This window comes from Myotis yumanensis, unplaced genomic scaffold (assembly GCF_028538775.1).
Source record: "Myotis yumanensis isolate MYYU_CA2020_CCGP unplaced genomic scaffold, mMyoYum1.0.hap1 SCAF_19, whole genome shotgun sequence".
NCBI lineage: Eukaryota > Metazoa > Chordata > Mammalia > Chiroptera > Vespertilionidae > Myotis > Myotis yumanensis.
The window spans coordinates 25698413-25964160 of record NW_027223770.1 but is presented as its reverse complement, the minus strand read 5'-3'; the positions used below and the strand labels follow the sequence as shown (position 1 = coordinate 25964160).

General features: G+C 48.9%; 7 protein-coding genes and 1 pseudogene across 24 annotated transcripts; 4 read left to right on the top strand and 4 right to left on the bottom strand.

Moving 5' to 3' along the window:
• Positions 1 to 33046: 33046 nt before the first annotated feature.
• Positions 33047 to 45104, bottom strand: YWHAH (tyrosine 3-monooxygenase/tryptophan 5-monooxygenase activation protein eta). Its single transcript, XM_070400218.1, has 2 exons — positions 44844 to 45104; positions 33047 to 34494 (listed from the first exon to the last, which is right to left on the bottom strand). The coding sequence occupies exons 1-2, from the start codon at positions 44928 to 44930 to the stop codon at positions 33841 to 33843; spliced, it is 741 nt and encodes a 246-aa protein (XP_070256319.1). The 5' UTR covers positions 44931 to 45104; the 3' UTR covers positions 33047 to 33840.
• A 12078-nt stretch (positions 45105 to 57182) lies between these two features.
• DEPDC5 (DEP domain containing 5, GATOR1 subcomplex subunit) lies at positions 57183 to 119397 on the bottom strand. 8 transcript variants are annotated; one of them, XM_070399484.1, is made up of 43 exons: positions 119371 to 119397; positions 118415 to 118537; positions 115094 to 115181; positions 114276 to 114322; positions 113918 to 114003; positions 113002 to 113085; positions 111617 to 111666; positions 109484 to 109553; positions 107600 to 107678; positions 106630 to 106691; positions 104729 to 104798; positions 104362 to 104434; positions 103190 to 103293; positions 102592 to 102666; positions 100907 to 101041; positions 99790 to 99851; positions 99451 to 99524; positions 98654 to 98723; positions 97388 to 97424; positions 96320 to 96440; positions 95542 to 95762; positions 94727 to 94930; positions 92514 to 92649; positions 91200 to 91297; positions 87538 to 87603; positions 85482 to 85665; positions 84632 to 84792; positions 82724 to 82841; positions 82138 to 82305; positions 80812 to 81031; positions 80134 to 80267; positions 76375 to 76486; positions 73339 to 73404; positions 70216 to 70370; positions 68664 to 68741; positions 68046 to 68178; positions 67194 to 67302; positions 66007 to 66231; positions 62952 to 63121; positions 62189 to 62360; positions 60362 to 60422; positions 58497 to 58579; positions 57183 to 58349 (listed from the first exon to the last, which is right to left on the bottom strand). In XM_070399484.1, the coding sequence occupies exons 2-43, from the start codon at positions 118470 to 118472 to the stop codon at positions 58057 to 58059; spliced, it is 4812 nt and encodes a 1603-aa protein (XP_070255585.1). In that variant the 5' UTR covers positions 118473 to 118537; positions 119371 to 119397; the 3' UTR covers positions 57183 to 58056. The 8 variants fall into 8 exon arrangements, with proteins under 8 accessions (XP_070255585.1, XP_070255587.1, XP_070255586.1 ...); XM_070399486.1 differs by having other exon boundaries at positions 85482 to 85638; XM_070399485.1 differs by lacking the exon at positions 119371 to 119397 and adding an exon at positions 119189 to 119222.
• Positions 59584 to 59709, top strand: LOC138998201 (U4 spliceosomal RNA; annotated as a pseudogene).
• A 3686-nt stretch (positions 119398 to 123083) lies between the features above and the next one.
• PRR14L (proline rich 14 like) lies at positions 123084 to 152226 on the top strand. Of its 4 annotated transcripts, none has more exons than XM_070400008.1 (8): positions 123084 to 123164; positions 135972 to 136044; positions 136601 to 141776; positions 142791 to 142862; positions 143527 to 143698; positions 144246 to 144352; positions 147113 to 147184; positions 147864 to 152226. In XM_070400008.1, the coding sequence occupies exons 2-8, from the start codon at positions 135984 to 135986 to the stop codon at positions 148138 to 148140; spliced, it is 5937 nt and encodes a 1978-aa protein (XP_070256109.1). In that variant the 5' UTR covers positions 123084 to 123164; positions 135972 to 135983; the 3' UTR covers positions 148141 to 152226. The 4 variants fall into 4 exon arrangements, with proteins under 4 accessions (XP_070256109.1, XP_070256108.1, XP_070256110.1 ...); XM_070400007.1 differs by lacking the exon at positions 123084 to 123164 and adding an exon at positions 125383 to 129824; XM_070400009.1 differs by lacking the exon at positions 123084 to 123164 and adding an exon at positions 133605 to 133678.
• Positions 152227 to 152970: 744 nt separating this feature from the next.
• PISD (phosphatidylserine decarboxylase) lies at positions 152971 to 174114 on the top strand. Of its 3 annotated transcripts, none has more exons than XM_070399994.1 (8): positions 152971 to 153048; positions 156310 to 156389; positions 169967 to 170132; positions 171349 to 171585; positions 171744 to 171882; positions 172104 to 172250; positions 172399 to 172559; positions 172862 to 174114. In XM_070399994.1, exons 3-8 carry the CDS (start codon positions 170019 to 170021, stop codon positions 173084 to 173086), a joined length of 1023 nt encoding a protein of 340 aa, XP_070256095.1. In that variant the 5' UTR covers positions 152971 to 153048; positions 156310 to 156389; positions 169967 to 170018; the 3' UTR covers positions 173087 to 174114. The 3 variants fall into 3 exon arrangements, with proteins under 3 accessions (XP_070256095.1, XP_070256093.1, XP_070256094.1); XM_070399992.1 differs by lacking the exons at positions 152971 to 153048; positions 169967 to 170132 and adding exons at positions 153960 to 154041; positions 159430 to 159608; XM_070399993.1 differs by lacking the exons at positions 152971 to 153048; positions 156310 to 156389 and adding exons at positions 164702 to 164782; positions 168394 to 168598.
• On the bottom strand, positions 173443 to 216298 carry SFI1 (SFI1 centrin binding protein). 4 transcript variants are annotated; one of them, XM_070399987.1, is made up of 32 exons: positions 216172 to 216298; positions 214929 to 215066; positions 211915 to 212076; positions 210147 to 210218; positions 205786 to 205896; positions 203910 to 204004; positions 202271 to 202388; positions 200768 to 200870; positions 194365 to 194521; positions 192726 to 192887; positions 192382 to 192452; positions 191082 to 191174; positions 189518 to 189615; positions 188305 to 188371; positions 187834 to 187964; positions 185722 to 185803; positions 185269 to 185447; positions 184010 to 184085; positions 183423 to 183518; positions 182916 to 182992; positions 181780 to 181882; positions 180388 to 180484; positions 179390 to 179550; positions 178926 to 179000; positions 178221 to 178295; positions 177905 to 178081; positions 177575 to 177834; positions 176785 to 176889; positions 176405 to 176636; positions 174978 to 175279; positions 174350 to 174461; positions 173444 to 174274 (listed from the first exon to the last, which is right to left on the bottom strand). In XM_070399987.1, exons 2-32 carry the CDS (start codon positions 214949 to 214951, stop codon positions 174170 to 174172), a joined length of 3777 nt encoding a protein of 1258 aa, XP_070256088.1. In that variant the 5' UTR covers positions 214952 to 215066; positions 216172 to 216298; the 3' UTR covers positions 173444 to 174169. The 4 variants fall into 4 exon arrangements, with proteins under 4 accessions (XP_070256092.1, XP_070256088.1, XP_070256089.1 ...); XM_070399988.1 differs by lacking the exon at positions 216172 to 216298 and adding an exon at positions 216025 to 216086; XM_070399989.1 differs by lacking the exon at positions 216172 to 216298 and adding an exon at positions 215618 to 215646.
• A 3668-nt stretch (positions 216299 to 219966) lies between these two features.
• On the top strand, positions 219967 to 252704 carry EIF4ENIF1 (eukaryotic translation initiation factor 4E nuclear import factor 1). 3 transcript variants are annotated; one of them, XM_070399842.1, is made up of 19 exons: positions 219967 to 220092; positions 220999 to 221124; positions 227420 to 227493; positions 230036 to 230163; positions 233434 to 233720; positions 233997 to 234198; positions 236249 to 236424; positions 238685 to 238820; positions 239032 to 239211; positions 239934 to 240166; positions 242686 to 242757; positions 243215 to 243395; positions 244338 to 244417; positions 244754 to 244896; positions 247407 to 247485; positions 248879 to 249011; positions 250463 to 250807; positions 251086 to 251250; positions 252006 to 252704. In XM_070399842.1, exons 2-19 carry the CDS (start codon positions 221029 to 221031, stop codon positions 252245 to 252247), a joined length of 2952 nt encoding a protein of 983 aa, XP_070255943.1. In that variant the 5' UTR covers positions 219967 to 220092; positions 220999 to 221028; the 3' UTR covers positions 252248 to 252704. The 3 variants fall into 3 exon arrangements, with proteins under 3 accessions (XP_070255943.1, XP_070255945.1, XP_070255944.1); XM_070399844.1 differs by lacking the exon at positions 219967 to 220092 and adding an exon at positions 220276 to 220366; XM_070399843.1 differs by lacking the exon at positions 219967 to 220092 and adding an exon at positions 220414 to 220500.
• On the bottom strand, positions 252519 to 265362 carry DRG1 (developmentally regulated GTP binding protein 1). Its single transcript, XM_070399845.1, has 9 exons — positions 265228 to 265362; positions 263523 to 263646; positions 262694 to 262869; positions 261294 to 261363; positions 259388 to 259557; positions 258551 to 258681; positions 256738 to 256905; positions 256358 to 256480; positions 252519 to 255187 (listed from the first exon to the last, which is right to left on the bottom strand). The coding sequence occupies exons 1-9, from the start codon at positions 265267 to 265269 to the stop codon at positions 255088 to 255090; spliced, it is 1104 nt and encodes a 367-aa protein (XP_070255946.1). The 5' UTR covers positions 265270 to 265362; the 3' UTR covers positions 252519 to 255087.
• Between the last annotated feature and the right edge of the window lie 386 nt (positions 265363 to 265748).

Sequence of the window (265748 nt, the reverse complement as noted above, 5' to 3'; positions counted from 1 at the left end):
TTCTCTTGGCGGCTGGATGGCCGCCCACCCACCCACATTTCTGACTCCCCTTCCGCAGTCTGCAGCCCCCAGGGGCACTGTTCCCCGCCGCTGTGCGGAGGAAGAAACGGAGACCAGGCGAGGGAATCCCACCAGGAGCTATTTCCTTGCCCCGCACTTTGCCCAATAAGGATTCGGGGTCCTTCGCAGGCAGGCAGGAGGGAAAACACTAGAGAATCGTCTCCAAGGAGTTCACCAAACCCTGACCCTTCCTGGGGTCTCAATGCATCTGCAAACACACATCTGAGCCGAAAGTCAGGGCTGGGAACAGAGACAGCAGAGAGAGGAGGCAAGAGTCGCCCACGATCACACGTTGAGCCGGTGATAAATGTGGCCCCTCGGCCCAGGCCAGGGCAGGCCCAGTTCAGAAGATGGTTGGGGGATGCTCTCAGGGGCTGGTGCTGGGGCCACAGAGCAGCCCCTTTTGGGTGGGGGTGGGGGGAGCCTTGCTGGGGTGATGAGGTACAGGAAGGGGAAGGACCACACAAACCCTGCCCAGACGCTGTTCTGCCTCAGGCTCCCTGGCCGCTGCCAGCGGACAACCACCCAGGGCCCAAACGCCAGCAGCCTGTCCCTTCGCCCCTTGCTGCCTCTGAGGCCCAATCCCCTCCTCCCTCATCAGCGCTCCATCTTCCTACTGAGGCGGTGACTTCCCCATTTCCCCCACCCACCACCCCAGGACTGTAAACTCTGAGGCAATGTGCAGGGCCCGTCATGATGCCTGACCGCGGGGAGCAGGAACTCTTTCCAGGGAGCCTGGCCGCCGGGGCTCTTCTCCAAGCTCCTCCCAAGCTCCTCCACCGTGGATGCTTGCGTAGCTTGGAGTGCCTCACCTTTCACCGTGTCCACTCGTTCCCGCATTCAGCAAAGCTTTCCTACCCAACTCTGTGCCAAGCAGAGTCCCTGCCCTCAGGGAACTAGCTTCTGGTCTGATCGGGAAGTAAGCCCATCCACAGGAAAAATCCAGCCCTGGGTACTCCCCCCCCCCCCCCCAACCCTCCACGCTGCAGGCAGCAGGCCCCTGCCAAGTTCCAAGAGGGAAGTCTGTGGAAATGAACAAATCCACAATGTGAGCAGGAGTGAGAACTGGAAGTGCTAACGGACCTCAAAGGAGGGACCGGGACCATCCGTTGATCTGTCTCGGAGAGCAGAACATGGGTGGCCAGAGAAGGAAAGGGATGGTAGCCCGGGGAGACCAGAAAGTGCAATCATTCATTCATTCATTCATTCACTCTTGCACCAGAAGAGCCGCTTCTGAGGCTATGGCTGTAAACAAGACTCATAGGGTTCCTGCCCTCACAGGGTTCCTGCCCTCATAGGGTTCCTGCCCTCACAGGGTTCCTGCCCTCATAGGGTTCCTGCCCTCACAGGGTTCCTGCCCTCACAGGGTTCCTGCCCTCACAGGGCTTCCCGACCATCGTCATAGACAAACACCTGTAAGACCAGCACTAGGATCTGTGTTTTGAAAGAGAAGCACTAATGCTCCTTCCTAGCAAGGATTTTGACCCGGGGATGGGTGAGGTTGGAGGAAGGCCTGGAAAAGCGCTAGTTTGGGCAGGGCCCTGAAAGAGAAGGAGTGAGTCAGGTAGGATGGGAGTGAGTGATGTACCGGGAAAGGGCAGGTATGGATGGAGGGAGGCTGTCCATAATGTATAGGGAGGGACCAACTGAGGTGAAAAATTAAAAAATAAAACTATGGCCCAGCCTGTGTGGCTCAGTGGTCGAGCATCGACCTATGAACCAGGAGGTCACGGTTCAATTCCCAGTCAGGGCACATGCCCGGGTTGTGGGCTCGATCCCCAGTAGGGGGCATGCAGGAGACAGCTGATCCATGATTCTCTCTCATCATTGATGTTTCTATTTCTCTCTCTCCCTTTCTCTTCCTTTCTGAAATAAATTTTAAAAAATATTTTTTTAAAAAAAAATAATATCTAACATAAATGAGAGAACATACGGAAAACATTTTGGTGCACTGCCAAGCACATATGCGGTGCTCAATAACACGTTAACTTTTATCTTTATCATCATCACATTACCTAGACCTCGGGATGTGGACCCCCGAGCTGGAGCCCTGCCCTCACAGAGCAGGAGACGGGTACAAAAGAGAAAGCATATACCGTGTGTTGGACAAGTGGAACAACGTTGGTCTTCACACTGACAGTAGTATTGAATCAAAGGCAACTTCAAAATCCTTACAAGGATGAGTAACTCGGTGTTATTTCATGATCACAGTTGGCATGCGTCCGTGAAAGGATGATGTCTGACACCGTAAGCTGCCGCTGACTAAGAAGGATGAGGCTTTCCTGGATAGAAACCCTGGGATGGAAGAGAGCGATCATGTTGGGGAAACCACATTCAGTGTCAAGTACGCAACAAACAAAACATCTGTCAAAACAGCAGAATCAGAGTCCCTGACATTTCAGGGCCTGGAGCCATAGCGGCTGCCGGCAGTGAATGGTTCCAAAGGCCAGAGGAGCATGAGTAAGTGAGAAGCACGGAGCGGAGGTTCTGAGGATACTGAACTCGGCTCTGAATCAGCCCACAGGATTTTCTCCGCCAGAGTCTCACCATCCATAACCAACCCCGATAGAAAAAATAAAAATAAATAGTTCGTGTAAAAGGAGACACAAATGGCACATACACATAAGAACAGACACCTAAAATAAAGTCCACTAAAAAGTTAAACATATACACACCCTTTGACCCAACAATTTTAGAATTTGTGCTCCAGATAGGCTTACGTAAGGACAAAAACGACCTTTGTTCCAAGTTATTTATTGCCGCAGTATGTATAATGGCAAAAGATTAGGGGCAACCTAAATGCCCATCCATAAAGGACCTGTTACACATGTCACAGTTTATCCAACTAAAGGAATAATACGTGCAGCCATAAAGAAATGAAAGCTCTAGCATATTGATATGGGTTGGTCTCAAAGGTATTTTGTTAGGTTAAAAAAGCAAAGTGTGCAAAACGACATATAGTATGCTAAAACTAATGTAAACTATCAGGAGATGGGGGAAGAATATAGGTACATATTTGCCTACATGTGCATTAAAAATATCTCTTGGGAAAAAAATATATCTCTTGGATATACAAGAAACTGGCAAAGCTGATTGCCTTCAGGGAGAAAATTTGGAAGACAGGGGAGCTTTCTCTATATATGCATGTGTACTTTATGAACCATGAGAATGTATTATTTACAAGATCAACAGATAGGAGGAGGAAGGGATGGAGAGAGAGAAAGAAAATAAATACTACACTAGGATCACTGAATAGCCAAGCAAGCAGGGACCTCAGAGATCTTCAAACTTGACTCCATGATGTATTCACTGACTCAGCAAATGTCACCTGAGTGTCCTAGACATGCCTGGCACTGCTCTGGGTACTGTAGGAGAAAGGTGCAAAGATGTGGGAGAACACAGTCTAATGGAAAAAGACCTTACAGCTTACCAGTGAGAAACTGAGGCCCAGAGAATGGACGGACCTGGGTCAAGGTCACCCAGGTCGCTGGTGGGAGAGTTAGGGACGAAATCCATGTCTTCAGGCTCCTGTTTGGCTCTATTATCTGTAAGGCTTAAAGGACAGTGAAGGAAATGGACTTGATGACACACCCAATGTTTGCAAATGTAAAGAGAAATGAACCACAGAACTGGCTTCCCCAGAGAGAGCTTTCTTCTCCTACACAATTTCAAACAGACCTTGTCCCTGCTGAGTCACCAAAAATGTTAAGATGAAGCAATAAGGCAGAAACTCAGCCAAAGAATGATCTTCTGTCTGACTGGTGTGGCTCAGTGGTTAAGTGTTGACCTATGAACCAGGAGGTCACAGTTCGATTCCCAGTGGAGGCACCTGCCCCCTTGTGGGCTCAATCCCCAGTAGGGGGCGTGCAGGAGGCAGCCGATCAATGATTCTCTCTCATTATTGATGTTTCTCTCTCTCTCCTTCTCCCTTCCTCTCTGAAATCAATAAAAATACATTAAATTTTTTTAAAAGTATGTGTCCACAAATTATACGTATACCAAATCATCACATTGTACACTTTAAATATATACAATTTTATTTGTCACTTATACCTAAATAAAGTTGGAAAGAAAAGGGGGGCGGGGGATGTGCCCAGAGAGAGTGTCCTGGGAGAAAAAATACGCTAGGAGGGAACTCCAAATGCAGGCTTCCAGGTCCTGCTCCACCCCTGCCTCACAGCGTCACCCTGACAAATCCTTTCCCCTCTGTGACCTGCTGCTTCTCTGTGAAACCGTGAGCTCTAGCCACACGCCTCCTCCTGCACCGCCCTGGTCTCTCAGCCCATCGGCCTCCTTCATCCTTTCCGGGGTCCCGGCATCGTGCCGTGACCCCTCTTCCCACAGTTCCAGCTGTGCCAGACCCAGGTTCTGACCGGGGCCCAAGTCTTGACAGCCTGTGGGCGGAGGGATGGAAAGGAGATTCCAGCGTGCTCCGCTGGCTCGGCCCTTTCTCCGCGACCTTTAGCAAGGCCCATAACTGAGCCTTATCGCACCATAAGTCTGGTACTTTCAGAGGCCAATAAACCACACACTCCCCTTTCCGAAGGTACATCATTTAGGCGATAACCTGGGTCATGCCAACATGCCCCCACTGCAAAAAAAAAATGCTTAAGGGAGCAGAGTATCGAATGCTGTTATCACAGCTCCCTGATTACACACATGTAACAAAGCCATCACAGCTCCTCAGCCACCCCACCCAGGAGCCCAGTGCTGACATCTTGGGAAAGCCAGCTCACCGCCTCCAGGAAGCCACCTGGGCTGCTATTTCAAATCTGCCCACCACGGTCCCAGCTCTCTGAGCTTCTTGCAAAGACCTGGAAATTACATGGCTTGAATGTGAGCCCTGGAAAGGCCACTGGAGATGACGTAACGTCTCTCCCACCTTTCACAAAGGGGCCACGGAGGCCCAGTGAGGCTGTGTGGCTCAGCTGGCACCAGAGCCCAGGCCTTCTGCCCCAACACTGCCTCCTTGATACTCGCCCCCATTTCACCCTCAGCCAGTGTCTAGAGCCCACGGAGTCTCCCTCTCTCCCTGCGAAGCCTCTCCAATTCTCCCCATTGCTTTCTTTTTTTAAATTTATTGATTTTATTTTGTTATTCTTTTGTTAATCCTCACCCGAGGATATATTTCTTTTGATTTTCAGAGAGAGTGGAAGGGAGAGGGAGAGACAGAGAGGAATATCGATGTGAGAGAGACACATCCATTGGTTGCCACCCACACATGCCCCAACCAGGCTGCCTCCCACACATGCCCCAACCAGGGCCAGGGATCAAGCTTGCAACCAAGGTACGTGCCCTTGACCGGAATCAAACCCTGGACCCTTCAGTCTGCGGGCCAACACTGCATCCACTGAGGCAACCTGGATAGGGTTCTACTTTCAATAGAAGTAATTGCTTCCTCCTTTCAACTCTATGGGAGGTGGATCACCTTAGACCTTAGGTATTCACGTACCTGTTTTCTCTCCTAGCAGGATGCAAACCTTTTTAAAAGCAGAATACATACTGATTTGTCTGAATGTTTCTCACAGGCCAAGCATGGTGCCTTTTACGCACTGATATTTTTTTTTCATTACTAATTTACTGCACTGAGTTTTGGAGTCTAAGAGACCTGACTCCAAGCTCTGTCACTCGCTGGTGCTATGACCTTGAGCAGTGTACTTTAAGCATTCTGAGCCTCAGTTTTCTCCTCTGCAAAATGGGGGTGGTAATACCTAGTTCACAAAGTTATCGTAATGATCGATGAGCTCACATAGGGTATATACATAGCACCATGCCTGGCACCTAGCAAGTGTGCAATTAATAGAGGTGACACTACTTACATTAAAAATAAACATAGGCCCTAACCGGTTTGGCTCAGTGGATAGAGCGTCGGCCTGCGGACTCAAGGGTCCCGGGTTCGATTCCGGTCAAGGGCACATACCTTGGTTGTGGGCACATACATCCCCAGTTGGGGGTGTGCAGGAGGCAGCTGATCGATGTTTCTCTCTCATCGATGTTTCTAACTCTCTATCCCTCTCCCTTCCTCTCTGTAAAAAATCAATAAAACATAAAAATAAATAAATAAAATAGACATAGCTCCTGCTGTGCGCCTGGAATTGTGAAGCATGCTGGGGATACAGAGATCAAGCAAACTGGGCCTGTAGCTGTGAAGACTCGGAGACTAGCGGGGAAGCAAACAGGGGACAGCGGACCTCCATAGCACACAGGGTGAGGAGGGCTATGACCAAGACCCCCACACAGTGCTCCAGACTTTCCAGAAAAGACACTGACGGGCCTGTGTCCTGGGAAACAGAGCTCGGGGAAAGCTCCCCAGAAGAGTGATGTGAGTGGAGTGTGGAAAGACCAGTGATAATGACCCAGGAGAAGGGAGCAAACTGGACAAGCTGGACAGAAAGCACATCATGAGAGCCCTAGCCGTTTGGCTCAGTGGCTAGAGGGCTGGCCTGTGGACTGAAGGGTCCTGGGTTTGAATCCAGTCAAGGGCATGTACCTAGGTTGTAGGTTCCCCCGGCCCCGGTCAGGGTGCGTGCAGGAGGCAACCGATCGATATGACTCTCTCACGTCGACGTTTCTCTCTGTCTCTCCTTCTCCTTTCCACTCTCTCTAAAAACCAATGGAAAAAATATCCTCAGGTGAAGATTAGCCCCCAAAAAGGGGAGAAAAAGAAAGCACATCATGAGACAAGGAGCACTGAGACAAGTTGGAGCACCACGGCATCCTGTACACAGCTGGTGCTTAATAAGTACTATATTTGCCACACAAGAGGCAGCCCGGGGTGGAGGGCAGTCATGGGGTGTATGTGATGTTGGGGAAGTCCCACCCCTGCCCTGCCCTCTCTGTCCTCAGGTGATTCATGAGGTCAACCCCATTCCGTGGGGCGAGATTTGGGAAGGAACGCTGGGCCTTGGGCTGGGACTCCGCCCCTCCTCCAGCTGAGTCAGGAGGCACAAGTTTTCACCCGCTCCATTCAGGAAGACTTTGGTCTAAGAGGCTGGTGCCACCCTCCGGGTCACACCTGTCTCTGAAGCAAGAAATACTAATCACTGCCGAAACCGGTTTGGCTCAGTGGATGGAGCGTCGGCCTGCAGACTGAAGGGTCTCAGGTTCAATTCCAGTCAGGGGCATGTGCCTTGGTTGCGGGCGCATCCCCAGTTGGGGATGTGCAGGAGGCAGCTGATCGATGTTTCTCTCTCATCGATGTTTCTAACTCTCTATCTCTCTCCCTTCCTCTCTGTAAAAAATCAATAAATATATTTAAAAAAAGAAAAAAAAAGAAACACTAATCACTTTGGGTGCCTTGTCACACCCTCTCCCTGGGAAATTTTCCTCTTCACAGCTGGGGTGGGGAGCACAGACACTCCGGGGAGCGACTTGGCTCCAGAGTCCATCTACAGAGCACCTCGGGTGGGTTAGGGACAATAGCAGAATCCGGGGCAAAAATAAACAACTTCGGCGAATGTAAGTTTGGTCAATCTGGTGAGAAACAAATCAATGACACTTAAAAACAATCGTTTTGAAGGGGGAAAATGCTAAATGACATAAAACTAGACAACTTTTTCAATTCAGTATATTTGCCTGCTTTGTTGAGGTATAATTGAGATATAACAAACAATACGTAAGTTTAAGGTGTACAGCACGATGGTTTGATACATGTGTATATTGCAAAATGATTCCCACAATAAGGTTAAATGCTCCCAACACTCACAATTTAAGCCACGTTTTCTGTGGATGGTGAGAATATTAAAGATCTACTCTCTTAGCAACTTTCCAAGTATATAATAATACAGTATTTTTAACTATAGTGCAATTCAGTGTTAAACTAGCTGCTTGGTTTATTTTTAAGTCTTCGTATTTGATTTAAAAAATCCATCTCAATCATTTGCATCATGAGAAAGAGATAGAAATGTCAATGATGAGAGAGACTCATTGATCACCTGCTGCCTCCTGCACGTCCCTCACTGGGGATCAAGCCCACAACCTGACGGGAATCGAACCATGTCTTCTTGGTTCATAGGTCGATGCTCAACCACTGAGCTACACCGGCCTGGCTATTCTCTTATGGCTTTGACTCCACGGTCAGAGATCTGAAACCAGTTTCACTGGCTGAAATCAAAGTGTCAGCAGGGATATGCTTTTTCAGGGAACTGTTTTATAGGGAGGAACCTAGGAAATGGCAGAAAGTTCTGGAAAGTTCATGTGTGTAAGGTTGGAGTTAGAATTTAGAGCCCCTATCCTCCTCGTGTAGCACACTGCCATTATTTCAAAGGCACAGCAGAGACACAAAATTATTTGTAACTGTCTGAAATCTGATGGAAATTGAAATAAGACAGTCTAATAAATCATCAATTTAAATTGCGAAGCCATTTTTTTTATTTGTTGAGTTTTATTTGTTGAGTTATAGTGTGTGCACATTTCAGACGTTTTCCATCAAGATAGAAACTTAAAGCAAAGGAAGTGACAGCGCCACCTTGTGGTAAGACCCAACACTACACTGAGATAGTTCTCCCTCCCCCCCCACCCCCACCCCACCCCCCATCCCCAGACCATTCAGTTGCCTGTGCCTTGTCTGGGTCTGAAGTCACTGGATGGGGGTGAGGGTCAGCAGAAGCTAAGAACAGACCTGATCAGGAGTCAGGAGGCCCCGCGCTATGACTCCCTTGAAGTACTGGAGGCCTCCATCCTTCCCAACATACTTCAGGCAAGATCAGGACAGCCAAAATCAGAAAGCCTGAAAGGTAAATGAAATGGGGGGAGGCAGGAGGAGGAGTATAATACCCTTGAGGTTCCTAGGTGGTGGAGCAAGCTGGTATTGATTACCTATGAGCCCCAGACCTTCTTGAAAAGTAAACTAATCCCTGATAGCAGAAGCAAGGATCCTCAGCTAATAGGCCAATATCTTCATCTCAAGCGTCAAGTGTCTAGTAATTGTTGGTAATTAATAGAACATTGTGCTGAGTAGGATTCTGAGGCAGAGTTGGAGTTCAGTGGAAAGAAGGCCATTAATGATTAACGTGTGTCTCTGGTATGGGAGGGAGGACTAACAATTCACATATCCTAGTGACAATTGATCAAGATCTCTATGTAGCTCTAACTTCTCTGATGTCAGTTTTTCTCATTATAAAATGAGGACCATGATGCCTTCTGGCCCTGTTTTACAAAAAGGAAGACCATGGATTTGAAGGGTCTTGAAAAGATCTAAGAATATATGTGTGAGATGGTACAAGTGTTTCTGTTGACTTCCCTACATGATCCAAAGAGCAGAAGACTCTAGAGCTGTTTGTTGCCTTTCCCAACCTAAACACCCCTGAAAGACCTGAAGGACATTATTTGAAGACTGTTAGGGGCTCGACCAGCCCAGAACACTGAGCCAAACAAACTGGGTAAACGGGGATCTAAAGAATTTAAATCACTAGCTGTGAGGCTGGAGCTGTAATTTTTTTCAGAGAATGGAATAAAATGAAATCAAACAGCATCATTGAGGGACCCTTAGAGTAATTCACTCAACAATCACTTATTAACCATCCACTCGTTTGCTGATTTTATAGATATTTACCGAGCACCTACCATGGACCAGTTCTGTGATAAGGTTAGGAATAGAGTTGAAGATAAAACAGTTAAGTACCTGCCCAAACAGATTTACAGCCCAGTGAGAAAGCCTGTAATAAATAAATAAGTACCATAAAATGATGTGTTGTGAAGAGAGAAATATGAGGCGCCCGGACAGCCTCCTTCCAGAGAATGGGGCTTTGTAGGACAGGGGTTGCCAATTCCTGGTGCCAGGGACAAATTCAACCACAGATAACTTTCTTGGCCAGCACCATGTTTTCAAAGCACCTGAATGGCTTCAGTGGGACATGAACTCTCCAGTTTTCCTCAGTCCCCACCACTTCCTACTGATTCTGCTCAGTACTCTTTCATAGTGATGTAGTCTGGACCATGAAAGACATGCCTTGAAGAAGAGCGCCAGGTGAATGGGGTGGGACACGGGGTGAGAAAGTGTCCCAGGTGAGCAAATGCCCAGAAAAGACGGAGACGGAGGTGCATCTGAGGGATTGGAAGGTCCAGGTAGCCAAAGCATGGAAGAGACCACAGGGTTCAACTCTCGTATGTTATATATGAAAAAACGGATGCTGAGAGCAAAGCGACTTGGTCAACTCACACAACTAGCAAAGCAAATAAGAGACTCAGGACTAAACCCCAATTCTCCTGCTCTCCGATGACAAATTCTTTCCAGGCAACCCTTTCCTCTTACCCGTTAGGCCCACTAATCCCTAGCAAAATCCCAGGGAACATGCAGGAATCCAGTCTCATTCACACCAAGCTGCCCACGGGGCTTCAGACCAATCAGGCAATGAGGCCCTGTTGCCCAGGGTTGCTCCACAGCCTCCTCCACCACATTGTCAAGTGTGAGTCAGGACTGAACCTAGGAGCTGGCGAGTTTCTGGGGCTGGGTTCAGGACCCGCCTTCTCTGTACTTTCCCAGGTGGTGTGATGACAGGGAAATACCTCTCCTAGACACATGGGGAAGCCTGGCACCCCACTATCCACTCTTCCTTCCTCTGGCCTGAGGCTCTGTCCCATGTTTAAATGCAAATACCCTCGAAAGAAGTATCACTTCTACCTTAGTGTAAGTGTAGCATCAAATCTGGAACAAAACCTAAAGATTAGCCAAGCCAGTCCTCTTACCATACTTATGGGGAACATGAGTCCAGAGAAGAGACTGGCCCACGACCGTTCAGGGTCAAAGCCAGTGTGAAACCCTGGTCTGCTGGTTCCTGGTCCAGGACTCTTTCTATGGCTCCTCAGTTTCTCACTGGGTCCTGCTCTGAGGATGTTTTCCTGGAGGAACAGAGGAGGGAAAGAAAGGAGGCATCACAGCAGGGAGGAAAGGCATTGGAGGAGAAAAAGGAGGAGGAAGAAGGGAAGAGGAAGAAGAGAAAACTTAACTGATTCAAGAATGCTCCTCTATATATTGAATTATGATGTTGTCACCTAAGACCTATATAATTTTATGTGCCAATTTTACCTTTAAAAAAAGAAAAGGGCCGAAACCGGTTTGGCTCAGTGGATAGAGCGTCGGCTTGGGGACTGAGGGGTCCCGGGTTCGATTCCGGTCAGGGGCATGTACCTGGGTTGCGGGCACGTCCCCAGTGGGGGATGTGCAGGAGGCAGCTGATCGGTGTTTCTCTCTCATCGATGTTTCTAGCTCTCTGTCTCTCTCCTTTCCTCTCTGTAGAAAATCAATAAAATATATTTAAAAAAAAAAAAAAAGAAAAAGAAAAGGATGCTCGCCCTAGCAGGTTTGGCTCAATGGATAGAGCATTGGCCTGTGGACTGACGGGTCCCAGGTTCGATTCCAGTCAAGGGCACATGCCTGGGTTGCAGGCTTGATCCCCAGTGTGGGGCGTGCAGGAGGCAGCCAATCAATGAATCTCTCTCATCATTGATGTTTCTATCTCTCTCTCCTTTCCTCTCTGAAATCAATAAAAAAAATATTTTTTTAAAAAAGAATGCTCCTCTAGACTTCTAAACCCATGCTGAATCCCTTCAAGTTTCTGACTACAGCACCACTTTGAGATAATGTTCTCCATGTGAACTCTTTGCCTGGTGAAAGGAGACATCTTTCTGGCCTTTTGTTCATCTTAAAATTGCTCCTTCTAATTCTTTTTTTCATATATATTTTTTATTTGAAAGGGAGAGGGGGAGAGAGATAGAAACATCAATGATGAGAGAAAATCATTGATCAGCTGCCTTCTGCACACCCTACACAGGGGGGTCAAGTCTGCAACCCAGGCATGTGTTCTGACCAGGAATCAAACTGTGATCTCCTGGTTCATAAGTCAATGCTCAACCACTGAGCCACGCTCTTGGGCAGCTCCCTCTAATTCTGGCACATGCTGCAACATAGGTGAATCTTGAAAACATTCCACTTTACATGAAATACCTAGAATAGGTAAATTTATAGAAACAAAAGGTATAATGGTGGCTACCAAGGGATTGAAGAGGGGGAGTAGAGGAGAGTTTAATTGTTTAATGGGTACAGAGTTTCTGTCTGGGATGACGAAGAAGTTTTGGTAATAGTGGAGATGGTTGCACAATATCATGACTGTACTTAATACCATTGAAATGTACACTTAAAATGAGTTCATAAGTAGAGTGTATGTTGTGCATATTTTACCATAATTTCTTTTTTAAAAAGTAGCTGTTCCTTCTAAGTGGACAATATGGCTATGGAAGATGTCTCATGCTGCTGTTCAGTAAAAATTAAATCCATGTTTCTTCTCTCTCGTCCCTGCCATGGAAATACAGACAGATAAGATCTTCGTGGTTAAGAACAAATGTTTTCTGGTCAGCACACAGGTGCATTCAAAGTTTGCTTCTGCACTGCTGGTGGGAATGCAGACTGGTGCAGCCATTATGGAAAACAGTATGGAGTTTCCTCAAAAAATTAAAAATGGAACTGCCATTTGACCCAGTGATCCCACTTCTAGGAATATATCCTAAGAAACCCGAAACACCAATCAGAAAGAATATATGCACCCCTATGTTCATAGCAGCACAATTTACAATAGCTAAGATTTGGAAACAGCCTAAGTGTCCATCAGCAGATGAGTGGATAAAAAATTACATGTACACATGGACTACTATGCAGTAATAAAAAAGAAAGAACTCTTACCATTTGCAACAGCATGATGGACTTGGAGAGCATTATGCTGAGCGAAACAAGCCAGTCAGAGAAAGACAAGTACCACAGGATCTCACTCATATGTGGAATCTAATGAACCAAATAAACTGATGAACAAAAATAGGCCCAGAGACACAGAAGCATGAACAGACTATTGAACCTCAGAGGGAAGGCAGGGGAGGGTGGGTGCGAAGAGGTCAACCAATGAACTTGTATGCATATAGGCATCACCCATGGACACAGGTAATGGGTTGGGGAGGGTCTGGGGAGAGGGGAGTGGGCTGGAAGAGGTGAATGGGGGAGAAGGGAGGACCTATATGATATTTTCAACAATAAAGATTTAAAAACAACAACAAAGTTTGCTTCTGTGGTTTCCTCGTTGTGTGACCCCGGGCGAGGTACACCACAAGGCTTCCAAACTTTGATGTGCATGCAAACCCCGGGGGCTTCTGGACTTCACCACAGCCTCATTCTCCCAATGGGAAACAAGGGGATGCTAACATCTACTTGACAGAATCGCTGTGGTGATCAGATGAGACAGTATATGGAAAGTGCTGAACTTGATCACCAGCATTTGGTGAGCACTCAATGAATAGAAATTAATATTCTTATTATTTATTATTTTTTCCACTTAATTTCTGTCCTTCCAAACTTAAGGGCCTTCTAAGGGTGTGGGTGTGGGTGTGGGTGTGTGATTTTATTGTGGTTTGGCTTGGTTTTTGCTATGTGTGCACAATTGGGTAGATAAGATCTCTTGCACGTGTGGCAAGTTTCCGGGAGCACGTGGGCCAGGATAGAGGTGGCCAGGGAGACACGTGTTTGCGTGTTGGTAGCTGAGCAGTGTGTGTGAATGTATATCTGTGTATATACAAAACATTGTTTCCTGCCCAGCTGGCATGGCTCGGTGGTTGAGCGGCGACCTATGAACCAGGAGGTCACGGTTCAATTCCCAGTCAGGGCACATGCCTGGGTTGCAGGCTCGATCCCCAATAGGCAGGAGGCAGCCAATCAATGACTCTCTCTCATCACTGATGTTTCTATCTATCTCTCTCTCTGAAATCAATAAAAATATATTTAAAAAAATAAAACACTGTTTCCTTAGAAAGACTTTGTTATCAATGAAATTATTCAAAAGTCATTTCCTCTTACTTATCAACCAATGTTAGTAAGAAGATAATTAAAAATTGATTGGTCAAAGGGGAAGATTATGTGTTGATTGACGTCTCTTATCCTATCCAAAGGTTCTAGATATTGAAGAGAATTGTGATGACTGGTTAGAAACATTCTGTTCTAGCCTGACCAGTGTGGTTCAATGGTTGAATATGGACCCGTGAACGAAGAGATCACTGGTTCAATTCCTGGTCAGGACATTCTGGTTTCATTTCGCTCCCCAGTTGCGGGTGTGCAGGAGGCAGCCAATTGATGTTTCTCATTGATGTTTCTATCTCTCTATCCCTCTTAGTCTCTGTATCCAGAAACAATCAACAAATGCATACAAAGCCAGGATCCAAACTTGCAGCATTCCTGAACACTAAGTCCCAATCCCAGCCCCACACTAGGGATGGAGCCCGCAACCTGGGCATGTGCCTGACCGGGAATAGAACCGTGACCTCCTGGTTCATAGGTCGACGCTCAATCACTGAACCACACCAGCCCCCAGTCCATTTTTAAGATCCAGAAAAGGCACTAGACTGGGGAGACCTGAGTTCAAATTCCAGCTCTGCCACTAATTCCCTGGCTAACCCAGTCGCCTCTCCTGGATCAGTTTTGCCTTGGGAAAAGGGTCTGGCTTGGACAGGGTGACTTCCAAGCTCCCTCTCAGCTCTGCTCTGGGCCGCCCCACATCCTCCAGTTGTGTGTGTACGATGCCTGGGACAGGGTCCAAGTAATTCCTAAAGGGTCAGACGATTAACCATTGGCCTGGGCCAGTTCCAGAAAGGACTCAAAAATTAACCTTGTTCCTCCTATTTTCCCTTTTAATCTTTACCATTTGTAACTCCGGGAGGCATTGCTTCTCTCCTGTCTCCATGGTCTAGCTGCCATCCCTGACCCTCCACCCCTAGCCCTCCATCACCCCAACTCCTCCTCCCCACAACTAAACTTCGCCAATCCTCACTTCCTCCATGAAACCTTGTCTGACTCCCCCAGGCCCTGTGACCCACAGCCCTCTGACCGTCTCGCTATTCTATTACTATATCCCACGGTCAGGTGCTTAGAGGGTTGGTAGTGACCTCCCCCTGGGGACTTCTTCCCACTCGGCTATTCGCCTTGGGAGCTGAGACTGTGCTGTGTTCAACCTCTCATCCTGTGCACAGATTCAGTGTGCAGGATGCTGGGACACTTAAAACGCCTTGCACCAGGCTGAGAAATGAGCCCTGGCCACTAGGAGAAGTTCTTAACTCTTCAAAGCTCCTGTGAGTTCTCTTTGCTCCCTGGTCCTCACTGTGAGGCAAGCAGACCATTTAGCTGGAGTGTGAGGCACTTCACATGGAGGTGAAGCCATCTCCTTGAGGTCATGTGACAGGCAAGCTGTGGTAGAGCCCGAACCACGCATCAGAGTTCCATCCTCCAGATCCTGGGCTTTTGGCAGTGAAATCACAGCCTTGCCCCCTTTTTAAGAAACTGCAGCCTGGGGCCAACCCTACAACATGTGAATACACACACACGCACACACACACACACACACTCTATAAATACCTCACACTGGCTCTACCCTGCTTGAGGCTTCTCCCCTTTAGACTCTACCATTGTTTTTCTCCCCTCTTTTATCATCATTCTCTAAGGTGGGGGGGGACCTTTTTTCTACCAAGGGCCATTTGAAAATGTATAACATCATTCACGGGCCATGTAAAATTATCAACTTAAAAGTTAGCCTGCTGTATTTGGTCAAACATTTAATTAGCTCACCCCTAATGCCTTGCCAGGACCAGACCAAATGATTTTTGTGGGTCTTACAAGGCCCACGGGCGGGACGTTCCCCACCTCTGCTCTAAGGGAATAGAGCCTAGAACAGTTCCCAGGTCAATACATTTTCTCTAAGAGATCTAAGGGGTCAAGAGATGCTGAAGTTGATCCTACTTACTCTGGTGTGCTCCTCTCAGCCCCTGCCCTCCTGCCCCTGTGCACCATCTTATCATGGAGAGCAGAGGAGTGAAAGCTTTGCAGTGTGTGCAAGCTTCCCAGCTCACAACTGGGAGATGGGCTTCTCCACTGAAATATCACCTTGGCCTGCTCTGAGTCCATGGAACCATATTCTCTCCTCATAGCCATCACCTTTGCTGTTTAGCAAGGTCATTGGGGAATCTGTAAATCTATACACACTAGGGGCCCAATGCATGAAATTCGTGCAAGGGGCTCGGCCCTCGCAGCCCCAGCTTTGTCCGGAAGGTCGTCTGGCTGTCCACTCTAATTAGCATATTACGCTTTTACTATTATAGATATTCATATACATATGACTAGCAGGTGCAGGTGTGTATGTATAGGTGCATTTGTGCTATTTTGTTTAGTTTGAGTGTGTGTGTGTGTGTGTGTGTGTGTGTGTGTGTTATAGGCATACTGTGAACATCCATGGGTTTTATAGGTACCTTCCTCAAAATGTATACACATGTGGCCCAGCCAGTGTGGTTCAGTGGTTAAGCATCAACCCAGGAACCAAGAGGTCGCGGGTTCGATTCCTGGCCAGGGCCTATGCCTGGTTTGCCAACTCAATCCTCAGTGGGGGTCTGTAGGAGGCAGCCAGTCGATGATGTTTCTCTCTCATCAATGTTTCTATCTCTCTACCCCTCTCCCTCCCTCTCTCTCTAAAAATCAATAAAAACTTTATTTTTAAATGTATACACACGTGGACGAGTATGTGGGAGGACATAAACATTTTTCATTCACTATTCACCCATCAGTCCAAGGAAGATGTCCTGATCTTGCAAGCACTGTGCAAGTTCTGGGGGTGAATAAGAGAGAGCATATGGATGTTTATAGTGCCGGTACATGAGTAGTAAGCGTGTTTTCTCAGTACTATGTAGCTGTCTATGAAATTACTGTACATATGTACGTGTCCATCAGGGCCCATGGCAAACTAGGGAAGCTCCTGATTGCATAAGTGAGGGCGCATCTTCGGTTGACACTGAAAGATGCTGCTGTGTTCTCTCTCCAAGCCCCCGAGATCAGATTCTAAACCGTCCTCAGGCAACAGAGGCATCCTCTGCCCACCGCTCGGCCAGGGCGGAAGCCTAGAGTGGTGAGTCCCCCTCAGCGTTCCAGCCGCTCCACCCTCCCCACCCATCGGGAGCAGAGCCAGCGTTTCCTAATAACAGGGCACAAAGGGTCCAGGCCGCCGGGAGCCACCTGAGCTTCACGTGTTTTTATGGTCTCACAGTTAATGTTTGGCCCTGGGTTATTTCTGCTCTAGGAGGTCAGCCAGAAGAGGCAGGGAAGAAATGGGGGCAGGGGAGATAAGGTGCCAGGTCACCTGCAGGAGGCACCTGCCCTGGCAGCCGCCTTCAGACCCACAATGCCAGCAGGATGCCAGGTCCTGCCGAAGGAGGGAGCCACCCAAAGGAAAGAGGGCAAGGGCTTCTGGGAACCGGGATGGGAAAGGGAGCCTTCGAAGGGATTCAGGAAGCTCCTCTGTCAACATGTCGACCAGTCTCTGCTTGGTCACCTCTGAGGACGCGAGGAGCTCACCACCTCCAAATGCCCTCAAATGTCTCTGTTATACTAGAACAAAAGTCTAGCTCCTAGCAACTTCCATTTATTGGTCCTACTTTCCCTCTCAAAAAAAATTAATCTTCCTGGGAATAACCACCCTTTGGTTAATGTCTCCAGAAAGTCCCTATTTCAGTTGCTAATATATAACCTGGGGAAAACACAGTATTACTTTATAGCTTATTGGAGGACTTTTCTTTCCCACTTGAAGTCTTTAAATTCCTTAAGAGTAGGGAGATTATATATATAGTGTTGACCCTTGAACAACACAGGTTCAAACTGCATGGGTTCAGTTGTACATGGACTTTTTTCAATAAACACTGTAAATGCGTTTTCTCTTCCTTATGATTTTCTTTTTTTAAATCTTTATTGTTGAGAGTATTACAGATGTCCCCCATTTTTTCCATTGACCCCCACCAGCTGGTTTCTGCCCCACCCCAGGCCTTCATCACCTTATTGTCTGTGTCCATGGGCAATGCATATATGCATATACGTTTTCTAGTTAATCTCTTCCCGCCCCCCCCACCCCCTTCCCTATGATATTCTTAATAACATTTTCTTTTCTTTAGCTTATTTTTGTTTATTTTTTGTGTTTTTTTAGCTTATTTTATTGTAAGAATACAGTATATAATATATGCAACATACAGACTATGTATTTGTTGACTGTTATTGGTAAGGTTTTGGGTCAACAGGAGGCTATTAGTAGTTAAGTTTGGAAGGAGATAAAAGTTATACATGAATTTTCAATTGTGTTGGGGGTCAGTGCCCCTAACCCTTGAGTTCAAGGGCAAGAGCCCTTTCGTGAACTCCCACAGGGCAAGGTCTTCATATAGGACCTGGGGGAGAATTCAGCAAGCTCAGATCAAGAGAATCTCAGAATATGCCACAGGCACATCGAAGAAAATACCCTGGATGAGTCAGTTCTTCCTATCAGAGCTTGATTCTATCCAGACAGGGCTAGATTCGGCCCAAGAAAAGACAAGCGTGACAAACACATGAAAAGAAGCCCAGCATCACTAGCCATTAGAGAAATGCAAATCAAAACCACAGGGATATACCACTTCATACCCACTAGGTTGACTATACTCAGTCTATCCATCAGGAGCATTGGTGAGGATGTTGAAAAATCAGAACTCTCCTACATTGCTGGGGGGGATGTAAAATGGTGCAGCCAGTGTTGGGTGGTTCCTCAAAAAGACAGACATAGAATTACCACGCGATCCAGCAATTCCACTCCCAAGTATATACCCCAAAGCGCTGAAAACACGTCAACACAAAAACTTGTACATGAATGTTCATAGCAGCACCATTCACAATAGCCAAAAGGTGAGCCCAAATGTCCATCAATTGATGAAAGGATAAACCAAATGTGGTCTATCCACACAACAGACTGTTACTCAGCTATGGAAAGAAAGAAAGTACTGATGCCTGCTGCAACATGGACAACCTTGCAAACATTATATTGCGTGAAAGAAGACAGATACAAAAGGCCACATATGAGCCCAGCCAACGTGGTTCAGTGGTTGAGCTTCGACCTAGGAACCAGGAGATCACGATTCAATTCCCGGTCAGGACACATGCCCAGGTTGCAGGCTCGATACCCAGCGTGGGATTTGCAGGAGGCAGCTGATCCATGATTCTCTCTCATCATTGATGTTTCTATCTCTCTCTCCCTCTCCCTTCCTCTCTGAACTCAATAAAAATATATTATTTTTAAAAGGCCACATATGATGATCCTATATATATGTGAAATGTCCAGAATAGGTAAACCCGGAGAGACAGAAAGCAGATTAGTGGTTGTCAGGAACTGAGGGAGGAAGAAATGGGACATGACCACATGTTTCCCTTTAGGGTGATAAAAACATTTTGCAATTAGATAGAGGGGATGATTGCACAACCATGTCAATGTATTAAATGCCACTAAATTATACAGCTTAAATAGTTAACTTTATGTTGTGTGAATTTCACCTCAAATTTTAAAAATAAGATCTGGGCTATCAGGGATTCTCAAATTGCTCTGCACAGGCATTGCCTTCTCCACCAAGGTGGACACCAGGCCTCTGCCTCACAAAGTCAGGGAGTCATAGCTGGGGACCTTTACCAAACAGGCCAACCACTGAGGCAGAGGGCCCCTCATGGCTCCCCTCCTCTCCACCTCAGTAACTCTCCCTCGGCTCAGTGAGGCCACAAGTGCCCCCTCTCACCCCCAGAGCCCACAAAGGTGTTAGAGCAAGAAATGAGGGAAAAGGGCAGCTCCTTAGTGCTGACCTTCCTTTGAACTCACTGGGTGACCCCTTCACGGGTTTGCACATTCAATAATTTACCAACTTGCCACGGCGCCGGTGCTATTAAAGGGGCCTGAGCTGGTGAGGGACACTCTCTCTGCTCCCCCACCAGATAAAGACCATTCACTGGCCGAAACCGGTTTGGCTCAGTGGATAGAGCGTCGGCCTGCGGACTGAAAGGTCCCAGGTTCGATTCCAGTCAAGGGCATGTACCTGGATTGCGGGCACATCCCCAATAGGAGATGTGCAGGAGGCAGCTGATCGATGTTTCTCTCTCATCGATGTTTCTAACGCTCTATCTCTCTCCCTTCCTCTCTGTAAGAAACCAATAAAATATATTTTTTTAAAAAAAGACCATTCACTGATCATCTACTATAGACCATCACAATACATGGGATTTTACTTAATTATCATCTTTAATCCTCACAATAACCCTTAAAGGTGGACGTTATCAGGACCACAGTAGGATTTTTGTGGATGCAAAGTACTATTGCCTCATGGGTCCCTTTCTCAACATAAAAAAATGTTAAACATTCTATTTCATGACTGCATTTGTATAAAGATATTATTGTTGTCTTAATGTTGTATAGTAAGACATTTTCCTTGACCTAAATGTTCACTTCTGTTCTAATTTGAAAAAAAAAAAAAAACTAAAACATTTTCATGGACCTCTAACAACATCATAGCCCCTAGACATTAAGCCTCCTGTGCTCGATGAATAAGTCATTCTGGATATTATTGTCACCATTTCACAGATTATAACACCAAGGCTTATATTACAGAGTTTAAAAGTGGTAAGAATATATATGAATGGTCAACTGACTTCTGACAAGGGTGCCAAGATAACTCAATGAATTAAAGAACAGCAAATGGTTCTGACAAAACTGGGTATCCGCATACAAAAGAATGAATGGAGTGAGCACCAAAGCCCCATCGAAGCAAGTCTAGCCCCAGAGGGGTGTCTCCAGCACAGAAGTTCTCCCACCGCAGACACAGCTGATTCTCACAGCCAATTGACCTGGAGGTCAATTCCTCACAGTGATAACTACAACAATCAAGGCTTAACCACAACAAGACTGTGCACAAAGCCCACAAGGGGGTGCACCAAGAGTGTCTACCTTAGGTAATTGGGACACTTAGCACAGAAAGGCACTCTATCGACACAGCGAAGCATAAAAAAATGCCGAGACAAAGAAACAGGACACAAACGACAGAATTGGAGGAAAGCAAACTGCTGGATATAGAGTTCAAAACCACACTTTTAAGGTCTTTAAAGAACTGTTTAGAAGCCCTCGAAAAGACTGGTAAGACCGCCGATAAATGTAGTGAGATCCTCAAGAAATCTAATGAGACCCTCGATGTTGTGATAAAGGACCAACTAGAAATTAAGCATACACTGACTGAAATAAAGAATATTATACAGACTCCCAACAGCAGACCAGAGGGTCGCAAGGATCAAGTCAAAGATTTGAAATACGAAGAAGCAAAAAACACCCAACCGGAAAAGCAAAATGAAAAAAGAATCCAAAAATATGAAGATAGTGTAAGGAGCCTCTGGGACAGCTTCAAGCGTACCAACATCAGAATTATAGGGGTGCCAGAAGAAGAGAGAGAGCAAGATATTGAAAACCTATTTGAAGAAATAATGACAGAAAACTTCCCCTACCTGGTGAAAGGAATAGACTTCCAAGTCCAGGAAGCACAGAGAACCCCAAACAAAAGGAATCCAAAGAGGACCACACCAAGACACATCATAATTAAAATGCCAAGAGCAAAAGACAAAGAGAGAATCCTAAAAGCAGCAAGAGAAAGAAAATCAGTTACCTACAAGGGAGTACCCATACGACTGTCAGCTGATTTCTCAACAGAAACTTTGCAGGCCAGAAGGGAATGGCAAGAAATATTCAAAGTGATGAATACCAAGAACCTACAACCAAAACTACTTTATCCAGCAAAGCTATCATTCAGAAGTGAAGGCCAGATAAAGAGCTTCACAGATAAGAAAAAGCTAAAGGAGTTCATCACCACCAAACCAGTATTATATGAAATGCTGAAAGGTATCCTGTAAGAAGAGGAAGAAGAAGAAAAAGGTAAAGATACAAATTATGAACAACAAATACACATCTATCAACAAGTGAATCTAAAAATCAAGTGAATAAATAATCTGATGAACTGGTGATTGTAATAGAATCAGGGACATAGAAAGGGAATGGACTGACTATTCTTGGGGGGGGGGGGGAGAAAGGGGTGTGGGGGTGAGTGAAGAGATTAGACAACAATCGTGCACCTATGGATGAGGACAGTGGGTGGGGAGTGAGGGCAGAGGGTGGGGTTGGAACTGGGTGGAGGGGAGTTATGGTGGGAAAAAAGAGTAACTAATGTAATAATCTGAACAATAAAGATTTAATTTTAAAAAAAAATAAAATAAAATAAAATAAAATAAAAAAAAAAAAAAAAAAAGAATGAATGAAGTGGACCCCCCTACCTCACACCCCACACAGATCAGTTCCTCCTCCAACAGCTCTTAAGAGACTACAATCTGGCCCCGCTGGCATGGCTCAGTGGATTGAGTGTTGTCCCATGCACCAAGAGGTTGCTGGTTCAATTCCCAGATAGGCCATATGCAAGAGGCAATTGATCAATGTTTCTATCTTCTCTCCCTCTCCCTTCTTCTCTCTCTAAAAAAAATCAATTTAAAAAAATTTTTAAAGAGACTACAATCTGAAGCAAAATCCCCCTAACCTGGAAATCCAGGCCTCTCAAGATCTGGTGACAACTTTCTTTTCCTGGGACTTGTTCCACATGCCTAACAAACAGTTCTGTCTGCACTTACCTGAATCAGGTCTTTTCCTGCTGTTCCAGGGGCCTGGAGAACCCTCTCTCCACACCCCCCACTCCATGGTCAAACCCTACCCCTCTGCTCTGATGCCACCTTCTCTGAGGTCAAACTTAAACACACACAAACACACACACGCACACACACGCATTAATTTTGCTTCCTCTGTGCTCTCATAGGTCTCTATTTATACCTCCATGCATTTGTCCCTGGGTTAGGCAGGGACAAATATATCTGAACATACATTACTCGAGGACAGTTCAATCAGCACCTCAAAGCACCCAGCACAGTTTCTGACGCACAGTGGGTGCTCACAAACGTCACACCAAACTAACTGACACCGACTCCCTCTCACCCCCAGTCACCTCACTGCTCTTTTTCGACTAATGGCAGTTTTCCTGGCAACTAGAAACACCACAGGCAGTTTGAACAAGGTGTTTAGAATGTTAATGGGTGAAAATGGGTTCCAGCCACATCTATTTCAGGTAAATTATGAGTTTTATGGCTTTGGTCGCCTTGACTACCCAGCTGTTGGTTGGCACACCCTGCTTAGTCCCAGGGGTGGAAACGTTCCCCTGGCAGGACGATGTCCGCCAGGGGTGATATGAAGGGGATGAGAATTCAGCACCTAAGGTCCTTCACACTGTCACCATATCGGGACCCTTCCTGACCCTTCCTCACTTCCAACTGAGGCGGCCAGCGGGCTGGGGAGTCCAGAGGGGTGTGCTACAGCTCTGCCATGAGAAGGTCTCAGGAAGGGGAGAGAGCAAGGGAGAGCCAGGCCAACAACCCCCACTCCAGGTGTAATGTAGGCTTGTCCTCTTCGGAAGTGCCCGTCAAATTCCTAGCCACTGCTGCCCCCTGGTGTCCCGATCCGTCATATCTTACAACTCTGGACTCGCTAGGACAGCACTTCCCAATAGAAATACTACTGTGTGAACCACAAATGTAATTTTCAATGTCTTAGTAGCCACATTTTTTAAAATATATTTTTTATTGATTTCGGAGAGGAAGGAGGAGGGAGAGAGAGTTAGACACATCAATGATGAGTGAGAATCATGGATCGGCTGCCTCCTGCACGCCCCCTACTGGGGAATCGAGCTCACAACCCGGGCCTGTGCCCTGACCCGGAATGAGCCGGGCCAGGCGGGGCAGTAGCCACATTTTAAAAGGTAAAAAAGAAACAGATTAAATTAATTTTAATTATTTTATTTAACCCAAAATATCCAAAATATTAGCACTTCAACATGTAATCACTATAAAACATTATTAATGAGATAGTCTGTGTTCTTTTTTCCAGGCTAAATCTTCAAAATCTGGTTTGTAGCCCGACTGGCATGGCCCAGTGGTCGAGCATCGACCTATGAACTAGGAAGTCACAGGGCACAGGCCTGGGGTTGCGGGCTCCATCCCCAGTGGGGTGGTGATGTTTCTCTCTCTCTTTCCCTCTCCCTTCCTCTCTGAAATCAATAAAAATATTTTTTAATACAAAACCTGGTGTGTGTTTTACACTTGCAGGACACCTCAGTCCAGACAAGCCAAGGCCCACAGCCCCACGTGGCTAATGGCCACTAGCAGCCAAATACCGTCTCCCCGAGCTCCAGGCCTTGCCAGCTCTGCCTGTCACCTCCATTGCCGTCTAACAGAAATCTCTGCAAGTTCTCGTTCCACAATTGCATTCTCGTTTTCCACCGTAAAATCTTCCTCCACAACATCAACCGCATCGCCACCCAGCTGTTTGCTGGAATTGAAAATCCAAAGAGTCCTCCTTTTCCTTCACTCCCGCCCGGCATCCCGACAGGCATCAAGGCCTTTCAGTTCCGCCGGTGGTTGTATCTGTTCACCGGCCTCCGCCATCTCGCCTGGACTCACTGCTTCCACAGCTCCCCTCCCAGCGCCTGGAAGATCCCGAGGGGCGGGAGGGAGGGAGAAACCAAGGCTGGGGACCGCCTACTCCCTCCCCTGCGGGGTGCGGGCCCAGCACCAGGGCAGAGGCGACAGGGCGCCGCGATGGCCGCTGAGAGGCCCACAGACACTGAACGACTGAGGGACTGAAGGAGAACCTGTGGGGGCGGCGGCAGGGCGACGTTACTACCTGCCGGTGGACCCACAGGCTGGCTGACGGGATTGACAGACAGGCCGGGTGTACTGGCTGACAGGCTGGCTGACGGGACTGATTGACAGGCTGGCTGACAGGATTGACAGACAGGCCGGGTGTACTGGCTGACAGGCTGGCTGACAGGATTGACAGCGGGAAGGGATTGACTGACAGGCTGACTGACAGGGTTGACTGACAGGCTAATTATACTGGCTGACAGGGTTTCTACAGGCTAGTTGTACTGGCTGACAGGCAGGCTGACAGGGTTGACTGACAGGCTAGTTGTACTGGCTGACAGGGTTGACTGACAGGCTAGTTGTACTGGCTGACAGGCAGGCTGACAGGGTTGACTGACAGGCTATTTGTACTGGCTGACAGGCTGGCTGACGGGACTGACAGCGGGAAGGGATTGACTGACAGGCAGGCTGACAGGGTTGACTGACAGGCTATTTGTACTGGCTGACAGGCTGGCTGACAGGATTGACAGCGGGAAGGGATTGACTGACAGGCAGGCTGACAGGGTTGACTGACAGGCTATTTGTACTGGCTGACAGGCAGGCTGACAGGGTTGACTGACAGGCCGGGTGTACTGGCTGACAGGCTGGCTGACGGGACTGACAGGCTAAGGGGACTGACTGAGGGGCTGACTGACAGGCTGTACTGACTGGGCTGCTGCCACCGGCCGCCCGCCTCTCCGCCTCCCGGTCACTTCGCCTCCACTCACCGCACCGCCTGTCGCATCAGCAACCGGTTTCTGAGCCGAAGCGCACGGAGCCCAGTGGGCGCACGGCTCCTTCCAAGGGCCGAGGTGGAGCCCGGGCGCGGCGCCCCCTGGAGGCGGCGCTCGGGAGGGAGGAGCGGGGCTGTGGGCGGGGCTGTGGGCGGGGCTGGGAGAGGGCCCTGTCTCGGGGGCGGGGCTAACGCGGAGCCGGGAGCTGCGGGCTGGGGCGGGAGGGGCTCCCCAACACCCTCTTTTCCAGACCTCGCCTCTCCCCCCCGCCCGTCTGTCCGCCCCAGGGCCTCCCCTCCTGCTCTCCAGTCGGAGTGGGCCGTCCCCTCCGGAGCCCGAGTCGCCCCGCAGACCTGGGGGCGGGAGAGAAGTTCCCACTTCCCCTTGGCACCCTGGCATCCTGGCATCCTGATGGCCCGGAGCCCCCTGGGCGGGGGCCGGGGGGACCGTCCCAGGCCGGGATGGCCGCAGAGCCCCACCGGGGTGGAGGGCCCCCGAAGTCCCTGATGACCCTGAGGGGCCCTGGGGAGGCCAGCGCCGTGGAATTTACATTGTCTCTGTTCCTGGGCCCAAAACAAACAAACACACACACACACACACACACACACACACACACACACACTCACCATTGGCTTCAAACACACCGCCTGCCCCACTCCCCCATCTGCTGGGCCTCAGCCGCTCACCTGCACTCACCTGCCTTCGGAGGGAGAGCGTGTGGGCATCGGGGCGCCCCTAGGTGGCAGCAGAGGCCCGAGAAGGTGATCCCAGGATGGTCTCCCTCGGGCCCTACAGCCGGGCAGGTCAGCAAGGACACTTCACCCGAGAAGGGGACTGGGGTCCAGAGGCAGGAGCAGGCTGGCGCTCTATCCACTGAGCCAAACCGGGGAGGCTTCACTCTTTCTTAAACTCGGGGTGCTTTATGCCTTTCCGAATCCTGTAATTGGAGGCCGTAGCGAAGCCATGGCTGTTTAATGGTGGGGCTGAGAGTGGGCCTAGTGCTTTGTTAAATGGCATTTAAATATATAAAGTAAATATCAAACATATAAGTCTTTGTTTTACTATGTTTGCAAATATCAAAAAATTTCTACATGTGACACGGCACCAAAGTTAAGTTAGGGTTTTTCAAAATGCTGACACGCCGAGCTCAAAAGGTTTGCCTTCACTGCCCTAGGAGGTGGATGGGGGCAGAGGGCCCAAGCACAGGCCGCTTAGTTCCTTCCACAACCCCTGCCCCAGGCTTAGGCCTCATGGATGCCACCTCCTTGTCTCCAAGCTTTCCCTACAGTCTCTTTTCCGGAGGGAGGCCGTGCCCATCCTCCGCCGCCAGCAGCAGGTGTGGGGTTGGGAATGAGGGGTACAAACCATGCTGTCTCCTGGGGAGCCAGCTGGTGAGGAGGAGGCGGCGGCGGCGTCTCCCTCGGCCAGCTGGTCCGTATGTCACTGTACCCAGCCTCTCCCGCCTCCTCCCACAGGCCGTGTCCTGTGCACGCCCACACCCCTTGCCCTCCCGCTGGTTCTAACCGTCCCTAAGATCCATCAGTTACATTTCCTTTCGCCTCAGCACCAACCTATGGGGCAGATGTTGCTGCTGTCATCATCCCCATTTTACAGAGGAGAAAACTGAGGCACAGAGGTGTGTTCTCGGCCTCCCACCTGTCCCTCCTCCTGGGGAGACAGGCCTGGGCAGAACCTCCACCAGTGGTGGAGAGGACGCAGCCGTGATGGGGCCGAGGGTCTCATCCCCTCTCAGACCCTCTGTCTGCTCCTCAGCACACATGGTGGTGGTGACGATAAAGGAAGCGGCCGTCCTGACAGCACTCGGCTTACCTTCCTTCCTTCCTTTCACGGGGCGCTGGGGAGGCTGGTAAAACGCGGTCAGCAAGCCCTTGTCTGGGTTCCGGTGCGGCCACTTGCAAACCATGCGGACTTCGGCAAGTTCTGGAACCGGTCTGAGCCTCCGTTTCCTCGTCTGTAGGATGGGCTCCCGTGGGTCTAGGAAAGCAGCTGGTGCCCATTGGCGCTCAGGCCTCAGGTCTGCCACCTGTTCGCTCCACGTTTATTAGGGGGGTTGGTGAACGTGAAGATGCCATGCCACCCTTAGTCCCAGTCCCTGCTTCCTCATCTGAGAGAAGGGCAGTCACCCCACCCCCCCACCCCACCCCAAGTCACTCATGCCAAGTACTCTACTATCCTGAGTCCTATTTTTTTTTTTTCTTTTTTGGTTAATTCTCACCTGAGGATATTTTTCCATTGATTTTTTTTTTTTTTTTAAGGAAGAATGGAGGAGAGAGGGAAAGACAGAGAGAAACATCGATGTGAGAGAAATACATCCATTGGTTGCCTCCTGCACGTGCCCTGACCAGGGCCCGGGCCGGGACTCAGCCTGCAACTGAGGTACGTGCCCTTGACCGGAATCAAACCTGGGACCCTTTGGTCCGCAGGTCAACGCTCTATCCACTGAGCCAAACCAGCCAGAGCCTGAGTCCTTCCTTAGCCTCACCCCATACTAGTCCTTCCGCAAATCCTGTCGGCCCCACCTCCCAAATATATCCACTGTGCCCTCCATTTCACTGCCGCCACCCAGGTCCCCACCACCACTCTCCCTCCTGGGCAATCTGCTCTCCCACTCTGCCCGTGCCTCAGCAAGGGGGAGATTTTAAAAGTACAAACAGGACCAGGCCTCCCGCTGCTGAACACATTTCCCTGGGGCCTCCCAGTGCTCTGGCCTCCACAGTCCCGTGAGGCCCGGTCCCTGCCACCCTCCCCACCCTCATGCACACCTGGCTCCCTCCTGCTCTCTCCTTGGCCTCGTTTGAGCTCCTGTACTCTGCACACTCCCTTAGCGCATGCTGTTCTCTTTGCCAAAACAGGCTTCTCCCTGACTCCATCCCACACCCTTTAGTTAGCTCTTCTCCTACCCAGGCTGCTTCTGGTACTTTTGTCTTTGGATTTTTTTTTAATTTTTTTTTATTGATTTCAGAGAGGAAGGGAGAGGGAGAGAGAGAGAAACATCAATGTGAGAGAGAATCAAGGATTGGCTGCCTCCTTCACACCCCCCACTGGGGATAGAGCCCGCAACCCGGGCATGTGCCCAGACCCGGAATCGAACCGTGACCTCCTGGTTCATAGGTTCAATGCTCAATCGGTGAGCCCCACTGACCAGGCTGGTCCTTTTGTTAACACATCCCTGGCATTCTGCGTCTTCATTTCTGGGCACCGCTCTCAGTCCGCACCGCAGCGTTCACTGGGTGACTGGGGGATTACCCCGGCCCCAGCACACACACGACTGTGAGCTCCATTAGTTCAAGGACCGGCTGGCTTTGCTCACTGTGGTGTCCTGGTGCCCACATGCAGGAAGAGCTGAATCTATGCTTATGAGGCGAGGGAGTGAGGGAGGCACCGTCCTGATTATGGGCGGGCGCGCCATGCCCTGGTTTACTTAAGAAGGCCCAGTTTTCACCTGTCATCCCGGCATCATCATCATGATGCCCTGGTTCACGCTCCAGTGTCCCAGTTTGGTGACATATTATAGGTCAGCCTAGTTATTGGAAGGGAAGGATGGGGATTCACCCGAGAGCTCCTGCTCTTTCCCAGCCCCACGCTGGTTTCCCACGTCTCCCCTCTAAGCCCAAAGCTTTTTCTTCTTGCTCCTGAGATGCTTTTGGTTTTTTTTAAAATATTCTCCATGCATTGCCTCCAGCCCCCAGAAATACATAAGTATTCTGTTGCCCATTTCAGTGCAGAACTGTCCTCCTGGATGGTTGCCATGGTGATCAAATGATGTCACTGCCCTGGAAACAGTTGCCTAGGAGATGAGTGATGTCACTTCCAGATGATTGCCATGGTAACCATCTCAGTGGAACTAGGGGGTGGCCAGGAAAGCGAAGAGGGTGGAGGGCGGATGCAGAGGGGACAAATGTGAAGGGCGGAAGGAAGAGGGGGGCAGCGCAGGGGGAAAAGGCCAGGAAGAGGATGAGGGCCATCCCTGAGCAGTTGAAAAAACAGAATCTCAGAAACAAAGGTACCAGAGACCTCCAAAAGCACGCGCCTCCTTTTTAGGGGCTGCTGAGAGGCCAGAACTTGCTCAAGGTCACACCACCAATTTAGAGATGATGTTAGAACCAACCCTGAGGCCTCATGAACCTCAGACTCTTATATGGCTCATCGGTAGTAGACTCGGGTGAGAATATAAAGGATTCCCTTTGGTCATTGCATTTTTTAAAAATTCTGCCCTCAAGTCAATCAATTATTCATGAATTTTTAAAATATATATTTTTTTATTTCAGAGAAGGGAGAGGGAGAAATAGAAACACCAATGATGAGAGAGAATCATCGATTGGTTGCCTCCTGCACACCCCACACGGGATCAAGCCTGCAACCCGGGCATGTGCCCTGACCAGGCATCGAACTGTGACCTCCTGGTTCATAGGTCGACATTCAACCACTGAACCACGACAACTGGACATTCATGAATTTTTTCTAAAAACAAAGTCTTATTGTGAGCTGTGTGCTAGGCCCTGGAAAAGGACCTAAGTGCCATTTTCATAGTTACTTTATTATTTTATATTTTTAGTGTAGCTCCCCCACTGGAGTGTCAGCACCAGGAGGACCGGTAACTCACCAAGGTACCCCTAGCACATACCCAATGTCCACCACATAGTGTTTGTTGAATGAGTGAAGACGAAGTGCTAAGTGTCGGGTGTGGCACAGACCCACAGTACAGGAGCCCAGAGGGGGGCACACTGTAGCGGGCAGGAGAAGGTGGGATTTCACAATGAGGGTTTGAGTGGGCCAAGAGAAGAAAGCCATTCCAGAGAGAAGAGTAATGGCTTGAGCCAAAGTGAGAGAGCAGGCTGAACAAGCTGGGTCCAGCTGGGGAAAGAATTCAACTGGTGGTGGATGGGTCCACCTCTGAGTCATGCTATAGCTGTAGCACCTACAGGTACCTCCTCTCCTGGTAGAAGGCGCTCCAAGGAATAGGAGGAGGAAAAATATCAGGGTACATGGCCCTGGATATGCCTGGTGGTGGGAGTGGGGCAGCAAAAAAAGACCAGGCAGCCCAATCAGTGTGGTTGAGCGTCGACCTATGAACCAGGAGGTCACAGTTCCATTCCCGATCTGGGCACAAGCCCGGGTTGGGGGCTCAATCCCCAGTAGAGGGTGTGCAGGAGGTAGACGATCAATGATTCTCTCATCATTGATGTTTCTATCTTTCCCTCTCCCTTCCTCTCTGAAATCAATATATCAATCAAGACCGGAGTGGGGCCTGGCTGAAGAGGCAGCAAGGTAAGTCTGGTTGAGGAGGAAGAGGTCCCATCCAGGAAGACCTGGCGTGTCAGGCTTCCACCCTCAGCCTGCAGGCAACATGTTTTTGCAGAGAACAAGGGCCTTGGGGCTCTGCCACTTGCCAGTTGTGCAACCACAGGAAAGTCCCTTTTCCTCTCAGAGCCTCTCCCTTGGAGCTACAACCTTCTTCACAGAAGGTCAGCTTTGAATTGTCAACTAAGTAAGGCCCCACAGAAGGCAACCAGCAAATGTTATTTCCTTTCCCCTGCTTGGCACAGTGGCATGGCAGTTGTACTTTGGGGAAATAAACTTAATGAGGGACCGGAGCCTTGAAGGCCGTGTGGCTTGTCAGGGCTGCCTGGCGCACAGGCAGCAGGCCCTGCCGGAGCCCACGAGGGCGGGGAGAGCTCTGGCTTAGCAGAAGCAGTCCTGACTTCCCAGCTGTGTGAATCCCAGCGGTCCACAGCTCTGCTGCTCGGTTTCCTCACCTGGAGGGTGGACACGAAACCTTTCACAAGACAGACGTGAAATGAAAGTTTTCCCACAGCCCCTGCTCTGAGGAGCACTTCAATTATAAGAATAGTTTTTGGTGCGTGTTTTTTATTGATTTCAGAGAGAAGGGAGAGAGAGAAACATCGTGAGAAACACTGGTCGTTTGCCTCCCACAGAGGCCCCAGTCGGGGATCGAACCTGCAGCCTACGCATGTGCCCTGAGCAGGAATCAAACCGCCACCTCTGGGTGTACAGGACGACGCCCCAACCCAGCCACACCAGCCAGGGCGTAAGAACACGTTTAGTGTTCAGGTTTGTTGAAGCCCAGTGTCTTGGCCACGCAAAGCTTGTAGCTTTAAAATACCTGACCTAATTGAAGTGAGACTCAGTAACCATTTTAGCCTGCAACTAGGCCAACCTGAAGCAGGCTTCCTAAGGAGTTTTTATTAACACATGGGTCATTCCTCTACTTCAAAATGAGAAAACAGGTTAAACTTCCATGCTTAAAAGTTCTGTGCGCCACCACAATATAAGCTCAAGGACAGAAATTGGGTCGTTTCGCCAGGCTAATATCAAGCTTCAGTCAAGAATAAAGTAGCTAAGCCCTGGCCGGTTTGGCTCAGTGGATAGAGCATCGGCCGGCGGACTGAAAGGTCCCAGGTTCGATTCCGGTCAAGGGCATGTACCTTGGTTTCGGGCACATCCCCAGTGGAGGGTGTGCAGGAGGCAGCTGATCGATGTTTCTCTCTCATTGATGTTTCCAACTCTCTATCCCTCTCCCTTCCTCTCTGTGAAAAATCAATAAAATATATTTAAAAACAAAAAAGAATAAAGTAGTTAAGCCCTGGCCGGTGGCTCGGTTGGTTGGAGCATCATCCTGTACACTAAGAGGTTGGGGGTTCGATTCCCGGTCAGGGCACATACCTAGGTTTCGGAGTCAGGGTGTGTACGGGAGGCAAGCGATGTTTCTCTCTAAAATCAACTGAACCAATCTGTTGGTCCCAGGCACGGCACTGGAGGTGCTAACAATTGTGAGGGGCTGGAATCATCACCTGAGAAACAGTCCAACTGGTGATGCTGAACCTCAAGTCTTGGGGAGCAAGAAATGGGGAGCATGCTTCAGAGGTTAGGTCTTTTTAACTCACACGGAGGTTCATTTTTCAATTTTAAAGACTACTCAAAGCTTTCTTAATATTAATCAGTAAAGGTTATTTCAGGAATCCAGGTTGTGTCCCTAACTAACATTTTATGACACCTAATACAGGAAAAATATTAAGAAAATTTGAGGGCCAGCTGCTGTGGCTCAGCGGCTGAGTGTCAACCCAAGCACCAAGAGGTCGCTGGTGGTTTCCCGGTCACTGGCACACGCCCAGGTTGTGGCTCAATCCCCAGTGGGGGGCGTGCAGGAGGCAGCCGATCAATGATTCTCTCTCATCATTGATGTTTCTCTCTCTCCCTCTCCAAAATCAATAAAAATATATTTTTTAAAAGGTTTAAAAACAAATTTTTGAGGACATGTATAAGCTCAGTATGTACCTTGAGTTTAAATACCAACCAGCATCCATAGGGTGGGACAAACACCCTCCCTCCCAAGCTAAACTCGGGCCTGGCCTTTCAGAGGCTCCCATTAAGCACCAGTTTTCAGGGAGAGTGAGCAGATAAGAGAGGCTCTGTTGGCTGGGCTCACAGAAAACTATTTAAAATGCAGGAGTCTTATGTGTATATTACAAAATGTGTAATGGAATCAGCAGGCAAAAGAACTTACTATGTGAAAAACGCTTCATGTTTGAGACACAAACCAGGATTCAAGGTGGTAAGCTGCTACGCAGCTCCTTGAGGAGGGGAAATGAAGACCATACGCCTAGCGATATCCCCAAAGCAGCATTTATTTACCCACTGAATTCCAAAACATTTAATTTAGAAGTCTGGCATTTCAATAATTACCCATCTTGATTGACAGGGGCTGACACACGTGGTGCTGTCAGGATACACAAGGACAATAGCCAAAGGGTTACAAAAAATAAATCCATGATTCTTAAACAATCGCAACCAAAACAAAGTTACAGGTATCAAAACGTTAGATGCACTGCATTTAAGAAGGTTTGTGCACATCATAACTTAAAGAGGCAAAACAAGGCGCTACTGAAACCTCACGTGAACAGTTTATATAAAGCTGACGGAAAGAAGGGAGTGTTCTCTTTGTATCAGCTTCCCTTAACAGTTTTCCATTAGTTGAAGGAAGAAGAGGTGGGAGGGATGAATTCTTTTTTGCATGCACAAGATGTACTGCTTATTAACAAAACACTATCAGCTCATTTTAAATGGATCATTTAAATATCATTGTAGCCGGTTTTGGCTAATTCTCCTTTCTAAACTTCCCCATCGCTTTCACAACTACCAACAGGCATAGTAAAATGCCTCATTCAGAACGCACTTGTCTACACAATTCAAAAGAAAGCTCCCGTGGGCTCCAAGCAACCATCGATCCAGCAATGCCCATGAAGATGGATCTGAAACTGCTTCCCAGGGGGCGGGGGAGCAGATCTGAGTAGCGGTGCTGCCAATACAGAGAGGTTTAGCACTAGATATTTAGTGATTGTGGCAAGGAAGAATCAGTGATGAGGGGGGCGGTGGGTGGAGGAAGGGCGCGAACCTGAAGGCTCTTCAGTTGCCTTCTCCTGCTTCTTCATCCTGCTGGTCGCTCGTCCAGAGGGTGAGGTTGTCTCGCAGCAACTGCATGATGAGCGTGGAGTCCTTATAGGAATCCTCGTTTAGTGTGTCCAGCTCAGCTATGGCGTCATCGAAGGCTTGTTTGGCTAAGAGGCAGGCCTGCTCGGGCGCATTCTGGATCTCATAGTAGAACACGGAGAAGTTGAGGGCCAGGCCCAGCCGGATGGGGTGCGTCGGCTGCATGTGCTCTTTGCTGATTTCAAAGGCTTCCTTGTAGGCCGCCTCGGAAGCTTCGACCACACTGTTTTTCTTCTCCCCGGAAGCCACCTCTGCCAGGTAGCGGTAGTAGTCGCCTTTCATCTTCAGGTAGAACACCTTGCTCTCGTACTGGAAATCATTGCAGTTCTTGATGAGGAATTTGTCCAGCAGGGCCAGGACGTCGTTGCACACCGTTTCCAGCTCCTTCTCGATCTTCTCCCGGTAAGCTTTCACTTTCTCCAGCTTCTTCTCGTTCCCGTCGGCCATGGTCTTCTGCTCGATGCTGCTGATGACCCTCCAGGAAGATCGCCTGGCGCCAACCACATTCTTGTAGGCCACAGAGAGGAGGTTTCGATCTTCATTGGAGAGAGGCTCGTTGAGCTCTGTCACCTGCAAAATGCCGAAGATATTAACACTAAGATCCAAGTCTGAAAATCTTGGAAAGAAGCCTTCCCTTCATTCTAACCAACAACCCTTCTCGAAAGCAAGACAAGCAGTCTGGAGGAAAACCAATCAGACACGGATCCTATCTGAAGGAAGACTGTAATCTCACCAAAGAAACAAATACTTGAAACTCATAAGGGTTTTGAGAAATCCCTAATCCAGACCTTATAAGATGTTGCCTTCACCTTGGCAGAGGTATGGGGGAAAGGTAACCATGGGAAAGTTGTGAGGGGATGGTACATAAAGGTGGGTGAAAAAGCCCGAAGGTTCAGCTATTCTGCAGAAGATATTCTAGACAATATGATTGTGCGATTCCATTGTCAAATGTTCAAAACTTACAGACTAGAAGTCTGTTCCAGATTCTACTCCCAGCTTTATATTCTAGAAAGAAGCAATGAAACCTCCCTCATATACATATTTAATAGGTAAGCGCTTCACAGAGATCAACCACCACACAGATCTAATGGCCAGAGTTTCAGCCCGTGTGGTTCCATGGAATCCCACTGGGACACCCAGCCCTCCCTCCCCTAAGACAAAGCGGATGCATTAGGGACAGTGAAGTGCCCCGGCCTCCGCTCTGAAAGGAAGTAGAGTTACTCAGCAGCGAGCTTCCCTTCACCTGCCTGACAGGAAACCCTGACTGGCCATCAAGGATGGAAGCGCCAACTGCTTTACCTGGTGCTGTTACATGTCACAAGCTGTAACTTCCATTACTTAGTTCTCCATGCTGCCACCTCCAAGCTATGTCATCGGTAGAAAGAACAATGGACTGTGTTGTTGTTAAACTTTGTCCCCCAAAAAGTTCTGTTGAAGTCCTAATCTGTAGTACCTGGTTATGTGACCTTATTTGGAAGTAGGGCCTTTGCAGATATAATCAGTTAAGATGAAGTCATACTGCATTGGGGTGGATCCTACATCCAATGATTGCTGCCCTTATAAGGAAAAGGAGGTTTCGAGGCAAACAAACACAGAGAACACCCTGTGATGGTGGAGGCAGGAACTGGAGTGCTATGTCTACAAGCCCAGGAACACCAATGACAACCAGGAGCTCGGACAGAGGCGAGGAAGAGTTCTTCCCCAAAGCTTCGGAGGGAGCACAGCTCTGCACGTTTCTGCTGTTGTAAGCCACCCAACTGGTGGGGCTTTGGGGGGCAGCACTAGGAAACTAATGCAAACTTGGAGTAAAAAAACCTTGGTCTAGGCCTCAGCAAGGCCAGTAAGTTGCTAAACTGGCCTGTATCATCTATAAAGTAGGGCGATTCCTTAATTATATGACCTGCTGGTCAAGAGAAGCACTTGGGAAACCATAAAATAACCAACAACAGAAAGGTGTTACTGTAAATCAAACCAAATAAGGACAGAACCTCCTCCAGTGGAGGGGAAAAGCCAAGTTCAATGGAGAAAGCTATTAACAGCATATTAAAAACAGACATGCTTAACACGGATTGAGAAGACTGAGCAGTGAAGACTCCGAAATTTTAAAAATTTTAAAAACGAACATAAGCAACAAATGTAATCATTTTGTGTAAAATTTGGAAACTTGTGCCAAGTTCTTAAAAAAATGAAACAAGCAATTATGCACTACCGCCCAACTCTTCAACAAAGCCCAGACAAAATAAAAATACCAGCTCCCTCTCTCATCTATTTATTTCCCTGTCCCCAGTCCCCCTATTCCTTTGCCATAATCCTTAGCCTGGATTTTCTCCTCCTCTGCCAACTCAATGACCCCAAGCCCCTTCTCTCTTCAGCCTTGTCTTCGCCTACAAGCCGCCTCCTGCCCATTCCCCCAGGGCAGCTGCCTGCAAGCCAGGTTCCCCATCCCTCCTCACACTGGCCGAGTGGGGTCTCTTAGCTCTGTGGTCTCTGTGATCTGCCAATCTTTCTACTCACCCACATCCAGGCTCCCTTCAACTCGCTGAAGACCTGTAACCCGACTAGTTTTCTCCAACAGTGAGTACCTTTAATCACTCATCTGTTTATTAGAAACATAGTCTTTGTAGATACTTGTTTGATAATTTGGTCTTTTAATAAAGAAACCCTTATAAATCAAAATTCTGTCTCAAATACTCTGAAAAGTCTCAGAATGCTTGAATCCTCTAGATTCTAGAGTCTAGAACAGGGGTGGGCAAACTTTTTGACTCGAGGGCCACAATGGGTTCTTAAACTGGACCGGAGGGCCGGAACAAAAGCATGGATGGAGTGTTTGTGTGAACTAATATAAATTCAAAGTAAACATCATTACATAAAAGGGTACGGTCTTTTTTTTTTTTAGTTTTATTCATTTCAAACAGGCCGGATCCGGCCCGCGGGCCGTAGTTTGCCCACGGCTGGTCTAGAATAACTCTTTTCTAGGGCCAATAGTCAATAAAACATAACCTGAAGCAAGAACAGAATTTGGAGAGCCCCCTAGATCTTGCAGTAAGTACATCTGACTAAGCCACTTGACATGAAAATGCTAATGTCTCCATCCGGAGTCCCTGTATACTCCATCCTTGACTGATGAAGCTGCTTGTTACACTGCTGCAAAGTTACAAAGTAACTCTCCACAGCGCACCACTGAACCCCAGTGCACATCTGAGACACATTACATACCACATCGGATGTTTGTACCAGGGGCAGTGTCATTACTTAAGGCCATCTGGAGTTTAGCCTGAGCTCGAGGTGTGACCTGGCATAAATCACCTTTCATCAAAAGCAAAAGGGGGGTCAGCCCAAATGACCTCCAAAGACTGCAGCGCCCAAATCCCAGGCTCCCATTCTTCCTGACAGATGAAAGGCGCGGTGAAGGCACGAGGCTGATGTTACTGATGTACATGAAGTGTGGGCGTATCTGTGCATTTCAGGAATTCACGTAGCATTCCCTTTCTTCCTCAGGAATAAACGGCCAGAAAAGGCTACTGGGCAGTATTGTTAATGACACCTCCACAAGGAAAATAATTTACTAGGAGGTTTCGTGTTTATGTAACAATCACCTGGTTGCCTGCCAGTCTGAATGAATCACTGTCAGCATCAGCTGAGGGTGACTAACATCATCAGGCAAGCACTGTTCCCAGAACCCCAGCCAGGACCCAACTGGATACATTTAAATATGGGATTTTTTTTTATCACCCTGGCTTACAATTCAGTTAGCAAAGAGAAACTTACGGAATGAAGATAGGTTTATTACTTGATCAAATAACTTAAAAAAACTGGGAGTAGCCAAAACTGGTTTGGCTCAGTGGATGGAGCGTCGGCCTGCGGACCGAAAGGTCCCAGGTTCGATTCCAGTCAAGGGCATGTACCTTGGTTGGGGGCACGTCCCCAGTGGGTGATGTGCAGGAGGCAGCTGATCGATGTTTCTAACTCTCTATCTCTCTCCCTTCCTCTCTGTAAAAAATCAATAAAATATATTAAAAAAAAAAAAAAAAGAAAACTGGGCGTGTTCCCAGATGGGAAGAAAAATTACAGGTCAAAGGAAAATCAGATGGCCCATTAAAACAAAACAGATTCAGAGCCGGTGCTGACCGGCGATACTTATTGTAAATAACCTTCATAATATTAGTCAGCCCAGTTCCCAACACTTCAAATTCCAAAAGACTAGAGCCAGGAGATCCAGAGAGAAGGCTAGTCCTGCCCTAAGCGGGGCAGACACTGGGAGGCGATGTGGCCTAATGGAAAGAAAGGAAAGCACTACCTGCTGGTCCCAACCACAGGGACGGAACCAACAAGATCATCTGGGGATCCTATGGGAATGATTTACTGCGTCTCTGTAATCATGGTTCCCAATTAGGAACATGAAAGCAAGACAGAGAATTGTCAAGATGGACGAGACCTACACCATAGCTCTCAACCTTCCTTCCACCCTGATGCCAGTTTTAACACTGGTCCCGCCGCAGGTCAGCTGCCCTCCTGCAGCAGCTCAAGGCACTAAGCCTTCTCGTGGCAACCCCATCTGTGAGGGCTCCCCCACCTCTGCTCACAGCCCCCTGCCTCTCCTCCTGCCCTCTCCCCACCTCATTTCACCCTGCCTACACTTCTGTAAATCTTGAATTGGAGGGCCCAGCTCTCCACTTCCTTTAAGAACTGGGCTCCTTGTCAGCCACGGGACTGGTATCCTAACCACAGCCTTGGGCTACACCCACTCCCAGGCCTGGGCACCCCCTTCCCCCTTCTCTCTGCTTCCACATTACACAGCATGACGAAGAAAAAGTCACAAATAACCTGGCCTACCATGAATTCACTTCTCTTCCTATGACACTGCTGGCTTACTCAAAAATCCCTCAGGGCCTACTCCCACTAACTCACCAAGCAATAAACTATTCGTTTGTGAGTAAAAATAGATCCACTGCTAAAAATAGCACAGGGAGTATTTGGGAAAACTTAAAGTTCTTATTCTGGGAAACAGCCAGCCTCAAAAGTAATACTGAGCAAACAAAAATGCCATCCCCGAGCGGCCAGGCCACAGCTGGGGCTGTTACTTCCCCTGAAAGGCACTCCCACCCTTCACAGCTACTCCACACACTACCACCCCACCTTCCAAAGCTGCCCCACCCACACACTACCAGCTAGTTTGCTTTTGATACTAGTTTATAACAGAAGAAAACGATTTTCATAAACAATCAGATAAACATAACCACATCATAAAGTCTTCAGGCTTCTGTGGCAGAATCCCATACATCCTATACATGTTTTCTTTTTTAAAGTGAGTTAGAGGGATGAAAGCTTTCTTGGCTGACTCTTCGAGTCAAAGCCCTGAAAGTGAGGATTCTGCCTGGTTCCAAGCTGGCAAGTCACCATCCGTCACCACTTGCCCAGGCCTGGAAAGGCCGCGCCCTGTCCTCACCAGGGTGAGGCTGCAGGTCTGTAAGGCCACCAGGGGCTCAACTGCAAGCTGAGAGCAGATGAGTTCAGGTAGTTAATATCCACTCAAGCTCAGTATTCATAAAAACAGCCACCCTTGTACCACTGAGACTGCCTGGGTCCTGCTCTTGACATGACTGGACATTTTTGCAGGAACTGGCAGGAGTTAAATACAACCCCATCTGAATGGCATTACTGCAGCACCACACTGAAGGTTTCCGCAGCTGTGCCAGACTCTATCACAGGAAAGTGCCAACACCCATCACCAGAGGAATGCCATGGCAGCAAGGAGGAGGGGGACAGAAACTAGGTGGCCTTCACTTGGACACTAACAATTTTCCTAACAACCTAAAGCCTGAAATCTGGGGGTCTATGGGCTTATGAAATATAAAGGTAACATAGAAAAACAACTGGTGCCAAGTGCATCCGTTTCTTAAAATACATGTATAATTTAAAATAGCCCTGCACTTAATTCATAGCAGGGACTCAAAGCCCATTCATATTTTAATTAAGCTTAAAAAAATCTTGGTCTTCAAGAGAATAAGCAAAATCCTGCCCTGACCAGCTTTCTCAGAGGTTAGGGCATCAGCCTGCAGACCAAAGAGTCTTGTGTTTGATGCCCCCAGTCAAGGACAGGTACTTCGGTGCCTGCAACCGTGTAGGAGGCAACCAATCAATGTCACTCTCTCATTGCTCCTCCCCCACCCTCTCCCCCACTCTCTCTAGAATCAATGGAAAAAATATCCTCCGGTGAGGATAAAAAATTAAAATAACTCAGTTGGTTGATGAACCAGGTGGTCACGGTTCCATTCCAGATCAGGGCACATGCCCAAGTTGCAGGCTCAATCCCCAATAGGGGCATGCAGGAGGCAGCCGATCAATGATTCTCATCATTGATGTTTTTCTCTCTCAAATCAATGTATTTCAAAAATAAAATAAGAGAAAAAGCCAAATCCAAATGTGTGATTTTGCCTTTTATGCTCCTCTGCTGCAGCTAAGATCTGTTAAGTAGTAGATTCTGGTTTTATTTCTTTGAATTGACTTGAAAGGAAGGAGGGAGGGAAAGGCAAGCATTGATTTGTTGTTCCACTTACTTATGCATTCATTAGTTGATTCTGTATGTGCCCTAACTAGGAATAGAACCTGAAACCTCAACATATTGGGATGATGCTCTAACCAACTGAGCTACCCAGTCAGGGCCAGTAGATTCCATTTCTAATCAAACAGCAAAAATAACTTACATCGAATAGATGAGCTTATGTGTTCAGGAAGCCCACTGACGTAAAAGGCTTGGAATTTCACCACCGATAATGACAACGGCTAGTATACCAGAACGTATACTAGAAATATTATCCCTTAGCCTCACGGGGCACTAACATATGGTAAAGTGAGAGTTCTAAATTTAAGAGTTCAAATCCTGGCTTTACAACTTGACCATGAGAAAATTAAACTCTAAATTCCTTTTGTAAAATAAAGTTAATAACAGTATCTATCCAGAGTGGTTCTGAAGATTGACTGAGAACGCACACATGGAATAACAGACACCATTTACTGAGTGCCTAATAAGTCAAATGATAAATTCCACAAACTTGATGAATTGTAACACGGAAAATACATTTGGGGCACCCCCTTACAAACTATATTCTGGAAAACAGCCTACCACTAATATAGAATTCCAGACAGGAGAAAACACATTTTGGGTTCCTTTAAGGCAGTGGTTGGGTGCCTTTATTGTGGGAGCTCTTCTGGAGATATTTCAGGAACCCCAAACCCAGACAGGGGCCACCACTCTCACTTCGTGCAGCAAAGCTGTGAACTGTTCGCTATCTGAAGTGCCTTCTAACTCAGATATTGCAAGAATCCAGAGCCTTCTTCCTTCCTCAGACAACAGATGACAAAGCCATAATTACATTTCAAATGTCTGGTTAGTGGGAAACAGGACTCACTCGTTTCTGTCTATGTTTCGGGCTGTAGTCCCCGTGTGGTTTTAAGGTTTCACACTAACCAATGTTGGTGCACCTCAAAGCATCGTTAGCTTTACACTCTGCAGTACGGGTTCTCTCGCCCGGGCCGCTCGGCAGCTCTCCTTTTGCACGGCACCTGCTCACTTCCCATTTTCCATAATCTCACAGCTGTCGGGTAAGAGCCCTTTGCCCCCGCCTGGGCCAGGTGCCTCTTCCTCTCCGACTCGTGTTTCCTTAACTGCGGCTTTGTTTCCTGCACTACTGATACCCAAGCCCTTCCGATGGATTTCTGCCCACCCTTTGTCAGGGCTGAGAAACACGTGGGGTTCTAGAATCTTTCAATGTCTCTTCCCACTATCATCCTCCATATAAGCTATTACGTATGAGGTGAGGAGCTTGAAGGCACTCCTGTATTTCGCCTGAGACATTTCCTGCCTCTCCAAATTTAGGAGTGAGTGGGGAATGGCAGTTCTCAGCTGAGTGAGACACCACCGGTTCCGATGCCCATGACTTTTCTTAGAGCTTACCCACAGCCTCCTCCAGGTGGCGCTGGTATCATTAAAACATCGATCATCACAAGCAGGCAGTATTATTAGATGACCATTTATATGATAAAGGGAAAAAGAAAAGTTAGAAGAACGAAGACCGAAAATCAGCTTGACAGTTACACCAACATTAGCTTTACACTGAGAGGACCCAAAGCCCAGATATAAGTTTCAAGGTCACAGAGTGGTGGCCTCAGAACACTCCTCCACTCAGGTGTGCTGCTCTGTTCTCCTCACAGCGGTCTACTTACCTGCCCGGGGAAAAACCCACATAAAGCCAGAGGGCTCCTAGAATTCACTCTTTCCAAAAGCTCTTAAGGCTTGTGACATTAATAAAATGGAGACTTGAGTCTTCTCAATAACATTAAGAATGTAACGTACAGCCCTAGCCGGTCTGGCTCAGTGGATAGAGCGTCGGCCTGTGGACTGAAGAGTCCCAGGTTCGATTCCGGTCAAGGGCATGTACCTTGGTTGCTGGCATATCCCCAGTAGGGGGTGTGTAGGAGGCAGTTGATCGATGTTTCTCTCTCATCAATGTTTCTAACTCTCTAGGCCTCTCCCTTCCTCTCTGTAAAAAAATCAATAAAATATAAATTTTTTTAAAAATGTAACGTACAAACATCAACTTAGTTTTCCCACTGACCCTGCCAAGTCCTTTCCAATAAACATATTCCACTAATTTCGATGACAAAAATATTTTTTAATAGAAGAAACAGGCATACTGACACATAAGAAAGGTTCTTATTTTTTTTTTTTTTTACAGGAGTTACCTTGAGGAAGTGGCTTATCACAATTATGAGATGACATGATTACAGCTTGGATTGACTTTTTGATGCTGGCTGGCTTATCCAACCCATCCATCAGTTCAGTTTGGCTATCAGATTCCCCACACATGGCGGGATCCGTGGGTTTGTGAAATACTATACCCCACAAGCCTCAGAGAAAAACTGGACACAAGTTGCTGCGAGAAAACCTTTTTTCAAGCCTGGATATGAAGAACAGAAAGCCCATGTTTTCTCGCCCCAAACTATTTCTTATGCTGTTTCTCCCTCCCTTCTTCTCTTCCTTCCCACTTGCGGGTGCCTCAGTTTCCTATCGCTCAGAACACACCTTCTAGCCCTTTGGCCGTAACCCCCATTCACCTTCTTTCAGGCTTCATGCCTTCATTCCCCAAAAGGCTCCAACACCCACAGGGTGAAGCCAGGGCCCCCCTAAAATATCCAGAGAGCCTCCCTGCCCCCAATCCCAGCACCACTCGGTTACTGGGGAGAAGAGGTCACTTAAGTATGACTTGCTGTGTGGACAGAAGTGGCTTTATCACCAAGAAATTAAAGCTCAGGACCTCTTCCAAGGAAATGAGGCCACACGGCCAGTCCTGATTGTGAAAATTTTCCAAAATGACTACCTTTCCCATTTATTTTCTTAAACAGGGCCTCCAGCACCGCACAGACTGCAGTTCCAAACCTAGACGGCCCAGGTGTGGGTGAAAAGCCCTTATCTAGCCCACACCATGCCGTGTCACCATTGAGTCAACAACTGGGCTGCGGTTGTGGTTTCCATTTCCAAACCCTCCTTGTTCGTGGGCAATAAGGGCACTCCTGGAAACACAACGCTTCGAGCGTGTTTCTTACCTGGGTAATCCCAAACCCGACCTCATCAACATCCTCCATATCACATCAATATCAAAAGCCTTACAAGGAGCTTTTCGGATGACTCAGAAATTTCAGGGCACCTCTGGATGTGTCGCTTTTCCCCTAAGAAATCCCCTCACAGAGGGCAAATGAGCTATGACCCAGGGAAGTAATTCTCAAACTTAAACCCACTAAAATCTGCCAGGAGAGCCGGTAAAAATGCAGATTTCTGGGGCCCACCCCCTCCCTCCCTCCCCCATAGTCTGAGACTCTCTGGGTCTAAGGTGGGGCCCGGGCGAATCCTTCCAGGTCTCAGGAGGTTGCACACGGGATGCACAGATAGGCTGGTGGCCGCGGTTGTAGCTCTACCCCTGTGTGACCTTGAGGCAGAGAGAAGTAACGTGCATTTAGAGAGAACGAGAAGATAAGGTTGAGAGACAGGGACAGTAACAGGATAACTGCAACTCCCAGAAACGCAGGTGGAGGGTGTCTGATCCATGGTTAGGGTGTGGCTGCCCCCACCCCCGAATCCTCCACCGGAAATCAGGCTGCAGAAGGGATCTGTGGGGGTGATCCGTGAGGGTCTGGAGCGTGCAAAGCCACCGGCTCCTCGAGCTCAGGAGTCACGCCTCATCCTCATCCTCAGCTCCGGGGAGATGGGAGCAGCCTCACACCCAGGAGCGGGGCCCCAGGCCCGCCGTCCTCCCGCCCGAGCCCACGCCCAGGCTGCAGGAGGGGGGTCTCCCGCACACAAAGCCGGACCCCCGGGCGTGGGGAGCTGGGGCGAGCACGATTCGAGCGAGCCGAGCCGAACAGACCGGAATTACAGACTTCAGGTCGTGGCAGCGAGAAAACAGGAGAGACAGGGCGCCACGAGCTAGGCGATTCTTTATTGCAAGTTGGGGTGCGGAGGAAGGCAAGCCGGGAGTGAGCCCCAGGTCTGCAAGAACGCTCTAGGAGGAGGACTGTGTCTGCCCCCCGACCCTTCGAGCCCCCCCCGCCCCCCAGGCGGGGCTCCGAGCTGGGAGGCGGCGACCCCCGCCCGCCCGCCCGCGGGGGACCCCGTCACCCGCCCGCCCATCAGGGCTGCACGCGCGACCCCGACTGGCTCCCTCCCCGGGGACCCCACCCGAGTCCGGCCGCAGGAAATGGCGGGGACGCCCGACGGGCGCGGGAAGCACGGGCTACGGGCGGGCGGCCGCGCCCAACGGGGTCGCGGGGTCGCCCCGGGCCCGGAGGGAGCCGCCGCCGGACCTCCCCTCCCGCCCCCACGCCGGGCCCCCCCGGCCGGCCGCCCGGGCTCTCGGCGCGCTCACCGCCTTCATGGCGGAGGCCATGTCGTCGTAGCGCTCCGCCTGCTCGGCCAGCCGCGCCCGCTGCAGCAGCTGCTCCCGGTCCCCCATGTCGCTGTGGCTCGGCCTCGCCTCGCGCCCCGCACCGCTCGCTCGCTAACTCGCTCGCCCGCTCGCTCCCCGGTCGCCGAGGAGGCCGCCGCCGCGCACGCGCACTGGCTCGCCGGCCGCCCGAGGCTCCGCTGCCGCAGCGCCGCTCGCGCCCTCTCGCTGGCTCGCCCCGCGCGCTGTGGCCGCCGCCGCCGCCGCCGCCGAGGGAGGAGAGGCTGCTGCCGAGGGGCGGGGCGGGCTGGAGGGCGCCTGCGCAGTGGGAGCCGCCGGGGCGGGCGGCGGGGAGCGGCGGGAGTGGGAGGGGGGAAGGGCGGGCCGGCCCTAACGGTCTATTTCAAGGTGACGTCACCTACTATAAATAGCTGCCGCCGCGGCCCCGCCCCCGAGCCGCGCATGCGCCCTGTGCGTGCTGCAGTCTGCCGCCGCAGCGAGAGGTGGGAGCGGGGCGCGGGGCGCACTGCGGGCTGGAGGAGGGGGCGCGGGGGTGGCTCCTGCGCCGGCAGCGCGTAGGCACACCCCACCCAGAACAGCGCCCCCGAAGCCAGGCGGGAGGTCTGGCCGGAGAAGGACCCGAAACGCAAATAAACCTGGTGCTTGGAGCATCCGGGAGGCCGAGTGCCCGGAGGGGCGGGTCGAACCCGCCCAGCCCTCTCGCCCGCCCCGAGCCCCGGCAGCCGCTGGGCTCCGCTGGGCCACACCCTGCACCGGCCCGGGCGAGATCGCGTCGGGCCTTTGGGGAAGTCCGCCCCCCCCTCCCACGCACACACACCCAGATCAATGCGCGACCTGCCCCACCCTGATCAATGGCCTTAGGCATTCTGTATTTGCCTTGAGAGGAGGGACACACCTACTAGGGGCCGGCACTAGGCTATGCCTTTCCGGGTACAATCCTATTTCATCCTCACAACCCACACGGCAGGTGGGCACGGCTGGGCTCTCCGTTCTTTCAAAGCCAGGCTAGTGACTTGCTCAAGGTTACACAGCCTGTAAGTGGGGGGACCAGGATCTGAGTTCAAACCCAGGCTGGACTTCCTCCTGTGCCAAAGAGAGGGGTGAAAGGCTGGCTGGTCACTAAGCCCCTCCCAGCCCTGCCATTCGGTGCTGAGATGCTGAGGGTGCATCGTGCCAGGCCCTGGGCTGGGCCCGCCCTGGACAAACTAGGAAAATCCCAATGACGAAAACGGGCGCTACCTTAAGTACAACATGCAAAGAGCAGCCCAGGACAAAGGGCCTTGGGCGCTGAGAATTTGAGCACCTACTGCGTGCTCAGCACCAGGAAGGGGCGTGCCTACAGAGTAAGTCATACAGCCCTGCATTAGAAGGGAGAGGGAGTAACTGGAAAGTGGGTCTTTTCTGGACCTGAGTGTTACCCTCTGGAAATTGAAGGACTGCTAAGAGCACTAGAATAGAAATCTCGGGATGTCCAAGGAAGGCTGGCAGGGCCCTTAAAAGTCACCACTGTCGCCGGCTGGCGTGGCTCAGCGGTTGAGCCTTGATTCCCAGTGGGGGCCATGCAGGAGGCAGCCAATCCATGACTTCCCCTCTTGTGGATGTTTCTAACTCTATCCCTCTCCCTTCCTCTCTCTCTGACCCTTTATCTAACATAAGAGGAAACTGAGGCCGGAACCGGTTTGGCTCAGTGGATAGAGCGTCAGCCTGCGGACTGAAAGGTCCCGGGTTCGATTCCCGTCAAGGGCATGTACCTGGGTTGCGGGCACATCCCCAGTGGGGGATGTGCAGGAGGCAGCTGATCGATGTTTCTCTATCATCGATGTTTCTAACTCTCTATCTCTCTCCCTTCCTCTCTGTAAAAAATCAATAAAATATATATTTTTTTTAAAAAAAGAGGAAACTGAGATTTGACGGGGGGGGGGGGGGGGGGGGCGTTGCGGGGTCGGTTTGCACAGTCTCCAGCTCCCGAGCCTCCTCCTCTTGGCCGTAATGCTAACATGAGGAACGCAGTACCGTGAAGTAGGATTTGCCTGTGGGTGTGGAAGGAGCCCCCACCCCAGGTTTCACCAGGCTTGGATGCGTCATGTTTGCTAACGACACATGGCATCGAGGTTCACAAACAGGCTTATGTTCCCCCCGATGAATATCTTCCCAGAGCCCAGTAAATAGTAACTGTCACCCACCAGCCCTGCCCTCCGTGAGGCCAGGGTTCCCAGCACCGGGGGGGACCCCAGTTTCCTTCAACTCTCAGAGGGGTTAGAGCCCTTCTAGCTTTTCTAATCACGTTGGACTGAGATGGATTTCAACACAGTGAACATTAGGTAGAGGGCAGCGTTCCAATCAAAGTCAATTCTCATGCTAATTGTTGTGACATGCGTGGGGGACTCGGTCCTCCCACAAAGCTTTTTTCCCTTCTCACCAAACTTCAGTCTCCACTTCCGTACCTTCCACCCAACCCTCAGCTCAGCGTACCCTGCCACCTCCACTCCTCCACTGTGGCCACCAAGGGCTCTGTTTGTCAAATCCAAGGTCACTCATAGTCCTCCCCTCCTTGGCCTTTTAGCTTTCATGACCCTGCACTCCCCTGGCTTCCCTCTGCTGCTCTGGCCACTCCCCTCCTGTCTCCTGTGTGGGCTGATCTTCTCAGCCTCCCCAGAAATGCAGGGGTTCCTCAGCCATGGGGAGAGCTGCTAAGATCCCCATTCCTCCCAAATCAACCAGGACAGCCACTTCCGACAGCTCACCTATTCCCACGGTTCCGAGTCTCATCAAGAAGCATAGCCAAAACCGGTTTGGCTCAGTGGATAGAGCATCAGCCTGCGGACTGAGGGGTCCCGGGTTCGATTCCGGTCGAGGGCATGTGCCTGGGTTGCGGGCACATCCCCAGTGGGAGATGTGCAGGAGGCAGCTGATCGATGTTTCTCTCTCATCGGTGTTTCTGACTCTCTGTCTCTCTCCCTTCCTCTCTGTGAAAAATTAATAAAATATATTAAAAAAAAAAAAAGAAGCATGGCCTTGCCCTGGCCGCTGTGGCTCAGTTGGTTAGAGCATCGCCCCGATATGCCAAGGTTGCGGGTTCAATCCTCAGTCAGGGCATAAATGAAACTCAACCAATGGATGCATGTATAAGTGGAACAACAAATCGATGTTTCTCTCTCTCTTCCCTGCCTCCCCCTCTCCCTTCTCTCTCTCTCTCTCTCTCTCTCTCTCTCTCAAATCAATAAAAAATTTGAAAAAGAAAAGAAACGTGGCCTTTGAACATCTCCAAAGAGCGCTCCTGAGCCAGGTTTAGGGGGGCTGAGCCAGGTGTAGGGGGGCTGATGATTAAGGTCAGACAGGCTGTGTTGCCATGGAGCTCAGAGCAGGTCCCCAGTGCGGGGGCCAGGTCTGCTGTGTCTGCACCTGGTGCAGGTCTCACGCAGGGAACAGAGGGAACCCCGCGGCTACCGGAGGGTGGGCGCGTGGTGTGATGGGGGAGAAGGGTCTGGACTTGGTTAGAGCCCTCTCTGCCTGGTACCTGGTGGGCTGAGCCACTTGCCAAATGGGACTAAGCACCCCTGTCCCTTAGGGTCGGGGATCAGCAAGACTGTGTTTGTCCCGGGCCAGCCTGGGGCCAGCAACGGGAAGCGCCGGCCATCACAGCTGGTAACGAGTCCTTGCTCTCCCACCGGAGCCAGTGGTACCGACAGCTCCTCGCTCGGGACCGGATCTGCAAGGCATCGCCAGCACCTTCTGCGGGAGCCCAGTGAATGGGTGACCCAGAAAAGGCACGTCCTGCTTTTCCTCTCGGGCACTCTGGGACACTCTGAGCTCCCCGACAAGTCTGGACACCAAGGGACATATTAAAAAGAAGCCCTGGCTTTGTTCTGGAAGAGACGGCGGCGTTCACACCGTTGGCATGGTTACCGTCTGGAGCAGGAGGGGCCACCCGCCCACAGATTGGTGTCACCCAGATAGGATTTTAATTTTGCCCCCTCAAATGGAGGTCTCCTACTGCCCGGGTGACCCTGCCCATCCCGAGCCGTGACCCCACCATCGACCACACCTTAGGTGATGAATCCCTGGCTGGCCTGAGGGTACTTTACCCCCAGATGTTGTCTCCCCAGATCCTTCCAGCTCCTGGAGGGAAGCGTTTATCCCCATGATACGGATGAGGAAAATGAGATCTAGAAGGGTCAGGCGCTCACTTGCTCAGTGTTCAAGGCGGTCACCCCAGCCCCCCACCCCTACCCCCTTCATACCCACTTCCTGCCATTTGCTTTGGCTGCTACCGAATCCCACCCCCTGTGTCTAAGACCAGCCTGAGCTCACAGATTTCAGGGCCGTCCGTCCAGAGCCTTCGCCACTCTTTCAAAGCCCACTTTGGAAGCAGACTGGCTCCCGAGGCAGCTCTTGGCATTCAGACGTGTGAAAATGTCCTGGTAGTTGCAATCTGGGAGCTGGTGGATCGCAGAGCCCCATTCCCAGCACCCGCCCCCCGTCCCCCGTCCCCCCACCCCCCAAGTCAGCTCCGGGGGAGAAGGCGAGGCTGTGGGATCTGGTTAAAACAAGGGGGAAAAGGCTTTTGCTCTGGTCAGGGAGCTTGTGTCCCTTAGCCAGAATTTTCTAGATCCTTTGGCTGGAACCATCTAGATAATGGCTTCAGGCTTCTGTGTGATTCCCACAAGGTGAGGTCGAGGTGGGAGAGGCCCTGGGGTCCGGGAAAGCTGGAGGACAGGGCCTGAGATTGCTGGGACTTCCCCTCTCAGCCTTGGCGTTCCTGTCTGTGAAATGGGAGACTGCACTGGTGGGTGACAGAGTTCTTCCTTTCTCCCAGCTCCAAAGGCCTAGGGGTTCGCCATCGGCAGCTCAGCAAACTCAAGAGGATGAACCAGGAATGCCTCAGAGGCCCCGTGTTGGGACCAGGTCAGTACACGGAGTGGGGGAAGGAGACGAGCACCCAGCCCATAGCAGGCCCTGGGGCAGCAGGTAGCCTGGGAGCTCCCACTTAAGTAAAGGCGAGGTCAGTGGTAATGTTCCATTTTACAGATGAGCAGATTGAGTCCCAGGGAGCTCAACTGCAGCGCAGTGGTCGGGGGCAGGAAGCAGAGCGAAGACCGGCTCCACCATCACCGTGTTTCCCACTGCTGCCCCTGCCCTTCTGAGAGCCTGAGAACATTCTTTCGGTGGCAGAACATTCTTTTTCCGCTTTAGCAGCGGTACCCTGGGAAGCCAGGGGGAGGGTCGCTGCGTGTTCGCAGAGGCTCCCTGCCAGGCATCTGTGCTGGAAAACATCTTTCTCCGCCCAGTATGTTAGTAGGAGGCGAGCAGATTGCTGGGGCCCTGTGTCTTCCTCCAGAAAACAGTGCCAGGCTGGCCCCAACTCGGGAAATAAGGGATCTGGGAGGACCAAAGCCACCGGGCAGGCTGACTCCAGGGGTCTGGCCTCTGCAGGCAGCTCTGAGCTGCCGCCAGGGTCATAGGTCGGACCGCTTACAGGTACAACAAGCTCCTCCCCTGGCCCTTCAGAACCAGACCTGGCCCACCTTTCCAAGCTCCTCTCCACCCCTGCACATCCTAGGCCAGTGATGGCGAACCTATGACGCGCGTGTCAGAGGTGACACCCGAACTCATTTTTTTGGTTGATTTTTCTTTGTTAAATGCCATTTAAACATATAAAATAAATACCAAAAATATACATCTTTGTTTTACTATGGTTGCAAATATCAAAAAATTTCTATATGTGACACGGCACCAGAGTTAAGGTTTTTCAAAATGCTGACACGCCGAGCTCAAAAGGTTCGCCATCACTGTCCTAGGCCCACCAGGTTCCCATGAGTTTCTTCCAATGTCGAAATGTAGAATATCCTTTCTGATTCCTCCACCTCTCTGTTCCTTACGTCTTTTAATGCCCAACTGAAATCTTTTTTTTTTTTTTTTTCAGAGAGAAAGGGAGAAGGAGAGAGAGAGAAACATCAATGATGAGAGAGAATCATGGATGGGCTGCCTCCTGCATGCCCCACAGTGGGGATCAAGCCCACAACCCATGCATGTGCCCTGACTGGGAACCGAACTGTGACCTCCTGGTTCATAGGTTGATGCTCAACCACTGAGCCCCACCAGCCAGGCTCTAGGGCTCTTTTATTAACAGCCCCTGCCCTGAGCTCTCCCTGTGTACCAAGCCCTATGCAATTGCTAGCCATGGCTTCACTCAGTCCCCCTAGCAACCCTGAGAGGGGGACCCAGTCTGCAGGTAAATGACTAGGAAGGGGTGGAACCAGGACCGGAGCTCTGATCAATTCCCTCTGCCTGAAACACGTCCCCTGCCTCTTTCCAGACCTTCTGTTTTCAGCACCACCCTAGCCTCCTTGGAAGAATCCCTCAGCCTCAGGCGGGCGGGCACAGGGCTGGGTTTTCCCCTCTGCAGTGAGGCTGCTTCTCCATCTCCTCCACCAGCCAGGGAGTCCCGTGAGGCAGGGGTCTTATCACCCTCGCAGCTGAGCCCCCCGAGCCTAGCACCGTGTCTGGCATTCAGCAGGTGCTCAGCAAACACTTCCCAAATGGCTGAGTGCACTGTGTCAGCAGCAGGAAGCAGCGGGCCCTGAGGGAGCCGAGAGGAGCCGGGAGGAAAGCTTCAGAGCTCCTGCCACGCCTTCCATTAGCGCATCCTCTGCTCCTGACAGCTGGCCCCCCGGGACACCATCTGAGCCAGTCGAAGTGAATTCCCGGCACTGCTTCACCTTGGAAAAGCAGCCTCGGCCCCCACCAAGCAGCCCGGTAACCAGCATCACCCGGTGCCAGGAGCTGCCCTGTTAATATTTAATGTGGCCGGCACTGCGGCAGAGCTGCAGGTTGGAAGAGCTGGAGGGGGGCGCACAGAGTGTCCGTGGGTCGTGAGGAGGGCACAGCTGGGAAAGGGCTTCATAAACCAGAAAGCCCCCAGCAGACGAGCATTAAACACATCCATTTGAGCCCCTGGCTTAACTCAGAAAAGGCCAGGGCAGCGTGTGCCTGCAGGGGGACAAGGACACTGCTGACTGAGCCCAAGCGATGAATGTAGGGGGGATCAGGGCCCCCCCGGGGACATTTCCCGGAGACAGTGGGAGGGCAGAGCAGCAGCGCCAGACAGACCAGGACTTCACTGTGTGGGCTGAGCAGCAACTGTAACACTGAGCCTCAGTTTTCTGACCTCTGAAATGGGTACAATAAAATACCTTCCTTGAGGGGCTGTTATGAGGTTTAAATGAGAGAAATGATGTAGAGGACCCAGCTCAGCACATAGTAGGACCTCAGAAAATGCTCAGTTTCTTCTGCCAAACCAGGCATGGGTCCTGAGGTTGGAGAGAAGAGATGGGGGTGGAGGGGGAGCACAGGAAGGGTGACCTTGAAGCCAAACATCTCGAGTTTGGACTTGGCATCATGGTGGGGCAACACCTAGGAGAGATGTCAGAGAGAGGATGGGCAGAGAGCCTAGGATGGCAGGAACAGAATGGCCCTTATGGACCATCTCTTCTCATCATCTGACCCCTTCATTCAACCGATGAGGCTGCTGAGGGCTCAGACCAGCCCAGAAGCTCACACAGCAGAGCTGGGGCCTGACCTGGTCTGCAGTCACCTTTAGGAGGCTGCCTCAGCTGAGGGGGTTACCCAAGCCCGCCCATCAGGTCGAGGAGGCAGGTGACATGATGAGGTGCCCCCATTCCCTGGGGGGAGGGACTTCTGCTTCTCTGGCCTGGACAAAGCAGGACGCTAACTCCAACCCCTTCCTGTCTCTGTCCAGTATGTTTCCCACAAATCCTGGGGGAGCTCCCCAAAGTGTAAATCCGACCAGCCCAGCTGTGGCATCAGGATGCTGTGTGACACGGAACAAACTCCTTGCCCTCTCTGGACTCCGGTGTCCTCATCTATAAAACGGGTCACTCCTCCCCGGACTTTCCAAGCCCATGGGGCTGTTGGGAGGATCAGATAACAGTCCGATGGGAGAGTGCTTTCGGAGAGCAGGAGCTGTTTGGTGAGTAACGGGGGGGTTGCTGTTAAACCTGAAAACAATCCATTGGAAATCTCTACTTTCTGCTCAGTTTTGCTATGAACCTAAAATGGCTCTTACAGTAGTCTTTTTTTTTTTTTAAAGGACCTCTAGCAAGACCCTCTAAAGCAGCGGTTCTCAACCTGTGGGTCACGACCCCTTTGGTGGTCGAACGACCCTTTCACAGGGGTCGCCTAAGACCATCCTGCCTATCAGATATTTACATGACGATTCATAACAGTAGCAACATTACAGTTATGAAATAGCAACGAAAACAATTTTATGGTTGGGTCACAACATGAGGAACTGTATTTAAAGGGCCAGAAGGTTGAGGACCGCTGCAAAGCCTTTAAGTCAGGCAATATAATACGGGTTCAAATGCTGGCTTGCAATTTTCATGACTTTGGGCAAATACGTTAACCTCTGTCAGAGGTCTGGCTTTTCTTCTGCGGAGACAGGGACTCTGGGGGCGAAAGAAGGGCTGGGAAGATGCTACAGGATGTGATAAATGAGGGGAAGCCCCCCAGCCTGGGCAACTGTGGAGGAGGGTCCCCCACCTGGCTGTGAGAGGCGGTGGGGCTCCCTGTTCCTCTTCGCAGCCCCCTCCCTTCCCCACCAGGGGACTCTCAGCTCCACCCCAGGTAGATGATGATCCAGTCATCCTGCAGCGACTGGTCCCTCTGCCCCGGTTGCCAAGGCACTGCAGCACAACCTGGCCAATCGGGAAGGGGATGGGGGCCTGAGCCTCTGTTGCTAAAGCCGAAGCAGGATGCCTGGCCAATGGGAAGGGCGGCAGAGTGGAGCCACCATGGAAACCTCAGCCCTGAGATTCTGTTCCAACCAGGTTTTTGCTGTTTGCAGGGGGGAGGCTGGGCTTCCTGCATCCCTTTCCTTGCAAAGAGCATCTTGCAGCCCAGGGAGGACATGCAGGAGTCACAGCGAGGGTGCGTGACAAGAGGCCTCTGTAAAGAGTCGCAAAGGAACCAGCTTCGCAGGGCTCAGCATCAGATGCCCCCTCATCATTCTCCCCCACCCCTCAGATGCACAACATCACCTGGTCTATGGTCTCAGTCCTTCCCCACAGCTCTCCCAGCCCCATCTGTCCTGAGAAATGGCTGTGGGCTGCAGGAAAATGCCCACCCCCACGGGAAAGGAGCATGGAGCTCACCCCAGCGGTACCCTTCCACCCTCTAGCTCTGCGGCTTTGCACAAACGCTCCACCTCTTCTCCTCCGAGCAGGGAACTGCTGGAGGGTGAAGATGAGGGTCAGACAGGTGCTGGCCCCTCTGCAAAATTCAAAGACGGAGCAAATGGGCTCTGGGATGCCTCTCAGATCTCACATTCCAGACTTCATGCTGTCTTCGCCTCCAAGCTCTGGATCAGGTGGACCTATAAGAATACATTTCCAGGGCGGATCCCTGGCAATAGTGCCAGTGGACACAGATAAGACTCAGGTTGCCCTTAAAATGCCAGGCCAGCAGGGCTGGCCATTCTAGAGCTGAGGCCCAGAGGGGCAAAGCTGTCCCCTCAATGCCACACAGTTAAGCCTGAGCTCCCAGGCCCAGCCCTCCAGCCGGCCACGTGCAACCTCCTGCAACCAGCCTCCTCACCCCACCCCACCCCACCCCACCCCACCCCCGCAGGCAATCAGGGAGCTGTGCAGCCCAGGCTCTCAACACCCCTCATTTTGCAAACACGGGCATAATCACAACTGCAGGGGAAAGTGCTCCCACCCTTTCCCAGCTCTGCCCTGGCTTTCACTCTGTTGCCTGGCAACAGTTCTTTCCAGAAACCTAGGTGTCATCCTCAACAAGGGCCTGGCTGGCCCGCATCCTTCCCACCAAACCCATCGCCCAGTCATATCCCTTTTATCTCCTAAATGGTTGACAAGTCATCCACGCCTCCCCCGCGGCGCCCCCCCCGCCCCCCGCCCCTTCCCGGTCTGAGGTTCCATCACAGATTTCCTGGACAACCACACTGGCTCTCAGCGGCTTCCTGCTTTGACACTCGCTCATCCCACCCCCCACTTCCATTTGGGATCACCACAGCCAGACACGCTTTTAAAAATCCACACCTGACCGGGTCACCTGGTGCTGACTTAGAACCTTTTTTTTTTAAAAATATATTTTATTGATTTTTTACAGAGAGGAAGGGAGAGAGATAGAGAGTTAGAAACATCGATGAGAGAGAAACATCGATCAGCTGCCTCCTGCACATCTCCCACTGGGGATGTGCCTGCAACCCAGGTACATGCCCTTGACCGGAATCGAACCTGGGACCTTTCAGTCCGCAGGCTGACGCTCTATCCACCGAGCCAAACCGGTTTCGGCCGACTTAGAACCTTTAATGATAAAAACCAAAAAAATGTTTTATGCCTGGCTGGTGTGGCTCAGTGGTTGAGCATCGACTTCAGAGATGCTCAGTGGTTGAGGGTTCGATTCCTGGTCAGGGCACATGCCCGGGTTGCAGGCTTGCTCCCCAATGGGTGGCATGCAGGAGGCAGCCGATCCATGATTCTCTCTCATCATCAATGTTTCTCTCTCTCTCTCTCTCTCTCTTTCTCTCTCTCCCCCCTTCCTCTCTGAAATCAATAAAAATATATTTAAAAAAATAAAAGATAGTTCCATCTTTAAAAACAAATGGTTTATCACAGCGTACCTTCTATATTATTCTGTATGGGTTTCAGGTGTACAGCCCAGTGGTCAGACGATACCCTTCCCAAAGCGTCCCCCGATATTCCCAGGACCCGCCCGGCACCACCCATGGTGACTGCAGCATCACTATGTTCCCCATGCGGGACTGCACATCCCCGGGACGCGGTCACTACCCATCTGTACTTCTCAGTCCCTGAGCTGCCATCCTCAGAAGTGGCCCAGCACCAAGTCTGGCCACTCTTGTTGGTCTTTGCTCATCAACTGCTGCACGCTGTCCTTTCTCTGCGAGTCGCTCGCTCTCTGCCGCACCGTAAGGAAGCTCACACTATACCAGTATTTGTCTGACTTAACAAACTGTACCTTCTTATTAGGATGACTAGTAATTCCTTCTATAATCCTCACCCGAGGATATTTCTCCATTGATTTTTAGAGTGGAAGAGAGAGGAGAGAAATATTGATGTGAGAGAAACACATCACCTGGTTGCCTCCTGCACGCGCCCGGACCAGGGCCGACCCTGCAACCGAGGTACGAGCCCTTGACCGGAATCAAACCTGGGACCCTTTGGTCCGCAGGCTGACACTCTATCCACTGAGCCAAACTGGCTAGGGATTATTTATTATTTTTATTTAAAAAAATATTTTTATTGATTTTTAGAGAGGAAGGGAAAGGGAGAGAGACTGAAACATCAATGATGAGAACAATTGATCGGCTGCCTCCTGCACACTCCCCACCAATGATCGAGCCCACAAGCCGGGCTTGTGCCCTGACCGGGAATTGAACCGTGACCTCCTGGTTCATAGGTGGACGCTCAACCACTGAGCCCCCGTGGCCGGGCTGCCTTCTCGTTTGGTTTTAGTGCCAAAGCCCGTTAGCCCTCCAGAATCCCCTTCCCCTCCCACTCCTCCTTGAAGGCCAGAACTCTTACACAGCCTTCAAATCCCAGCCCACGACTGCATGATTTCACCACCATAATAGTGACCTGTGCACATTCGTGTTCACAGCCCTTCTTCCTCATGGACCTGTACGTAGATTGCTCTGAATATATAGTTGATGGGAGAACAATGAATGAGAGCATAAACCGTACGTGAACCTTTATCTTGTAGTGACGGGCTGGCCACGACTCCACTGGGAGCAGGGGATGTAAAAAGGGCCATTTCCCTGAGAGTCTGCATCACAAAACCCGACAGAAATGGTATCTTCCAACCACAGGGATGCCAGCCAAGGAGGCGTGTGTGACCAGATGCTGCCCAGGATGTGTGGTGGGAGGCAGACATGGGTGGGTCCCCAGACCAGCCCGGCTTCTGTCAACCCCCAACCTCAGACCCCAGCCGTTCCTGCAGGAGACGGTGGCGAGCGGCCGGTCCGACGCGCCTCCTGCGAGGGGAAGTGTGCCCCGTTTCACTTCTGCTTTGAGGTGAGACGCTTCCTGTGTCAGACCAGCCCGGAGCGCTCCTGTCCTCCTGTGCCAACCGCCCTCGGAGGCCAGTGCGGTGACTGGGGACCGGAGGGTCTGTGGCCTTGGCCCTCATCGCTGTGCAGGGAGCCAGGCCCCCAGCCTGCCCTCCCTCCTTCCCAGTGCCGGAAACCACTCACAATGGGCTTCTTTCTCCCACTCCTTTTTTTAAAAAATATATTTTTATTGATTTCAGAGAGAGGAAGGGAGAAGGAGAGATAGAAACGTCAATGATGAGAGAGAATCATCGATTGGCTGCCTCCTGCACGCCCCACACTGGGGATCGAGCCCACAACCCAGGCATGTGCCTTGACTGGGAATCGAACCGTGGCCTCCTGGTTCATGGGTCAATGCTCAACCACTGAGCCATGGTGCCTGGCTGGGGGCCGGGGCTGGGCAATTCTTTGCTGCAGGAGCCACCCTGGGCAATGCAGGGTGTTGGGAAGCACCCATCAGATGCCAGTAGCACTGCGGACTGTTAGGACAGATATTGCCAAATGTTTCTCAGACAGGGGTCAAAGTCGCCCCCAGTGAGAACCCTGGCCAGCCCCTGGTGCTCCCCCAGCAGGTACCAGGGGCCTGGAAAGGTGGGGGGTGCTTTAAGACGGCACAGAAACCAGGCTGGGGCCAGGGATGGCGCGCGGGGCACTTTACTCCACTGCTGCTATGTACAGGTATGTACAGTCGGTGTGAGCCTATGTACACTATTTCACAACATTATCTTACATCCTGTGCGCACTCCTAGTGGGAAGTGTGGATCCTGCTCTGAAGAGTCCCCGGGGGGTGCAGGAGGGGACTCTCGGAGGAGCCACCCCCTCTGAGGACACTCCTGGGGGCTGCCTGTTCCCTTCCCACGGGCCATCTGGGCCTCCCACCTGCTCTGGGCGGGCGCTAGCTGCTTCCAGAATCCTTCTCCTCGAGCGGAAGAACACGGGGGAAGCGGCGGCGGCCCCCGCCCACTGATGGTGGCAAACTGCCATCGACGCCCAGAGCCTGGCTGATCCCGTTGCATATCAGTAGCAGACGGGCATCCTCCCATCCTCTGACCCACGCCGCCCGTCTCAGGGGGCGCTGGCATGCATCTTCTCCAGGCAGCTCGCCCAGAACGTGACCAGCCGGTTGTCGCGGTTGACGCAGAAGTCGGTGAAGTCCCTCAGCAGCCGGTCGGCGAACTTCTCGTCGCCCGTGGCACTGGAGCGCCAGGTCTTGGTCAGCATGGTGTTGTAGGCCCAGTTGTAGCCGATCCGCTCCTCGCAGAACATGTTCTGGTTGGCGGAGCTGGTGGAGTTGCGCCGCCGGCGCTGCTGCCCCGAGAACTTGCGCTTGGAGTAGGGCAGCTGCAGGAACACGGTGCCTGGAAGTAGGGGAGGGGGCTGGGTTGCAGCCACAGGCGGTGTCCCGGGCGGGGTCGGGGTTGGCTGGGCGGTTCTGCAACCACAGGCGGATGCAGACCCTGTGCATGGGGCCCACCCCCTCCCCCCTTCTCTCCAGAGCGCCTCACCTGTGACATGGATGTACTGAGGCTTGTTCTCAGCTGGGAAGTTAAAAGCAGACGCGGAATATTTATCTTGCACAAACCCAAACCTAAGGGAAAGACAGGAAGACGCACTGAGTAGGGCCTCTCACGGGACCAGGGGCTAACAGGACTCCGACAGGCTGGGCTAACAGGGTCTGGAAAGGTCTCCTTCAAGACGGAACATGGAGGCTGCTTCCATCTGTCCCGGCTGCGTCTCAATCTCTACCTCTCCCACGGCTCACCGGACCTCCTCCCGCCCAGCCTCCGTTCACCCCCGGGTGGCTGAAAGCCCCCTCCCACCACCCTCTTCCTCATCCCCTGCACCTGGCACCCCCAGCCGTCCCATCAGACCTTCCCACGGTGCCCACCACATCCTCGGGGCTGTCAAGCCCTCCAGAAAACGGTCCTGATCTTTCTATACCGTAGCCACACCTCTCTCCCTTCCTCGTCTCCCACACTAAGCACATAGTAGGTGCTCATTAAAGGCCCGGAAGGGAAATGAAGTATCTTAATTGAAATTCTGTTCTTAGAAGCGAGGACCACCAGTCCGGGCTCTGCTTCCCTGCCGTCTGGAATGGGCAGGAGGGGCCGTTTTTCATGCACGGCTGTTCCTTCCGGCTTCTGTCTCCGGCTTGTTCTATTCCTGGTTTTTCTATTTCGTGAAGCCCATTTGTCACAGCTCTACCTGCTAAGTGCTGCAAAGGACATATTAATAGATGTGGCTCCTGCCCTGAGCCCGACGCTTTATGTAACGCAGGCGGGGACACGGGCAGAACTCCAGGAGGTAAAAGGCCTCTCTCCTCTCCTGGACCAAGTTCCTCAGGGAGGTGCTGTGTGGTAGCCTCTACATTAGTCAGATCTGCACACACATGGACCGGCTAACACGCCCCGCAAGCCCATCGCCCGCAGGCTGATTCCATCAGGTGCAGGCGGGGCCTGGGTTTTCCTCTCTTCCTCTCTACTTCTAATCAAGTCCTTCATTTCCTCGGTGTAGATCAGCCTGAGCCAGATTCTTGCCTCATCTCTTCCTTAAGTCACCAGGAAGGAGCTTCCATTTTAAAAAGGTAACCTAAGCTTTGCGCACTGGCAGTATCGTAACCAATGAGGTTTACCCGAGGTGTGATTATTGCTATTTGGAAAAAAAAAAATGCATGGCTCAGTGGTTGAGCATCAACCTATGAGCCTGGAGGTCACAGTTCCATTCCTGGTCAGGGCACATGCCGGGTTTCGTGCTCGATCCCCAGTGTGGGATGTGCCGGAGGCAGCCGATCCATGATTCTCTCTCATCACTGACGTTTCTGTATCTCTCTCCCTCTCCCTCCCTTTCTGAAATCAATAAAAAAAATACATATTTTTTAAAAAAGGCAATTTAACCACATGGTCCTTGGCCCCCTCACTGACTATCCCCGGGATGAACAGCCGAGCCTGGGGAAGGCTTTCCCTGGAACACAGCTGAAGTGCCAGGAAATGCCTACTGACTCTTCTATCGCTGCTTAAGCACTGACTGTCTTTTCGGCATGTGTCAAGGGACTCTTGACAAATTCCAGTTTTTCGTCTCCTGTTATCTCCTGGATAGCCTGTCTCAGGTCTTGTTGGAGGCTAAGGAGGGGGCTCTGCTCTCCCCTCAACTGGAAGGCGACGGAAATCAGGTCTGAAAACAACAGCCACGGGAACTGGAGAGGAGCTTTGAAACCAAGGCCGGGGTCCGAGCAGAGATAAGCAGCGCATGTGACATTGGGGGGCCAGCCCTGCTTCCCCAGAAATGAAACAAACGGGGCTTCGCTCTGGGAACTGCTATTCCAGACGAACGCGAGGGCCTCCCTGCCATTCTCTCTTTCGAAGGGACGAACCTGTGCGCAATGGCTTCCTGGAAGAGGTGCATGCGGTCCCAGTACGTTTCCGGTTCAAAGCCTGAAAGGGAAAAGGAGTAAATGCTCGGCTGTGACCCTAAGGTACGCGACTGGCCGGGGTCTGGCCTTCTGAGCCCTTCTCTGCTCTTGGCAATGCCTCCCCCTTGGTCACAGGCTCAGCTTTTCCACCCGCCCTGCCTCCGGAGAGACCAGCCTCTACCCCAAGGGGGGACGCGCCAAAGAAAGCGACAGCCACACATTCTCACCATCCCCTCCCCTGCGTTCCATCAGGATCTAGAGAGGGGACGAACGTGAGCCCTTAGGAGCCAGTGTGAGCTGCCAGGACTCATTCCAATGACCTCCTGTGTCAGCAGCGGAAAGGAGCATGATGTCCCAGTGCAAAAAGGAGAGGAGCTTTAAGGGCTCTGGCCAGTGTTGCTCAATGGATAGAGCCTGCAGACCAAAGGATCCCGGGTTCGATCCCGGTCAAGGGCCCAGGAGGCAACCAATCAATGTATTTCTCTTACATCGATGTTTCCTCTGTCTGTCCCTCTCTCTTCCACTCTCTCTAAAAATCAATGGAAAAATATCCTTGGGTGAGGATTAACAAAAAAATAAAAAAGAAATGCATGTTATCTGCCTCTAAGGACCACCTTCCATTTCCCTATGAGGAAAGGCAATATTATAAGCTGGGTGGGGAAATGGAAGCAAATTAATATAAAAATAATTTTGGAAAAGTGATCGTCTGGGGAGGGGCGGGGACATACCCTTCCCCACTGCCCACTTTGTTGTTCCAGCCCCGCTCCTCCTGCTCCTCCTGCGGGGCTGCCTTGAGGACCAAGAGGGGCGAGAGGGGGGCTGAGAGCCTGTCCCACAGCAGCAGGCCAGGGGCCAGGGCCGCTCTCAGGACGGAGGTGCCACGGACATCCCCAAGGCCCGGGTGCCTGCAGTGGCCTCGTCACTCCTTCCCACTTGGACTCTTCTATCTAGGACAGACCTGAGGATTCTGGGCAACGGGAGAGCAAGGGAGAAAAAGGCTTTGGCTTTAATAGGAAAACACACACACAGCAGATTCCTGTCGGGTTTTTAAGGGTTTGAATTCACTGTTATCAGAAGGGGCGACAACTGGAAAAGAACCAGCACAGAAGCAAGAAAATCGAATTTTAGACTCAAGCCCTTATTCCTTGAAGCTAGGACTCCTTTCGTTCAGCTGTAACCATGGCAACCCACAGAGGCGGCTGGTCTTGATGACAGGGTTATGAGTGGCAGAGAAAACCATCAGCTCACACAAAAAATGTCCCCCGATGCCAGCCCCTTGCGCTATCCTGTGCTATCACCGTGAAGGTGGAAAACCCCAGAGGAGGCTCGGACGGGGCAGGGACCATCTCTCTGTCCCCTCAACACATGAAAAACAGCACCATGAGGCGGTGCCTGGCTTAAAATAGTCAGATACACACACATTAGGCATTTCCGAACTGCAAAAATGGTCCTCCCTCAGCCACACTGTGAGGTCACACAAGTGTGTGTGTGTGTGTGTGTGTGTGTGTGTGTGTAAAGAGTGCTTTATAGCCCCGCTGGTGTGGCTCAGTGGTTGAGCATCGACCTATGAACCAAGAGGTCACGATTAGATTCACGGTCAGGGCACATGCCCAGGTTGTGGGCTCGATCCCCAGTGTGGGGCGTGCAGGAGGCTGCCGATCCATGATTCTCTCTCATTATCGATGTTTCTATCTCCTACGTGGGTTAGCTCCCCAGAGGTGTCCTTGGGGGGAAGAGGGGTCTGGTCTTACTCAAGGAGCCGGAAGCCCCGAGGGGAGCATCTCTTACTATCGAACAGGTGCTCGCTGCCCTCCTTGAGCAGACAGCTGACGTTGAGCGGGATGAAGAGCTGGGCTCGAAGCGGGTCGCCGTACAGGTAACTGGGCAGCGCAAAGGGACCCTCCAGAACCGGGACCAGCAAAAAGCCGCAGGAGGTGGCTTTGCGATGCCACCCTTGGACCTGGTGGAAAACACAGACACAAACAGTGTCACCCCCGCCTGGTGCGGACGAGAGGAAACACTGCTCGGGGAGCGAAGCTGCCAGGTGGCGTCACGCACGCTGACGGGCATGTTGGTGATCGCTGGCTCCCAACCAGTCCCGGGCAGGAAAACGCAGTCTCACCTCCTGACGAATACTCGCAATTGTGAGCTACGCACAGTTCCTCCCGGCAGCCCATGCATCTGCAATGCCGGTGTTTCTTTGGGGAGGAGGAGACTGGAGAGAGCTATTTCTTGCCTCTAAAAACCCTTCTCACCTGGCCTGTGTGACTCAGTGGTTGGGTATCAACCCAGGAACCAAGAGGTTGCTGGTTTGCTTCCCGGTCAGGGCACATGCCTGGGTGGTGGGCTCGAACCCCAATAGGGGGTGTTCAGGAGGCAACCGATCGATGATTCTCTCTCATCACTGACGTTTCTATCTCTCCCTCTCCCTTCCTCTCGGAAATCAATAAAAAGATGTATTTCTTGAAGTGACATGATTTGCTACTAAGCACCCACTGAGCCCTCTGCACAGCGAGCCAGGGCCCCATCTGCAAGGAGAGGAGATGCTCACCATCTCGAAGAGGACCGCGGCGGTCACCGCCATCCAGTGCAGCTTGATCTCGAAGGCCGCGTTCAGGGAGAAGTTGCCATGGTAATAGCAGCTGCACCACTCCAGCCGGTCTGTTCGGTTGTTCACGTCCACGTCCAGCGTCACAGTCCTCTGCTCCGGGACGGTGGCAGCTATGTCCGCGCAGAGGAGGGGCCCCAAGAGAGAGGGAGAAGGAGGAGGGGATGAGGAGGAAGAATAAACACCCAGATAGGAAACTGCAGAATCATCTAAGAGAAAAATCGCAGATTCTAGAAGCTTCTGGGAAGATTCTAGAAGCTTCCTGGAAATCATCTAGTCCAGGGGTTGCAAACTTCTGTAAAGGTCCAGATAAATACTTTAGGTTTTGCAGGCTATGCGGTCTCATATAGAGACTGTTTCAATGGCTCAGGTCTGCCATTATAGTGCAAAAGCAGCCACAGGCATGACGTAAACGTAGATTTTATTTACAAAAACAGATGGATTTTTAGGGCAGTGAAACTGCTCTGTATGATACTACAATGGTGAATACATGTCGTCATACGTTTGTCAAGACCCATAAAATGTACACCATCAAGAGTGAACCCTAATGCAAACCACAGACTTTGGGTGATGATAATGTCAATGAAGGTTCATCGATTATAACAACCATCCCACTCTGGTGCGAGATGTTGATAGTGGAGGAGGCTGTGTTTGTGTTGGGACAGGGAGCATATAGGAAGTCTACTTTGTGCTCAATTTTGCTTCGAGCCTAAAAGTGCTCTAAAAATAAAATTTATGCGCTGGTTGATTTGGCTCAGTGGATAGAGCATCGGCCTGTGGACTGAAGGGTCCCGGTTCAATTCCAGTCAAGGGCACATGCCCAGGTTGTGGGCTCGATCCCCAGTAGGGGGTGTGCAGGAGGCAGCTGATCAATGATTCTTTCATCATTTGATGTTTCTAACTCTCTCTCCCTCTCCCTTCCTCTCTGAAATCAATAAAAATATATTTTAAAAAAAGAAAATGTATTATAAAACAAACAAATAAACAGATTTGAGCAGGTAAGCCACAGTTTACCTCCCCCAATCTAATCCCGCCCCTGCATTTATAGTTGAGGAAACAGCAGCCAAGGAGGGAAAATGTCTCGGCCAAGATCAGAGTCAGAGCCTCCGCCGGCTGAACCCCTGACCTTCTGATCCCAGTGACCCACGAAGGGACACAACTGGACCAGCCATCCAAACCACATCACAGTCCAGGGCAAGTCTCCCTTTTCTGGTCTCCACCCCGAAAGGCAACAGTTCTATAATCTTGCCTCAAGAAACCTCATCATGAGGCCGAATGCCCTGTTTCATCAACCGTGTGTTACTCAAAAATTCCAGGTTAGTATCCAACTTGCTCATCCTCCCTGGGTCTCCTGCTCAGAAATCCTACGCAGCCACAGAGGAGAGCTCTGATCAATGAAACGTGGATGAGTCACAGCCTCCCTGCGTGCCTTCTCCTCTGGCCACCTCGCTTGTAATCATCCTCTCTCCTCCTGTTCCTGGTAACCCTTCCTCCCAGTGTAAGCCTCCCGCTCACCCATGGTCACCTCGAGGCCTGGCCAGGATCCCACGGACACTGCTTAGCTGGCTACGATACTTAAGGCGAAAGAATTCAGTGGCTCTGATGCTAAAAGTTTCATTGAAACTGGCACACAAATCCCTCCAGCCCTGACCTGCTCTGACTCTTGTCTTCCTGAGGCCGTGGTGCAGTATGGTCGGGCTCAGACGGTGGAGAAAACACGCCAGTCCTAACACTGCATAGAAGCAGAGCCTGGGGCAAATTCCTTCCCCTCCCTGAGCCTCAGTGTCACAAACTCTGCAACATAAATCACAGCCTCGCTCCGGCACGGGAGGAGGAGTAAATGAGGTAACTGTCTGCCTGCTGCAGTGCCGCCTCATGAGTGATCTAGAAACCAGAGCACGCCGGCTGTCATCGCACGGCACCGCCTGGGGCGGGGCAGGGCTAGAGCAGCCGCATCACCCACGGAAAGCACTAGAGCAGCCCAGGGCCGCGAGGGCAGAGGACAGCACTTGCTTTGGGCTGTGGCTCACTCCTCCCACCAGCTCTGAAAACACCCTCGCCCGGCCTGACACCTGCAGAGGGAGGTGGGCCTCCCCGGTTTGCTGAGCTCCCCAATCTTGGCTCCTTCCTGGAATCTTCAGTTCCCTCCCAGGCAGCCAATCCCAACTGGGGGCAATGTCTGGAGACGTTTTGCCAGTGGGCGGTGCCACTGGCATCCAGTGGGTAGAGGTCTGAGAGGCTAAGCAAACTACGAGGCACAGGACAGCGCCCCCACCCCCCACACACAGAATGATCTGGACCCCAATATCCACAGTGCTGAGGTCGAGGCCCCTGCTCTCTGGTTTTGCACATTCCGCACGAGGGACTCACATCAGAAGAAGCCCTTTTATCGAGCACTTTAAAGGAAAAGACGTTCTTCAAATAACTGCTAGTTACTCCCCACCTAAAAGGAGCCCAAATCTAACGAATGTTTTACAAAACAGATTCCTACAACGCGTTTGTACACTTGCTGCTGTCAGCGCCCCTGATTTTCTGCCTCTAACCTGGGCGATCCTGAGCGACTGTCGCCAAGCTTGTAAGAGCAAAGAGCTCTCTGTGCTGGTCTGAGGGGCGCGCCCTGTGAGAGTGACGCTTGGGCTTCTGGCACGGGGTCGGGTTCTCTGGGAATCTCTCTTGCTTCTCTCAGCTCTCAGGAAAAGAAAGTATCACCGTACACCATCCAATACTTATTTAAAGTGGCTCATTGTGCCTCTGTCTCTGAACGTGACCTTGGGGAGAGCGGGACGCTGATGAACACTGTTTGTTGGTCGGGACAATAATGAGCTCGACCCACTCGCAGAAGCCAGCGCAGGGCCTGCAGTGCCCACAGACCGAATGGCCAGCGTGACCGCTACGGCGGCTTCGATCCCGGTTCCCAGGCCTCGTCCCCTCGGCTGGTGGCCACTGCCTCAGCCACCCGCCAGCGCACCGCCAGGCCCTATGTGGGTCGGGCACCTACCCAAGAGCGCAGCGGCCTGGCTCCGTCCTCCGAAGCTGCGGCTGAAGGAGCTGTGCCTGCTCGCGTAGGAGGCCGGCCGGCTGGGCAGCCAGGGCAGGAGGAAGGCCGGGATCTCCGAGTGTAAGAGCTCTTCGGCCACGAAGGCCACCTCAAACCACTTGCGCTGGAAGCTGGCGAAGTCGTCCACCGCGGGCGTGTGCCAGGTGGTGGGCTGCTGCACGGCCACTGGGGAAGCAGAAGGGAGAGAAAGCGCCTTGGGCACGAAGGCCTGTTTTCTTACGGACACACGCTACAACACGGGTGAGCCATAAGCACATCACGCTGAGCAGAAGCAGCAAGACACAAAAGGCCACACTGTAAGAGTCCCCTTAAGAAATTGTTCACTTTGACCGGCATTTCTTCAGCTTGAAGGTACAATGGGTCACACTCAGAAATGAAGGGAAGAGGTGGCCGGGGCACACTAGCGGCTACAAGGGAGACGGCCTGCCTGATCTCTCTGACCCATCCCTGGGGAAGAGCGGCACAGGCCGCTTTATCGGATGCACGATTCCTGAGACCCATGGCCGGACGCCTTGTCTGCAGGACGGGAGTCACACAGCCCTGTGCGCCAGGGGACCACAGCTGCCTGTCTGCATCCTGGCTGCCTCCGGTGCTGTGCGAGCCAGCTCTGACCGGCTGGGATTGCTATCCTCTTGGGGATCACTTTTCCTCATTAAAAAACCCGCAAACAAACATATAAAACATATCTTGGGAAATATGTTAGGTCTTGATGGTCTTCCTGGGGGAAGAAATGGAGCCTGCAGGCCCAGCGAGGAGAAAGTGCTGTCCGACATGCAGGTTCGAGCCCATCATGTCATCCTCAGACCCACCTGCACTGGGTGGGGGCGCTCTAATCAAAGCAGCTACCAAAACATGGCCCGCGGGAATTTGCTCACGCCAGGTCCCTTCCCCTCCGGGAGGGTTATCTTCCATTCACCCTGTTCCCACCAAGAACGTCCTGTAGCTTTAAGAAACCCGCGTCACTCCAGCTATGCTTAAATTAAACACGAACGCTCAGGGAAGCTGACAGGCCTGGCACAACTTGGGAAACCAAGTGACCCAAGAAGCTCCGGCAGCAGCGCCATTTGAGAGAGGAAGTCACCGGGCAAAGCACCGGCCCCGTGGCCCCAGCGTTCCGCGTCTCTGACCTCGGTCGGGCTCTCTGTCCATGACTATCTTGTAGAAATAGAAGCCATAGATGAAGGTCCGCCAGACTTCGCCAGACGCGTGCGTGATGAGCTGCTCCTCCAGCATTTTCTGAGGGAGAGACAGTGAAACTCTGAAATTCCCGCAGAGGGACATGTGAGAGGCGCAGCCCCCGTACAGGGCGGGGTGGAGGGAATGACAGGGCCCCAGGAGACCGTACCCTCCACCCCATCAGCCACAGCTGCACCCTGCGAAGTACTGTGCCTGGTGCAGACAATGCTATAAAGTACAAATGTGTATTTTAACATCATCAAATATTTCAAACATAAAGAAAACCCGACTTCAACGAAGTTAATATTTTACTATACTGACATCAGATCTTTTTTTAAAATATATTTTTATTAGCGGGCTCGGTAGCGCAATGGATAGCACATTGGACTTCTAAATATATTTTTATTGATTTCCGAGAGGAAGGGAGAGGGAGAGGGAGATAGAAACATCAATGATGAGAGAGAATCATTGATCGGCTGCCTCCTGCATGCCCCCCACTGGGGACTGAGCCCACAACCCGGGCATGTGTCCTGACCGGGAATCGAGCCATGACCTCCTGGTTCCTAGGTCAACGCTCAACCACTGAGCCCTGCCGGCCGGGCTCAGCCAGATTTTTAAGTCGTGTCTTTCAAAGCAAGACAAGCTCCTTCCTCAATTCCAGACAGTCCTCACACTTATTAAAAGCAGACCCTCACCCTCCCCACCCCAGACCTCGCTGCTGGAAAGGGCGGCCCCTTTAGAGACGGGCTCTGGCTTCCCGGGCCTAAGCAGATGGTTCTGCGGCCCCGCCCGGGCTGTCTCACCTGCATGATGTCGATGGCCATGGCCGGCGTCTGGACGCCCTCCACGTTGTTCACCAGCCAGTGTACCACCTCCGCGCTGATGAAGCAGGAGGGTGAGAGGCCCTTCTGTTCCGAGAGCAGCTGGACGCCTGTCCTGAGTTCCAACGCAGCGCGCAGGGAGCAGGGCGCGTGCACACCATGGCAACAGCGGAAAGAGAAGATGGTGAAGAAGGGACTCGCGCTAAAGCGCTTACTATCTGGCGTGAGCAACTGCTCTCCACTATTTCTAGACCCAGAGAAACCCCAGGACAGAACAAAAAATGGTGTGAAAGGGGGAAAAGGAGAAGAGAAAGCAAAAAGGACCCGACATTTAGAGAATATACTCGTCAGGTACGAGACGAGGTGAGCTACGTAACTATTCTATTTAATCCTTACATCCAACCTGGGACTTCTATTGTCCCATTTTACAAACAAGGTAGGTCTCAGAGACCAGAGAGGTCAAGGGACTCGCCCAAGGTCTCACAGCTAGTGAGCAACCAAGTCAGGTAGGACCCCACCAAACTGCACTGCCGGAGCAGGGCCCGGCTTGGGCCTGCGGACCCTCCCGCCCCGGCGCTCACACACGCGCCCAGCACTTACGAGGGGTGCTTCATGGCTTCCAGGATCTCGGCCAGGGTGGAGGCCGACGTCAAGGAGCTTGCCAGCACCTGCTGAGAGCTGGGACACAGAGCGCCTGGTCAGCAGGGCCAGAGCCGGGACCTGAGGAACCGTCCTTCTTACAGAGCGGGGACCTTGGACAGCACTGACATTAAAGGTGACCCAGAAAATTCTGGATCGCTACATCCTGGGGTTATCTTACGGGAAGGGGGGGAGGTTCCTACTTCCAAAGTGTATACATTAAAAAACAAAAAGAATTCCAAGTGATTTTATGTCCACACTTGCTTATTTTTTAAAAAATACGTTTTGTTGATTTTATAGAGAGGAGAAGGGGTGCCTCCCATACCCACGCTGAATGGGGACTGAACCCAGCACCCCGAGTCCCCACTCCCAGGCTCGGACAGGAGGCGGTCCCACCCGTGCGAGCGCAGAACTCAGCTTCTCCGAGGAAGCCCACCTCCCCGTGGCGTACCAGCTGCTAGCAAGTTCTTTACCACGAAATGGAACCTGTTCTATTTCCATTCACTGATCCTGATTCTGTCAATGTTGGTCTCCTTGTCTCCAGCCTACACACCCCCAGTTCCTCTTTCCTTTCAAAAGCAGAAGAAACCTGCGCCCCTGGTCTCGCAAGCAAGGAGGAAGCAGGGACATGCACTCCATCCCTAGGAACCAGGCAGGGACATGCACTCCATCCCTAGGAACCAGGCAGGGACATGCACTCCGTCCCTAGGAACCAGGCAGGGACATGCACTCCGTCCCTAGGAACCAGGCAGCCCCTCCGACCCTCCCAGGCCAGAGCCAGGCTCGATGGGGATGAGCCTGGGAGGCGACAGAGACGAGGCACACCCAGGCCTGCTTGCGCCTCTGAACTGATCCTCCACTGGCCACAGTGAACGGGCTGCGTGCGTGAGACATGGGAAGCCCGGCCCTGCACGTGCAACATGAAGGCAATGGAGTGCTTCTGACAGCACTGGCCAGGCAGGCTGCCCGGGGCCCTTCTCTCTCGGGGAACGGGTGCAAGAGGCAGTTTCTCAGGCCACGCAGCCCAGGGCTGCACCGTCAGCCCAGGAAGGCGGCAGGAACAGCCTGGGCAGATGGCTAGGGAGCGATTATGCAACAAAGGAAATCAAAAAGAAGTTCCTCTGATCTGCCAGCGGTATAACAAGCTGGGGTGTGGGCCGCTTCCCCAAGCAAATGAGGTCCGAGCGGCTTCTGTTCCCTCTGGATGCTCAGGATTGGGAACAGTGTGTCCCTATCTGGCTACAGAGGGGGACCCATTCACTACCCGTGCATTTCCTCCAGCGGCACAGACCCACTTGGAACAGGACTGACTGGCTCAGAGCCCCCTCCCCGAAACCCACCCTGCATGTATGATCCTCCGCGGGGACCTCTGAGCTCTCCTGTGAGCAAGGCAGGGCGCAGGGCATCAGCCCAGCACAGGTCTGGTAAGAATGGACTGGGAGTCGGGACTCTGGCCGCCCAGCCTCCGCAGCCTCTGCAGGCGGACCATCCCACCACCCAGGAAGAGTCTCACCTGCTGTCATTGGGGTTCGAGGAGGTGAAGCTCTGCTCCCCCGAGTTCTGGGAGCTCCCGAAGGTCTGGCTGTTGCCTCTGTCCGCGGACTGGCCTGTGCTTACCCCCAAGCTGGTGCCGTCCAACCCCGGGACGGCCGTCTGGTCCACAGACACCTGTACGTTAAAAAAAAAAGAAATCCTTTAAGGCTATTTACATTTATGGTTCTTTTCTTTTCTTTCTTTTTTTAAGGGGACTAGGAGCACTTCTAAAATGAAGCTTTATATCATCAGCTATGTTGTTAGATGCTGCACAAATTACTCCTGCTAAGTCAGGGTGTCTCAACCTTGACACTACTGCCACTTGGGGACAGATAAGTCTGTTGTGGGGGCTGTCCTGTGTGGAACATAGAGCAGCATCCCCAGCTCCTACCCACTAGATGCCAGTAACACTGCTCTCATTATCTCCCCCAGCCCAGTTGTCATGAATAAAAATGTCTCCAGATAGTACCAAATGTACCTTGGGAGGCAAAATTGCCCCTCATTCTGAAAGAACCATTTGGCTCTCGGTTTGGGGGGAAAACACACCAAAAACACATAGACTCTGCCAGCACCATAAGCACACGGAGAAAGGCAGCAAGAGGCAACTTGCTATTACCAATCCCCATCTGCTTCTAACCAGCAAGGCTTAGGAACGGGTACCGCACTGTCATTCTAAATTAGAAGCGAACGGAGGACTCGACCCAGCTCTCAGGCACAAAAGCGTGGCTCTTCCGTGATGCCTTCTGGATCCCGGTAATGGGTTCCCTCTTATCTACTGCCCCTGAGAACTGCCCCACCAGCCTAAAGGGAAGGATGTCTCCAAAATTTACCTAATTCCTGCGTTTCATTTCAGTGGAGATGAGGTTAAGGGGTTATCCTCTTCATCAGAAATTGGCAAACATTTTCTGGAAAGGACCAGACTAAATATTTTAGGCTTTGTGGGCCATACAGGGCTTGCGGCAACTACTCAACTCTGCATGGAGAGGCACAGAAGCAGCCGTAGACAACGTAAACAAATGGACATGGCTTTGTTCCAATAAAACTTTATTCATAAAAGCAGATGGTGGGCCAAGTTTGCCCATTCCCTGATGCCTGCTCTATGTTCATCTTTCAATCTTTCTATCTTTCTCTCTCTCCTCTCCCTTCCTCTCTGAAATCAATAAAAGTAAAAAATTTCTAAAGAAAACAAAGCAAGCAGATTTTATGTATATTTAACACAGAAATGAAACATAAATAAAATGCAATTTAATTTTGTGTAAGTATCTGATTTGAGTAGAGATAATTTTCTAATAAGTTATATGTCTTCTTAACAACATACCTGGTGGGAGATATAAATTTTTTCATGTGTCCTCCTAAGCTCTCAACTCTGTAATTTCCAATTGTGGGAACTCACCCACTTTTGTTCTACTGATGAATTCTACCATGTGAAGCTGTGCGGACTATTACGGGATTTATAACACAATTCTCTTATTCCAGATATGTTGATCTTTTAAAAGTATATATATTTTTTTATTTCAGAGAAGAAGGGAGAGGGAGAGAGAGATAGAAACATCAATGATGAAAGAGAATCATTGATCGGCTGACTCCTACATGCCCCCCACTGGGGATCAAGCCTGCAACCCAGGCATGTGCCCTTGACGGTAATCAAACCTGGGACCCTTCAGTCCGCAGGCCAACGCTCTAGCCACTGAGCCAAACCGGCTAGGGATTGCTTTTTCTCACGTTAAATTCTAATCTAAGTCCAAGAGGGTCTCTTGTTAGAAAGCAAAAGTTTAAGAAGTCCGACCTGAGTCTGTTTTAAACCAAAAATGCAGCATGCCGCCCACACTCAGAGATCACAGATTCTGGATGAGGACTCAGAGATCCCAGCAGGGATTTGCCCCGAGTTGAGCAGCTCACTGGGAAGAGGTAGGTGCAGACCACACAGACTGGTGGGCAGAATGGTGCAGGGGCTCAACTACTCGCCAGCTGTATGCCTCCTGACCAGCTAACATCCTTAAGCCTCAGTGTCCTCATCTGGAAAGTGGGGTGATAATCCCTGCACCTCACACCCTGTTGGGAAGATCATATTTGCAGAGTCCATTGCATAGTAGATGGCAGAGTAGGTACTTAATGCTGGTTTTCTGACTTCTATCCAGTAAGGCTCCCTTAACCTCCACCCTTAAACTCTCAAGTCCCATCCTCCTTAGCTTGCCCTGCTCCGCATAAGCCTCCTCAGCTCTCTCAAGTCTCTGTAACTAAGCCGATTTCACACACTCAGGGGTCGTGGTAAAGGACTGGGAGCCCCGTTCATCGTCACCTAGGACCTGTCAGGACAGTCATTGCTAAAGTTGACTACAGGGCAGGGGGGTCACGGGTCAAGCCTGTTGGTCCTGGATTTAAAGCCCAGGTCGGCACCATGCTGTGCAAAGTACAACTTCTTGGCCTCTCCATTTTCCCATTTGTAAACTGGCCCTAACACTTCTACCGAACGCACCGGTGACGGCGTGAGGATGAGTGAGATGGTGCTATGTCGTAGCAGATAGCCACTGAAGCATGTTAAGGCTGGGGAGGCCCTTGGAGATCTGGCCCAAACCCTTCCTTTGACAAACGTGTTCAGGGAATCCAGCGGCCGGACGAGCTGCCCAGGCCGCACACGTTAGCCTCTGACAGCACACGCCTGTTAGTAAATGTCTGCTGGTTTCCACCACTTCCCGCTTCTCACCCCACGGTTACAGACTTCTCTGGTTGTATTAGGAGGGAAAAAAATAAGCGTTCAGCCCTTAAGCAGGCATCGCTCATGCTGCTTGTATTATATGGACAAAAACACCTCAAAGGGAAGAGGCTGCCACTTGGCGAAGAATCGGTGGCAACTCTGTGGCACAGAGAGGCAGAGGCAGGAAGCGTGAGTCAGCACTGATGCGACCATTTGGTCTCTGACATCCATCATTTCCATCCCCCTCTGCCCTGGCCCAAACCTCGGATGGGAATGGACGCCTCGGAGACCAAATTCAATGTCAGCTGCCCTTGAATCTCAGCCGAGGTCCCATCCCATCTGTCCTGAGCCGAGCAGAAGGCTTCTGCTGACCGGGCAGGCGTGCGTGGGCTGCAGGGTTTGACTGACCTGCGAGTAGAAGGCAGACGACGCTGTGCGCGGACTGCGGACAAACTCCATAAAGAAGGCCCCGTCCTGGAGTCAGAGGAGGAGGAGGAGGCAGTGGCGGCAGCAGGTGCAAGAGAGCGAAGGAACGGAATGTGGACCCGTGGTGAGCCATCAGGGGGAGGAGCGGGGGACGGAAGAAAAACAAAAAACGAAAACAAGGAGGGAAGGAGAGAAACAGGGCTCATGAAGAGAATGGGGGGGAGAGATCCACCAGGGAAGAAAATATCCAAATGCAAAGCACAAGCAGGACTCGCACCTTCTTGGGCAGAGCATCCCGTCACGTGGGAGCGAGCACCTGGCTTAGAAGGTGGGTCCAAGCTCCCTGGGGCCTCCTGGGAGCCCGGCTCGGATGCTTGCGCCCTCCCACATAGCTCTCAGCTCCCTTCAGGCCTATGCCCAGGGGGAAGGGGAGGCCGGAGAGCAGCTTGGAGGGGGAGGTAGGGAAGGCGCTTCAGGGGTCACTTCTTGGCCTCCCACCAGCCTGGGTGACCAGCAGGCCTCTTGGAGAGATACTCAGGGCTTGAGGCTTTCAAGTCTGTCGCTCCCTAAACATGGCAGCCAGATGGGAGAAGAGGGTTCCATGCAGGAAAAGTTCTTGCTTCATTTTCTGAGCAAACAGGGGATAAAGGGGCAGCAATCCTTTCTCCTCCACAGCCTGTGAGACAATGTCATAATGTCGGATGCACAGGCACTGGGGGGAGCTTCTGAAACCGCCTTCCTCGCCCCGCCTGTCCCTGTGGGCCTCAGGTTGCCATGTATTTGAAACAAAAATGACACAGAAGTCCAGGCAGTGTGGCTCAGTGGTTGAGCGTCAACCTATGAACCAGGAGGTCATGGTTCAATTGAGCCCGGGTTGCGGGCTTCATCGCCAGTGTGGGGCGTGCAGGAGGCAGCCGACCAATGGTTCTCTCTCATCATTGATGTTTCTCTCTCTCTCCCTCTCCCTTCCTCTCTGAAACAATAAAAATATATTTTTTAAAAATGACATGGAGGACTTTTCCAATGACCCCTCCTTCCACCTTTCTTATGGCTAAGAAGGCCTCTCTCGTCCTGTCAACATGTTTTTACTTTGGATGCATTATCACTGACACGCGATAGATCTGAAGGCCTCTGCTTTCCTACGACCTTCCTTCGATCCTGTCAGCAGAGTCACTGAACTGCCTGGCTGTGTTTGATCAATACTGCCGACATTTCCCACAGGCCACTGGAAACCAGGGAACCGACCATGAAAACACACGCCTGTGGAGATGCAACCTCGGGTCCCCTTCCACGCATCCCAACCCAGACGCTGCCTGGAGACATCGCCAGGCGGTTCTGAGCATGTCAGCCAGGGCTCTTCGCGCTGGCCATCGCATCACACCTGTGCTTCTCCTTGACGACCCGGGAATCCACACAGGGCATGACGGGTGGCCATCCGTCTGGATTTTAGTGTTCAGTTGGAAGAGTAGGAGAGTGTTCTAAATAGCATTCGAATATTGGGTTGTTGCCACATTTTAGCCTGAATGCCGGTGGCTCTATAATTTCTCTACCTTTCAGGCCTGTCCCTGGTACTCTTTCTAATCCTCACAGATGGCAATGAGCAGAGGTCAAAGCGAGGGTACTTTGGGATTCTCCTTGTTCCATCCGGGTCCCTTCTCTGCCAGAACATACAGAAGCAGAGGTGCTGATACTGCTGAGATGTATATACATGCAAGTGAGGATGGGTGAAAAGCTTTTCCTTGACCCACAGGTCATTCCTTACGCACAGACTGTCCTTAGAACTGCACCTGAAGTCACAGCAAACTACAGCCTGCAGGCCACATCCAGCCACTGGCTTATCACAGCCTGTGAGCTACGAGAGGGTTGTAACTGCTTATGGAAGTACCTATGCAAAAGCCTTGAACTTGCCTCTTGGCCCACAAAGCCTGTATTCCTCAAGGTTTGCCAACCCCTGATCTGCAGATTTCACAAGCTGCCTATAGACTCATTTATACTTTTTCTCAGATTTTAATCCCTCCATCCTTATAGTCTAATGCTAGTAATTTATCCTAAAAAAATAATCAGCAATGCGGTCAAATAATTATCTGCAAAGATGCTATCTGCAGTATTATTGATAATGGTAGAATAATTATAAAAATGTATGGAAGGATTTTCAAAAGTTGTTTTTAAAACCAGATGAAAAAAGTAAATTATAAATGAAGGGCCATCCATCTGATGAAATATTCTATCATTATTTTTAAAAATAATTCTTTGGAAAAATAATGATATGGGCAAATGTTCATGACAGGGAAGTAAAATAAATAAATACCAAGGTGGATATACAATTTGACCACAATTTTGTAAAGAAAATACATCTATTAAATCTCTTTCGTTTCTTCTTAATGGAGATCAGATAAAAGGACATCTGATCGGCTCACCTCCATACCAGATGATCTCAGGGTCTGGATTTCCCAGAGGCGTGGACAGAGCCAAGGCTACTGATCTTAAAGGTGTGCGAAGCCCGACCTACAGTTCCCGCCCCTCTGCTGTGCCTCCTATTCTGCTCAGAGGCCCCAGTCTCAGGTGTGTTTTTTTGTGGTTGTTGTTTTCAGGAGTCTAAGCAAACTGATGGGAATTTCATTATCAAAGAGTGAGCTCTCTCATCCTGGACCTTTACTTGTAGATAATTTTAAAAAAAGAAAAAGAAAAACAGTGAACGCATGGCAGATGCTTCAGGAGCTTCCTACCTGCCCTCCGGGGGAGCCGGAGAGGTGGCTACAGGCCAACCAGATGGCCAATTCCAAGGCTCAAGCCAGGCCCTGGGCCGTGACCAGTACCGTTTAGCCCGACTGCTTTCCATCTGCCTTTATCGAGCAGCCAGCCTCCTTACAGTTCTGAGCAGGAAAGTTCCTCAGTAAAAGTAGTCATGCTGCAAAGGGTGCAACGCAGGGCAGACCGCCTCGAGTCCTCAGCACGCCAGTCCTAGACCCCACCCTGCCCATTGGGTCGCCCGTTCCCTGCTGGAGTGGCCCCCTTTACCTTTCTCGGGCTGTCCACGTAGGTGGGAGTCATGGCAACGCTGCTGCTGCTCTCGGCGGGCTGGGCGGAGCTCTTGCCACTGTGCACAGCTGCCTGCTGCTCTCCCAGGCACCTGGAAGGACAAACACATGCCCGTGGCTTGCTCAGAGCCCCCCGAGGAAGGACCCGCGGGAGCTAAGATGACACGAAGACAGCGCTGTTGCTTTCATCTTTGTTTTTTTGTTGTTATTTTTTTAATCCTCACTCAAGGATTTTTTTTCCATTGATTTTTAGAGGGAGTGGAAGGGAGAGGGAGAGACAGAGAGAAACATCGATGTGAGAGAGACACTTCGGCTGGTTGCCTCCCCCACACTCCCTGACTGAGGTGATCAAACCTTCAACCCAGGTATGCGCCCTTGACCAGGAATCGAACCCATGACCCTCCGGTGCGCAGGCCGATGCTCTAACCACTGAGAAACACCAGTCAGGGCTCAAAAACTTTTCTTTAAGGTTTTCTAATATCAAATATTTCTCCAATCACCTTCAAAAATTTCTTGGCAGTTTGTTTGTTCAAAACAGGATTCAACTAAGGTCCCTACACTGCAATACGCTGTGTCTCTTAAGTCTCTTTCAAGCTATAAACGCCTTATCACTCTTAGCACTGCCGTTTATCTGTTGAAGAAAGCAGCTCGCGTGTCCTGTAAGCGGACAGCCTGGGAGAGCCGATGGCACCCTTCACTGCGCATCCCGTTCCTCTGGGCCTGCGCTTCCTGAGGCCGAGAGACAATGATGACAGGCGTGGGCAGATGGACGTTCAAGGGCCAGCCTCCTCCCTACGCGTGCGTGCTTCTGTCTGGAGACCCCTCGTCCCTCTCTGGTGACGGCAGTTGCCGCTGATCATCTCTGCTGATCTACGCGTCCATTAGAGCCCACACATGTGATGTGCTATCATCCGTCCCCAGCTATTCCCTGGAATATTGAGAAAAAGAAAACTTCCCCACACCAATGACTTGCTACTCTGGGGTGCAGTTCTTACAGGAAAAACGGAACAAGTGCTGGGTTCCTTCCCTTGTCCCCTCGCATCACTGTCTTCCTCCTCCCGCCACACGCCCCCCCCCCCGCCCCTCCACCGTGTGGTTTCTTCTGAGCCTCACACGCAGTCACACACTGTGACATTCCCTTGGGTAGGCCACGGCCGGGAGAGCAGGGCCAGGAAGTCTTGGCTACCCACAGACGCCCATGTCAACCCCCATTTACTGAGCTGCCGTCCGGCCCGTGGACTAGCAATCAGGGATCCAGGGACCCTGTCCTTGCCCCTGGAGGCTCCTTGTCTAATGGCTCAGGGGGCGGGGCTGCCACAAAATGACCAGTCACACGTATTGTGCACGTACATACGTGAGAACATGCGTAGGGGCACACGGCCTTCTGCCGGGAGGGCGGCACCAAGGCAGTAACAGCCGCCATGTGGGGGGTCTCTGCTTGGACCCAGCTGTCATCATTGTCCTCATCTACAGGAGCAGCGAAGCCTGCTGCTGGGTACCTCCTGCCCAGACGGCTCATGGCCACGCTGCTCACGGCCCCAAGGCCAAGATCCCCGGGGCCGCCGCCTTCCAGGAGGGCCTGACTGAATGGACACGCCTCCGAGAAAGACAGGAGGGAAGTGGAAGAAATAAGCACAGTTATGCTGGGATGGCAGGACTACAGGGGACATTTAAAAATTATTTTTCATGCCTGGCTGTGGTGGCTCAGTGGTTGAGCATCGACCTATGAACCAGGAGGTCACGGTTCGATTCCTGGTCAGGGCACATGCCCGGGTGGAGGGCTCGATCCCCAGTGTGGGATGTGCAGGAGGCTGCTGATCCATGATTCTCTCTCATCACTGATGTTTCTGTCTCTCTCCCTCTCCCTCTTCCTTCCTCCCTGAAATCAATTCAAAAATTATATTTAAAAAATTCTTTTTCATAATAAACAAAGTTGGGTCAGCTTGGGGCAGGAAATTAAAAAAGCACACAAATGAAAAACGCTGTGTGAGCAAACACTGTACGAAGGTCTGCTCCCTCTGTTCTGCCTCCAGCACTGAGAGAACGCACCACGTCACAGAACAGTCCTCGGGAAGGCGCGGGTCTCGCCTCTCTGTCCTGCCTCTTGCTCTGGGGCTAGCTGAGTCTCGCCCCTCACACAGGACCCCTCCTCCCCCCACAAGCCATCCTTCCTCTTCCAGGCTGAGCAGAAGCAGGCTCCTTGGAGCGTCCTGAATGGTGACTCACTGACAAATTAAAATAAGACCCCCCCACCCCCAGCTTCACACCCTTCCCAGCAACATATGCTCCTTGTTCTTTTTTCCAGCAGGAAAGGCCTACGACTAGTTGCAGGGAGAACCTGCCAGGCAGGGTCCTGGGGTCTCTCCTTGGGCACATGAAGGTATTTTTGGAAGAGGACCCCTCAGTCATGAGCCCAGCCCCTCCCAACTCTCTTCCTCTGATTTGCTTCCCATCAGCCTGCTATGTTCTCCACGTCCCCACCTGGATCCCTTCCTTCCCATGTCACCATCACCCTCCCTCCACCTCTGCATTCTCGCCTGGACCAGTGAGAGCCCATCCATGGGCCCCTGCCTCCTGGGTCCACCCACTGGGCCTTCCTATACGTGGGGCTCAGCTCTGAAAACACCACTTCCGGCAAAGACACTGAAGGGCTATTTCATGATGTTAAAGGATTGCTGTAACTTTTTAGGTAAATGATGGTTTCGCAGTTTTGTTTTGCTTTGCTTAAGAAAGAGTACTTATTTCTCAGAGACATACTGAAATGTTACAGAGGAAGGGATACGTGTGTGGGATTGAATAAGAAGTTAAAAAGGAAGATGAGAGCAAGTGGGAAATAAATGAAAGAGATTGGCCATGAGATGATAACCAGTGAAGCTGGGTGATGGGCAAATGGGGAGTTATTATACCAGCCTGTCTATTTTTTTTAATCTGTCTGAAATTTTCCATGAAAATAAAAGGCCTTTTAAAGGATCGCTCTGGCTAAGGTAAGGACAGCCTGAACCCAACTTCCCACGCAGCCTCTGTAATGGCATCTCCCACTCGGCCTCATCCTCACTCCATGTCACTTCCTGAAAGCTGAATGGATGCGGGCTCCTGCTGGGACCCTCACACCAGACACACATGGTCTAGTCCCCCATAACATCGCGTCCAGGGACCCTTGCATCCCTTTCTCCATCATTCACGTCTATTGTCCACCTACTACGTGCCAGGCACAGCACACAGCCTCTGTCCTCAGCGCACAGAGTAGTCGAGAGAAGATGAGCGAACCAGGGGCGGCCTGGAAGAGTACGCCGGGAAGCTCCGAGGCTCCCTGGCCTGGCTGGGAGAGTTAAGGGGGCACAGGAACTGCTCTGTCATGTGACATGTAATCCTAAACTTGTCTAAACCCACAGAATGTACACCACGAGAAAACCCTGAGGTAGATGAACTATGGCCTTTGGGTGACTATGTGTCGATGTAGCTTCATCAGTCGTAATAACTGTACCACTCTGGTGGGGGATGCTGATGAATGGGGGAAGATATGTATCGTATATGTGGGTACAGAGATTCCCCATTTGTGTGTATGGGAAATCCCTGGACCTTGCACTCAATTTTTCTTTGAACCTAAAACTGTTCTACAGAATAAATTCTACTAAAAAGAAAACAAAACAAACAAAAAAAATCAACCAACCAAACAAAACCAAAACCCCTCTCTGGGCCACTAAGTGTAGCTGTGGCCTCTCTCCGCCCAGGCACTTACTTCTGGCTGGCCTCCATCTCCAACAGGGCAGACAGGGCCGAGGTTCCCTTCTTCCCAACCGGGGGGCCGGCCGCCTCGAGGGAGTGCGTGGAAATGGGCCCCGCCATCTGTAAGCCTTTCATGGCGGCCCCTTTCTGAAGCAGAGAAAGAAGACAAGGCATCAGCCCCAGGGGCCCCTCAGTGGAGGCATGATGCTGAGGGAGAGAAGGCAGCCCCGAAGGGTCACATATTGTGTGATTCCATTCATAGAACATTTGGAAAAGACGAAAAGCGTAGTGATGGAGAACAGGCCACTGGCTGCCAGGAATGAGAGATGAAGGGAGAAGGTGGCTATAAAGTAGGGGTGGGCCATGTGAATATTTTCAACATCATTCGAGGGCCACACAAAATTATCAACTTAAAAATTAGCCCGCTCGATTTGGTCGAACATTTAATGAACTTCTAATGCCTTGGCAGGGCCCGACCAAATGATTTTGAGGGCCTTATACTGCCTGTGGGCTGGACGCTCCCCACCCCTGTTACACAGGGTGGCATGAGGGAGATTTTTTTTGAGTGACGGAAACTATTCCATATCCTGGAATCTCCTGGAGTCTCCTGGAGGGGTCCCCGAGAAAGGAGGAGAAGGTTCCCAAATCCCAGACCAAGCGTCGCGTCCCCAAGGGGCCCCGGAACCCTCACCCGCATCATGCGATCTGAGCGGTGGCGCCGGCGGATGCGGTTCAGGCCCTCCACGAAGCGGATAAAGCCATCCAGCAGCTGCCACTCCTCCTCGTCGGCCCGGGGCCGGTCCCCATAGATGTCGCAGTGGGCTTCGCCCTCCGTGATGCGCTTGGTGGCAGTGACACAGGCGGGCAGCAGCAGGAAGCGGGTCCTCCAGAACTTCAGAGACTCGATTAAGCTGTGGAGGAGCCAAGGAAGAAAAGGGGGTGGTGGTGAGAAAAAGTAGATCATGAAAGCACCATCTCAACCCTCTCCCCGAAGTTGATGTGTTAGGGACCCTCTCCCCATGATGTGCCACAATTCAGGGGGCTTCACTCCCAACACAAGCTGGCTGTATGCCAAAGATAATTAAAAAATAAATTCTGAAAAAACAAAAGAATCGACCTCAAGGTCACGGTTCGATTCCTGGTCAGGGCACATGCCCGGGTTGCAGGCTCGATCCCCAGTGTGGAGTGTGCAGGAGGCAGCTGATCAATGAATCTGTCTTATCATTGATGTTTCTATCTCTCTCTCCCTCCCCCTTCCTCTCTGAAATCCATAAAAATATATTTTAAAATAATAACAAAATAAAAATGTAAAAAACCCACAAAAACACAAGCTCAGGAGGAGGAACTGGAAGATTGCATTTGCTTATTGTTCCCAGAGATGCCAGGATGCTTCTGTGCACCCGGCCTGGGGGAGTTGTGGCTTTTAAATCCCCGCAGTCATAAATCACACAGAAAATTAACAGCAAAGCACCACAAAGTGGGCAGGAAAACGTTAAGAGAACATGACCTGCACTGACATTCCACCACCAAGTTTTCTGGCTGTTTGTCTTTAGGTGGTAAAATCTACATAGCAAAGTCTACCAATTTAATGACCGTTACGTGTCCATTCTGGTGGCATTAAGCACATTCCCGCGGTTGTGCAACCATCACCACCATCCATCCCATCATTGAGTTTTTAACCCAAATGCAGACGTGCTTTTGTTCTTCCAGGTTCTTCTAAAACCGACATCATTTTGTAATCAAAGGCCGGAAGTGTTAAAATATGGATACACCCAAAGAACTTGTATGCATACTTGCATAACCCACGGACACAGACAATAGGGTGGTGAAGGCCTGGGGCGGGCTGGAAGGGTCAATGGGGGGAAAAGAGGGACATATGTAACACTTTCAACAATAAAGATTAAAAAAAAAAAATAATAATAAAATAATAAATGACTAAATATTGTTTAGACAAAAACAAACAAAAAATATGGCTACACCCAAGGCGGCCCAATGGAAAGCCGAAGCGCCCTCCGACCTGAAGTCCTCCGAGCCGGCGGAGCAGATGTACTGATCTAAGTAGTTCCACTTGTACTCCTCCAGTCGTTCGTGGGAGAATTCCACCCAGCAGGACACGAACTCCGAGTCCGAGTGGGAAGGGCACAGGCTGTAGGTGTAGTGGATCTGGGCCGATTCGTAAGGGTACCTGAAACAAAACGGCCCGGCCGGAAGTCCAACAGAGAACCTTCCCCGATTCCTCCCTACCTTTTCCAAAACACTCAGCACCCTCCTCGGCATTCAACCACCTCATCCCCGGGGGCTGGCAAAGGAGATTTCTCAGATCTCAACTTTCTCCTTCTTCTCTCCTCACATTCTCCATTTTCACTTGGCTTTTTAAGAATCAGGCGAAACGTTATAAATGGAATCAAATCCCTTTTGGAAGTCTGGGAGCTATAACCCTAACAGAACCCTAGGAAACAAAACAGTAACTCCAGAAGAGGACAACAACACTCACTCCAACGCCTCCGTGTGAACTGCGTGCGACACATGTAACTGAGTATGTGGACAGCATGTGGACACAACGCAGGACAGGAGCTGGAGACCCGACCTGTCCCAGGACTCACTTGGGCAGGTAGCGCGTCACTGTGATCATCTTGTCCTTCAGGGTCACTTTGTGGAACGTGCGGCCCATGCTCAGCCAGTACTGGTCCTCCTCCTCAGGGCGGTTTCGGGACACCAGGCCTGAGAGGAAAAAAAATCATTTTCTACATGTGGTTGCAGGTCATTCCATTAACAGGCAATTGCCTCTGTTCCGTATAGATTCAGAAAAGGAGAGACAAAAGAGATACTTTCTTTGGAGGGTAGTTTCATGGAAAAGCGTTATCCTTTGGAGAAAAAAAAATATTAAAGTCCTGAAGTTAGCAGATTTTTCCATTATGAACCAAACAGCTACAGATCAGAGCCTGGGGCTGCTGATAGCACCTGGATGACATACTCAAAGCCGAACAGCCGGCGTGGCTCAGTGATTGAGCATCGACCTAGGAACCAGGAGGTCATGATTCCATTCCTGCTCAGGGCACAGGCCCGGGTTGGGGGCTCGATCCCCAGTGTGGGGCCTGCAGGAGGCAGCTGATCCATGATTCTTTCTCATCTTTGGTGTTTCTATCTCTCCTTTTCCCTTCCTCTCTGAAATCAATACAAATCTATATTTTTTAAAAAATGAAGCTAAAATAGTCCCGGTACTCAGAAAGGTTCCTATTCAGTAGAGTCCAGAATAGGAAAAGAAGGCAACACGTGATAAAGATCACAGGGGGCTTTCAAGGAAAATCCAGAGGGAGTCTGAGGCTTCGTCATCAACAACGGGGCCTGGACCGGGTGACCACCAAGCTCCCTCTAACAAAACCACACTTCTCTGATCCTCGGGCCAGGGGCGGCTTAATGGAGCCAAAGACGAGCGGAGATTTTGAGCTGGGTGGCTCGGGGAACAGGGGTCTCATTAGCTAGACGGAGGAAGCAGAAGATTAATGGTTGCTCATCGATTGTTCCAGGAAGTGACCGCTGCTTTCTGATTCCAGGCACCCGCACTTAATTTTCTCTGCCTGCGTCACTTTAGAAGGGCTCTCCAGCGCCTGGCTCCAACTCAGCCGGCGTCACCCAGTCTCTGCCACTGATTAGCCCCTGCCACTCACAGATGACCCCCCCATTCTTGCTCCAAGTCAGTAAGCGTCAGTGATAAACAAGAGATGAATCCAGAATAGAGAAAAAAAAAAAAAAGTATAAGCTTCAGGTTTAGGTGACATCTGAGAACCTGCCGTCTGCCAGGCACCATGTCAGAAACAAACGCAAGTTTCTGGGTCTAGAACAGTCCCTGCGAACTCTGACATCTCAGTCACAGCTCAGCTGAGGTGTCGCCCGAGCCAGACTGTGACATTCCTGAACTTGGCCATTCTCCTCCTTGAAAGGAGAGCTATAGATGAGAGTTTTTTGATACATCTGTGCCTAGTGGAGACTTTATTCCTCCTGTAAAGTAAAATTTAGGGGGAAATATTTTGTGTTGAAAAATAATTACTCCTAGCCCTGCTGGTGTGACTCAGTTGAGCGTCAACCTATGAACCTGGAGGTTACTGTTCAATTCCTGGTCAGGGCACATGCCCGGGTTGCGGACTCCATCCCCAGTGTGGGGCGTGCAGGAGGCAGCTGATCCATGATTCTCTCTCATCACTGATGTTTCTCTCTCTCTCTCTCTCTCTCCCCCCTCTCCCTTCCTCTCTGAAATCAATAAAGATATATTTGAAAAAGAAAAAAGAAAAATAATCACTCCTAAATTTATCTATTCCCTACCATTTTGAGAGTCTACTTGCACAAATTTAGTAGAAAAGAAAAAAGCCCTAGCCGGTTTGGCTCAGTGGATACAGCTTCGGGTCTGTGGACTAAAGGGTCCCGGATCCTCCAATAAAAATGTATTTTTAAAAAGTTACATATATATATTTTAAAAAGAAAAAGGAAAAAATATAAGTCCAAGGAGAACTCACCTCGGCTGTACAGGGGGCTGCTGCTCAGCGGGGGTGGGACGGCGGGGTTGGGTTTCTGCGCCTTGGGCTGCACTATGATCTGATAGCCCTGCATGAGACGCTGGCAGATGAACTCTTCAAACACCTGCTGGGCCGTCATCTGCACACCCTCCTCGTCCCTCCTGAAAAAGCCAACGATTGCTCACACACACATGCTTAGCCCAGGGCGGAGTGACACTCGGAGGCCACGCTCCCATCCTCTCCTTCGCTTCAACCCCACAAGCCAGCCCTGATAACCATTCCACGGTGGTTCATAAAACTAACAGTCTATAAATCCGTTCTGGGAGAAATGATCGGTTCAAGAGGTGGAAAAAGAAGGCAGGTAATTCGATGCCCAAATGAATCATCTTAGAAAAGAAGATCCGAACAACTGTCACAGAAAACATGAGAAGGGATCAATGAGGGGAAATGGTTAAAGGAGGCGGGTCAACAGAACTCCAAAGAAAAATAGACAGCACAGCTGGTGTAGCTCAGTGGTTGAGCAGCCTACAAACCAGGAGGTCGGGGTTCAATTCCTGGTCCGGGCACATGCCCGGGTTGTGGGCTTGATCCCCAGTAGGGGGTGTGCAGGAGGCAGCCGGTCCATGATTCTTTCTTCATTGATGTTTCTATCTCTCTCTCCCTCTCCCTTCTTATCTGAAATCAATAAAAAATATATATATATGTATATATATATTTTTTAAAGAAAATTTAACAGTTCTTGCATCATAACATTTCCTAAGTATAATTTCAGTGTTCTGAAAATTCAGTGTTCTGACGCACACCTGGCCATACCCGGACTGCCCGCCAACACCCTTCCTCTGACACCCACCTGTCCATGTCCGCTTCCGGGAGGAGGTCGTAACAGCCCTCCGTGTAGTCGTTCTGTAGGCCCTGGCGGTCGGGGAAGTAGTCGGTGGTGAGGGGGAGGCACGCCGGAGTCGTGAGAGACTTCCAGTCCACTCCAACTGTGCAACAGAAGCCTGGCACTACAGGGGGGGCAGACAGTGTCAGAACTGCCTCGTGTAAACGGGGGAGGCACGTGTGGTGGCCACGGCAAGCGTGGACAGAGGCGGGCAGGGAGGGGAGCCGGGGGAGAGGGGAGGGGCGGGGGGAGTTCATGGTGCAAGGTGACAAAATTTCCAGGCACGGGGATGGGGAGGGAGAAAGAGAAAGAGAGAAACAGTTTGTTAGACAATGCAATGCGCGTGCTGCTTATTCAGTCCCATCATGCAAATGGGATTCAAGCTGATCCTTTCGTTTTCTGCTGATTGTGAGCTATAAGCTGCGATGGCAAGGAGGTTACCGCGGGGCAGGCGGAGGCACACATCGAAGCAGATCACGTCCCTAGAGCAGGAGCGGGCTGGAGCCCGAGCCTCTCCTGAGACGGCAGAGGGGCTGGCGGAGCGAGGAGGAGAGCTCAGCTGGATTTTGGAGCGAGCAGCGCACGGTAGCAGAATTTAGGAATTCTTTCGGAATTGCAAAAATAAGCCACAGATCCAAAAGGGTAGGAAGAGAAATCAGGGTGCTTGGGACAGTTATAAGGCCGGAAGTGTAAGAGACTGAGCTGAACAACCTAGAAAGGAAAGCTTCAGTGGGTAGGTAGAGTGGGCCTGACCACAGGGGTCTGCCCCCAAATTGCCTGCTCTTTGGTTAAAGCGGGGTTTCTCCACCTTGGCACTACTGAGGTGTTCACATTGGATAATTCGGGGGGGGGGGGGGCTGCCCTGTGCATTGTGGGATGTGGAGCAGCACCATGGACGCTACTCACTGGACACCAATGGCATCTCCTGGTTGTGAAAACCAAACATGTCTGCAGACACTGCCACGTGACCCCCGGGGACATCATTCCCGCCCCCCCTGCCCCCCCCTTCTCCCCCAGTGGAGCATCAGTGAGTTAAGGTAATAGGGCGGCTATTTTTTTAAGTTACTGAAGTGAAGATTATTCCCCAACTCTCTGTACCAAGGAGCGATATGAAACAGAAACACTCCACGCCTCTGCCCGAGCCCCGGGTGAGACCCGCAGACACCTTCTCTGCCCGGCGCTGTGTCCTTCAGTGTGGCTGACCTCTGCTGCCTCAGCAGCCCTCACCCTGCCTCCTCGGGGCAGCTGTGTGTGTTCACCAACCCCTTACACAGCGGGCCAAGCCTGACCTCCCAGCGGTGACAGGACCAGAACCCTCTCTGCTGAGGCGACTTTCCAGCATGTAGACACACCCCGACCAGTGCAACGGGTCCCACCGAACCCGGGGCTGCCGGACAGAAGGAGGGCCGGGTGCTCAGTCAGAGCAGGAAATATGCCCCATCAGCACCGCTGCCTTGGGGAATCTGATCTGACCTACAATCGGCCCAACTCCATGACCCACACAGGCCCTGGGCTGATTTTTTGTTTCAATTTTACTTTATTATGGTGAGAACACTTGAGACAAGATCCACCCTCTTACGCATTTTCAAGTAAGTGCACCACACAGAATTATTAACTTGGGCACAATGTCGTACCGCGGAGCGCTAGAACTTACTCATCTTGCGTTACTGAAACTTCACGTCCATGAACTAGCAACACCCCATTTCCTCCTCCCCCCTAAGCGCCCGGCAGCTACCATTCTGCTCTTTGATTCTGTGAGTTTGACTATGCACAGGTCTTGTTAACTCATTAACATTTCAAGAATTCAAAACACAGCCCTGGCCAGGTAGCTGGTTGGAGCATTGTCCTGATCGGCCAAGGCTGTGGGATGCGTGGAACAACAGATCAATGTTTCTCTCTCTCTTCTCTTTTTCTCTCTCCCTCTCTAAAATCAATCAGTCAATAAAAAAACTGTTTAAGTTATTTGTGGATTGTCAACACCCCCACCTCCTCTCCACCTTCCCCAGCCAGCCGCCCCTCTTACTTGGGTCGGGAGAGGTAGAGACACTGTCCTCGAGCGAATCCTTATTCTGGGTCCTGGGGTTCATCCCTACGGAAAGAGGAAAACAGCTGGTTTTAATGAGGCTCATTCTTCAGGAAAAGTTCTGACCAGTCATGGTTTAAAAAGCCCCAAACTAGAGGTAAAAATGAAGATGTACACCAAGTGCTGAGGATTTCCAACAGCACGAAGGAATCGGTCACAGAAAAAGGATCACTCTAAAAATGGGGAACGAGCCAGAACGTGACTCTGAGGTTATCAATACTATTATTCTTTGCCCACTGAGACCTTGCAAAAAGCAGCCTACCACTTACAGTAAGAAAAGGGACGTATTCCAAAGTCATTTTAAACGAAGTAAAGCAATCTTTAGCACACATAAAAGCAATCTTTAGCAAGCATAAAATGACCTATTTAAATTTCATCCTTCCCCAAATCATGGCTGTTTGAAGTATGATGTCAAAGCTCACTACCTGAAGAGAAAACACACATGATTTCACCTATAACTAGGCTGAAAGAAAAACAGATTCTTTGAAATACAATTTATTAACAGAAATGTAATAGAACTCATTTTAAAACACACATGTAAATATTTAAAGGTTCCTTTCAAAACATGAAATCAATAAAAAAAAATACATTTTAAAAAATATATTTTTATTGATTTCAGAGAGGAAGGAAGAGGGACAGAGAGATAGAAACATCCATGATGAGAGAGAATCATTGATTGACTGCCTCCTGCAAGTCCCCTACTGGGGATTGAGCCCACAATCCGGGCATGTGCCCTTGACCGGAATCAAACCTGGGACCTTTCAGTTTGCAGGCTGGCGCTCTATCCACTGAGCCAGACTGGCGAGGGCGAATATATATATATATATATATATATATCTTTAAAAGAAGCAGAGGGGTGAGAACTATCTGCCCAGTCCCACTGCTGGGCCGAGTGTGAAAAACAAGGGAATGGCCCAGGTGCCAGGCTGCAGCCAACAAAGCTCAGAATGAAACCCGACGGGGCCAGAAGGGAGACCCACAGAGACACCTCCTGGGAGCCATGACTCACTAGGAGTTCGGTCCAAGCGCAGAAGACCTGAGTCATGCCCGAGTGCCTGCAGGTGGTGCAGACTGTCAAGCCCAGGGGGTGAGGGTGAGGTCACGGATGAGGTCGTCTGTGTTTTAATGAATGAAATGTGAACTAGCTGTTTGTTTAGAGACCCCACCTTGTCCCCAAACAAGAAGCCAACGTGACATTTTGCCCTCAGGGAACCCGATCTACTTTTGATGGCTGCAACTTGGCGAGGCGGGTGGGCAGGCAGGGAGGAGGTGAAGGCCTTTCTGCCCATTAAACTGATGAGGCGCAGCCTAGGCTGAAGGCCGAACTCTGAAGGCCTTGAGGAGTCGGGCTGGGAACTTAGTTCTGGTCGTAGGTCACATGTTCAAACCACATGGTACCACTGGAACCACTCACTATCCAGCTCCCCGCAAGAAGGCTTTACTTTCTCTTTTTTTCAGAGAGTGGAAGGGAGGGGGAGTGACAGAGAGAAACATCAATGTGAGGGAGACACATCGACTGGGCGTCTTCCGAATGCGCCCTGACCAGGGCCAGGGATTGAGCCTGCAACTGAGATATGTGCCCTTGACCAGAATCGAACCCGGGACCCTTCAGGCCATGGGCTGACACTCTACCCACTGAGCCAAACTGGCTAGGACGAGGGCTTTACTTCCATGATTGTTACCGCACCTCCCCCACCCCATGGAACTGCTCCCAACAGAATCCCGAGCCAGAGCTCCCTGAGGTGAGGACCAGTGTCGGAATCACTTGTCTTCTCCTCAGGCCTTAGCATAGTGCCTAGCGTTCAGGAAACATTTCGGGAACGGGTACGAGTTCAGTGGGTATGAAGAGAGCGATCTATGGGGATTGAGGATGGCTGAAAGGAGTCAATTCCAAACCAAGCAAGGCAGAAAAAGACCGTCCGATGCTGTGAGGAAAGGAATCCAGTTAACTGTTCCAGAATGAATGCTAAAGGTTTTAAGAGAGAAGAAAAACTTTCAGTAGAGAGAAAGCTAACCTCGGAAGGCTCTCGGCATTCATTCAGCTACCTGCTGTGTGCCAGGAACCGTTTTAAACTCTAGAGATACAGCCATAAACAACAAAAAAGAAAGCTCTAGCCCAGCGGCGTGGCTCATAGGTTGAGTATCGACCTATGTCACGTTTCGATTCCCAGGCCGGGCACATGCCCGGGTTGTGGGCTCGATCCCCCGTGTGGGTTGTACAGGAGGGAGCCGATCAGTGATTCCCTCTCATCATTAATGTTTCTGTATGGAAGGGCAGTTAGCAGGCTTCGGAGCTAATTCAGGCAAAAGATGATGGATGTTACGATGTTACGTTGGACCGAGCAAGTGGTGGAGGTGATGGGAAGATTCTAGATCTATCCTGAAGGTAAATCTGACATGAACTGCTTATTGCACATGGCAACACAGAATGATTTTATCGTGTTTCTTTCCGTGGATGGCTAACACGACTGGCCAGCAAGCACAAAATCAAAGGTGGGAGTTCAATGCTAGAGATCACCTCTGATGACCCCTGACCCCTTTGAAAACACATGCTACTGGTCATAAAGGGACAGGGCAAGAGTCAGGATGAGCCTGCTTCCCTACATTACCCATACATTACCCAGACCACAGTACCCGAGGTGCCCATGCCTTCTCTACGGTAAGGTGCTAAACATTCTAGAACATATTTATGTAATTGAACACTCGCAGGCCAAGTAGAGTAACTCTGTGGGTCATTCAGATGCTTCTCACACATGGCCGCTTGGCCTTGGAAGTGTACGTTCACTTGTCAATACATGTGGGGCGTGGGGACAATGTGGGGGCGAACAGAGCGAAGCTCTTTCAGGCGAGTGGAGCGACAAACATGGAAGCGATGGGATCAGAACGTGCCAAGTGGGACAACGGGGTCATGCGTGTGAAGTGCTGTGGACACATGCCTAACGGCTCCTGGGAAGGCATGGGGAGGAGACGGGAGCACCGGAGGGCCGCAAAGGAGGGGCGTTGTTGCAGCTGATTCCTAAAGACCAGGCTGACATTTCCCACGCAGAATCAGGGGTTGAAGAAAGAGAAAAAGCATGTTCCAGACAGAGGCAAGCCCACCACCTGGGCCTAGGCCCTGAACCGGGATTGAACCGCGACCTCCTGGTTCACTGGGTCGACGCTCAACTACCGAGCCACACCGGCCGAACAAGAAATGCAAAGAAAGAAGAGGACAAAATACACCACACTGTTCCCCTCTGGGCCTCTCCTAGTTGTTCTTATGGAGGGGTCCCCCCCCCACACACACACAATGGAAAGCTCTTTCGGGAGCAGAGATCTCTCCTGCCCTGGCCCTGGCCCTGCCCTCAACACCAAGCTCCCAAGTCGTCCTCGGTCACGACTGGTTGACAGACCGAAGATAAATGCGGCTTGACCAGCATGTTCCCGGCTAAAAATGTACCGTGCGGCCCATTTATAATTCCATGCATTATAAAGCACTGCTTCTAAATAGGTCGCCCCAAATTGTGGCTGACATGATCCCAAAATAGACGCGGCCCTTCCTTCTGGTCCCCGGGCGAGCCTGCTCCGAGCGTCCCGGCTCTGTCGCCTCCTGGATCGGTTACCTGCGCCGCTGTTGCTAAGCAGGCTGGCAGCAAGCTCTTCCGTCCCACCGAAGTTCAAGAAGGACATGCCGTCGCCAGGCTGGCGGGAGGAGCTGTGCCTGCGGGGAAGAGCCCAGCCACCCGGCTTAGTGCAGATCCTCACCTCCTTTATCCTGCTCACCCTGCATCCCAGGGGTCGTCATCCAAAACAGGACTGGCCATTCAGCCACCCAGGCTGGCAACCGCTGGGATCCGTGTCACAGGCTACCAGGCCGCGGCGCGTGGTCCGTGTGCCAGCTCCAGCCTCCTGTGACCAGCCCCTCCTGCCCTGGCACCTCACCTGCGATTGCCAAGGCGAGACCGCCTGCCCTTTCTGCTCTAAGCCTCCCCTGCTAACACCAACAGGAGGATGTGAGGTGCTCGAATAGAGGCAGCAAGTTAATCTGGTAGAGATGGTCACGTCGGTCTGTATCCCTCATCCATCCCAGGGGATGCTGAGGTGAGTGAATGGGGTCGAACACTGCTCTTTGCAAAGTGTTGCCTAAAGCATCACAGTGAGTCCAGGCGTAACCCGGGCTCATGCTTGTCAAGGCTTCAATGGCTTTCTTCCTGGACCGAGTCTCTTTGGATGCCTCTAACACAGTGGTTCTCAACCTTCCTAATGCCGCGACCCTTTAATACAGATCCTCATGTTGTGGTGACCCCCCAATTTCATTGTTACAAATTGAACATAATTAAAGCATAGTGATTAATCACAAAAAACAGTATGTAATTATATATGTGTTTTCTGATGGTCTTAGGCGACCCCTGTGAAAGGGTCGTTCGACCCCCAAAGGGGTCGCGACCCACTGGTTGAGAACCGCTGCTCTAATGCATTCAGAATTGTGGTTCAAAAAGGCTTGTTTTTAAAAACACAGACCTTGATTTCCACCGTTTTTTAGCATTGATTTATTCTAAATTAAGCAGTGAGATTTCTCAGTGACCAAAATGACAAAAGTCAGAGGCTGCCTGCCCAACACACACAGCAAGAATCACCGGTCTCGGCACCCCTTGTCAGCCTTGACCAAGGACTAGAAGGCATTCATGTCTGAGGTGTACAAACCGGGCTCTCAATTACACCTCCACTAAAGCAGGGCCTGCGCAACATTTCTGGCAAAAATGTCAGGCTGTTTGCTTTGAACTTGGCCCACTGAAGGGAGTGACGCTGACCCTGATCTCACACTGTCTCTTCCAGTCTCATCACCGTGACACTGTGTCAGCGGTCTGTTCTGCGCATTGTCTTGGGTGCCGAAGGGTGGTCTCGGGGTACCGTCCAGAGCCCTCGCACATTCTCACCTTCCAGCAGCTTCATGATAGGCTAACTCCAGCAGCTCTGCAGAGGAGTGGGTGGGGTCCCTCCGCCCGCTGCCCTGCAGCTCCGCCATGTTCTGTCGGGTCTGGTGATGGATCTGGATGGCCTCTCCGGACGGTCCTACCCAGACAAAGACCCCCTGAGCATCATCCCCACCCGACAGCTCGTGCTGTGCGCTTGGCGTCCATCTTCCTCCCTTCTGGCTGCCGGGATGCGGGTGTTGCAGCCATTGAAGGAGCAACCACAGACCACACACACAGAGGCACGGTATCCCCGTGGCCCTCCGGCTCCCACACAGGACGTCTGCTCCTCAGAGCTGAACTCATCCTCCCGTGTGGCCTCGTGTTTGTCACCCTGTCCAGCCTAAGAATATTCAAGAGCCTCTTTCTTAGGCGTGTCCAACTGAGACACCACAGAGAAATACAGAAGTATAGGAGGCAAAGGCCCTTCCCAGGAAGGTTAGCACAAACCACATGAAAAGGACTACACAACTGAAACACCAATGGCTCCCTTGGCCGGTGTGGCTCAGTGCTTGAGCATCAACCCATGAACCAGGAGGTCACGGTTCGATTCCCAGTCGGGGCACATGCCCGGGTAGTGGGCTCGATCCCCAGTGTGGAGCATGCAGGAGGTAGCCAATCCATGATTCTCTCTCATCATTGATGTTTCTCTCTCTCTCTCTCTCTCTCCCTCTCCCAAATCAATAAAAATATATTTTAAAAACGAAAGAAACACCAAGGATTCGACTAATATATAAGATAGCAACAACTGTGGCTTGAAGAAGCAGAAGATACATAAGCGCAAAAAAGGCGAGTAGATCATCAGAATTAGTCCAGTCTGCTTCCTAGAGAAAGAAGTTTCAGAGCATTGAAGTCAGCGAGGCTGATAGAGAGGAGGTCTAGGTGGAAGAAAGGATCCGTGTGAAACTCCAGGCGTGAAAGAGGCAAGACACGTGCAGGCGACGAGCTTGGGAAAGAAGAGAATCTCTGAGGATGGCGACGGTTGGGGAGCCTGGCAAGGGAGGGCCTGGCGGGCGGAGAATGCAGCTCTGGAGATATTGTTTCAGTGAAGTGCTGCGTGGCGGGTGTTTGGGGAAAAGCACAGAAGCAAGAAGAGCGAAGAGTCACGGGAGAAACACCAATGGTCCTTCTCCCAAGAGAACACGAAGGGAGCCAGTGGGATAGCAATGGGAAGAAAGAGACCCAGAAGAAACAGGTCATGTGACTGACTATGACAGCGATCAGGAGGGCAAGAAGGGGGCTGAGAATGACCCCCAATGACAGCCGAAAGAACCAGATCCACTGCTCACTTATTTAACACTAATGCAAGAAAATTATAATAATAATAAATAATAACAACTAGACATTTCCAGGCGTTCAGCAGGATGGCTTCCAGGAAAAACCCTGGCATTTCATGCACCTGTCCCTTCCCAGCCCAGCAAGAGCCCCTCCAGCTGCAGGTGCATTCCAGCCACAGCTGCGTAAAACCGCACTGTCACCTTCAGGACCGGGTAACATCAAACAGGACAGACTCGGAAGAACTGAATTTGGAGAAAAAAATGTTCTTTTTGCAGTTGTCAGAGATCCCAAAGGAAAAAAGAAAAAGGAACATAACTAAGTAACCAACACAGTAATATCGCCCTGGCCAGTGTGGCTCAGTTGGTTGAGCATCGCCCTGGTCACTGAGGGGTTGCTGGTTTGAGTTCCAATCGGGGCACATGCCTGGGTTGCAGGCTCAATCCTTGGTGGGGGGCCTGCAGGAAGCAGCCGACCTATGTGCTGCTTACACATCGATGTTCCTCTCTCCCTCTCTCTATCCCTTCCTCTCTCTCTAAAAATCAATTTAAAAAATCTTTAAACAAACAAACAAACAGTAATATCAATATCCAGAGAGAGGCAGGAGAGGGAGGAATGAACGAGAATGAGGGCCATCAGTCTTAGGAAAGAAAGCAGGTGGCAAAGCACAGCCTTTTTCAAACAGAACAACAGAAGCCCACAAAGCCCATTCCCAGGTGTGCCCTCGGGTCCACACAAGAACCCCCGGGGTAGGCAAAGGGGGCGTGGCAACCCCATCTGAGGGGGGGGGCACCAGGTACCAGAGGAGTTTGGATACTTGACCGCGGCCTGTGGTTGGTTGGTGCTGAGGACCAGGCCTGGGAGCGCCCGGCCCACGGCTCTTTCCTGAGCCACCAACTCACCCACAGGGAAGGTGTGCATCCAGCGCCTCCTGTTGGACGTGAGCTTCATGGGCATCCGTGAGGGGGCGAAGGGGTTGATCAGCGCCCGCTGCGGTGCGCAGCCCCCAGGTCGAACGTGCAGCATGGATTCCGCGCTGCCCACGTGGAACCGCCCTGGCGCGCTGGAGTCTCGCTGCGGCGGCTCCACCATGTTCTCCAGGGCATCTGCCGGTTACGGTAGAGATGAGACACGGAGACAAGCACAGAGCCACAGAGGAACCAGAACCAGGCAGTCCGTTCTGCCAAGGCTGCCAAGAACCTTGGACAGTACGCATGCCGAGCAGTGAGGGAAATGAGTAAAAGCACCAAACCAGGGAGAAGTGAAACCGTGGGTGTTTACTTTTTAAACACTTAGTCTCGGTCCCCAAATGACTGGCCCAATGAAGCCACATCCAAACTGACGGGGAGCACCACACATCGCCTAGACTTAAAGACCCTGCACTTTAAGCTGGTATACGTCAAGGGCAGGACTTGAATTGCCTCCGTGGAGATGGGGTGGGTATGTTCTGCATGTGAGAGGAACAATAAAATATATATATTTGGATGACCAGCGGGCCAGACCCTGGCAGAGACAGTCCATGTGCTCACTAAACCTGCTTGGTTTTCCTCGTAGGCACACAGACGGACAGCTCAGGTGGTTTGTACTCACTGCACTGGCATGGAAATCATTAAACGTGGACTTACTCCTGGCCACAATCCCCCACTCCTCCACCCCTCACTGCAGGAAGGAAGCTGCGCCCAGCTCTGCCCAGCTAGGCCCGGGCTTTGGCTCTGACCTCGAGTGCTGGTGTAGCCCAAGGAGCTGCTGACTTCATACTGGTGCAGGTGGGGGAGAGGGATCATGAGGATGTTGGCGCTCCTGCCCAGGGAGCTGTCATCGGAAGCCTGGCTCCTCACTTCCTCCGTGGGCAGCGCCCGGCTGGGCACGGAAGGGCTGGAGGAGACGTCGCAGGAGCTGGCACTCTTTCGACTGTGACTCTCCTGCTCGCGCACAGACCTGACCCGGGAGAGAGGACAAGTTACCGCCAAGGAAGGGATGCTGCCCCCAAACCTGTCACCAGCCCAAGCTACTTGGGAAACCAGTAACAAAAGTCCCCAATGAGCCTGGCCAGCGTGGTTCAGTGGTTGAGCGTTGACCTATGAACCAGGAGGTCAGGGTTCGATTCCCGGTCAGGGCACATGCCCAGATTGCAGGCTTGATCCCCAGTGTGGGGCGTGCAGGAGGCAGCCAATCCATGATTCTCTCTCATCACTGATGTTTCTCTCTCTCTCTCTCTCCCTCTCCCTTCCTCTTGGAAATCAGTAAAACTATATATTAAAAAATCCCCAATGAGATGTCCGAGTGTCTAGTAAAAAGCAGAAAAATGCAGAGCTAACAAAATGGCTGACCCAGAGAACCCCCATCCTCTCCAGCCTGCCCACACCCCACCCCCGGCTATTTGGCTAATTTGAATTGAAAACATTTTCGAGGTTGCTCTCATAAAGGTCCCTGCCGGACCTCACATTTTCTCAAGCAGTTTTTATATCCACCCCCAAGGGAATCGGGCAGAAAACCTGCAGGTGGCGAGGCGCTGAGCCCGGGATGGGCCTGGCAGCCTGAACACTTGAGCGTCGTAGGCATCATAATCTACTTGGATGGGAAGGGCATTCTCGGCTTCTTTTGGAGTCCCAAGAGCTGAAACACACAAATAATATGAATTGTCACCAAAACTCATTTTAACCAGATGCCTTCCAAGGGTCTTCATCAAAATCTGCAAGACATAATGATTATCATCATCATCATCATCTCCCCCTGAAAAAAAAAAAAGAGAGATGCCCTGACCAGTGAGGGTCAGTTGGATGGGCATCCTGCTGTGCACCAAAAGGTTGCTGGTTTGATTCCTGGTCAGGGCACAGGCCCGGGTTGCAGGCTCAATCCCCGGTAGGCAGCAGGCAGCCGGTAGATGTTCTGCTCTCACATCAATGTTTCTCTCTCTCCCTCTCCCTTCCTCTCTCTCTAAAAATTAACAAAAATATATTTTTTAAAAAGGATGATAACCATTCACCAGGTTATTGAGACATATGACTTATATGTCAAAGGATGTAGGGCCAAAACCGGTTTGGCTCAGTGGATAGAGCATCGGCCTGCGGACTGAAAAGTCCCAGGTTCGATTCCGGTCAAGGGCATGTACCTGGGTTGTGGGCACATCCCCAGTAGGAGATGTGCAGGAGGCAGCTGGTCGGTGTTTCTCTCTCATCGATGTTTCTAACTCTCTCTCTCTCTCTCTCTCCCTTCCTCTCTGTAAAAAATCAATAAACTATATTAAAAAAAAAAAAAAAAAAAGGATGTAGGAAAAGTATTAACACTAAGTAGAGGCGAGGTGATGGCAGTACCTCATTCTTCTGTAATCCCACTCTTACGATATCATAGGAAGATGATATCGTACTTTCAAACGTTCTCCCTGAGCCCTACAACTGGCCTGTCATTACCATCCATCTTGCAGCTGATAGGACAAATATATACAAGGTGGTTTAGGAACCCAGGTCTCCCAACGTGGCTGTGAACTGTTATGTGAGCTCACATCCTCTGTTGCCATGGCAGGCTGACTCTTTCTCAAGAGATGAAAGGAGGAAGATACTCACACGTGTCACGGCCATTTTTCGCTCTCTCGGAGGCAGGCTGAAGAAATAAAGAGAGAGTTAATCGCTCCCCTCCCTGGTGGAACAGGACTGACCACAAGGCACAGCAGTACAGGTGGACGCTCCCCAGGGGGGAGACCGTCTCATCCCTGACACTGATGGGAAGGCGGGAGCGCACGCCAGGCGCCTGCCTACCGTGGCCTCCAGCCCTGCCAGGGCCTTTCCTCCCGCCTCATACCCTGTTTGCTCTCACAACTCTACCCAGGGGACCCCTGGACCCCACTTCACAGGGAAGGCTAGAGAATAAGGGACTTGTTCAAAGGCACACAATTAGCAGGTGGCAGAGCCGAAGTCTAAGGTCAGCTCTTCAGACTCGTAAGAGTGGCATTTTTGTTAGCTGCAAATATGTTCTATTGAGTGGACATTTCATAGTTTATTTAGCCATTTCCTTATTATTTTCAACTTGTCACTATTATGAATAAAACTAGCCCAGCCGGCATGGCTTACTGGTTGAGTGTCAACCTATGAACCACGCACGGTTCATAGTAGGGGGCATGCAAGAAGCAGCCGATCAATGATTCTCTCTCAGCACTGGTGTTTCTATCTCTCTCTCCCTCTCCCTTCCCCTCTGAAATCAATAAAGACATATTTAAAAAAACAGAACAAAACAATAGACCGAGGTCTACTCAGATTCAATGTCCTCAGTTATTTCCTGAGACCACGTGGCCGGAAATAAAATGGTGTGCTCTTCATACACACGCTGCACTGCTTTTCATAAGAATCGGACACAAACCAGATACTCACGCACCCATTTCACAGACGTCTGGCCTAATTATTAATGGGTTTTAAACCTATTCGGTTTGGTAAGCAAAAATATGAGTCCCCACTCCTGTCTGAACGCGCCTTTCTTTAATGACCTGCTAGGATGTGATCTTTTTAACCTGTTTCCCCTTTGCTGCAACACGTCCCTGTCTTTGTCCCTGCCGGTACCTGAGAGGTCTCAGTGGGTGAACATACCAGTCACATCATAATAAAAATAGTTCTTTTTATTATTAAAAACTAAAAATAGTTCTTTGGCCATATTTTTGCCAAAGGTATTTCTTACATACGGGGGTTTGCCTTGTTATTTAATGTTGGGAATTGTAAAAAGTTCTAAAACAATTTCTTAAACTTATTTATTCCCTGGGGGGAAAGGGAGTTTCTCAGGACCAAAATAACCGCCTGGGTGTGTGACAGTCCCTCAAGGCTCTGCTGGCGGGTGACACCTACCTTCTTTCCGGCCAGTTTTATCCGGGGGGTGAAACTGTTACAAAAGAGCTGGCTTTTGGAGGTGTAGAAACTGTGAAAGAAACAAACAGGGTCATCAATCTAAACACCCTTTTTAAAAATATATATATTTTATTGATTTCAGAGAGGAAGGAAGAGGGAGAGGTAGAAACATCAATGATGAGAGAGAATCATTGATTGGCTGCCTCCTGCACACCCCCTACTGGGGACTGAGCCCGCAACCCGGGCATGTCCCCTTGACTGGAACGAACCCGGGGCCCTTCAGTCCGCAGGCTGATGCTCTATCTATTGAGCCAAACCAGCTAGGGCATGAACCCCCTTCTTTTTTAAACCTCAAGACACAGCTGAAATCGCAGCCCTGGATCAGCCGCCTCGTGAATGCCTTTGTCTCAGGCTTCCCTGGTCTCCCCAATTCTAACTTCTTTTGTAATTACTATAAAGCATTACTTATGCTTTCAATTGTGTTCGTGCTAGTTCTGATTCCTAACTGGATTAGAATTTCCTTCTTCTGGCAGAGATAAATCTATTTACGCCATAATAATTTTTCACCCAGATGCTTGGCGTGATGCTGGGCCCTGACCGGGAATCAAACTGTGACCGCCTGGTTCATAGATCGAGGCTCAACCACTGCGCCATGCTGGTCAGGCATGTACATAGAGAAGCTTTAAGCAACTGCTAGAGCTTTGCTTTCCACATCTTGACAAGAGACTTTACAGAGAAAATGGCAAGGAAGTTATCTGACATTCTGGTCACATACCACGAGTCAAGATCACGCCCACCTGTGGTTGATCCAGTGAGGAATATTATAGTCGTCGCCCAGACGGGAATCGCAAGGAGCACTCCGGTTATGCAGCTGCAAGCAAGAAAGTCAGGCACAGATCAGCTACGAAAACAAGTAGGCCACGCGACTGCTCCACTTCTGTTTCTCTTTTTCCTTCTTTTCATCTTTATTGCTCAAAGTATTACACAGCTCCTCCTTTCCCCCCCATTCACCTCTGCAGCCTGCCCCCGTCCCGCCCCCGCCCCCGAGCCCAACTCTTGTTTTTAATGAAAACTATTCTCAAGACCATCCCAGCCCTGGAAACTGGCCTTCAGTAAGCGATCCAAAACCAAATTACCTTGAACAACGGGACGGCATGTAACGGCTGCTCCCCCATGCACACCAAGTCCACACCAATTCCTAAAAATCAAAACAAAAAGAGGTTGGGGAGAGGCGAGGCGGGGAGAGGCAGAGATCAGTGCTCCAATCTATTATCGAGGTTATCTCACTGGGTCGGGGTCTGAGGCAGAGCCAACTTTCCGTGACAGGATTTACAACCCCCTGTGCTGCCTACGCAGCAAAGAAGTACATAGATGTGTTTTGTTCTTTCTCTGTTCCTGTTCCCCGGTCTGTCACACCTGCCACTATTTGGTGCTCAACAGTCAGCCTCTGCCTGCCTTGCAGATCACGATTTGCCACACAGACAGACAGGCCTCCATGACCAGGGTCAAGGCCAGACAGGGAAAGGAACCTTGTCATCTCCGTGAAAAGCCAGACGATTCCAGTCACTTAATAGGGCGTCTTTACTGGCAATTGGCATTTCCGTTCCCAGCCCCATCCTGTTGTGGAAGCACAGATGAAATGGGGGCCCGGGGTGCGAGCTGGGGAAGCACAGCACCCCACGGAGGGAGGGCTGCACTGGACGATCTGATGGGGCTTCCCCGTGTGGCTGATGGACTGGTTCCTGGAAAACGATCACCCCCACAAGGGCTCCCCAGTGTCAAATATGTTTGGGAAACTCAGGGCACCAGGTATGCCCTTTAGAGATAAGCAGGGAACCCTGACATATTAAAATCTGAAATTAGGGCCCTCGCTGGTGTGGCTCAGTGGATACAGCACCGGCCTGCAGACTGAACGTCCCAGGTTTGATTCCGATCAAGGACACATGCCCCTGTTGCGGGCTCGATCCCCAGTAGGGGGCCTGCAGGAGACAGCCGATCAATGATTCTCTCTCATCATGGATGTTTCTATCTCTCTCTCCCTCTCCCTTCCTCTTTGAAGTCAATAAAAATATATTTAAAAAAAAATCTGAACTTAGGGAATGGGCTTAAATGTGTATGACCCAAGTTCTCCCAAACCACTCTGACCATGGAATTCTTTGTCGCCTGACACCACTCACACTCCCCGACCTCCGATGCACAGAGCCAGGGGAAGTGAGTTCTAAGGGGAAGTCAGCAGTTCCCAGGGAGCGTTACCGTTATCTATCATCCGCTGCTTGGTCAGGATCATGAGTAGACGGTCCACTTCGAACACACCCACCCCAGGCGTGATCACCACGGACATCTGCCCAGTTCGGTCAAAGTTGCGGTTGATGTAGTGCTTGTCAAACACTGGAAATGAAGCAAAAGAAATCCTCCAATGGGGATGTTACAGCTTTTGGGAAACCAGCCACGGGCAAGACCCTCTCTTCTCGGAGCATTTTACCTGTATCGCTACCAGAGCAACTGCCACATGCTGACCTGGTTTCTAGTTGGTCACACGCATGCCTGCCTGTCCCCTTTTACATTAAGAACTGCCTCACACAAGACTATGTCACTGTCGCCTTTGTTCATTGCTCTCCATTGATACTTGCCTTGTGCAGCCAGCCCTATAGGCTCAAACTTCATGTCATTAGTTTCCACAAATGAGGCAGCATTAAAACTTCTAAGAATAAAATACTACCCTGGCTGGTTTGGCTCGGTGGATAAAGTGTTGGCCTGTAGAATGAAGGGTCCCAGATTTGATTCTGGTCAAGGGCACATGCCCGGGGTTACAGGCTCAATCCCTAGTGGGGGGCGTGCAGGAGGCAGCCGGTCAGTGATTCTCTCTCATCGTTGATGTTTCTCTCTCCCTCTCCCCCTCCCTTCCTCTCTGAAATAAATAAAAATATATATTTTTAAAAACAGAATCAAATACTAATTTCGGACAATATTTAAAAGAGATGGGCCAGAACCAAGTTAATTTTTATTTCTGGCCTGTGAAATTCTCACTATGGAAAATCAGTGATATCCAAATATGACAGAAGACTCGTTAATAAAAGACCCCAGGCTCTGGAATGCCCAGCGCCCGAGTGCAGGCCGTGGGAGGGTGATATGCACAGTGAAGTGCCCACACAGGGTCCCTTCCACCGCTGGTCGGCGCCAGACAGATGCCTAACCGGGGCTGGTCCGATCAGATGCTCTCTGCTGGGAACGTGGAATTCGGAACAGAGAGCAGAGCCGGGGTTGCTGGGACATGAACACAGTTCGAGGAATTCCTGCCGCCGCGCTTCCCAGAGCCACCCTGGCCCCCACATCCTTCGACATGGGGTTCAAGCCTTTCTCGGCTGCCCCCCGAGCCCCTGTACCTGTAGAGTAAATTTCCCTTTTTGTTGAAATGAATTTAGTAGGTTTCTGGTGTTTGCAAACTAACAGAGGAATGTAGGGACAAACATCAGGAAGAAATCCCACCACACTCTTAACAACGCCGCTCTGAGAAGGAGCCCGACAGTGGCAGGAAGGGGAGAATTTCTTCACTATCCCTCTCCATGACTTGAAGTCTAGGCACACGGGTCACTTTTGTAATTTTTTTAAAAAGTTGATTGAAAACATTGCCTGGGAGCAGCTGAGGGCCGGGGTGAAAAAGAGTAAGAATATAGTTTAGTAAAACAAAGAGCCAAGAGGATCCCCAGCGCTTTACTCTGAGGTTACCCTGAGAAACAGGTGAGAACAGCAAGTTAAGTTCCCAGCAGAAGACCTAAGAGCTACATTTTGGCCGTCAGAAGTTAATGCTCTCAATTAATTTGGGGGGTAGGCGGTGTGAACATCACCAACCAGGCCTGGGTCTTTGGCATCGACACAGAGAAGTTCAGAGTCATGCGGTCAGCAGGATGCCTACTCACGGTGGCGCTGAACTCACTCACCGTTGAAGGACAGGTTGATGGCCTCTAGGTAGTTCCCTTGTGCTGAGGTAGAATTGTCTCCTGGAGGGAAGCCCTCTGAAGCGAGAGACACAAGAGAAGGAAAACAGCTCATGAGAAAGTCTTGTAAAGCAAGCTGAAGGTGCCTGGCTCCACAGGACACCCCCATACCCTGCAGTGGGGACATTATCGAACCTACTGCATGTGTAATGAACAATCGGACCCAACCAGAAGCAAAAACCTGAGCCCAGCCAGTGTGGCTCAGTGATTGAGCATCAACCTAGGAACCAGGAGGTCACAGTTCGATTCCCGGCCAGGGCACGTGTCCAGGTTGCAGGCTCAATCCCCAGTGTGGGGCGTGCAAGAGGCAGCCGATCCATGATTCTCTCTCATCGTTGGTGTTTCTATCTCTCTCTCTCCCTTTTCCTACCTCTCTGAAATCAATTAAAAAAAATAAATAAATAAAATTTTTTTTTAAAGAAACCTGACGGAAGCAGAAACTACACACAGCACTGGAAGGGGAACAAGCATGAACCTCTTCTCCCAGCCTTGTCCTACACCTCTCTTCCCCGCTGCACCTTCTACCCCATGGATGCAGTACCTGCCTGTTCCAGTCGCACCAACACTGGATACTGGATGAAGAGTTTTTTAATGGTCACCAGGAGTGACGTCCATTCTTCTCTCCTCTCATTCTGCACCACCACTCTGAAAGGAGCATCATCATGAAACAGGTATCAGTCAACTACTACTCACAGGACAGCAGGTCCCTTAGAGGGTTGCAAGGAAAGGAGAAGAGAGATGGGATTCCCAAAGTTAGGGAAATTTATCATACAATTATAAGTGATAAAGTCAAGTACATTTAACAAATATTAACAAAGAAATGTAATAATGTCAATAACCACATAGATTGAAATGAAGAAAATATTTTAAAATTGCCTTGGCCTGGCTGGTGTGGCTCAGTGGTTACAGTATCAGCTCGCACACCTAAGGGCTGTGGGTTTGATTCCCAGTTAAGGGCATGTACCTGACCACTGACTCAGGTTCTCCATTAAGTCAACACTTGGTGGGGGAGGGGAGGGAAGAAAGGGGAAATTGCTTAAGCAGACCAAACAAAAAAGTTTTGGAGACAATTAAGGAAATCTGAATATGTATTAGATATTGGATAATACTATAGAATTATTATTAATTTTGTTAAAGGTGATTATGATTTTAAAAAATTGTGGGTATATATGTGATTACACTGTGATTATACATGGAAATGCCCTTACTCTTAAGATATGCAGAGGAACAAAATGTTATAATATCTATAATTTACTCTCAAACATAATTTAGCCACAAAAAGAACAGATGAAACTAATATAACAACTGTTAAAACCAGGCGTTGGGTATATGGGTTCATTATATTACTCATTCTTTTCTGCAAGTTTGAAATATTTCCCACAAAAAGTTTGGGGAGTCGTAAGGCAATGTAGTATCCTAGACTGGACTGTGGAACAACAGAATACGTAAATGGATAACTAGTGAAACTGAGAAAAGTCTGAAACTCAGTGAATAGCAATGTTCTTGTAGTTTTGACCAATGTACCTTGGTTATGACATGTTAACAGAGAAAACTGGGGAAGGGTATATGGGAACTCTCTAGATTATCTTTGCAACTTCTCTGTAAACCTAAAATTACTCCAAAATACAAAGGTTAATTATAAAAAAAAAAAGTTAGGAAAGAAACCACCAAGAAACAAAGAGATGGGTTTCTAGTGAAGGACCCAAAACATACTTATAAAAGTCTTCATAGAATCGCCCCTTGTGATCCTGCCGAATTGAGGCTCGGTTTACCTCGGGAAATTCATCTGAAACAGAGAAAACAAAGATGAGATTGAAAAGAGAGACTCAGTTTCTCTGCTCCCATGTTCCTGGGTTGAACATTTGCATCACAAAAATAAATAAATAGCATGATGTGTCTATGAAGTTGGTTTAAGATGAATCACAGCCCACGGACTTCTTGCACCCGCTAAGGGGCTGTGCTATTTGCCACTTAACCGACCGTTGAACAGGAAGGGTGAGCAAGATGGAGTAAAGGGAAAGAAGATAATAAGGAATGAATGAGCTTAACAAAAAAAGAACTAGGAGAAAGACGTACTCACCAAGCGATTTTGCATCATAGAAAGTTCTAGAAAATAGGACCACTGTCACTTCATGACTACAGTTCTTCTCCTAGGCATGAGTAGAGAAAAAGAAGGCTCAGGTTTATTCCATTTCCTTCACATGAAGCAGCCCACATGAACGCAGCATTCTCAGTGCTAGGAGGCATGGTGGGTAGACAGTCTCAGATAACATCAGGTAATTACAGGTTGCACAAGGCGATGAAGAGAGCGCTGCTGGACTCAGTCCTGGCGCTGAGACTTAGCACTACGTGACCATGGGCAAGTTACCTCAAGCTCCAGGCACGTGGTAAATGCTTTGAAAGCTGCAAATCACCAAAAAAAGTATAGGTCCCTGCCTCCCAGCTCTTGATTTGGCATGAAATAGACCAGCCCAGTGTCTAAGGATCATGGTATTTATATCTGCGTCAGTGTTGTTGTTTTTTTAAAAATAATGTTTATTGATTTCAGGGAGGAAGGGAGAGGGAGAGAGAGAAACATCAATGAGGAGAGAGAATCATGGATCGGCTGCCTCCTGCACGCCCCCTACTGGGGATCGAGCCCGCAACCCGGGCATGTACCCTGACCTGGAATCAAACCGTGACCTCCTGGTGCATAGATCAATGCTCAACCGTTGAGCCACGCCGGCCAGGCAGTGTTTTCTAATTTCTACATACGTGCAGTTTAGGGAACGTGAACAGAACTGCTGGTGGTGGATGTCAGACTCAAAGACACCCCCACATCCTGTCACTGTCATAGGATGAGGACTGGGGGCTGCTCGAGAGGCAGGGGTTGAAGCCAAGGCAATGCATTCCCTTTGGACTGGGATAGGGACTAGTGAGAAGCACTCCCATGGAGCCTGGAGACCAAGGAAGTGGAGTGTTTACAGGTGGCATGAAATCTGGCTTGCAACAGGGAGCCCGCCTTCCAGGTCCAAACTCAAAAGTAAACAACATTCTAGCTCCTAAAATGTATAGTTAAAATAATAATAATAATAACAATAATAATAATAATAATAAATGTATGGTTAGCTGCTGTTTCAAATACATATATCCAATCTCCGTAAGTTCTCTGAGGGCAAGCATTAAATTTCTATTTTCTTTAACCTTCAGAGCTGGAGGACATTTTCCCTATGTTGCTGAGGAAAGAGGATGAGACTTAGATTACATTGAGACCCAGACCCTACTGAGACCTGACTATGTGCAGCTAATTTAAAACACCTTGTGAGTTAGTGACTATTATTATCATCTCGATTCTAATAGATAAGAAAACGGAGGCTCAGAGAGACTGAATTCTTCTCAAATATAAAGAAGCTAATCAGAGCTGAACCATAATTTGAATCCCAGTCTATCTGAATCCAGACTCCATGCTCTTTTCTGCCACATGTGTGACCTCAAATACTTCTTTTTAACAAATTTTATTTATTGATTTGAGAGAGAGAAAGAGAGAGGCATAGATTTGTTGTTCCACTTGTGCATTCACTGATTTCTTCTTGGATGTGCCCTGACCGGTAATGAAACCTACAACCATGGCATCTCAGGATGACGCTCGAACCAATCCAGCTACCGGCCAGGGCCACTGTTTCTTTTTATGTTGTTGCTCTGGCTAGAACTTCTAGGACAATGTTGAGTACTAGTGGTGACAGCAGGCATCCTTATACTGTTCCTGATCTTAAGGGGGAAAGTTATCAGTCTTTTCACATTGGGTATGATATTAACTATGGGTTTTTCATAAATGCTTTTTACAATGTCGAGGCGATTAAAGTAATTTACATCGAGTCTCATCAACTTAGGCTTTAGCTAAGATACCTCAATTAAATACAGTTTAATAGAAACAGTGTATTTTTTAAATCTGCATTGGAAAACATTTGCTCGATGAGACTGAGTACATAAGAGGAAACATACCTTCCACTTGGTAAAGAGATCGGCAAGGAAACCATTCACAGCTTTCTCAAAATACAGATCCCCTGAAAAGGAACAAGAAGAGGGTGAGGACAATCTGTCATTCTTGCTGACAATTACCTCTCAGTAAAGTCACAGGAATGGGACTAGTCCAAGAGAAGGCGGGTTCTGCTACGTCCTCAAACGAGATCATAAAAGCCAGACATACAAAAGGGGTTTCAACCTAGACTTTCTATGGGGTCAAATTCAGCATTCACCTCACTGAGTGAGAGGCCATGGCTTCGAGGTAAAATGCAAGATTGAAAAAGCTCTGACGACTGGAAAATACGGTGGGTCTTCAAAATGAGAGAACCATCTAATTTCCAAACATGATCATTTTCATAGGGAGGCGTGCAGTTCATTAGATGATCAGGTGGACCCTGGCATTGGCTGAATTACCATTTTCAGTTCCTGCTGTTTTTGAGTGATTTTGATGACCCGCAGGAAAAAAGGAATTTGTAATTTTATAAAACACAAATTCGAACTGCGTGCACCATGAAGCTGGTGTTGGACACAGTATCCACACTGCCTAGCACCTTTACTGTTCTCTACTTGTATCGTTCGAATAAAATGAGATTTCCGGGATGATAGGACGAGAAATGAAAGATAGCAAAGAAAGTACTGGTTCACAGAGTCACTCTCTTTATGACTTTTGACCCTGCAGTCACAGGACAATTAAAGATCTACTGGCATTATGAGTGTTTGTGCTTTAGTTTATCTTTTTGTTTACCTTTTAAAGCTTTGCCACGTGTCATGTAGTTCAGTATATGGAAAATATATAAATTGTTTGTTTGTTTTAGCGTTTGAGGATTTGTAAAAATCCCAGGAACACATCGTTAGAGAATGTCAAGGGCTTACTGTCAATGATAACAACTTGGGAGAAACCAGAAACTTCTCCCCATTAGCAGTGACAGCCAGCATTTAGGGACAGTACCATAAATATCAAAATCCCACATTTCACAGCTCATCTGAATAAATATGTAAACCATAGCCGACGTAGAACGGAACACCACCTGAAATAAACGAAAACATGACTGCATTAGAAAAGCAATGATGTAGAGTTTCAGCTCGCCATTCTTAATGAACGCAGTGGTTTTTAGCATAGTCACAATGTTACGCAACCATCAGCGCTAATGCCAGGACATTTTATCACTCCGAAAAGAAACACATACCCACTAGCAGTTACTCTCTCCTACCCTCTTCCGTGTCTCTGTGGATTTGTCTCTTGTGAACATGAACACCTCACATAAATGGAATCATACAATCTGTGGCCTTTTCTAACTGGTTTCTCTCACTTGGCATAATGTTTTCAAGGTTCAGCATGAATCATCACCTCTTTTTTTTTTTTTAATCCTCACCAGAGAATATTGTTCCATTGATTTTTAGAAAGTGGAAGAGAGAGGGAAAGACAGAGAGAAATATCGATGTGAGAGAAACACACAATTGGTTGCCTCCTGCAGGAGCCCTGACCAGGGTCCGGGCTGGGGAGGAGCCTGCAACTGAGGTATGTGCTCTTGACTGGGAACGAACCCGAGACCTTTCGGTCCACAGGCCAACGCTCTACCCACTGAACCTAGAGCCAAACCAGCTAGGGCTCATTCTTTTTTTAATTGAATAACCTTCTATTGTATGGCTATACCATACTGTGTTTACCTACTCATCAGCTGATGGGCATTCCTGGTTGTTTCCACTTTTTGCTATGTGAATAATTCCGCTACAAACATTTGTATGCAAGTTTTTGTGTGAACACATATTTTCAATTCTCTCAGGCATGTACCTGTGAGTGTAATGGCTGGGTCATTTGGTGATTCTACATTTAACCTTTGGAGGAACCGCCAAATTGTTCCACAGTGGCCGTGCCATGTTACATTCACCCCGGGAGTGTGTGCAGGTTCTAATTTCTCCCCATCCTCTCTAACACTTGTCATTTTCCTTTTTAAAATTTTTTATCATAGCCATCCTAGTGAGTTTGAGGTGGTAGCTCAGTAGGGTTTTGACTGACATTTCCCTAATGATATAGAACATCTTCTCACGTGTTTATTCGTCAATTGGGCTGTTTGTCTTCCTTTTTTAAAGAGAATTAATCAGCCTTAACCGGTTTGGCTCAGTAGATAGAGCACTGGGCTGCGGACTGAAGGGTCCCAGGTTCGACTTCGGTCCAGGGCATGTACCTTGGTTGTGGGCACATCCCCTACTGGGGATGCAGCTGATCGATGTTTCTAACTCTCTATCCCTCTCCCTTCCTCTCTGTAAAAAATCAATAAAATATATTTTAAAAAATAATAAAGTGAATTAGTCATTTACTATATTTGAGTCTCTTTCAAAGATACTTTAAAACCTTCTAGTTAATGTCGATTATAACTTTTTCTATCATATTTCAATATCTATGTAGAAATATAGCCATATTAATGTTGCCATTCTTAATTTAGAATTTGGGGTGTTTTTTATTATTTTATTATTAAAAGTTCCAAAATACAAAAACGATTTTTTTAAAAATCATACAGCAGCCACCCACATACCCACCACCTAAATCCTATACTGAACATACCACCCATCACCATCTAGCCATCCCTCGCCATCTATCAATCAACCCACCGTATTTTTTTCTATATAAAAATAACTTACAGACATTAATACTCCCTCTCTTTTTATGTTTTCTAATTCTAAAAATTTGGAGGCTGGAAAACCAGGTACTTGAACTGGTTATAAAGTAATTTTTGCTTGTTTCTCTGTTTTGTTTTTATTTCAGGTCTTAGACATCACGATTCGGGGAAATGAAACAAAACAAAAAAACAACAACACATTTTCTCCATCTTACCCTGGTATCTTCACTGATATAACCACACATGACCTTCTCATTCTTGACCCACAGCTCACCAGCCTGTGCCCTGAAAGGAGAAACACACACACAAGTTATTACAAGTCTTACATGAACCATGAAGACACGGTGGTGACTTCCGGGCAGCTCACTCTACTCTGTTACTTCTACGCAAGTGACCTGGCCAGCTACAGATTTCCAGAGATAGTGCCATGGACGGATTACACAACATGAGGAATTCCTAGAGCATGTTGTCTATGCACAACAGGAACTCTTAATCTGAGCATCCACAGACAGCACGTGGGTCTGAAAAAAAGGCTACAGGGAAGCCATGAACCCTCTCCAGTGATGCAAATTTTGTTCTGGGCAGAGTACTGCAGCTTTTGTCAAATCTTAAAAGGGTCCATATGTCACAAAAAACAACTAAGAAGCACTGATGAGCATTTCTGCTAATCCCAGTTTTAACACCGTCAGTCTCAACAGAAACAAAATCCATCTTTAATATCAGGATTAGAAGATAGGCAGTTAGAAGGCAAGAAGGGACAGAGGCCCTATACCCGTGGTTGGCAAACTGCGGCTCGAGAGCCACATGCGGCTCTTTGGCCCCTTGAGTGTGGCTCTTCCTAAGCCTTAGGAGTACCCTAATTAAGTTAATAACACTGTACCTACCTATATAGTTTAAGTTTAAAAAATTTGGCTCTCAAAAGAAATTTCAATCGTTGTACTGTTGATATTTGGCTCTGTTGACTAATGAGTTTGCCAACCACTGGCCTATACAAGGAGGTCAATCTAGTGAATAATTTTCATGGCAACTTGCTATTGTGTTTTGGGGGCTTCTTGTTTTCTCGTCTGCCACTTGTTAAGACTATAAAATGGGTAGAACAGTGAAAGAACATGGCCTTTAGCACCGACCAGCCCGGAGGGCAACCAATCAATGTTCCTCTCCCACATGATGTTTTTCTCTCTCTCTAAAAAAAAAAAAATCAGTGGAAAATATCCTCAGGTCTTATGAGTCAAAACAAACCCAAGACAGCCCAGCCAGTATGCGCAGTGGTTGCGCGTCCAATTTATGGCTGAATCATAAAACATCCCTTTTTGGGGAAAAAAATCCCCTTATCCTTTTTTTCTTTCCCAATTAAGTAGTTCAGACCAATCAAACAACCCTAGTAGCTGGTATAAAAGTTCTTTTCAAAATGATCCTGGCTAATAAATGTAGAAAGAATGACTGAATTAGAAAACCACCATCTCACAACAATCATCAGTGGATAAAACCATTAGGTAAAAAGTTGATGGGGAACTTCAGGCTACATCACCGGAGCCCACCTCTCAACCTTAACATGATTAAGTGAGCCAACCAGGTGCAAATATGCTTGTACATGTGCAACAAATTTCAGGAAAGACACAGTGTCTTCTAAGGAAAAGGATTATATATTTCATTATACACATCTTTGTACCACCAGCTTTACTATGTATATAGAAGCGTGCTTTTTTAATTTAAAGGGGGGGGTCTCTTCTTAACAAACTGAAATATAGAAATAACTTTAATAAATCAAGAGTAATTCAATACAGTTAAAAAGGCAGAATTGCCCAGCCAGTTTGGCTCAGTGGATAGAGCGTTGGCCTGTGGACTGAAGGGTCCTGAGTTTGATTCCAGTCAAGGGCACATGCCTGGGTTGCAGGCTCAATCGCTAGTGGCGGGGGTGCAGGAGGCAGCTGATCCATGATTCTCTCCCATCATTAATGTTTCTATCTCTCTCTCCCTCTCCCTTCCTCTCTGGAGTCAATAAAATATGTATTTTTAAAAAAAGGTTTGATTAAGTATGTTCATCTGAGGCTTTTCCCAATTCTAAAGTTATGAGTCTAGACCTTCTTTGTTACCGAACACCAGGTGGCTTCAGCAGCTGCCTGGACTCTGGTGCATTTTGGGGGGCGGGGGGGGGGGGGGGGGGGGGGGGGGGGGGGGCGGCGCGGGGTTTGGTTTGTTTTAGCCAGAAAAGAACCTAACATTTTAAACTATTGTGTATTTCATTATAGGGTCATCCATTGGCCTCAAATGCTGTCTGCAGCCCCATGGCTGCATTACATCCTGCTCCCACTGACTAGCCGATAAGTTGAGAGTCATGTAATACCTACCTGATGCCAGCAAATTCCACCTTCTGAGTGATGTAGGCGCATGTGCTGACCTAAGGGAAGAGGGGGAGGTTTAACAATACATCGGGGCCATAAAAGGTCATCAAGAAAGGCTCCAGGCTGTCTCACCCCTCCTAACAACCCCAAGTTCAATTAGCCTGGGAGAAACAGCTTTATAGGAAAGCCTGCTGGGGCAGGTCCAACAGCAGGGTCTTAAGAGTTTGGCAAGTACAGACAATAGTAAAGACCAGGTGGATAAGCAGCCAGCTTCACCGATATACTTATCCTCACCGTGTTTGCATGCGTACCTAAATTTACATACTCATATATAGAACATTTCGTTCTCATGTTAGCTCTCATTTCGGAAAATAGAACCCTCCTTCTATCACTGAAAATGAGCAAAGAGCCCCAGCCAGTTTGGTTCCAGTCAAGGGCACGGATCTTGGTTGCAGGCTCGATCCCTGGCCCTGGTTGGGGCATGTGCAGGAGGCAACCAATCGATGTGTCTCTCTCACATCGATGTTTCTCTCTCTCTGTCTCTCCCCCCTCCCTTCCACTCTCTCTGAAAATCAAAGAAAAAATATCCTCAGGTGAGGATTAACCAAAAAAAAAAAATGAGCAAAGATTTTTTTTCTGAAAATATGCACTGCGTGGAAATTCCACCTATAATTTGTTGTTTCATAGTACTAAAAAAATCCAATAAGGAGAATTTTCAGCACCAGCTCACAATTTTGATGAACTCATCATTTTAGGTGGAAAACGTAAATTAAAGATAAAATAAGGAAAATGGGAGGAGGGTACGGCAAAAGCAGTCTGACCTGGAAGCAGTGAGGTCTGGGTTTTAGCTCAGTGCTGACTGCTCCTAGCCTTCTAGTCTCGGCCAATCACCTAACATCTCAATCTCAGTTTTCACATCTAAAAATTAGGGGTAATAAATAGCTGTCCACAAGGAGGACATGTGAGGTGCAAATGAAAACAAGGGAAAATTCGAAAACTAGAGTTTTATTCAAATGTCAAATAATATTATAATTTCCCATTCAAACCAAAAATGCAGAGTAAAACTCTCCGATAATAGACAAGCAAAACAAAGCCAAAAAAAAAATAGAAAGAAAAAACTAGGAAAAAAGCCCTGGCCAGTGCGGCTCAGTTGGTTGGGCCTCTTCCCAGCACTGGAAGGTCACAGTTTCGATTCCCAGAAGAAAAAAATAAAAAACACGGTGAAAAGTAATGGAGGAAGATACAGAAAATGTTCCCAATAATTGTCTGTGATGCTGCAATTTGAAATGACTGTAAGCTCTTCTCCCTTACTGGATCCTCTAATCTCTATGAGAACATGGATTATTAATATAATATAAAAAGGCACAGACTTTAAAAAAATCGTATCTTACCAAACTTTTCTTTAGTCTCCACATATCCCCACGGCCAATATATTGATCCTTAAAGGTTAGCTCCACTAGATCAAGGGTCACATCCTAGAAAAGACAATCAAACATATCCCTCTGCATCATTCTGCCTCACTGCACGGGCATGAGATAATGCCCGTCACATGGAGACACCTTTTGGCAAAAAAGAAATTACTGGAAGACCATCCAATAGCAGCACCATGACAAACAGATTTTATCCTGCCGACAACGGTTTCTGAGAACAGGTGATGAGTCTGTAACAGAGGCTATAGCAGCTGAATCACGGTTAAGTGCCAAGAGCACCAGAGTACTAGTTCTGGGTTTCAGTTTTTTCCTCTTTTTATTGACTGGACTGGGGTGACACTGCTTAATAAAATTATACAGGTTTCAGATGCACAATTCCACAGTACATCACCTGTACACTCTATTGTGTTGTTTTAGTCTTAATTCTGACACACAAATATGACATCAAGGTTTGTTTTATTTCCCTAGATAATGTCAATAATACCTTCTAGAAGATTTTTACCTATTATAGCATTGTTTCTAGACGCGCGAGACTATAAAGAAAATTTAGTATTTTAATAGAAAACTTTACTTGTAGCTTCACAAACACACACAGATATCTATACACAAAATCTTTAAAAAGGGAGGAGAAAATATATATATACACACACACACATAAATATTTTTTTAAAAGATTCCATCCTTATAGAAAGAGGGGCAAAAAGGGGGGGGGGGCATTTTAAATGCAACTTAGGTTAATCTAAATAACCTACATGTGACTGCATATTTCATAGTCTGACACTATACGTAAGTAACTCATTATTTCCTTAGAGGCATAACCTCAAGGAAGGGTGCTAATCATCCCGGAAAGATATTCAGGTCCAGAACAAAGACATACCTTAGGGTCTACGACATTCACATAGACATCTTGATAAGGTCTTAGACGAAACACTTGGGTCACGGTCTGGTCCACACTGATAGTTTCTGAAACAGAGAAGAAATCTAGTAATACATTCTGGAAAAAAGCAGGTACATATATTCTAATTCATAAATACTCAGACGTTCAGGAAGCAACACAACTGACCCTTTGCTATGGATGAGCCATGCTCTCTGCCTACCAGGAGCTTAAAATTTAGAATTCTCTGCTTTCCAGATGACATAAGCAGATAAAGACCTGAGCCTGCAGTGTTTCCTGCAGTGTCTGGGATAGTAAAGTATAAAAATCTTAAGAGAAGAGAGATGGAACTTTTTCTTACCTTTCTGTAAATCTTCCTTAAGTGACTTGACTTGCAAAAGCAGAGGGCTGGGGGGAAAAAGCAACAAAAAGATGGGATGCTATAAGCAGTAACTAATTAGCTTTCTTCATGCAACCCCCCTCTAAAAGGTAAACAAATGACTCTGGACATATTGTAACTTACAGCACAACAAAGTAATCCTGCACCTACACTCAAGGAAATGGAAAAATGCTACAGAATGTTTCTCTCTCTCTTTTTAAAATCTTTATTGTTGAAAGTATTACATAGGTCCTCTTCCCCTCCCCCGCATCCCCATTGATCTTTTCCAGCCTGCCAGAATTTTTCATAGAGTTGTCAATTCGGCTTCAAAAACAGAAAGAATGGTCCTGGCCAGTGTGCTCAGTGGTTAGAATGCTGGCTGGTGCACCAAAGTGTCGAGGGTTCAATTCCCAGTTAAGGACACATACCTGGGTTGCAGGGTCAATGCCTGGCCCTAGCTGGGGCTTGTGCAGGAGGCAACCAATCAATGCTCGCTTCTCTCTCTCTCTCTCTCTCTCTCTCTCATTCTCTCTCCCCCCTCCTTTCCTTCCACTCTCTCTAAAAATCAATGGGAAAAAATGTCCTCAAGTGAGGATTAATAACAAATAAAAAACAGAAAGAATGAAAAAAAAAAACAGAAAGAATGCACCACTTTTTAAAAGATGATGGGCTTACCGCATCCTAGAGGCAGGAGCATTTTTATCCCAAGGCAAAGAGCTGTCTTGCTAGTCAAGCCCCTTAAACAAAATCTCATCTGGAAACAGCCGCCAGTCAGCTCCCCTGACCTGTCAGGCACTCACCTGTACTCATCGTTGGGGTGAGCAATCTCCACAATGTCCCCAAGCTTGATGTGAGGAAACACTTTGGGGTTCATGACCAGCTCATCATCTGAAAGACAATTCGGCCGTCCCCAGCAGGAAACACTCACGTGAGTGACAGGTGTGGTACGTGTTCTCACACTGGGTCCTCCCACCCCCTCGGGCGGGTATGACAGGACAATCCCTTATATTTATCCAAAATGATGCAAAGGTACTGTCTCCATACGACCCTCACAATGAATCTTTGGATCTAGCAGAAATGAGGATATACCCTAGAACAGGTTAAGGGTAAACAGCTAGTAACAGCACAGCCAGGACTGACTGCTTAGGCCAGAGCTCCGTCTACCTAACGCCCACCACCTCTCATATGTCATGAAAGTCAAGCCAAATAAAATGGAAAAAACTTCCGATACCATTCACATTAAGATCCAAAGAGACCCTTAAAATAAAGGGCGGACATGGTTTCGTGCTTTGTTTGGGAGAGAACTCTTGCAAATACAACATACTCAAAGCCATAAAGATGGGAGTGATTTTTTTTTTTTCTCTTTTGATATTTCGGGAAAGACATGGCCTTTAACTAAGCTAAAATCATGACAAATAAGTATATCTAAATTTCAAACATAATCAGATCCAATCAAAATTCAGCCTGGGAACCAAAGCACTGGGTTAATCCCAAATTTTATTATATATATAGTTATTTTTTTTATTGATTTTAGAGAGGAAGGGAGAAAGAGAAAGAAACATCCACGTGAGAGAGAATCATCGACTGGCTGCCTCCCACATGCATCCCAACCAGGGGGATCAAGCCCACCACCTGGGCATATGCCCAGGTGGGGAATCAAACCAGCAACCAACCTTTCAGTGCATGGGACAATGCTCAGCCAACTGAGCTACACCGGCCAGGGCTTCTGTGGCATATTGTTTCCATTGACAGTTTTATGCCAAATCCTCTGTTTTATGACAGTTTTGTCCCAACTCCCACCGTCCGAATGAAGCTCCCTGAGCATGCATTCCTTCTGCTTCACCTTATCATTTCCTTTTTGCACGTCTGTCTCTTCAAGCTGAATGCCCCTCAGGGACAAGAGACCTTATCATGCTCATAACCTTTATGTTTGGCACAGGTGTGCACCTGAGAGTGGTTGGATGTGTTTTTATTTATAATCCTACAGGAAACAGGGTACAGCACCTAGCCACCTGGGCCTCGTCAACAGGAAAAAGCAGACTTGTATGCATCGTGTCTACTACCACATAGGGTGGGGCACAAGTAGGTTTCCAGGTGTTCGTATGGAAAATAATACAAAAATTAATAAGTAATAACACAAGAATAAACTCTGTGTTTCGTGTACTCACAACTGGACACCTACTTGTGCCCCACCCTGTGGCATCCGTCCCTCTACCAAACGTGATTTGTGTTGGCTGTTCAGTTCTCCTTCCCCCATGTTTAGGCAGCATCAGCCGCACGCCAAGGATAATGTTAACCACAGAGGGTGAGTTTTAGCAGAAGTTGTTTTAAGTATAGCAATGCCTGGTTACCCTGGTCCTGGTCATGATAGTGGCTACATTTATGGAGTGGCACTAACAAGCCTGGTGTTTTGCTAAGTACTTTCCATACATCACCTAACTTGACCACCACAACATCTTATGACAGAGAAACTAATGTTTTTCCACCGGGCTGGCGTGGCTCATTGGTTGAGCATCAACCTATGAACCAGGAGGTCATGGCTCAATTCCCAGTCAGGACACATGCCTGGGTTGCAGGCTCAATCCTCAGTGCGGAGCATGCAGGAGGCAGCCGATCAATGGTTCTCTCTCATCATTGGTGTTCCTATCTCTCTCTCCCTCTCTGAAATCAATAAAAACTATACTAAAAAAAACAACAAAAACACGATTGTTTTTCCTTTTTTGGCAGCCCTTGCCTTTGGAGCAAATGCATACTAAAATACAATTTTAAAACAACTCATTGTGTTGTTAATTCCAATTGCTGAAGCAAATAAGGTTGTTAAGACAGAAGAGAAAATTATTTATTTAGCAAAAAAATCATATTACTAAGTGTCCTCTGCTGCAGATTTATAGACTCAAGTGCTCAGAGAAAAGACATAAGGCCCGTGGATGTGTAGATACGATAAACCAGGGGCTGGCCAGGATCACAGGGAAAGTCAGAGGCAGAGCTGACACTCTGGATTCTGGTTAGCGCAGGACAACATGCCGTGTTTCTGCCCCTTCTCACATGGCCTCAGAGCCATGCAAAGCTTCATGCTTTGATCATACCTGTCTCATGCACATCTGCTATTTCTCTCTCATTGAATGTAAGTTTCTCTTTTCCGCCAAACCAGTGCAGGCTGATTTAACACCCTTCAATTTAACAAATGAAAGGTGTTAATTGGTAATATTCACAATGTTCCTTAAAAGTCAGAGTGCAGCCCTAGCCGGTTTGGCTCAGCCTGCAGACTGAGGGGTCCCAGGTTCGATTCTGGTCAAGGGCATGTACCTTGGTTGTGGGCACATCCCCAGTGGGGGGTGTGCAGGAGGCAGCTGATTGATGTTTCTAACTCTCTATCCCTCTTCCTTCCTCTCTGTAAAAAATCAATAAAATATATATTTTTTTAAAAAAGTCAGTACAGCCTGGCTGGTATTGCTCAGTGGTTGAGCATTGACCTACAAACCAGTAGGTCACAGTTCGATTCCCGGTCAGCCTGTTTGTGGGCTCCATCCCCAGTAGGGGGCGTGAAGGAGGCAGCTGATCACTGATTCTCTTTCATCATGGATGTACTATCTCTCACTCCCTTCCTCTCTGAAATCAAAAAAAAAAAAAAAAAAAACCTTAAAAAATAGGTCCAAGTGCAAATGCTTTTAAAAAAGGCCTGGCCCTAGCCGGTTTGGCTCAGTGGATAAAAGGGTCCCAGGTTTGATTCCGGTCAAGGGCAGGTACCTTGATTGCAGGCTTCTCCCGGGCCTGGGCCCTGGTCGGGGCTCGTGCAGGAGGCAACCAATTAATGTGTTTCTCTCACATCGATGTTTCTCTCTGTCTTTCCCTCTCTCTTCTACTCTCCCTAAAAAATCAATGGAAAAATATCCTCAGGTGAGGATTAACAACAACAACAAAAAAAAAAGTAGAAAAAGAAAGAAAGAAAAGGTCTGTACTCTCTGCGCCTACTGCCCTTCCACTACGGTGTTATACTTGCTGCTTCGCTCAGACAAGTTTCCTGTCTCGCCTTCACGGTCACACGAGCCAGTGTGTCATTTTCAAGGCACTGGACACACCAGGACCTCGGCCAACTCACACAACGCCCAATTGATACTGACCACTGCCCCCAAAGCCCTTCTTGTGGATGACCAGCTTGTAGACCTTTGTGGTTCTCATCTTGCACGGCGGTTTCCTTCAGCTGTTCCAGGCTTGGGGGAGAGAAGTCATCTTGCCTCCCTGCCCTTGAGAAACACAAACAAAAAGGCGGTCAGACTTCGCCTTGCAACTGCTCTTCGATTTGAACCTCCTGCACAAACCGTTGCTGCTCAGGGAAGAGGTGGCACCAAACCCGTGGATGAAAAATAACGCCTCCAAGGAGGGATGGAGGACAAAGAGGACCAGAGAATTTGGGGGACGAGAGGATTGGGGGCCACGCTCTTGTCCTTCCTCCAAGAAGAAGACATTCATTCTATCACACTCCTGGAGTGAGAAGGGGGCACTCATTACCTGGCCTCCATCTCCACCAATAACACTCAAGTCATCAAGCGCTTTGAAAAGGTAAGCGCACTCCTTCTGTGGGAGGAGAGCGTGGGCCGGGGCGAGCTGACTTGGCCAAAACCTCTCGGGAGGCTGAGAGGCATGGCCACAGTTCCTGTTTGGCCATCCATGTCGAGGGCAAATAAGAGCATAAATGGGAGGAAGGCGCGGGTTCATGCCCCGCACCTCCATCCGTGCAAACTCGCAGCGGGTCCTCCGCACGTTCACTCATTTCACGGCGGAGGCCGCTGAGGTTCAGAGACGTGCAGAGCCTGGTCTCAGGTCACACAGCGGGTTGGGGGTGGGGCCTCCCTCTTGTTCCCCAAACCCGGGCCCCGGCTGGCAGCTCCACTCACCCGCAGCGCCGGACCCCCTTCCCGCTTCAGCCCGGGGCCCCGAGGACCGGACCTTCGCCAGGTCCCTCGCGCCTCCTCGGGGCGCCCCTGTCGACGCCTCGGTCGCCCCCCGCCCCGTGCAGCTCTCGTGCCGGAGGTCCAGCCGCCGACCCGCTCGCCCGCCCCAGCGGAGGAGCGCTCACCTGAGAACCCGCGCCGCGCCGGTGGCTCCGCCCCGCGGCTACGCCCCCTTCCCGCCCACCCGCCCCGGGCCGCTCTGGCCCGGCCTCCGCCTCGTCTCGGTGTCCGCGCGACTTCCGCATCCGGGCCTCGCGCCGGGGGCGGGGCGTCGCGGGGGGCGGGGCGGGGCGTCGCGTGCAGACTCCTGCTCCCGCTGCCCCGTGCATTTCCCGCTGTGCAGGCCTGAAGACCTCAGTAAGCCGCTTAGAGGAAATGCCTTTACCTTCTAGTCATTTCTAAACAAATACGAGCCTGAGATCTACGTTTCCAACTTAGTGGTACCCCCAACGAGGCAAATTCAGCAGAGTCTCCTCCCCGGACCTATAAGGGGAATGTTATGTATGGACCCTCATCCGGCCTTACCGGGGCTACTGAGAGGCCCAACATGGTTTCTGGGAGAACTTAGGTAAAATACGAAGGGCGAAGCACGTGTGACTCAGTGCGATCGCCCCTGCTGGAAAGTACCCGTTTTGAGGGGCTTTACAAAGCCTTTTCCAAACCCCAGATAACGTGTGTGCTGGCCTGGTTATTCATAATAATAGCTACCATGGCTTTCACAGACGTCCTTATGTGATCGGCACATCCCTATTAGGTGGCAAATACTATCGTGTGTTTCAGGCACCAGGGAACAGGCTGGGAACCCGAAACTCCTCGGAAGAAAGCAAGGACGCATCCTGACCCCGCTGAGTCCAAAGGTTTAACCAGCATCTTCCTGTCACACCCAAGGGCTCAAAACATTTATCTGATTGACTGTGATATTCGGGGAAATTCGGAAGGCCGAAAGAGAAAAAAAGTATTGCATCCTGCAAGGAGACTTGGGAATTGCAAGACAAGTAAGAGCTTCCTTAAGCATCCATGCTTTTACTTTAGGATTCAGAGGTTAAATATTAAATCATTGTAATTTTTTCTATATATTTAAGGGAAACATATAATCAAGGGAACTGCAACAGTTCCAAACATTTTCAGGGACAAAATGTTACATGTTGAAGACTTTTTATGTTGCCAATTCAGAGACACACCCAGACCCTCCCCCCCGCCCGAGGCTGTTTTCCGTCCTTAGCAGCAATGGCTGATGGGAAGTCCTTCCATCCGTGAGGTGGCTAATGGGATGCTTCTCCTCGCTCTCAGGGGAATTGGATTCCATCTCCTGAGAGCTGTCCAAGGTTGGTCTCATATCTTAGAAATGAAAATATCCCACTTTTTAATTTGGCATAAACTTGAGAAACACCTTAAGGTTTGAGATTTTAAAAAAACTTGTCTAGCCTTAGCCGGTTTGGCTCAGTGGATTGAGCATGGGCCTGTGGACTGAAGGGTCCTGGGTTCGATTCCACTCAAGGGCACATGCCTGGGTTGCAGGCTCGATCTCCAGTAGGGGGCGAGCTGGAAGCAGCCGATCAATGATTTTCTCTCATCATTGATGTTTCTATCTCTCCCTCTCCTTCCTCTATGAAATCAATAAAAATATATTTTTGGGGGGGGGGGGGGAACAAAACAAAACACTTGTCTAAAGCTGGTCAAGGTAAGGGGAGGCTGGAGCTCCCAGACTGGGACTCCAACTGCCTTGGTTCTACCACCATTGTGCTACAACCACCTACAGGATGTACCCAAAAATTCAGTGAGCAAGATAAATAATATTTTGAATGCAATATTTTCAAGTCAAAATTAATACAAAATTCCATAATGTACAGAATAATCACATATTTAAATAAAGACGAGATCAATAATGGTGCTCTGCAGAGTCATATTAAAGCCTGAGGCAGAAGGACAAACCAGTAATTCTGGGTTTCTCAGATCCCCTTCTATAGATAAATAGTTGCCTGAGGAAGTACTTGAGGAAGCAGATTCTGTAAATGTAGAAATGTTCTAAAGTGAGTTTCTAGTGAATTCATCCCAACAGCACCTACAATAGCCTATAAGTGAACTGTACAAGTATATAGATGATACATGGACTCACAGGCTATATTGCTAACAATAGGGTTGGCATTGTTATGGGAAAGGGAACCTGGCCCTGAGGGGGTCTGCCTAGGGCCAGCTAGTAGTGTATGGGTTCTTGCAGGAACAATTTCACAACACCAATCCAGGTGGATTTTAGAGGATGTTTTTACAGCTGGGGACAGTGAAACCAGGAAGGGCCTAGGATAGAAGCAGCACTAGGAGAGAGACTAGGTAGGGACATGAGCCCAGGCTGCACTGCTTTGGCTCACTAAGAAGTCAGAGAAAAGGGCACCTTGGAGACGGTTCAGGGGAGTCACCCTGGATGTGAGTCTCGTGGGGTCCCTTAGAGTTTAGATGCGTGCCTGCAGGGGAAGGGGTGGGGGGAAGGGAAAGGCACGGGCATGCTCCTGGGATGGAGAGAGCACGCTGGAACCTTCATTTTGATGGTTTTTAAAGGCTGCAAGTCTAGGGGAAGTCTTAGGGAAGAATTTCAATAGAATATACATCCGGTTTATGTTGATGTGCTCAGATGAGATTTATCCCCCTAACTTCATCTATCCTTCGATGAGCCTGGCAAATGGCACTAATTGGATTTCTGCTACCTATCTCCCTGAGTAGGATGATTTTTTAAGCTATTTACCCTCTGGTTGGGGAGAAGTAAACCATTTACTCTTTTTTTTTCATATGTGTTTATTGATTTTAGAGAGAGAGAGAAAAATAAAAACATTGATGAGAGAGAAACATCTATCCTGCATGCCCCCTACTGGGGATCAAGCATACAACCTGGGCAGGTGCCCTGACCAGGAATCAACTGGTGACCTCCTGGCTCATGGGTTGATGCTCAACCACTGAGCCACACCAGCTAAGCAAACCATTTACTCTTAGGTGTCCTCGGTTAAGGAAGATACGATTTTGCGATTTACTAGATGGCTGCAAACTGCTTGGCCATTTAACTGTTCCCCTATTCCGCTTGTCCTGGCTTATTAGCCTGTCTCAGCATTTGGATTTGGATTTGTTTATCTCTAGTCCCAACTAAAGCCAGGAAACCTATTATCTCCGCCATGCTGGCTGGCTCCAAGATATCTTGATCAGAAAAGGGAAAAATAAAGTCTCCCCCAAACCTTGAGACTGTCCTTCAAATACCTATTGAGCGGACTCCGTTAGGTACCCAGCAAAGAACGATGGACAAGATACACAAGGGTGGGAAGGGACAGGTGATAGTGAATGGAGAGATGAAACGGGGCCACTTCAGCTGGTGTTAAACCTGTGAATAAATTAAAACAAGACGCCTTGCCTGAAAGGACCGGAGGCAGAGAGGTGCTATTGAGATTTAGCGGTCAACGTAATTAGGAGGAGGAGGGGAGTGACATGACCTAAAACACTGATTCCAGTTATAAAGAGCTCTAGGGCTGCCATAGTGGGAGGCAGGAAGTCCCTAGAATTGCATTGCCAGGCCGGAGAAATGGTGGACTGGACCAGGGTATTTTCGGTAGAGACAGACACTGGACCCTGGGGGCGGGGGGCTCAGCAGAAGTAGCGTAAAACCGTATGTTCCGCTTTAAGAGCACAGGCCGCAGGGGCGGGGCCTAAAGCGACGGGGGTCAGCCGAGGGCGGGAGGCCGACGCTGGAAGAGCCGCCCCTCGGCGTGCGCGCGCACCGTGCGGGGGCGGGGCTTGGGCGAGCCCGCATGGCTGTCTCCGGCCCCGGATGAGGAAGTACGAGGAGGGGGGCGGGAGGGGGGAGAAGGAGGGAGAGGACCATAGAGACGAAGAGGTGGCGGCGGCCGGAGCGCCCTGGGCTCTCGGGACTCCGTAGGCTCAGGTAGACTTGGCGGCGGCGGGGCTGCGGCTGCCGAGGCCCGGCTGGCGGGGCGAGTGCGGGCCGCGGAGCAGGCCGCAGGGTAAGAGGCGGGGGCGGGAAGGCTTGGGGCGCAGCCGCCCCGCCCCACTGCACCCGGAGAGGACCTTCCGCCGGGAGGTGCAGGTGGAGGGGGAGCCCGGCCCCCCGCTCTCTCGGGGTGCCGAAGGGAACCGAAGCTGCGCTGCGGGGCGGCGGAGCGCCCCGGGGAGAGGGAGGAGACCGGGCCCCCGCGCCGCGAGGGGGAAACGGCCTCCCCGAGTCATGGCTCCGTCGGGGGAGAGACGCTCCTCTTCAGCCTCGCCGCGGCCGGAGACCCCCAACTTCCTCCGGGGAGTGCGACGACCCCGGTCGTGGGCGGACGCTCTCCCCCGGCTCCAGTGCGTCTCTCAGCGGAGCAAGCCCGGCTCCCGGGGTGCGGGAGGGCGAGTCTGAATTTATTTTAAGGCTAATACCCCCACACACCCCCAACGAGACCTTCCCCCCACTCCTCCGATGTGGTCAGCGCCAGCCCCGCAAGTGGAGAGCGAGCGAGGCTCTACTTGCCTGAAAGTGACAGAGGGGCTCTCCCTTCCCCGTGGGAGATGGACTTACCGTCGCCCCTTTATTTTCCACCTTTACCCCGAGACACAGGGAGGAAGACGCAGGATTTATGGTGGGAGCAGCTAGCCTGTCTCCCCCGCCCCCAGTCATGCCCACGGCGGCGCGGCGCCCGCTCCTCTAACCCCCTCGGCGCCGGCTGTGCCGTGAGCTCCTGCCATTTGCACGCTTGGCGTCGGGAGGGCGATCGTCGCGAGCCCCTGCCCTCCGCCGCTGCCCACCGTTGTGACCTTGGCCGATGGCTGCACCTTCCCCCCCCCCCCCCACCCAGCCCCTCGCGGGTCGGGGTAGACGTGTCCCAGGGGCTCCGGGAGACCTTGTGGGAGTGCTCAGCCCGTCGCTGTAATCTTGTGGTCAATTGTTGCTAGCAACTGTTACTTCACTTGCTTTTTAAAAAAGGAAACTAATACCCTCTCCAGAGAAACTGATGTTTCCTCTCAGCACCCCCAGCCCACCCCTCCGCAGCCCCACCCCCCATGGCAAGTGTTCAACCCACCCTTTCCCACGTGAAAGGAGCCCCCCCCTCCGCCCCCCGGGGTGGAGAGAGAGGCGCGTCTCATCCTTGTAGGTCCCGCCACCCTCCCCCCAGCGAACAGAGGGGGCCTCCCGTAGAATCATCTGGGAAATTGACTTGGTTTTTGGAAGCGAGTCTGTCCTCCAGGAGGTCGGGAGGCCTGGTGCAGAGGCCAGCCTTGTCTTTGTTCCCAGAAGCTCTCGCTCCCTCCCTGGTTAGAGATGTCCTCTCCCACTCCCTGTACTTGCTCTGGTGAGAAAAAGCTTCCTTCTAGCTAGTCCCCCCCCCCCCCGCCCCCCTCCATAGAGGGAGAGTCCCACTTGTGTCTCTTGCTCTTCCAAGAAAAATAAATACCCCTGAGAGCAGGACCCTTTTCTGCTGTCTGTCTAAAGCAGCTCCGGTGGCTGGCGGCTGGTTTTCTCTTCCTCTGAAAAAGGAGCCCCAGTCTTTCCTGCGGGGAGCCCGTCCTTGGGAGAGGAGCGTCCCCCCTCCGTCCCTCCCTCCCTCCCTCCCCGGTGGGCACAGGGGCGCTTCTGCGGGCGAGTGAAGGGGGAAAGGGGAGCAGTGGGTGCTGGTGAGGGTTCCTGCGCTCCGCGTTGGAGAGCGGGGCCCTGTCCGTGGGTGGGCTCCCCTGCCCCACTTTCAGTTTGTGTGGAGACGGGGTTCAGAGATCCTTCTTTTCTGAGCCTGAAGAAGAGGCCCTTCTCCGAACTCCCTCCTGGAAGGGCTGGCTGCAGTGTCTGATCGCTGGCGGAGAAAGCCCCTTCCTCAAGGTGCAAGGAGGGTGGGGAACGTATGAGGCCCCATCATCATGGCATTGTGAGCGCCCCGTGTTACTAGCTGTTCTTTCCGTTCAGGCAGCCCCTTTACATTTGGAGAGAAAGGGAGGGGAGACCTTCAGCCTTGGGATTATTGGGGCACATGGTTTTCTGTCCTGCTGTTTTCTTTGTGTGATTCCTTCTCTCCCCCCCCCACCCCCCATTTCTTTTCTTAGTGCTACAAACTTTGTACTCCCAGAAGTTTTGTTTGGGGGGCTGTGGGAACGACTAAAGTGGAAATGGCCACTCTGTCAGGTTTTCAGTATCATAAACGTATTGAGATGGGGAGCTGCAGCGTTCTCTTTCGCTGGTTGTCTCCCCACCACCCGAGCTGTTGTTATTGGGTGGGATAGGAATGAACACTGCCAAGGTGCCCTTTCATCGTTTTTGTATGTAAAGTGTTCTTAAATTACCCCGCTTGCTCTTGAGTAGTGCAGTGGGGATTAGCCTGAGCTCTGTACCACCATTGTGGATGCCTTGGGTGTGCTTTGCTGAAACAGTGAAATAGAACAGTTTTCTTTAGAGTTATGGGATTTTTATGGGAGGCAGGACCTTTGAGATTGTTCTGTTTAATTTGTGAACTTTACACGTGAAATACTAGCCTAAGGAAGTTAGGGACACACTCCAAGCCTAGCTGCCAGCAAGTGCATGACAGGATAGGGACCCAGGTCGCCCCACAGGAAAACCAGCATCTACACTGCGCCCCGCACTGCTTCTGCATTTGAGACAAAGATCCGGGCATATTTGTTCTCAATTCAAAACAATTTCTTCTTTTATTGGAAGAATTCTGCTGCATACTCCCTATAAATATCAGTCATTTTTTTCCTTTAGGAAAAAATCCATTCTTTAAACAATCGAAATCTTATTTATGTTATGGTAAAGATGAAGCCAATAGCAGCCGGTAAGAGTTGTTCCTGAGTCTCTAGGTTATTTCTTGCTTATACCTCAAATTAGATAATTATCTGGTATCCTTACCTAGAAGGTTGGTTATAAGTCATTAGCAAGGATTAAACCCTAAATCCCTATTTACATTTTATAAGCCTGTGTTACTCTTTCCTCTTACTTGAAGTTTATTGAACATTTAATGTAAAAACTTTGTGGTTGAAGTAGAGAGCTGACTTTTGGGGTGATACTGATAAAGGCATAATACAGTTACAGTTATCTATTGCTACATATTTGAGTCTTGGGAGATAATGTTTAAAAAAATTCAGCATATGAAATGCATACTCATTGTAAAAAAGGAAAAAGTACAACATATAATGAAGTCATTCATGATTCCATCACCCATCACTGTTTTCATCGTCCATCATTCCAACGCCCATCATTCCATCACTCTTGGGCTTATAGTCTTTCAAACATTTCCTATATGCATATATATTTTCCCTAAATAAAGGAGTCCTGATGTTTATGCAGTTTGATAAGATATTTCAAGCAACTTTCTGTGTAGAACTATATTTCTTTACCATTTTTAATTACTCCATTGTATTCAGAGATTTCATTTTAAAGAACTTGAATGGTAAATTTTGGGGTATTTTCCTGCAGTCTTGTGGCATTACCAATAACTTAATAGATGGCAAAAATTGAGAGAAGAGTTTAGTGATGCAAGCTAGTGAGCTGAGAATGATTTTGTACTGCTGCTCGAGGCTTGCATCTAAATATTACTCCATCTCTGAGGGTTCCAGCCAAGGCACTCAGCTGTTCCTGGTGACTCAGTTGCAGATACGGCTGAGAAACTGGAGGACCCACAATTGGGCAAGGAGAAAAAGGAGGGATTGTCTGTTTTGGTTCCACAGCCAATGTGCTTCATTGTTCTACAGATTGCAAATTCTAAGACTTTTGTCTCTACCAAACACGAGCATCAAGAGATGATGTGTTGTTTGGTTTTTGTAAATTGGAAGTTATCTTTTGGTGACCAAAGCATTTAAAATTGAGTTGTAGCCAGTGTATATGGAGCCATAAGAAAGGGAAAGGTACTCTTTTCTCTGAGGAATATTTTGAGCCATTTTATGTGATTATCAATATTGCCTCTTTGTGATAAAGATGTATTTTTGCATAAGTTCGTGTTCAGAACAAAATCTTGAATTAGGACCATGGGGGCTGAAAGGAGTGGGATTTGTTAGAGACACTGCTGGATTTGAGTCCACAAAGGCAAGTTGAAGGTCTGATAAAGTTCAAGTCTGAGCTCTAGGATAATGGGGATGTCATTACTGAGATGCTGGGTTATTAAAAAACAAACAAACAAACAAAAAACTAAGGGCACCCAGTGGATGAAATCATAGGAACATGAATAAAACATCCAGCAGTTTAGAAAACCAAGAGAAAGGCAGAAAGGTCCAGAGTGAGAGGACCTGTCTTCTGTCCTCAGCCCCCAGCTTCGGTCCAGACGGCACAGGGGAGAGGATGGGACCTGTGCAAGGAGGAACGATTGTCAGCACAGGAGTATTCACAGGGGGTGCTCCTTCCCTTGGAGGCAGAGCACGGACGTCTGTGTAAGTGACATCAGCGGGCTCCCGAGATAATCAAGGTAGGAGTAGGGACAGGGGCCAAGGAAACGGAGTTGTGAGGATTTACATGGTGTGTTGCTGGGAGTCCCTGCTGCTCAGAAACCTGGTTGTGGTCAGTGAAGAGAAGGTGAGACCGTTCAGTAGCCAGCACTGGACCTTACAGGTGTGTAACATGTTTATTTGGGGTTGGGGGGGGGGGGGAAGCTGGTCGTTAGGAACTGGGGAGGAGGAATTGGCTGGCTTTCTGAAACATCCCTTCTTTCCTCTGCATTTTGGCCAAAGGGATGTGCCATCAATACCTCCAATTAATACTTGTAATGAACTGAGTTGCCAACTATTTTTCATCTTTCCTCTCCTTGTTTAGGGTTAGGGAAAGCATCAGAATGAAAGCATGCAGTATCTTATGTGGTTAATCAGCTTCTACGTTGGTCAGGTCACAGTGGATTTTGTGGAAACTGCACACATTATTGGTAGACTAAAATGGAAAACTTACCGGTCAGGAAACCCTGGTTGTGAGTGTACCATTTTCTAGCTCTGTGTGAGTGCACGTGTGTGTGTGTGTGTGTGTTGACTAATGATATAATATTATGACCTACATAGATATAAATATTATTTCAGCAAATAAGCTGTGTTTCCATTACCCAATGCAAAAAATTAAACATTCCCATTTCAATGAAGTCCCCTGGGTATCCCCCTCCTTCCTCTCAGATAACCATGTAATATTGTAGGCAGGTCATTTTTAACCTCTTCAGGTGTGATTTTAAAATCATAAGATGATAGCTGCCTTACTTAGCTCACAGGGTTATTGTGAGAATCAAGTGAGTGGTGACCGTGAAGGCACTTAGAAAATCTCAAGATGCTGGATAAAGGTCAGGAAGGAACCTGCAAAAGACCTGCTTTAGTAGTGCCTTGTGCCAGCCTGGGTAGGTACAGCTCAAGTGTTTGGTAAGCAGTGAAGGAACGGAATTCCATTTTCTCTATATCTTCTTTCAGAAAGTACAGGGTGTCCCCCAAAATGCATATACACTTAACAGCTGATAGCTCAATTGATGTTTCTTTTCATATTTAACCCATTGGGATTAATAATTATTCAAAGCGTGTGTACATTTTGGGGACACCCTGTATCTTAATAAAGAAAAGCCAGTGATTCATAGTCTTCAGAGTCCTTCAGTATATATTCATTCAGCAATTATTTACTGAGTACCTACTCTGTGTCAAGTACCTATTCCAAGCAGTGGGGATATAGCAGTGAACAAAATGAGCAAAGTTCATGCCTTTAAAACAAAGTAGAAAACTTTTGATCCTTTTTTAAAATATATTTTTTATTGATTTCAGAGAGGGAAGCAGAGGGAGAGAGGGATAGAAACATCAATGATGAGAATCATTGATTGGCTGCCTCTTGCACGCCCACAACAAGACATGTTCCCTGACCGGGAATCAAACCAGGACTGCCTGGTTCATAAGGTCGATGCTCAACCACTGAGACACACCAGCCAAGCCTGTTTTGATCTTTTAATTTACATCATTTGTTTTCCACAAATTCAGTCTATTAAAGACAATTTTTTTAATGCCAGATAATGCCGGCATTTGAGTTAGAATTTATTGTCCTTATTTTTGCCAGGTTGAGCTGAGACAGCTTTCTTCAACCCTGCAAAGTTTTAAACTTTTATCCCTTCCTTTGATTTGTGTCAGGGTGAACCGTTTGATGTAAGACTTGACTCCATAATCTACATCTGCCCTAATGCTGTCATCCGGAATAGAGACTCAGCCAGTTCCACTTGATTCCTCCATGTCTGCCGTGGTACAGGAATTATACTCGGAACTCCCAGTAAGTGTCTCCAAAGAGCTTCATGCTGACCCTGAGCCAAGTGTGATTCCAGATGTAAAACCTGGAGCCTCAAGCTCTCTTATAAGTCAGAGTAGGGCAGTGCCCTTGGAGCTGCAGAGGACTCACGCGGGAAGTTGTGAAGAAACCTCTGAGACCTCGGATCATGGGGGAGAGCCTGGGCGGTGTGGGCTGGTGGACTCCACAGCAGGAGGCTCTGTGGCTCCTGGGATCTTGGATAGGGAAGAGAAAACCGAGAGCATGGAGCTACAGGTCTTCAGAGATCAAGGGGACCAGGTGGAAATTGTAAGAGACCCCTGTCAACATTCCACAGCCTCTGAAGAAAAGATCAGCCCAAGTCAGGTAAGAGATGAGATGTTGATTCAGATGAGTTGAATATGAATGACAGCTTTCCAGAGTCACACTTCACAGGATAAAGTGTAGGTGCTGACAGGTAGCTTATGATTTATTCTTGAAACATTTCCAAAATGTTGATTTTGGTGTTAACTTTTTTGGATGATCTTTTAAGATATTAGATCCTTGCAGAGAGGAAGTGCTTATTTAATGAAAAAGTGTCACTTCTTTGAAGCAGCTATTGTATATGAAATAGTGAGTCTTTTTGTGATAGTCATGGTATTTCTGCATCTGATGTTAAGAAATTATGTGTACTTGTCCCTTAAGTTAGGGTAGCGTTGTGGAGTAAGATGTCACAGAAATATCTTTGAGGAAGGCTGTTGCCTCCCGCACGTGCCCTAGGTACATGCCCTTGATGGGAATTGAACCTGGGACCCTTCAGTCCACAGGCCGACGCTCTATCCACTGAGCCAAATCGGCCAGGGACTCTATTCCTTTTTAAAACCATCTCTTTTTTCCCTTCCAACTCCACCATAGGTAAATACAGTGGAACCTCGGTTCTCGAACTTAATTTGTTCCAGAAGGCTGTTTGAGAAGTGATTTGTTCAAAAACTGAATCATTTTTCCCATTAAAAAGAACATAAATTGAATTAATCCGTTCCAGACCCCCAAAAGATTCCCTGTTTTAACCTTTCACAATTTCCTGTGATTGTTGTCTTGTGAGCACTTTCACCCCTTCGTAGCATCAGCACTCTTGGTAGCCTCTTTATGTTTTAAAATTGTGCTAATCATTGGTTTTGCCATGCCATACTCGGTAGCCAGATCAGACACAGTCTACATACTTTGCAATTATTTCTTTTTTAAGCTCTATCATTGTTCTCACAACTTTCCTTTTCACTTTGCTCCTATCACTAACTTTCTTAGGACCCATGGTGACTTATTGTACATATTTAATAATAATAAGCAACAAGAAAAGCAAAAAAACCCACAAAATATTCACAGCACAATTTCCTGAGATGTTAACAACATGAGGTTTAGCAGTAACCTGACTCATATTCATGCATTCGCTCCTTTGTTTGTTGCCTGACAGGCGTGTGACTGAGCATACAGGTATCAGCATGAATGGGTTGTCAGGTTGAGAACCGAAGTTTTGTTCTACAACTAAGACATTTTTTCTGTGAACAACTTGGTCAAGAACTGAATTGTTTGAGATGGGAGACATCCGAGAACTGAGGTTTGACTATACTATAATTAATAGTAATAAACGTAAGATTTTGTACTTGATTTCATAAATTGAACTTCACAAGTGAAAAAAAGCAGTATTTTTTTGGAGAAACAGAAGACCTACAGGTTTTAGCTGGTCACTTAGAATTAACTTTGTGGTATGGCTGCCAAGGAAAGCCAGTTTGCTCTTAATATACATGAACAGAAATGTGTTCTCTGGACTGAGAGGTGGTGCTCTGTTGTCTTCTGGCTAGCCTGTAGCTAGAGTATCATACTCACAGGGAGTCCCTTCTCCCCGCAGCACTCAGATGAGCTCAAGATGCCCCTAGGTTTGAGAGAATGTTGGGGGGAGAGGGGAAGCAAGAATGTGTCAGTGTTGGGGTTCCTGGCCAAAGAGGATCCTTCCTGTCCCCTCCTCATGCTGAGCCTGGTGTCATATGTGGCAGGAATATAGAAAACCAGGAATGTATTCCTGGATAAAAATTCACACTAATGTCACAACTTGACAATACACCATTGGAGACCGAGTTGCTGGGTGTCTCTGCCTATGAAAGGGAAAAATCAAGAGAAGTGAGAGAAGCCTCAGGAGTTTGGGAGCTGCGAAGGAGAAGTGATTCTGTTGGGCACCATTAGCCTCAGTGGGAGACCTGGCAGTGATGTCTCCTAGTCATTCTCAGGTCATAGGACCCTTTGGAAATCTAAATGAATGCTGCAGACCTCTCAGAAAATAACATTTCAGAAGGTTTACAGAGCTCTGACATCCGTGAACCTTGAGATAAGACCTCTTGCTAGAATGGCAAAACACCACAAACATAGTCAAAGACACTGACAGATTGAGAGAATGTATTTGCAACATATCGCAGATAAAGGATTTATGTCTCTAATATATAAATGAAAGACCCAATAGATAGAGGAAAGACTTGGATAATTCAGTGTGTGTGTGTGTGTGTGTGTGTGTGTGTGTGTTGTACTTAAACACATGAAGAGACGGTCAAACCCACTCATAATTAGAGACCTGTGATTCCACTTTTTACCTGCGAGAATAATGAAAATGAAAAAGTATGACAACATATCTGGTTGGCAAGGCTGTGAAGAAAAAGATATTCTCCCACATTGCCGGGGGAATGCAGAATGATGTAACCCTTCAGAAGGAGACTTTGATTGCCCTGCCCTGCTGACCTAGCATTGTTCTTTCTATGTATCTACCTGAAGACACACCTTCAACAAAGTAAAAACGTGTATCCACAAGGTTATTCTTTGAAGCATTATTTATTATTGAAAAATGTTGGTAGCATATGCCTGAGTTGAATATGTTGTAATAGCTTTGGGTCCAGGATACAAGACTTTAGTCCTATTCAGTACAGACACAGAAAAAGTTCTGAATTGTCTATTAGCTATAATACAAAGGCTTTTTGAAAGTTCCTGGACAGGGGACATCAAGTAAGGCAACACAATGGTTGTTGATCACTTGTAGCATGTTGTGCTGTTGGAAAACTTGTTTTTTAATGGCATATGTTTAAGAGACTTAACAGTGTACAATTTTTATGACTTTACTTAAATGAAAGGCTATTGGACTAGCTGCCCATTAAGCTTACCTATTTCTCACCCTAAGAGTCTGTGATTCTAAGGGAAATTTGCAGTGGTGTGAAAGTGCTTACTATTTGATGAAAAGGAAATCGTTGGAAAGAATTCATTGTCACTAAATGTGAAGAAATCTGAACTTTGCACTCTCAGAAGTACAATTGGTGGCCATAAGCTGTTCTCCGGGTCTGCCAGGGCACTGTTTTCCCCACAGTGATGGCTGGCTCACAGTTCTTATCTCATACTAGAGGCCCGATGCATGAAAATCGTGCAAGAATAGGCCTTCCTTCCCCCGGCTGCCAGCACCGGCTTCCCTCTGACACCCGGGACCTGGGCTTCTTTCTGGCCGCTGGCAGGCACCCAGGACCTGGGCTTCCCTCAAAGCCCCTGGACATCTGGTCTAATTAGCATATTATGCTCTTATTATTATAGATTATTGAAAGTGTGTGGCAAAGAAGTGACCAAAGCATTGGTGCCATACTGCTGAAGCTTAAGTCAGAACTCCCTCCTAAGTATTTTAGCAGTTCTCTTAGATAACTTATTGTGGGGGAATGCTACTAAATGTCTTACCCAGCTAACATGACCGGTGTCTTAAATAAAGTCACCAGTTGTTTCTCTGAACTGAGATAGGTGGAGGAAAACTCCTTTTTATTAAGCTCTGTTAAGATGACTTATAGTTGCCGTTGTTCAGCTGTTCCTTTCTAAATATGCAAACATAGGAAAGTGAGGGATCCATCTAGAAATACAGAAGTTTCTTTATTTTCAGTGTACTTTGCTATGAACATGATCCTGGCTATTTCCGCAAATGTCATGAAGTAGGAAATATCTCATTTGCTCCATGTTGTGGACCCATAATTGCATAGTTCAGTGTAGAGGCAGTCCCATCCGAAGATGGGGGCCATCATCACTGCCCTTCTGCTGCCCTTCCATCTGCCTCTGCCTCCAGCTCAGGAAGCTCAGGGTTGGAGGAGCTCAGCAGGGTCTGGGCTAATGGCTCAGCAATACATCAGGCCCCGAGGAGCTTCGGACTGCCCTGCTTATACAGCTGACAGCCTGAGGTATAGTCATTTCTCCCCTTAAGTGTTTGTGTGTTTTTCCTGCTCTAAATTGGTCTCATGGGAATGAATAAGAGAATTGTATTCCCCTCCCCAGAACATACAGCCAGTTTTTAATGGGAAATAAGATTACAGACCAACAGTATAAGAATGGTTTCTAAGACCCTCCTAAAATCTGCTAAATCTTTGGAGAAGTCCCAGAAGCTGCGTTTTATTCCAAAGCAGCGGTCAGGGAGAGGGTGTGTTGGATGGGCAAGGCAAAGAATTTGTTTACTGTCAATTTGAAAAACAAGTTGCGCTACTACGTGATGTTTCTTATGTCGTATAGTTGATAGAACGCTGCAAACTATAGCAGTTATTTCACTTGAGGTTGAAAGAGGGATCCATGGGAACTTTATCTTAAAAACCTATTCATTCAAGACAGATTTTGCAGGCAATGTTAGTATAGTAATGATCAGATGTCCGTATCTAACAACATCTAGATAGTAGAAAGAAATGTTTAAAATTCTACCTCCTGAAAGTTAGAACATTGATAAAATATTGTAGGAAACATCGATTGGTTGCCTCCCATACACGCCCTGACCTACCAGGGATCAAACCCGCACCCTGGGTATGTGCCCTGACCAGGAATCGAACCTGTCACCTTTCCGTGTATGGGGCAACTCTCCAACCAACTGTCCCACACGGGACAGGGCTGATTCTCAAACTCCCCTCCCCTTCCACTTAAACTTTTAACCACTAGTTTGAACATCCAGGATGATGTTGGAGATAATACATGCTTGAGATAATTATTACTGTGATTATTGCCAAATGGTAATTTTTCTATTCTCATCCTTCTATGGTAAGTAAGAGCTTTCTCTGCTCCCCATTTACAAATAATGTCAGTCTGGCATCATGCTATAATTCATTCTTTTTGCAAACATTGTAATGTTACACATAAGTTATCTGGAAGGTATTTGTTTTTAAGTTCATGGTCTGCAAAAGTATACCACACTGAAGCTTATATAGAAAATGAAAGAATAGACCTGCCTTATATATGCCAGTCCATGCTAATCCCACTTCTCAATTTCAATGATGTTTTATTGCTGCCCGTGCTCACCTGTACTTGCCATTGCTCATTCGTTTTGTCTTCTCCCCTTTATGGGTTCTGTTTCCACCACAGAGCTTAAAGCCAAATGGCTGCTGTGTGTGTGTTTAAGATTTTTTAATTGATTTTTAGGGAGAGGGGAAGAGAGTGGCTGCCTCTTGTCTGCCCCTCCTGGGCATCGAGCCCACAACGCCAGCCTGTGCCCTCACCCAGAATCAAACCAGCAATCTACAGGTACATGGAACAGCACGCAACCAACTCTGCCACACCGGCCAGCGCCCAAACGGCTTTTACCTGGTATTTTTTGTAAGGTTTTTAAAGTGTTACATAAATTATCAAAAGTTGTAATAATGATTTCACTGCCTGTAGATTTAGCTGAACACTATGTGATAGTCTGTGCTTACCAGTTAAATCACTGTGAAAAAAAAATTTTTTTTTTATTCTTAGGGCAGGGAAAAAGAAATGACCCAGAAGGAGTTGCGTGTGAGCAGCTGTCTTTGGTCTGTCAGTGTCTCCCAGCTGGTCAGTCTAATACAACCTTAACCTTATGGGGCTCCAAGCCATTTGCTGCAAGCCTTGCACATTCTGCCACTGCCCTTCCCAATTTTCTGAATTCCTTCAGGAGGAAACTGGTTGTTATTGGTGATGTTTCCCCTTATCCTCTCCTCCCATGTGAAGGGGGATGAAAGAAAAAAATAGCCCTTCTACGAAGTTTTGGAAGAAACTTTAGAAAGAAAATTGAATATGTATTTCAAATGGTTAGGGACTGAGATATACTACATCAAACTTCCTGATATATTTTTTAATGAAATTAAGATTACATTGCAGCAATTTGTTTCTTGATTCAGAAGGTATTTATAGGGCTTTGGATGGATCTTCAGGCCAACATTTTAAATCTATTGTCCCGATCTTGGGAAAGTTGGTTTTTCCAGGTCAAATAGAGAAGTGGAAGTTTTTTTGTTTTTGTTTTTTGAATTTTGTTTTATTGCTTAAAGTATTACAAAGAGTATTATATATGTCTCCTTTTTTTTTCTCCCTTGAGAAGTGGAAGTTATTATTGATTATACTTATTTAAATTTGAGGTTTCCTTCAATTCCCAATCTTTGTGACTACTAGTGAATTTCCAGAGTCATAAAGAATTCTTATTCATGAGCTCAAGTATTCAACAGAGCTCTGAGTCCTCCCTGACTGCTGCTTTTCTTCCTGCAGGAGGACCTCCGGATGCCGTCGCATGAAGAACTGTTATGCATGGACCTCCCTGAGGATTGTCTGAGGATCAAAGGTATTTACTTACCACAAATCTTCATACTGGAAATATTCATAAAATTGCAAATTTTTTTGAAAGTGGAGAGCATACTAAACCCTCATGTACTTCACTCAGTTTCAGTGATTACCAGCTTATGACCAGTCTTGTAGCAGTTATTCCAGGTATTTCAGCTGAGGTAACTGATCAGTGACTTCTTTAGTATTTAATTATTTAAGTAGTAAGAAGGTAGCCATCTAATAATATAAGATGTTATATTATGAGTCTGCTTTGTTAATGTTTTAGAATGGAAGCTGCTTAAGACTCTGAATTAGGCATGGCTTTGTGTTGTAGTCCTTGGTCCTGCTAAGTAAGTACATTTAAGAAACACTAATTACCTGTTCCAGTCAGGTACACTTTTGGCCTTTGTCATACTCTGCAGAGAAGAACAAAACCAATGGCATTGTGCACTGACTTTGCAATTCTTCTTCTGAGTTGGGCATTTTTGTTGTTTGTTGCATGATTACTTTACTCTGCCTTCATGAATTTATTTTTTATGATTACATGCTGATTTGGATTTATTTCTTTTGTGCAGAAGGAAATGTACAAATTACAACTGAAACTCTGTTAAAATCTACTGAACAAGTACAAGGTATGAAGGTCAATGGGACTCAGACAGATAATAATGATGGACACAAGAATGGCAATGTGAGTAAAGATCTCTCGGCTGGGCGCAACGATTCCCCAGAAGTAGACAAAATCATGACCAGTGGTGAGGTTTCAGAAACCAGCACATTCGTTTCCCTAGAGCCTTTAAACTCTGCGAACCCTGGATTAACAGAAGCAACTCCTAAAGAAAAACTATGTGAAGAATTAAAAACTTGTTCTTCTTCGTTGTCATTATTACCAGGGAACAGTGCCATTTGCAAAGTGGACAATGGGAAGGAAGAGTTGTGTAAGTTAAGCCTTGTCTGTGAAGCAGATGACAATCACCACCAGATTGTTGGCCACCATAATGAAAAACCCGGTTCTGCACATGGCAGCCCCAGACCCATGAGAAATGTAGTTGTAGAACCCTTAGGAAAAAATTCTGAAGTTTCCTGTTTCAAATCAAGTTTATCTGGTCCAGAATCCAGAACAGCATCCTTAGAAAAATGTAGTTTTGCAGGTGATGGCTTGCTAAAGAGATCCGTTGAAAAGACAGAGAATTCCTGTTTTGATGGTGACGCTCAAAGCAAGAACTTGGCTTCTAGAGAAGAAAATGAAGAACAGTGTGTGAGCTTCAGGTCTGAAAGAGGGGAATTCTTTCTTGTTAATGCCAAGCAACCAGAAGAGGATGCTGGTGGTCCTTGTTCTGGAGAAAAAAAGACTGTTGCCTCCCCAGAGGAAAATGTCCACGATAACTATTGCATTCAAGGCCGTGTCCACACTGACAGCTCCAGTTCTCTAATGCCCAAGTCTTTTCCCGAAGCCACGGAAGTCACGTTTAAAAAAAAAGATTTGAACATCACTTCAGACATACAAGTTAGCTTAACAGACCCTGAGGGCCATAGAGAAACTTTTACTAATATAAGCCATCCAGGCAGACACTCTGAAGAAAGCAGTTTTTCCTCCTCGATGCAGACCGAAGAGCCAGAACAGACAACCACTATCGAGCCTGGTATGTTAAGTGAAAAGATTTACAGTAAAGACCCTAACTCCTTAGTCAGCACCCAGAGAAATCTGGAAGGTGACACCCAGTTAAATGAAGCATCATATAGTGACTTTATGATTGAAAAAAAAACCCTTGTGAGTTTAATGCCAGAGGACCAGATAAGTCTTGTAAATGAGGAATCAAAACCCAAGAAAGATGCTGCTCAGCTATTACCATCTCTAGAATTTGGCTGCAGACCTGAGTCAGAAAAATCTGTACAGATCTCACAGGACAATATTCCACATTTAGATGAACAGAGCATTGCCTGTGAGTTGAATGAACTTCCCTCTACTGATGAACTGGTTCTAGACAAAATAGAAAGTGAATGTGTTTTAAATCAAGTGTCCCTTAATTCTCAAGATCATGCGACATTGTCAACTGACAAAGAGTTGCCTTTAGCTCTAAGCGAGGATTCCCAACAGAGCCATCACCCTCCATTAGAGGATGGAGCCAGTGTCCTTACTGATATCCAAACCATCCCCATGAAGACAAAAATGAAAGATATCTCTCCACCAGGTGATAAAACCTGTGGTGCCTCGTCAAACAATTTCACCTTAAATATCAAACCAGGAAGCCTACAAAGAAAAAACGAAATGGCTGATTCAGGAACAGAAGACCTACATTCCAGACTTCTCTCATGTAAGAAAGAAGTAGCAGTCTTGTCTCCAGAGGTCTCTATCATGGATTGTCAGAGTGTTCAACCTCGGCATCTCTCTAGCTGTCATTGTGTAGGGGAAAATGCACCAGGAGAGAGCACGTGTTCTGCGTGTGCTGCTCATGAGTCTAGAAGAATCATCCTGGAAGGTGAAAACTCATTGATGATCAACCATGAAAATGCATTTCAGCACAGCGATCACTACTCCCCAGGAAGAGAAGACTCCGTGGAAAGAATCACCCATAAAGTGAGTTGTACATCAGAGCGAAGTGAACTTAATGGAAGAGAAACGAAGGGCAGCCTTCCAGGAGATAAGATCAGAAACGAAAGGACAGTAGGTATGTTAAATAGTGAAGCTTCCAACAAAACCATTCACGGCACCAATCACATCCAACCCAGTGAGGAAGGGCTAGAATTAAAGGAACAGGATATACCCAAAGAGACTGTGTTTTATAAATATAACAACTCTGATTGTGCCACACAAGAGCTAAACCAATCTATAAACATTCCAAATCCTGAAAAACGATTGGAGCTGTCTCCTGCTAAGTGCTCCAGTTTTAAAAACATGAATCAAGCAGTTAAAACTCTTGATCAGAAGACAGATGAAGTCCTTGACGACCGGAGTAACCCAGACAGACCAGATGAGTATAGAAGTGAAGATAAACCAGCTAAAGGGACACTCGGTAAGGACCAGAGACAGGCCATCACAGAGCCTAACACAGGGGAAAGCTGTAACCAGAAGAATCTGCCGTTCAGTTCAGGCAATAACAACTCATTGTCTGGTGGTAGTCGGAAGAAAGGCTATTTGAAAGGAGGCTTTGAAAGGATTTCTAGTTGTGATAACTCCACAGCTGGTATGGTAGACATCGCCTGCACAAACTGTAATAATAAGCCTAGAGAAGGCATGGTGGACACACTTGGTGGTGTGCGGCAAGGTGGACTGGCATTAATTGAAACCTCAAGGAATGCCCTGTCTCAGAGAGGAGACTTGAATGCTGCATTTACAGGACAGATTGACCAGGATTCAGAATTCCCAGATGCTACTTCCTCTGCAGCAGAATCTCTTGAAATAAAAAAATCATGTGAAGAGAAAGTTTGCAGATCGTTAAACGATAGTGAAATGGAAGTGCATCGAGACCCTTGTGCCAATGAGATAGAGTCTATTGCAGATCATGAACCAAATACAAGAATATTGGATGGAGTAAATGTGTCTTTAAATCATAGTCATCATGAACAGCAAGTTAAAGAAGCATCTCTGAGAGAAACACAAGAAATGATTGAAAAATCAAGACTAGAAATACATTCTGAGTTTGACAAGGAAAATACCTTTGGAATTTCCTCAGAAGAGTTGGTGTCTAGAAGACACCAAGATGAGAACTCGGTTCCCCCAGAGAGCCTGAAATCCATTGAGATAATGCCGTTGTGTCTATCTGCTCAAGAAGCATCAGAAGCTACTGTTAAAAGTGAAGAAACTGACATGAAAAAATTTTTTAAACCAAAAGATGGTGAAATGCTTTGTGAAAATGTAGAGGATTGCACAGTCCTGCCTGAGATGAAGGAAGAAGTACCAAGGAATAGGAGTAATCCCAGTGAAGGAAACAGCATTGACATCAGTATGAAAATTTTGCCTTTGATGATGGAAACAGAAACTAAAGTGAAAGGGGAAGAAGCCAAAGAAGATCAGAGGGGACCACCAGATCACTTACCTGTTGGGGAGGAATCTGACGAGAGGATTACCAGAGAAGATGGTCATGGTGATGACAGGAGTGAGATTTCTCTGACACACTGTAAATCCCTGAGGATGTATGGTGACGCTGAAGAACAACAAAGCCAGAGGGATTTGGACTCCATGTTGCAGAAGGCAGAGGGGTATGAACATCAAAAAGAAGCACATACACTATTGGAACAATGTACATCATCTAATATGTTGTCAGATGAAGTGCAAAATCAGAACCAACCTAAGGATTACAAATGTGAGTACACCAGGATGAAAGAAGTCACCCCAGCACAGCTGGCCCAGGGTAACATTACCGCACGGCTTCAGAAGTTGAAAGACCCAAAGGAGGAAGAATTACGTCATCCATTAAAAAAGGACATTGAGTTGTGCGTAGGTCCTTGCCTTCATAGTGCCCCCCAGAAACCCCAAGACCCCAGCTCTGCTAGGTGTTACGAAATACACGGTGCCTTTGGGAACACTTCCCATCTGAAAGGAGTGCTTCCCTTGAAGAAGCAGCCGCATCGGGCATGTAAGAAAGTTCCCTGTCAGGAGCAAGTCAACATGGGGAGGAAAATCAGTAAAATCAGGAATTCTGCCTTTTTAAAGAATTCCTCTGAAACCCTCCCCACAAAAGCACACAGACTCCTCAGCTCACCTGCTATGTCTGCACCCACACGACCGGAACCCGAAACAGTACCTAGCGGGAGCCTAGTGAGGCACATACCAAAGCAGAAGGCTACTCCGTGCCATCTCTTAAGGAGCCTGAACGCCGGGAAGCCCACCAAAGAATCAGCCTTACTCAGCAAGCTATCCGTCCTTGCCTCCAGGCTGGCCCCAGCCTCAAAGACCCACAAACTAAGGTATCGGCGGTGTTCTTCTGAACTCCTTCCAGTGGCTAAAAGCTACAAGCGGCTCAGATGTAAAAAGCTCCTGGATGGATTTTCAGACACTATGATGCAGCTGAATCCGTATTTGACAGCTAGTGGATGGGATAGGAGGCCTAACAATAAACCCTTGACACTTTATCCGCTCGAAGCCATCAAAATGAGCTTCATAGATTTGAGCAACAAGATGCCATTGCTGCTGTTCGGTTCTGGAATCTTCCCCATATCCTTTCACGTGAAATCAGGCTCCGAGCGCATGCCTGAGTCCCCACGGACTTTTCCTGAGCACTGTGCTCCGGCGAGGCTTGCCTTAGGGGAGGCCACCCCTTGTCCTTCTCAACCTCCCAAGTGGACCTTTTCCTTCTTCTTGTCCCACGGTTGCCCTGGGATGGCCACATTCAGGGAAGACACTGGCCTCCATGCTCAGGCCCATTCCCAGGCTCCTCCACAGCCTCCAGCTCCTCTCCAAGACTACGGAGGCACCGCCATAGTCCAGACCAGAACAGGCTGCTCTGTCCTTGGCCTTCACACTCTCCTAGCACTTTGTTCCCCGGGATGTTACCGAATCTGGACAAAAAAACGGAGCTTCTCCAGTCACATGCCTACCATGCAGAGGCTCTTCATGACTCAGTTTACACAGGGCTTGAGGGGGTTAAGATCTCCAGCCTCCATAGCAGACAAGATCTTCTGTTCTCTGCCCTATTCGGTGGGCCGAGTGCTCTCCGTTTGGAGCCAGCATGGGCCTTCTGCCTGCCCCTTCGAAACCTCTGCTCTGCATTCCACTCACGGCAAGCGACCGCCAACTCTGGACATCACAAGCAGGTAAACTGTCCCCTGTTCTTTGTAAGTGTTCCGTCTTTGCTGCCTGCCGTCAGGGAGAGGAGGGCCACTGCTGGATATGCAGGGCTATTGGGAGCTGTGTCTGTGTTCTGTTTATACCTCGCCCAGTCTCTGCTGAGAAAATGGGGCAGTAATTTAAATGCAGACCCCTCTAATTTCCTGCTGAATCCTTTATTTGGTGCCATTCTTTGTTCTGTTCCATTCATTCTGCAAACCATCAAATCTTTTGAAGGTCTTTTCTCCTCTTGTCCCTACTCTGAACAGAACAACATGACAAGTTAAGTAGTGACAAATAATGGCTTGTAACTATAACTTGTTCACAAAGTATTATATAGCCAGCACCTAATTCAGAGTTTGGTGTGTAAAGGATACGAAGAAATACTTTTTTAACAAGTTAATTGCATAGGCGTCACCAAATCTGGTTTGTGAACCTTAGCATTTCTTTCTGGAACAGAAAGGCTTCAAAGATTGGCATTTACATACTATAGTTGCAGAATTTATAGAATTTTACGTGAACTTGGAAGAGAGTTCTTGTGGTTTGACCACTAGGAAAATAATTTCACCAATATCATTTACCTTCTAATTGAAAGTTAGAGAAGAAAAAGAATTGAGAGTTATATCCCTAAAGATCTGCTTTAGATGTAATAGATACATCCTCCTGCTTGTAACCCTTGGAGTAAATAGAGACTTTAAACATGTTTTATGTTGCCCGTATGATTCTTTTCCCCTCCTTTCTCTTACTGCCCTCTGCTTATTTCTACCTTCTTTCCATCTAAGTGAGAAAATCATCTCCCTGTCCGCCGCCTCCATTCCAGTGATGAGCACATAAATGAAATGCTCCCAACTGGGAGATTGTCATCTTTCTGAGTGACTGACATTTCTTATCTTCCTGGGGCTCTAATTGACCATCATGTGCTAAACGCATAATGACATCAAAACGTTTTCTGTTGTTCCACTGCCCTAACCTATTGCTCATGTACTTTTGCTTCGCTTCAGCCACACCATGTTACCGTATGTGCCTCTTCCAGGCATGGAAGCTGCTTACAACAGCAGTGGCAGTCAGATGAGGTAAGTCCAATGGTGCTGGCGCATGAGAACTTGCGGAGTGAGTGAGTGTGCATGTGTGTGTGTGCATGTGTGTGTGTGTGTGTGTGTGAGAGAGAGAGAGAGAGAGAGAGAATATGATAGCGGATGGTGTGGATCAGACCTGGTGCGATTCTGAGCTTTTGTTTTTCTTCTAAACCAGATTGAATCTTAGATTCAAATGTGTTTTATTATAAGTAACAACTAAGAATATGTAATCAATACCAAATAAGGGGGGGAATCAAAATCACTTAGCCAGCTCATTATACTGTAAGTTCCCTCTCAAGCTATTTTTGGTCATTTAGCCCAACTTCAGTGCCTGGATGGGATTGATCTCACCTGCCTACATTTCATTTGTTTCGTTCACTAAATGTCTTCTCCCTTCCAAAAAATCTGTTCCTTTTTACATTTTTCCTTATTCATTACTTTTTCCTTATTTTATCGCTCCATACCAATGAAATGGATTGACCGCATTCTTGGTAAATTTTTATATACGCAGACACAGGCTATGTCCAGATGTGACTAGAGATCAGGTTGAAATGTCATTGCTGGCAAAAGGCTTCAACCTAGTCTGGGGCTTAAGTTGAATGTGCTGAGGTAGAAAGTGAATCCAATCCTTTCTCTTGTGTTTTTCTCTCGGTGCTGCTAGGCTAGAGCCTCCATTCCCTGCCCTGGTACCAAAGTCGTGCTTGGTAACAGACTCGGCTGTCGGCAAGCTCCTGCTGTCAGCCTCTGAGTTCCCGGTTCCTGGATTAGATGAACTGGATGGTGTGACAGCAGTGCGCCCCCGTCCACAGAGCAGCTCTCCAGAGCAGAAAGAGGTGAGTGTGAAGTGCTCTGGGGTCAGGTGGCAGAGGCACTGGAGATGGCCATCGATGCCGACAGATCACGTGATAGGTACACGTGGGCCCTGACTGCCTTTACTTGCCACCTTTAGCTTCAGCTGAGTCCTGGAGAGTACCAAGAGGAGGTTTTCTGTTTGTCCACTACAGGCTACCCTGGATCTCTTAATCTACATTGTTTTCTGGATCTTTTTTTCTTAATGACAGAATTTAACAATATTTAGAGAATTAGACCACAGCGCTGCTTCATGCATTCAAAGAGGATGAGTGAATGATGGCATTTTTCAGTTTTGCAATATCTGCTGTATCCAACAGATAATGATAGGGTTCTCTTTTAATAATATAAAATAGGGTAGTTGCTGAAAACACTGGTGGCAGGAGTAGCAGGGGAAGCTTTGCCATAAACTACTTATTAGAGTCATCTGTAAATGGAGGATGTGATATCTTGAGGGTGAAAAGAGGGACTTTATATTTTTTAAAACATCTTACAACTTGACGTATCTTTCTTTTTAACCCTTAAAAATAGGCTGAGCCAGAGAAGAGGCCAAAGAAAGTCTCACAGATTCGCATCCGGAAAACCATTCCTAAGCCAGACCCTAATCTTACCCCCATGGGCCTCCCTCGCCCCAAAAGGTGAGCTCTTTCCCTAATACACATAGCTTCACTCTTTTGGAAAATCGTTTGACATAATACAATGACCTTTTAGTGATCTACTAGTCTACTCTTGAGCTATTTTACTCCTAAGGTTGACCCAAGAATATTCGTTGGCAGTGTGGCCAGAGACTTATGTGCAGAGGTATCTCACCACACTCCAATCATCTGCATTGAGCTCACCATGCACCCTTTGGGTGCATACTCTCTCTGTTTGCCCTTCAGTGGTCCTGGGAGGAAAACACTGTTGTCACCCCAGGTGTAGGTAAGTGTGCTGAGCTTCCTGGGTTAGGAACCTGGTAGGCCATAGTGCCAGTCATGACACAGGTGGTTTCTGTCTCACACAGGTCTTACCCGACCCCACAGCTCAAGCTCACAACATTCTGTGCACAAAACTGGGAAGGGGCCTAAATGTAATGAAGGAAAGAAGTAAATTTCTTTTTAATATAGATTTTATTGATTTTTTTACAGAGAGGAAGAGAGAGGGATAGAGAGTTAGAAACATCGATGAGAGAGAAACATTGATCAGCCGCCTCCTTGAACACCCGTTACTGGGGATGTGCACGCAACCAAGGTACATGCCCTTGACCGGAATTGAACCTGGGACCCTTGAGTCCGCAGGCCGACGCTCTATTCACTGAGCCAAACCGGTCACGGCAAATTTTTTAAATTTTTTTCGAAAATACCAGATCCATGTTATGGTCTACTTATAGCCTTAAAAGATTTTGTTTCTAAAGATTTATTATTTTTATTTTTAAACTGGACCAACACATGTCATAAACCATTTGGTCATTTTATTTATTTATTTTTTTGTTAATCCCCCCCCTCACCCAAGGGTATTTTTCCATTGATTTTTAGGGAGAGTGGGAGAAGGAAAGACAGAGAGAAACATCGATGTGCGAGAAACACATCGATCAGTTGCCTCCTGCGTGAGGCCCGACCAGGGCTCGGGCTGTGGAGGAACCTACAACTGAGGTACATGACTCTGACCAGAATTGAACCCGGGACCGTTCGGTCCACAGGCCAACACTCCATCCACTGAGCCAAACTGGCTAGGGCTCTAAATATTTATTTTTTTATGACAGAGACCATTGCTAATCCTATAAAGTGAAGAGGGGAGAAAAAACAGATTCCAAATTATGTATTTAGCCTGAATCCAATTTTATGTGTTACACGGACACATTATGACAATTGAAACATTTTTTAAAAGACCTCCAGAGCTCTATTTTCATGTAGTGGGTCTCATTCCTTCATTTCTCATTGGCAAATAGAAGCCTAACATAGTCCCTGAAGTCACCCCAGGTAAGTTATTTAATAACCTTCCTGAGCTTCTAGAAACTTTTCTGTAAAATGTGAGTAAGAATTCCCAACTCAAGATTGCTGTAAAGTCCAATAGAGATTCCAAAAAAATGTACTGTAGCTATTATACTGGTTCACACAACACATACACAATCGTTAATTATTACTATGATCATGATTCATGTTTCACTTTTCCCATGTGGTTTTCATCTTACTGTATTTTTATCTTATAGTTCTATTATTGATCATTACTAGAATAAAATAGGATTCAGAATTGGATGTATTCTACCTTGTAGATAAAAGTTCTGAAAACCAGCCTGGGCTGGCATGACTCAGTGGTTGAGCTTCGACCCCTGAACTAGGAGGTCATGGTTCAATTTCTGATCAGGGCACATGCCTGGGTTTTGAACCAATCCCCGGTGTGGGACGGGCAGGAGGCAGCTGATTGATGATTCTCTGTCATCATTGATTTTTCTATTTCTCACTCCCTCTCCCTTCCATTCTGAAGTCAATAAAAAATATATATATTTTTTAAAATTTCTGTAAAGCAGTTCTGGCTGGGTAGCTCAGTTGGTTTAGAGCATCCTCTGATACTATCAAGGTTGCGGGTTTGAGCCTGGTAAAGAACAGTAAATCTATCTCAATCTGTCAGTGTTTTTCAGTGGCTATCAATAGCAAAAAAGGGTGAAAACAGGGGTCATGTCCCTTGTGATGGAAGCATACAGCACCATCTAAAAGTCTTCCTAGCCAAACACACCTTAATCTGATTATGCCTCTATATTTAATTGCCTGTCTATAGGAAACATCTATAGTATTCCCATATGTTTAGGTCAAAGAAGCATGTTAAATGACACCATGTAGATGGAATGAAGTAAAAAAATCTTGACTGGGGAATCCAGATTACCTGATTTCTTCAACAAATAAATTACAAAATAAAAAAGGAGACAAAATAGAGCACTAATAACATAAATTGGGACAGTACTGATCTGATTTAGATTGAAGTTCCAGGGACCTTGTGTTGTTGGGAGAAGGGTAAAAATATTGATGCACTTTAGTTTCTAAGTTCAATATACTCATAAAATTCTTGCCAACCACTAAAAGAATAGAAGAGTATGACTTCCAAGCCAGGAGAAGGGCTGCAAGGGAGACAGCAGCAAGTGCGGCGGGGGGGGGGGAGTGGGGGTGGTGGTGTCAATTGAGGAGAAGAAAAAGAAGCAGTAAGTTAAGAAAATAGTTATGAATTCAGCTGTATCATTCCCAATAAGTATAAATGAGCTAAATTTCATAACATTAAAGAATGGCAGCCTGGGGGGAAAATCCAGTATATGTTCACATGAAACGCATCTAAAACATACTACAGAAAGGTCGAAAGTAAAGTAATGGACAGAGTTAGGAAGCTAATCTTATCTCTTGTAAGAGACAAACATTTTGTTCTCGTTTCAGGTTAAAGAAAAAGGAGTTCAGTTTGGAAGAAATATATACCAACAAGAATTATAAGTCTCCTCCTGCAAACAGGTAGGTACACAGGAGTAGGCAGTAATACATGGGGAGGGCTTCTGACATGATTGATGTAAATCTCTAGTTCTTTAACTGCAGACAGGGTATGCTCAGTTCTTCCCATGTCAGGTCTTGGAAATTACTAGAATTGTTGCTTTTAGTTCCCAGCATTTGAATTGGGGTCGGTGGTGGGATGAGAAAGAAATGTATATTGGGTTAGTTAATACAGAAAATGTAGTCTCCTTTTAGTTTGTACTGGAGTTTTTACTGAATATGCTGGCTGTCTTTTGGGCTAATAATCACTGATATTGCATATGATTCCGAACACAGAAAAGGTTTTACTTGGCTGCCTTTGGGTCTAAATTCAGTTCAAGTCATTGGACTGTATTCCCATCCCCCCAAAAGTAAATATCTGAGGTGATGAGTGTGTTAACCCCAATGTATGAATCCTTTACCAGTGTGCAGTTATATCAAATCACAGTATTATGCTTTTAAATGTCTTACAATTGTAGTTGTCAGTTATACCTTGATAAAGTTGAAAACACACACACACACACACACACGTAAAAAAAAAAAAGATACTGGCCAGAGGAAATAGTTGCCTACGGAGTTGGTGCAAACAGCTCTCAGCCCTGTTGACTAGAAGTGTGGCCTTGTGAGTTGGTGTGTCGGTGATTGTTTTGTGTTCCACTCTTAGGTGCTTAGAGACCATCTTTGAGGAACCTAAGGAACGAAACGGTACGCTGATCTCCATCAGCCAACAGAAGAGGAAGCGAGTTCTCGAGTTTCAGGATTTTACCGTCCCAAGAAAGAGGAGAGCTCGTGGGAAGGTCAAGGTGACAGGCAGCTTCACCAGAGCCCAGAAGGCAGCCCTGCAGAGTCGAGAGCTGGATGCCCTTTTGATACAGAAACTAATGGAACTGGAGACCTTCTTTGCCAAGGAAGAGGAAGAGGAGCCATCACCTGGGTGTTGAGAAGCAGTTTGGTTGGGGCGTCTCAATGTCAGATTTCCCAGGCCTCCTGGGAAGAGGTTGCATCAGTTTGCCCAGTGCCCAAACCACTCAAATTGCAATCCATGGATTTTTACTGCTTCAAGGTGCAGCCTCTTTAGAAACTGGTGGCGGAGGGCCCTCTGCTTCTACTGCTGAGTCTAGAACCTCAGGAAAGCTCCCTTCCTCCTGGAAGTGGTCCTGAGTGACATCGGGCCGCCGCCTCCCACACTCTGCCATCCACAGAGGAAGGCGCAGCGCACCTTCGACAACACTAGATTCCAAGGACTCCAGCACTGGCACGTCCCTGTGAAAGTTCCACGCTGTTTACGGTGGTGCTAGACCAAGATTGCTCACAGATGTTGCCTAGGGAGGGGGCCTGGCGTCCTCGCCTGAGTGGCCTCACAGCTCATTTCGGTAGCTGAGGAACGATGAGCCTGTGGTGTTTTCTAATCCTTTGAGTCCATCTGCCCAGAACCTGGGGTATATGTGTGTGTGTATGTGTGTGAGCGCGTGTGCGTGTGCGTGTGCGTGTGTGTGTGTGTGTGTGTGTGTGTCTTTTTCCCATCATTTTTTTCCTCCCCTCTGTGACTGTGGGTCACTAGTGCCAGAGGGGCCATCTAGGCCCCATTCAAAGTAAGTTGCACTTTTTAACGTTGTGGTGTTATTTTCATTTGTTTTATTCCTTTTTTTTTTAAATTGCTGCATGTTCAGAGCCTTTAAATGTGATTTTAAAACAATTTTTTAAGACATTGAGGAGAAAGATAATACATGTCTGCAGAATAGATGGTAGATGTTTGACCCAGTGTATCTGCATGGTCTGGGACAGTGGAGAGACACTTTTCCATCCACGTGTTTCAGCAATCCCTTCCCCATCTCTCTCTCTGCAATTCATTAGAGGGAGTACTTTTTTCATCTGGGTTCTCATTCTTGCGTGCTAAGTAGATGTATTGATTTTAATGACGGAAGTAAGAGCAGGTTTCTCTCCCAATCATTTTTAAAGTGTGATGGTTGGGTGTGGTCTTTTAATGGATTTTATCTGAAGTGTTGGAATGTAACAAAGTTGGGTACAACAGTATAGGCGGTGGTAGAGGCCGACCAGCGTGTTTGCAGCTGTCGGAGCAGCCGGCCCTGAGAGTGGGGAGGGGCTGCCATGGTTCAAGCTCAGCGGTGTGTTCTTGCGGTGGGATCACGAAATCCCGCAGCTGGCCGGCCCCTCTGACGACACCTCTTTGTTCTCTGGGCTCTGGTGTCGAACCTACTGGAAATGTAGAATGCCCGTGCTTGCTGAGCTGCTTCTGTGCCCACAGGAGTCTGGACAGAAGGATGCTGTGTGGGTTAGCAGTCCCAGAGGCTTCATTCCTTTCCCACTAATCCCTGTGTGCCCACACCCTGCTTCCCCTGCCCTTCTTCCCTTGTGTTTTTTTCCTTCTCTCTCTCTCTCTCTCTCTCTCTCTCTCTCAAAACAAGAGTTCAGAGAATTACATTCCTTGGCTGGTGAATGGAGTACTAGACGCAGCCTCAGGACACTGGTCACCTCTCCCTGTCCTCCTCAGAGCCTGCAGAAGCCGCTGCCAGTGGGAACTGTCCCAGCGCCAGGCACTTGCAGCCAGGCTGCTAGAGGAGAGAGAGAGGTGCCGCCCTGGGATGTGTCTCCTAGGTTTCTTTTGTTCCCCATTTGTCAGTGGGGAGACGGGTGGGGTGGGAGGTCTCTATGTGCCTTTCCTTTGCAGGTTGACAGTCTGTGCCACACTGGAGCAGTGAGACGGACATGAGCCGGAAAAAACCAAGTGCACCTCTGTCTTGGGCCCCTGTCTCAGACAGCGTCTAGTAAGTCCCATATACACCTGGGAGTCCCCGAGGCTTCTCAGGCCAAGGCCAGATAGCGTTAGGAGGAGCCGGGCTTCCCCCCGGCTCTGAGTGAGCGAGTCCATTCTGCCCTTGCACATCCACTTGGCCTAGAGCCCTAGACTGTATGGACACGACCTGTGTTCACCTCGGTACTTCTCCCTTCCTGGGACAGGGCCCCTAATGCCTCTGTCTTCTTGCTTTAGGAGTGGGTGAGTGATGCCGTGTGCCCTTGTCCAGGGAAGTACTGCTGGACAAGCTTGCAAACTCCCAGTGAGTCCACAGAGCCCTGTTTGCCAGCACCCGTGGGGTGTAGCCAAGTCAGCGATGTGGTAGCCACGCATCCTGCAGGCTGAAGTCGACATGGGCACACTGTGGTATCACCAACTTTACAATTACAACTTCAAGTTTGCCATTAGCGGCAGGGCATTTTATGGGCCAGCAGCAGTGATTTGGGACATTGGTGTCTGGGAAGGGAGAATTGGAGGAAATGGACACCTGGGTTCCTTCCTCATCCTGGGAATGTGGGAGAGAAGCTGCTCTGAGGCCAACCTGTCTATCCCTGAAGTTCTCGGCATGCCCTCTGGTTAGGGCCTTTCCCTGCCGCAAAGTTAAGAATGGGTCCCCACTGCGAACTTGCCATTGCTTGCCTAAAGTCGCTAGAAGGGTTCTAGCCATGCTCAGGCACACGTGTCTTAACCTCTGTCCTCCCCATTGGCTAGCAAGCGGCAGTGCTGTCGGTGGTCCTCGGAGCCTGTGGGACCCGCCAATGATTGGGGGTGTGAGTCAGCTGCTGGCAACACGGCCTGCCCCGAGCGTCTGGTTCTGGTGGGCCCTGGTACAATTCCTAAGTTTGGGGACTTCCTTCCGAAGTGGCAGGGAGTTCTAGTTAACCATAACTTACTCTACTCTGGTGTAGTGTCATTAACGTGGGAAAGAGGAGAAATCTCAGGTCCAGTTGGGGTTTCACCCATCAGTTTTTCACCGAGACTTTGAACTATGGGTTTTTTCATCTTTTAGTTTACAGCTGTATTTGCTTTCCCACCCACCTTCCCCATCTCTGTTCCTTCGGCCTCCTTCCCAGCTTCATTTCTTCATACCTCATCACCTTTTAAACCAGATTATGTCCACTTTTTCTTACTGACCTTGCTCTGAGAGCTACAGCCGAGGGAGGTACAGTGGAAAGACATGTAGCGTTTGCCTTATTGGAGCCTGAAAAGCTCAGAAACTCATGCTGTGAATCCCAAAGCTCTGCGCTCCTCCAAGAGCTGTGAAATCATGACGCTTTGTCACATTTTTGCCTGAAAGAGCCTTGAGTGGGTGCCAGAGCCAACCTGAGGTCAATTCCAGATCCCATTCTCCAGGCACGACCCCCTGTCCCCCACGGCCCCGTCCCTGCCCGCCAGGCCAGGAGCTGCACCAAGGATGCAGGGCTGGGGCGGGTCCTCGAGCTTTGGGCAGCCTCGTGGCACACGGAGCCCGCGGTCGTCTCCAGCCCAGAATGCCACCTCACAGTCCCATGTGCATCAGCGTCCGCAAGAGACCAACTTTCGACCGTGGTCCTTTTCTCCCGCTCCCGGGGTGGGAGGGTGGATGCAGTTGGTGCTTTTAAAATTCTCCTGTTTTGTTTCTGTAAGCTTTTCCCCTGCTATCATGGAAAGGACCTCCTCATCACCACCTTGTGGGTGGCTGTATCCAAAGTCTGAATAATTGGCCAGATAATGTGGAGCAACCTTTCCTGAACTCATGGGAGGGAAGGGCTCCTGCACCACAACTGAACTTCTTACGTAAAAGGCTGGCTGGGGAGGAAGGCTCCGTTTTACCCCAATCAAATGTAATGGTCTCCAACCACAGATGGAGCAGCAAAGGCTATTCGGCGGTAAAGTGAGGGCCCCCGAGTAGTCCACCGTCCAGCACAGCATAGTCCGATCTGATGCTTGTTCATTGTGTGTCTTCACGAGTCCCTCTCTGGTGCTGAATTGGATTTGAATTTTGGTGAGAGGCCTCCGCATCTCCTTGGGCTGGGCTGGCCAGTAAGTAGCTGCCTGACGTGTTTATATATTATCACGATCAATAGTTCAGTGAGATTTTGTACATTTTTTGGTAACATTGGCATACATGATGCCCCTGCAGCTCCTGTTCTGTTTGGTAGTTTGTGCCTCTAAAATTCCCACTGTTATGTGTGTTAATTTATGAAAATAAAGAATTTTTGAAACCTTTCAAGTAACTCTCCAGGCTGTTATTTTATTCTTATGGCTTGGCATTAAGTTAAAATGCTGCCTGTAATGTCATGAGGCTGGTTTTTTAAAAATAGACATCACAAAGTTATCAGAACAGGCATCAGACCTTCCAAAGCGGCCAACAGGTCCTGAGGACTGTCCTGTGCTCAGGATGTGTGGCACTCCGCCTTCACGGGCCTTCTGTGCTACCATGAAGCTTTTCTTTCTTCCCTTCTCTTTGTTCCTTTTTTTGTTGTTAATTCTCATCTGAGAATATTGTTTCCATTGATTTTTTAACATTGATTTTAGAGAGGAAGAGAGAGAAACATCAGTGATGAGAAAGAATCATTGATGGACTGCCTCCTGCATGCGCTCTACTGGGGATCGAACCCACAACCCAGGCATGTGCCCTTGCACTTGTTCGGTTTCACCATTACTTGAGGAGTATTCTACACTTTTCCTCTGTTTAGAAGGCAGAGGCTAGTTATCAATTAAGGTGGTGTTATTCCTTTAACATCTTCCATCTCAGAATCTTAGCATTGGTAGGTCCTCCTGAGAATAAGAGGACTAGTCCAAACTGTTTTAAGAATTCTCTCAACTCCTGGACATGGACAACAGTGTGTGACTGTGGGGGTTGATAACAGGGCATAGAGGGGATAAATGGTGATGGGAAAAATTAAATTAAAAAATGATGGTCTTAAAAAAAGAAAAGGTCTCTGGTGTCCTGCCCTCTGCTAATATGGAGACCTCGTTTCTGCAGTTTCTTCTGGGACTTCTCTTGAGAAGTGTTCTAGAAAATTCTTCAAGCAACTTCCAGGGGCCATAGGTGAGTTTTTCATAACCTCAAATTCCAGTGTCTTCTTCCTCCTCACTGACAGTTGATAACTTTGCATTTCACTGAGATAGAACCTATTTGAATAGAACTTGAGCACGGAACCTTTGCAGTTACTTGAACAGACTATTGTTAAATATAATTTTTAACCAATTTTTTTTTTAATGGAGAAAAGGGTCCATTAAGGCAAACAAAGGGGCCACAAACGCAGTAATGCAGCTCAGCCCCCACCATTCAGTTTGCAAAATCACAGGGATTGCATGCTGGTTCTTAAATGTTAGGCTAATTCTGCCCCCTAGTGGCAGTAGGGACATTTCCGAAGAAAGCAATGCCCAGGAGCTGTTGGTCATTCATCATGGCAAAAAGGGCAAATCCAGCCTGGCCTGGGTGGCTCCGTGGTTGAGCATCCACCTGTGAACCAGGAGGTCACTTTTTGATTCCCGGTCAGGGCACCTGCCTGGGTTACAGGCTCCATCCCCAGTGATTCTCTCTCATCATTGATGTTTCTCTCTCCGTCTCCATTCCTCTCTGAAATATATTAAAAAAAAGAAAAAGGGCAAATCCAGCAGGAAGATATAACAATCTCGAATTCTCATAAACATTAAAATATGTTAAATAACATTTGTCAGAACTGAAAGGAAAAATACATAACTACACATGGAGATAGGAACATCTCTGCCTCCACTGGCCACGCTGCTCCCCGGCCCGGGTTTAGGACAGCGGGAGCGAGCACCTCCCACACCTGCCCAACCCGGCTCGGGGGCGGCCGGAAGCCCCTCGCTGGTGGGGCGGGGAGGCCTGGGGGCGGGGCTCAGTCGACTCCGCGTTCCTCATTGGCTCCGTGAGCTCGAGGCTCGTGTCGCCACATGCGTGCGCCGCTCGTGCGGAAGGGGGCGTGGCCCAGTGGGAAGGAGGAGGCAAGATGGCGGCTTCCGTGGGGCAGCGGTGCCTGAGGTTGCTGCGTGAGGTCGCGCCCTGGCGGAGCAGGTACCGTGCTTGGAGGGGGGCGGCCTGGGCCCAGCCGGGGTCGGGAGGGAGGAGTCGTGTTTAGTCGCCGGCTCGCCCCGGGGCCGCTCCGGGGGCGACGGGGTCACCGCCTTCACCTCGAGCCCGGGAGCAGGTGCGGCTGCCGCCGCGTAGGGCGGCCCGGGTTTAGTCGGGGTCTTGCTAAGCGCCCGGGCTTTGCCCTCACCAGCTACACGTGCACAGGGACAAGGGAAAGGAAGGGGAAAGGCCAGAGGGAGGAAGCCGTGCCGCCCTGGAGTCGAGGCGGGACTGGCGCCTCTCGGGGGTTCGTGTTCCTGGAGGGGACGGGCGGCGTGGTGTGGGGGGAGCACTGGACTGGGAGTCCTCGAGCGGCTTTCACTTCGGAGTCTGGTTCTTGGCAGCGAGGGGTTTGAGGCCCGTGACCTCCAGGTAGGATGGACCTGGGGTCCCGTTTACCGGGGCGACTCCCACCTCGGACGTGCTGGGAGCTGGAGGACGCCCCGAGGCGCCGTCTACGCCCGGCTCTTCCTCGAGTTGGCGAAAGGGAGGCCCCGGGAGAGAGGCCTCGCTCGTGTTCACCCAGTGAGGTAGTAGCAGAGCCAGGACTCTCCCCCCCCCCCCCCCCCCCCCGCCCAAGGACCTCAGGCTGCCCGCCGTGTGAGCATTTACTATTATTATTATTATTATTATTATTATTATTGTTATTACTATCATCCCCCATAGCTCGGGAACAGTGGGGCTCTCGGAAGATGCATGAGTGTTGGCAGCTGTGACTCAGGGTCAGCCGCTTGGTGTGGTTTCTAAGAAGGGAGGTTTGGACGCTGGGAAACACGTGTGTTTCCGGCCGGGTTCCTCTCAGAGACGTTGCCCAAAGCCACCCCTCGCGGTACCTTTGGGAAGTTAGAGACACGGAATTTGCTCTGAGAGGGGAGCAGAGCTGTCCTCCGCCTGGACGCGAAAGCTTCCTCTCCCTATTGACTGTGCAGAGGCAGCAGGTCGCTCAGGAGGGGCCTCTGCCGTTGGGTGGTAACTGGTGGGATCTGGGCAGGTGGGGCTCTGTGGTTTCAGTTATTACCAGGTGTGCTGCTTGCATCAGCCATGAATTCTTTTAAGCTGTGTCATGAGTTGGGAAGACTAAAAAGTGACATTCCTAAAATATTTTTTAAATGAGGAGGAGGAGGATTTACTCATTGTCATTAAAAAACGGGGAAGTTGCCGGGCCAGCGTAACTCGGTGGTTGAGCGTCAACCTTTGAGCCAGGAGGTCACGGTTCGATTCCCAATCAGGGCACATGCCCGGGTTGCAGCCTCGATCCCCAATGTGGGGCCTGCAGGAGGCAGCCGGTCAGTGATTCTCTCTCATCATTGATGTCTCTCTCTTTCTCTTTCTCTCTCCTTCCCTCCCTCCCTCTCTTCCCCTTCCTCTCTAAAATCAATAAAAATACATATTTTTTTTAAAGGGTGGGGTGGAGGTACACTTTTAGTACCAATGTAAGTTCGAAAGACTAGATTTAGGTGCAGTGATTGGGAAGGATAAGGACTTGGGTACAATAAGATGTCTTAATATTCAAAGGTATTACATATCAAGACAGAAGGAAACTATATTGATACAAAAACCTAAAAGGTAACACTTTCTTGAGTTTTCAGTAAAGCAGCCTCTGAGAGTTGCACAGGTGAAAGCCCCATATCGCAGGGAAGTTTTTAGTAACTGGGTGATGTGCGACAGGTGATAGAACACGGAGAGAGCAACATCTCGGGTGACAATTTGGGGCCATGTTTGATAAAAGAATGTGGGGCGATATGTATTAGAAATAGAGATCCCCATCCTGCTGCCAAATTCAGGCTCAGTAGGTGGAGGCTGGGGCTCTAAGTGCCCCCGATCATTCTCAGGTTTGGGCAAGTATGGACATGGTGCTCAGGGAGTGGTTGGTTGTGTAAGACTTGCATTTACCAGTATATATGGTGCCAGGGACTATGGAAGAGTAGGCCTTTACAGTTCAGTAGGAGAGAGAAAACACCCTAGGAAATTATATAAGATAGAATATGAAATGAGGCTGTCAGAGGCCTGCCAGGTCATTTTCAGAACTTTCACAGCTTTAGAGGCAGGAGAGAGAGAACAGCTATAGTTACAATGTTGTCACCAGAGGTGATGTTAACATTGATGCCGTAACATTGTTGAATCCATAGACTGTATTCAAAATTTGCCAATTGATCTAATTGTTTTAATTATAAAAACAATGTCTAATGGTTCATTTTTGCTTGATTGCAGCCTCCATCACCGTGAAAACACTGCCCTGAACCACTTCCCACAGCCCTCGCGGACGCTGCCTCTCAGAGCCTTCTCTAAAAGTAAGTAGCCATCAGAGGTGGTGGCCTCAGCTTCGGGCTGCTCATCAGATAATTGGGATGCACGTGGCACCTGTTCCTCAGGGTTGTGGTTAGAATCCAAGGACATGTGCCTGTGAGGTGCCCACATGCCCGGCATGTGGTCTCACTGAGGCAGTAGCTGTTGTTCTCTCCCTGTTTTACCGGCTGCCTACCGTCTGTTGTGTGACTGTCCCATTTAGCGTTGGGCATTTGTTCCCAGTCTTTTCCTACTGTAGGTGGCGCTATAGTAACATCTCTGCATCTTCAGGATGTATCCGTAAAGGTCGAACTGCTGAGTCAGGTTTATGTATTTTACAGTTGGGTATTTACGCCAGTTGCTCCTCACAGAGGGTAAACCAGTTTCCCCTCACACAGCAGGACACACCGTGGTACATTAGTTCCCCACCCCCACACTGTGGGTTAGGAACTTTTTTGATCTTGAAGCAGCTATGTGAACCCTTTTGAAAATGTGTATTGTCCTTCTTATCTAAATACCCTTTTTATTCATCATACCAAGAGCTATTTTTAACTGCCCAATAAGAGCACCTTGGAGTAGAATGAGATGGTTAGTGAGAACAGAAGCAAAGGCTTATTGTAGTTAACAGTGGCGCACCTGGGTGTTATTGAATTGGCCTGCGTGCTGGAACACGCAGGAACCACATGGAAGATGGAGGTGGGGAACCTCCTGCATTAAGCTGTGCTTTTAGGAAGTGGCAAACCCAGTGGAGCAGTGGTCAGGAGGGGGAGCGCTCGTATTCACTGCTTCCTTTTGGAAGAGTAAAGCAAGCCTTTGAGAGGCAAGAAAAAGAGGCCCGTCATCGGAGAAATACGCGCCGGCATTAGGTTGAGTGGGACCAGTCAGTCCAGGATGTGGCCTAGTGCAGGGAGGATACAGGTTTTCTCATCACCAAATATTCCAGAAAGAGAAAAAAGTGTTCTTGCTTTTTGACACATCTTTCTTGGTCGTCAGAGGTAGAGTATTTAGTTATTAAGTAGTAAGGGTCCACGAGGGATCATTAGAGGGTGGAAGAGATTAATGACACCCTCGCTTGCTCATTGAAAAAAGGAACAGCAGCAACTAGAACCCGCTGGAGGGAGGCGATGCCGGGAGCAGGGCGCTCCTTCCTTGGAGTCGGGCCTATGAAGGGTGTGCTCTGGTTCTGCGTAGGCGACCGGGAAGTCAGCTCTAGAGATTTTGTTTTAATAACAGTTGTATTGATCAATAATTCACATACCATAAATTCACCCTTTTAAGTATGCGTTTCCGTGTCCTTTAGTATATTTTCAGGGTTGTGCAACTGTCACCACTGTCTGCTTTCAGGGCATTTTCATTTCCTCCTTGCCCTCCCATGAAAAACACTCCACCCATTAAACTGTCCCTCCCCATTTCTCCCTCCCCCCCCTTCCCCAGGCAATCACTAATCACTTATAGTGCCTTTCCTATACTGGGTATCTATAATAATAAAAGTATAATATGCTAATTAGACCGGACAGCCGAATGACCTTCCGGACGTCCTTCTGGATGAAGCCGTGGCTGCCGCCGCTGCGGCTGCAAGGGCCAAGCCCCTTGCAGGAATTTCGTGGATCGGGCCTCTAGTTTGACATGAATGGAATCCCACAATATACAGCTTTTTGTGGCTGGCTTCTTTCATGTAATGTTTTCAGGTTCATGTTGTAGCGTTTGTCAGTACTTCATTCCTTTTCATTATCACATAATGTCCCACTGAATGGATGACCACATTTTGTTTATCCAGTCTCCGTTGGGGGTCATTTGGAGTGGGTTTTTTGGCCTGTTACGAATCATGCTTCTGTTGAACATTCTTGTATAAGTTTTTGCGTAGATGTATTTTCACTTTTTTGAGGCACAAATGGTTTTCCAAGTGGCTGCCTCGTTCTGCAGTCCCACCCATCGTGTGAGTGTTCGGTTCCCCCCGACCTGGCAGCACCTAGTGTTTTATTACAACCGTCCTCGTGGCTGGGAGGTGGTAGCTCCTGGGGCTTGAGTTGATTTCCCTAATGACTAGTGATATTGTCTTGACTGGTTAGGCCGCTCTAATGAAGTGTCACACCCCAAGTGGCTTAAACAATAGAATTAATTGTTTTGAGGTTCTGGAGACTAGAGGTCCGAGATGAGGGGGTCACGGGGTTGCTTCCTTCTGACGGCTGTTCCATGCAACTTGTCTGGTGTCTGGTGGTTTGCTGGCAGTCTTTGGCTTCCTTAGCTTTTAGAAGCATCATCCCTAACCCTCACCCTCACCCTCAAGTGGCATTCTCCCTGTGTGTGCATCTTTGTCCAAATTTCCCCTGTTTATAAGGACACCAGTCATTGGATTAGGCCTATCGTGATGATTTGATTACCTGTGGAGACCCTCTGTCCAAGTAAGGTCCTGTTCTGAGCTACTGGGGGTCAGGGTTTCAAGATATGAATTGGGGGAGGGGGCACAGTGTTGAGCATCTTCTCATGTGCTTATTGGCCATTCGTATATCTTGTTTGAAGATACGTCTCTTCAAACCCTTTGTACAACATTTTTTAATTGTTTTTTTTAATTATTGTTGAACTGTAAGAGCTTATGAGATTTTGCATTTGAGAACAATAGTGTCCAATAAGAACTGGACGCCTTGCTAAAGTGAGGTCAGAGAGGCCTGGGTGAGAAAGGGTGCCTGGCTCTCAGCCCTGGACCTGGTGGGGACGGGCTGGCCACCTGGATCAGTGTCTTGACCTCTTTGTTATTCAGTGTTTTCTTAAATTCTGTGACTGTGGCGGCAGTTGGGGCGCCTTGTAGTTTCACAGGAAAGATGCTTGTCGCTTGCTCATTGATAGAATTTGGAGACAGAGGGTCCCAAGTAGTGACTCAGGTGGCACCTGCCTGTCAGATCCCTTGAGAGGCCACTCACCTGCACAGGCTTCTAAGACGCATTGCCTTCCCCTGGCCCTCCTGTTGGCACCGGGCTTGCATGACTCCTTCCTGTCCCTTTTCCCAGGCTCACCATTTTCGCTGTTGTTGGTTTTTTGTTCTTACAGATGCCAGAAAAGTTCACACTGCCCCTGCTCGAGCCTTGTTCCGGTTGCGCCCCCTGCCATTTCTGGTTTTGACTGGCGGCGGCGGGTACGCAGGTTACCGGCAATATGAGAAGTATAGGGAGCGAGAGCTGGAGAAGCTGGGATTGGAGATTCCACCCAAACTCGCAGGTCACTGGGAGGTAGGAATAAGACGGAACCGCCTTGATTTCTCGTCTAGCACAACCGCCCGTCACTTTTAAATGCTCCAAAGTCGAAATGTTTGAAAAAGTGAAACGCGCCTTCTTGGAGCTCATGTCTCCGATGGGCCCTGGCCAAATACAGGAGTTCTCTCTTCTGTCCCAGACCTCCCCAGGGCGCCCCACGGGCTCTGAGTGGAAATGGCCTGCTGCTGAAACCCTCAGTTCTTGCCTGATATTGGGGCCGGCATCCTGGCTGCTCACGCCTTCTCAGGCCGAGGATGAGCTAAAACGGTTGGACTTTGTGGTTAAGTTCTCACCAGAAACCAGACTGAAACAATCAAATCCTTTGTCCTTGTTGCTCAGATACTCCCCCCACTAGAGGGCCACGTGGTAGGGCCAGGCTGTGATACTGACCCCGGGGGTGATGCGTAACGAGCTGCCTTATTCCTCTGTGCTTCCCGTGGCCCAGGACCATCCCTGACTCAGCAGATATTCAGTAAATGTTGAAATAGAATATAAGTGTGTATGTTTAAAAACTGCCCCCTTTGCAGCTATATTTAATAAATGAAAATACAAAATACCAATCGGTCTTGGCAGCCTGGGTGGAAGAGGGTGAAAGTGAAGACGTTACGGTGTTTGGAATGATGCCTGGGTGTCCTCATGAGCCGCTCCGTCCATGTTGGTATCCAGCGCAGCTGGTCCAGGGCGTCTGCGAGTCCCAGCGTGCTCCTCAGGGAGCTAGGCCGTGTCACTTTCCGTCTGGGCCTTTGTGTCGTCAACTGTAAAACAGTGGGTCACCCGGCTGGAGGGGCTCGGTTGAGCGTCGCCCTGTGCACCCAGAGGGTAGGTTCAGTCCCAGGCAGGGCAGGGACGAAGGCAGCCGATGAAAGTTTCTCCCCCCCTTGCTCTCCCCAAGCATGTCCTTGGAGGACTTGAAAACAATAACAGTGTTTGGATTGGAACATGACTCCAGCTCTAACGGTTTATCTAGAATTATTAGCATTACCTGCTACATGTTCTATAGGCTTCCTCCCAAAATCCTGTTTTGGCTTTTGGTGTTGACCCTCTTCCTCCAAGAGAAGCAGTGGAATGGCTTCCCTTGAGTCCCACAGTCCTGTGAAACTGCCTTCGTCGGCGGGCCATGCAGATCGCGGTGTGGCTGGACCCTGAGATGTGTCCGTCTGTCCCCATGTGCCTACCGTCCACGCGCCGTGGCCTTTATAAGACCCACTCAGACCAAGAGACCGAAGGCTTTCTGTCCCTGGCGTCCAGCGCAGATCCTCGGGGAAGGGCAGGCATCGAATGTGAGCTCACCCAGAGTCTGCTGGGCTCTCCCCAGTAAACAGACTCTTCCTGGAGAGCAGTTAGTGTTGCTGAGCTGCCTCATGACTGTCCTCACGTGTTAAACCCAAGCTGCTTCGCTCTGGCCCCAGCACGCGTCAGGCTGACTCACCCTGGGCCGAGCTTGCCGCCCTCAGGAAATCCCCACTCTTCAAGAGGATGTACATTTGGGAGAAACTTGCTGGTTCCAAAATCATGACAGACCAGTGTCAGCAGCTGTTTTCTCAGCGCCCACCATTTGCGTGCTTGGGGTTCCCGCCATACGTGAGGCAGGACCTGAAAAGGGGATTGTTTGTAATGAGGGCGGGGTTGGTTAGTTCCGGGGTCAGCCGGTGACCTGGTTCATGGGTCGATGCTCAACCACTGAGCCACACCAGCCGGGCAGACTGTTTACTCTTCAGTGTCCTTGGTTACGGATGACAGGGTTTTTCGATTTACTGGATGGTTGTAAACTGCGTGGCCTTTACTCAGGACTAGGTCAGCCCTGCTGTTGCACTACGGGGTGGCTCTTGGGGATGCCTACTCAGTGCCTTGTATTCTGTGAGCACTTCCCACCGGCCTGTGGACGTGCAGGTGTCTCCTGACCCCGGGTGAGCTGGGAATTGGCTCCCAGCTCTGAGTGTGCGGTGGAGCTCCTGGAAGTTAAGCACCTGCATGTGCATGGCTTGGTAGTGGGCAGAGCCTCTGGACCTTAGAGAACCCAGCTCGTTATTAGTACAGACACCTCCTTTCATTACCAACTAGCAGGACGCATTGCAGCAGGGGCACGTGAGGGTTTTTGTAAATTATTATTTTTTTAGGGTTCTGGGACCAATTCCAACATTTGCATGTGTGTTTGGGGGTGTATTTCCCACACCAGCAAACAGGCTCACACTAGCTGGGTGTCCTACAGTTCGACTCAGTTCTGACAGTATCTGCCCAGAGAGAGCGAAAGACTGGGTTAAGGGCGGGTTCTGCATCTGTGTGGCAGTTGAGATTTCAGATATGCTGTCCTCTTGTCCCCATAAGTCAGAAAGCGGGAACAGAGCCTTCTTAAGTTCCTCCTAACGAGAGGGGTGAAGGTGTGGGCACTGTATCCCTAAAGCTACTGGGTGATGCCAGGCATGGTGACTCCCGGATTTCTGGGAACACAGGCGATGAGTTCCATGCAGGATGCATCTGGTGAGAAATTCCCCTCGGTCTCTGGCGTTTCCTATTGGTCCTTTCTTGACCTGAGGACAGGGCCGTGTGGTGGGAAAGCTGGGCGATGGAAATGGGGGGCCCGTCGGGGAAGAAGCAGTCCACACAGCCCTCCTGCAAGCCACGGAGGTGACAAGCAGGGGTGGGAGGCCTGTGCTGCAGAGGGAGCTGTGGTGGCAGCCGGCCTCACATCAGGCGTGAGGAACTCCCAGAACACCAGCCCCAGCCTGCAGCCTGGCACGCGGAGTGCTGGCCGCGTCCTACCTGAGTGGCTGGGTCCTGTGACCTGTATCTGCCGTCCACGCTCGGGCAGCTTGTCCCGCCGTCTGCCTCCGTTTCCTAGCCCACTTGTCCTGGCTCACTGGGCTCAGTTTCAGCACCCCCAGCAGCCGGGCCCAGAATCCTGCCTTGCTGTGGTCTAATGGGCGGGCTTCCTGTCAGCCCTTCCCCTGGTCGGATATGCTGATTGCGTCATTCCATCCATGGGGACTGGTGGGCATGCGGATGTGGCGCTGGCCCCACAGGCTAGGGGTCTGCCGTCTAGTGGGACCTTAAGTTTTCAATCCATTTTGAGTTTATTCCTGCACATGCTGCACCTTGTTCTCTTCTCATGCTGCGTGCCACCCTTCCTCAGAGCCACCGAGGGGCTCCCCACCGAGGGGCTCCCCTCCGCGTGAGCCGGAGAAGCCTGCGGGCTGGCAGGGCTGCTGAGAGACATTTGCAAGCACCCATCTTCCTCCCCCCTCCCGCCCGACTGGCCCCCAGGGAATGGGAATCAGCAGAGATTCCTGCCACCCTGTCCCACTGCCTCCTGGTGCCCTGGCGCTCAGTGGGGAGCTGCAGGGGTGGACCTGGAGGGGAGGTCTGTCCACACGTCTTGGTGGCCAAGAGGCCTGAGGTGAGGCCTGCAGAGCCTCCCAGTGGTGAGAGGTGGTACTCCCATCGCGGGAGTTGAAAGGATATGACGGACCCAGTTGGCCGGAAGGGGCTCATTCTGAGGGGAAGTAAGCTTACCACAGGCTCTTGTTTTCCCAGAAATGATCTGTCGGCTATTGTCTGGGTTCCAGAAGGCGTTTCCCTACTGAAACAGGGCCCCAGGCGGGTCAGGTCAGAAGGCCGGAGGCTGATCCCAAGGCAAACCTGGGGCATGTTTGTCACTTTTCTGAACACCATCCCCTGAGGGGCTTTGAGTGTCACAATGAACTCTGGGAGATGGTGTGGAGCCACCTGATTGGTCATTTTACCAGGGAGCATGTTGGTGCCTCCACTCAGCAAATGAGAAGCTGGCTTTTCGACCCACAGACTCTCGCTGGTCTAGGTGCTGGTCTGGGTGGGCCGTGCTGGATGCTCCCAGGACCTTTCTGCTGTGGCGTGCGTGAGGCCAGGACTCTGGCGGCCTCCTCTGTGCTTTAGCTCCTTTTGATCTCGTCACGTGGCATTTGCTTGGAGTGTTGAGGTGAGAAGGGTCTGACGCCTCAGCAGGGCTCAGAGGATGCTGGGAGCCCCGGGCTGGGCCTCAGCGTGGGTCCCCGCCCGCTGCTCCTGCTGCTGTGGGATGTCATGGACGGCCCGAGGCAGGAGCCTCCCGCCGGGTCTCCAGGTTGTCGGTTGTCGTGGAGAAGGTGCTGGTCCCAGTGAGGCCTGGTGTGGGCGGTCTGCACGCCTGGTCAGCTACCATCTCTTCACAGCCCGGAGGCGTCCTAGAAACCACATTCTCGGTGGAAGAAGCGGGCTTGGTTTGGTTCAGGAGCCTGAGCCAGATGAAGGCGCCTCTGAGCAGTGTGACCAGTGGGGTGGCGTGCTGCCTGCGTGGCCAGCACCCCCAGCAGCCGGGCCCCGAATCCTGCCTTGCTGTGGTCTAATGGGCGGGCTTCCTGTCAGCCCTTCCCCTGGTCGGATATGCTGAGTGCGTCATTCCATCCATGTGGACTGGTGGGCATGCGGATGTGGCGCTGGCCCCACAGGCTAGGGGTCTGCCGTCTAGTGGGTAGAAAGGCAGGTCTCACACTGTGTGTACACCTGAAACTAGTCTAAAATAAGGTTGACTGTTAACTGTAATAGGAAAATAAAATAAGACATGTCCTGAGTGCTCGGCCCAGGGGCACACCTGGCCCCCTGGGCTTGTTTGCTGGTCTACGCGGGATTTGTGGGATTGTGTACGGCAGGCGTGGCCACCCCCAGTGAACTGGAGGAGAGGAAGCGGGGGTGGGGCAGCCTGCGTCTCAGGATGTTTCACTTTCTCACTTGGAGGGCTGGACAAGGCTCCTTAGCCCAGAGAAGTCACAGGCACCTGAAGGCCCAGCCTGCCCACAGGGGTGGGAATGGGGAGGGGGGTCAGGGAGGCAGCTGCCCAGACGACCAGCCCCTGCTGGGGCCTGCGGCTCCCAACCCGCCGTGTCACTGGGGAAGTGCCCGGACTGTGATCCAGGGTGCTGGTCTCCTCTTCCCCTTGAAGGGCCCCTGGGCAGGCGGGGCTGGGCCGGGAGGCGGAGCACAGCTCCGGTGTCTGGTGTCCGCCCTTCTGTCCCGTCCCACTGTCTGAGTGGCTGGAGGCTGAGCCCCGCCCGCCAACCCAAGGCTTTGGCAGAGGAGCGGCGTCTCTGTCTCCCTTGTCGGGTGCTGCCCGGAAGCCAGCGGGACAGGACCACCTGCCGGTGAGTGAGCGGGGCTCTTCTCCACACCCGCCTGGGAGGCCACCAGCTCCCGCGGTTCAGGGCACCCCTTTCCGGCTCGGAGCCTGAGGCCTGGGAGCCCAAGGAGCCCGCCCCATAGTCTCCCCTAAGTAGTGGGCTTCCCGGCCCCGCATGGCAGTCGTGGGCCAGTCAGATGAGCTCACTTCCTCTGCATCCTCTGGCTTCTCGGAGCCTTAGGGCCGAGAAAAGGGAAGTGCCTCCAGCGTCGAGAGCTCGACTGGTCTCTTCTGTGCCCCCCAAAGGTCCTGGGGTGGGCGTGGGGGGTGGGGCTGCACTGTTCCTCAGCGGGACCTGGCCGGGTCAGTACTTGTCGCCCCCTCCCCGCCCCTCGCGGGGTGACGTGCTATCCTTTCCGAGCCTGGTCCCTGCTGGCGGGGGGCTGCCCGAGAGGAGGGCCTTTCCTTTGGGAGAGCCCTGTCCCCCCTCCCCGGCTGCCCCTGGGCCATCTCTGCTTCCGCTTCTCCAAGACGGCCCACCCACGTCACGGGGAGAGCCATGGCTCCGCTCCTTCCTTGTGAAGCTTTGCCTGTTTCTAGCACTGGAACAGGAGGAAGGGCTGGTGCCTCACCGGGACACAGCTGCCTGGTGGCCAGGCCCAGGGGAGCTGGGTGTTGTGGGGGGGGGGGGGGGGGGGGGCGGTTCTGCCCTCCAGGGCGGGGCACACACAGTCAGGCCGGTGCACACGTTCAGGGGGCATGGGGTTCTGCTGAGGCTTCAAGAGGGGTGACCTGGCACCCAGGGAGAGTGCTGCGCAGGTGCAGGAGCAGAGTCTGGGTGGTCTCAGGCTGGACGTGAGCAGGGCTGTCGGGCCCTGTGTGCGCAGGGAGAGCCTCTTAGGGGGCGAAGGGGGACAGTTCCGACCCCCTCACTGCCTCCCTGGCCTGGCTGAGGCTCAGACCTGAGTCTGTCAGGTCCTGGGAGCCAGGGGCACATGCCCACGCCCACCCACCTGTAGTAGCTGGTCACTGGCCTGGGTCAGTCCGTCCGACGTGAGGTGGCGTGTCCATTCCACTGAGGGGACAGCCCCCTCCATCCGGTTAGTGAGGGTGGACGGGGACATTGCAGCACTGCTCGGTGTGAACCCCCAGAACAGCATGTCCTGGCACAGATGTGTCCTCCCCCTAGCCTTACGGGCTGGCCAGAGTGCTGTCCCTGTTCCCACGCACAGCTGGGAGGGCAGAGGCGGGCAGGCGTGGGCTCAGTCCTGGTTCCCCCGGGTCCTGTGGGGCCCTCTCTTCCTACTCACAGGCAGCCTCGGCCCTGTTCCTTCCACCTCCCAGTGGGGGACACCTCTGTCCCCCAGGGTGTGGGTCTGGAGGGGAGACGTCGGGAGCCAGGTCTGGGGGTGAGGCTGCACTGAGTTCCTGGTGGAAGGGAGGCCTGGGTTTCTGAGCAGAGTCGTTCTGGGTGTGGTCACAGCTCTGGTCTGGGCCTGGGGTGGGGGTGGGGGTGGCGCAGGAGGAATGACCAGGGAGAGCTCCTGTGAGGGGCAAGGCCTCTCCCTGCTCTCAGGGTGGGGGTTTTGCAGTAACCACATTGTCCCTGTCCCCACCAAAGCCACCTGAGTCCTCATGGTCCATGTGACTGTCCCTTAGGCCTTGTAATGGCTTTAATGTCCTATTGGTCACAGCCAAAAACTCGCCACCGCGGAGTGTCCTTGAGACTCTCGGGGTCCAGGGAGAATGTCCACCCTTCCCCACCTCAGAGCACCTCCTTGCGGCTTCCTGTTCAGCTGAGGCACCCCCACCCCCAGCCCCACTCGGAGCCAGAGAGGGTGAGGCTGTCCCACGTGTGGAGGGAAGTGGGGCTCGGGGATGGGAGGCCTGGAGCACTGCTGGCTACCGAAGTGGGAAGTGACTCTGCCCTCGGGAGGTGAGGGGTGACTGCCAGGGACCGCCCGCCTCCGTCCTACAGCTCTAAGCTGGCCTGGGCTTGCTTCCTGGGGACCTTTCAGAAGAAGAGGCAGAGGAGTGGCCGAGATGGGACTGAGGAGGGAAGGATCTGCTGCCGGCCCCTGAGGACTGCAGCTCCTTGGCCGGCCCCCGAGCTCCCTCCACTGTGGGTGGGAGGGGAGGCGAGGGGAGGTCTGGGGACCATGAAATCCCAGCATGAGCCTCTGCTTTGAGGGTGAGGTTTCCAGAGAAGCGGGTTTGTCTGCGGGCTCTTGACTGTGCCTTTCTGACCTGACAGCATGCTGTGTGGCCACCATGGCTGAGAGCAGCACCCGCAGGTGGCGGCTGGGCCCCATCCCCTCCCATAGGCCTCGCTGGCCCCACCGTGAATCCGAGCTTTCTAGTTTCTAGAGACAGGGAGAGAACCCCGTCCTGGAAGCCACGCGCCAAACTTAGCCCCGACTGCCATCACCCTCTGGGCCTGTTTTCTTGGGGAGCAGTATGAGGCCAAGGCCTGGTGGAAGGGGTGGGGTATGCTCAGCTTGTGGGTGGTGTGGTTGAGGCGACCTGACCATCAGGGATAGGACTGCTAGCTGGAGATCACAGAGCCTGAAGCAGGGGTGTCCATGGGGCTGTGGGCTTGTCCCTCGGGGCCAGAGGAGGCCTGCCCCCCCCCCCCCCCCCCCACACACACACACAGGGAACTGACCCTGCCATCACTCGTCAAGGCCAGTGGCCTGGGGAGGGGTCTGGACCTGCTCTGGTCTGAGTGGGCCGGGCTTTGCTGTCTCCTCGGTCAGGGCAGAAATCCACACTCACGTCCAGACTTCAGGCAGCCTGGTCCTGGCTCCCACGGGCCCCTGCACACCTGGCAGGTGCCGAGCTGGCCTTTTCCTCTGCCTGAGGTGGGTTTGCTGGGTGTCATCTGGTCCTGCTTGTGTGATAGAGCGTGTTGAGTTGGGGCCTCCTGCTGGGTCACATGCATTGGCCGTGTGGGGTCCTGGGTTGGTCAGGGATGGCCAGGCCCCTGCCGGCCTGCAGCTGGGGCTGGAGGCCAGGCTGGTGGGGCGCCCTCCCCGGGGCCTTGACTTCCCGGGGCTGAGGCAGCAACAACCTGGAATGTTTGCTCTTCTTCCCTGTTATCTGTGCGGCTACCGGAAGGGCTGGGAGGAGGCAGTGTGTCCTCCCCCTGGCCTAGCGGGTCCCCGGCCAGAGTGTTGTCCCTGTTCCCAAGTACCGACGGGGAGGGCAGAGGCGGGGCAGGGATGAGCTTCAGTCCTGGCCCCAGCTCCATGCCGTTTTCCTGGATGTCACCTGGGTGCTCCCCGTATGGGGGATCTGGGGCATGGGCCGTGAGGAAGAGCCACCTCTCCTGCCTCCCCTCCCTCATTCCTCAGATGCTACTTTGTCACCTGAATGGAAAATGGGTCAGGTCCTGGCAAGGGAGGGGCCTCCCGAGCCGCAGACTGGGCGACGCTGGGCGCCTGCCTGGAGTGCAGGGCTCAGATTCCCTCCGATTCCCGATTCCCGCTTGTGCTCCTTGGGCCCAGAGGGGCCGGTCCCCTCCCTGCCGGGCTTCACTGGAGCAGCTGGTGGCCAAGCGGGGGACAGCGTGGGCCGAGCTCAGGGCTGGTGCTGCAGGCCCAGCAGGTGTGTGACCAGTGCCTGTCTTTGCAATAGTCCCTGCCCCACCCAGTGGTCTCTGAGCCGAGGGCCGAGGAAGGGGCCCAGCAGCCACCGTGGAGCCGTGACAGCCCAGGAGCTCCTTGGGGGGAAGGGCGGAAGGAGGAGGAACAAAGGCAATCGTGCTGGCGCCGCCTTCCTGCCCGCCCACCATGTGTCAGTCAGAGGCGAGGCGAGGACCAGAGCTCAGCGCGGCGAAATGGTGAGATGCTGCCAGCGGCCTCCTAACCCTGCTGTTCCCCGCCACGACCTCCACAAGGTCAGAGTTCATGTCCAGCGGCCCCGAAGTGGAGGTGGCGGCAGGGGCCCTGGGGCTCCCCCGCGGTTGGAGGGGCCCGGCCTTGGGGGCCTCAGTCGGAGAGCCCGCTTCAGGTACTGGGGAGGCGGAGCGGGCTGGTGGCCCAGGGTCTGTGCTGCACCTAAACTGCTGCACCCCCATCCCAGGCGCCCCCACCCCGACTGGGTGCAGCTCTTCTAGGATTGGTCCCTGTGCTTCTGCAGTGAGCAGGGTGGGTGGGGGCAGTGGGACCGGGAGCGGGGATTTGTCTGGCTTTTCTTGGGCCCCACCACCAACCAGACCTGTTTAAAAAACTGGGGGGCGGTGAGAGAATGAACGGGGAGTCCGCAGAGCAATGGATGCCGCAGTACCGTCCCTGAGCTGGGCCTGGCCATCGGCTCGGTTCTCTGTGTTTCCTGCTTTCGGTATCAGCTGAGCTGCCTCTTTGTTCCTTGGTTTGGTCAGCAAGGGGGGGCGGGGTGGCAAAGGACACCGCTTCTCTGGGAGTGCCCGGCGCAGATGGGGGACTTAGTTTCCAGTTGAATGCAGTCCGTTTGCAGATGCTCAGAGGGTGTCACTGTGGCCTCCTGATGGCTGCTCTAGGGCCTTTGGCACTGAGGGGACATGGGCCTCACTGATGTGGCTCAGGAGGCCCAGGTTCTGGGGAGAGGCTGCGCCTGAGTTGAGTGCGCTGGGCTGGGGAGGCTTGGGCCAGGGGTGTGGCAGGTTCCCCCCAGCAATTTGTGGGTGGGTTTTGGAGAAGCTGACCTGGTGTCGAGTGGCCATGCTGATGGACGGAGCAGTCGCTGCGAGGGGGTTGTTTTCCTCTGTGATCTCGTCAGTCCCAGCCCCTTAACTCAGATGAGGAACTAAGAGGCCTGGAGCCATCCGTTGGTTCCCCAGGTCCTCGCGGGCAGTAGCTCCCCCACGGTGCACGGCTATGCTAAGGGGTGCTGGTGCCCCAGGAGGGTGGGGGCGAGGTGGTGCTTAGCCCTGAAGGGCCTCCCAGGGCCTGTCCCATGTTCAGAAGCCGCTTCCTCAGAGAGGTGAGGAGCTGGACCTCACGCTGCGTCTCAGCTGCCAGCAGACACCTGTCCGCCGCAGCCGGGGCAGATGTGAGGGGCTGGGACTTGAGCTGCCAACCAGAGGCGGCCAAGCCACTGGGTCAGAATGGGGTTAGGATGCGGGGCAGGGCGGGTGCTGCTCTGAGGCGAGCTTGCTGAGGGTGGGTGGGGCTCCCAGTGCCTCCCAGACCCCGGCTGCTGACCCGTCACACGTGGACATTGCCCGCAGGTTGCACTTCCCCCAGCTGGCCCTGCGACGGAGGCTGGGACAGCTGAGCTGCATGTCCAGACCTGCGCTGAAACTGCGCTCCTGGCCCCTGACGGTCCTCTACTACCTCCTGCCCTTCGGTGCCCTCAGACCGCTCAGCCGGGTGGGATGGAGGCCCGTGAGCAGGGTAAGTGTGTGCAGGCTGCTGGCCGGGCCCACCCGGGCAGCCTGAGGTGGGGACCAGACCTAGGAGACAGTGGTCATTGAGGGCCTGGCTGTGGGGCTGAGCCTGCCAGGCAGGGTGCTGAACGGTGAGGTGAGGGCCTGCTGGCCGGTGGCTGTGGTCCTGCCGACAGGTGACTGAGGGCCGGCTCTGCCTGCATTTGTGCCATTCAGGGGCTCTGCTTCTGGAAAGAACCATACTGGGCATTCAGAAAATGGTGTCGGGTTGATTTTCTTGTTCAAGGAGGAGTGAGCTTAGAGGTAATTTTGAGAAGAATCTAAACTAATTCCTGGATGCCAGAGGGCGGTCCAGGAAGGCTGGAGCCTGTGTGGGCCCCTTGGGGAGGGGATGCCTTTGAGGACATGCAAGCCCGGGCAGTTCCCTGGAGGGCAGGTGGGCCCCAAGGAGGAGGCCCTGCTCCTGGCCCTTGGACGGCCCAGGTGGGGTGTCTCGAGGCTTGAAAGCTATGGAGCTCTGGACATTCAGCCTGAGGTCACATGGCAGCTATGGCCACGCCAGTGTACAAGCGTCAGCTGGGAGGAGTTCTGGGAATCAGGCAGGCAACACCTAGAGGCGGTTAAGTTGGAATGAAATTGCTTTTACCTTGGGGGCTTGATTGTGTTCAGACATCAGCCACCAACTAGCAATCCGACATCGACATCGGCGGCACCTAGAAGGGTCACCTGGCCCTGAGAGGCTGGTTCCCTTGTCCCACCTGGGAGGAGCCCCAAATGCAAACAGCCATGTGGCCTGGCCCATCACAGGAGATGCATCTGCATGTCACAGTCCCTGACCTTGGACGGGGGAGTGGGTCTTGTTAGGACAGGGAATCACTTTGGGCTGCACTTTCCTGTCCTCCAGCCACAGCCTGTCTGTGACGGTATCAGATCCATTTATGCTCCCTCCCCCTTCAAGAAGCAAGACTGCTGCCCAGTCTCGCCCCAGGGACTAGGATGGTTGCGGCGGGTCTGTGTGAAATGACAAACACCGGCGTTGTAGTCCCGTGTCGGTCTGGGCCAGGACAGCCTGTGAAACCACTTTGCAAGCTCAGTCTGGTTCCTAGTGAGAAACCACATCACAAAGCCAATGTGGGGTGCCCAAGGCCTCTGGAGGGGGCTCCCTTGGTGGGGGCAGTGGGCTAGCAGGGTGGCCGACTCACCCACCCGCCTGTGGCCTGCAGGTGGCGTTGTACAAGTCGGTGCCCACACGCTTGCTGTCGCGGGCCTGGGGTCGCCTTAACCAGGTGGAGCTGCCGCACTGGCTGCGCAGGCCCGTCTACAGCCTGTACATCTGGACCTTCGGGGTGAACATGAAGGAGGCCGCCGTGGAGGACCTGCACCACTACCGCAACCTCAGCGAGTTCTTCCGGCGCAAGCTGAAGCCACAGGCCCGGCCCGTGTGTGGCCTGCACTGCGTGGTGAGGCCTGGTCCTGCCTTCCACTCCCCCCTCCAGAAACAGGATGTAGCCTGTGCCTTTGGGAACCAGTCCCAACAGCCCCCACGGGTGGGCATTCCTGCCCTGCGTCCTCTCTCCCCCCTCCCGTCCCTGGCAGTAAGACCCGCCTGCCCTTCCAGATCAGCCCGTCAGATGGGAAGATCCTCAACTTTGGGCAGGTGAAGAACTCGGAGGTGGAGCAGGTGAAGGGGGTCACCTACTCCCTGGAGTCGTTCCTGGGCCCGCGTACCTCTGTGGAGGACCTGCCCTTCCCACCAGGTAGGTCCTGGCCTGGCCGCCCTGCTGCAGTGTGGCTGGGAACGGGTTGGGAAGTGGACACTGGGAAGGCTGTAGGCACTGAGGGCTGGCCCCTGGGCCAGGGATCACTCTGCCCAGTGCTTCAGGGCCTCCCTGAAGCCCGTGTCCAGATGACACACAGGCCCCAGCTGGGGACATCGGGTGCCCATCTGATAGCCTGGCCCTGTGTCCGCCCCCGACAGCCGCCTCCTGCAACTCCTTCCGGAGCCAGCTGGTCACCCGGGAAGGGAACGAGCTCTACCACTGCGTCATCTACCTGGCCCCCGGGGACTACCACTGCTTCCACTCGCCCACCGACTGGACCGTGTCCCACCGGCGCCACTTCCCAGGTAGGCCAGGCCGGCCCAGGGCTGAGGGCTGCCTCAGCTTCTAGGTCTCAGGGACCCAGCCCCCTCAGTGTTTGCAGTGATGTGAGTGTGACCCTGGGTGGCTGGGCCTCCCGCCGGGCAGAGAGTAGCAGTGTCCCTGCTGTCACAGGCTCCCTGATGTCCGTGAACCCCGGCATGGCCCGCTGGATCAAAGAGCTCTTCTGCCACAATGAGCGGGTGGTCCTGACTGGGGACTGGAAACACGGCTTCTTCTCGCTGACAGCTGTGGGGGCCACCAACGTGGGCTCCATCCGCATCTACTTTGACCAGGTAAGCAGAACCCAGGCCACTTGGGGTCCCCTGCACAGCCAGATCTGTCAGAACCAGAAGTTTGACCCTTGCCCCCTCGGGTGCTGATCTTGCACCTTTGTTTGTGCTGGAGAACAGTCGGGTCTGATCCTCAGAGGCCTGCCTCGTTCAGAGCGGGCGTCGGGCACTGTGTCTGGTGAGGCACCGGCCCCTGGGCTGAGCTGCTAAGCCCACCGCCCTTTGCAAGCAGTTGGGGGCGGGCCACAGGCTGTGTCGAAGGTCCAGGGAGCCAGTCTCCACCTGCTCTGCCTCTGCCTCCCCAGGACCTGCACACAAACAGCCCACGGTACAGCAAGGGCTCCTACAACGACTTCAGCTTCGTGACCCAGGCCAACAGGGAGGGCATCCCCATGCGCAAGGGTGAGCACCTGGGTGAGTTCAACCTGGGCTCCACCATCGTGCTCATCTTCGAGGCCCCCAAGGACTTCGACTTCAAGCTGAAAGCAGGACAGAAAATCCGATTTGGGGAGGCCCTGGGCTCCCTCTAGGCCTCTCCTGACTGCCGCTGCTGAGGGATCTAAACAGAAATGGGAGAGTTTTTGAGAGGAACCTCCTCAGCTGTCTGGAGGGGACTCTCAGGACCAGGGGGTCTGACCAGGCAGGACCTGGGTCACTTCTGCTCCTGCTGTCCCAGAGGTGCGGGCGAGGCCAGAGCCCGGTCCTGCCCAAGACCTACGTCATCCCCTCTGCTCACCCTAAAGAGAAAGTAAGTGTCGGGCTGATCTCAGATTCCTTTTTGGAGAAGTTTTAACCCCTATTGCATAAACCAGAGACCTGCATCTCCTGGCTGAGCGTTGTTGGTCTTGGTTTGTTAAGATGGTAAGTGGTACTGTACCTTTTGCTGCTCCTCCCATCACTACTGTTGGCCTCCCCTCCTGGCACTGACTGGGCCCACCTGCCCCGAGCAGGACCGCCAGCCTGTAACGTAACTGCTTTCTGTTTCCAAACCCGGCCCACCTGCTCACTGGGAAAGCCTTCCTCTTCACACTGGTGGCGACTACGTCCCTCGACTCAGCCAGGTCTCCCGAGGATGGTGACTAGACGAGGCGCTTTGCAGACCCGAGTGACCCGGAGCTGTCAAGGCCGGTTACTGAACCCCCTGACTGGTGTCCCGTGTGAATGGGGCAGGCAGGTAGTCATGGCCACACAGGGAGAACTTGCGTCCTGTCTCCCCCGCCCCCCTCCCCAAGATCCAGCCCTCCATTAAATACAGGGAAGTTGCTGCTGTTGGTTCGGGGGTGTATGCTGGAGGCAGAGGAGCCCTGGCACACTGGGTGGGAGGCATGGCCGGTGCCTAGAAACCCTGTCCCACGTGGTAGGCATGTGTCCTTGGGGAGCCACTGAGGTGGCCCGGGGTTCCTGTCTCCTGGGGACTCCGCATTTCTCCTGCAGGAGAAGCCATTTGAACTTTTTCAACTGTATCAGTAGCACAGTATTTTTGTATGAAAAGTGGGAGACTTCTGAACAGTAATTCATGTAATTGCAACATTTTGAAATAATAATTTTAAAAAGCTCATTTTACTTTACATTCTGTTCCTGGAGGCGGGCTGAGGCCTCCCTGGCCAGGGCTTCTAGCACAGGGCCCGCCGCAGGGCCTGGACGCGGGCGATGCAGGTGCTGACGGGCTGGCGCCGGGCCTGGAGCTCTGCAGCCAGTTGCTGGGCCTGCAGCTCCACCTGCGGGCAGGGAAGGACGGCCGTGCTGAGAGGAAGCACAGCCAGAGCCCCTCCCAGGGGGGCCGGGTACCTCACCTCCTGCAGCTCTTCCTGCACCTGCTGCTCAGCTTCCTGGTCCTCGGGCCTGGGCTCCTCCCGGCTCAGCTCCAGCCACCGGCGCAGGCTGCTCGCTTGCCTCTGGTAGGACCTGAGGGTGAGACGCCTGCTGTTTGCCTCGGTGGCGCTCAGGCTTGGGGTGAAGCACGTGCTTCTGGTGCAGGGGTTCCTGTTCCTCCCCTGCCTCCACACTGCCCAGCAGACGCAGCTCGGATGGGCCCAGGGACCCCTTCCTGTCCCTCCATGGCTGCTGCTCATGGGGAGGGTCTCCAGCCTGGCCTTGAAGGCGCAGACTCTGGACCCAGAGCACAAGACAAGCCACTGCGTGCCGCTGGGGCCCAGGCCAGTCTTGTACCTTTTCATCCCATGTCACAATCACTGGGCAGACTGCTGGCCCAGCTTTCACATGGCCCAGTCATGTTTACTTATGCTCAGCTTTGTTGCCCCCCCTCACCCCACCCCCCATCCCACAGGTAAGGCCAACAGCCTTCCTGAGCAGGACTGAGGGTAAAGGGGCCACCTGTGCTCCGGGGCTGGCAGGTGAATCGCCCCAGGCCCTGGCAGCACCCCCAGCTGCTCCCGTGGGCAGGGTGTTTGTGGGCCTCACCGGAGGCTCTGCTTCATGCTCTGGTAGTCCTGCAATTGCCGCTGGATGCTCTCAAGCTCAGCCTCCAGGTCGCTGTGGCCCAGGGCAACAGGACAATGAACTTGATCTTGACCACACTCCCAGCTGGGCCCAGGCTGAATGGAGGGGACCCAGGCGCTGACAGACCTCAGGTGCACACCTGCAGTTTCAGAGCCAGGCCCACCTGTGAGGGCCTCAGGAAGGAGCAGACGGGAGTCGGGGACACTGGCCAGGGATAGAGGGGCCTGGGGCATAAGGCCAGGGGAGGTCAGCCATGCTGATGCCTGTAAAGGAAGGATGGACACTAAGCATAGAGAAGCCAGAGGAAGGCTGGGACAGGAGCCAAGGCTGCCCACTGCAGGGGAGGGTCAAGGAGGCCCCAGGAGCTGGGCTTTGCAGCGCCCCTGCCCTTCCCTTCCTTCAAGGCTGACCCCAAGCAACCGAGAAGCACCCCACACCTTTGCAGTCTGGCCCACTCCACCGAGCCTGGCTGAGCACTGCTCCAAGCAGCTGCTTCAAGCCTTCCTGGCCCTAACCCCTACCTGTCTCTAGGCTGTGGCCTTGTCTTTCAGTGAGAAAGTGATCAGAGGCACTTGTAAGTGTCCAGCCACCACCTACAACCCTCCTTCCCTCCTGGTGAGAGCACCGTCCCCTCCCCAATCTATGATTCTCTCTCTCCCCCTCTCCCTTCCTCTCTAAAGTCACCCTCAGCACTCCCGTGGCTCTCAAGACCCCAGCTCCTTGGGGTGGCCCAGCCCCAGGCTGTCTCCTGCTACTGAGCACTCCTGCTCTCACGCCTCCCTGTCCCGACCCCTGATTTCTATTTTCGACTTTGATCTCCAGACCAGACTTCTTCCCTGAAGGCCAGGCTCACAAGCCTGTTACTTTATCTCAAATGTGACAGGTTGAACACACTTCATGCTTCACCCCAAATGGGACCCCAGTGTTCTTTCAGTGAAAGAACTCATTATCCCGAGGGATCCAAGCCAGCTTTCTTTCTTCCTTTACTGGCTGCAGACCCATCAGAGCAAGTCCTGCCTCTTCTGCCTCTCACCAGGGTCTTGGCCCAGGTCTGCTGCGGCCAGCACCTGCTGGGCCATCCATCACAGCAGCCAGCCAGCCTCTAGGACTTCCCTCTCCTTAAAGCCAAACTTCCAGCAGGGCCTGCATGGCCCTCTGTGACCTGCAGTCTGTCTGCTGGTCTTGTCCCCTCAATTGGGACATACGTAACCTTGGGAGCAGGGGCCTGGGCGGGGTGTTCACTCCTGTGCCCTCAAGTGGTGGCACCTGCACTTGGTGAATGAATGTGTCCCAGAAGCAGCAAGTACAGCTGTGGCTGCAGCACCAAGTGCATGAGCCTTGAAGGCCGGGCCAAAGGATGGGAGCCCAGATGACCAGGGAGGACTCACCTCGGTGGGTGCGCCCACCCCACAGGGCATGAAGGAGGAAGGGGGCAGCAACTGCGGGCCTGTACTCGCCATGGGCACCAACTTCAGGCCAGAGGCACTTGGCAGGGCCCCAGGCTGGGGCAGGGCGCTGCTTGGGACCGGGACTGTCTGGGCCTTTTCCGAGAAGGGCCTCCTCCGGGAAGAGCCTGTGGGCGGGGCCACGCCTAGGTCTCGCTCCCTCGGCGTCTCAGGCCTGAGCAAAGGGAAGGCAGGAGCTGGTCAGGCCTCAGCATCCTCCTGAGGAGCAGGTAGGAAAGGGGGCCACTCACCCTCAGACCCCAAATCACACGCCCTAGATGGAGGCACCATGTACTTTGGGGGCCCAAGACCCCATGACCTACCCCTGTCCCCCGAGGCTGCCACCCCCCAGGGGCCTCTGGCTCTGCAAGGGCTCCAGCAAGAAGTTCGGACGTCGTGGCTGCTTCCTTGCGGAGCGGACGGCTCTGCTGGGAAGAAACAAGGCCTGTTCCTCAGGCTGCCCAGGGGCCTGGGACTCTGTGGGGTAGGGGTCATCATCCAGCCCAACCCCCGACCTTGTGGGGAGACTGCAGGCCAGAGGAGGAGAGGCTCTTGCCCAAGGTCAACATGGGAGCTGGGCTAGGCCCGGGCCACACAGAACTTCAGCATCTCCATGAAGCGAGCCTGCTCCCTCACCCACATCATCTCATTTGACCTCCAGTGCCCCTGGTGATGCAGCTGCTTGTCCCACCTCACGGGGACAGGCCTGTCAGGGTCGGGCCCTGGTGAGGGTCAGGATTGGAGGGAGGGGGTGAGGCAAGCAGAGCAGGACAGGCCTGGGCCCACTCCCTGCTGGCAACCTCCCGCAGCCTCAGGCAGCACGGGGCCCTCTGGGAGCAACAGCTACAGCAGCTCAGTGTGCAGCTATAAAGCAGGTGCCAGAGCATAGAAAGTGGGGTTCCCGAGAGGGGGCCCCATTTCCTGGCTGTAAGGGTTGGCGGGACACTGGCAGGCCTGGGGCAGGAGGGCAGGGCTGCCCTCCTTTTGCTAACTCCTGCGCTTGGGAGGGACAGGTCCCGCTGGAGAGAAGGTTCCCAGTGTTCTCCCTGTAGGACAGGCCAAGCTTCTGCCCCAGGTGGGAGCGGAGGGGCGAGGCAAGGGGTGGCCACTCACAGCTCCAGGAGAGGGGGGTCCCCGGCATCCAGGGCCAGGCTACCCAGAGTGCCCTGTGGCCCACGAGGGGCTCGAGGCCTCCTGGTCTCCGGGGCGGCATCTCCAGCAGCAGCGCTGATGTGGTCGGGAAGGGGGCCCCTGAATGTCACTCTCCTGCTGGGCACAGTGGAGGTGGGGGGAGGCGCCCGGCCTGGGCCCAGCACCTTCTGTTTCCAGAGCATGGCACAGCGGTGGACTGCCCGGTGGAGGCTGTGGGCCACCTGCAATGGCCTCTTGTCAGGTCATGCCATGCCCTGCCCACTCCCCCGAGGCAGGGGAACCCGGGCCTACCTGCACCTGCTGCTGGGCATGCAGCTGCTGCCGGAGGGCCTTCATGTCCGCTGTGAACCGCAGGAGGCAGGTGGCACCCTCCTGGAGGAGCTGCTGGTGGTAGGCCTGCACCGCCCGCTCCAGCCTCGCCTTCTTCCTCCTCCTCTCCAGCACGAAGCCCAGCCACGCAGCCCACACCTCCAGGAAGGGGAGGAGGTGAGGCCCAGCTCTCCCTTTAGGACCCTCCAGGGGCTATGCCCACAGCCCACCCTGCCCTCCACCAAGGCACAGCGCTCCCCCGGGAGGAGCCGGGCAGCGGGATGCGGAGCCCCAGTACCTTTGCCTGAAGCGAGAAGGCCCAGAGCCACAGGGCCCGAGCTGTGTCCCGCTGCTCCTGCCGCCTGTTCTCCAGCTACAGCCAGAAAGAAAAGGTGACAGGGAGGCCCCCCCTGTCACTCGCAGACCCCGCTCTGCCAGGCCCCAAGGGGCTGGATGAGGGAATGGCCCTCTGGGGAAGGGCACGTGGGGCAGCACGCTGGGCTGCAGAAGCACAGGGAACACCTCCACATGGCAGTCAGAGGCTCAGCAGGACACTGGCACGTGATGGTTGGCAGAGCAGGGCACAGGCCCACCCGGTGTTTTGCCAAGACCTCACCAAGACTTAAAACGCGTCTCGTGCCCTGGCTGGTTTGGCTCAGTGGATAGAGTGTTGGCCTGCAGACTGAAGGGTCCCAGGTTCGATTCTGGTCAAGGGCATGTGCCTGGGTTGTGGGCTCGATCCCCAGTAGGGGGCGTGCAGGAGGTAACCAATCTATGATTCTATTTCTCCCCCTCTCCCTTCCTCTCTAAAGTCAATAAAAATATATATTTTTAAAAAATGCGTCTCATGTTGACTTTTGGATATTATCCTGACATATTTTTAATGAGACACACAGAAATAGGGCCCTGAAGCGGCTTGGCCGTATAGTCACGGGTGGACGGAAGCTGGCGCTGCCCAGCAATATCAGGGGGAGGTCTGGAGCGAGGGCTGCTCGACTCCCACCTGGTGTCGCCACTGGCGGAAGCAGGACCGGCTGAGTGTCTGGGCCCGGAGCTGGGCGCCCCGCCTCTGCAGCAGCTGGAAGAGAGGACACACGCATGGGAGATACTTCCAGTGCTACCAGGTGCCCTTGCCCAGACCATCCGGGGCAGCCACAGGTGAGGCTCCCCAACCAAGCGAATGGTTCTCCCATTGCCAGGTGCCCCGGCTCGGACAGGCCATGATTCCGAGTGAGCCAGGTTTCTCTTTCACCTGGAGAGACCCCTTTAACCTCGGTCCCCCCAGCCATGCCTGGAGGCTCCTGAACCGTGTGCCCACAGGACCAGAGACCACCCGGCACCCGACTGGTACTGTGAGTTCTGCAGAAAGGACCTCTCCTCCCCGGAAGCGCCCTCCTCCTGGCCTGGGAGGCTCCACCACACAAGGGAACCGGGAGGGGGGGGGGGGGGGCGTTGCCGCTGCCTCACCCTCTTCCTGACGCAGCCCAGGTGGTACACTTTCCAGCGGGCCAGGCCCTGCAGCAGAAGCTGCCGACGGTAATGCCGCGCCGCCCTCTCCAGCTGGGCTCGCTGCAGGGCTACCCTCCAGCCCTGGGCCCGCCAGCGCCGAAACCAGGTCCTGAGACAGCCTACGGCAGGTCCGAGTCAGTGTGCTCCTTGGTCAGGTCTATATGAACGACTATGTCATGGGCAAAGCTGAGCGTGGAGAATGGAGAAGGCCCTGGGGGGCAGTGTTGGGGTGTCAGCCACACGGGGTGAGATCACCACAGATGGACATGCCTCTGAGGACAGCTCCGGGAACCTCAACAGCCTTGAGCACCGGGACCGGAACCAGGCCTGCTCTCTGCTGGTGCACCTGTCCCGTGGGCCCACGAGCCTCAGAGACCACAGGTGTGTCAGGGCCCACAGGGCTGCACGAGCGCCTCGTGGCCCGGAAGGCCCTGGGCCCAACAGACGGCCTGCTCTGCGGGAGGAAACTGAGGCGCAGAGACCGGCGAGCAGCCAAGCCAGACAGGGCCGTGGCCTGCATTCTTTCTATGTCACCAAGTCTCACTTTCTCCTGCTCATTATTTTACTTTGGATTTTTCCTTTTCTCAGGCCCTGAGAGAAGTGTCTTTCAGAGACAACAGAAGAGGGTTGATACCAGGGCACTGATGCCAAGATAGGGTGCCCTCCAGCACCCACGGGCGGGGCAGGGAAGGCTGCGCTCACGGGCTGGAGGCCAAGCGTTAGTACCAATGCCGACACTGCCTGGCCCTCATGGCACCCCGAGACGCAGGGAGCCTTGTCCCCACTTTACAGATGGAGAAATAGGGGCTCCGAGGACGGGCCCAGGTTGCACAGCCAGCATCTGCAGTGCTGTTACCTCAGCAACAGGAAACCCCCACGTGAGAGGAGACAAGACTGCAGGGCAACTAGTGTCCTGGGTCCTTCACACCCTTCCCTCAGCTCCAGGGCCCGCTTACCCCTCGCCAGCACTCGCTGGGCCTCCCGGAGGGCACAGTCCGCCTGCTCCCGGCGGTAGATCTGCACCGCCGCGGCCTCCCGCCACCGGGTCAAGACCTGCGGGCAGACGAAGCGCAGAGGGGCAGTCACAGTGTGTCCGACTTCCTGGGGACACCGTGCTCTGCTGGCAGCTCCTCAGGGAAGGAGGCCACGCGGCAGACATATGGCGCTGCCACACGTTCCAGGAGGCACATGCCACCCACAGGCAGGCAACAGGGGAGCCCAGACCTCAGGGGCGGCCTTCCCTACCAAGAGTTAAGCGTCACCCCGCGCCATGAGGACGCGAACGGGCTTCCATTCTGATATGGAGACTATACTTCACGTGTACACTTCCTACGAGACCTACGAAGTCACAGTAGGACACTTTGAAAAGAAGTCGAACATCCAGGGGACACCTGGTGCCTGCTCCCCAAACGATCACAAACTCCATTCACCCCAAAAAGGCCGTAAAGCCAAGCAGAGTCCTGACCCTCCCTCCAGGGCAGGGGACCCGCATGCCGGCCTCGGTGCTTTCCTGAGAACAGCCTGGGCTGGACCACACATCGCTCTCCACTGCGGACGTGTCAGAGTTGTCAGGAGCTGCCCCTACCAGGCCTGCCAGCTGGGCTCCCGCAACCGCTTCCTTCTAAAGCGTCCCTGCACCCAGGGCCACCTGTCACTTGAGTCCCTTCTGTCTTGTAACAGGTCGTCTTCCCACAGCCACGTCCTGCCACACCCTCCCCCCCCCCAGCATGTGAAACCAGGCCCCACCGTGTGGCATTTGGGGGCCACTTCCCACCGATGACAACCAACAGCCTCACATTCCGGGATGCCCTAGGCCAGTGGTTCTCAACCTTCCTAACGCCGCGACCCTTTAATACAGTTCCTCGTGTTGTGGTGACCCCAATTTCATTGTTACAAATTGAATATAATTAAAGCATAGTGATTAATCACAAAAACAATATGTAATTATATGTTTTCCTATGGTCTTAGGCGACCCCTGTGAAAGGGTCGTTCGACCCCCAAAGGGGTCTCAACCCGCAGGTTGAGAACCGCTGCTCTAGGCTTTCCCGTAAGTCCCGCAGCCACAACACCTGAGGCCGAGGAGCAGGAGCCAGTGTCCTCTTCGCTCAGATGGCACCGTGACTGCCGGTCTGTCCCGTGGGAAATCCCACACATGTGGAAAGTACTAGTTGTGACACAAGCAGCTTGCTCACTAGGTGCTATTCTGTTTTAATGAACACTGGCTCGTAATTCAATAAACAGAAAGCCCGCCTGCTCACATGGCAAGGACGTTACCCCGTTTTCTAGTTCCTTGTTCAGTGCGAATCCCTGGCACCACCTCCCACGCCACCGCCTTGCAGAGCCCTCACCTTGAGGCACAGGCCCCTTCGGTAGTGAGCCCTCGCTCGAGAGGTTTTCCTTGCTTCCTCCATGCAGACTGCTGCATTCTCCCTCCAGCGACGTAACACACACCTGCAGGTGCACAGGCCAGGACGGGGGTGGGGGGCACCAGTGTGGAGAGATGGGGTGAGGTTCCTGGGGATCACTGCTGGTTCCGCGGCCCCCTCCCACCCCCAATCAAGGACACCCTCTGCCCAGAACGTTTCCCCACGGCCGTGTTTATGTTGACTGGGACGTGCTCCCCACGGCTGCTGAGCCCTGCCCTGTGCCGGGATGGGGCAGCCCTGGGGACCATGCAGTGGACAAGACCAAAGGCCACATCCTCGCACATGTGTGCACTCCAGGGAACACAGCGTTGTAACAGGTGATGACAGGACAGGAGAGTCATGCTGTGACCCAGGAGTCAGTGCAGGGCTCCATCTCCCCATGCCACGCTGTCTGGGGAGCTGAATGGACATTCAGGGCCCTGAAGGAGGGACAATGGTGTTTCAAGTCCCCAGGCCCCTCACGCACAGGTGGCCTGACACAGTGTGCAGTGAACAGACACAGGAGGAGGAAACGGAAGGGCGGACGGAGGGAGGCCTGCGGTAGGAGTGAGTTCAGAGCGTGGCTTAGCAGGACTGGAGGACGGGCTGGGGGACTGGCGCCGAGCGGTGCAGGTGACCAAAGGCCTCCCGGACACAGAGGGTGCTGGTGGTGAGAGGTGCCGTGGGAGTCAGGGAAAGGTATGGAGAGCCAAGCGGGGAGGCCACTGACTGGGAGCCGAGAGGCCACGGGAGCCATCACAGCCTCTGGAGCCGGAGGTGCTACACCGGTGCCTCCTTCAGGCCTGAGTGGGAGGGGGAGCGCTCAGAGCAGGGCACGCGGGGCCCTCAGACACGCAGGTGAGCTGCTTCCCAGGGGCCCGGCCCTGCACGTAGCAGGGGCTCCGGGCACAAGGGGGGAACCGTGAACGGAGCGCTGGCTGTGGAAAAGCCAGAGCTACGCTGTGAGCTGCACGCGGCAGTCAGGCCCGTCCTGTGCCTGCCCCGGACAAAACTCCCCAACCTGCCTGGTCAGGAGCCTGGCCCCCACGCTCGGGCGGCCCGGGACCTGGGAGACTCACCGCAGCAGCTGCCTCTGGTGCTGGCTCTCCCTGGCCGCCACCTCTTGAAGGACGCTCCGCACTCGACTCTGGTAAGCCTGCAGGAGACCAGGACTGGAAGCCGCCCTGGGCCACGCTCTCTCCATTCCCAGGCCGCAGGGGTTCTCCATGCCCAGAGCTCGCACCCACCAGAGGGGCAGAGAGGCCACAAAGCCCCCGGCTGGGAGACCACCCGACAGCAGGGCGAGGACTGTCCCCCTCAGCCTCACCCACAGTCAGATCCCTGGGCTCCTGGGCACAGGCCACTCTGAACAGAAGGCTGGAGCCTAGACAGCCCGTGTTTACTTTTCTGGTTTGTGTTTGCTGAGCGAGGAGGGAAGGACTGAGCGCTGTGCTGTAAGACCCCGTCCAGGACACTCGCTCTGGTGGAATGACTGCTCTGAGGGGCGGGAAGAACAGGAAGGGAAACCGCCTTCAGGGTCCCCATCCCCCAAGGCAAGGGGGCGAGGAGGAAGCAGCAGCGCCTACCCCCCAGGTGTGCAGCGCCCGGCGCAGCAGGGTGTGCTGGTGGTGCAGGTCTGCGCGCATCAGCTTCTGCCGCTCGGCGCCCCGCAGGGTCAGGCACTGCGGACAGAGGCCCGGCCAGAGGGGAGGGCCGAGGAGGGCAGGCTCAGCTTTGCCTCCAGGTACACGCAGCTTGGGTGAGCTGGGGGAGGGCAGGACACCTGGGAGCCCCCGATCCCTCATCTATAAATAGGTACCGTTGGGGGTTTTGCGGGGATCAATGGGGCCAGGGCCTGACTTGGGGTAAATGCTCCGGCAATGTGAGCGTGAACGTTTCTGCCCAGGGCTGGGTGCCTATCATGGTTAGACCAGGAATTTCAGGCTCAGGGAGTTCAGGTAGGAACAGCCCAGAGCGTAAAAGAACAAGGGATTCTGAGTCTATCATCTCGGGAGGCCAGGTTCACATTTTCATCTGCTGCCCGCACCCCCCCCACGCTCAGAGGCCTGAGGTCTCAGAGGGATGGGGGATGAGCCCGTCCTGTGGCTGAGTCACTGACGCCCAGCTCCACCTGTCCCCAGCCACACGGGGTGGCACCTGTGCCGAAGCTCACCTCCCTCCACCGGTGCCAGGCCCCGCGCAGGAGCCGCGCTGAGAGGAACGCTGCCGCCAGCACCCCGCCCGTCTTCCTGTGGGGAGAGAGTGGGCGCTCAGTGCTGCACCCAGACCAGCCAGGGCCCAGCCGAGGGTGCCCCTCACACTCCCTGGCTCCTGCCTCGTGGTTCTTAAATGTGGGGGAGTCAAGCTCCACTCTGAAGAACGGCCAAAGGATTTGGGCTCTTCACCCAGGAGCGTGCACATGTGATCACGTCTTTGCAGATGACCTCACGGGGTTCCAAGTACCACCGAGGCCTAGTCACGTGCAGGAGGCAGCATGTGGCCGAGCTGAGTGGGGGAGAGCCTCACAGCCCCAAAGGGATCCAGAAAGGCCTGAAGCAGGACAAGTGCCTGCAATGCGCCCGCGGGCTCTGTCCCCACTAACCACGTGGTAGCAAAACCTGCGGCCCGTGGCCCTGGCTACAGCTCTGCTCTGTGCTGGGGAGGGTCAATGACCCCCAAGGAAGCCCGTTAGTCTGTCCCTTGGCCACGGTCACTTCACATGGGCCCCAACCAGCAAGCAGGGTTCGCCCACGCACAGGACCCAGATGCACAGGCACGTGAAGGTCCTCTCACCACAGCCCTGGTTGTGCTCAGACTGTTTCAGATTGAATTTCCGGAACTTAAAACCAGAGTCTAGGCCAGTGATGGCGAACCTTTTGAGCTTGGCATGTCAGCATTTTGAAAAACCCTAACTTAACTCTGGTGCCGTGTCACATATAGAAAATTTTTGATATTTGCAACCATAGTAAAACAAAAACTTATATTTTTTTGATATTTATTTTATATATTTAAATGCCATTTAACAAAGAAATATCAACCAAAAAAATGAGTTCGCGTGTCACCTCTGACACGCGTGTCATAGGTTCGCCATCACTGGTCTAGGCTAACGTGACCCTCTGCCTGGGCACTCAGATCTGACAGTGCTGCTACTACAATCAAAGCTGGTCTGAGCCCGGACGGTGTGGCTCGGTGGTTGAGCATCAACCCAGAAACCAAGAGGTCACCGGTTCAATTCCAGGTCAGGGCACATGCCCGGGTTGTGGGTCCCCAGGAGAGGGTGCGTGGGAGGCAGCCGATCAAAGATTCTCTCTCATCATTGATGTTTCTACCTCTCTTTCCTCTCTCTCCAAAAATCAATAAAAACATTAAAAAAAAAAAAAAAAAAGCTGGTCTGAGATGGGAAAAGCCAGAGGCAGAAAAGCGACCACTCACTCTGATCTGAGCCCTCGGGCGCTCTCCCTCCAAGTGGAGAAAGCCGTCCTGAGCCTCGCCTGGCGGTGGTGGGCACGGGCCACTGCTTGCCACTGCCGCTCCTGGCGGTGTGCTGCCGCCCGCCGGTGCCACGTGGACCAGCACCTGCACAGGAGCTGCCGCTCCGCGTGAAGGATGGCCTGCGGGACGATGGCAGGGAGAGAACAGAAGGGGTCAGGTCGGAGGGGTACCGGAGCCAGAACGACGAGGCAGAAGAAACACTCAGGAGCCAGCTGCCCTCGCCCAGAAGCCACCTGTGCAGAGGAAACCAATGCCCCAGACCCTGGCCCTGCCCCGAGTGCTGGTCACAGGCAGGACGTCCTTAAGGGGGTCTGGGTCCCAAGCAACGTCCTGAGGAGAGGAGGCAGTGAATGCAAAGGCTTGGATCGCATCTCCTCAGGGGAGGCCACGTACCATTCTCTCTGCCAAGCGGTGTTCTTGATGCCGAAACATCTTCTGCCACCAAACAGCAAATACTTGCTTCTCTAATGTCTCCCTATGTAAATAATAATAGAATGAGAAGTTCCAAATGGATTTTCCTCTTACACTGTGCTTTTAAGAGACAAATAAGCTTATCTAGGGAGAAAGGAAAGGGGAAGAACAGGAAAAATAGCCAAAAACCCCCAACCACCCAATTCTTTCCAAGTGTTTCTGGTGCCAGCCAGGCACTCAGAGTGTGAGCAAGACTCTGAGACTGTTCTCCTCCAGTCCATGCTGAGTTACCGCAGTGCTCACGGTTCCTAGCGAAAGCTGCTCCAGGCCAGGCTGACCCGCAGGACACACATCCTTGGGCAGAGCCGTGAAAAACAGATGCCTGGCCCTAGCTGGTTTGGCTCAGCAGATAGAGCGTCGACCTGCAGACTGAAGGGTCCCGGGTTCGATTCCGGTCAAGGGCACATGCCCAGGTTGCAGGCTTGATCCCCAGTAGGGGGCGTGCAAGAGGCAGCCAATCAATGATCCTGTCATCATTGATATTTCTATCTCTCCCTCTCCCTTCCTCTCTGAAATCAGCAAATATATCAAACAAAACAAACAAACAAAACCAGATGCCTGGCCCCCAAGGCCGCTGAGCAGGCCTGAGGCTGCCCCGGAAGCAGCCGGCAGACAGGGAGGTAAGTGTGGGAACCACTGCTCTGTCACCTCTAGACGAGACCTAGACTTTTCACTGACCACTGAGTGAAGCATGTAAACATCTGATCACCATGTTGTACAGCTGAAACAAATGTAACACTGTGTGTGAACTGTAACTGAAAAGTGTGTTTTTGTTAATCCTCACGTGAGGACATTTTCCCGTTAATTTTTAGAGAGAGTGGAGGAGGGGAGAGAGAAAAAGAAACATCAATGTGAGAGACACATCAACTGGCTGCCTCGCCCCACCTGCCGAGGATCGAATCCTCCTAGTCAAGATCACGGCCACTTCTCCCAAAGCGTGTCCCTCCCTCCCGCCTCTGTCCTAAGCTGACCTACACCATCAGGGCAATCTCCAAAGCTGTCATTTCACTGGCTGCACGCACCTGCCCGTGACTGATCTACAGGATCAGGCCAGCGCCTCAGTCCTGTCCTCATCTGTCCACTCGGCCACCCATCCCCAGCCCCCGGCTCACAGCCACGCCTGCCCCGGGTCCTTCCCTCAGCACTAGCGCTGAGCCCTCCAGTTTGTGGCTGACACAGCTGAGGACACGAGGATCTGTTCTCTGGAACTGTTTGTTCTTCAGTAGTTTCTTGCGTAACAGTCTTATCTCCCGCAAAGTCTTTAGAAAGAGCTCCCTCCCTGGACTTTGGAGTCCGGGAGCTGAGTTTAAACCCGGGCTCTGCTAACGACGGCCTGCGTTACCGGGTGGGTCATTTGCCATGTAAACTGGTTCTCTCAGGACTGCCGGGAGATGGACGTTATTAACGCGATGACGATGGCACAGGCACATGAGTCTCTCGATTGGTGGCTTCCTTTCTCCCATCACACCCTGCCCACCACAGTGGCAGACACAGCTAGCGGTGAATCATTCCAATACATTCCACCCACATGCAGGAAGGACCTGCTGTTGGGCGCGTTTGCCCCTGTGGCCACTAAAAAGAGGTAGCTCTGCTCCTCGCCTGTCCTCATTTCAAGACTCCACAGTCAGGTCTAGCGGAGCAGGGACCACACGCAGCAGGGAAATCACACTCCAGGGGGCCTGCCAAAGCAATGCAAGGTCCCCCACACTCGGATCCAGACGCTCATGGGCAGTTTTAATGGAGCGCACTGTGGCTTGTAATGAGGGGAGGGGCATAAAACCCAGCCTGCTCAGAAAGCATTTGCAATGAAGCTGGACAAACGTTTCCCTGGGGAGGAGGCTGGCCGTCTTCCTGCGAGATGAGATCAGTGAGAGCACATTGATTTCACAGAGAAATCAATTAGAGAAAATCCAGGAAGAGCCTGGGCCCGGGGGCTGCGAGGCTGAAAGGCACCGCAATGGCCGTGTGGTGGCCGAGTCAGACCCTGACGCCGCCCTGCGCGTAGCTGTGGAAGCGACGCCGCCCTGCGCGTACCTGTGGAAGCGTGCTGCTCTGGCGTCCAGGACGCTCTCCTGCAGGCGCCATCGCCACAGTCTCCTCCACGCCTGGAAGGCTGCGGGCAGGGCTCTCTGCTGGAAGTGCCTGTCTGCTCTGGCCTGTAGCAGCTGAAGTAAAACGAGTGACCTTTACTTGTACTTTACATTAAAAAAGAAAATGACCTTTCTCTTTTTATTGATTTCACAGAGGAAGGGACAGGGAGAGAGAGAGAAACATCAATGATGAGAGAGATTCATGGACCGGCTGCCTCCTGCAGGCCCCACACTGGGGATCAAGCCTGCAACCCGGCATGTGCCCTTGGCCAGGAGTCAAACCATGACCTCCTGGTTCATAGGTCAATGCTCCACACTGAGCCACAGCGGCTGGGCTACAAGAATCTTTTCAAAGCAAAGGAAACGTAACTAGAGTGTAAGCCAGCAGAGCGACCTGCGGTGAAGTGCTCCCTACCTGCTTGTCTCGCCTCTTCTGCATACGCTGTAACCACCACCTGACACACCTGCGTAGCAATGTTCTTCTGAAATAAAACACAGAACACCAAGGTGCTGCCCAGCCCACTTCCAGGTTCCAGCGTTTCTGTTTTGTTCTGAGGCAGGTAGATTCAGTGTAGTTATATCATGAGTGTTAAAGGCACCCCATGAGTTTCATTCTAGGAGACCCCCAGTGGGGGGTCGTGCAGGAGGCAGCTGATCAGTGATTCTCTCCCACTGATGTTTCTGTCTCTCCATCTCCCTTCCTCTCTGAAACCAATTAAAAATAATAATAAAATAAAAAGACACCTGTCCTTCTCTCACCACTCCCCTTTAAAAAAAAAAAAAAAGGAAAAAATGCTCCAAAATCAGACCTATAACTGTGCACATTAGGTGGATTAAAGTGGCTTTTTAAGGGGATACACTAAACAAGTCTGGCAGCAAAAACTGATAGTGGTTACCTCTGCAGCGCAACACCAAGGGGTTGGAGGAGGGTCCCAGGTAGCTTTTATTTAACTCTCTACCTTCCTTCCTGGACACCAAGTTTCTCCTAATGGACATGTGTACACTCACATACTTATTTTAACGGAACGATTAACTCTAAAAAACTGAGGACACTCTCTGCACCCCTCAAGACAGCACCAAAATATGCCCCTGGCCTGAGCCTTCTTTTTTTTAATTTTATTAATTTTTTACAGAGAGGATGGGAGAGAAATAGAGAGTTAAAAACATCGATGAGAGAGAAACATCGAATAGCTGCCTCCCGCACACCCCCCACCGGGGATGTGCCCACAACCAAGGTACATGCCCTTGACCGGAATTGAACCTGGGACCCTTCAGTCTGCAGGCCAATGCTCTATCCACTGAGCTAAACCGGCCAGGGCCTGAGCCTTCTCTTTAACAGCACTAACGCATGACTTCTACAACGTGAACACCATTAGAGCCCCAAGGACTGAGGCGGCGAGCCAGCAGGCACATGCTTCAAACCACGGTGGCCAAGAGCCGGTACAAACATCCTCATTCTACCTCTCCTCTGAGCAGCCAAGAGAACACACGCTCAGGACCAATGGTTACCGCAGGGCCTGCCTGAACCTGCTCAGGGGCACACGGAGGGGTAAGCATTCACTCCTGGGGAACAGCGAATCTGTCCGGGCGGTCCCGAGAGAGCCCCAGGCGATAGCCAGAGTCCCTACCTGTGGTGGTCCCAGGCAGCCTGCAGTAAGGGGCGCTGCGCTCTCTCCTCCCTCTGCTCGATCCGAGATTGCCAGAGGTTCCAGAACCGGCGCAGCAGCTGAAACAAAACAGGAAAGAAGCAAAAATTTATTACCGCAAACTAATCTCTCTTAGCCTGTTAGTTAGCAAACCCCCACACCAAAAGACTGTAAGGTCCCCAAAGCAGGAATGACCTCAATTGGGAGCATGAAACATACAACAGGCTTGTGGGATGACTAGGGTGAGGCTACATGGAGCTATTCTGGGCCAACCCAAAAAGCAAAAGGAAGGGTCTTCCAATCTATGGAAATCAGGAGCTACTTCTCATCAGGGCCTAGCGGCCGACAATGCCGTTGTAGAAATTAGAAGCGATCTTAGCACATTTTACTGCCTATGAAGTAGTCTTGCCAAAAAAAATGTTTAGCTTCAATTTCATCAAGCTCTTAGATCTGACTTCTAGTTTATGGAAGTTACATAGAAAGAAAAAAGGACAATCAAATGTCATCCAAAGGAAACAGATAAATCGAGAACATTGGAAAACTGTACAAAATAACTGGTGTTCCTTTTCAAAAAGTCAATGTCATTTTTTTAAAAAAAGTGTACATGATGCTGAGTGAAATAAGCCAGTCACAAAGGGCTAGCACTGCAAATAGGAGGGACCCAGGGCAGTCAAATTCCTAGAGACAGGAGAATGGCGGTTGCCAGGGGCTAGGGAGAAGGAGAATGGGGGCTGTTCAATGGGGACAGCGTTTCAGTTTTGCAAGATGAGAAGAGTTCTGAGATGGAGGTGGCAGTGATGGCTGCACAACAATGTGAATGTGCTTAACGTCACTGGACTGTAAACTTAAAAATGGTTAATATGATACATTTCATTATGTGTATCAAACTGCTCTTTATGTTTTTCTATGCATCTGAACATTTTCACAATCAAAAACAAAGCAAGAGCCCTGGCCGGTGCGGCTGTGTTGGTTGAAGCATCATCCTGTGAACCGAAGGGCCACAGGTTCGATTTCAGGTCAGGGCACGTACCCAGGTTGCAGGTTTGATCCATAGTTGGGGCGGCTACAGGAGGCAACCAATCGATGTTTCTCTCTCTCTCCCTTTCCCTTCCTCTCTCTCTAAAAACTCAATTTTTAAAAAAAAAGACAAAACAAGAAAACCCCATCCTTCTGCACCCACAAACACAATCTCTAAGTAGAGACAGAATGTTTGTCGTCCTGAGGTAAGCCACCCCTGACGAGAACAGCTGTACAGACAGACGTACAGTGCAAACCAACCAGAGCTGCCTGGAGTGGGGGCTTAAACCATATTCACTGGGTCAGGGTTGGAAGCCACAGTCCCTGACCTGTGATTCAAACACCAACTTTCTTAGCCAACAGATAAGAATGAGGATTAAACCAGGTTTCTCTATTGGCTGGGATGGAGTATTGAGGAGACGAGCTCCAAGGTTTCAGCATCTATGGGTCTGGGGACAAATCCGTAGGCACAAAGGTTAACAAGAGAAGGGCCGCCAGGAGGGCCCCTGTGGCAGGAGAAGGCCCTCACCCCGACGTCGTGCTGCTGGTGAGCGAGATTCCTTCTCATGCGCTGGAGGCGGACGCAGGTCACGTTGCCTCTGAGGGCTCTAAAGCAGAAGTGCTGTGGAGGCAGAAGGACACACGGGTCACCCATCTAAGTGGCTGCAACAGTAACAGCAGCGCCCGAGTCCGGTGGCCAGGAGCTCAGTCACAGCTGCTCCCAGGTCCCTGAGAGCGTTTCTCTGCTGCGTGTCAACTGGGAGTCTGATGCACACACAGTAGGTGAGGCCGCACAGTAGGCACTTAATAAACAGCTGAGGAACCCCTCCCTGCTGTGCACAGTGATGCACAGGAACAACACGCCCTCCCGCTGACCAGCAGAGACCCCATGGCCCAGATGGGACCACCACAGACAAAGGTGGAAAATATCAACTTTGCCTCTCAGGACGGAGACAGACTGTTAGCCTATGATGTTTTGTTTTAAACTACGTGGGGTCACGTCTATACCTGCAATTATAAATGCAGTTTTGCAAGAGTGGAAGGGAAGGAATCCTTGGTAAGTCAGGGGTTGGGGAAGGGGCAGGACACGTGGGCCTGGCTCCAGGCCCATCGATGTCTCTCCTGTGGCTTAAGCCAAGCCCATTCCCCCACGGTCTGGGCTTCAGTTTCCCGAGACAGGAGTGAAGGAATCAGGGGTTCTCACACTGTGCTCTGTGGAGCCCCCGGGACACTGAAAGTGTTGGCGAGGGTCGGGGAGAGAACAGGTTCTATGCCCAGACCTTCCCCCATCCTCCGCATCTCTTCTTTGATCAATTTCACAGATTAGGCTTCCACCATTAAACGGGGGCCCACCGTGTACCAGTAAAAGACCCCAGGACTACAACATCCCTAAGATTCCTTTACAGTTCCAAACCCCTCGGCCCCCCCCCATTACCATCTCTGATGCAGAGTGAAAACAGGGACACCCACATAGGGGAGGGCTCCTCATAGGGGAGGGCTCCACGGTGACGCCCACATAGGGGAGGGCTCCACGGTGACACCCACATAGGGGAGGGCTCCACGGTGACGCCCACATAGGGGAGGGCTCCACGGTGACGCCCACATAGGGGAGGGCTCCACGGTGACACCCACATAGGGGAGGGCTCCACGGTGACGCCCACATAGGGGAGGGCTCCAGGGTGACGCCCACATAGGGGAGGGCTCCACGGTGACGCCCACATAGGGGAGGGCTCCAGGGTGACGCCCACATAGGGGAGGGCTCACATGCCCAGAGGCACTGAAAGAGCATGTGGGTCCAGGGCCCGAGTGGAGCAGGGCTACCCGCTTACCAGCAAGCGGTGCCGACAGTGCTCCTCTGCCCCCTTCCACCGGGCAGCCTCCTCTGCACACAGCAGCACGTCCGCCAGGAGTTAAGGCCTCTTGTATCCTCAGGGTTCCCACCCCACACGGTACAATCCTGCTGACCCACCAAAGGGTTCTGGCTGCAGGGACTGAGGGACTCTTTTGTATGAATAGCCCCAATTAAACGAAAATTTCTAAAAGAAGTCAACAGAGAGCAGGACTACGAAAGTGTTCAGAACTGCTGCCCGTGTGTCCCGACCCTTGTCGTACAGGCGGCTGAGCTCACGCGGCCCTGGCTGGCAGCGGACGGCCGCGGGGCTGAAAAGGATACAGTGCTTCCAGTGAGTGAAGGCCCGCCGCAGCACCACCCTGCCGGCCAGCGCCTGCACCCGGGCGTGGCGAGCGTGCCAGCTCTGCCTCCACTGCCAGGCCCACTGCCAATCACAGAAGTGCGTCTGAAGCACCGTGACATGGTGGAATCGCTCAGCCATCTCTGCAACACAGAACGGGACTTTGCTACTGCCCCTCCCGCCTGGGCAGTGAGCAGGCAGCATCCCTCACACCAGCTGACCCCACCACAAGCAGACAGCAGGGCTCCAAGCAGTTCTCACGAGGAACCCTGGATTACATGGTTTCTGAACATGGGAGGGACCTCAGGAATCCCTTAATCACATCTCTTCTGTCCAAGAAAAGAGAAAAGGTGTGGCATCTCAGGGAAGAGGATGCTATGAAATCAAAGCACTGAGGCTCTTAGTCACTACTGACGAGTAAGAGCGGTGACTGCTGCTTTCAGACTCCACTCTATTTCTGCCTCTTGGCTAATGTCTCCTGGACAGGACTTCAGGGACCAAGTCCATGACACACCATTCGGTCAACTGCTGGCCACGGCTTGTGGAGCTCTCCGTCAGGCTGATGCAGGCTGCGAGCTTCACTCCCTTTGAACACTGACTAGCTAAGGGCCTGAGGAGCTGACGTCCGGGAAGTGAAAGGGAGTGGGTCCTGGACGAAATGTTGCAACTGGAGGAACGTTAGTCTGCAGCTCATCAATCCTAACGCTCTGGGCTTGGGCAACCAGGCAGTGGTCCGTCACTACTCTCAAAGGACACGTTCACTCTCCCCAGAACGCAGCAGCCTAGAGATTTCTGCAGGGAGGTTGAGGTGAACGCTGGAGAGCCTGACCCGGCATCGGGCACAGAGCTTGAGTCATTTCTGTGTACACTAAAGAAACGACCATGACCTATGCATGTATTATTACTTCTGAACTCTCACTGGTAAAGAAACGATTGGCACAGAGCTAACACGACTCACCATCTAAATCACAGGCATCCCTGTAACTGGGGACAAACAGAACAACCCAAATACCCATCGACAGAAGAATGGCTAAGATAAGCCACCCTATTAAGTACAGCCACTAAGAAGAATGTAGCATTTATGAAGAATAAAGACACAGGGAAGTACAGGTTAGTTGTATGGGGAAAAAAGCCACATACAAAATTGCATGTATCATATTAACCATATATAGTTATCTTTAAAACTCTACTGAAGCCCTAGCTGGTTTGGCTGTGTATAGAGAGCTGGCCTGCAGACTGAAGGGTCCCAAGTTCAATTCCAGGCAAGGGCACATGCTCTGGTTGTGGGCTCGATCCCCAGTAGGAGTGCAGGAGAGGCAGCCGATCAATGATTCTCTCTCATCATTGATGTTTCTCTCTCTCTCTCTCTCTCTCTCTCTCTCTCTTCCTCTCTGAAATCAATTAAAAAATATTTTTTAAAACCCTACTGAATAAAATATATGCACAGAAGAAAATAAGTGTAAATTGAGGATTACATACTTTCCTCCTCAATCTCCCTTTACCAGGACTTGGGGCATACTCTGGTGCTCTCTCTCCTTAATGAATTAGCTCCACTGGCGGAAGGAAAGTGGAAATTGTGACCCGACCCTCTGTCTCTCGAGCCCGGGACTTCCCGCTCACCGTTCTGCTGTCTCTTTACCCTCCGGGCCTGCAGGTAGTCAAGCCAGGCCTTCAGACATCTGCGCTTCTGCCAGTGCTGATGGTGTTTCACTGCGCAGACCAGCTTCTGTCTCTCTCTCTGGACATGCAGGAGCTGTTCCTGCCACCGTGACCAAGCCTGAAAAGTAAAGAAAAGACGACGATCAAAAAGGAGAGGCAGGAAAGCAGAGGTGAAGTACAGGTGAGGGAAACAGACAGACACAGACACACACACACACACGCACAGGAAAGGTAAAAATCAGACACAATGAAGTGGCAATCCCTAAGCAGGATCATAAGCTATGGGAATTTGGGGTGAAAGGATCTTTAAGAGGGTCATTCTGCTTCCAAAAAGTAAGTTGTTTTTTCTGGATAAAGAACAAAAATAAAAATGAATCATCAAACCAATGAGCAGACAAGAAGCAGGGACAACTGCAGGGGTGACCTGATGCATTCGGATCTGGGACAGGTGAGAGCCTGCCTTTTCCTCCTCAGTGGGACGAGCCTGCTGTCAAGAGGCCCTTTCTCAGACGTGTTAGTTTTCAGGAACTTTATCGGCCGAAGCTGAGGTCCACAAAAGGACCCCAGAGGACGACCCGTAACGCACACCCTCAGGAGACCTCCAAGCACGCTCAGCGAGACTCGTGCCCTAGGTGGAAGATGACTGTCTCAGACAAGACTTCGTACCTTCTCAAACCTGTACCACCTCTTCACCTTCCTTTCCTCTCAGCTGAATACCATTCCTCCTATTTCACCAAGAAAATAAAGGCAATCAAAAAAGAATTTTCTCAAGCTCCCCCCACTCTACCCACCCACCTGCCCACAGGCTCTGCCTGCTCTCCTGTGAACTCTGGATAAACTGTCCGTGCTCCCATCAAAGGTCATCCCTCCCACTAAGGATACATCCCACCTTCTCTCATCTTCTCAAGAAGATCTCTTTGGCCATTCCCCCGACTTCTACATCATTGATTTTCACTCTCTACTAGATTTTTAAAATCAGCATATGAATGTGCTATTATTTCTCCCATCCTAAACAATATTGATATATCCCTCAGGGATGTGAAAACCAAAAGCAGCCCTAGCTGGTTTGGCTCAGTGGATAGAGCATCGGCCTGCGGACTGAAGGGTCCCGGGTTCGATTCCAGTCAAGGGCACATGCCTGGGTTGCGGGCTCGACCCCCAGTAGGGGGCGTGCAAGAGGCAGCCCGTCAATGATTCTCTCTCATCACTGATGTTTCTATCTCTATCTCCCTCTCCCTTCCTCTCTGAAATCAATTTTAAAAAAAAGAAAGAAAACCAAAAGCAATGGGTAACCCTTCATTGGACCTGGACCTGACACTGAAATAGCAACAATATATGTATATCTGTATATGTATATCTGCATATAAACTATGTTAGTTATTATTGTATCAATATTAAATTTCATGGATACAATGATATTGTGGTTATGTAGGGAAACATCCTTATTTTTAGGAGATAATAAGCTAAAGTAGTGTAAACTTTATGTCTGCAACTTTAAAGTGTCTCAGAAAATACATTGATATACTTAAAGCAAATATGGCAAGATGTAAACAATGCTTAAACTAGTGAACAGAAGATAGTATACACCTTTCCCGTGACTTGGTATTTGTTAAAAATAAAAAGTAGGGGTGGGTGGGAGGTAGCATACTGTCATAAAAATCCTTTTTTTTCCAGAGAGGAAGGGAGAGGGAGAGAAAAGCATCAATGATGAGAGAATATCATTGATTGGCTGCCTCCTGCACACCCTCTACTGGGGATTGAGCCCACAACCCAGGCATGTGCCCTTGACCGGAATGGAACCTGGGACCCTTCAGTCTGCAGGCCAATGCTCTATCCACTGAGCCAAACCAGCTAGGACATAAAAATACTTCTTAAATCAGTAATTCTGATTTCCAACCAACTGGCACCCCTCTTTAGACCAGCGGTCGCCAACCTTTCAGACCTCACCGATCACCACTTTGCCAGCGGCTAACACTACGTTTCTTTCCCTTCCTTTCCAAACTCCTAGAAAAGGCTGCCTGTTCCTGATTTCTCTTCTCCCATGAAGGTGTCCTTGAACCCTCTTCCCCATCAGGCGTACTGAAACTGCTGTCATCCATGATTTCTCCAGTTTCCCAATCCAAAGGTCAAATCGCAGCCCTCAACTTCCTGGAACTGCCAGAAACATGGGACACAGCTGGTCAAACCGTCCTTCCCCGGCTCCCAGGATATCACGGTCTCCCTCTGCTCCTGCTGCTGATCCCCAGCTCACAGGCTCAGTCCTGGAACCTCTCCACCACCAGCTGCGTGCCTAGGACTCCCAGATCTAACTACACCCAGGTCTGGGCCTGTCCTCAGTACTCCACACACATATCCAACTGCCTTCCTGGCACCTCCTGGTGGAATTCGAAAGGCCTCCCAGGCTGAAAACATGTACCTCTTCCTAATCTTTCCCACAAACCTGCTACTTCCTCCATCTGCCCAATTTCAATAAATGGCAACGACACTGTTCACTTAGGCCTAAAACATGGGCATCATCTTGGAGTCTCATCTATCCATTGACACATCCTGTGGACACATCTCATCTATCCATTGACACATCCTGTGGACAACACCTTCAAAACATACCCAGAATCCAACACCAACTTGCTGTCATCCTTGTCCAAAATCTCCCCTGGAATTTGATAATAGCTCCTTATCTGTTTTCCCTGCTTTGAGCCTTGACATTCAATGGTCTATTTTTAATGCAGCAGCCACAGCGATCCTTTTTCGTTTGTTTTGGTTTATGTCACTTAAACCTCTTCATTTTATATGACAATTTCCCCCCCCCTTTTTTTTTTCCCTCTCATGCCACCAATTTGTTAGGGATACCAAGTCATTTACCCTATAAAATGCCCCACAGTTTAGATGTGGCTGACTGTCTCCTCCAGGTGCCTGACACTCATTCCTCTGACCCCTGTATTTCCCTGAACTGATGGAGTCAGGTTCCAATTTTTAGACAAGAACCTTTCTCAAGTGGTGCTAGGCATTTCCCATCACACTGCATCAGGAGGCCCATCGTGGCTGGCTGCCAGTGTTCTGCGCCAGGCTGCTCAGTGGCATCAGCCCGACCCCTCCTTTATATTTCCCCATCGTCTTCTCACCTGGTGGTTGCTGCCCAGATCCACTTTTTCATTAGGAGTGACAAGCACTGATTTTCTAATTCTAGTGCTTTTATTATAGCTGGAATTCTATAAAGAAGCCTACTCTCTCGTTAACCTCGTTTCTCAGAGGTTTGCATAGGAAAGGCAGGATAAAATTGCTTGATTTTTACCTTCATTAATTTTCAAAGAATTGAATTAAAGCTCTCACAACACAAATTGTGACCAATGAGTTCCTTTTTATGTCTCATTATGAATGCATACATTTTTATATACTTGATGTGTGTTTAATCCATTATAGTCATTATTCTTTTTTGATGCTCAAACTGTTCTAGCTTAAGCCTATGGGAGCCCTGATACAATCCATTAACCTTTGTGAATTTACGCCCTTTCCAGGACGCTACACCGAGGCCAGCGGTTTTCAGCAGGTGTGCCGCGAGAATTTTTAAAGCATGCAACACCTATTTAGTCAGGGGCACTGAACTATTTTTCCTTAGATTGACAAATTAAAAAAAGACCACAGCCAACACACAGCAGTCCAGTGTGAACGCCCCGCCCCGTCTTGAACAATATATAGGTCATGTACAGAGTTGCATTTTAATGGGTACATCACATAAGGTTGCATCTGATGGGCTATATCTTGGTACCAGAAGTCCTTATACACAAGTATGGGCACCTGATATTTTGGTAAAAAGTCACTTTGGGGAGCATCTGAAATCTTGCTTCCCTAGCATGTAGTCTGTTTGGCTCAAATACACTCAAATCAACTCCTTTTTTTTTTTAAATTGATTTTTAGAAAGAGAGAGAAACAGTGATCCGTTTGTTCATCTTATTTATGCATTCATTGGTTGCTTCTTGTATGTGCCCTGATCAGAGATCGAACCCACAACCTCAGCATACTGGGATGATGCTCTAACCAACTGAGCTACCCAGCCAGGGCCTCAAATCAACTCTTTAAAAAATTTTTTTTAAAATGTCACTGTGAAGCAAAAAGAGTAGGTTATTACTATTATTAGTTTTTGTTAAGTCAATCAGAATTATACCTACTTTTTGTTAGATTGGCAAAAAATATATATTTTTGGTGTGCTGCAGAATTTTAGTAATTAGTTTACATGCCAGGAGATGAAAAAGATTGAAAATCACTTCCTTAGGCTTATGGTGTCTATTTTCAGCTCTAGATCTGAAATCAGCCATTTCTCAACACACACACACACACACACACACACACCCCCTCAGTTCCTTTCAGTGGGAAATAGCAGAGACCACAACTTGCTTGGGCTCTCAGGATGCCAAATGCTGTGTTATTGCCACTACTTCTAAGACTTTTCAATAAGTAGATTTTCTAGGTAAAAAATTTTTGAGTCCATATTGATATTTACAGTTCCAGTTTCAGATTTACAGTGCTCTTGTTTTTTCTTTTACCCTGTAAATTGTGACTCCTAATGATACTGCCATGGTTATCTGCTTTGTCTTACAATGTAGCTATAATCATTTCAACCTAATTCCAAAGCTGCTACTAACAGTAAGACTGCTGGATACAGTTTTAGATTTCTGAGCAGTCCTGTGTCCTTAGCCTACATCCCACTAGGGAGGAACAGTCCAAATGTTGTATTTTGAAGTCCCTTGAAGTAATGGTTTTCTCTGTGTAGTCACTGCTACAAACTTGGTATGTTTGTTTCAGTGTGTCTTAAAACCCTAGGGATTATTTTCCTTTTTGATTTACCTTTGGGGGTTTATTTTTCCATTGTTTTTCTTGAAAACATAAGCAAACACACTGTCTCTAGTTTCTCTCCCTTCCTTTCTTCCTCAAAAGGCAGCAGTAATGAACCAGAGGGTCCTATGAAGACGTAAGTGGGATCACATCACTTCTCCACTCAAAGCAATAGCCCCTCACACACACACACACACGGAATAAGAGCCAAAGCCTTTAAAGGGCACGGCCTGCAAAGCCCTACAATCTGCCTCCTTGTCACCTCATGATCTACCTGACCCTTCCTTCTCTCTCCCTCTCAGTTGGGTCCCTGGGCCCCATTCTAAAGTGGGGTGGGCGGGGGATATAGAGAAAGCACCCTCCTAGACACACACCACCAAGCAATTCTTGGACACCAGTAGGGTGCCCAGGAATTCAACTCAATTCTAACACTATCTACCCAGAGGTAGCAGCCAACATTGCCGCCAGTGGTCAATATGTCTACAATGGCTGGTAAGTCCTCAGAAAGTATGTGGAGAGAGACAAGCTTCGGTTGGAACGTGGGAGTGGGCAGAAGAGAACAGGAGGTGCGAGGGCTCTGGACCCACTTAGCTGCTTGGAGCTGACCCTTTTTTTTTTTAATTTTTTACCACATTTATTTCACATCATGATTTCTTAGTCCTTATTAAGTTGATACAATTTGGGGACATAAATACTCCCTCTCCCCTTTTTTGTTGCATATGTATTAGTAGGGGTAGGAAGAACAGAGTATTACAGAATAGGCCAGGGAAGAGGAAAGATAGTGTCAGAGAGAAGAGAGTGTTTATATGAACCCTTCCATAAGCAGTTCCAACCAACCATGTACAAAGTTGACCCCATGAAGTGTTTTCTTTCCATGTGGACTTCTGAAAGCATGAAACAATGTGACATCATATTCAACATATATTAATTATACAGCATCGTGGTGCAAGTTTCCTATCAGACATGATGAGTATATTGGAGCTGACTCTTAAATTTAGCTCAGAGCTTCTTGTTTTTATTGCCTTTTTTAAAGTTTTTGTTTGTTACTGCACTTTTTAAAAAAATCCTAACCTGAGGATATGTTTTTCATTGATTCCAGAGAGAGAGGAAGGGAGGGGGAGAGAGAGAAACATGTATGTGAGAGAGAAACATAGACTGGTTGTCTCACACATGTGCCCCAACTGGGGATCGAACCCACAACCTTTAGGTGTATGGGACGATGCTCCAACCGAGACATCTAGCCAAGGCTGAACTTCTTTTTCTTTAAATTACAGTGACATTCAATAATTTATTAGTTTCAGGTGTACAACATAGTGGTTAGACATTTGCCTAACTTACAATGTGAGCTCCCTGATACAGCCAGGACAATTTTTAAAAAGAACAAGAATAAAGAAGGTCCCTTTCCATAGATGGAGACTTAGAGCTACACAGTAAGGTAAGGAGGAGTAGTGAATGGCTAGCATTCACCGAGCATTTCCATATTCCAAGCATCACCCCTGGGTGTGGGGCTTCGCAACTTGGACAAAGGACTCACCTGCAGCTTGAGGCTCAGGGCCCTGTGCTTCACAGCTGAGGCACAGAGAGCATGTCCCACCCGGACCTGTCCCAGCTGCCGCCTCCACTCGCTCCACCACACCCTGCCGAAGAGCACATTGAAGATGGAACCAGTCAGAAAAAGGTCATGCAGGAAAGAGAAGGGGAGTGAGGGCTGGGCCTCAGACTCTCAGCTCGTCCCTCTGCCTCTTGGCACCATGCCCAGGTTGGTATGTTAGAGTCACGGATAAAAACGTCAATCGAGACAGTCCTAAAGCTACCAAGGAAGGTTTGGAAACTGATGGTTCTATGGTCAGATCCAGCCTTAGACAACATGCTCTGTATGGCTTACGCAAATATTTAAGAATATATAATAAATCATTGCCAAGATTTAAAAAACCAGGAGAGTTCACAGAACAACCTGCAAATAAAAGTAGCTTTTACATTTCTAGTCCTGATGGATCCCTCCCTTTCCTACTGTCCGGGCCAGGTTTCATTCCAGTCTCAGTTTCTCTTCTGCTTATTTTCTAAAAACAGTAATGAGGATATGAGAGTTAGCAACCTCTGCTTTACAGAAACACACAATTTGCCTGGTCACTCCAATCCACCAAAATCTCTTTCCTCCTAACCTAGGCCATGCTAGTTGCGTCACGCACTTCAAAATCTCAAGCTATTTTACATTAGTTATCTTTTAGAGCACTCAGGGAATTATAAGTTCCCTGAATGCAGCCCCAGCACCCAATATTGTACCAGGAACATTTTAAGCCCTCAATAAATATACATTGAGTAAATAAAATCATGTAAAAATAACCATTATAGACGCTAGTAGAATTACATAAGAATCTTACAATATTTGCTGAATAAATTTTAAATCATTTCAAAATTATTTTATTTTAAATAACTTTCTGTATGTCCATCCTATGTTAAAATACTTTACAAATATTATCTTAAAAGTGTCTCCATGACAACCTTGAAAGATACTTAATGGTGTGCCTATTTCACAGATGAAAAAAGTGAGACCTGGAGAGGTGAAATGACCCAATGATACATGTTGGGAGAGGGATGTGAACCCAATCCAGTCTCGCTGGAAAGCCTCTGCCTTATCCATCCTACACACAGTGCCCAGGTAGGAGCATGGGTTTGGCATCAGAAAAATGCATTTACAGCTTACATGAGCTCGAGTAAGTTACTCAACCTTTCTGAGACTTACTGTATATCTTAATCTGTACAAGAAAACTTCTTTTACAGTTTATGGTGAAGATTAAATGAGACACTTTACTTTAAAAAAATTAATATACACACATACTTAATACAGGGTTTAGAACATTGCGCATAATCAATTAGTGTTTCGATTATGCAAAAACCAGTGATCTTATAGTCGAACAACTTGTTAATATTTATTAGGTATCAATTATGTTCAAAACTGTTTTAAGGTGGGTTTTTATGCTGCTTCCTGGAGATAAAATGATCGTTGCTCAACTGCAGGGCATCTGAGTTCACTCACCACAAAATGCTCTGCTGCCTAAACTCCAGGGCGGTGGTCTGCATCTGAAATTTGGTTCTTCGAAAAACCACGTAGATCAACCAGGACTTCCAGGCCCGTCGCATCTTTTGCTTTGCATCTAGATGCACCAAAGAGATTTTCAAAAAGAGGGAGGGGGAGATGGGTTACTCTGGGTTATGGTAAAACTCATGGGATTCTGTACTTCTCCCGCCTCTGAATGTCTAAATTCCTCCAGGCTTCAAGTGCCCCCTGCTGGAAAAGTCGTGAAGTTCCACAAAATGAATAAAGATACAAGAGGATGTGAAGAATGGTTATTGAAGTGATGACAGATACAAAACATTTAAAGGAAAATCAATACACTGCCCTGTTCAGAAACACTTTTTTAAAAGCCCTTTATTTTTTAGAGATATGTTATGTAAGATTTACAGATGAAATGATGTGAATAACACAGGAAGTAGAGAGGTGAGACTGGTATGAGTTGATAATTGTTGAAGCCGGGTGGGTGTATGTACATAGAGGTTCCTTATTCCATCTTTCAATTTTGTAGAGATTTAAAATTTTCCATAACATGAAGTTTAAAGAGTAAGAAATCATGTTATAAATCTTGCTGTCTGAAACAATTTTAAAGGAGCATAAGCAAGACAAAAGAAAAGGCTACTATCCCTATCTGACCGGGAAACAGAGTAAGACAGACCAGTAATGATCCTGGAGGAAAGAGAAGTTAGTAGATCTGAAGGTGCAAAGGTCAACAGGTTTCCCTTTGTGGTAAATTCCATTTTTATTATGAAAGTTATCGCTAATAAAGTAAACTTTTCTTTTTAGCATACAAAGGAGAAAATAAAATTATAGAAAGCATTTTCAAAATATTCTTTAAAATGTGGTCAATAGGACTAGAGCTATACTTTATATTTCATAGTTGTTGACAAGTCAGCTCAAAATATGAAGACAAATTTAACATGTAGCTTCCTCGAACCCACCGCAGGCCTCAGGAATCCACACACCCTCAGCAACAAGGTCAATAGCATGGTGCTATGGTTTAGAGTTGGGTAAGAGGCCAGGTCTGAATACTGGACCTTGTCATTTATTAGGTAAGTAACCTTGCATAATTAGGTAAGTAACCTTATCTATTAAATGATGCCTCCTTAGAGATATGTTTGCAAAGAGTAAATGAGATTATCTATGAAAAGTGTCTCCAATAAATGCAAGCTGTTATGTTCTGCACATGGATATCCCGGGAATCTTCATTTATCGTCTCTACCAAGAGTCTGATGACAATTTGAGGACCATTCCTCCCTCAGGCCTACAAGTGCCTGCAGACTTTTCATCTAATAGTGAAAGAGTGGACACTCCCTGAGGTCTGTGGACATGGTCTGAAACAATGTCACATGCCAGGAATAACTTGTTTAACAAAAGAAAAATTGATAAATTGGACTTCATCAAAATTAAAAGCTTTTGTTCTGCAAAAGATAGTGTTAAGAGGATGAAAAGACAAGCCCCAGGTGGGAGAAAATATTTGCAAGAGGGGGAAACCATGAATGTGTAGGGGCAGAAGGTATTGCTCCCCAAAAATAAAGTCTTAATAAAGGAAAATAAAAGCCAATCTGGGCATTTCCTTTAGACGTGCACTTCCGTTTCTCACCGTAGCTCTCGGCTCTCGTGTACTTGTTCCTCATGCCCTGCTGCTGGTGCACGTAGGTCCTCCAGGTCTGGAACATCAGGCTGTACAAGTAATACCTGAGGAGCCAAAAAAGCAAATGGCATTTCTTTATAACAAACAATTCCTCATTGATAGGCTTGGTCTGTACTCAGGAGAAATCACCATAGACATTTCCGATACAAAAAAAAAAAAAGCCATATCTTCATCCTAAGCTAAACTTTCATTGCCTCTGATCACAGTGAAATCTACTGTCCTTGACAGAATGTTGCTCTCCACACCTTACGGTGTCACTGAAGAAAAAAAGCCCAATTTTTCCGAGAATAACTTCACCTTCAGCAGCCACAAAGCCATATTTGGAATGATAGGCATATTTTAGTCATCTTTCTTAAAATATTTTTTTAAATATATTTTTATTGATTTCAGAGAGGAAGGGAGAGGGAGAGAGAGAAACATCAATGATGAGAGAGAATCATTGATCGGCTGCCTCCTGCATGCTCCCTACTGGGAATCGAGCCTGCGACCAGGGCATGTGCCCTTGACTGGAATCGAACCCTGGACCCTTCAGTCTGCAGGCCAACGCTCCATCCACTGAACCAAACCTTAATTAATATCCACAGTATGTAAAACATTACTTCTCCTCTGCACTAAAACTTGGTCAATGACATTTTCTTTCTTTTCCTTCTCAATACATACACTGGACACATTCAAACTGTCAGTCCCTCCATATTTTCACTACCCCATTTTCTTAGACTTTATTTTTCATACTATACCAGCTTTAAAGAATTATTCAGCCCTGACCGGTTTGGCTCAGTGGCTAAAGCGTCAGCCTGCGGACTCAAGGGTCCCAGGTTCGATTCCAGTCAAGGGCATGTACCTTGGTTGCGGGCACACCCCCCAGTAGGGCGTGTGCAGGAGGCAGCTGATGGATGTTTCTCTCTCATCGATGTTTCTAACTCTCTATCCCTCTCCCTTCTTCTCTGTAAAAAAATCAATAAAATATTTTTTAAAAAGAATTATTCAATACATCCATTTTATCAAAAATATGTAAATCAGAACCCCTACCCCAAAGAACCTAAATAAAGAAATGACTTTTTCCCCCAGAGAACTTCAGTCCTTAAGGACTTAGCTCCTTCTGTGGGCTTTGGTAGAGGCGGTGGAGCAGCACCCGCAGGTCTGAATCGAGGTGGCGGGGGTTGGTCCTTCTGGGCCTCACGAGGACGATTCCTGATCACCTCTCTGTGAAGGCACAGCTCACACAGTCGTGTACTTTCACATGCAGCTTGGGAAGCACATAGGCAGGAAAGACACTTTCTTCAGAAATGTCCCTAATGGCAAGGGCCTGCACTATGTTTCAAAGGACAACTTCTTGCCCGTGGGCATGCACTGGGTGCAGGTGGCGTGCCTGCACATGGCCACAGCCTTTTGGTAAAGGCCATTGTTCCTTCTTTTTTGGGTCATGTAAGCAAGGGCCCGAGGGCGAGAGTAAACACCATTTTAAACACACAATGTGTCAGATCTATTGGGCATATATTTTCTCCTATAATCAGTATAAATTAAAACAACTTACGTTAAATAACAGAATATTCTAAGAATAAGAAATTATAAATAAGTGAAAGCCAAGGAGAAAATCGTATTCAAATCACTAGCATGACCAGCACATAATGGTTATTTGAATTAGAGGAGCGGCTCTCGTGCATGCGCACTAACGTGCACGTGTGCTTGGGTTTAACGTAGGATTCTGATCTTGCGGATTCTAAAAAAACGATTCAGAACGTGTCTCTATTTGACCATAAACATGCCAAGGAATTACCTGATAATGTGCATCACTAAACTTGAAGTCACATAAATGAAATCTGACCTGTAGTAACAGTCTGCTCGAACACAGAGCTTCCACTCCCGCTGGGAAACCCACCACTCTCCTTTCCATTCTTCAAAGACCTTCCGGAGCACCCTTTGCTTATAGTAACACCTATGGCAACGGGAAAAATCAGGGGGACATGAAGATATTAAAGCTGATCTCTAGTCCCAAGTCACAGTTTCATTTTACCATTGCTTTCGCGTAGTAAAGTGTGGCTCATTATTTGGTTATACCAACATAGATTAAAAATAGACATTGAACTTTTTCAGATCAAAACCGTATATTATAGATCTTACCAACTAAAGGTATTAAAATAAAAATCTGACTTTTCAAATACCATACTGAATTGAGAATTATTCTCAATTTTTTTCATGCACCAGACTAAAAAATATTCTTGAGCCCTGGACAGTATAACTCAGTTGGTTGGAGCATTGTCCTTATACCAAAAGGTCACATGTTCAATTCCCAGGCAGGGCACATACCCAAGTTTTGGGTTCGATCTCCACACTGGGGGAAGAAGAAAAACAACACTTGCTACATTGATGACCTTGAGTAGGCACAAGGGGAATATCATGCAAAAGTCAAGGATTTTGCCACAAATGAGAGCATGGACAGTTCATCTGCCCACCAGCTGGGAAGGCAGGCTACAAGGGATAGATGCTGGCGCTGGGTAAATATAGTGGAGGTCTCTTCTGCTGCTTCTAAACCCGGAAACAAGGACACTAGCTACGAATGAGGAAGAAATACTGATTAATAATAAATGGACATGCCTGTTTTATCTACTTCCCAAGTTAGACAAATTTTGCTCAGATCTTCTCTTCAGAAAAATAGGGGACTACTTCAGATCTAAGACTGCCTTATGTATGGACACTTACTGTATTATTTTTGCCCTACTAATTCAGTGGTCATTTTGGTTTAGTTTATTAATGATAAAACAATTCCAGTTTATAAAAATTAAAGCATTCTTTAATGGCTATATTCTATAGTTTGATATGTCATTCCCCTCTAATATTCCTAAATGTGAGAAATAGGTAATTCAATATGAAAAGAGACCAAAAAAAAGAAAAAGAAAAATCAGTATGTCCAAACCTCCCCAAAGTAACAACCTCCTTGACCTAAAAAAAGATTGCAGCCTGGCCAGCGTGGCTCAGTATTTGAGCACTGATCTATTAACCAGGAGGTCACGGTTCCACTCCGGGTCAGGGCACATGCCCAGGTTGCGAGGGGCATGCAGGAGGCAGCTGATCAATGATTCTCTCATCATTGATGTTTCTATCTCTCTGTCCCTCTCTGAAATAAAATACAAGATTGAAAGTTGAAAACCACCACTCCATCACAAATTTCTAATCAATGAAAACACAGTATCAGAACTCTAATTCTGATAGATGCCCAAAGCCGTAACTAATCCCCAGATCAAACAATTAGCTCCGATCTGGGTTACAACCAAAACTCAGGTCTCCTAAACTCCCGTCCAGTATTCTTTCCCCTATACCCGGCCACCACTAAAGAGCAGAAAAAGTAGAGAGAGAAAGCAGTGTGACAAACACCGGTCAATGGCTAACCCAACACCAAGACTCTGCACTTCCTCATGGGCATCTGTTACAGAGGCAGCCTCCTCTGTACCCTCAGGTGGCCAGTGACACACTCTGACCAACGAGGCCGAGCAGAATGCAGCTGGGGGCTTCCAGGAGCACTGTGCTTTCCCGACAGAGACAGGTGGAGCCGATACCACCTTCCCCCTCCTTCCTAGGTACAGCTAGATCGGTCACCTTGCAATTATGCGTTGTCATCTCTGAGGACAAAGGGCCAACACGCTAAGGATGGTGAACTAGAAAGGTACTAGAAACCCGAGTCTTCGATGGCATCACTGAACAGCTGAACCAATACCAACCTCCAGACTGCTTCTGAGAAAAAGTAAATCCCAGTTTAAGTCACTGCCAGACTTTCTCGAGTCAAACGCATTCCTAACTAAAACAGTCAGCATTTCCCAAACACTTGGAATATAAGTTGATATTATTTGAAAAGAGATTTCCAGTTAAATATGGGTCAGATTTAAGTTAAATAAAATTAAGTAGGAAGAGGATTTGGGGAAGATGGTGAAGGTGGCAACGTTTTTCAATCTCTGAATCCCCATAAAACACACAGCAGCCAGGTACCAAAACCAAAAACTCATGTGTCAATTACAACAAAACTAATGACGAGATATCCTCATGAATCCAAAATGCAAGCAGGAGAGGGCAAATGACTCACAGTCAAAAGACCTGCACAGTATTAACATTTGTACAGACAAAAAAGGAGCAATGAGGTGGCATGTGAGGAATGTAATAAAAGTTATGTGGCCCAGCCGGCGTGGCTCATGGTTGAGCATCGACCTATGAACTGGAGGTCACGGTTCGATTCCTGGTCAGGGCACATGCCTGGGTTGGGGGCTTGATTCTGTGTGGGGCATGCAGGAGGCAGCCAATCAGTAACCCTCTCTCCCCCTCTCCCTTCCTCTCTGAAATCAGTAAAAAATATATATTTTAAAAAAAAGTTATGTGAATGGGATCTCTCCCTCTCTCAGCAAACTAGTACCAATTTCTTCTTCCTTCTTCACAAGTTTATGGATAGAAGACTCATTCTTACCCTACATCTTAGCAACCTCAGCATACTTTCTTGGTTTTTTTTCCTTATTAAGTCAATAACTTCTACCTTTTCACGTAAAGGAAGCATTCTGGCTTCTCTTTGGCATATCCAAATTGCCAGCATCACTTTGGGGCCATTATTAAGTAAAATAAGGGTAAGTTGAACATGAGCACTGTGATACCGCAACAGTTGATCTGATAACTGAGATGGCCACTAAGTGACTAACAGGGCAGGCAACGTGTATCCGATGGATACTCGGGATAAAGGGATGATTCACTTTCTGGGCGGGACAGTACGAGGTTTCATCATGTTACTCAGATGGCGTGCAATTTAAAACTTACAAATTGTTGATCTCTGAAATTTTCCATTTAATATTTTCGGATCTCAGTTGACCACAGGTAACAAACTGCAAAAAGTGAAACTTTCACAAATTAGGGGGACTACTTTATATTCTTTTTTTTAAAGAACTGATTTTCTTTTTCTTTTTTTATATTTTTATTGATTTCAGAGCGGAAGGGAGAGGGAGAGATAGAAACATCAATGATGAGAATCATTGATCAGCTGCCTCCTGCACGCCCCTTCTCCCCGCCATTGGGGATCGAGTCCACAACCTGGGCATATGCCCTTGACCGGAATCAAACCTGAGACCCTTCAGTCTGCAGGCCAATGCTCTATCCACTGAGCCACACCAGCTATAGCTGTGTATTATACTCTTCAGGACAGTCCTTAAAAGAAAAAAGAATATATAACTTCTAAGCCAACATGAATAAAAAAAATAACAGAACAGGAGATTTCTGATAATGGCAAACTAGATAATTCAGATCAATTCTCCTACTGAGGACAAGAAAAGCAGATCAAAAAAATTATTTGAGGGCACTAAAGAGCTGCCAAGGCAGTGAAGAAGGACAGAAGGGAGAGCTGAGGTGAGCGACCCCTAACCCCTGCAACTGGGATGGGCTGCTGCCACACTGGGAGCATCGCTGGGCACAAGGAGATGGGAACAGTAAGGCCGCACAAGGTATTCAAAGGAAAGGTTTCAGAGAGCACACACAGGACAAAGCTGCTTGAGAGACCTTGAACCAAGAGGCCTTGGGAAATGTTCCAGGCTGGGAAAGCCAGGCTCAGAAAAGTACAACGGGAGAGAGGGAAGGAGGCGAGAACCCGTAACATTTGTTTTTAAAAAAACGCTTATATTCTCAATGGTTGCCAATTCTCCCTCTAAAAAATGCCCTACACTGGCCCCTCCTCTCCATCCCCACCACCTGCTGCACAGTGTCCCTGACCCCGGGGCCGCCCCCTTGCCGCCCACTCTGGACGTGGCAGCTAAAACTATCAACCAAAACCCAGAGCAGTGAGCGGTGGATTATACCGAGTGAAGCTATGGAAGAGGGACTTCCTCTTGACTAAAATTTCATTCCCATTGCCAGTACCAACGTTTTCCATAGAACAAGTCAATATGTTCATCTTGCCTTTCAAAGGGCTCACTTACTCTGGGCAAATACCTTTTTTCCCAGAGGCTATTAGCTGTCCTGGTTTCCTTTCTGATTCTTTCGTACACTCATTCAGTCAAACTAATATGTATTAAATTATCACTTTATTATATGCCTGCTGGAGGCTGAGGGAGGGCGGGGAAGGAATGTTACACACGCCATAATAAACCATATGTGTGGGCTTAATATAAAAACAGAAGCCCAGAATGAATGCAGCGGAAGCTCAGTGTTCTGAGCTAATACTACCTGGCTTTAGAGGGAAATACTCTTCCAAAAGTTTTTCGAATCCACAAATACAAGAACTTCCTGGCCACACATCTGAAAGATGAAAAGAAAGGACATGCACATTTTAAAACTCCATTTGGCCTATTTCATCAGTTTTCTGGAAAGGAGAGGGAAACTTTAAGGCCCCAGAGGGAGAGAAATGCTAGTGTGAGTCAAAAGGTGAATCATAGCTAATCTTTTATTAAACAGAGCGTACGATGGGACAGATTTATAAAGCTAAAATCAAGCATATTTAAAAAAAAATACTTTCAGTTTAAAGTATTTTGTCAATGAAGACTTCAGCCCAGCCATTGTGACTTAGTGGTTAGTGGTTGAGTGTCGACCTTTGAACCAGGAGGTCACGGTTTGATTCCCAGTGGGGCTCGATCCTCAATGTGTTAGATGTGCAGGAGACAGCTGATCAGACGCTCTCTTATCACTGATGTTTCTAGCTCTCCCTCCCTCTCCTTCCTCTTCGAAATATATATATATATATTTAAAGACTTTGGAGTTGAGGAAAAGGAAGTACATGATAACGCTTTTGTTTGTATTATTCCTCCTTCCTAAAATGCCTGGCAAATGCCCACCTACCCATCAAGGCTCATCTTCAATGCCTGCTCCTATGTGAACCCTTATTGGACCTTCCTCAACCCAAACAGGGTGAATACTCTGTGCTCTCAGTACTTTATTCTATTCTGGAACATTATGCCACCAAATCAAGGTCATGGATTTGCAGGGTGCCTCTTGTTCCCTCTGCCGTGAGCTCCTGAGAGCAGGGACTGGGCCTTACAGTATCCCCAGTATCTAGCTCGCACACACAAAAAGTTGACTTTTCTCGGCTGCTAACCTCCAGGTTTAGTTGGGAATGTTTTTTTTCCTCCTGCCCTTTACCTGGCGGATTCTTACATCATCCTTCAGGAGTTGGCTTAAACTCCGCTTCCTGCAGGAAGTCACCCCTGACTTACACTAGCATGGCTGCCCCTGACACATGAACCTATCTCTGGTACCACATCCTCTACTTTCTCTGCACTTACCACACTCTGTTGTTGTTACTTATTTCACAGTCTATCAAGCATCCCTGCTCTTAAACTTCGGTCAGGTCAAGGGACCAGGAATGCCTTCTTCGCCTGGTACTGCTCAGCATCTACATAACATTGGCAAAGTGGGGAGCGTGCAAGAGGCACCTGGTACATTTTACTGAATGCATAAATGGATGGATGCCTTTGATGGCGCTAATCAAGAGGAATAGAAAATAATCATTTTCCTTGGACCATGTTTAGACTTTTTTTTTAGTAGCTTACACATTGTGGGGTACTAACTAGAGAACGTGAATGAAAACACGCAATGACAGGTTTTATGTCTGCTGAGTCCTAAATATTTCTTTTTCTTTTGAACATTCTGCCATAAAAAGCAGGCATGAAGGTGTCCAACTAAATGAGATAGGAGAATAAGAATTGTCCCTTAATTTTTTTTTACTAAAATTTATATTTACAGAGAGGAAGAGGGAGAGAGAGATTGAAACATCAATGATGAGAATCATTAATTAGCTGCCTCCTGCACGCCCCCCACTGGGGACCAAGGCCACAACTCAGGCATGTGCCCTTGACCAGAATCAAACCCAGGACCCTTCAGTCCCCAGGCCGATGCTCTATCCACTGAGCCAAACCAGCAGGGCTCGTCCCTCTATTTTAACCAAGAAGGGAGAACAATGAGAAATTCACTGCAGGCAGGTGACCACTCACATGCTCACCTGATTCGCAATTCTTTTAACCGACCCCTTTGGGTCCCAGCGTGGTGCCCTGGGTGGCCGGAACGAGGTATCGCACTCCGGATCCCAGGGAAGGCAGAAGACTTCTTATTGGACAGTATCTTTGGAGAATAAAGTTTCTTAACTGCACCATCCCTAAAAGACCTTAAATTTGAGGAATAAGGGGGAACAGAATCAAATTATCTCTGCATGTGCTGCAAATACCTTTACACGTTTAAGTGAAATTAAATAAACTCTTTGAGACAGACAGATAATAACTATGCTTCAAGGACACCAAGCAGCCCAATCTCTGACAGAAATACCTGCAGGCTCTAGGCATTGACTGCAGAGCTACAGGGCACCTTGGAGTCATGAGTCCTAACATTTTAATGTTATTTTAAGAGTAACCATTTATAAATTAGAAACATTATTTTATATAGAAAGCAATTAGGAATGATTTTCAGATGTGACTTTTACAACAATATGAAACCACATACTTTTACTAAATACTAAATTTCTGACTTTTAATCCTGCTTTAGAAACATTAAGAGTTTACATTATTGGGATGAACTCATGATTTTTTAAAAAATGTTTTTAATATATATTTATTGATTTCAGAGGGGGGGGGGGGAGAGAGAGAGAAACATGAATGATGAGAATCATGAATCAGCTGCCTTCTGCACACCCCACACTGGGGATCGAGCCCACAACCCGGGCACGTGCCCTTGACCAGAATCGGACCCTGGACCCTTCAGTCCACAGGCTAACGCTCTATCTACGGAGCCAACCCGGCTAAGGCTGAACTCATGATTTTTAAGAAATGTGTGGCAGGTGCTCTCCCCTCCAGGGAGTACGGCCCTATACCGTTCCCTTCTCCCTTTTCTCCTCCCTCCCTCCCCTGTCATGTATCCCCTATCCTCTAGGGCAGTGGTCTGCAAACTGCAGCTCGCAAGCCACATGCGGCTCTTTGGCCCCTTGAGTGTTGCCACGAAGTTTCAATCCCACTGTACGTGCGCGCACGTGGTATTTTGTGCAAGCCACACTCAAGGGGCCGCAGTTTGCCGACCATTGCTAAGGGACCCCATGAGGCTTGCAGCCAGGGGAGCAATGGACAGCTGCAGCTCATCCAGGGCTAACTAACCCTTTGAACCTGCCTCTGACTTCCCAGTGAGCTAAGGCAGCCCACCCTAGGCTTTCCTGGTGCTTCTCCTATGCCCATCTTGTTTCACTGCGCTATGTTTTTTGCTGAGGTCAATAAATTCTTGCTTGCTTTTCTAAAAAAAGGAAGGAAGGGAGGGGGGGAAGAGAGGAAGAAAGAAAGAAATGTATAGCAGAGCTCTACCTGCAGGAAATACTTGGAAGCAATGATATTCCATTAACAATGAGCACACACAGAGCTTAAACGCTGTTTATAAAGTGCCATTCCCTACTAAAAGGAACCAGGGCTCCTTGGAGATATGATTTCAGGTCTGAAACAAGGGAAATGCAAGATGAGCCTGGAATACCTTTTTAGGTCAGAAGGTAAAGAAGTGTTCAAACAATGACGGGGGCATGTGAACCATCTGTACGCCACAAGCGTCTATGGACCCAGGCTGTCTCATTCACTGGGGTGGCCCCACAGAAACAAGTGGGTGCTAGTCTGATAAGGAACAGGATGTTAATGTAGTTTCAAAAAGTTATCTACACACACACACACGGTTGCCCCTTTCAACTGCTAAGCATCAAATTCATCAAGGAAAATAATGGAGGGAGCCGCCATTCCTGCTTTTTGGATGCTCTAACACAGTGGTTCTCAACCTTGGCTGCACATTAGAATCACCTGGGAATCTTTTTAAAATCCTGATTTCTGGGCCTCATCCTCTGGAAATTCTGTTTATTTGTTATGGGATGGGGCCACAACATTAGTAACAAAGAAACAGAATTTCCGGAGGATGAGGCCCAGAAATCAGGATTTTAAAAAGATTCCCAGGTTGCCGAAACCGGTTTGGCTCAGTGGATAGAGCGTCGGCTTGCGGACTGGAAGGTCCCAGGTTCGATTCCGGTCAGGGGCATGTACCTGGGTTGCGGGCACATCCCCAGTGGGAGGTGTGCAGGAGGCGGCTGATCGATGTTTCTCTCTCATCGATGTTTCTAACTCTCTATCTCTCTCCCTTCCTCTCTGTAAAAAATCAATAAAATATATTAAAAAAAAAAAAAAAAAAAAAAGATTCCCAGGTGATTCTAATGTGCAGCCAAGGCTGAGAACCACTGCTCTAACAGCTCTTCCAGATTCACCAACATACTTATTAATTCGGGTCCCTTTCTGCCAAGAAAAATCCAGTCGCTTCTCAATGGCCAAAGGCTTTACAACCATCCAGGTTATAAAGCATCCAGTGGCCCCTACAGAACTCCTTCCTGGCCGACCCCCGGGCCGGGGACAGGCTGCACGCGGCGAGGGCCACCCCACGGCCTGCTTCAATGTCAGTTTGCTACGGCCCAGTCCTCCTCTATCAGACCAGGACACACAGACACCCACCGCCACCTCCCTCACGGCACGGCCTGCAGGAAACCAGCGTGACCTTCACCAGCCCCGCCACCTCGCTGCCGGGGGTCAGGCTGCTTCTCCAGGACGCCCCACGAAGGCAGTCCCGTCCCCGTCCCGCCCGGGAGAGGACGGTCCAGGCTGTCCATTCACTGGGGTGGCCCCAGCACCCAGTGCAGGGCCTGGCTCCAGCAATGAATCAAAATCAAAACTTTCACGACGGCTATGCCGCACACTCAGAACGGTTTGACTGTAACGTAAGGTATGAAATGTGCATTATACCTACACGGTGGGTGAGAAACCAAAAAAATGAACAACAACAACAAAATCCTTACCCAAACTTCCTATCACATCCCCCGTGCATGAATTGAGAACAAAAACTTTAAAAAATAAAATCATATACTATTTTCACACACAAAATATTTACAGGCTTTTATCTGAGCCATCATTTCAGTTATTTTGTGTGCGTGTGTGTGTGTCAAGTCACATCACTCACCTGGAGTCAACCTTCCTCTCCATTCTCCACTTAATCTCTCTTTTTTTTTTTTAATGGAAATTCAACCAGGGGCTTGATATACACTCTTCTGAGTGAGCAGATTCTTCATGAGTCAAAGCCTTTTATTTTCTCTTCTAACTACAAGAAAAAAAGAAGAAAAGGAGGGGGTGTATTTTTGAGAGAGGACGGAAGAGAGAGAAAGACAGCAACAGCCTTTGGCTGCCTCCCCGTGTGCCCCCGGCGGGGGACGAACCTGCGACCCAGGTACGTGAGGGCCTGAACCGAACCAGCAACCTCCCGGGGCGCGGACACCCCTCCGCCCTCCGCCCGCGGGGCCACGCCGGCCGGGACATCCATCACCCGCTTTTCAACACAACGACCCCGACCCGGGCGGCCATTTCCACGCAGAAACCAAGGGCCCACGGTGTCCAGCTACCAGCGGTTCTCAACCTGTGGGTCGCGAACAATGACAGTCCATCCTGCATATCAGATATTGACGTGACGACTCATAACAGTAGCAACATGACAGTTATGAAATAGCAACGAAAATAAGTTTATGGTCGGGGGTTACCACAACATGAGGACCTGTATGAAAGGGTCGCGGCGGTAGGAAGGTTGAGAACCACTGAAAGCGGCACCGCGGGGACAGGTGCTCGGGCCGGCACCATTCACGCCTCGAAGACATGCACCTGCGCGGAGGTCAACGCGGGGTCGGACGAAGCCAAGCTCTCCTCGCCCTGAGGGGGGGGGGGTCCCTCACAACGTGGCCCCGGGGGGCTCAGGGAGCCCCTGTGGTGTGTTTACACTCGCCCCTCGCCGGCTACGCAGCAGGGGGTGTCGGACGGACGGACACGGACACACACACACACCCCCAATCGGAGCCTTGCACGGACGCGGGGCCAGGCACACGCCTGCAACGCACGGGACGCGCGGGAGGAGGCGGCGCCCGGGTCTCGGCTCCGCGACGCTGACGAGCAGCCGCCGCCAAAACGACGCGAGCGCCGCGCTGGGCACGGACAGGCTCGGGGGGCCGCCCTGCGCGCCCTCCCCTCGCCTCCTCCGCTCCCCACCCGGTCCCGGGGGTGGGCGGCGTCACCTGCACTTCTAGACGGGGAGGAAGCCGAGGCTGCCTCAGGAGGCACCCGGCCCAGTTCCGAGAGACAGGCGCGCGCCGGCTGCTGGGAGCGGCCCCGAGAGGCTGAGCCTCAAGAAAGCGGGGGGACCCTCTGACCCGGCCTCGTACCTGAGGAAGTCAAGCCCTCGCGAGTAGCGCCTCAGGCGAGTCCGGGCAGGATCCGGCGGACGCCCCCCACTTCCGGCGCCCGCGCGGCCCACGCAGGCTCTGCGCTTCCCGCGCCTCGGCGAGCGGATCTCGCGCCGGCCCCGCCCACGTCTCCAAGGCGACGGGGCGTGCGTGAGGGACGCGGCGCCTGGGACCAGGGAGTTCGCGCAGCCGCAGTGCGTCAGGAGACACGCCCCCCCCTCTGGCAGCCTCGCACTGTCCGGGCGCACCTGGGTGGGCCGGGCGATTGTCGGCCTGGGCTGGGTGGGGGGCGTGTCGTCCTGCAGCCCCCTAATTAAAATTATCCCAGACTGATAACTACATTTTAAGGGAAGGATTTAGAAGCTAACAAGCACTAGTTGTTAAAATTTTTAATTGGGGGTTCACTCTTGATCATCTTTTAAAAATCGCAGTGGGTGAAGGTAAGAGACATTTTTACGTGCTTTTCTCCTGTGCTTTGTAAAATATCGCTTGAAAGCACATGAGGTATCTGGTGGAAAGAGTAAAAGTTAGCTAGTATCATACATTTAAATGCTTGAAAGGTTTACGTTAAAAACATGAGGAAAAAAATTGTTGGGTGTCTCAGGATTAGAGTATTAGATAATTTGCATTTTTGCCCTATTTTCTACATGTTAATTTTTTAAAATATATTTTTATTGATATCAGAGAGGAAGGGAGAGACAAACATCAATGAGGAAAAAGAATCACCCATCAACTGCCTCTTGCACGCCCCCCACTGGGGATCCAGGCAGCAACCCAGGCATGTGCCCTTGATCGGAATTGAACTCAGGACCCTTCAGTCCACAGGCTGACACTCTATCCACTGAGTCAGACCAGCTAGGGCTGAGCAGAGCTTCTTGAAAAAAAATTTTTTTTCCTTGATCCAGGTTGTGGTTGCATGAGTTTGCCTTGTGAAAATTTTTTGAGATGAGAGCCCTTAGAATTTGTATACTTTTCTGTATGTATATACTTTTTCAATAAATACATTTATTTTTTATAAAAAATGCTACAATGAGACAAGTTTTTGCAAGCACAGGTAAATGTAGTTTACAGATGCCCCCTTTTAGTAAATTACTACCTTTATTTCTAGGTAATAATTGTCTTCTTTCACAAGCACAAATTGAGACTCATAGAGAGAGGTAAGGTGAGACCAAGGTTCCACAAGACATTCAAGAGCCTAGTGGAAGAGTACATCCCAACTAGGATAAGCCCGAGGGCCTAGGAAATTAGCTCCAGGCCAAGCCAATATCACCACAGTAAATTGCCTTGAGATTTCACGTGTGACTTGTGGTAATTTTAAAATACGCTCACACTTTCTTTCAACACTCCTCCCATATAAAGGTGGAGTCTACGGCCCCTCCCCTTGAACATGGGCCAGTCCTGGTGACTCCTAGCTAAAGAACAGAAAGTGGCACAACAGACACTGAGTGATCTTGAGGCTAGGTTCGAAAAGAAAATTCAGCAACTGTCTGACTCAGAATCCAGCCACCATCTTGCCACAGAGAAAGGCCATGTGTCAGTGTTTCAGCCAATTCCGATGGCCCCAGCCGACAGCCACCGCCAACCATCAAACATGTGAGCCACTAGGTATGATCCTAGGTCAGCCGTGGGCAAACTACGGCCCGAGGGCCGGATCCGGCCCGTTTGAAATGAATAAAACTAAAAAAAAAAAAAAAAAAAAGACCGTACCCTTTTATGTAATGATGTTTGCTTTGAATTTATATTAGTTCACACAAACACTCCATCCATGCTTTTGTTCCGGCCCTCCGGTCCAGTTTAAGAACCCATTGTGGCCCTCGAGTCAAAAAGTTTGCCCACCCCTGTCCTAGGTGATCCTAGCCCCCAGCCTCCCACCACCACAGCTGATTCTCAATGGAGCAGAGACCAGCTGTCCCAGATAAAACCACCCAAACTGCAGATTGGAGTGCAAAATAAATGTGGAGTGAAGCCACTGAGATTTGGGGTCGTTTGTTACACAGCAATAGAGAACCGGAACAGTGTTTTTAATATGTCTAATTCCCACTACAAGCTTAAAAAGTAGATACTACTCGGCCAGTGTCGCTCGGTGGTTGAGCATTGACCCAAGAGGGAGAGAGGGAGGAGGGGAAGAGAGAAAAACATCTATGTGAGACACATCGATTGGTTGCCTGGCACATGCACCCCAAAAGGGGTGGGGATCTAACCTGCAACCCAGGTACCTGCCCTTGACCCCTTGACCAGAATGGAACCTGAGACCCTTGGTTCACTATCAACGCTCTAACCAATGTACAACACCCGCCAGGACACAGCTTGGTTTTTAAAGTAATTAAAACGACCATAATGTGTCTCTGTATAGGCTTAACACACACACACACACACACACACACACACACACACACACACACCAGCTTTATGGAGGTTGTATGAGGCCTTTTGCCCACCTTCTCCTATTTAATCTCGACAACAGCGGTGTGAGTTACCATCATCCCAATTTTACAGATGAGAAAACCCGGGCTAAGAATGAATAACTGGCCTAATTCGCCGCCGCCTATAGGGTATGTTACGGTTGGGAGGCAAATTGGGCTTATTTGCAAACGCTTCCCTCTGCCTCTTGCTTGCAGAGAAAATAGAATTTGTGAGAAACACATTGTTATTTCGTATTACAGAGGAAAAGAAAAACGTTTACGTCCCAATTTTCTCTGTTGCCAAGACTCCTAAGAAGAAAACTTGGTGATCAGTGTCCGGTCCCTGGGTTTCACACGAAAATTAAGCTCAAAGAAAGTAGGTCCCTTAAAAAAACAACGCCGTCCACACCCATGTGTCATTCATTTCACACAAACCCTGGGCGGCCAGAGGAGCGGCGATGATCCTGCCGAGCAGGCTCACGGGGGACCCGTCAGGCCTTTTCTGCCCGCTCCTCCCCCGGACCACACGGGAGGGAAGTCATATTTGCTTTTCCGTGTCCCCTTCTGAGTGTCCGCACTCGGGACTCGGCGCTGGGCGTCCATTTCCACCCAAACACACTGGCGCTTCCCCTTCCCGGCAGACGGCAGCTGATGGGCGGGAAACACACTTCCATGAACCTGTCAGCCGCCTTCAGCCCCTTCAACAGCAAGCGCGGCGCGCTCGCCTGGCAACACAACCGCCAGGAACCTCGTTTGTCCCTCGGAAATGTACAGAGAGAAACCATTTTAAAAAGAGCGGAACTCAGAGCGGGCAGCTCTGCCCCAGCTCACAGCACTGGGAAGAGCTGGGGTTTGAGCCCACACCCCTCAGGCTCAGAGCCCCCAGGCTCGCCCGCCGCCTAAGCCCCCCGGTTCTCCGCGGGCGACGACAGAGCCAACGCAGCGGCCCCGCGGCCACGGCCTCCCCAGGAGCGCAGCCCCGCGGGGGTCGCGGGCTCCCAGCGCCGCCCGTCCCGCTCCTCCCCGCCCCGCAGCGCGCGTGGGAACCCGGCGTTGTCCCGGGGGCTGCCCACGACGGCCGCCTGCGCGCACCCGGGAGGACTCATGCCCCCTCCGGCCCGTCCTCCGCGCCCCCGCCGCCACCCCCATCCCCCGTCTCCACCTCCTCGACTCCGAGCGCTCGCGGGCGCCGGCGCCCGGGCAGCGCGCCCCGACGGCCCCCTTTTCGGCCCGGCACCGCCGCGGCCACCTCACATCCGGGCTCGCGGCGGCGGAGGCGGCGCCGGCGCCCGGGTGCGTGGAGGGAGTTATTAAGAGGGAGGGGGCCGGGGAGGAGGGCGGAGGGCTGGGCCGCGGTTACGGCGGCTGAGGAGAGACAGCCCGGACGGGTGGGGGGGGCGAGAGCGGAGGCCGCGCCGAGCAGCCCTGGGACCCGCGCGGGCGGCGGAGCGGGGAGCCGCGGCCGAGGGGAAGGGCCTCCGGGCGGCGGAGGCACCGAGTAAGAGCCGGGCGGCGGGGGGTCCGGGCGCCGCGCCCCGGGGCCCGCAGAGAAGGGGCGCGGGCGCGCTGCTCCCGGGGTCGCGTGCGTTAGCGCGAACGCCGGGGCGCGCGCGGGGGGCGGGCGGGGACTCGGGGCCCGCGGGGCGGCCCGCGGGCGGGCTGGTGGGGCCCGAGGCGCCGGGCCGGAGGGCGGCGGGCCTGCGCCGGCTCCAGCTCGGAGCGCCCGGGCCAGGGGGTTCGGTCTCCCCGTTCCCTCCGGCCCGCCTCCTCTCGTGAGTACAGCCCCCGCCCTTCCTCCGAAGGAGGCCGCTGGCTGGGGCCTGCGCGAGAGGCCGGGGGTTGGGGTCGCGGCCGGGGGAAGCCGAGTTTCGGAGCCGCGGCCGGCGCTCGCCTGGCATGGCCACAGGTGCGGCTGGCGGGGCGAGGGGCGCTCGGGCTCCGACCCCGTCCCTGGCCCCGGGTAACGAGGGGCAGCTGGCGCCGTCCATTGGCAAGTGACAGGCACTTGACGACAGCCCGACTTCCCGTCTCGCCGGCCCCAACCACTGCCCTGCCTGCCCCCAGTCCGGGAAACTTCCCCGCGGCGCCGCGACCGGTCTCCATGGGTGGCAGCCGCTGATCTTGGTTCCTTTTTGTAGTAAAGCAGCTGAAAGGCTGTCCCCAGACCTGGGCACCTTCCCCTGCTGTTTTCCTCACCCTTTTGATGTTTATTTACTAGAAGAGATAACCCAGTACCAGGGGTGCCATTTCCGACGGGGCTCTGGTTTAGAGCACAGTTGTTGGGTGAAGGTTTGTGTCTTAATGGTAGTCATTTTAAGAGGGAAAAGTTTCAGTTTCTGAAACAGTCAAGACTTCTGCAAATGTACTGTTCTCAGAGACAGTTTTGTGCTCCTTTATCTTCCAGGTGCAAAGAATCGTAGACCCGGGAGGAGCCATGGATAGGAGAAGTGCGGGTGACATAGAAAATGGAGATGCTTTCCTTGACTTGAAGAAGCAACTGGCCTCCAAAGCCGCCCATCGCTATACAAAAGTAGGCTTTGTTACTAACGAAATAGTGTTTCTTCGTAAAGGTGGGGAGGTTGGTAACATTGTGTAGGTATTTCATTGGTATTATCTAAAATGGTCGTGACATTCCATTCATTCTATGGACTAAATGTTAACTAGAGTTCGTAAGGCATCGCTTTGAACTTTTTTTCTGAAAGAGTGAATACCCAGTTTAAAGTAGAATTTGCTTCTCGGTAGATTTCAGGTGAGAGGAATATTGGCTCGGATCCCACATGAATTTGTGGACCAGTATACGTTGGCACACACATTCTGTAAGAGCTGGTATGTTGTTGACTTACATGCTGTAGAGTAAGAACTGCATCTCTGAGATGCCTCACAAAAGCAGTGTCCTGTGTTTTGATGTTTTCCAAGAGGCGAACACCCCAAAGGAATGCTCTTGGGTGCATTCTAGGTGCTTGGCTAGAATCACCAGATTTTTCAGTTGTTTTTTAGTTCCTGTCACAAATTGAATATGGACTCACAGAAGTAAGACTTCAATTATATTTCCCCTAGCTGAAAACTCGTGATTTTAAACTGCTCATCTAGAGATCTGCTTTTGCCAGGGGTGGGAGGGGAGTGTGGTATTTTTATTGAAGCTATTGTTTCCCTCAGGATCTTGTCAGTTACTGAATGTTTCTGAAGAGGCTGACAGGACCGGGTGAGCTGTGAATTCATTTCTGGCTCCCTGCGATGTACTGGGCTGGAGTATATAAAATGTGCTTGGGACTGTTGACAGAAAGGATTATGTCCTAGTTGGGTCCATATCTATACTTTCTTACTATGGACCCAGTCAGGTCTTGGAGGTGGTATTGTCCCTGGCTTGCTAGGATACTGATTGGTTAATATTTTAAAGTGAGGCCTTGTTTGTGTACTTGTGTCACTACTCTTACCTACTTGATAAAGTATCTAATGCTGCCAAGTAATGTTCATTTCTAGCATTTAAAAAAAAACCTCTTTAGAGGGAGAAAAGTGTGTTCAAGTGCAAAAGAGTTCTTGGTTAATTGCTGTCTTACTGCAGTCTGTGTGGGCGTAACAGTGAGAGTTGATAGATAGCATTTTACTTCATCCAGGTTTGGTCTTCCCCAATGTAGTTCTCCTCAAACCTGAGGGTGCTTGTTGAGTAGTGTTCACAACTTAAATTCATTACCTAAAATGTTGACAGGTGAATTGTGAATGGAGAAAAGCTTATTAAATGAAGGGAAACTTTTATAAGCTTCTGTGATTTCAACTCTGCCAGAACTTTTTTGAATGAAGTTCTGACTGGTAGAGAACTGACACTTCCGCAGGCTGACCTGAGGCTGGCATGTGTATTTCATCTTAATGTTTATCCATCTTGATGGTTAAGTCATTTTTAGAACGTTATTATTGGTTTATCTTGGGATAGAGCGCATATATGTCTACAGTAAAGAATAAAAAGCTCATTATAGCCCCTTTTTTTAGTCCAACCTCAAAACTCTGTACCTAAAATGGTTAAGAAAAGCATTTTTTAAGTGAGTGACAGTGGGGCTTAGATTTAATAGTCTTCTCTACCAAATTTAGTTGAAAATAGGCTTACTTTCCATTCCATTCAAAAGGATTTAGTTAATGGCACTTTCAGGATTGTGTTTAGGCAAAGTTAGGGTAGTGCTTTCTTATATATGTTACTCAACACTAGTAATTTTATGTGAGACTTGAGGCAAACTAAGCCTTTCTTCTTTTGAAGAAAGCTTAAAACAATCCTGAGTTCTGAGTACCATAATAAATGGTCTATTAGTTCCACAACTGGAATAGTATTTGAGCTCGCCTATTCTTTATCAACATACAGAGATCAAACAATTGGAATAAGTAAAGCATTTAATAATACTTCTGCCACTTCAAGTTTATGCGCTAGAAAGTTTAGAAGAAGTAGGAGGAAACTGTCCTCAGTGATTTTCATAAGTGATATATTTTGTGAAAACTTTTGTAAATGTGGGAATTTTACTACAAGGTCAAAAAAATATAAAACACATTGGCCAGATGAGAGGCTTCTTAACCTTTGACCCTTCATAGTTTAGCATTCAGTTGTTTTTATGGGATAATAATAGTCTGTTCAGAATTTGAGGGCTTTTTCCCCCCATGAAGGTAAGGGGTCCAGATGTTTGGCTAAGTGCTTTTAAGGGTAACATACCAGAGTTTCCTTGTGTCCGGGGATCACCTGTGAACCTTGTAAAGTGTGATTCTGAATGTTAGGTCAGAGATGGGCTTGAAAATTCAGTTTCTTAACCAGCTCCCAAGTTAAAAACTGCTGGTCCACTGACCATACTTTGAGTAGCTAGGCTTTAGTATTCCTTGAATAACCCAATACATGGTGTTGATGTTGTCAGGCAACTCAGATGCATTGTTACTCCTCCTGGTTCAGTTGGTGTCCATTGTGCTTCCATGAACATCTCAGGAACTCAATTTAGACTCACACTGGGTACTTTCAGACCTACCCTTAAGTCTCAGTGATGATTAATGGGGATGGTTATAAGTGGTTTTTTCAAATGCACCTGTTGTCCTGAGGGGTTTGAGCCCTTAATATATAAACCGATGGAGGTCCATTTTGCCAGGTCAGATTACTGAGATCAAAAGCTGTGTTTCCGTAGTATTTAAATGTGCATTTATAAGTTGATTGGATTATGTTGAGAGACTTTGGGAGGTTATAGAGTGGGTCTCACCTCAAAGTCATGGATTAAAAGTGTTTAGACCAGCGGTCACCAACTGGTGGTCTGTGAGGTCCGAAAGGTTGACAACCGCTGGTTTAGACAGTGGTTCTCACCGTGTGGTCTTTGAACTAGCATTTAGCATTATCTGGTAACTTGTTAGAAATATAAAGTCTCAAGTCCCATCCCAAAGGTATTGAATCAAAGTCTAGGGATAAGGCCTAGTCATCAGCATTTAACAAGTCTTTCAGGGAATTCTGACTCTGATTCTACTTTGAGAACCATTGGTTTAGGAAACAGGAAATAGTGATGTGTATTAGTGAAGAAACTTTGGGAGCCATTCAGCTTCTTCTTACCTTCATCAGAGGCCCTTACTTACCAGTTCTCGCGGTGCAGCACTGGCTATTCTATTAGTGATATCATCTTCTACTTGAAATACAAAATAGAAATGCTTTGGACTGTCCGTTTATTCAGATCCATGTTTTTTCTTCAAGTGAACAGACTGATCTTAGACCATAGAGTGTACATACTTAGTGCTGTTCCTCCTTTGCTCTTTATCTTCCCACCAACTCATTAAATGCTGCCTCCTGCCAGGGGACAGGAAATAAAAACAGAGGACACAGAACATTCATCTTGATACTGACCAGTGTTCATCATGCATGTGAAATCTAAAAAGTAGGTGTTGGATTATCTGAGCTTAATTTCATGTGTGATCTTCATTGCCTTGACTTGTTGAGAATTGGCACCATTTTAGCCATCAGTGTCTGTAAGGGATCTTTAAAAGAGGCCCCCTCATTTGTGGCTGGTGGGCAATTGGTCACAGTGGTGCAGCCATGTTTATGTCTTTGCTTTAAAATCATTAAGAAAGTAAACAACTGAAGTGGACTGGTTTGAGTAACCTCCTATCCTTCTTGGAGAAAATCAGTTGCAAGACTTGAAGTCAGCAAGCTTCTGAGAAGAAAACAGTAACTGTGATTTAAACCCTAAGTTGAATAGTCAGATGGTTGGTTTTTCTTGTACAAAGGTCTTATTTGATAACGTCGGGGTTGTTCAAGGAATACTAAAGTCTAGCTACTCAAAGTATGGCCATAGGTTTCTCTCATAAACTGAATTGAATAGTAATCTTTAACAGGTGGCATTTCAGTGGCACACTTAGTTGCAAACTCTTAAGCTAATGTAAAAATAGGGGTGCCTGTTTATATTGAAGAAAGCAGAATTATGGTATGAAAGTCATGATAGCCCTGGCCGGGTAGCCCAGTTGGTTACAGTGTTGTCCTGATACACCAAGGTTGCAGATTCAATCCCTGGTCAGGACATATACAAGAATCAACCAATGAATGCATAGGTGGGTGAAACAGCAAATTGATATGTGTCTGACTGTCTGTCTCACTCTCTTTTCCTCTCCTATCCCCCCTCTCTCTAAAATAAATAAATAGTAAGGAAGAAAGGAGCCCTGGCTGGTGTGGCTTAAAGCGTCAGACTGTGCACCCAAGAGTCATGGGTTCAATTCCTGGTCATGGGTTCGATACCTGGGTTGTGGGTTCACTCCCTGTCCCCCACCCTCGGTCAGGGTGCTCCCAGGAGTCAAGCAGTCAATGTGTGTGTGTCTCTCCCCCCTCCCTCCTTCCCTCCCATTCTCTCTAAAAAGCAATGGAGCTCTAACCGGTTTGGCTCAGTGGATAGAGCGTCAGCCTGCGACTCAAGGGTCCCAGATTCGATTCCGGTCATGGGCATGTACCTTGGTTGCAGGCACATCACCAGTAGGAGGTGTGCAGGAGGCAGCTGATCGATGTTTCTCTCTCATCGATGTTTCTAACTCTCTATCCCTCTCCCTTCCTCTGTGTAAAAAATCAATAAAATATATTTTTAAAATAATAATAAAATAAAAATAAAAAGCAGTGGAAAAAATGTCCTCAGGTGAGGATTAACAAAACAAAAAAAAGGAAAAATCATTATACAGTTTTAATGTTTCAATTGTGCAGAAAACCATAGTGGGCACTTTTCCAAGTATTTTTCCTTTAGCTAAAGTTGAAGGTTTTCTTTTAAAATATCCCAAAGTGGTTCCTTTCCAGGAATAATTGTTGTTAAGGGCTCTAGATGAGATAGCAAGTCCTCTTGAGAAACTGGAGAGCTGTGAGGCCAGGAAAAAGAGTCATCTGCCTGTGCTAGACTACGCCTGGCACCCAGGAAATGTTCAGTGACAGTTACGAAAAAAGCAAACTTTGTGTTGACTCCTCCCCACCTAAGTGGGGGATCCTCTCAGGCTGGGATACCTATGTCTTATGCAATTGACAACAGATTCCAGCTCTCTAACCCACGAAGAGGAGCATTCTCATGTTTCCCTAAATGCGCAGGTGGATCTTGGGTCACATTTTGAGAAACGTCATTGGTTTAAAGTACTACTTCTTAACTTCTTTAGGATTTACTGGCAATCGTTTGAAGGTATAAACACTCACTGCTGAAATGCACAATTTTGTATATGATTCCTTGAGGCCCTGAAATTGGTTTAAGAAGCTCTGCTCTCAAGAACCATAAGTATAAGTTTAACTTGATGTTTAAGTTATTCCCATCAGCTTTTACGGTCCAAGAATGGTTTTGTTTTCCCACTTCTCAGCCTATTATTGAAGAAAGTGGTTCTTCATCCTCTGTCGACATTCCAGTAGAGGTGTGCCCTGTCACAAATGGTACTGCTAGCATAGTGAATGCCAGTGTGCAGCTGGCTCATTGCTCTATCTTTTGCTCCTATAGGCTTTGTATAGTCAGTCACTTGAGTATTTGTTCACACCTGGAAAATGCCAAGCATATAAAGTAAACAAAGAAAACTGGAATAATATGGGAGGGGAAGTTAAAACATTTTTACCAACCTGAGTGATTCTTATACCTGAGAATAGTTGGCATTTATCAGTCATTGATTGAGTAATAAATCTGTAAGAAGAGAAATTAAACAAAACATTATCCTCTGGTAACTGAATCTCTCACTTGTGTTTACTTAAAAATATTTTTATTGAGATATAATTCAGAAATATAAAATTCATCCCTTTTAAGGTACACCACTCAGTGGTTTTTAGTGAATTCACAAAGCTGTGCAGCCTTCACTACTATCTAATTCCAGACCTCAGAAAGTGTAACTGGGGGTAAAGGGAGATTACCATATATGATTTGTAATTTCCCCCCCTATTTTGGGGATTGTCTTTTTGCTTTCTTAATAGTAATTTGAAACACAAAAGTTTCTGAATTTGAAGTCCATTTTAAAAATCTGTCTCCTTATAAATTGGCACCTGGTGCATTTAAGAGTGGTAACATTTAAGAGCGGGAGGTTTCAGGTAAGCCTAATGCTTCCATGCCGTGAGGAGCATTCAGTGTCTGGAGTATATTATTGGACAGTGATTTGTGAGAGAATGTGTCTTAGCAAGAAATTGATCACTGTTAGGTTATTTGCCAGTTTTGCTTGAACTTCTTGTAAGAACCTTAAACTGATTCCAGTCCTTTCGGGAATAAGTCAGGTATAAATAAATAGGAACTGTTTAAAATGCTTAAGGTGAACACTCAATTACTGAAAACAAAAATAAGCAAAAGTGTGTGAAATAGTATTCAAAATCACCATTTGATTTCTCTTTGTAGGAGGAGCTCTTGGATATAAAAGAACGCCCTCATTCCAAACAAAGGCCTTCATGCCTCTCTGAAAAATACGACAGGTATGGTGGGAGGGGGGGCCTGCTTCTGTCCAGCTTGTTACATCAAACTTGGTACATTTAGAATTGTATTGTTTTGGAGCTTCTTGATAGAATTATGAGTGGGGAGATAGGGGTTTTGACATTGAGCTTCAACACAACATATTACAGATAAACTATGAACATGACTAGCATTTCATTACATTGTCTTCATTATTTTCATTATTAATTAGCTTTGAACATTAATTCAAAGATTTGAGCTGCAAGGGACTCTAAGGACAGCTAAACCAGTTCCCTTTTAACTAATTGGTGATGAAACTAAAACTAGAAAATAACTTGGTCAAAGGCACATGGTCAGAAAGCAGAATTAAGACTTGACTTGAACACAGGAGTCCTCGTCAGGGTATTTCCTCTCTTCTAGTGGCTTTTGCACTGTGCTTTCAGGGGCCTTCTTAAAGGTCTGCCCCAGGTAGGCTGATCAGGAGGACTCTGAGCCTTTTCATCTGTGCCCTCCCTCCCAACTCCGTCAAACAAGAGTCATTCAGCCCTGACCGGTTTGGCTCAGTGGATAGAGCATCAGCCTGCAGACTGAAGGGTCCCGGGTTCGATTCCGGTCAAGGGCATGTACCTTAGTTGTGGGCACATCCCCAGTGGGGAATGTGCAGGAGGCAGCTGATCGATGTTTCTCTCTCATCGATGTTTCTAACTCTCTATCCCTCTCTTTGCCTCTCTGTAAAAAATCAATAATATTATATATATATATATATATATATATATATATATATATATACACACATATATATATACACATACATACACACACATACATATATATATATAAAGAGTCATTCAGATAAGCCCTTTCGAATCTTGGCACTTTCCTAAGAGGTAGAAGCTTTGGTTTGACAAGACTATATATAGCTAACAATGTTCTGAAAAGCTCTTACAGTAACTTCTACATTGCACTTTTAAAGTCACTTCTTCAATGTCAACATAGATGGTTCATACTGGTCTACAGGGAGAGAGAGAAACATCAATGAGGAGAGAGAATCACTTACTGGCTGCTTCCTGCACGCCCCCCCCCCCCCCACTGGGGGGATTGAGCCTGCAACCTGGGCATGTGCCCTTGGCCGAAATCGAACCTGAGACCCTTTAGTCTACAGGCCACGCTCTATCCACTGAGCCAAACTGGCTAGGGCTGGTCTACATTTTTAACATACAAAGCATCCATCTTGGTTGAAGAGTGCATATTCATTTTATTTTTGTATATGGACTGTTTAGAAGGTTGCTAAATCTGGACTCCTCATCTGCTTTACCCTGATGAAGGGGATACTTGAATAATTGCTATTCCACATGGTTAGGACTTTTTAATAAGTCTCAGACAATCTGTTGTTGTTTTTCATTAAAGCTGTAAAGCTTTTTTTATGCCTCAAATTGAATTTTCTTAGTACAACTGTTTCTTCTTGACATAAAATAAAGTTATTGTGGGCATACACATTCACTTTTATTCTGAAGTGGAGACATTATGCCTAGTAATGCTAATGAAAATAAGAGGGAAAAGGTTCTCATTCTGCTGTTTCTCTTCTCTGACAATTAAAATTTGTTGGGTTCCTAAACTCTAAGCAATCCTCAAAACCACACTAAAAGACAGGTCATGTCCCCTTTATGGTGAGGAGTTTGAGACAGAGAGGTTGACTCACTTATTCAAGAAATGTTCCATTGGTGCCTGCCATGTGGCAAACACTGTGTCAGGTGCTGTCAAGTACTTCCTTCGTGGAACATTGGTCTGTGGAAGGGCACAGTCAAATACTCCTAAGAGGTTATCATTGCCACCAGTACAGGCTGTGAAGGACAAGTGCAGAGAGCAGAGCTAGTGTCTAGTGCAGCTGGTCTGATCTGGGCTTGGGGAAGTCCTTTCTGCAGAAGATAGAAGGGCATAGCTCAGGCACTTGTCTAAGGTGTCCCTGGTGGTGATGGCAGAGCTAGAATTCAATCCCAGATCATTGGGCTCCAAAGCTGCTATGCACACTGTACCACCTGTCACCCCATCATCAGAGGGCAGGCAAAGTAAAACCCAAACCACACGTTTTAGGCTCTTACTAGTAAGAGCTTATGGGGAAAACTGAGACTATGCATAGAAATTCTGTGAAAATACCCACCAAGCATTCTAGGAGCTACTTCTAGTGAGAGCATTAAGGGGTTTTTCCTCCTTTTACTAATCTTCTGTAAACTGAGTAATCATATTTATGGAGCCATATTCTTTGTGTAGAACAGGCTTAGTTACTGCACCCCAAGGTATGTGATCTGAATGTTTCATTTATGAAACAGATGACTAGTTTTCAAGCGACTACTGGTGTTACGTGAACAACAAAGTATTACTGAATTAATAGTTGCTTTTGTTTTCATCTTAAAATAGATAACCATTTTTAACCATTTTTATGGTAACCATGACATTTTATATTGGAAAGGGATTTCCACAACTTATTACTTGAGGAAGTTCGTAAATGAGACAACATGTGTAGTTCCTGGGTGTAAATGCTAACTGTTGGTGCCCTTTGACTTACAGTGATGGTGTCTGGGACCCTGAGAAGTGGCACGCCTCTCTGTACCCAGCTTCCGGGAGGAGCTCCCCAGTGGAAAGTGTGAAAAAAGAGTTGGATGCAGACCGGCCTTCCCTGGTGCGCAGGATAGTAGGTGAGCACAGCCACTCGGAAGTGGGGGCAGCAGTTTGGAGACAAAGCTCTTTGCTGCTGGCTTCATTCTTAGCTGTGAGAGCTTTGTGCAAGGAGGGAAAGCGTCATTATCAGGAAACTGATTTCCAGTTGAGTAAAATCATAGCCTTCATGTGTAGCAGCAGTGGCAAGTAGACACATTAGGCTATGTGCTTTTGAATGAAAAGTACTAATGTCATTCATTGATGTAGATAACTGAGTTAGGTGTGGTAGGGAGCATAAAGCTATGCTGGAAATCTGGTAATGCTTAGTCTCATATGAGAGACTAGTACTCAGGTATAAATCAGTTCTGGCAGTTCTTAATTCATAATGGAGTATGATATGAATACAGGGTTTAGATAAGGTTTGAGACTGGAGTAAAGTTTGATCTTCCATACCTTTACCCCTTTGAACTAGAAAAGATACTGAAGAGTGAAATGGAGACCTGGCAATATAAAAACTAGTCAAGAAACTTATTGTAAGAGGGAACTCCTTTTGAGAAGAGAAGACCCATCATAACTGAGCAAAGGAAATAGGGATGACTTTAGTTGGAGTTATAAGATCCTTCTACAAAGAATATACCAGTGCAGTCAGTGCAGTAATGCCCCTCAAAGAATTTATTCTAACAGAATCATTAAAGATATGCCACAGACTTTATTCGAATGATGAAAACTTAGAAGCAACCTAAATGTCCATAGTAGAAATGGGTTGAGTATGTGTGAGTATTGCATTGTTTAGCTGTTAAAAACATGTTGGAGATGTGTTTACCAAGTTATATAAAGCTGCCCATATTATACCTTGTGTTGGAAAAAACTGAGACACTGCAGAAAAGTTCTGGAAAAGTACACACCAAAATGTTTTAGGAGCTGATTTTGATGAGAGGATTAAAAGATTTTTCTCACTTAGACTTATCTTTAGTTTTCTGATTTTTCTAGGAAGAATTTTTGAGTGTGTGTTAACATGTTTACTTTTCTTACACCTTTAGTGAGATATAATCTATTTATATAAAAGCCAAGTGACCGGAATGCCGGAATGACTGGTTGCTTTGATGCACACTGCAGCCCCAGTCAGCCCCCTCCACTCCAATCGGGGGGTGGGGCCAGCCGGCCAACCTCCCGCATCTCCTCCCCCCTGCTGGACCGGCCCCAATCAGGCCCACCTGTGTACAAATTCGTGCACCAGGCCTCTAGTAGACATATAATAGACTGCACATAAAGCATACCATTTGATGTTTTAACATGTGTATACACCTGTGAAACCATTACAACAGTCAAAGTAATAAGCATTTTCATCACCCCCAAAAGTTTCCTAGTGCTCCTGAGTCTCTTCTGTACAATTCCCCCCAGACAAGCACTGATCTGCTTTCTGTCACTCTACTTTAGTTTACATTTCCTAGAATTTTATAGACAGTGTGCACTATTTGGGTAGCTTCTTCCACTCAGGATAGTTGTTTTAAGATTCATTCATGTTGTTGGGTATATAAGTAATTCCTTTTTATTTTCTAATAGTATTTCATTGTATGAGTTCGCCACCGTTCGTTTATCTATTGGTGGGTATTCGGATTGTTTCCAGTTATTAACTATTAAAACTATGAACATTCATGTACAAGTCTCTATGGAAACATATGCTTTCTTGTCTCTTGGGTAAATAGCTTTAAAGTAGTATGGCTGGGTCATATGGTAGTTGTGGTTAACATTTTGAGAAACTGCCAGGCTGTTTTTAAAAGTGGTTATACCATTTTACAGCACTGGATGAGAATTCCGTTTGCTGCTCCACATCCTTGTCAGCACTTGGAATGGTCAGTCTTTCTTTCTTTTTCTTCAAATTATAAGAGAAAGTTTATTTAGAAAGTTACAGAGGGAGTAGAATGAGCCCGCTGGGCTGCATAAGGTCAAGAAACAAGTTAGAGAGGCAGAAAGAAGAAGGGCCCTTGGAGCTCAGGAGAAAGTCAAAGGTGATGGACCTGGCGGGAGAAGAGGGGGAAGGGAGAGGCCTGGCGTGCTCTCAGGAGGGAGAGCGCCATTCTTTTTGAGTGTAGCCATTCTAATGGATGTGTAGTGGCATCATATACGGTTGAATTACACTTCCCTAGTGGCTAATGATGTTGAATATCTTTTCATATTGCTATTTGCCAACCATATATCTTCTTTGGTGAAGTGTCTCTTCAAGCCATTTGGAGTTTTCATATGTACTGGGTACAGGCCTTTTATGAGCTATATGGTTTGAAATGTTTTCTTCCAGTTTGTGGCTTGTTTTTCCATTCTTTGAGTACTATGCCAGGTTCTCAAAGAACATCATTTGTTCAGTGTCCTTTCATTTTAACATTGAGGAAATGCCATGGGAATTTAACTCTTGTTTATATCAATTAGCTCTGGTAAAATTGGTTTTGTTATACATTGTTTCACTTAAAGTTAAGGAACCTATCAACTACCTTAAGAGAACTTAAGAAAGGAATTATTGTATCTGTCAAAGAGTAGAGGTTTTAAATTTTGATCAAGCCCCCTTTATCGTTTTTTTAAAGAGATTATGCTCGTGGTGTCATGCCTAAGAAAACTTTGCTTAACCCAATGTCACAAAGATGTTCTCCTGTCCTTTCTTCCAGAAGTTTTAGTGGTTCTCAACCTTCCTAATGCCACAACCCTTTAATACAGTTCCTCATGTTGTGGTGACCCCCAACCATAAAATTATTTTCGTTGCTACTTCATAACTGTAATTTTGCTACTGTTATGAATTGTAATGTAAATATCTGATATGCAGGATGTATTTTAATTGTTCACGACCCACAGGTTGAGAACCGCTGATAAGGTTTTACATTTAGATCTATTATCCATTTTGAATTAATTTTTGTATATGAGACCAGGTATGGATTCAAGTTCACTTGTTTGTGTATGGATATCCAACTGTTCAATACTATTTGTTGAAGAGATGCTAACTTTTTAAGTAATTTTTTCAAATGCTGACACATAACATAAGTTGACTAAACATTTGCTAATAATTACATACATAAGGACACAGTCAAAAGGGATTATGGAAACTAATCTGGGAAAATCATTTATGATTAAATACATTGATTGCTACTAAAGATAAAAAAGCAAAGGCTGTCTTATGTAAATATGTAATGTACATGTTACTCGGTAACTGTTTTAGTGGTGACTCTTCTCCAGGAACCCCACCACCCCGTCATGGGTATACCATGGAGGAGGAAAATGCCCTTGCTGGCTTGCTTACCTTTCTGTTTCTGGCATCTTTCCAGACCCACGAGAGCGCCTGAAAGAAGATGACTTAGATGTTGTTCTCAGCCCACAGAGGCGAAGCTTCGGAGGGGGTTGCCACGTCACAGCCGCTGTTAGCTCCCGGCGCTCAGGAAGCCCATTGGAGAAAGACGGTGATGGACTTCGCCTGATTGGAGGACGAAGAATTGGCAGTGGGAGGATAATCTCTGCCAGGAACTTCGAGAAGGACCACCGGCTTAGTGATAAGGACCTGCGGGACTTGAGAGACAGAGACCGAGAGAGGGACTACAAGGACAAGCGTTTCAGGGTTTGTCTTCTAGGTTACTTGGCACCTGTGTACTTAGGGACTCAGTAGTCACCTCATTTGTACTGGTTACTTTGAGATCCTGGACGAACACGGCCCATTCTTAAGCCAGATAGGGAGGAATAGAGAGAGCTGGATGGGGGCAAAGAGGGGCTTCAAGTCTACAACATAGTATCTTCATGGCACTATTGAGTATTACTTAATTCACCAAGGCCTTGATTGAGGTAGAAATGCCTTAACTAGAATTTTCTTTTTTATCTGCATTATGTACTTTTCCAGAGGGAGTTTGGGGATAGTAAGCGTGTCTTTGGTGAGCGTAGAAGAAACGATTCCTACACAGAAGAAGAACCAGAATGGTTCTCAGCTGGACCCACAAGTCAGTCTGAAACCATTGAGCTGACTGGCTTTGATGATAAGATCCTGGAAGAAGATCAGAAGGGGAGAAAAAGGACAAGGCGACGGACAGCCTCTGTGAAGGAAGGTCAGCAAAAACGGGGAGGGAAGCTCACTGTTCTAAAACGAGATGTGCTTATAATTGGCTTAACTATGCACTTAGGAATGGGCACATTTATTGGGAAGTAGCAAGTTCTTACAGTTGCAGCCTGATTTTGAAACCGCTTCCTATACTACCTCCTCAACTTGCTCTGCCTGCAGTGCTAAACAGAAAGTCCTCACATTCTGCTGCTACGAGCACTGTGCACACAACAGGATTCCCAGAGATAGAAACATGTGGTAGATAGAATGGGGGTCTCATTTATTGAGCACACTATATATATTACACAGAGTGCTAAGCATTTTGTCTATATAATCCTGCTTCCAACCATCCTGTGAGGTAGGTGCTTTTATGCCCATCTTATAAGTGAGCAATTGAAGGCAAAGGGGGCTTTAGTGACTTGTCTGAGGACCCGGAGGAAGTAAGTAGTGAAGCTGGGAGTTGAACAGGATGTATGCTGTTACACGTTTTTCCCCTCGGGCGATGCAGGAAATAAATAGGTAACTTGGGAGACTTTGTTCTTACTTTTCCTCGGTCCCTGACTTTTGAGTTTATCATAATAAATGGCCAGTTGTGTTTGTCTGCTAGTACATATTCCTACTCATACAGACTCTCAGTTGTCAGGCCCAGCCTGCTTTCTAGAGAGCTTAAAGCTGCACACAGTCCTGGCTGGTGTTGCTCAGTGGTTAAGAGCATCAGCCCACGTACTGAGGGGTCACGGGTTCAATTCCTGGTCAAGGGCATGTACCTGATTTGCAGGTTTGATTCTCCTGCCCTACTGGAGCACATGAGAGAGGCAACCAATTGAAGTGTCTCTCACATCCATTTCTCTCTCACTGTGTCTCTCTCCCCTCCCTCCCTGCCACTCTCACTTTAAAAAAAAAAATCAATGGAAGAAATATCCTAAGATGGGGATTAACAACAGAAAGTTGCACATGGGGCACTCGTGCTGCTTGCAAAAGCCATTCATCTGTTAAGAGATGTCCCCATCACAACACAGAATTAGAGTGACTATGCTAAAAATTAGTTTCTTTTATAAATGTATGAGTCTTAGTTGGGACACAACTGCAACAGTATCTTAGCTTTCTGAACCCTGACTTAAGTGGTGGTGCAGATGCATGTATAAAGACAGAACCAAATTAATTTGGTTCCATTTTTAAGCAGTAAGACATGCAAAGGCCACTGCTTAAAAAAAAGATCCTGTTAGAAAAATAATCCACCACACCAGCAATTTTCAAGCTTTTCCATCTCATGGCACAGGAAAACTAATTACTAAAATTTGTGGCACATCAAAAAAGGTATTTCTTGCTGATCTGACAAAAAATAGGTATGATTTTGATTGATTTACAAAAAATTAATAATAATGGTAGTAATTGCCTACTCTTTTTGCTCCAAAGTAACTTTGTAAAAATATCAGGTGCCTACACTTGTGTAGAAGAATTTCTGGGACCAACAATTAACCGATCATACGTAACCTTATTATGTGACCTGACCAGTAAGATGCATCTCTATTAGGTGACCCATACATAGGGTGTCCCAAAGAAATGTGTGCACACACTTTGACTAATTACAAAGGGAGTATTTATTAATACACATTTCATTTTCAAATTGAGCTCCCAGCTGTTAGAGTGTGTACACATTTTCTTGGGACGCCCTGTATTTATGGTTCAAGGCAGGGCTTCATACTGGAGGGCTATTGTGTTGGCTGCTATCATTTTTTAAATTTGGCAGTCTAAGGGAGAGGTCAGTGCCCCTGACTAAAGAGTCAGGTATTGCAGGTTTTAAAAATTCTTGTGGCGCACTAGGGGGAAAGCACTATACTGCACTGCGGGAAACTTGAAGAATGGGCAGAGGAGGGACCACAATTCTCCTTCCATAGGAAAAAAACTGTTTTTCTACTGAACATGCTGTACTGTAACAAGAAGTCTGCTTTTAAAGTCACCTCTGTCTCTTCTGCATGTGATGATGGCTGAGGCCACAGACTAAGTCAGTAGCAATTAGCTTGCTCAGCCTGCTTCTGACCTGGTTTTGCTTTTAGGCATAGTCGAATGCAATGGAGGAGTGGCCGAAGAGGAGGAGGTGGAGGTCATCCTCGCACAGGAGCCTGCTGCAGATCAGGAAGTGCCGAGGGATGCCGTCTTGCCTGAGCAGTCCCCAGGAGAATTTGACTTTAACGAGTTCTTTAACCTTGATAAGGTGCCATGCTTGGCTTCGGTGAGTGTAGTAGCACACTTACGAAATGGAGGGAGCAACTATATGGTTAATATGTCCTTAACATATGTCTTTTTGGGGTACTTTTTTTGTTAGAGGCCCTGGAGGCTGTTAGGCTTTTATTTGTTTATTTAAATCTTCACCCAAGTGTATGTTTCTGATGAAAAATCAGGTGTCAGCCTTATGGGAGCTCCTTTGTAGGTAACAGTTTGCTTTTCTCTTGCTGCCTTTAAGATTCTCTCTTTGTTGTTAATTTTTTTGGCATTTTAATTATGATGTGTATGGGCCTGTTTGTATTCTTCCTGCTTAGGGTTCTCTGTGCCTCCTGATCTTGTGTGACTTTTTCCTTTACCAGACTAGGGAAGTTTTCTGCCATTTCTTCAAACACGTTCTCTATCCCTTTCTCCCTTTTTGCCTCTTCTGGCACACTTAGGGGGAGGCACTACTGTTAGAGCATCCCAGCTAGCTCTGTGGTAAAAATGACAGACTAGATAAACTCTTAAGGATTCTTCTCAGGTTTAAAATGCTTTTAGTTTCTTGTAATTGGCATTTCCAGTTAATGTGTATAAAAGTAACTTTGTTTTACGTTTTAGCTATAATAAAATTTAGCTTCTCTAAGTGAAACAAAGTTGGTAGATAATCAAAATATGCAAATGACTTTCTCAACACTTACTGTCATATCTTTAGAAAATGTCCAGATGCTTTATATTCAGGTCCTTTGCTTTTTGTGTTTCTTCTGTATATCTTCTGACTTTTTTCCTATACAGTATGATCAGAGGAAATAAAAGGATTAAAATGAAAAGCCATTTTTGCTATTTATAATATAGCAAAACTCTTTTCAACATTAAACTGTTTTTAATAGCTGTATCTTTTAGTTACTTTTAAAATAATTCCTATTTATCACTAAGGTGATTGTATCTTGGATACGCTTCCCTATTTTCACAGTGCCACATCACTCATAATGCTTCTCTTATGCTGTAATTATTGCACGTGCACGTAAAGTCAGCATTATTTAAATGAGAGTCTACAAGTGGAATGTGATTGAAACTATGAATAATACCTCAGAAAATATAAGTACCACAGATAATGATCAAATTAGTGTCTTGAATTAAAATCCCTTTTCTTATGTGAAAGGAGTGTTTTGTGGCTTAGTTTGGGTATGTGTTACGAGAAAATTCTTCCAGATAAGAATAAAAGAATAAATCTTAACTTCCACTGCTGAACTTTGGAAACTGGGGATTCTAGACTTCAGATAAAAGAGCCACTAACTCTGTCATCCATGTACCAGTTTGGGGGGAAATGTGTTTTCTGTTTATTATTGGTATAGAAGTAAAAGTTTATGCCTTACTTTCAAGGATGTGCCTCGTTTTTGGATTGACACTTGCTTTAGCTTTTCTAAATGTTGATAAGAATACTATACTGCATAAAGATCAATTTTTATATTTAACTGGATTTATGATAGGGTACAGTTGAAAATTTTATTTTTAAAAAAAACGTTTAAATTATCTTTTAAGAAGGATTGATAATAGAAATTACTATTATGAAATAGTGTTGAAAAAAATATTTCTGATCATAGCGTATCATTTAGTTGGCCTTATTATTAAGCCAGAAACCATGGAAGTTGGATTTAAAACAGAACAAACATCCGAAAACTCCTTGTTAAATTCAAACAGATATTAGAGATGCGTTAAAAGTTCATCTTTCACATTCTGATATTTTCTAAACTTTGACTTGGAATTGTGATCTATGAGCTCTACTTTTTAGCTTTTGGCTTCGGAAATTATCAGCATTGAACTTTATGATGTTCATTACAGCCATGAGACTGTTTGCAGCAAGGATTTTCTTTCGTCAGCTGTCCATACATGATATTTAGTTGAAGGCTACTTCTCAGCTTGGCAATGGAATGCTTTACTCTTGGTGCTGATTTTGATTTTGAAACTATGTCCTCCAAGAACATTCAGTGGTGCATGGGTTTGTCTAATGAGGCAAAGGATAAAAAATGCCATTTCTATGGCACAATGGTTTTGCTTTATATGCTTAGAAAGTACATGGTTGGTTATGCTCAAGTTTGGGTTACTCAGAAATGACCCAGGAGGGGAAGAAAAATGAAAGATGTTCAGGTTCCTAAGTTCTGAAAGTGTTTACCTTCAGGTCAGCTGCTTCAAAGGAAGTTTCAAAGTAAGTGACCCTTTCTTAAAAATTGAAACTTCTTGTCCCTTTCGCCTAGAAACTATTATCTTAGCTCCTCTGTCTTTCCTTTTAGATGATAGAAGATGTTTTGGGAGAAGGGTCAGTCTCTGCCAGTCGATTCAGTAGGTGGTTCTCTAACCCAAGCCGATCAGGAAGCAGATCCAGCAGTCTTGGTTCAACGCCACATGAAGAACTGGAGAGACTTGCAGGTAAAATGGCTTCAGATTCTGGCCATGGACCTAAACTTGAGCTCTCTCTGACTCTGTTCATTGTCTTCATTAGTCAGGGGTCCATTAGGGTTAAAGAGTCTCTGGATACTGAAAAAGCCTTCAATTTGTGTCCTTTTAATACTATTTGAAGCTGTGTTTCTGTGCTTTATTGGGATCAATTAATTATGAATATATTTACTTGCATTATTAGGTCTGGAGCAAGCCATCCTCTCTCCTGGACAGAATTCGGGGAATTATTTTGCTCCTATACCATTGGAAGACCATGCTGAGAATAAAGTGGATATTTTAGAAATGTTACAGAAGGCCAAAGTGGATTTAAAACCTCTTCTTTCCAGCCTTTCTGCAAATAAAGAAAAACTTAAAGAGAGCTGTAAGTGTTTATTAGAGTCTGCTTTAGGTATCTGCAAAAGCCTGAATGCTCAGTCTTAAGGCAGTTAATGCTATTTCATCAAAAGTCAAATATATGGTGGGTTTCGTTGAACATTCTTCAGAAAAAAAAAAATTTTTTTTTTAATCAAACAATACCACCTCTGTGAGAACCTGGTATAGTCAGTAGGCCCTGGGACCTCTATTAACTCTTCCACCCAGTCCTCCTCACCTGGAGCCCGTTTATAACACTCTAGCGAATGCTGTCCTCCTGAACAGCATTTGGCAGCTCCTCACATCTCTGCCCCAAACTGCCATGTTCTTGTGAGGTTATAAGCCTTCCACATGAAACCTTAGTGGTACAATAACCATCGTGCTGGCGGCAGTCGTGCTGATGTTGGGCCAGCGGGGATTCCTGCCCCTGGTGACAAGCCTCCAGAAGACCATTACAGAGGTCCTCCGACAGGATGTGCAGCAGGATCTTAAGTCTTACAGCTTGTGGCCCCCAGTTTCTAGCACTGAAGCACTTTAGGGTTAGTTTATGCCATCTCTTACTCAGCACACAATTATGGCCTCATTTCAACTAAGCAACAATGATTTTAAGTGTCTTCAATCTATTTTTGGTGTCATTCTTTTTTACTTTCACCTTAACCGTGATGTAGCCAAAGAGAATTCCTACCACATATTCCTTTGCTTGACTTAACCTGGACTTTCTCAACTTTTCAGCACATTCAGGGGTTGTGCTTTCAGTGGAAGAAGTAGAAGCAGGGCTCAAGGGCTTGAAGGTGGACCAGCAACTGAAGAATTCCACTCCTTTCATGGCAGAACACTTAGAGGAGACCCTGAGTGCTGTTACCAGCAATCGACAGCTCAAAAAAGATGGCGATATGACTGCATTCAACAAGCTAGTGAACACCATGAAGGCAAGTGGGACTTTGCCTTCTCAACCCAAAGTCAGCGTAAGTATTTGACACAAACTCCAGCCTTTTCTCCTTTTCCCTCTTTCTGTTCCACTTCCCACAATAAATGGATTTTTAAAAAGGTACTCTGAGTAAGTTGGAAATTTTTTAGTAGTCATTTGGTCCTTGATGCTTTTGTGTGTTCTTTAATTATCGCTGTGCTATTTGTTACTAGAAAAAGCAGGTTTTGGTTCATCTATATGTGTTGTGGGTGACAGTATAAAAATTGAAAGAGTCATACATAACTTTCTTAAGTCATTGCTAAAAAAAATGGTGATACATATCTTTTTGGATGAACTCCAAAGAAAGTTTTGTGTTTATTCAACTACTTGTTAAAGTAACTTACTGTATATTTATAGTTAGATCTTTTCCATACCTTCTAGTTACTTCCAAATACCCAGGCTTACCTGCTTTCTTGACTAGGCCGTTGGCAGTTATACGAAACATTTGTCAAGTAGGATGGATTTTTTCAAGACAATTGTATTTTGTTAATTTACTAATAGAAAAAGCTGAGACTCTAAACTTGTAAAACACCTTTAGGCATGAAGTTGGGTTGCAAGGAGACTGAATATCAGTAAATGCAGGTGTGTAGCACATACTGGAAGTGTGTGGCTCTCAACCATGGCCTTTGTGTCAGTGTTGCTCTCCTTGATGAAAGTGATAAAGGAAGCAGGATAAATCTGAAGAATAAAAACATAGACATTCCATTTGCTGTGTTAGATTTACCAAATTGAGTTGTTTTCTCCTTATACATTCTTATCTGGGAACTACAAGTTAGCTGCGGCAGCAGTAACTGATTCCTTGTGCCTTGACCATGGGAAGGGAACTGATTTTTGGTGTTTCTCATATGACCAGCAGTTAGCAATAGAGATTCCCACAGAAATGCCATTGTTCCTGGCCTTACTGCTAGACCTGTCCACCTCGGAAAGGTGGCAACTCAGGGAGGTAGATTTATTCCTGAGTATCTGACCACACCATGCCAGTTTAGGGGAATACTTCTTGTAAACTGCTTTAGAATTATTTCCATTCAAAGAATTATTAGATACAAGGGCCAGATTAAAAGATTGCAAACTATTCTGTTCTCCTTCCTTGTTACCTTTGTGTCTTGGTGACTGGGTCACTTCTTGTACCGTCTTTCTTTTAGTGTGAGCAAAGAAATGGGAACAGGAAAATTCAACAGTTAACCTGATGCTTTTGAACATTTTGTTTCAGATATGGATACGATTCTAGGGTTTGATAGTAGCATAGTTGACCCTGAGTTGTTAGAGGAACTATTTCAATGTTTGTATTTCAATGTTCTGAAATATATCTGATTTCGCTGAGGGAAGGAGACTCAAAACGCCTATTTAAAGGGATGGATGATATAATTCAAGTTGCTAGGCAAAGAGTAACAGAAATCCAACATAACCTAGGAAAGAAAGCAACAAGAAAAATAATGTGATAAGCACACCAGGCATTATCCCAAAATATTGCTTAATTTGCATGTTGTTGAGTCATGGTCTACATCTAAAATGAAGTTTTTAATTACTGTGGCTATGTGTGTGATGTATACTATTTCTGATTTGACTATGTCTGTTTAGCTTCAATCATGTTTCCTCCTCCAAACATGTTGATTCAATCTAAACTCCATTTCAAATTGAATTGTAGGCTCTGTATACTATATGAGCCCATATAGTATAAAGTTGCCTATTTGTTTTTTGTTAGAATTAAATGGCTTTTTAGGATCTCTCTTATTAAAATCATCTGCAGTGAGTCCCAGTTCCAGAACCAACAATAAAACCTGTGGATACCTTTGGGCTATACTCCATGCCCGAGGACACTGCTGTGGGCCTTGGCATCTCCACCCAGGGGAAGGGAAGTGTACCAGAGAGAGCACTTAGGCATGAGGATGTACTGAAGTGCAGGGAGGTAATGCAAGTTGGATGCAAAACATAATTGCAGCTGCATTAAAAGAGCAAAAAGTGAAGTAATTGAATTTCCCCCTGTATGTGAGACCCATTTGAAACAGCTTGTTTATAAATAATAAAGTTTAAATTTCCTGAAGTATGACAGTTCTGGCCTGCATGTTGACTAGATTTTTAGTATCGCCTGGTCTATAAATCTTGTTAGTGTAGCAAAGGTTGCCTCAGAAACGAAAATCTATAAATTATCCAAATTTTCTGCATGTGGCTTCTTACTAAAGTACTCCCCCTTTCACCATTTTTTACCTTTGTTTGGTCAGTGTTAGAAACCGTTAAATGCATTAGGGTTACTACAGGGAGGAAAAGACCTTGTCTGAGGAGGGTCTCTGAGTGGACGCTACATGTACATGGAAGATTCTTTCTGGTCCCAGATATTTGGGACCTATATGATGAGAGAGTGGAACAGGTTGATTTAAGTTTGTTTTCTGTAACTTTGACATTATTCTGCTGTTACATGTTGACTCCTGAAGAGTTTTTAAAGCTTTCTTGTGGTCTCCAATGAATCTTTAAGTTAAGTGTGTAAGAAGGTTAAAACCAGTTTTCCTTTGACTTTTTTAGCGAAACCTTGAAAGCCATTTGATGTCCCCTGCTGAGATTCCAGGCCAGCCTGTCCCTAAGAACATCCTGCAGGTACTTCACAATCTTAATCCGAGGCCTCGGGGTCCTGAACAGTAGTCCTCTGAACTGGTTTTTGTAGTGGTCCAGCTTTGGGCCTTAGAGAATGACCCATGTTGCCTGGCAATTGAGGATATGTCACTGCCCTAACATACTTGTCACTGTTAGCCTCAATGTGGGGTGGGGAGGGAGGTAAAAAAAAATGACAAAGCAAGCCCTTGATTTCCAGTTTGCAGGCTTACAATTCCTATGGAAGTTTAAAGTATCTAACCTGTACTGATAGCACTAACTTGCAGCAATGTTGCTAACTGAACTTTCAGAGAAAATTGTCGCATGTACATGTGACAATTCCTTCAGTGGAGTATGAGGGAGATTCGTTGTTGGCTTCCAAAAACTCATCCCTAATCCATAGCCTCTGACCAGGAGGGAGAACGAGTTGTGTTTACCAGGATTTGACTTTTCTGCCTTCTAGGAACTTCTGGGTCCATCAGTTCAGAGACCTGCTTCTTCCAACCTTCTGAGCGGCCTTATGGGGAGCTTGGAGCCTACATCTCTACTGGGCCAAAGAGCACCATCTCCTCCCTTGTCACAGGTGTTTCAAACACGAGCAGCCTCAGCAGACTACCTTCGTCCTCGGATACCATCACCAATTGGTAAATACTCGTGTGTAGATGTCCGTCCATCCGTCTCCATCATGCCATGTACATTTCACCACCCACTCCCATGACCAACATTATACTTGTCCCCTAGAATTGGCAAAGTCTTTTGATGGGCATCCTTGAAGACTTTAAAAAGAAATGTGTGGGTTTATTATACGTTTTTTACAACGGGTGGTGAGGACACATGTGGAACATAGTTTATTCTCCAACTGCCCCTCTAGATAAATATGTCCATGTTATAGTTTTGTTTTTTTCTCTTGAGATTGAACTAAATTGGATCCAGCTCTTCCGTCTTTTTCCTTATTTCGGGAATTCAATCCAAAAAAGTTAATTTGACTTCCTAGGTTTTTTTCTTGATAGAGTATGTCAGAGTACTGGCTCTTTACCAACCTAATGAAGTTGGTACACAATCATTTGTAACGTCTATGGCTAATTCAGATATAAAGGGAAGCACTTCCAGAAAGCTATCTTAGCAAAGTGTTGTGCTTAATCTCCAGGTGCTCCTCCCACCCTGGACTACTTTAGGCTGCTGGCCACCCTGGCTCCTGCCAGTCATGTCTTGCGAGGGAGTTTTTTGTAATCTTCCCTCCATAATTAGGGAGATAGAATGAAGAGCTCCCCATAAGGCCACTCAGGGCACTGGTCTCTGCTTTGGTATCAGCTGGCTTGGTGATAATGGGCCAAATCACTGGCTAGTGAAGCTCTGAAAGGACAAAGCTGGCAGCTGAGTGGGGAAGATGGATACAGCGGCAGTTCAGGTCATTAAGTGCAGGTCCACAAAGCCCGCTGTGGGGGACACAGAAGAGGGACATCGGCCCAAGAAGTCAGTACTTCTCAAAAGAGCTGGTGTTGAGGAGCAGCATGTCTTGGTGATAATGCCTCTTTGATGGACATGTGCTATCTTGACACTCCCTGACACTATAACCTTTCCAACAGGTTTCACACCAGGACCACAGCAGCTACTCGGAGATCCATTCCAAGGCATGCGCAAGCCCATGAGTCCCGTCACGGCCCAGGTCCAGCTGAGCTTTCTCAAATGCGATCTATTACTTGCTTTCCACCTTTATTATTATTTATGGGGTGGAGGATTAGATTGCTATAATTCTTGGAGGTGGTTTTTAACTATAATTCAGGTTCAACTATAATTCAAGTAAAGGCTAAAAAATTGGTGAACAGCTGAAGTCATATTTAAAAGTCATAGTTAAAACCCTCTTTGGTGGACAGCACAATTTAGTCAGGTTGCAGCATGTAATTTCTCTCAGCTGCTGCTGACAGAGAGTGAAGAGAGACCTTTGTATAAAGTTCAGTGACCGTCCTCACTCTTCTGACCCTCTGCCGCTTGTGTCCAGCAGATGAGCCAGCTGGAACTGCAGCAGGCAGCAGCTTTGGAGGGGCTGGCCCTGCCACACGACCTTGCAGTGCAGGCAGCAAACTTCTATCAGCCTGGTTTTGGCAAACCACAGATGGACAGAACCAGAGATGGATTCAGAAACAGGTAAGTTACTAACCCTACCCTTGTGGGGATTTGCAATTTAATTTTCCTCAGATTAGCAAATTAGTTATCCTCAGTGTAATTCTGTTGTAAACACTGATATGTTGTACAACGCATGGTGAGAATGCCATCTCATCCAGATATGCAATAAAGGGAATAATGATTGAATTCTGCCTGGGCATAGGCTTTTCGTCCTGTATAATTTGTTTTTATATTCTTGATTTAAAGGATTCATCTTTTCGAATGCAGCTTATTTGCAGTTATGCTATAAAATGATGGAAAGTAAAACTACCTAGCTTCCTCCCCCATGGCTTCCTTGTTGAGTGATCAAACTGTCTCTTGATGTGGGTTTGTTGATCAGAGCAGTTAAATGATTACTGACCACTCTCCTCCTGTTCTTTCTGTGAGTTGCAACAAGTAGTAAAATGGAAGGAATCATACGTTGGGGGTTAGGGGAGTAGCAGTATTGTTCTTTTTTATTAGAAAATAAAAAACTGCATTAAGCAAATGTGTAAGGCAAACTCCTTGTTAGCTACCCAGAAGCTGTGTGCCCTGTCCCTTTTATGCTCCCATAAGTGTCTAGCCTTTAAGGACAGTTTAGTCCTATTCATACAGTACTTGGAAATTAAGAAGTATTTATGTTTTGATGTGATTCTTAAAATTTGCCATATCTGTGTCTCTGTGTCTTGCTTCGGCTAGTTTTATATGCTGACATTTTCAGAAAACATTGAGACTAGTAAGTACCCTGTAGCCTTGCCTAAAGGCATTCTATCCTTAGTAGCCCTCACCCTAAACAGAGCTCAGGACTAGTCTGCTAAGGCTCCGTCATTGGCTTTCTCTCTACAATATGTGTCGGTGGAGCCTTCATGTTTTAGATCAAATGTCACCCTCCCAGGCCTTCCCCAAACACCCTATGTTACGTTGTGTCCTCCAACAGACATGCCTTTCTCCTTCTCCTGCTTTATTTATTGTACTTACCACCTTCTAGCATACTATTTTTCGAAATATATCTTTGTTCATTTCAGAGAGGAAGGGAGACATGGAAACATCACTGATGAGAATCACTGATTGGCTGCCTCCTACACGCCCCCACACTGGGGATCAAGCCCACAACCCAGGCATATGCCCTGACTTAGAATTCAACCGTGACCTCCGGGTTCATAGGTCAATGCTCAACCACTGAGCCACACCAGCTGGGCTCTAGCATGCTATTTAATTTTTGTCTGTGTCCCTGCCCATAGTAACCCCTCTCCACTCTGCAACAAGAATGTAATGAGGCCAAAGTTTGTCTGTTTTGTTTACTACTGCATCCCTAGCACTTACAATAGTGTCTAGCATATAGTAGGTGCTCAAGTACGTTTGTCAGAAGGAATAAATTAATTATACCTTATGCAGAATCACCTAATTTGGGGTTTACATCTTAATCACTCAGAATACTGTTAACCTGTCTGTCCCCTCATTGTCATGATCAGAGTCTCAGTATGGCAGCAGTAGGGCTTACCTGGTAGAGACTGGAAAGAGAAAAGAAGTCATGGTTTAGGATTCCCATTTGCTCATGATTCAGAAAACTTCAGAAGCAGGCTGTACTTGGGCTTGGGCCTTTGTGGTACTGGGTCTGACCAGGCTGAACTGCAGTGGAGCTTTCATTAGCCAGTGAGCTCACACATTCATTCTTCTCTCAGCCTATTTATATCTTCAACTGTTTCCGGTTTTCTTCCAAATTAAGGCAGAATGAGTAGAACGTCTCGGGATAGAATGCAAGTCTGTTCTTAACTTCACTTGGGAGGCCTGGGGTCAGCCTTGTGTGTAGACCAGGAGTGGTGGGGAATGCTGCATGGAACTAGGTCTTAAAATAAAATAGCTGAAACTGTTGGCGCTGTATCTGATTTGAGCCATTGTCTCACAGAGCATCAGTTCTATGCCAAGCACTGTGCTAGTCAGTGTTGCTCCCTCCCCTCTAGAGCACAGCCTGGACCACAAGATGAAACTTCTCGCTAGCCTACCTCACTCATAGTCTGAAAATAAACTATACATGAGCTGTGGATAACCCTACATTCCCAAGTCCTTACCAAGTCCCTGTACCTGTTCCTTCTACCTAAATCCTTGTTCTCATCTTGTAGCTTCTCATTGGTCACATCCAAGTTAATGCAGCTCCTTACCAGGAAGCTTGTCCAGTCCCTGCAATAGACGTATCCTATCATCCCTTCTACCCCTCATTTTGCCATGACACCTTGTTGGTACCTAATATCTGAACGCTTGGTGTGTCCTAGGTTAGTGAGCATCTCCCCCACCAAATGAGAGTTCTTGCAAGGCCCAGGACCATGTTTCAGTGAGCTTTGTCTTCCCTCAGAACTTAGCATGTGGTTTTGCATATTTAGACTTAGCAAATGCTTGGGAAGTTGAATTGGATAAGGGAAATGTTGAAGTCCTAGGCTGATCTTTAGTATTGTGTGGTTTTAGGACTCAGAGTTTAAGCAGCGTGGGGCTTACACTGATACTTGGTTTGTTCACAGGCAACAGCGAGTGACCAAGTCACCAGCACCCGTGCACAGAGGGAATTCCTCTTCCCCTGCCGCCTCCATCACAAGCATGGTCAGTGACCTTTGCCTTTGTGAATGACCTCTAGGGTTCTAGGTTTCTCCCTGTTTGGTTGTGCCTGTGTTGTATCACTGTAACCCAAATGTCCTTGAGTGCCTTCCCCAGGAATCATTGATTTCACTCTTTCAGACCTGTCTATCTATTGGGTTTTCCCCTTTCAGTCTGTTGAGGTTTTAGTTAAAGCCCTTACATTGGGGAAAGTGTGTTTCAGCAAATAGACAAGTATGGCTGGAGCATACAGATGATATGTAGTATGTTCAAACAAGTGAACAATTGGAGTGGGGAGGACAGTGCGAAAGGCAGGGGGTGAGGTGGATGGGATGGTGACCAGGGTCAGGTTATGGGGAGTGCAGTGGTGAGTTCACAAATTCAGATCCAGATCTCTGATACGAATTAAGACTGGGACCAAGGGGTTTGCTTTTTGTGGAGACAAGTTTAGTTTCACAGCTGACTCATGTGCCAGCATTTTCTTTTAAGTTTCCTTCCCCACAAATTTTTATCACCTAGCTAAATCTGACAGATGTGGGGAAAACTGTTACTCTGTGTTCAGGATCCCAAGTAGGTCTTTGTACTAAGCACCTTGAAGGCAGGGTCCAAAAGGAGTTTTTCTGTTCATAATTCATTCCCTGTCTCCTGCCATCACGGATTTGGGTTGGTTAATAAGAAAAGTTGCCTGCATGATAGTCATCAAAGAAATATGCAGTGAAGAGATAGGAACAAATGACCCCAAATGGCGAGTTCTAGTAGCTGAGGAGAATAGGAAGATAATTTTGAATTTTCTAGTAATATAACAAGTCCTTGAATTATGTTTTGTTCAAGGTCATTTGGTTATAATGTTGATGAGATACTGTAGATATAACTCTTGTTTTTATCAACTAGCCTATAGTAAAATTGGTTTCATTATATGTCATTTAGCTCAGTCACAGAGCCTGTCAATAATGTTAAGTGAGGAAAAAGTAAATAATACTGTTAAGTGAGGACTTGATGTATAGAGAAATTGAGGCTCTGAGGTTATCTCTGAAATGTCCTTTCCTGGCTGGAAGTGTTATTGCTCCAGGGCATATTTCTGGCCATGTTCTCCCCCTTCCAAGCTAATGCCCTGGCTGGGGAAGTAGCTAGCTGCATTGGAGATCACCATCATCAAGTTAAACCTTTATGTACAAGGAAGTCTAGGTTTTGATGAAAGTGAGTTGTAAGGGATGATGCACTGGGCCACCATCCATTTGCCCCATCCTGTTTCTTTACCTCTAGTAGCTAGAGACCAGAACATTGGCTTTCACATGTCGCCAATAAAGGGACTCCTCAACTTGCTTAGTTTGTCCAGTTAATCTTGGCTTGAGTAGCAAAAGGTATTTAGAGCAGTGCTAACACTAATTGTTCTCTACAGCTTTCTCCTTCCTTCACCCCTACCTCAGTGATTCGTAAGATGTACGAGAGCAAAGAGAAAAGCAAGGAGGAGCCAACATCTGGAAAAGCAGTTCTTGGTGACAGTAAAGAGGACTCTCAGAAGGCCAGTGAAGGTACTGCAGAGCTGTTGAGGGTGTATTGCCCAGATAGTATGTGAGAGAGGGAGCATGGATTTGAGTGCTGACCAGCATGGCCTGATTCTCTGCAAAGTGCTAGACAATGCCCTAGCTGGTTTGACTCAGTGGATAGAGCGTCAGCCTGCGGACTGAAGGGTCCCAGGTTCGATTCCAGTCAAGGGCATGTAACTTGGTTGCGGGCACATCCCCAGTAGGGGGTGTGCAGGAGGCAGCTGATCAATGTTTCTCTCTCATTGATGTTTCTAACTCTCTATCCCTCTCCCTTCCTCTCTGTAAAAAAAAAATAAAATAAAATAGAAGCGCTAGACAAGATCCCTGACTGCTCTAGAACACATTTCTGTGTTCGACATTGAGAAGGTTGGACCAGCTCATAGTCACTTAGCCGCTTGAAAACTGACCAATCTAAGAGTACTAGTATTAGACAGGAAAGGATGAGCTTTAGGTTTGGATTCTTATTTAGGTTCAAAGTTGAATTATTAGTACATCTATTTGGCAAATTGATATAGTTCAACCAGTTTTACTTCTGAAAGGTTCTCTCCAGTCTATAAAGACTGTGTCCAACAAACTCTGTGCAACAGATGAAGCATATAGGAAGTGTACCGAGCCTTTTAGAAGTACATAGAAAATGCTGACAGGCTTCTTTTAGGAACTGCACAGTTGAGATTGTTCAAGACATGGTGAAACATTCCGATGTTGGGTTTACAGGCCTGGGTATTAGTGTAAGAGCTCTTTGCCTGTGAGGAAGTTTGGGGTGGGGGGAGGAAATCCTGTTGGTCTTACTTAAAAAGGCAGTTAAGATTCCTTCACCAGGTTCTAATTGCTATTTGAACTTTCTGTTATGATGGATTTGCATAATTTTGATTTTTACCTTAGGCTTTGAAAAAGCATGTTAATCCCAAGCAGCTGACTAGGATAGGACGAGTTCCCACACAGATCCAGACCATAGCCATATGGGCAGAGCAAGGTGCCCAGCTTAATTACATCACCAGACATGCTGTACCAGGCTCACTTGCCCAATAGCTATTCCTGGGTTGAGAGGATTTTAAGAATAAAAACGGGCTTAAGAGTTACATTGTTTTTTTAACTTTAGAGCCTTTGGGTTTTTAAAGTGTAGCAAAGATAAACTCTGTTCCAACAAAGTGTTGAAGACTGGAAAACTTGGGGTCTGCTCCTAGCTCTGTCCCTGACTACCCCTATGGCCTTGATTGGACCTGTTCATAAGGCAAATTGATGTTTCCTAATTATGCAGTCCTCTAAATTTGTTGAGGGGAGTCAAATAAGGATTGTGAGCTTTCTAAGAAATGAGATTTAACACACACACACACACACACACACCCCAAAAAAAAAAAAGATTTACTGGATCATTGAGAGGACAAAGTGTTTGGGAGTTTGCCAACACTAAAAATATTCTGTCTGGATCCCTACAGAGAATCTCTTGTCATCCAGCTCTGTGCCCAATGCTGATCGAGACTATTCTCCTACCACAAATCCCAAACTGTCAACATTGCAGCGGTCTTCATGTTCCACCCCACTGTCCCAGACCAGCCGTTACACCAAAGAACAAGATTATCGACCTAAAGCAACTGGGAGAAAAACACCCACCTTGGCACCCCCAGTTCCAGGAACACCTTTTCTCCGTCCTGTTCACCAAGTCCCCCTTGTCCCTCATGTCCCAATTGTTCGACCTGCTCACCAGCTTCACCCAGGGTTGGTCCAAAGGATGCTGGCCCAGGGAATACATCCACAGCATCTTCCAAGTTTGCTACAAGCTGGTGAGTTTCTGCCCTGCCATGACAACAGCTGCTAGAACTAATAAAGTGCTGTGCTGTGGGAGGTTTTCATCCCTAGAAAGATGTTACTAGATTTTTCCATCTAACTGGTGGGCAGTGGGTCCAATCCAGTCCACTCCTTACTCTATTAAAAGATTAGGAACCTAGCTTAAGCATTTTTCACTCTCAGTAAACTTTCAGATCAGTAACACTGTACAGTGAAGCTTGAAAATTTCCAGGTAGATTAAGATTCTCACCAATTTCTTCTTTCTATCTAACAGGTGTGCTTCCTCCTGGGATGGATCTGACTCATTTACAGGGAATATCTAGCCCAATCCTGGGTCAACCCTTTTACCCTTTACCTGCTGCTAATCACCCTCTCCTAAACCCTCGTCCTGGGACACCTCTGCATCTGGCAATGATGCAACAGCAGCTACAGCGTTCAGGTAGGTTCAGGAATGGGCCAGGTGAGCTGGGTGTGGCTAAATAGGCTTAAAGTTTTGGACCAGTTCCCAGTGAGGGGGATGAATTGACATAGACAATTCATTCTTTAACTTATACTGCAAGGCTGGGATAAGGGTATAACCAAAGACGAGGATGATGTAAACCAACCTCTACGGGATTTGGAATTCCTGTTCCTATAAAACAGAGAGCCAATTGTGCTCTGGCGCTTTTTTGTCCTTTGCCTCTTAGGAGGCTGAAAATCCTTCCGACAGAGGTTCAACACAGGGACTGCCCAGAATAGATGCCTTCTCGCCAGCTAATGTTAGTGCTTCCGTGATGTGGCTGCTTGCTGTGGGACATAGTAGTCATGTCATCTACTAGGGTGTCTTCTGAATAGCTCAGCTTTCCAAGGTCTATCTTCTGGCATTTTGCAAAGGAATTTCCTAGACTAAATCATCAGGTAAAGAATTGTTTGGAGTTTTATGGATAGAGTTGAGTGAGGCAGGACCTGATACAGTACTTTCCCCCTCCTAACTCTTCCTTTTTTTAAAATGTATTTATTGATTTCAGAGAGGAAGGGAGAAGGACAGAAACATCAATGATGAGAATCATTGATCAGCTGTCTCCTGCATGCCCCATACTGGGGATCGAGCCCACAACCCAGGAATCGAACCTGGGACCCTTCAGTCCGCAGGCTGATGCTCTATCCACTGAGCCAAGCCGGCTAAGGCATAACTCTTCCTTCTTATTCCCACAGTTCTTCATCCTCCAGGCTCTGGTTCCCAGGCAGCAGCTGTCAGTGTTCAGGCGACCCCACAGAATGTGTCCAGCCGGTCAGGCCTGCCCCACATGCACTCCCCACTGGAGCACCGCCCCAGCCAGAGGAGCAGCTCCCCGGTGGGCCTTGCCAAATGGTTTGGCTCTGATGTGCTACAGCAGCCCCTGCCCTCCATGCCTGCCAAAGTCATCAGTGTGGATGAATTAGAATATCGACAGTGAGCAAGGCAGGCAGGCTCACCTAACCCTGGACCTATGGTGGACTCTGCTTGGTTTACAGGCTTTTACTTTGGAGCACTCTGTGCAAAGCTGTTTAGGAGGCCTAGGCATCTGGTGTGGTCTGCATGATGGAAGCCTCCATGGTCTGAATACAGGATGCACAGTCTTGTCAATGCCAGAAATAGTCTTTTTTTTGTAAGATATGTGAATGAAGTGCTGGTGTCTTCACCAAGAGGTGGCACCTAAGGGTTCTGAGGAAATAAGTGTATAGACCCTTATGTACAGACTTGTGTATAAATAATTTTTGTATATACATATAGGATAGCTTTTTTGAACTTATACAGCTGTACATAAAAAAAAAGTAGCTGATATTAGTTAAACCTGTGTCTAGTTTGTATTTCTTTCACTTGTACATTTGGGACTTTCTCTTTGGGTTGATTAAAGTTGCATATGCTGTGAATGAAGTGAATGGCATTATTGTTTATTTCCTCCTGAATCCCTTCCTCGTTTCCAACCAGCTGACCTATCAGGGTCAATAGGTTCCTCATGGGAAATTAATCTGGTTTTAAGTTTTTCTTTAAAACCCATGGCACTGCCCTAGCTGGTTTGTCTCTGGATAGAGCGTCAGATGATTCCAGTCAAGGGCAAGTACTTTGGTTACAGGCTCAATCGCCAGTAGGGGGTGTGCAGGAGACAGCAGACCAGTGATTCTCATCATTGATGTTTCTCTCTCTCCCCGCCTCTCCCTTCCTCTCTGAAATATATATATATATATATATATTTTTTTTTTTTTTTTTTTTTAAATGGACCAGTGACATCAAGGCTTATATCCTACAAAGTGACTGGATACCAGGCCTGAGGGGCTTATCTTCTGAGTCGAAAGACAGTGCTAACACAAACTCCAGAAAGACTTAGAGGGAAACAACTGTCACCCAGGAAACAAAAGAAACAAGTACTAGAAAAGCCTGAGTATGTGTATAAGCCCACATCTTCGTCCCTCACAAACTGCTAGTTCTAGCTCACTTCATCTATAATCTATCTTCCTGCAACTGTTTCCCTTCCTGATTTTCTCGGGCTACTGTCATCCCTTTAATCCGTAATGAAATCATCTTTGACTTCTCTTCCTCTAAAGAGCAAGTCAGTCACCAAGTTTAAATTTCTCCTCTGTACCTACATGCCCAACTCCCATGACCATATTCTCACCAGCCAGTCCACCACACAAAGATTTTTGCCAATTTCCCATTATCCAAGCAATCCCTTCAAAATCTCTTATTCCCAACCCCAAACCTCTGATTATACCCTTAGTAGACTCAAGTAGTCCTGACCACACCCCTCTTAATGCAATCTCCCACCGCCTTACGTAACACGTTATGTATACACACAAGGCTGCTCTGATCACACCGGTTGCCTCACTTGCAATGTTCTGCCTCCATGCCTTCAACCAGGTTATGTGGTTGAGGCCAGGACTGCCATGGGGGTTCAAGCAGAAAGGCTGGGCTACAGAAAAGGGGACATTTAGTGGCCAACCTGGCAGTATGGTTCAGCTGAACATTCAGCCCAACACTGACAGAGGGCCGTGCTCTGACTAGGGCAGGCAGGGAGCCCAGGAAAAGCACAGGAACCAGTGACAAGAGCCAACATTCGGCACACACTGTGCTAAGCATTTTACAAGCACCACATCCCTTAATACTAACAATCTCCACTTTAGTAAGTGCTATTACTATCTCCATGTTATATGAGGAAACTAAGGCTTACTGAGATTAAGTAATTTGTACAAGGTTCCACAGCTAATTAGAAGTTAACCTGCAATTCAAACTCCAATGTGCCTGGTCAGAGTATTTTACTCAGTGACCACACATCATCTCCCAAATGGGCTAGCCTTGCAAAGAATAAGCAGTTAACTTAAATCAAGTCTTTCGGCATCATATGAAGACTACTTGAAAGGACTAAAGGCCACAGCCAGTTGGAAGGATTTCCCATGATTAAACATCAAATTAAGATGTTGCAGCCCAGCTGAGGTGGCTCAGTGGTTGAGCGTCAACCTATGAACCAGGCAGTAACGGTTCAATTCCCAGTCAGGGCACATGCCAGGATTGTGGGCTCAATCCCTGATGTGGGGTGTGCAGGAGGCAACCAATTGATGTGTTTCTCTCACGTCAATATCTCTCTTTCCCTCCCTCTAAAAATCAATGGAAAAATATCCTCGGGTGAGGATTAAAAAAAATGTTGCAGTCAGCTCTGACTGGTTTGTTCAGCAGTTAGAGCATTGGCCCTGTCAACCAAAAGGTCATGATTCAATTTCCAGTCAAGGGTACATACCTCAGTTGCAGGTTCAATCCCTGGTCCCAGTCAGGGCTCATGCAGGAGGCAACCAGTTGATGTCTCTCTCTCACATCAATGTTTCTCTCACTCTCGCTCCCTCCTTCCATCCCTCCCCGCTCCCTTCCACTCTCTAAAGATCAATGGAGAAAATATCCTCGGGTGAGAATTTAAAAAAAAAAGTTGCAGTCACATTTTTATCCAGTTCACACTCAAGACCAAGTTCCCAAGTAACCCCTTATCCAGCTGTCTTGCTGTACATACCCATCCACATTTAGTCCATCGCAAAACAAATTCTGACAATGACACGTGACCTGCACATAGCCAGCTGGCCGTCAGGTCCTTTATGCAGTTCAACACACAAGGTGACACCAAGTTAAGACATGTTCCAATTTGGGTACCTCCATCTCCCTCCCCTGAATCCTGATCCAGTGGTTGCCAAAGCCAGAAGGGGCTTGAGGTGGGGGCTTGGTCATGGGGAAAGCTGCAGTGGTTGGCCCAGCAGATAGGCAAAGGGGAAGGCTTCACTTCTTCACAATCTGAATGACATCCTCGTCCTCCAACGTATGGTCTTTACCCACTTTTTGAGGATTGTGTTTCACAGAGAGACCCCAGACCAGAGCACTATATGGAAGGGAAAAAGAACAGTCAGTATGAACAATCACCTAGCTCAGCGATGGCGAACCTTTTGAGCTCGGCGTGTCAGCATTTTGAAAAACCCTAACGTAACTCTGGTGCCGTGTCACATATAGAAATTTTTTGATATTTGCAACTATAGTAAAAGAAAGACTTATATTTTTTATATTTATTTTATATAGTTAAATGCCATTTAACAAAGAAAAATCAACCAAAAAAATGAGTTCGCGTGTCACCTCTGACAGGCGTGTCATAGGTTCGCCATCACTGACCTAGCTTGACTACCTGGCAGCCACCTTTCTGCTCAGGTTTAGCATTCAGGCTCTTAAGAGCTACAGTCCTGCAACAGTCAAGGATCCTTCTGCCTAGTCAAAAATCACACTCAAAGTTCATTCAGAGGCTTTAGCTCCCCAGCAGTGTGGCACACTGGAACCTTCACATACAAAGTAGCATAGACTTGGAAGTTGTGTAATTCCTCATGTTCCAAAGCCAATTTAAGAAAGTCAAAGAGAAAAAACACAAATGAGAAGTGTGACAAGATGAGCTTAAAATTAAGAAAGCATGGGTTTATTATAGAGAAATACCCTGAAATCAGATTGGAAATTAATTCTCAGAAGTACAGTGTCAGTTATCGACTGTTAAAGAACACCAGTTTTTATTGGTTCTACTAAAATTATCAGTGGGTATCTGATAAAAAATGTAGGACCCATCTTCCTCAGCCATGCCAGGAAAATTCTCCCTATCAAGAAACCATAACTGGGCCCTGACCAGGTAGCTCAGTTGGTTACAGCATCGTCCCAATATGCCAACGCTGTGGGTTCAATGCACACATACAAAAATCAACCAATGAATGCACAAATAAGTAGGACAACAAATCAATGTTTCTCTCTCTCTCAAATCAATAAGTTAAAAAGAAATCTATATACGGTAAATGAAGATAATTTTTATCCATGGATCTCAAGTACTAAAAATATGTAATACTGATGGGAACTGGTAAACAAGACACTGAGACCTGCCTCACAGAAGCTAAGAACTACGTACCAAAGGACAGAAAATGGTGGCCATATTGCTATTAATGCCATGCTAAGAATTTCCAGTTAGTGAAATCAGTAGCTTACCGGGAAAAGAAGGCACCACCTACGTGCCCATGATACTTACTATTTAAATTCCTTAATAAGATTTTTGTGAATCTTCATGCAGAAATCCTCCACTGTGGTCCTGGAGTAAGGCAGCACCACTGGGGATGTGTAATCTGGCAACTGGCCTTTGGGTTTGGTGTAACTAGAAAGAGAAGAAGCAGAGGCTGCCTACTTCTTGGAATGTTTCATGTGCTGAACGCCAATTAGCCCTCCATCACCTCTCAGAACAGGTGCACATAACCCCAACTCGAGAAAAAAGTGCCCTCAATATGGCCTAGCAGATGATAGGAATTAATTTGTGTCTCCAAAGACTTTATGTTAATGAGCTCCACAGGACATCACTGTAATACAGTCTGGTTTAATTCCCACAGCAATATTACCCTATCCGCTAAGACTTACATCCTCACAAGTTTCAGATAGTCCCAGATCTTTTCCAACAGGTCATCAAAATTCCAGCGGTGATGAGCAGAGATGGGTACACAGTGAGGTACCTTATAGATGATATCCAATTCCTCAATGGAGATCTGATCAATCTTATTTAACACATAGATACAGGGGATATAAACTCTAAAAAAGAAAAACAGCACAGATTGTCAAACTGCAGCAGGAAGGCCGGGGAGGGTTGGGGGGCAGGAGGGAGGGGGTTAAGAGATCAACTGAAGGGCTTGTATGCATGCATATGAGCATAACCAATGGACATAAGACACTGGGGGGTAGGGGAAGCCGGGGTATTGTCAAGGGCGGGGGGAAAAAAAAAAGGACACATATGTAATACCCTTTGTAATGCTTTAAGCAATAAGAAAAATAAATAAATAAATAAATAAATAAATAAATAAATAAATAAATAAAAAGAAGAAAAACAGGACATTAGTCTGGAGCTGCTGACAAGACTGTCAGTTTGATTATCAGTACCCCCTCATCCAGGATCCTAAATCAGAGACTCTCCAAAGGGATCATATGATGCAGATCAACCCCCACCCCCTCTATCCCACAAAAATGAACTTCCTACCAAAATAAAGTAGAACATCCAAAAAGTGAACTACAGGTAACACAACCCAGGCTCTAGTTCCAGCCATGCAGCTAACTGAGAGAACATGCTACAGAGAAAAGAACACACGCTTTAGAGTCATACAGACTCAATCTACTCATAGCTCTTTCACTTTCTACATATGTGCCCCAGGACAGGTCTCAGAGTTGATTTCCTACAAAGTTGTTTTCAGAAATGTAAGAATGTAAATGTATTTCTAATAACAAATTTCATGGTAATTTTTAAAGAATAAAAAAAACTTGCCCAGCTGGCATGGCTCAGTGGTTGAGCATCAACCTATGAACCAGGAGGTCACAGTTCGAGTCCCAGTCAGGGCACATGCCCAGGTGTGAGCTTGATCCCCTGTGGGGAGCATGCAGGAGGCAGCCAACCCATGATTCTCTCTCATCATTGATGTTTCTATCTCTCTCCCCCTCTTCCTTCCTCTCTAAAATCAATAAAAATATATTTTTTTAAAAAGCACTTTAAACAAAAATCTGGCAATGTCACAATCCCAATGTCCAATCAATGTGGCAGCTAAGGTTAGTATTAAATAGGTAGGCCACAAATTCTCAGGCTTCAATTATCTCACTAAATGCCTAAATCAAAGCACTGGCTTTATTTTCAAATGAGGATCAAATAAATTCATCCAACCAATCGGAACAAATGAACAGGAAGGCAACTAGAAAATATTATATCCAAATGCCAGGAATAATTTTAACAGTGTTTTCAATTATTATTTAATTTCAAATATTAATAGTAGTAATGTTTCATGGATTAGGGTTTTAGCTAATGCACCCTTAGGTTAGAGAGAACAGACACAGCCCAGCCTACTGAGTTCTGCAGGATAGCCTCTAGCATTTCTCACATGGATTAATTCTAGGAGCGAAGACTGAGAACTTAGTCTCTTCAACCATCATATGACACAGAGCTTAGGGGACAGCCTAGTTCACAGCAAGTAACTGAGATGGGGAATCAGACCATCATAATGAAATTCCAAAGCAAAGAAGGAAGTTAGAAAGCAAGATCAACCCTTTATAGCCAAAGAAACCAAGGCCCACTAATATTTGAGATACTAGCACAACTACAATTAGAATCAAGGTCTGCCACATTCAGGATCCAATGTTGTTTCCATTAAGAGGCTTCAAATTCAAACTCAGGCACCAGACTGCAGTCGGTCCATACCTGTTTCCTTCCACCACATCAATGAGGTCATCCGCTGTGGCATCGCTACGCAGAGTCACGTCGGCATTATGAATTTTGTATTCAGCCAGAATGCTCTTCACAGTTTCAGCATCCAGCTCACTCTGAGGGCACTGAATAGACACAGAAGACAATGACTGGTCAGAGAGCAAAACAAAAAAACTCCCAACAGTATCCATTGATGAATCTGGGTAACCTTAGCTAAGGTGCAGCAAACTCATTTCTAAAGACAGCTATCCTGGATGAGAGTAACGGACTTATAGTAGGAAATACAAAGAAGTAAAAATCTTTCCAAACTCTAGGGAAGGTGTTATGGCCCGAATTGTGTCCCCACAGCCCCCACTCAAATTCATGTTGAAGTCCTAGTATCTCAGAATATAACTTTTTGGAGATAGGGTCTTAAAGAGGTAATTAAGTTAAAATCACATGAGTAGGCTCATATAATGTAAGAGCAAGAATTTTTGTCTATTTTGCTCCCTTTTCCATCCACTCCCCAGAGCATAAAGCAATACTTAGCCCATGGTAAGCACTCTATTAATCTGTGTTGAATGAATAAAAACATGGCATTGGCGACAATCTACCTCATGGAAGCATAAAATTGGTCTATACCCCCACACCACCTCAAACAGTTAACCCAAAAGAGGAAATGAGAGTCTGACTCTTATCCTACTCTTGATTCTTGTCAATCATTACAAGGTAATTATGTTACTTCAATTAGTGCTAGAAGTCCGGTAATTTCCAAATGACACTGTCCCTTAGCTCAATCCATTCCACCCCAGTGTCTTTAGCAGCCTGCCCCATACCACCTTATCCCCTTACAGTGGCTGTGAGATTAATGCCTCCTTTATCCTTCTTCTTAAAGCCAATGTTGGGAGGTTTGCTGTTCAAGCGAAGGCCAAAGCCTTCCAATTCATTTTCAATGATCTTCTTATGTCCCAAGGGTTTTAGGACATCCAGAACAATCAGGATCAAGTTACACGTTCGAGCCACTGAAGAATTAAAAAATAAAAGTTATACCCAGGCAAAGTTCATTAAAGATTTAACTAATACAAATATTCAAAAGTATAGGGGTGAGGGTGAGGGTGAGGGTGGGGGTAGGGGTGGGGGAGAGTTCCTACACTTAACAGACAAAAAATGTTTTTGTAAATACATGGACACACATGTTCTTAAGATTAGCAAAGATTTATGCCATGAAGATAAAGGGGGCAGAAGGGTAGTGTCAGGGATAGGGGGGAAGAGAATGAAATCAATAAGACTTCTTTTTTATTATTGATTTGAGAGAGAGAGAGGAAGGGAAACAGAGAGAGAGACAGAGAGAAACACTGATTTGTTTTTTTTGTGTTTTTTTTTTTTAAATATATATTTTATTGATTTTTTACAGAGAGGAAAGGAGAGAGATAGAGAGTTAGAAACATCGCTGAGAGAGAAACATCGATCAGCTGCCACCTGCACATCTCCTACTGGGGATGTGCCCGCAACCCAGGTACATGCCCTTGACTGGAATCGAACCTGGGACCCTTCAGTCCGCAGGCCGACGCTCTATCCACTGAGCCAAACCGGTTTCGGCATGATTTGTTGTTCCACTTATTTATGCATTCACTGGCTGCTCCTTGTATGTGCCCTGAGCGGGGATGAATCCCGCGACCTTGGCATATTGGGATGATGCTTTAACTAACTGAGCTACCCCGGCCAGGGCTAATAAGATTATTTTTGGAACTGTAAGTATCTAGAAAAATGTTGATCGATAGGCATTTGATCTATTGGACCATTTGGAAAATATAAGCAAACACAGAAAAGTAAACAAACCAACAGCTAATAATTTACTCCATGGAAAACAGCATTGAATAAAAGTTACATAAACATGACATAATCATGTAAACCATGACTGATGACTTAACTAAAAATTGTAATAAAACTTCTTTGAAAAAATGGGAAAAGAGGTACGGAGTAAGAGAGTTCATCCTCTACCACAAAAAAAACCAACAGATGTCTAAAATTAATTAACTGTGAAATAGCAATTAAAGCATAATTTTTAAGAGTATGAAGGCAGCCTGGCTGGCGTGGCTCGGTGGTTGAGTGTCCGCCTATGAACCGGGAGGTCACAGTTGAATTTGTGGTCAGGGTACGTGGCCAGGTTGCAGGCTCGATCCCCAGTGTGGGGCGTGCAGGAGGCAGCCAGTCAATAGTTCTCTCTCATCATTGATGTTTCTCTCTCTCTCTCTTTCCCTCTCCCTTCCTCTCTGAAATCAATAAATTTTTTTTAAATGAGGTGATAGTGTGCAGACACTTTAAAAAAGTATGAAGGTAAATAGAAGAAACAGTTGAAGAGTTGACAGTATAGTTGTCAAAGGGGAGTGACAGTGAAGGTGAGGAGAGGTGGGGTAGCAGATTGTTGCAATTTATGATTAGTCTTCCCTAAGATTTTACTTTAAATAAAAAGAAAAGAAGAAAAAGCATGGGTGGGAATAAGGAAACCTCAGTTCTAACTCCAAATCTTCCATGAACACTGCAACACTGGACCAAAGCCCTTTACCTCTCCTGTCCTTAGTGTTCCTCCTCAAATGGGGATCTGAGGTCCCTTCAAGTTCTGACATTCTATTCTGGTAAGAATCGGGTAAAACTATGCCCTTCACTATAGCATCGTCCCCAAGTCCACAGTCCCCAGCTAAAGAACAGTGTCTGCTAAAGGAATGATATTCCAGGATGGTGGCCCTGGACCACTCACCTGCAATGACTTGACGGCCTCTACCTTTCCCGTCCTTGGCACCCTCAATGATACCCGGGAGATCCAGGAGCTGCAAGATTGGGGGTGGGGGGGTAGGGGGGAGAAATGGAAAAACTTATTATAAATCTGAGCAGATCACATAGGATGATTTATTTCTCAAGTATACAAAATTTAGGAGATATAAATCAAATGTTCCTTATGAGTATATGAATATTATTTTAACTAAGCATCTTCTAAATGTCAGCTACAGGCTTTTTACATACTTTAATCTAGTTTAAAATGCCTAACAACCCTATAAAATAAGGATATTAGCTGAGTTTCATAAAAGTGGTGATTTACTCAAAGTCAAAATCCTAATAACTCAAGTAAAATTATAACCCACATTTTTGGAGCCAAATGCATTTGTCTCTATTAATATCTTTTAATATCACCCCACTTTTTTTAGAGAGAGGGGAAAGGGAGACCTAGAGAGAAAAACATCCATCTGAGAGAGAAACATCGATTGGTTGCTTTCCGCCCACGCCCAGAGTAGAGCCAGAGATCAAGCCTGCAACCGAGATACGTGCCCTTGACTGGAATCGAATCCAGGACCTTCAGTCCAAGGGCCGACTCTATCCACCGAGTCAAAGTGGCTAGGGCTGATCATATTATTTATTAAAAGTTTCTAATGGCTCCTACTTAGATACAAGATAAAATTCAACTTCCTTAGTAGGTACACAAGGTCCTTCATAATTCCACTCCAACCTACCTTTCCAGATTCAGTTACTAACACTCCCTGTCCCACACCTAAGCTCACACCACAGCAGGCTGTTCACCATTATGGCTCCCTGAAGTAGCCCTTTACCTTTACTGGCTGGTGAAATGCCTTTTGAACTTCAAGACCCACCTCCAGCCCTAGCAGGTTTGGCTCAGGGGATACAGCATCCGGCTGCAGACTGAAGGGACATGGGTTCCATTCCAGTCAATGCCAGGGCGCATGTGGGAGGCAACCAGTCAATGTGTCTCTCTCACATTGATGTTTCTCTCTGTGTGTCTCTCCTCCTCCCTTCCACTCTCTCTAAAAATCAATGGAAAAATATCCTTGGATGAGGATTAACAACAACAAAATGGCCCACCTCCAATGTCACTTTCTACAGGAAGTCTTTTTTGTTTTGTTTTGTTTTGGTCTTGCCAGACCTCCCCGACACCCAATCCTCAGATGAAAAGTAGTCCCTCCTTTCTCTGTGTTTTCACAGGTCTATCCCACTGTGTACTGATTGGCCTTACTGCTCTATCTCCCTGCTAGACAATGATCAGGAAGCAAAGACCAGGTCTGGCATAGGGAGAGCTCCCAATAAGTGCTTTTTAAATGAATGAAAGGATGGGTTCCCCCCCTTCCTTGTCCTGCAGGACTGACTCACCTGGATCTTGGCACCTTTGTATCTGATGACACCAGGCACAGTGGTCAGAGTGGTGAACTCATAGGCTGCCACCTCAGAATATACCCCTGCCAGGTTACTGAGCAGTGTTGACTTCCCCACAGATGGAAAACCCACAAACCCAATTCGAGCATCACCTGTCTTGGCCACATCAAAACCTAAAACATCAACAAATATCAAAAAGAGGAAGAAAGTTATCCCGAGTGTTGAGACTCACGTAATTCCTTTCACATTCTGGTTACCTATCTGACGAGGACCTATTTCTGCAATTTCGTATAGTTTACCGCTAGAGTAGAACTTAAGCATACAAAATCTCACTACAGCAATTTGCAATGTTTAATGGACTTCTTAGGTTTTCTTTTTTTCTGTTTTTCTTTTTACAATGGCTGTAAACAGGTTCAAAGCCACATTTGTGGCCCTTCTCTAGAAAGTGTACAGAATACTGACATTACTTTTTGTTCCTAACCTTCTCTCTCTCAATTTCTCCAGCTTACGCTTATTCTTCCTACCTTCGTGTCCCTTGGCATCCATTTCCTTAATTTTTATCCTGACTGTCTATGTGTATGTATTTCTGTAAGCCGATGTAAATCTATCGGTACAATATACACATCAATAAAACCCTAATTTATTTAGGTAATATCCACTTGCCTTTGAAATCAGCAGAATAAACACAAATCAAGAATTTAGGCTTAGAAAGCATAAATCTTCTCTGATAGAAATTTAAAAATTACTTTGGGGCCATGTGCCTGTATTATCTTGATTAAAATTACACCAGAGGAAAACAAGGCTTAAGGACAACACAAACACAAACCTTCTCCTGGCCCCCCACCGCCACCGCCCTTCGGAGTAATGAGCTCCCTGCGCAGCTTGGCCAGGCGAGCCTTCAGCAGCCCCAGGTGGTGCGCGGTGGCCTTGTTCTTCTGAGTCCGAGCCATCTGCAGGGGAAGAATCACAGCCCGAGTCAGAAGCAGTCCCCACAGGCTCCAAGACCCAGAATAAATGCTCCCCCACCTCCGAGAACAGTGGTTCTCAACCTGTGGGTCGCGACCCCTTTGGCGGTCGAACGACCCTGTCACAGGGGTCGCCTAAGACCATCCTGCAGATCAGATATCTACATGACGATTCATAACAGTAGCAACATGACAGTTATGAAGTAGCAACGAAAATGATTTTATGGTTGGGTCACAACATGAGGAACTGTATTTAAAGGGCTAGAAGGTTGAGAACCACTGTCCGAGAGGATGACGTTTTTTTCCTCGGTCCCTCTCTGGTCAGTATACCCGTCCGTACCCATTTTAATCAGATGTTAAAAAGAGTAAAAACCCGCCCTAACTGGTTTGGCTCAGTGGACAGAGCGTCGGCCTGCGGACTGAAGGGTCCCGGGTTCGGTTCTGGTCAAGGGCATGTGCCTTGGTTGCGGGCACATTCCCAGTGGGGGGTGTGCAGGAGGCAGCTGGTCGATGTTTCTCTCTCATCAATGTTTCTAACTCTCTATCCCTTTCCCTTCCTGTCTGTAAAAAATCAATAAAATATATTTTTTTAAAAAAGAGTAAAAACCCATTCTCTCCATCACCCAGCCCATTCCCCTCATTACAGAGCAAGCAAACGGGGTGCATAGAGAAGAGACCTGACGTTACCAGCAGCGTCCACAGATGAGACTAAAACTCATCCGCTGGTTCCCTTTCCGCTGCCTGTACCTGCTGTGCCCCATGCAACCAAGGCCGCCACTCTCCCCGGTTTCAAGAGCCACAGAATCACACGACCGTCCGGGTGGAATCGACCGCCTCCACAGGTGTCGATCCCCTCCCAGATCCGACTCCCGGGAAACGGAGCCATCAACGCAGAGGCTGGGGGAGGTGGAGGGTCGAGAGGTGATAAGGAAAGATACCGGAAGTGGGGGAGCAGCCAGGGCGGGAGTGAGGAAGCAGGACATGTACGTACACACACACAATTAGAGACTGAGAGAAACAAACAGCACAGGGAGAGTCAGGGCAGGACTAAAGGAAGCAGGACTCGGTGCACAAGCACGTACGCACACACGTGCACACACGTACACACACGTGTACACAAAATTAGAGACTGAGAGAAACAAACAGCACAGGGAGAGTCAGGGCAGGAGTAAGGAAGCAGGACTCGGTGCTCCGCAAGTACGTACACACACACACACACACACAATTAGAGATTGAGAAAAACAAACAGCACCAGGAGCACCAACCGAGGCGCAGTGGTGTGGAACGCGGGCCCGTGAGGAAGGGTTCGGGGAACGCGGGCCCGGACTGAAGGGAGTCGGAGAACCCGGACCTGGGCACAGGGGCGTCGGGGGGCGCGGGACCACATTGAGGGGAGCCGGGGGCCGCGGGCCCGGGCAAAGGGGCGTCGGGAGACACCGGTCCGGGCTGAGGGAAGTCGGAGGACGCCGGCCCGGTTCTGACGCGGCTGAGGGGAGGTAGGCAGGAGCGACACCGGCGAAGCCAGCACGCTCGGGCGGACGGCGAAGCGCGCGCGGCGCCCATTACCTCGGCCTCGATCTCCGCAATCTTGGCTAAGGTACTGCTCATCGCGGCGAGTCGCGGGGGGCTGCAGCCGCCTCCACACTGGACTATCTCGGTTCACACACCCGCCGGCGGACCTGCCACAGCCGCCAGGCACGACGGTGCGCACGCGCGGGACTTTCCCCAGTTCTCGCGAGAGAGCCCCGCGCGAGGTGCCCCGCGAGATCCGCCGCGTCCCGTCGTCTCCTCCCCCCTCGGCCAACCCCGCCCCGTCCCGCCAGCCAGCGCGGTGTCATAGAGCCCGCGGGAGCGGGGGCCAGAGCGGCCGCCCCAGCCGGGCCTCCCGGAGCGCGCGGAGGGTCGCGCGCCGCTCGGCCCCGCCCCGCCCCGCCCCGCCCAGGCCCGGCGCGGGGTGTGTGGGGGCTGCTCCTCGCCGCGGCCCGGGGCCCGCAGCCCACAGACCCTGGGCGGCGGAGAAGCGTGCACTGCAGCCTTCCACCCTCTCTTCCTCGCCAGCGCCTTCCGGGTCCCGGAGCCCCTTTTCG

Bases quoted from the DNA above. Each gene is read 5' to 3' on its own strand.
- YWHAH (XM_070400218.1), bottom strand. From the start codon at position 44,930: ATGGGGGACCGGGAGCAGCTGCTGCAGCGGGCGCGGCTGGCCGAGCAG. The intron at 34,495-44,843 runs GTGAGCGCGCCG...GGCATTTTGCAG, and splicing joins TGGCCTCCGCCATGAAGGCG to GTGACAGAGCTCAACGAGCC.
- DEPDC5 (XM_070399484.1), bottom strand. From the start codon at position 118,472: ATGAGAACCACAAAGGTCTACAAGCTGGTCATCCACAAGAAGGGCTTT. The intron at 96,441-97,387 runs GTGAGTATCTTC...TGTGTGTTTCAG, and splicing joins GAAAAATGGCCGTGACACGT to CTCTTGGGACTCCAAAAGAA. The intron at 82,842-84,631 runs GTGAGTTCTCCT...TTTTCCTCTCAG, and splicing joins CAGCCCCCTGTACAGCCGAG to GCCTGGTGTCCCGAAACCGC.
- PRR14L (XM_070400007.1), top strand. From the start codon at position 129,378: ATGCTGTCATCCGGAATAGAGACTCAGCCAGTTCCACTTGATTCCTCC. The intron at 141,777-142,790 runs GTAAACTGTCCC...GCTTCGCTTCAG, and splicing joins ACTCTGGACATCACAAGCAG to CCACACCATGTTACCGTATG. The intron at 147,185-147,863 runs GTAGGTACACAG...TTCCACTCTTAG, and splicing joins AAGTCTCCTCCTGCAAACAG to GTGCTTAGAGACCATCTTTG.
- PISD (XM_070399992.1), top strand. From the start codon at position 153,977: ATGGCGGCTTCCGTGGGGCAGCGGTGCCTGAGGTTGCTGCGTGAGGTC. The intron at 154,042-156,309 runs GTACCGTGCTTG...GCTTGATTGCAG, and splicing joins GTCGCGCCCTGGCGGAGCAG to CCTCCATCACCGTGAAAACA. The intron at 171,883-172,103 runs GTAGGTCCTGGC...CGCCCCCGACAG, and splicing joins GGACCTGCCCTTCCCACCAG to CCGCCTCCTGCAACTCCTTC.
- SFI1 (XM_070399987.1), bottom strand. From the start codon at position 214,951: ATGGAGAGGAAGGTTGACTCCAG. The intron at 185,804-187,833 runs GTACGCGCAGGG...TTATTTACATAG, and splicing joins AGAGCAGCACGCTTCCACAG to GGAGACATTAGAGAAGCAAG. The intron at 183,519-184,009 runs GTGAGCTTCGGC...CTCTGTCCGCAG, and splicing joins CCTGGCACCGGTGGAGGGAG to TGCCTGACCCTGCGGGGCGC.
- EIF4ENIF1 (XM_070399842.1), top strand. From the start codon at position 221,029: ATGGATAGGAGAAGTGCGGGTGACATAGAAAATGGAGATGCTTTCCTT. The intron at 242,758-243,214 runs GTACTTCACAAT...TCTGCCTTCTAG, and splicing joins TCCCTAAGAACATCCTGCAG to GAACTTCTGGGTCCATCAGT. The intron at 243,396-244,337 runs GTAAATACTCGT...CCTTTCCAACAG, and splicing joins TCGGATACCATCACCAATTG to GTTTCACACCAGGACCACAG.
- DRG1 (XM_070399845.1), bottom strand. From the start codon at position 265,269: ATGAGCAGTACCTTAGCCAAGATTGCGGAGATCGAGGCCGAG. The intron at 258,682-259,387 runs GTAAGGGGATAA...GTGTCTATTCAG, and splicing joins GCATTAATCTCACAGCCACT to TGCCCTCAGAGTGAGCTGGA. The intron at 256,481-256,737 runs GTAAGTCTTAGC...TTCTCTTTCTAG, and splicing joins TATCTGAAACTTGTGAGGAT to TTACACCAAACCCAAAGGCC.